This window comes from Thunnus thynnus, chromosome 1 (assembly GCF_963924715.1).
Source record: "Thunnus thynnus chromosome 1, fThuThy2.1, whole genome shotgun sequence".
NCBI classification, from domain to species: domain Eukaryota; kingdom Metazoa; phylum Chordata; class Actinopteri; order Scombriformes; family Scombridae; genus Thunnus; species Thunnus thynnus.
The window spans coordinates 37,620,397-37,835,560 of NC_089517.1; the positions used below are offsets into that span (position 1 = coordinate 37,620,397).

The following is a 215,164-nucleotide window of genomic DNA, read 5'->3' on the forward strand; positions in this document are numbered from 1 at the left end:
AATATGCCAAAGGCTGGGTGAGCATTCCTCTCTTAACCCAGTATTGGAGTTAAATGATGTTTTGGTCTGTCATTAGGCCCTGCAGTGGTTATCAGGCTTGTGCCGTCATAAATCTCCTGAGCTCTCTGACAGGTGACACCATCCTCTAACCCTGTCTGAGCTTATTGTGTTTAAATCCTACTCTCACCTAAGCAAAGAACAAATACTCAGCAGCTTGACCCGGCCTTATACGTTGTTTCTGCTTAAACTAACCTGCATTGTTGCTCTGGCCCCACTGGCTTAATAGGCAGGTCTGATGTTTTCCTCATTGACGTCTGTTTCTAGCAGTTGGAGAAACAGATGTCAGAGCTTAGTAGGTGGGATAAAGAATGGGGACGCTATCTCCCTACACATGTATCTGTAAAAATAGCAACAGATGGAAGGTGTCACTTGCCCTGTAAAGAAATTTTTTAGAAATTAAATGAGGAATACAACCAACAATTATATTCATTATGGATTAATCTGCTGATTAATTTCCTAATTAATCAATTTACCATTTAGTGTATAAAATGTCAGACAATAGCACAAGATGTCTATGACAATGTCCTAACGTCCAATGTGATGTTTTCTGCTGTCTTGTTTTGTCCGACCGACAGTCAAATCCACAGATATTCAATTTACAATGATGTGAAATGGAAGAGCAGCAAATCCTCACAGTTGTGTGGCTGGAAACAGTTTTTTTAAACTTATTTTAGACAAAATTTTAATGGTGGATATGAGACAAAAAGGCTCGTTAATGTGGACATTTTTTGCAGTGCAGATCACACAGAGCTTGCCCCAACACCCACAGCTCAGGGAGGGCCAGTGGACAAGGTAATTAGTATTGTAATGTAGAATTTATAAAAACATGAATCCCTAATCATAAAGACTATTGCAGTCTTAAAGTGCTGAGATGCATGGGGCTTTAATGGATAGAATAAAACGAACATTAGCGAGCATAACGGAGTGACGTAAAGGCTGCTATTAAACGCTCTCTCGCAGAGTAAACAGAAGCAGCACTGGGAGTCGTATCATATCCCATCCAGAGCGAACAGATGGACGAGCAACTGCAGCCTGGAAAGCATAGAGGAAACCTAAAAGCAGCCTTGTGCCTCAGAGGTCTGACTAGCTGTGTCTTACAACATGTTTGTTTTATTTTGGCCTTTATTTTTTCTGAAAAAGTTGAGTGTGCTTTATGCACTTTTGTGTCAACTTTTTGCCTGATGCTTGCATTCAGACTGGCAGCTGTTGAGTGAGACCAGTCTTCTAGTGGTGGTCACAGAAGAAGATGAGCAGCTCGGAGTTCAAGGCAGCTGAAAAGCTGATTTTAAAGGAGGAGAGGGTGTTATTCTGTCATTTCACTCACACACATTTTATCATCTCATTCAAGGATTTGAATCAACAGACTCAAAGCTGCTCACTGTGATAAACATACTTATAATGTTATGATTACATTTTTCTTGTAAATTCGTGACTTTGATGAGAGCTTTAAAGCAAGACAACGTAACAGCAGCCACTGTGGACACAAGTAACTATTAAGCTTGGCAAAAAATATTCGTTGACAACCTTTTGTTTACAAAGAAAATCAGACTAAAACTAAATGAAAAGTATCATTTGACAACAAGAACTTTGACAAAATGTTTTACATTTATTGTTGATGAATAAAAACCTAAATAATAATGTGAAAGACAGATGAACTGACAAATGTACTCACCTGATGTAATTTATGGAGTAAATGCATGTACAATCCTCTGAGAATTAGACAAGAAGCAGTAACAAAACAACTAGAAACTAATTAGGAAAACATGCAGGCAGCGTGCCGATGTTTATAAAAATGTAAGCTAATGTAACATTATCAAGTGCTGTGGATGTGGATGTAATGTTAACATTGCTCTCAGTCAGCCATCTCCCCTGTTGCCATGACAGAGAATGAGTCAGTTGCAGGATTAATGTTGACAGTCAACCATCGACATCTTCCTCCAGATGTTCACTAAAGAAATATAAATATGTTATCCCATGTTTGAGCTTCTCTCAAGATAAGTCCAGACAGTGAACAGTATTGTAGTGAACAGGTGAGTAAATGATCAGCTTCTCAGTAGTGGAGAGCACAGGCAGCTGTGCTAAAGCTAATGCTATGTGTGGGTCTGTTCAAACATAGACAGTTTACTGAGGAGAATCAGTGTGTTGGATCACTGCAGAGCACAGTCACATGGACACAAACACAAACCTGTAACAGTGGTGACTGTACACAACAAAGATGGCGACAGCTGTAGCCACAAAATGCTTGAAAGACAAAAAAGTAGACTAAAACTAACAAAACTTAAATAACTACTCAAATATCTACTGTTACTTACAGCCTCTGATGTGTGTGTGTGTGTGTGTGTTGTAATAGCGGGTTAGCACAGCCAGGTGACAGGGCCTGTAATTACAGCCAGTGAGACCAGACAGCTTGTCTTCTCCCTGCAAAAAGAAAGACAGGCTAGAAGAGGAGAGACAAACACACACACACACAACCAGAATTAAAACACTCAATGTCAATGTCAATGAATGGAAAGTTTCTATAGTTGTCATTGCCTTCACATGGTTCAACATAGAGGCAGCAGAGCCCTTTAATCACAAGCTGTTCTTTTAATTAAAAATCAACAGTTTGTTGTCACTTATAACCTCTGATGTTCAGCTCAACTCACAGCAGATAATGGATAGACTATATTGTATTATACATCAGGTCAGTATGAGCTTTTTTGGTCAAATCTGACTTTTAGACAGCAAATATACAGTTCAAAAGTAACTTAACCCCATCACTGATGGGTGTGGTTACAGGTGCAACCATCAGATATGCTGGCTGTGCTCAGAGGTGAAACTTAAAAGTTTCAGCCAGGGAGGACAGAAAAACACTGCTTTCAGCCTTATGTAAGGTTACTCTGTAAAGAAGCACTGATGGATATCATGTATAAGAAAAAAGGAAAGTTATGATGACGTATTGCCACACCTGTAAAACTTCATAGTTTTTTAAAAATGCTAATGCCACTTCACACAGAAAAGCTGGGATTTATGAAAACAAACTCAGGCCTATGAACATTCTGGAGACCTTTCAGGACCTTTCATGAGAGTTAAGAGATATATTAGTGATGCGTTTGAGGATATAATCTTCCTGAAACATTAACTGTTACAGGACATTCAGCTGGCAACATTCTTCCAAACTTGTGTGGTAGTGTGTGGATTCCTATTAGATTCATGGAATGGACTAAGTTTTGCTGATTACTGAATGTGATTGAAAAGTCAGGTTTTCCTATCAGCCCTGAAGGCAATCAAAAAATGAAAGTGTGTACAGCCTTTTGAGGTCTCTTTCAGGAACACACACCAGACTTTAGACCAGTTGATTGGGGACAGCTTGTGCAACTGGGGACAAAAGACACGTCCCCAATTGGTAAATCACTAATTTTGGGGTCAGTGGTTAAGGTTAGGGTTAGGTTTAGGCAAGTAGTGCCTAATGGTAAGGGTTAGGCAAAGTCTCTAGGAAAAGAATGAAATGAAGCCTATACAAGTACCCTAAGTAAGTGACTCAATAAGTGACTTAAGTAAACCCGTGTGTGTATGAGTGTGTGTGCATGGTTGTGAGTAGGACACCACAGCTTTTTCTTTAATTTCATGGGATAAAACAACCTTTCTTTAATTTCAAATTGAGGAGGTGAGTGCAGACACCCAAGGAAGTGTACTGACCCTCCCTGTACTGACATCTTTACCAAGTGGGGGTCTGACAAGATGACACTGTGACCAAATGGAGATTGAACAGACCTCCTGAGAGGCAATTTCTGACCTATAACTAAGTTATAGCATAAATGACCTTTGGGGTCATTTGAACAACTCCATGCAAACATGGACAGAAAACTCCCTTTTTGGTCTACTTATCTTCACACAAACTCTAACTCACATTCCTGAAGGACATTCATTGAGTCTGAACGGTTTTACAATATATTGTTTACAATGTGACATGATGTATTCAGACAATAGTGACTCTGAAGTATGGATTTTGTGTTCAGAACTCAAAACTTAATTCCCCAGTGTAGGAATGTAATTTACCATCTCAAGCCAAAGTCAGCCGCACCTTAAAAGTCCCAGAACAAAGAAAATGAATATTCTTCAGAGCTTCTGCACTAAAACGTATAAAACACACCCAAAATTCCGCCTGTCTTGTCCAAACTGATAAAAGCAAACCTCAGTGGGTTCTTCCTCTGAGCTGGTCTCCAGTAACTCATGAACTAAGACACAAGTCTTCTATTAAGATGTCTCTTTTCTTTCTTTTTGGCCAAGTATGCGCATATTTTAATATTTTATTGAACTAAGTTCAGTTTGTTTTGGTTTTATGAGCTTTATGAGGTCTTTTAAGTCTCATGTTTCCATGAATAGTATTTGCTTTTGAAGTCACGTCGACCCTTAAGTTTTATTCAACCTCTAATAGAGATTTGAGTTTAGTCAGATTAAACTTTATTAAGCAATAAACTAAAATGACAAGAAGCCAGCGCAAGCCTGAATCCTCAACTCAAACTAGCACATTGCTCTGAAGAAGACAGCAATGTTTGAACCTTGTACCTGACTGCTTGCTGACAGCAGTACAGTCAAACTTGGAGTTAAGCTGACAGAAAGACTCATGGCACAGGCAGAGACAAGGCTTAACTCCTCATCACTGATGGTTCAACACCGCTGCATCCACAACGACTTGACCACAGCCCACGGCTCGTTTCGGGCTGTGCACCAACTAAACCTCGCCGGTGTCTCTACACCAACTACAGCTCAACCAGCACAAATCTGCTGCTGAGACGATACCAACTACAACGAAACTCGTCAACAGTAAGGCATAATATGGCTTAATGATCAAGGGTTGATGTTGAATAATGTTAAAATTAAAAAGACAATTTCTTCAAAGAAGTTGAGTTAGCTTTCTCTTAGCATTCCATTACGATACGTTAGCCTCGAGTCACACACTTCGAGCCACTAATTCTAAACAATTTTCTTTATTATTTTATTTTTATTATCATTTAAAGGCCTTATATTTTGTTTGTTTATTATCTTATGCTTTATCTTGTATCCTCAAGACTTTTAGCTATTAATAAATGTCTTCATTTATCCAAAGAAGTTGTTGTTATTTCTTTGGCTGCGGCAGACAGAGATCACTGTTTTGAAAAGAAGGATTATGAGACTGATTAATTGGCCAAATTGAGAATTAAATTCAAGCTTTAAATGTTTTCTCCAGACATTAAAGGTTTACAATATAGAAGGTGATGCCCATCAAATGAGGTTTTATATTAAATACATGTAGAGTTACTCTCCTACGTGTGTGCTGAGAGAATTTCACTGTGCAAACACTGCAGTCAGATACACATCAACTCTACACACATCTTCTTTGTTACATTGTGTGTGAGTGTGTGTTGGGAAGGAGGCCATGGAGACGTCTTAGTAGCTGTGTTGGGATTTGGATCTATGACAGCAGCCATATTAGATATGTGTGTGTGTGTGTGTGTGTGTGTGTGTGTGTCAGGTACATCACAGAATCCTGTCATGAAAACAGAACAAGGCTGCCAGAAAGGCAATTGTATTTGTTGTTGCTGTTTTCTCTCTCATCTGCCCATCAGCCTGTTAGCACTGACACTCTGTCCTCTCTGCTCTGACAGGACTGAAAGGGACAATTATTTTATTGCCGGCACTCTCGTCTTCATTCTTTCTCAGTGTCTGTGTAGATATCCCAGCAGACCATCTCCTCCTTCTGTCAAGAAATAACAACCTCAGAAAATGGGATTGTTATACCTCTGTGTATTGTCTTGAGTCATTATTCATCTAAAGCCGTGTTTATAAAGATGATTTATGTTCATATTTGCTGGCACTGCTGTAATGTGTATGAATGAATCATATCCAAGCTTATGAACCTTGAACTGAATGTAGAACAGTTCTGGCAATGTACCCCATGCATAAAAAAAACTTTTTGTGAAAGTTTTTGTATCATTTTTACATTTTTTCTTTCTGTGTGTGAAGACATCTTACTCATAAAGTCTTTTACCTATAAAAGATTTTCAAGTGACATAATTCAACCTCTGCCAGCCGTATTAGAGGCATTCAGCTCTTTTCAACAGCAGTTTACAGCAATGGAGGACATTTCTACACATAAACCTCATCAGTTCCACAGACCTGAAGACTGGAAACTGATCAATTAATTACTGATTCATGTTAGTTTGAATCAGATTTCCATCAGCTTTGTTGTAAACGAGCAATAATTATCACACTAGTGATGGTAAAACTATTAAAGCTAGCATATGTAGTAGCTAGTAAATGCCAAGAGCCTTAAAGGACTACTCCAGCAATTTTTGTATGGCATTTCAATAAAGCACCGGGACTAACAAGATTTTTAAAAATAGTCAAATTTGTTGCAGTGGAGGTCAAGATATCTAGACTTTTAGTTCTCAGAATGTGTCAAGTGCCAAAAGCACTGGATCCTACACTTCCCATAATACAACTCCAAGGCTTATTTTTATTATTATACCAGATTTTTTTTCAAAGGAGTTCTTAATATGACCTTTGTTTGGGTTTACCAGTCAAAGAACCACTATAATGTGAATGATTTTGTTTTTTCTGAAGGTTTTCATTTGGAAGCAAAGGTGGAAGTAGCATGATGTTATCGTGCTGTAAATTCTCTTTAAGCGTGGTTACATTACATTTCTGAAATTACACTGCATTCAACGCCAAAGACGGAAGTGATGTCACATTTATTGCTTTATTGAGCAATAAACATATTATTATAATATTGATAAGAGTGACTCTATACCGTATTCAGTATAGGAGAGTACAGAATACAAGCACTACAGTTTCTATTTTGGTGTTATAACGAGTCCTTCAAACAACAACAGAATGCATCATTCATTAAAGCTGTTACAAAAATATTCACAATACTGTAGGGTTTCTGGTCTGTCACCACTATGGTTAAGATTAGAGTAGATCTATGCACAAAAATGAATGAATGAATTTATAAAAGCAACAGAAAAAACTAGCAAGTGGACCTTGAGTTATGATTTTTTGCTAACTATTGTTTCCAAGGTCACAAATGCACTTTCACACACATGATAATGAAAAAATAGGTTAAAAAAATGGAATTGTCCTTTAATGTCTCAGCTGGGCCTGTGCTGATGGTAATGACCTGTGTGTGTTTGTGTGTTTGTGTGTGTGTGTGTGTTAGGATCATTTATTGGTGTTGTTCACATGCAGTCAAGCTTATATTGGTTTATTACAAAAGAGACAGGCACCAATTCAGTGCAATAAAAATGAATAGAAGAGTAGAGGTTGCCTGTCATTACAGCTACAGTCAATACAGGGAAACAGAGAGAAATCTAACAGGCCATTCAATTATTCCTCACAACACAATGAATCATTTTTACGTAGTTTTTTATTTTGTAGTGATACATAAGCATGTATGCTCACGCTCACACACACACACATATATATGGTGCATGCATACAAGGAGATCTTGTGGTAGTGTGGAATAATTATAGAGGGATCAATGTAATGTTCTGCCTTCCTGCTGTCAGCCATTACTGGCCTAATGAGAAAGACCCTGAGAAAATTAACATAATGAACTAGGCTCCAGGCTTTGTACACACAAACACACACACACACGCTCACACACAATCATCCACTGCTAACAGCTTGAGTGTATGGGCACGCTGTGTGTTTGCAGTTATCCCAAGGGCACCATGGTGAATACTTGCACACATTTGTATGTCTAAACTGTCCATATACAACTCTTTGCTTTATGCAAAGTAAGCCCAAAACATACATTAACACACACACACACACACACACACACACATTTAAGTGTAGAGCCAGAGTTGTGATTTCAGTCACTCTGACTCCAGTCCACACAAAGGTAAAACATTCATTATATGTCTTGGCTTCTCTCTCTCTCTCTCTCACACACACACAGTGTGATGAATATGATCTCAGAGGGAGATGTGAGTTGTTCTCCCATGCTGTGTGTGGGGAGTCAGGCTGAGGTTCAATCTCATTACTGTGTCTGCTTTTTGCAGTACACCACAGTCTGCACTGCCAAACACACCACAACAGTGTGTGTGAGTTTAACGCTCTTTCTCGCTCCAACTCCTTTGTCTCATATTTTCTAACTTTCTGGCTTTTTTACCCTCTCGTGCTGGGCTGCTGTCATTACTCAGCCTTTTGTTCTACCATGGAGGTTATACTGTATGTCCAACATAAAACATCTTCAGAAAACAGTTTCTGTATTGCTCATAAATTATTAGCTTTAAATCAAATTACTGTTTAATGTCACATACAGTGATAACATCTGAGAATTAATACCCAACTCTTTTTAGCCACTTTGAGCACTTTGTTTTGGTCTTACAGTAAATTTAATGTTTTGGTCTCAGAAGCATTGTTTCCAGCAGCAACAGGCAGCTGCAGTGAAAAAGTTCTGATAAAGTAACTGTACACTAGCTGCTCAGCACTGAACAGCAAAGTTAACAACCAGCTGGTGAACATAGTGGAGCATTTAGCAGCTAAAGACAGAGATGTTTCAGGTGTTGGTCTGGAGACTAAAACAGAGATAAAAAGCAAGTGAATATTGGATCGACATTAGATGAGAGCTGTGTAGCTGTCAGCTTGTTTTAATGTTTTTCTGCTTCTGTCAGTCTTAACAAGTCAGACTGCAGAATCTGCGACATCTTTTAAATCACTTCTATGAACTAATCTTTTTTTAAAAAGCCTTTTGCTGTTTTATTTCCAGCATGTCTTATCTGTTTTATTATTAGTGTTTTTATAGTTTTATCTCATATTATTGTTGGGTATTTTATTCCTTTTTAATTTGTATTACTTTTATTTGTCTGGTTTTTATTTACCTCTGTTATTTTAATCTGGATTCAACCATGTAAAGCACTTTAAAAGTGCTGTATAAATAAAGTTTATCATTGTTATTATTATGAAATTCACTGGGCTGCACAGATTTTACTTAACAATCTAGTAAAATAAAATATACATTTATCAAGTTGTGTTAATATTTCAGTTGATGATGAATTGGTGCCATCAGGGTTACCTCAGCTCGGGCTTGGAGACCATACATTTACAGCAGAAAGCCTGTTACAGAGTCAGGGCATGCAGTTAGAAAGATGTAGGTGTTTATCAGGAAGAGAAGGCTATCAAAAAGATGCTGTGGGTTAGACTGAAGGTACCTTGTGGACTTTCTGATCTCTAATAGTGCTATGGAGCAGTCTTTTTGTGAGTGGGTCCTTGTTTTGTTTGTCTTGTGCATGCAAGTGACACAACACAGTCCTGCAAACAGTTTTACACTATACCAATGATCTACAGGCGCCAAGAAATGCAACAATGCACCAACAAAGACAGAGAAGAAGACTGCATGCTAGTAAACATGGATTTAAAGGAATTATTTAAAAATCAGCTTTGCAAATGTTTTATGAGGAAGGAAAAGCACTCAGGTTTTGTGAGGAACACAACACAAAACAACTTTTGTTTGTTTACAAGAAACTGCACTGGGTACCCTGAGGGGAAATGTTGTATCCAGATTTTCGGTGTAAATATTAAGGAGTTAAAGTCAGTCATCAGCTTTGACCGTTCTTTTTGAAAATCTTTCTCTTGTGAGCTCCACACTTTTATGGAAGTACAACGTTTTTACAGCATATGCTGATGTGCATTACAAACATGTTTACTTTTTACTTTAGAATACCTCAATTCTAAATTTTCTGTGTTAATGAAAATATTTTAAATGGCAAAGATGAGTGTTTAAGGACAGGAAACCCCCTGTGGTTTCTATAAATACCTTTCATTTCATTTCAACAACAAATAAAGTCATTTAACACCAATTTCTCCTCCCAGTCCACTTTAGCCTTTTTTTTGGGATTGTCAGACGTATTTAATAAACACACTAGAAATACCCTGACAGTGAAAAGTTACCAACAGTATCACTGCTGGTTTCCTTAAATCACTCATTAGGAAAAATGTAGATTTTGAGAGAAACCTGAAGAACAACTTTGAAACTATAAACAATGAGGCGCCACTGGTTTCTGGAAAGTGTTCACCAAATAAAAAAACATGATTACTTTGAAACACATTATGAATACATATGGAGAAAAAATGACACAGTTACTCATTTTTTTTTTATATGTACAGTTGACATTTATAGAGCTGATACAAAACCACTGTGGTACAGATCATTTTTATAAAAACTAAACGATAACAACGACAACATAAATAGTTCAGAATCCTGATCAGTAAAAATATCTTGGTCCCCTTCCAGCGTCAGAGTTGAGGCCGAGGCAGAGAGTGACATTAGATGGTGGTGGAAGATAAATGAGTGTTTTATTGCTTTCACAACCGCGTCTATCCACTGCTAGACTGGAACTCTTTCACAGACGTCAGATTTAACACAGATGAGTTTTGCACAAATAAATGAACTCTTCAGTCCAACACTGTGTGTTTCCAAAACTCCCCCTTACTGCTGAATACACGGGTTGCCTTAAAGGAGAGTATTCAGCCTACAGGAATTTCACTGGCCAGGGCTTCATTATCCCATGATGCTGCTTTGGAGACTTACATACTTTTGATTTGTGGGATTTTTCTCCAAGAAAATTGCAATATTTTCAAATACTGAACATCAGCATAAAGGCTACATTAAAAAAAGCACACCTGCATCACCAGAACAACAACAGAACTTGGCTTGTATTTCTAGCCTTTGCTGTCTGGAAAGGTTTGGCTCTACTGGTTCGTAGACTGTAAATCTGGATGTCGACCCTTTTGTGTGTATGCAGAAAAAGGAAACTTCACTTCTAACAGTATCTGCCCATCAGTCTTGCTATGCCTATTCAGACTGAACAAAACAAACAAACATTCAAACCAGAACCAAACCTAAAATACATCAGTTTGAGGCTCTTCCTCATAAAGTACAACACTAATAAATTACAGCTTTTGAATATTCAGTTTCAGAGTTCATTAAGGCCCGGTCACACCAGAAAATGGCAGTGAAATTCATGTGCACATCCACATGAAATAAAGGCTTGGTGACGAAGTGGCTAATCGCAGGGCTGGTTGGTGAAGCACTGTAGCTAGCTAATCCCCAACGTGCTAGCTAGCCTGGAACATGGCAGCGCTACAACAGTTCTTTGAGCTTTGTACTGAAGTTCTTTGAGAAATTTATAATGTAGCACAAAGTCAAGAGATTGTGTTATGTAGCACGACAAACTAGCAAAGCTGTAGACAGAACCACATTTCCATGCACGTGCAGTGGCGGGTTACTACGTTATCGCTATTTTTACTCTTTGGAGCCGTTTCTAAACAAACTACTGTAGCCACGAAGGATCATGTCACCCAGTGCAGCAGTGTGGCTCACTGAGAGGGTTTTTAATAGTTTTTGACAACAACAGAGGTCTACAGCACAGAGGAATAAGATATATCAGACTTTGGATACACACACAATACTTGTAAGTAGGATGAGTTGATTGTAGGTTTGGTTCTGCACATGAGATTCGTTGACAATAAGAAAAATATAGAAAATCATCAGCCTTATCTTTTAAATGCTGGTGTGCCCGGGCCTTTAGTGGACATTCACGGCCTCCTTAACAGACACACTTAGGGAGAGATTTTACTTCTCCCCTCATGTGTAACATTACACTAATGCATGATGAGTCTGTTCTTTTTACATGGATGTGTTACATTCACTTACTTAGCTCATATTCTAACATTCACTCGCGTTTGTTTATTGTCAGGGAGCAGCTGCAGTCATGCTGGGAACACACTACACAATGAAATGATCAGATTGAAACATTTACATGAGAATGCCATATAGTTACAGGACTACTTACTCCATATAGGTCACATTTACCCCCAAACACTCTGCAGTTAAGTATGTGGTTTTGGTTTTTACAGTTACTCCTATTACTTCTTTTTGGCTGGACTGGCCATGAACCAGCCCTATAACCACGGTTGTCTGTAAGTGAGTGAGTGAGTGATGATGTTACACCATTGGTCGGCTGGCCGAGTGTTGATGTGTCCCCATTGGCTGTTGCTCTTTCAAAATGAATTGGCGTGAGATGATGGAAGTAGAGGACAGCAGCGCGACACAGAGTGACTATATTTCCTGCTCTGAGCTCTGGTGTTAAATGCAGAGAAGTCGGCTAAACTCCTGTTTAAACAGACGCGTATCAGCGACTGTCCATTTGGCAGCGCTGTCAGCACTCGGCAGGAGAGAGGCTCTGTGGTGCGTTTGGATTTTTTAACTGAACTAATACCAGGATGCAAGCCTTTTATTTCTCCGATGTTTTCACATCACAAACGATGAACAACAGCATTAAAACACGAGTCTTGCAGGTAAAACATGCAACTCATGTAGCTGTTATATCAGTTAAGTGTGGGGCGGCTGCTCTGCAGGTGCACTTGATTTGACTGTAACTGTGATAATCAGGCAGAGATAAACCTCCTGAGTTTGCACCCAAATGCTGATTTACAATTTCCACCACAGCCTCCATGGTCAACAACCAGGAAAAAGGCAGGAAAAAGGCGCATAGAAGCATGAGGGAGAGCGCACAGTTAAAGCACCTCAAATAACCATCAGTCTGACAAAACACTCAATAGAGTGAAAAACAAGAGACATCCACAGAGTGACACAGATGAAAGAGCAGAGGGAGTTGACAGATAATTAGAATATTTATAATTAGAATTTAGAAATTAGTCTCTTTCAAATCAGACATCCCAAGATATGAGTGGAAAATATTCTTGCAACTGCATTTATAACCAAACGTAGCTCAACCATGTCATGTGATGCTACTTCAGTACACTTTACCAGCAAATATTACTGGGACCACTACAGAAAATTGCAGATGAACATTTAATATCCAGGAATTCACATTATAGACACGACCACCGACCTGTAACACACTGAACACAGTTTCACACACTGACCGTACACGGTCCAGCCTTGTACTAGGTTCTGACCTAGTCTTGTCTCTTCACAGAAAAAAGTGTGAAAATGACAGTTTGACATTTTACAGGGTGGCGATGTGCCAGACTATGTCTTGGCCAGTAAATTCCTGGACTCTCTGCTGATAGCTGGTTGTAATTTTGTATGTTTTCATGACAAAATTTTAGCCTATATCTTAAATGATGGGTTCACATTTTATCTGTCACAATGTCTGTCTTAAAACAACAGTCAGGAACCCAAATGAACATTGAAACAGGTTTCAATGTGATGGGGGGACAAAATCCACAGTCCTCCTTCTGTGCAAAAATGTATTTAAAAGTTTATCTGAAGCTAATATGAAGCTTCAGCATCCAAACGAATCACATCAACAAGATATCTTTCAATGTTACAGTCTTTTTATTGTAAAAAAAAAAAGAAAAAGAAAAAAGAAAAAAGTCAAATAAATTGTGAACCTTTTTGCACCTGAAGGGCAGAGTTCAACAAATGTACTATTGGACAAACTGGAGCAGGTTTTCTCAGTTTAAGTGGACTGTGAATGGGGAGTGGTTGTAATTCTATCCAACTTGTAGCTATACTCAGGCTAAACACTGTGCAGTGTGCCCCCAGCATTGGTTGTGAACTTGAAAGATATCAGAAATGGTGAATCCTCAATATTTGGGAGAAAAATACTTACAAATACTGCTTAAAATGTGGCAGACCATTTTAACAACATGTCAATTGTTTAAGTGATTGATATTTCCTTGTGATATATCAATAAACACCTTGAAGCTCATAGGGACATAGCTGACAGCTGGGGAGAGCATCAGGACAGAGCGGGGTTAATACTGCTGATGTAGATGTGGGGTTGAGGCTTGTTTTAGTAGAGTAGCACAGTTCAGACGGGACAGCTGTGATGCTTGTGATGATGTGAGGTAAGAGTGAGTGAGTACACTGAAAAGATGGTAGGTGTCGGCCTCTGCTAGAGTGGTTTGGTGGAAGTTCATCAATAAGTTCATTGAAGAAAGATCCTTTCATTCAGCATTACACTGTCCAGCCATCCTGTTTGAATATCCATCACACTCCTGCTGGGTTTGATCTTGCTGCTGTGTGTCTATGCCAGTATGTCTGGGTGTGTGTGTAGAACCGTGTATGTTCTGCGTAATGATTAGGTGTGTGCTTATCATATTGCTGTTAGGTGGGAACTTTGTCACATCAATGTTTTCATGTTTTAACTGATAATGAATCCAGGATGTGTGTAGCCTAGCTTAGCACAAAGAGTGGAAGCAGGGGGGAAACTGCTAGCCTATCTCCATCAAAAGTGACAAAATACACCTGTAAAAACTGCTTCACATTTTTGACCTAAGCTAGGCTAAGTCAATTATGAACTAACAAGGTTAATGACTAATCAATTGACTGATCGCAAGAAAGAATCAACGCTACATAAACTCAAAATGTGCACATCATTATTCATGCATCACTGGGACATCTGTTCCATGGGTGCAGGTGTTTTCAGCAGCTGGACTTATGATGAACACTGGATCAAATGACCATATTCAATATGAAAGGTGTCGCTAATAGTGAAAAACACACAGAGAATTATCTCAAACTCTGCAGTTCACCTCGGCTCTACTGAGAGTTTTAACCTCTTGAGCTCATTATTTTGGTTTTTACAGTCATAACTTTACTGTTTGGGTCAATCTCAACCAGGATCTGTCTGTACTGGATGTACTGAGATAAAAGTGATACTGATCATCTGATCTGACTCTGGGTAAAATATTTCCCAAAATGTCATTCTTTCAAAACTTGATGGTTGAGCAAAACATGGCTGTTTCCTGTGGCTGTGAAAAGTTGTGTTTTTGAGGAAACAAAGTTTTCCCCCCAACAGCAACAATATTCACCTCCTTTATGTGACTGCTGATGTTTGTGTAAAATGATATCCTGTATCACTGTATGCATTTACCGTGTGTGTGTGTGTGTGTGTGTGTGTGTGTGTGTGTGTGTGTGTGTGTGTGTGTGTGTGTGTGTGTGTCATGGGATTTGGAGCTGCAGTTCCTCTTCCTCTTCGTCCATGTCGCTGGTCGGGCCCTCTGGGTTTTCAGGGCTGAACCGAGCCGATCGCATCTTCCCAAACAGACCAGGATTCTGCTGCTGCCGCCGCAGTCTGACAGGGAGACACACATACAGAATCCCACTCAGTCAAATCATACACAATTGAAAAGAAAAGTTCCTAGGAATAGAATTACCAACACTTCCTCACTGAGATCAGAAAATAGTCTGAAATGAGAGGTGAATGTCTTCACAAAGCCACTATCATTATGTCCAGAAATCCTCCACCACACAAATGAGAGGAAATTTCTATGTCTTGTGAAAAAACAGCAAAATAGTTCTCTTGGTTGCAAAACCTGTATCTGCCTGCCACAACCTAAATCAGTTTGTTTTTCTGTATATATGTCTGTTCTAATAGACTGTATTGTTATGTTAGTCTTGTGATGATCTACTTTGTTTTCTTGTGTGAAACCTATCCAATAGTATGTTGGATATATTTAGCTTTGGCAATAAAGTAATCTTTAACATTCATGGCGTCCATTCAGTCTTATAGGAATTGCTCGGTTGGTGCATCTGCCAAAAAAGTTTCTAGCATCCGGGTTTGCTTCTGCGTTGTGCGGCCCACTGAATGTGCGCAGTAGTGTTTCCTCCGCTGGCCCCGCCCACGAGTTCCCGCTCAGTCCATACACTTTACATTGTGATGACGTCATGGATTTTTAAATCACTTTTGTCGGCTCGAGGAAAGTTTTACAATTACAAAACCTCCATGGATCAAAAGTTCATAATAGAAAGAGTCATAATTGACCTTGTATGCAGTTCGAGGGGTCCTGTCAACAGTTTTACAGACGTATCTTCTACAATGGTGGTCGATGGGGAAAATGCTCTTTGGGCCACAGGGGGATTTTTCACTGCAATACCGCGAGTGGCCACTGGGAAAAATTAACTGCCAGGCTGAGCGGTGGAGCCCTATCCAGCTCTTATTATACATCTATGACATTATCATGCTGCACCATCTTCTTCTTTTGTGATTTACTGCACTTGACAGGAGAATCAGTGCCACCAACTGTTAACTTCAAAGTGCTCAACTATTAATACTCAATAAATAGTAGTGGATGGATTTTCTTTTCTTGAGTTTCTGAAATTTCAGTTAAAATTTGTGCTACATTTGGATGTAAACCTGGCTAATGTGTATAAATGTGTGTTGGAGATTCTAAAAAGAAACTGACATCTTCAATATCACTGGAGTTATTTATGCTGAAGACATATGAATCTACTGTTGAAGATGTGATCTACATGGAGTTCACTCCAGTGAGCCACTAAAATGAAAATCTCATTTCACCCTAAGCTGTATGCATTTCCAATTGATTTTAAAAAAAAACAAACAACTAATGGCTATTGATTCTTTCAAAGATGAAAGCTTGGTTTGATATAAAACAGATCTGATTTGGACACACTTGATTCTACTCAGTGTCCAATTTTTCCTTTGCTACCCTTGTTTTGCCTAAACACACTAGTTGAGGATGGTTGGATGGACTGATGCACCACAGCTTCAGCTTTCTTTAAGGTCGAGGACATTTAAATCCTTTCATGCATTTCAGTTGAACCGTTTCCACATATGAACTCCAGACAATGTCCAGAGAATCAGGTCCGGATATTTTCCGGAGTTGCCTTATCACAGACGTAGCACACAGCCATGTCTGTCCGTCTTACCTGAACTCAGACTGTTTGAACACCCTGCAGACAGACTGGTCACACATTTAAAGTGATTTCTAACCTTGTCTTGATAACATCAACATGTACATCACATCAAGCTAATCTCAAATGACGGACAGAGTAAGAATCTGCTTGATAAAGAACACCCTACTGCAACAATCAACTGGTCCGATTTTTCAATATATGCTGTGACTTTGTGCAAATGACGACACAAAAAATAAAACTTTTCTGTTCAGTTGTTCAGCTGCTCTCTTCTGTCATGTCTCCTTGTAATATGTCAGTTGCTGCCTCAGAGAAACGCTTCAATGATTTCAGTGGAATTTTGACTGAACTGATGTTCACATCCGACACCAGAGACCACATTTGAACAGAGACAGCGGTTACCTTTCCCCTCATATACAACACCTGTTATCACTCCACCAGATTTCTACATTTCAGATACGTGGTGACAACTGAGTGAACCATATCCACATAACTAGTTAGCTTCCACTTCCATTTCTGCTTCCTTCACCTCCCCTCCTTTTGATCTTCTCACCTTCTTTCCCTCTCCGTCTCCCCCTCCTTTCCTCCTCTCAGTCTCTCTTTCTCTCAGTCTGTCTCCTCTGTGAATTTGTCAGTCAGCAGGCAGCCCGGTGAGAGTCAGAGCAACTGCTAGATAAACTAGAAAAGTGTTTGGACCACAACACCGGCTCCACCACTAAAAGCTTTTCTATTGAGCCTGAAAACACTTGGCAGAGCTACAGACATGAATGACTATTAATCTAAAGAGAGAGACATGATGAAGACAGGGAGGATGGAGACACAGACATGCCTGCATCCATTTTCCCAAACTGTGTTGTGGTCATTCTCTCAGTGAGTAATGAGGAGATCGATCCTGTGAGAGCGACAGTGTGGCCATGATGCATCAGGTCATGTTTAGTTTAAAAACTAACACAGTATTATACATAAAGTATATCAAGACAGTAATCTCTGCTAGAGGTCTTTTCCTAACATTACTCACCACAGGAGAAAACTTCTGACAGATTGGGTGCAAACCAGCTGTGGCAACTCCCAGGGGACAACTGTGTCACTGCTGGGATGGATGTGGCTGAGCGGGTAGAGCAGGGTCCTTAACTAATGGCAGGTTTGGTGGTTCAGTCCCCAGCTAATCCTGTCCACATGTCAAAGTGTCTTTGGGCAACAAACAGAACCCTAAAGTGCTTCTGATGGTGTCAGTGTGTGTGTGTGAGAATCAGTGAATGAGAGGCAAATTGTAAAGCACTTTGGATAAAAATGCTGTGTGAGTGCATAGAGAGACAAACTAACACTGGAACTTCTGGGTTCTGTTCTAGAAGTAAGAAAACCTCATTTAATATTCCATTAACATGTGTAACTATGATAATGATCTAATATGGTTGTTTTTTCAATACTTATGTGTTATTATAAGTCCTATATGTTCGTGGGGTAAATGTCACGGCGTGACAGAAGAGGAGAGTCCATGAGTGAGTTGAGAGGGCGCAGCTAGCTCAGACATGTCTGAAATAACAGCAGGACAGAGAAGAACGAACGCTGTTTTGACACAGCACAGTTTAAAACTAGATAGGTGAAAAAGTGATTTAGAAGAAAGTGTCGGGGAGTTTTATGGATATGGAGGAAACCAAGTACCAGTGCTGTTGCGTTAGTAGTTTTTCATGGGAGCTTATGTTTCTTCTGTGCACACAAAATAATAGTTGTTTCACTTCATAGAGGAAGCAGAGTTTTTTTTTGAATATGAAAAGTACATGCTTAATTTTTTCAGAAAAACCAATGAAATATGAATGAACCATTGAATTACAAGAGCTAGTGGAAAAGATGCTAGCCCAGACATGACGTCATGACCTCATCAACCTATCTGAATTCAAAGTTTAGACTTCACCTTCTATAGTTGGACTGAACACTGGTATCTGGTACACTGGCAGTTATGTAGGGCTGCAGATATCTCCAAGAAGATGACATACAATCCAGGCAGCAGGGTTATACCCCAATCAGGATATTTAGAGTCAACTAGTTGGCATTTCAGACCAAAGCATCAACTCATCCCAGCCGATCAGCCGCCCCACCCTAAACTCCCATAAGGGAGGTTGTTTGAATAAGAGATCCAAGAGTTTGAAGGTTTATCAGACACCAAAACACTGCACAGCACCTTATAATACTGTTAAACAGGATTTTACAACTCTGAAAAGTGACCAAAACAGCAGGTGTTTTCTCCTCAGTGTAAAAAAAATGCATGGTAAATGTCAGGATTATATCTGATCTTTTTGGAAAACAAAATAAATAAATATTAAAAATATGAAAAAAAGAAATATGCTTTTATGAAAGGGGCAGTTACCATCCTATACCGCTTATGAAGATGTTAACAAGAAAAGCTGACATATGGCAGCATGAAAATAACCATTTAAATTCCCAATATGTGGTCAGTTTATCCAAATAATGCCTGTTTGGAAATTTGCTTTGACATTTTCGAAGATGTGAGGGAGCGGCTGGCTGGGTCCTGCCATTTCACCAAACTCTCTGTTTGTCTTTCCTGTGCCGTCCAGAAGGCGTTGTCCGTCTGCTGTCTACCATCTGCCCCAATCCATGTGAATGCAGCGCAAGTGTGGGAGATGTGCACGCTGCAGTTTATATTATCTCATGATTTATTTGCTGACCTGCTCCTGTGGACTAGCCTATGTGGACAAACAAGTAGGATGTTAAAAACAAGAATCAGTGAACTCAGAACACAAGGTCAGTTGTTACTACTGTTCCTTTAATGCAGCGGTGTGTTTGGGATGAATAAAGGCAAGTCTGCCGAGTAAGGTGGAACCATGGACCCAGTGGAGGAGGTTACCAGACAATCACCTTACCTCCTATGACACCAGCAAGAAAGCATGTGGCAGGGTGAACATCCATGTTGCACTGAGAGCTGCCTGACAACATAACAATGTATGATCCCTCATAAAGGCTGGCTGTGACTCTGAGACTAGAGCTACACTTTATAATACATATGGCAGGGACGTGCAGAGGATGTTAGAGGGGCAGGGGCCCAAATTCATAAAAGGCAATTTTTGCAAATAATTTAATACATATATGCCTGGTATGACTACATTTGCAACACTATGAAAGGGATGTACAATATGTATTTAAAACAAACCCATGACTGAGGTTAGTTCAAACACTGCTGCATGACAGTTAATTAATGATACATGCAAAGAAATGAAGTGTTTTTCAGTAAATTCTCCTCACATGTTTACCAAGCCAACTCTTATCTATCCCTCTGACTGACATCCTCACTTGCAGAAGCTCAGCTTAATACTGCTGACAAAGATACACTTCCTCTGGCTGCACGGCTGCCTCTCTCTCCTCCATATTTGTCTCTTACCACCTCTCCATAGAAGACATAATTGCTTCAGTAATAACAGGCAATAAGATGCTGATATTGTATTGCTAAGATACAATTACTCTGTGTCAACAAATTAGTTTAATATAATTCACATATCATATCATAATACTGAGGCTTGGAAGACATCATGCATTTAATCCACAATTCTAAAAAGCAACACATAAGCTTTAGATAAGGTGTATTAGATATAATACACATATATAAATATATACATATATAGAAGATTTGAACAGTTAATATTATATTCATCCCTTCCCTCCCTCCCTCCAAAAATACTGAAAAAAGTGCTTGAGCTTAACTATTTGCCTAAATATATAATGATATTTAATAAACAGTTAACATTCATGTAAATGTAGCTGCATTCACTGTCCTGATACACACATTCACCTGTTGAGCAAACACAATACATAACATATGAAGAAAGGAAATATGTGTGCTTACTGCACATATAATCTTACATTAGGTGTTACTTTCATATCTGACATTAATAAGACAAACACAGTGACAACATCACTGCTGACAACAGTTGATGTGGATCAGTTTGATGCTAGAAATTCAGATTCACTTAGCTAACATTGAATACACCTGATTGGCTGCTTGTTACAGAGGGGAGGAAAACGTGCTTAATTCCATCGTACTTTTTAAGTGTATCACATCGTCGTTATCTTGTAGCTTGCATGGGATAAAGATGCAGACCTTTTTCACAACTAAACTACAAAGAGAAACATGTTATTTGACAGTATCCATACCCGCTTTGCATGGGATCTGCGATGACAATAGTAGTCCCCCTGAACGTTAGTTCCACGCTACTTAGTTCCATCAGCTAGTCACTATTAACACAGCTAATTCTGTTGATTAATTTTGTCCATGTGCCCCTTGATTATTTTAATTTCACCAGAACAACAAAATACATGAAGGTTCATTCTTGACCTTGGGAACACAAATCTGTGATAACATTCCAGTTTATTGAAAAACCGAAAGCCCTAGAAAAGGCTAGTAAGGGAACCTTGGGTTTATATTATTTTGACACAGATACTGAGAGGATATTATAAGGGTATTATAGCAATTTCAAAATGCACTTCTTAAAGTTGGGGGACTAGATTAGGCCGTATTCAGACTAAACACCAGTCCTCCCATTCATTACAATGGGGGCAGTGCGTTTAGGCTGTGGGGGTTTTGGCCGTAGTGGTGCCGCACAGGCCTGCAGCGAGAAAGTTGATCCAGAGTCAACTTTTGGATGTACCCGACCTGATGTCAGGCTGCAGTGGCCAATCACAGCTGGAGATCAGACTGATCAGAGCTGTAAACTCTGCCATGAGGGAGGACAAAGATGTTACTAGGGGGAGGGGAGGACATTTCTCTTTGTTTGGTAACTTTAAAAGTGTAGTCAGACTTTACTGTCGGCTTCCTGACTCATTTTAAAAAAGACGAGAGAAAAAGAGAAAGAGAGAGACAGAGAGAGAGAGAGAGAGAGAGAGAGAGAGAGAGAGAGAGAGAGAGAGAGAGAGAGAGAGAGAGAGAGGCTGTGGTTGAGCCAGCTGGAGATTGAACAAAGAGAGAGAACGGTAGTAGTGAGATAGCAAGTGAAACAGATCAATAAATCATTATTTTTTGATTGTTCCACAGCAGTTATGTTCTAGAGAACAATTAAACACGCCCACACCCCTCTACTCAACCCTGCGGAGGTGTGCCGCAACACCTTATAGTGTTGGTCTGAATACAGACTTAGTTACAAGTACAGGTCGAGCTTCAAAACGCTAGATCCCACACATACACACTAGGGGTGCAACGGTATGTGTACTCGTCGTGAACTGTTCAGTACAGGATGTATGGTTGGGCATGTGACTTTCTTCGGTTCAGTACACTCCATGACCCAAACAATTACTGTCAAAATAGTTTCATAATCTATTTACTTAGCTGTAGCATGCTCATGGATGTATGCTAACTGGTTTAGCCCTTCCCTCTCTGTGACGGTCAGCTTTGACTCTGCTTTTGCAGTTGGGAACAACTATAAACACATTTGATTTCCGACAAGGTCAGACAACATGTCGTAAGAATCAGTTCTGAGTGACCATAGATCATCATAAAACAGCTGTCAGCAGGTGTCCTGACTCTGTGCAGTAAACAGAAAGGTTGTTGTCTTTTCCACTGCAGCACAACTAAACTGTTTCAATAATAGTTCTGGCCAATGAGTCATTGTTGGATATTTACATTTTTCAAAATAAAAGGACTGAAATGTTACTTTTTACCTTTCTTTTATTTTCTGCTGTACTGAAATTGTACCGAACCATGACCCCAAAACCAAGGTACATACTGAACTGTGAATTTTGTGCACCGTTACACCACTAATACACACACATATAGTTCCTAATATTGTGGTTTAGGAAAAACACTAAAACTCAGTGATCCAGTACTCGCAGTACAGGTTGTTACACACGCACACACATTCTGGGTATGCTTTCTTGTGTTAGTGGTACATATCATAAAACACGCCAACAGGATGGAGTGATGTAGAGAGAACAGGGCCATCCGTCAACATGAAGGATGAGCTTTAACACGCTCAAATTATAATACAGCTTTAGGTGGGATGAAACAAACACATACAGTGATGCTCAGACAGAAGACACACACACACACACACACACACACACACACACACACACACACACACACACACACACACACCCTGGTCAAGCAGTCTCTAAGAAAGTGAATGAATTAAAATAAAAAACAGAATGAAGGAGAGCTTAAGCTACACCCTCTGTGAGAACACACACAGATTTGTGTCAGTCTCTGAAGCCGTTACCATGCCGACACGCCTGTCACTCCTCCACACAGCGGAGCGATGAGAGAGCTCTCTGTTACTAGGGTAACCTGCAACTGGGAGCTCGGCGATTGGCTGCCGGGTGCCAGAGCAACGACGTGGAGAAAATGGAAAGAATGCAGAGGGAGAGGCAGAGAGCACGGAGCTGAGGACTGTGCAAAGCTGATAGAGTGTGAGAGCTAAAGTAAGTGACAGGCAATAACACACAAACACACACACATACACACACACACACACACATACACACACTGAGAGCAAAAGAAGCTAATCTCTAAATAGTAAGAGAAGTGAGTGCCGAGGCTCACAGTGAGCCTGGCAGCTACAAGTAGGCTGTCAGCTTCATATCCCACACACACCTGAGCACAGTGTGTTTTGAGTAGGTGCCTTCATGGCTGTCTAGGAGTGTTTGAGAGTGTGTGTGCTGTTGCTAAATAGGGCGCCCTTCTTGCTTTAGAGTACAAAAATTCTAAGTTTAGCATAAGCCTCTTTGTAACATAGTTCAATGTCCTTGTGAATTTTGATAACAAGATACTAGCGGAGCATATATTATGGTGCGTTTTTGCCTTCTGGAATCCTAGACTGACTCTGCATTTACAGTTTAGAAAGAAAGAAGTATAAATAAATCCTTTTTTATTTAAAAGGGGCAAATCTATTAGAGTGGAATGCTGAAATTAATTTGACAGCATACAGTATGTGGGAAGCATCAGTAGTGATAAAAGTACTAGGAGTAGTGACGTACAGTAGATAGTGGCCTTATTAAAGGCTAAATGTCAAATACGTTGGGTTGGGCTCATTTGACTTCTTCCCAGTTGCAGAGACAATCAACCAATAAGAGCTTTGCATGCAGGATTAGAGGTGGCTGTATACTTCTTCAGACATGCTTGTCGGACAGTAGAAATGCCCCCCCCCCCCCCCCGCAACCTTCTGATGGCAGAAAAGTGGGCACTGTGCACAGTCATTTCTACATTCACACCTACTTCACGCAGTGATTGGTCAGCTGTGTGGGTGTGAGAAACAGGGTTTTAACTTCTCTCCCTATCTCCCCTTTTTCATTTATGACACAACTGTTTCTGTCACTTTTCACATGAACAGCAGAGTGCAACACTATGACTGCCTTCCAGGAGATAATGTCTGACAATATGCTCTGTTATACCTGTATTTAAACGATATCACGTCTCCCCGATATCACATCTCCCCCTCCCCTCTCTGTGACGGTAGGCTTTTCACCCTTGAATGAAGTCCTTTGGAACAGCTATAAACACATTTGACAACAAGTTGTAAGAACCAGTTCTGAGCGACTACAAGCCGAGCTTAATGGGGACGTTATCTTCCTACATAGTTAGCCGGCTACGTAGCTGCTAACATGAAACATGACAACAGATTACGGCCACAAAAATGGCGCCAAGCATGGATAACATCAGTACAGCTGTATGAGATAGATGACAGCTCCTCAACTGTCATGTTACTTAGTTGTTGTGAAAAAAATGAACTGCTCCTCACAACCACTACTGCAGCTTCATACATCACTCACTACTGATTGGTTGGGTCATAACAAAACAAAAGAAAAGGGCCCCCCTCCCCAAACAGCTTGACATGATGGCATTTCAGTCTGGTTAGCAAGCTAGGTAGGTACGCTACCATCAATAGACACCACTCAGTATTACAAATAACTCAACTGGTTTCAGAAAGTTTGTTAACTATATAAACATATACAAATATGTGAATCAGATTTTAAACCATCACTTGCTGCACAGCTTCTCATTCAGTTTTTTCAAGCACAATGGACTATGATGGGATTGCAGATGCAGGGGTTGGGCTGGTTTATTGTAACAAGGTTGGTGAATTAATAGCAACTGTAATATTGTCTCTTGTTTGGCAGTAACGTGAACACGTTACATTACATACACACACAAGTCAGGCTGCTAAACATACAGCAGATATTGCACTGATATTACATTTCCACTTTGGGTCATTAATGCTAACTGATTGGTGCCCATTAATTTTTGCTGCAGTTCCTCCCTTGTTAATTTTCAGACAATAACCCTTAACAACTGATGGTGAGATTGTGAATGAGCAGCGATCAGTGCACTTACCAGGAGCAATATAGTTTCCATTAGAAGTGAGACTGATGACTGCGTTGGTTTTGCATTTGAAACCCACTCAACCAATATGTCAGTTGGTGTAATACAGGAAATGACATCAGTGGAAATGTACAAATTCTTTGTCAAAACACTTTCCAAAGATACACACATTGTATCTGTTGCCACTGAGAAGCTTGTTGGCATATTCATCTGAAATCTGTTCTGCTATGTGCTGGCCCCTGTGTGTGTGTGTGTGTGTGTGTTTCTGTAGAGTTATATTGCCATTATCAGCTGCCAAGTACGAATTCAAGAGACTGTGTGTGTGTGTGTGTGTGTGTGTGTGTGTGTGTGTGTGTGTGTGTGTGTGTGTGTGTGACTGTTTTACCTGGACTGTAAGTGTTCCAATTGGACCTGCAGGTTCTCAGTCTGCTCGACCTGCTCATCCAAAGACCTCTGCAGCTTCCTCGTCTGGTTATGGGACTCATCCAGCTGGAACACACACACACACACACACACACACACACACACACACACAGACTTATTTTTAAAAAAATGCAAACTCATGGATCTCAATCGACAAGCATTCCATTTCCAAGCATTGACACGCAAGGATGCTCCACTGAATTTGCTCCCCGATCAAAACAACCCCACTACTGCACCTTTACTATTTCTTATGTCTGCATGCTGTTTCCTGTCCATTGACATGACACTACCTGCAGCCAGTACAGTAAGAGTTAGGTTTATGCGTGTAGAAATGTTAAAAGGGAAATTCTGGTATTTTTCAACCTGGGCCTTGATCTTGCATGGTGGAACTGCCACAATTATGAGAATAAGGCCCGGGTTGAAAAATACCACAAAATAAAATGAAAATGAATAAAAATGACAATATGGTATCTGGCCTTAAAACTTCACTCAGCACAGACATTGTCTTAAACACCTTCATATTTATGTTGTGAGGTTTTAGTTGTGTTGTTAGATTTGAGTGACAGGAATCCAAAGAGATCCATCCCTTTGATCCACACACAAGTGTCTCAACTATTGGATGGTTTGCCATGTAATATTGTACAGACATTTGTTTTCCCCAGAGGATATATTCTCATGGCTTTGGTGATCATTTGACTTTTCCTCTGTTGCCATCAGCAGGTCTAACTTTTCACTTAATCACTGAAATATCTCAACATTTTCTTGATGCGTTGGCACCAAATTTTGTACACTGACATTGATGGTCCCCAGAGGATGACTTCTAATGACTTTGGTGATGCTTTGACTTGTCCTCTAGCATCACCATGGCGGGGAACATTTTGACCATTGGATGGATTGCCATGAAATGTAGAGCAGTGTTCCTCAGGGGATGAATTGTAAAATTCTGTCATGTAGCACCATCAGCTGGTCATAATGTCTGCTGCAATGCTACTGCAAAACTAATCACATTCCCATCAGCCTCAGCTGTACTTTGTGTTCAGTGCTAATTAGCAAATGTCAGCATGCTATCATCCTAAACTAAAACGGTTAACATCAACATGCTAGCATTGTAATTGTGAGCGTGTTAGCATGCTGATGTGAGTATTTAGCTGGTTGGTTGGAATGAGTGTGTATTGGTGGAACCATGTTCCTACCTCATCCTCAGCCTGTCCTAACTCTTTCTTGAGCTCTTCTACCCGCAGTCGTAGCTTTTTGACTTCGGCCTCGTGGCTGTCCACCCTCCGGTTGGCATGGGCAAGCTCGGCCGTCTTCTCCTGGAACTGCTTCTTCAGCTTAGAGTGAACATGGCGAAGGTCGGCCAGCTCCTGAGGACACAGCAGACAGACAGAAGTGAAGCTTACAGCCAACAAACTTTTCAAGAGGCTGACTCTGGTCAACCAGCTCTTCTGCCTCATTTACTACTGAAAAATATTAGCTGATTGATCGCTTTGTCAATTTGTTGTCATTTATGAAGTAAAAATACAAAATATTTGCTGATTCCAAGTTCTTCACTGTGAGGATTTGCCCATGAACAATGAATCAAAATAGAAAACATGTTTAGTTAAAGGCAGTATTGATGAATGATACTGAATCATTAATTCATTAGTCTCCAATATATGAAACTTGCTCAGATCCAGTCCCCAAATTACATTCACTACTATTCATTATGTCAGTCAGGTTCCCAAATGATTCACCAATACTGATGTATATATATACTAATATTCAAGAGATCAAAAAATCCATTCAATACATCGGCCAATATTCTTCTTTTTTTTTTTTAAACACAAAAACAAGACATAAACAAACACTTTTAACAAGGATCCCTTAAAAAGTAACTTTTTATCCGGTTTAAGCTTGAACATGCTTACTTCACATAATCAACCCTCAGAACCACTGGATAAACAAGATAATGGTGACATAGTGTCTACATCGCCTCAAACCCATCTTTTGCATTTCTGAACTGAACATTGATTTAAAAACTACTCAGAAATGTTGACGGCAGGAATGGTTCTCTGTCCTGCTTCCTGACAACATGTAACAACAGGAAGTAAGCAGGGCACGCCCTCTCTGAAAGACCAATAAGAACATCTGTGATGAAAGTGTAATGGCTTCTGAATGGATGTGTGGAAATACTATACATTTGGTTGTCCTCAAAACTGTTTCAAATAGGTTTTTTATCTGTTTATTCGGCTGTAATTCTGGGTAATTGTGGTTGCGGTAAGGTTTGAACCGACAGGAAGCTCTACTCCACAAGTTTGCATTGGGATTAGCTAAGGAGAGCCTGCACTTGGAGCTAATGGCATCATCAATAATGCACCATTGTCACTCACTGCACTTTCATGTACTTTCATGGCGTTGATTGAGTCTCCTGCTCTGCTGTCTCATACTTAATGGTTCCCCAGACAGGGCAGCTTCCAAGAAGCTTTCCTGAACTTCTACGCCAATACGATGGAGAGAAATGAGATATCTACAGGAACAATAAAAGTCAAGCCCAGATCAAGGAAGGGGAAATGACCTTTGCTTACTTATTTATTTATATCTGCATTTTCAATCCATGTTACATCTTTATTATCTATTTAAAATGTATTCCTTCAGCTATCATGACAGGATTTAGTTTAATGTCTTATGTGTATTTGGTTAGAAGAAGAAATTGATGCTTTATCTGTTGATGAAGACGTGACATGCAGACTCCCCCCTCCCCCTCATCGAATATTTACATGATAATGAAGGAAAATGTCTGAATGCACACACAAATACTAGTCTAACCCCAGAGCCAGTTCAAACAAAGAGCAGCAGGATAATGCAGAAGGGAATAATTAAAAGGAGGGGTGCTGGGCTCTTGAGAAGGAGACAGGGATGACGGGATGAGGAGACAGATGAGGAGCAGTGGGGGGGTTGAGTGTAATTGGAGGGGTGGTATTTTACAGGACGATAAAGGTGAAGCATAAGAACAAAGAGAACTGACAGAACGCAGCCTCCACACCAGAGACAGAGACTGGAAATCCATGTCTCTCTCTCTGGAAATTCATGAGACACGGACACGGAAGAAATTCATGAGATCACCTACATGTCTGACAGGACATTTTATGCTTTGGTGAACTGCTTAGTTTGTGGAGTGAGAGGAATGATGGAAAAGGGAGAAAGATGATATATGCATTAAAGGATAGAGCTGGCACTATTTTACTTTTTTCTGATTGTCAAAACCACCAATGTGTTAGTCTGTCGCTCAATACTTTCTTATTTCTCTACTCTGTCTGTGGCTCCCAGCTCAAAGCTGACTGGTTCCTACAGAAAGTGTAAATCTTTAAAAAACAGCTCACAGACATATGATTTCATTCTTAACAAAGGCTCAGTAATTTCCTAACACAGCTGGGCACTGTCGTTTTCAGCAAACATTAATCAAACAGGAGGAAGTAGTGCCTTTGTTGGGGACTATTTTCAGCGGCACATTGATACACATTTTGTTGGCTGGTTTGTATTTAGAACATCACCTGCCTTATCCTTTAAAGGAATAATACAACATTATAGAATTTCAACCAAGACAATACTCTCTTCACTGTGATTGAAATGACTGAACTAATGACCAGTTTGATCAGTTACAAAAATAAATAAATCACAAACAATTTCGATAATAGATTGATTATTCATTTAGGTCATTAGGTAAAAATGTCAAATATTCACTGGTTTCAGCATTGAAGACTGTTACCACTGATATTTAAATGAAATAATTGAATGGAATTGCTATTTTCTTTTTGAATAACATCTGGTTATACCATCACTGCCTGGTATGAAATCACAGATTCTTATCGTTCGTGGTTCTGTGATGGTGGAATGAGCTACACAGCTCCACACGGTCTACTGACTCCCATGGTGCATTCAAGAAATGCCTGAAACTCAGCTCTTCCTCTTACACCTCAACACTTTACCCTTTTAGCACTTTGCTGATAGTTGTTTCTTGTGCACATGTCTACTTCCAAACCCTTTCTTTCTCACTGCACTGGTCAGCTACTTGAGAATTTGCACCACGGCTCTTTTGAGTCACCGTCCTCTAACGCTAACAATTGCCTCGCTTACAAGTCGCTCTGGAAAAAAAAGCATCTACCAGATGACAAAATGTAATGTGTGAAATTCTGAAATCCAATGAAAAATGAAAATTTTAATAATGGCAGGATTCCTCCAGGCATCTTTTGACAAATCTGACATATTCAACCTTTATAAAACTGACCATTTATAAACATGAAAAAGGCCTCGTCCATTTCATTTTCATCAGAATTTAGAAAAAAAAAAGAAAAAAAATTATAAAAGTGTATTTCAAACATTTTAATTAAAATGTTAGTTTCAGAGCAGGTTCTCCTTTTTTGATTAGTAGGTTTAATGTTTGCTTTTTGTTTCATTTTCTTCCTGTGTCTTTCTGTGCAGCTCCGTCAGCCCAGTTTCCCCTCAGGATCATTAAAGTTTCATCCACTTGGTCGACAGGACACCCCAAAATATCCACCTCCTAAGAAATGTGACACCTAAAAAAAGAAGCTGCTGATGTGAAAACAAATCCCGCCGTGACTTATCACCTTATTATCACAGTGATCATCAGTTAGCCAAATTAAAGCACCGTTTCTAACAATCATAGTGACATAGAAGATATCATGCACTTATCTGAGGTATGAAAACACGCTCACCGCCTTCTTTTCTGCAGAATGAAAACAGTGGAGTACAAGAAAAAATAGATAAGAAGGTGGTGGATGGACACAAATGCAAAACAATGCCAGGATGAAGGAGCGATCACACACACACACACACGCATGCATGCAGAGTCCTGGCTGCTGTCCCTGGCCAGTTATCTGTCAGGAAAAGGACTGATAAATGAAGCTGGTTTCTACTGTACGCCTCAAAGCGGACATGCAGGCCACAAACCTCCATATTCCCTGCAGTTTTATCATTTCAAGACTATGTAATGAATGTCTGAGAGGCCAGAGGAAGAGACGGAGGAGAGGAGGGAGGAGGAGAAGATGAATGAGAGGAGGGTGAGAGGCTGGGAGTCCCTGACTCTATTAAACATGAGGGATTACTGAATGATCTATGAGCATGAACGTGTGCATGTGTGCCTCTGTACATGTATGCGTGTGGATGTGTGCTCATTCAGGTTTTTTATGCATGCGTTGATACTCCATTATGTGTTTATGTATTTGTGCCTAATCTGTGTCCTTATGCTCACACACAAAAGCACAATTATGTGTATGTGAGTGGTTCTGTGTATGTGTGTGTGTGTGTGTGTGTGTGTGTGTGTGTGTGTGTGTCTATGTTACGCCACACTGCCTGTTAAATGTTTCTCCTTGACTGGAGAGACCCTGAAGTCTGCCGCTACATCTGTTCCACTAAAATAAAGACACGCACACACACACAAATAAACCACCGGCGTATGCCCACAAATATGTTTACACATTCATCACCTTGACAAAAAGGTCTTTTAATGTGAGAAAAAAAAAAAACAGAGTCAGATGTGGAAATAACTGATGTACATATCTGCAGCTCATTTAGACTGGAGGAAACACACTTGCTTATTCCTGTATGCGCGCGCGCACACACACACACACACACACACACACACACACAGCAGAATTGGGTTTATAATCAGGGCTGCCCAAGTGGGGGAGGGGCTTATGGGCACTGCTCCAACCGGATTGGTCAGAATAGATCAACTCAATAAAAGACTGAACGAGAACGAAAATGAAAAGAGACACAGAAAAGAGAGAGCAGAGGAAGAAAATGGTTAGAGGTTAGATGAATAAAAGCAGCAAGAATTAATATTAATTTGGAGATGAACAGGAACACAAATGCTAAAACATACTCCATATATCCATTTATATGCACATTTACAGTATATGTCAACAAATTCATTCTGAATAAGGCATTAATAGTGTGTCTTTTCATGTGTAGCATAGTAAACACTTCCATTTTATTCAGTAATGTGTAGATTACAGAGCATATTCTGCATATCTATGCTTTATGCTGTATTGAATCAGTGTTTTTTTGTTTTGAGTTGTGTGTATTGTCTATATTTAGACAAGCATGTTATTCAGGGAAGTCCTTTCACACATCTGCATGTGTTTCTAGTACTACTGCATATGTTATATGTAGTATAAAGTAAGTAGTACAAAGCCTTTTGTGTCTCCAGAGGGAGCTGTGTGAAATCTGATAAATTGCCTCAAGTGATGTCATCTGAGTCAACATTGGTTGGGGCTGGGGACTACAAGTTCCTCTGTAGCCTGCTCCTCATCTCTGCTGGAGGCTAGCAGCTCCATGTTAAATCCTGCACTGTTTACATCCCTCTTTGCTTGCTAGTAGTCTTCTTCTTCACTCCCTTTGTGGGCACATTATATGTTTCTTGGCGTGTTACCATCACTGTAAATCAGTGGATTAGCATGAAACCAACAGCATGATGTGTATACTCATGCAGGACACAAACTAAACAAGGACCTACTCATAAAAATGTTGCTCCATAGTGCTACAAGTGGTCAAAAACACCACAATTAATTGCTGTTTGCTCCCAGGTTACAAACTGTTTTCATTCTTACTTCTCATGCTTGCATACATGATATCAACGCCAGTCGAAAATATGAAACATGTTTAGATTTTTTTTGAACTTTTTTGAGGGTATTTTATGCCCTTATTATTGAGACAGTGGAGAAATGACACGCAACAAAGGTCCATTGCCAGAAATGAAGCTAACATTGTAGTTATGTAGCATGTGTTTTAACCAGTAGGCTACCGGGATGTGCGTCTGTTTGTCATCTCTCTTATCTGAGGATATGAAGATGACGGGCAGCAACTGGATCACATGACACCAGCTGACACAGACTGACACAGAGGCCATCAAGGTTATTCTTATCAGACTTCAAGTTAGTTAATGTGCTCCTGCATCATCTTATTTCAGAGAGAAGACAGGTACGACCTCAGACATCAAGAGGGGTGAGAGTGCATGAGACCTTTTTCACTCATTTATCCATTACAGCTCACTTTCAAGTGATGTCACAGACATCTGTCATCTCATTAGTAGTGAACTGAAGGGTCACTGACACACAAAGCTGAAACCGACTCAACCTTTAGTGCAGCGGCGAGGTGTAAAATCCCAGCAGCATGCATCACATAAAGACACACTACTGGGAGGTTCACAGCATCTTCTTCCTGTCTGTTGATAGGAAACAAGGGCTTACACAAAGTCATTCTCCCACTGATTCAAATGGTCCCAGTAAATGAACAACTGGCCACACACTCTCACTGCACTGATTCTATTTTTTGCCCTGACAGACACCTATTTCCAAATTAGCTGACATCACAAGCAGTGTTATACACAGCAATGTTGAAATGCCAGATGTACATTAGGTAAATAAGAAGAATGAAACAGAATGTCAGACTGAATATGAACTGAACTATATGGTACAATTTGTTATGTTGGTTTTTCTCAGTAAGTTCTGCTTTCTTCTGCCTCTATCAGCACCTCTCCCTGTTTCTTCTTGTTTCTTTCTTCATCTTTTTCCTCTCTTCATCTTCCTTCCTCTCTCTCCTCTCCTTGCCCCTCTCCTCTTTCATCTTCACCACACTCATCCTCTCTCATCTGCTCAAACATAATGTCTGCAATAATTATTCTCGCTTCCTTTGATTAATTTTGTTCGAATTCTTGCCCTGTGTGTGTGTGTGTGTGTGTGTGTGTGCGTTGCTAACTGCAGCATTAAATAAACCTGAGAGCTTCATAAATAGCCCTGTGGGATGGGTGGTAATGGGTGCCACTTACATTGACAAACACTTACAGTGCATGGCCGTGCCACCTGACCTGCCGTTAATAGGGCCATTTAAGCAGACCAGAGATCATCATGTACACACACACACACACACACACACACACACACACACACACACACACACACAGGCAGCTTGTTCTCATTGGAGCAGCTCAGAGTCACGACATCATTTCAAAATTCATCAACTGTCTGACTCAGTAGGACGTAGTAGACGCTGCTTATTTTACTTCTGCTCCCTCCCTTCACATGTTCAGCATCATTACAGTATTGCCACGTGAGTTCTGTTGTCCGATCTAGCTTCCTGCATCTTTATAACATTTCCTCCAAAATCTGATCTTTTTTTAACTGCAAAACTCTTGGAAACAATAATCCATGTTTAAATGACATACCCATCAGATTAGAACAACTCTATATTCTTGCCTGAGTCAATACAACCTGTCCAAGCTTCAACTTCAACACCGCAGCAAACCTCCTCACAAGATCCTATAGAAGATTCCATACTTCATACCCTGCATCTCTACATAGGTTGCCTGTAGATTTTGAGCACATTTTAAAATTTTAATGATCACTTTTAAGACACATCGGCTGAGTAAGTGTCTGGCTTACTAACACTATGCAAGTAATTCCCAGGCTGAGGATAAGACTCAGAGGACACCAGAGCCATTGTTGTGATGGACTTGTGTTTATTCTGTTAAGGAACTGGTGGTTTACAGACAGAAGACGGAGAGATAAGTGGGATCACAGCTCAACTTTACACCACTTACGCTCTCAGTAACTATAGATTTACCACCTAGAAGCCAACTGGTGTTTTAGCAACACCACTGGGAGCTTAGAGGGACACCTTATACAACATATAAATTCACATTTTACCCATCATTTACACAAAGGTGTAGCCACCTCAAAAGATTGCTTGTAGTAGGTTCTGGACTGCCTTCACCCTGCCAGGGAGGTGCATGTTAGGCAAACAACCCCACCTGCTGGCCAGAGAGGACTTCTGACACCTTATTGAATCTCCAGGTATTTTAGCTTTTGTATGAGTAACAGTCATATAAGTTACAGTGAAACGCGATGCAATAAATGCAGGTTAACAGTGGTTAAAGACAGTAACTGTGATTTTCTAACAAGCTAAACAGCACACTCACTAATTAATACCCCAAAGGCCTAAACTGACCTCGAATGACTCCATCAATTTAATCACACTTATCACTTGTTGTGTTGGCTATGAGGTGGAGGTGAGATGACACAGTGTGCCTGAGATTTTAGTCATTTTAAAAAAGAGATGAAAAGATCTGGATGTGTCCTCTTGTTTGAGATGCATCCTGAGACATAACGGCTTTAAGCTATTTTGTTGTTGTAAATTTGGATATGAACTTGCTAGCAGGGCTTCTTGAAAGGCTGTAGTTGAGCTTTTGTATCTTTCATGTATTAAAGTCCCAGTTTTAGGTGCATTAAAGGATATTTAGTGATTATTACAACTTGGGTCTTAATTATTTTTGAAGACATTTGTTTTTTTTCATTTCTGTTGTATAAGTTTATGAGGATCCTCAGTTGAGGGTGTAATATATTAACAGTGTTTAGAGACATTAAATCCCTCCAGTGGATTCTGGGTCTTCACTAGTGTCTCCTACCTGTTGGACATGCCAGAAAACACCTCAGGAGGAATGTTGATCACCTCAAGTGACTTTTTTCATAGCCAATGAGCAGCAAGCTCCTTCCAGATGTGTGAGTTCCTGGCCCTGCTTGTATGTGTGATATCATTCTGTTTGCCATTATCCAACATATTTAACCATAGATGAGGGTTAGACCACTCCGTAAATTGAGAGCTTCACCCTCATGCTTTGGTAGTATCCTTTAATCTATAATACCAGTTGTGGTCTTGCATCAGACTACAAAACCTTCTTCTTCTGACATACACAAACACAATCATCAGTAGGAAACGTCTGGATGACACCAACCTTCATCTGCAGGTTTGAAGCAGTAAAATTTTATGAAAACACTGAAGTTCAACGATTCAGCAATGAACCATCGTCAGTGTGAGCGCAGCATAATGTTTCCCCTGTTACCAACACCACATGGGCACAGACTGATGTATACTGTAGGAAGAACTATTAGAGAAAATTGAACGGTTAGACACAAACACACACAGATGAGTGGTTATACAAGTAATGTCTGTGTGTGTGTGTGTGTGTGTGTGTGTTTTGCTTTAGCAGTCACACATAAGACACAGGGGACCCTGGTGTCACACATCACACACACACCCACACATACACACAATAACTGTTCTATGACTCTGCCTTTGATACCTTTCATCTATCACACCTCTAAAAGATAGATCACAAATGACAAAACACACAAAATATAAACTTCTAGTCTTACTCGCCCCCCTATTACACCTCCAGGGTGTGTGTATATATGTATGTATGTGTGTGTGTGTGTGTGTGTACACACGTGAGTGTGTGTACACGTGAGTGTGTCACAGTGTGACACAGAACATCAATCTGTGCAGTAGTAGTGATGCCCAAAGCCCCGGCTGTGGTTGAAGATGATTCCACTATCAATCAACCTGTGTGTGTGTGTGTGTGTGTGTGTGTGTGTGTGTGCACATCTGTGCATGCAGTGTCTTAATCGCTTGCCCTGTTTCTCATTCTCTGTCCAGATCAATACCATGGTTTCAACACTATACACAAAACACAATCAATCTCTCTCTTTTCTCAAACACACACACACACACACACACACTTCTGACAGTGTTCTGGAAAGACAAGGTCAGGCACAAACTTCTAACATATAAAGCGGGTATGTTTTGGTGCAGTATGTACTGTAAGTGGTTGTACTACTTCAGTGTTACATGGAATTTAAAGGAGTGTTACAGTTGATTTAAATATCAGGTTACTTCCTTTATTCTGGGTTGTAATAAACTGGAATTTTCCTTTAAATGCAGCGGTTCAATTTGGCATGGCGAAAGCATGAGCATGGTTAGAAAAATTAAAAAATATCTTGTCCTGCCCACCTTGTTTCTCTCGAACAGCTCAGTCTGGATGGCCTTGAGGTCGGTGTCGAGTGCAGAGGCGGCCTGCCGGCGTTTCTTGGCCAGTTGCTCCTCCAGGTCTTCAGCCTGGGCCCTCAGCTTCTTGTTGTCCCTCTCCAGTGCCAGTTTCTCTGTCTCCAAACGCTCCCTGCGACCCCACTCTGCAGCATTCTCCACCTGCAACCTCTCCATCTGATGCCGACACACAGGCACCCAGAGAGCAGAAAGAGAGTGAGGATGAGGAAACTGAATTGATTGGTTTATTTTAGGTGGTTATAGGTATGTTATTATAGAGCTGATAGTAGAGAGATGACAGGAGAGAAAGATGTGGAATGACATGCAACAAAGGTCCCGGGCCAGACTCAAACTTAAATGACTATTTTTACATTTCTGTTTATGTATGGGTTAAACAAAAGTCTTTAGTGAGGTGTTGGTAGGTGTAGCTGTTTCCTCCTGCTTCCAGTCTTTACACAAAGCTAAACTAACCACATCCTGATTCCAGCTCTGTACTTAACACACAGACATGAGACTGATATACATCTGCATTTCCTGAACTAGACTGCTACAGCTGACTAAAACAATGCCTGCTTGCCACATTCTTACTTAGTTTGGACAGATGATTGTAGAAAGCACCGAGAGGCAGTGCCAAAATACTGTCACACCGACGATACTGAGACACTCAGTCAAAAATATTATTTGGTTTTGTAAATATTGTTGAACTCTAATATGTTACATGGACCATTAACAAGTGCAGATGGTTTCTATTCATAAAGGTGAGTGATGTCACTTCTCAAAGCCTCAAAACTACATTCTCCGTAGTGTTCATGTTGTTGTCTTCAGCTGAAGGATTATGTTGCTCTTCTATGTTCTGATCCAATTAGGTGGCCCATTTGGCTTATGAAACCCACCCTGAACCCCACTGAATCATACAATGCTCATCAATAAGAAAAAAACCATCACCCCACAGTCCTGTCTCCTCACCTCAGCTCGAAGTTCAGCTAGCTTCTTGTCCATACTGGTCCGGGCTCCCAGCTCATCTTCCAGGTCTTCAGATATGCGACCTAGTTCATCCTGGTGCATTTCCTTTAGCAGGTTCAGCTGGACAGTGTTAGGAAAAACGGGGTTATTAAAAGGGCTGGGTGTATTATCTTGCCCTTTACTGTTAATGCAGCAAAATCCATACAAATAAGTATTAAACCGTAAAAAATAACATAACATTATACAATACTCATAACATTCCCGTCAGCCTGTGCTATTTTTGGTATTTAGTGCTAATTAGCAAGTGTTAGCATGCTAACACGGGTGGTGAACATGGTAATACTGGAAACACGCCCTGCTAACTTATATCCGAAGCTAACGTTAGCTTACTGAGAATAACAAGGGCTGCACTTGAGCTAACATTAGCAACTTTAGCTAAACTGTGCTAACAGTGCAGGTATCATAATCAAGTAACATTAAACTTAGTGAAATATTGTGACAATAGTCTGACTCAGTGCGAGTCCTGGAAGAGAGCAGGAGGTGAGCCAACTGTTAATCACAGCTGTCAATCAACACCTACACAGCAGACAGCAAAGCTACTATAAGTCTTCAAAACTTATTAACTGAGCAATAATTTCCAAAATGACCACCAGCACACTCCATAGAGGGCCTGAATTTACAGATTGAGACCATAATGACTCAGTGAAAACAATGATTGACTTAGTGTTTCTAGAGAGAAGTTGAGGCTTTATGAATGGGAGTCAGATGGAGGATCTAGCGGCTGTCGGTGGTATTGCGCTTTAAGATGCTTCCAAACTTTCTTCAATTTCAAGCCATGGTTGTTGCCACTTTGGCCTAAAGAGTACCCCTACTGAAAATCAACATGCTAGCATGGTCAATGTTAGCAGGTTAGTATGCTGATGTTAACATTTAGCTCAATTCACCACTGTTCCTGAACACAGCCACATAGAGATGCTAGCATGGCTGTAAGAGCCTCAGGCATTTTCCTGTGTTGGAATGTTAACCTTGGCTACATGCCCTTGAATGTACTTCTTTACAAACCTAAATAAAAAGTGCACATACCTTTTCACAAAGCATATTCTAAATCTGAATCTCCAGCATGAAAAAAAACCAGAAGTGCTTAGTACTGAAATGTCAAAGCTGCACTGAACCAAAGTTCTGGTCTGAAGAAGAGCAAGGACATCAGACTCCAGTGTTCCATTCAGAAACATGACATCTTTTTTCAGGAAAATGAAACTAAACTAGAAAATTTCACTATTCAGGATGTAATTGCTTGACATTTACAGTGATCTATAGATTTGTACGAGAAGACATCCCCTATTCCTTCTTAAAAGCTGGCCATTTCTGGAACCAAACATCTCCTGTGATCTGTGAGTATCTGGGACAACAAGCGTGTAGATAAGGATGACCCAATCTCCTTTATCGATCCTTTTCATCCTTCCATGTCCTTATCTGATCATTGCATCTCAGCTTGTGTCTCGCCTGCCTCCTCTCCACCTTCAGCACTTCACCGTATCCTGCTTTCATCTCCATCTCTTCTACCCCGCTTATCTTCAAAACACCCATCATCACCATCCACACATCTCTCATATCTTCTGGCCTAGCCCCCTGCTTTCTTTCCCTTTGCTGGTTTTATCAAACTGATTTGGTCATTTAGTGAGCCTCTCCATGAGACCTGTGCTTGTTATGTCCTTCCCCTCTCTCCTCTCCTCTCTGCAGGCCTGAACTGCCCTCGTGTGGTGTAAGACTGAAAAAACATCAGCCATGTTTCAGTCCTGAGTGCTCATGTCTACACTGTTATCGAACATCCAAAGAATGTAAAAGTGCACTGAGATATATTGATAGCCTGTGTGTTTATCTTACCTCCACTAATGCAAAGTAAATATTGAATAATATTACAGCAACAGAGGAAGGATTATCATCATTTTATACTTTTACACCATACTTCAGAACTAGAGAACTGCTTTACTGTCTGTATAATAATATACCTCTATACAATCTTTCTATCTAAGCATAATCTTTTCTATGCTACTAGGCTGTTATGTTGTGTTATCTCATTTTTATTAAACTTGTGAACAGTCAGTAACAGTTACGATTTTTAACTGGAACATTTTTACGGTGGATATGGTGTATTGATGTTTGGTTTATGAATATACCATCTCATAAAAAATAATTTAGTTTAAAACCTTCTGTAAAGCAGAATTGAACCAAAAGTTATGTTTAACAATCTCCTTGTAGAGAAAATACTTTTTAAAAAATGTGATTTGGGTGAGACTATGATTAATTGCTTGTTATATGATATTTTTAGAGAAATAACCTTCATCTCTAATGACTTCCTCTGAGACCTGAGTTATGTTTTAATAAGGGAACCTTTCTTTGTGTGTTTGATTCCAATGGTAGAACCTGGCAGCAGAAACACAGTTCTTTGTAGGGTTGCAACCAACAATTATTTTCATTATTGATTCATTTGTAGATTGTTCTCTCAGTCAATCAATTAGTTGTTTAGTCTGTAAAATGTCAGAAAATATTTTTAAAATGCACTTTATAATTTACCAGAGTCCAAGGTGATGTCTTCAAATTCCTTCTTTTTTAACAAACAGTCCAAACAACAATATTTGTATTACTGCATGAAAACTGACTGAAATACAGCCTACCTCATAGTTTTCTATGATATTTTGTGCAATGTGTACTTGAGTTGGATAGATTTCCCTCATCAGTGTCACTACTTTCAATGTTTTTGTCTCTTTTCGTGCCTCTGTCAAGTCTGCTGTTGATCTGGGAAGGATGTACACAGTCATGTGTTCAATATGTATAATGTCACTTGCAACATGTCTTTCTGTGCTGCATGACTCTCAGAAACCAGAGACATACAGTAAAAAGTCCTCTATGTTTGATGAGCTGCTACCCCACTGCCAGCTACAATTTTAGGTTTGATTCAGATTTGTTTAAGAAGCACATTCCAAATCCCTGAAACCAATAAAATCAAACCCAACCTGATCAATGTTTAAGGTTGGAAAAGTAGAGGAAAAGTAGAATAGTATCTGGTTGGAGGTGTTAAAGAATTTCAGTCACTGCTGGTGAGTTCAGTCTTTTCTAGTTAGAGGACTTGTTCAGGAGAATATTTTATAGTTCACTTTTTTGGCTTGGCATAATCACTTTTAGTTGTGTTCAGGTGTATTTTTATATACAATCTTGTGCAGCAGAGTTATCAGTGAGATTTAAAGGGGTTCAGTGAAATTCATGCTTCCTCGAGTCATGAAATTTATGTAGTGTAATTATTGATCCCTGGCAGGGACGTGGCATGGAACTGTAAATTGCAAATAAACTCTGCACAAATAAAGGCTGGTCTGGTAAAAAACATCGAAGGGGTAGAGTTACTCAATTAGCTCACATTTAAAATTCAGCATAAAATTACAGCACTAATTCCTTCATGTTATACTACTGTGCTGCAGAAATACTGTTTCCATTCACTAGTTATTTCCTGTTATTGATTTCTGTTAAGCTACTGTCAGACATACAAGGAAATATCCACAGGAAGTGTTCAGTTTCATTAATGGTAAGTTAATAGTGATAGAAATGGTAATAATTGGTGAAAGAAAACGGTATTTCTGTTGAAAAAAAGCAGCAGAATGGTGAGTACGCCATTTTGTACTTATGGATTTAGTGCTGTGGAAATATACATTATAAAGAATTTATCAAGACAAGCAATGAGATAGGAGGAAGTGTTATGTTTGTATTGAGGTGGAACTCCACAGATTTCACACATCAAAGCGTGTTTCCAGGTGTTGAGGAGTGCAACTGCATATGTGAAAAAACTGTGGCTCCAGAGGGAGCTATGTGAAATCTGATAAATTGCCATAAGTAATGTCACTTGAGTCAGCTTCAGTTGGGGTTGAAGACTACAAGTTTGAAAATGAAACAAATCTGGGGGTGTGAAGTCTCTGCTGGAGGCTAGCAGCTCCAGGCTACATTAGCTGCTACTAGCATAACACAATCTGTACAGTTGAATGAATCAAGTTGAATTGCATTATGGGTGATATTGGTGCCAGGTTTTGACAAGGAAGAAGAATCTGTGAGATAAAAAAAGATCCCTTGTTTTGCTGCATAGTAATACATCTGCTAAATGCTAATATCAGCATGCTAACACCTTAATGACAAATGCTAACATACTGATATTTACCATGTTCAACCATAGTGTGTTAGCATACTGTTGTGTTATACTGTAAAATACATACTAACATTTGCTAATAGCACCAAACACAAGCAGAGGCTGATGGGAATGTGATTAGTTTTGCTGGTCATAAACCAAAAAATTGGACAAATTAAAATTTTGACTTGATGAAGGCACTAGATGAAACCTTAATGGATCACTAATTAATTACAGTTCATCCTGAGAGGAACACGAACGTCTGTCCCAATTTCACTGCAATCCATCCAATAGTTGTTGACACTCAAAACCACAAATGTGGACCTCATGGTGGCTCACTAAAGTCAGTAGGATACCGTGTCTGGGACCCATGAGCGTCTGTACACAATCAATTCAATCAATCATGGCAATCAATTCAATAGTTGTTGAGATATCTCAGTCTGACACACCTAACTGACACTAGTCTGACCTTTTATCTCAACTGAAAAGCAAATCCTTCACTTGCCGGCAACATTAAGGCACAGAAAGTTGACAGAGTTGCCTTATTTGATCAAACACTACCAGTTGATATTGTTGGTGGATGATAATTTGTCAGACCAACATCTAGGTGACCCTTCTGCCAGGTGAGGAAGTAGAAGTGACCACATGGAGGTCTCACCTGTTTGAGGGCCTCCTGTTTGCTCTTGCTGAGCTCCTCATATTTAAGTTTCCACTGACTGAGTTCAGCCTCCAGCCTCTCAATGCTCCTACTCAGAGCGAGCTTGTCTCTGGGGATAACAGGAAGACACAACACACATTAGTGAATTTCATACATCATACTGCTCTAGTGCTTGAGTGGCTTATTATGTGAGTCAGCAAATGTTTTCAAAATGGATATTTCACATTATGCAATCTCACAAGAAAGCCTGTGCAGTTCAGCAGGGACACACTGTATCCTGGAAATCACTAATGAAATGTTATTATCTGCGTCAGTCCTTCGTCATGATTCCAGTACACCATACTTCATACTGTAGCTTTATTATTAGAAATGAACACGTGACCAGCCATCCATGGAAACAGATTTTTGTATTTCACGGCAGAGGATGGAATATGTTAGTACTGAGTGTGACATGGCCTGGCTTCAGGTATAAACAAATCTATTCTCCTCTTTTCCAACACTCACGACACTCATGTTTTAGCACTTTGTTGGCATTTGGTCATCATTTCAGGGTACCAGTTGTAAAGACTAAAAAGTTGCCATACTTTTTGTTAACTAGACTCTAGCAATGTTTTAGACTTGGGGTGTTATATAATCTGGACAGGCTGGCTTGCCAGGAGATTCTTCCCCAGAAGGAAGGCATGCATTGTGTCTGTTTCCTTGTTCGTGTTTTACTACATTCTGTGTTTGACTATTGTTACTGTTTTTGTTTCTTATGATTGAAGCCACCAAATTTCCCTCTCGATAAAGATTGATTGATTGAATAAGAAAACATCTGATGTGTCTCAGTAATTTTGCTGGAACTGCTACACCTGTTGTCATGTCATACTTTATATCTCTGCTACAGCCCAGACGGTTTAGGATTGTGTGCCTCTCTTACTCTCTCTCTTTCAGCAGGACTTTCTGGGACTCGTCCAGACGAAGCTGCAGGGCGTTGAGTTTGCTGGAGTCTTCCTCTGCAGTGCTCATGTCATCCCACAGCTGCCTGCTGCGTTCCTGTCGGCTCAGACCGCAGAACGAGCGTGAGCCAGCCGGGTTAATACTGCCGCTACCACTGCGACTCTCCCAGGCCTCCTGAGCGTCACTGCCCTGGGCCCTTGAATGCAGAACTGACTCTAGCAGCTCCAAGTCCTGAAAGAGCAAGAGAGAGAGGGGGAGGAAAACATTAGACCACAATACCAGTTTAAAAACAACTACAATAAGTACAACAGGTCAAAGTTGAATCAGGAAGTGCGTTTGTTCAACAAATCTCAGCCATTATCTTGGTGAGTATGATGTAATTGCTACCAATAGAAATGATGGCCAAAACAAGGAAAAGAGAAATGAAACAGACATAAATTAAATGGGAAAATATGTACGACACTGATGCCAGACACATGGAACAAAAAACTAATATGGTATGTATTAATTAATTCCCCTCAGTGCAATTACATTACATAACAAAAATGTTTATGAACAAATCATAAGAAGGCATTTGATATTAAAGTAGTCCAAGTTGCTCATCAAATTTTACATATCTACAGATATGTAACACATAACACATGTAGCCACTTTTAAATAACTTGTCATTGTGTGAGCAATATGGACAAAATCCTCTTTCGTGGTATCAGTAATTTCATATCACAACCTTGACATATATAATCAAAGAGTAATGTTTCAGGAAAATCTGCTGATAAACTGAATTGGATAAAATGATCAAACAGAAATGTCTGTTTTTGGCAAATCCAGTAAAATAAATACCTGTCCAATGAAGAAACATAAATGTTGCCTTCAATGGCCTAGTAAATCCAGAGATAGGGATAGCAACTGTAGCATGGTATAAAAAGTATGGCAACATATCTGACGATACTCAAAATCGTATTGTCTTAAAGGTTTACTCTTGCTAGAGGCCTGGTGACATGAAACTACTCTCAGGGCTAGTTGGTGCACTTCTGTAGCTGGTGTAGCTAACAGCTAACACACTATCAAACTGGGAACACAATGGCGCTAGCCAGTCACAGTAGCTTTCAGAGAAACTTCCTTTTTTCTCTACACTGTGCTGTTTATTCCCCACCTGACACTTTGCTGTCAGAATTGTGCATCAATTCATTCAATAAAGAGCTGTAGAAGAAAGAAAGAAACTCAGTGAGCTAGATTACTCTCAGTTAGCAAGCTTGTTAGCTCGTTAGCAATAAGTTTTCAAGACACACACGCACACATACAGTTACCAGTTTATCGGGTACACCTAGCTACAACTAATGCAGTCTAATGCAATATAGCAGTAATATCATACCCTTATAAAGAGGTATCATGTTCAGCTTTTTTTGAAACTGCTTTCTGGTCAATTTGGACGCTGTAGTTTGTGGTGCTGTTGAGTCATCCTTTATAATGACATGTTTCTAATCTTTCAAAACTCAACATGAAGGGATTTATTGCAGGGCTATATTTGTTTTAGTTATGTGTACCTAATAAACAGGCAACTTAGTGTATTAGTCATTGGCCTGTTTGGTAATGGTATAAAAATACACCTCTTTAGTGGAGCAGTTTATACTCCTACAGATGAGGTTAAATCAAACTGGATGGTGCAACACAGCTAACAAGCTACAATAACTGGACTCTCTGGCTCTCCATCCCCTAAAAGGTCAACACCCTCAAGACACTTTGCCATTGGTCAACATCAACTCAATGCAAAAGATTTGAACAGATTTACTTCACCCCTGTGAGTGAATTCTGATTGCGGCAATTCAATTAGATTAATTGATTCTGGCGCAATTTACCCAGTTCTCTGGTGTGAGCACGCCTTTATTGTCTGTCCCAAAGTCTTATCAAAGGTTTTTCAGCAGTTTTAGACACAAATACTGTAGATACATAGAGTCAGTGAGGAAATATCATATAATCACATTGGTGTAGTGAACTGTGGTGGAATGTTGTGCTATACAGTGGTCTGTGGGAGAGGTTACTCTCATGAGTTTCCGATTCCATGTCCCTTAATCCTTTGAGAAACATTTATCCTCCAAACATTTCATAACTCCTTAACAGCATCAGCAGGCATAAAGGCTTCTTTTCAGTCTCTGTCCCAGCAAAACTAGCCTCATCTCCTGTACAGACTAGTACGAAGCTGCCAGTTTTTGATAGGGTTGACAGAAATGTGGGCCTCTTTTGCAGCAATATTTCTCTTGTGTCCTCACTGTTCTCCACCACTCCCTGTGTTCCCCCTTACCAAAGCTGCAAATCAAACTGTTTTTTATCAAGAAGATCATCTAAAATTTCTGCTAACTTGCTTTCACAGCAGAACCCCGAACCCCATGGGTGGGTTCTCATGACCAAACATTTTCAAATCTCACTTTATTTAATGGCCTTAACAGAAATTAAATTGGAAATGTTGAGCTTTTCCTGCTCCCCACAGTAAATCTGTCTGCTTTGGCACTACTACAGTAAAGATCCAAACATTACTCCACCCTGTACACACATCCACACCATCTGCTAGATGTAAAATGTGAGATCTCCATCTCCCACAGGCTTCATAACACTGTGTTTCTTTAAGATAATCACGATGCTGCTCATAAATATCTAATTCTGAGAGTTGTAAAGGTATCCAAGGACAAAAAATATAACATGATGGATGCTATGAGAGCTTTTTATTAACTGGCAGCAGCACAGAGCTCCTTTGTGCTGCAGTGACAGGATGGAGATAGAAATGCACATCAGGCATTTGATGTTTTGATGCATTTTAATATGCATTTTTGTTAATATGATGATATCTTTAAGAAAAAGAAAACATTTTATTTGGCACTACATTCCTTTTTAGAGGTGCATAACATGTTAAAACGTCTTTAGTAGCACTAATCAGATGAACTGTAGCTGGACTCATTTATATCTGCGGTGTTAGTAAAAACCACGATAAACTAAACATTGTGGTGAGGCAAAACTTTGTGCCCCTGATGGTAATCTGCAGCAGGCTCAGTATTCCCAAAGGAGTCTGCACTTACCACAAACCATTCAACACTGTAAGATCTCTGCTGGTACACCCTAAACACAAGACCCCCCCTGAGAGGAAGACTGGATCAGTGGATGACATAATATTTATATGTGCATGAAAAATGTTCCAAGAGCTGCCATCTGTTCTTAAACGCACATTTAATCTGTCTGATTCTGTACTTCCTCCTCCCTCTCCAAGGATTAACTGGCTCTGATACTAAAGGTCTTTCAGCAAAGGAGGTGATTTTCACATTCAACTGTGACACTAATTGTATTCAATTCAACACATGTTAAAATTGGATTAAAAAATGTTTATCCTAGTTCAATATTATTTTCTCACTTAAGGAATATAAACAGAGTAACTAGCCAATTAGTCTCTCATTGTTCTATTATCATTACAACATCTTAACAGCAGTGAACTATTCAAATTCTAAAATCACAGCTGACTGACTGACAGGCAACAGACAGGGATCAGCCGGAGGCAGCTGTCAAAAACAATGTCTTCCATCTCACCTTTTCAATCTCAAAAAAGTGAGCAACTAACTAACAAAAAAGCAGTCTGATCTTTAGAAAATGGTTTAAGACTGTACATAAGGATCTTTAACACAAGCTACCAAGCAGTAGATCAGCTGTAAAAACTGTTTTCATCTGTGAAATAACATTAGCTAACACTCTATACTGCTTTGTGTGATGATATGTTCCATTACGTTATCCTACTTATCTATGTGCACTACGTAGGCCTACACAAACACACAGTATTAGACATTAGCTAACTAAATGTCTGACATTACGCACCAATATAGTCTTCCAACTTTCCAGGGACAGTAACCCAGACAGGTGCACATACTTATAGGGAGATAAATGTTGAAACAACAGTACCTCAGTGTGTGTATCACCGAGGTCTAACAAAAGTGTTGAATGCACTTCCTTCCTCATAAAACACTCCACAGGGTACCTTTAATTCTCTCACTTAAATTGAGCTTTACATTACAGCTGTCAAAGACTGGAAAGAAGAACCTGAATGAGGCTGAATGAACGCTACAAACACACCAGACCAAAAGCACTCACACAATCCACTGGGAAGAGATCAAAGGTCATCAGCTCCTGACTCTGACCTCCTCACTGAAGAAGACTGGGAGATGCTGTTGACACCTCCATAATCTAGTAAATGGACCTCTACTCTACGTTTAGATTATTATGATAGACATACTTTTTAAATGTTGAAAAGTCTCCTCTGACAGAGTCTGATTGTCAGCATCAGGCTGTTAAAAAAATCCATAATTAACTTAAGAATTATTTTAGCCACATGAACTTCACCATAAAATGTCATTGCAAGTCATTAAGTATCATTGGAGTATTTTCACATCCGCTAAATGCGACATTTCTTGGGGTTATTTTCATATCTGTGGTTGCTGAAGAGACTTTTTTTTTAGCCTGATGATGCTTTCAATATCTGGAAACAAAGCTGTGATGCAGCTGCTGTCATTACAGGTGATCCCCAACAGAGGGACCCAGCGTGTAACACATGTCTGTCAGACAATCCACACGCCTGTGCCACATGTGGAAGTACTCAGTGTGTGTGTGTGTGTGTGTATGTGTGTGTGTGTGTGTGTGTGTGTGAACCAGAACAATGGAGGGAGACAGGAAATGAGGCTGTGCTGTGTGCGAGCAACAGTTTCTCCAACGTTCCAAGACCACCTCTGCTGCCGCCACTGACAGACACATAATCATGGTTTACTTGGAACGCTCGCAGCCTCAAAGTGTGTTTTTCTGCCTGTGTATTAGTGTGGATGTGTTACCACGGAAACCCAGTCTGAACTAGCTGAAGGTCACGTCTGATAGGCAATGACACTGATCTTCACTTACTGCTATTTTAACACAGACACCTTCATTATGAGGTTACGGCTGGTGTACACGTAGTATGCTTGTGTGCGTGCGTGTGTGTGTGTGTGAGTGTGTGTGTGTGTGTGTGTGTGTGTGTGTGTGTGGTGAGAGTATACAATTGCCAAGAAACACAGAGGGACCCACCACGGCTATAAACACGCACTGGTAGCTCAGTCAGATCCAGAGTGAGGAGAAAACACAGGAGGTCAAAGCTGTATGTTATCAGATGGGACAACAGAGTGCTACTGCTCAACACTGAATCATACCACAACTGTTCACTGTGCTTCTTATTACACAGAAAAGTGTTACTGATTTATAACAGATATGGAAGAAACGACTTAGGGGTCATTTTTGGACACTCAACTAAAGTTTGATGCACATATGAGGACAGAGAGACAATGGGCCTCATGCAAGAGAATGTTCTAATAGTAAGACAGAAAATCAGCGGTCCAGACCTGTTGTACTAGTCATGCAGAGACAGTCTGCCTATCTTTACAATGGTGAAAACACTTGTAGGGCTGCAACTAATGATTAGTTTCATTCTGGATTCATTTATTCTCTCAATCAATTATTATGTCTTTATTTCTTAGAGCTCAAGGTGATGTCCTCACATGTCTTGTTTTGTCCAATCAACAGACCAAAATCCAAAGGTATTCAGTTTATCATCATGTATGACGCATGTAAGCTTCAAATCCTCACATTTGCAAAGCCACAACCAGCAAATGTTTGGAGTTTATCCATTAAAAAATGGCTAAAACGATTAGCAAAGTAGTAAATAAAGCAAAATGAATATTCTGACAGGTGTACAGAACAACAAAAAACAAAAACAAGAAATGCGTTGATGAAAGGAAACATGGTAATGGATGGATATGGAAAGCCTTACCACCTGCGTTATAAACAAACTGAAAGTTTAAACACACAAGTGAAACTGTGGCTTAAACAATGACAAATATATGAATAATGAATGTATGTATCCACTGGTCACATACAAGTACACTTACTGTATACATGTATACTCACTCTCATACACACTCTTACATTTAAATGTCAATACATACACAGTCATCTAAACATACATATATACACAGACATACAGTAAACATATACATACATACATACATAACTGGTTTTATCTGAATTTAAAAGCCTCACCAGGGACTGAGGCTGCAGCAGAGCTTCAGCTAGACACTAGACTACACACGTTACATCTGTTGCCGTGCTTCTTCTTATGTAACAATGTTTATCTGTATGGTTTATCTCAGATGGTCTACTTCTGCTTCTACTACATCTACTGCTGCTAACACTCATACTGCTACTACAGCTTTTCTCTTACAGAAATGACTACATGGTATATTTCATTTCTTAGTGTAGTGTGGGGAAGTGGTAGGAAATCTTGTTTATTTGTTTGTTATGGAGATAAAAATTTAAATTGTGGACTGAAAATCAGACTGTAGACTGATTGTGCCACCTCTTGGATAACGATGTATACTAGCTTATGTGAAAGTGAGGTGGGCAAAGTTGGGGTTTTAAAAAGTGAGGGGGACATGTCCACAGTGGAAATCAGGCCCTTGCCAGCAGCAATGACCTTTCAATGTCATGATCAAAAGTAAAATGGGATCCCATCTGACTTTACCTCATCCCTCACCACAGGGACTGATCCCCACTGGCTGCTGTTGAGAGGACATCACAAGGACAAAAACTAAGTTTGGAGGATTGTGTCCTCTTGGATAGGTCATATCTGACTATAATGTATTTGCACCTTTTGGAACACAATCACACCATCATCATCATCATCGTGTCATTTTCCAGGACAGAATTCCAGTCTTTCCAGGAACTACTGCTATTATATAATTCTACTATTACTGCAACAACGCTAACAGCTAGTGATACAGTGTGCAGTAGAATACAACATGTGCTTAATACTCCAGCTGTGAAGCCTCGTCAGCTAACACTGACATGTTTACACAGACTGAGAAGAAGACCAACAGAGGTTTGTAATATTCAGCGTAGCCAGCTGTCAGTGCATAAACAAACCAATCAAAGAAATAATACCAAAGACAAAAGAAAACTCCATGTGCTAAATCCAACCGCGAGTGACCGAGGGATCTCCCTACAGCTGACGTCGCTCCTCTTAAAAGAACTCCGGGAGCTGCCTGAACAATTTATGTTCATCTCTGACCTTTTCATGTCATCACCAAACACAAGATTTATGTGTGAATGTGGCTGAGTACTTATAAACGTTCCCTTGCTGCATTTTTTTTACTTTGTGCCATTGTGGCGATAGATACTTTGTGGCCATGCATCTACACAGGTGTTTTCCATTACACTGGCTCATTAATCTGATTACACCTCCAGCCAGGTTGAAGCTAGGAGGAGCTGTGCTGGAAATACATGCACCAAAAAACTGCATGTACCAATAAGAGTAAGTTGTCTCACCCTAACAGGAAAGTCAGGGACATAAATATCAAACGCAGTTCGCCCTGAGACGAGGACTTATCAGGCAACATGAGTGACAACAGCTGTGTGTGTGTGGACTGTAGATATATAGAGCTTTAATCACTGTACTACAGGCCGTCCTATCTATATTTTGCATCTGTGTCTCCGGAATAGTGTGTATTCATAGAAGGAAAACAGTAGAATTCCTTCTCCTTCTTCACAGACCTTTGAAGACAAAAACAGTGACATAAAAAACTAAAATGTTATATGTACATAAAGATAAGTCTGTATCTTTGAAGTCAATTGTCAGTAAATTATAGGCAAGCTGCAGGTGAGATGCTGCACTCAGATGTCATAATCAGTTGGAATAACAGCGGATCGTCTCCGGCATGCCGATACACAGCCAGGACGTGTCAGAATGTGTCTGGTGGAGATTGGGGGGTTATAAACATTTTCATTTTAGTGCTACATATTTGTCTTTGTACTAATAAGACGTCCAACAAGCATCACCTCCTAAAACTATTCATTCATCCCTGGTGAAGGTTTAGAAACATGAGGTCATGTGACACTCTGTTCCACTAGCTTCTGTCCCTCAGTGCTGTCTGTCAGACGGTTTCTTTCATTGGTCTCTATGAAAAATCAAAACATGTTTCTGGGATTTACTGTCCATATTCTGTGATCAATGTATATCTACTATAGCACTTCCTACTGGTAAATTACTATTGAATAAAAAGTAGCTTGCTATTAGGTTTTACAGTCATCATCAGCTCAGTTTGTAGCTGTGATCTCTGCTGTGTAAAACCATCTACAACCCTGCCTGTCCATTCTCATGGCCTGCCTCTCAACTAGCCTCAACCCTCATGTCATATCAGATAAACCATAATTACCAGTTTCCAACCTGTAAATGCTGTTCATGTCAACATCCAAGTAATGATTACAACCAGGAAACTCTTCAGTCATCATTCAAGTGAATTAAGACTAACATATAATGGATATTGTGTTATATTGTCAATGGACAGTGTATCTGACTCTAACATGATGAATGACACAATCATAGGACTCTTCACCATCTCTACAGTCTACCCAATGATGTGAATGGTCTGTCGAGTTGCTGATGCTTAACCTGCAGTGGTCTCGGGCTTGTGAGAAATAGTGGACCATCCCTGTACAGAGTATGGTTAGGTTGTACAGCTTCACCTTCAGTCATTTGCGTTGTTACAAATCTCAATGTGATTTTGAAAGAGTCCCAGGAGTTTGTTTCACTATATTTTCAGCATTAAATGGGCTCCACAGAGCTATCCAGAGAGACAAAGGCAATGGTGCTAAAATATGGCCCATAATAGTACTTAATGCTAACATCCAGTACAAGCTGGAATTCTTTTAATGTGCGTCTTGTGTGTCAGTATGACCGAGCCAGAGCAAGGCAGCGGATCCATTCTGTGTCTGTGAAGAAGCTCCAGTAGTCTGACAGAGAAGAAGTACTGCAGTCCTCAGGTACCAATACTGGTACCAGTACCCAATGATACCTTTTTTCAATAGTTTAATCTTCTGTAATAACAAAGTAATATGTAATAATGTAATACTACTTTGTTATTACAGAGAGACTATATGTAAACATATGGATATCCATATCTTAAGGTAGGATTAGTGGGCTGTTAAACCAGAAACAACAGGGCTAAGCCTTATTTTCTATGGGCTACATACAGCGCTGCGTGGCTATGCTAGCCATGCTTACTAGCTGCTAGCTGCCTTGCAGGCTGGGAAAATAGATCCGGCAAGTCTCTTTGTATGTGCAGGTTGGTGCTCCTGTCAGTGTCAGAGCCTCCTTGTAAGATGCTTCAGTTGGTAAATGTGTGTTTTTAAAAATTATTCCAGGGCTGCGCTCACTCTCAGTCCCACAAGGTACCCAAATTTGGCACCGATTGATCTAACATGAATCGGTACTTGATAGTACCAACGTAATTCGGTCAATACCCCATGAGTACCGAGTTCAGTAATCAACCCTAGTGCCCACACTGCTTGTGTCTCTTAAATAGGACACCCCCCTCTTCAAACACACACACACACACACACACACACACACACACACACACACACACACACACACACACACTTTTGAGGAGCGATCTAACACAAGGTTTTTTTTGTCCATCTGAGGTTTGACAGTCGTGACCAAAGGCACACGCTGAACATAAACATATTTCATTTTTGAAGATTGTAACAAATATAATATAACGTGGTACAAGCACATGAGCTCTGTAACACTTTTTGCTTCATGCTATACATATCAAACTTTGATCTACTTGCTAGATTCATTTTCTATTTTTATGATCGTGTACGTGACAATAAAACTTTCACTTACTCAAAGGCACAACCTGCTGGTGGAAAAACACGCAGCACATTCACAAACATCAATACTGCATGACGTACTTCATTATGAACACTGCAGCCTAGAAATTATATTACCCCAGTACATGTGGAGTATAAACACTGCCTGCATATATGTATAAGCTTGATACATGTAGAATTAATGGCAGAGCTGTTGTGTTGGATTGCATTAGATTGCACAGGTGTACCTGATGAACATCCTCACAATAAAGCAGAGAAAGACAATCAGCCTGCATTTTAATACATCTACTGCACAACTGGTCATTTCTAACTTTCTCTGTATCTCTCCATCATACTGATTCTTCACTCAAACTAGAATTTCATCAGTTGTGGCTACTTTTGGCTTGTTTCTCTTGGTTTTAAACGATGACTTACACATGACCACATATAAATATAAACACATATACACATGTAAATATAACTTAGAGGAGTATTGTGTCCAGGTTTTATTCATACACGTGTACAAACTATGAAAAACTGCACAAAGTCAGAGTTTCTGAACTTGGGAGAGGCACACAGTAGACACAGTCTGATGCCAAAACAAACAGGTTGAATCCATTTCCCTCTTTATAAAACATTTACAAAGTAGAGTTTTTGAATAGTTTGAAACCAGTATTGTTTATATCCATGTTTCTAGCTAGCTGTCTCCTTCATTCTCAGCAGAACAATGTAAACCATTGGCTAGAATCTGTTTCAGGTTACCTGTGTGCTCATGCACGTACATGTGCACCCTCGTGCATGTACTAACAGATCACAGGCTACAAACAAAGTGGAGACCAGGTCATTAAAACAATGCTCCATAGCACCGCTAGTGTTTGAATAACCACAGAGAATCTATAACACAAGCAATGACATGAAACAGTCTAATCTAAAAGTGAACTGCAGACTCACCTTTTGTTGACCCATCGTTTCTGTGTCCAAGTCCACGTCCCTCACAGGTTCTGGTTCTGGAGACCCAGGCGGTCCCTCTGCCACCCGGTCCAGCTTACATTCAGTGTGGACCTGAGTGGAGGAGGTGGAGGAGGCCGGGGAGGAGGGAGGGATGGATGGAGAGGAGGAGGAAGAAGCACCGCGAGGCGGGTGGGCCGGGGAGGAAGAAGGAGAAGCGGTGGTGGCTGCGAGAGGAGTGGCGTGGTCGCCGTGGAGACGCAGCGCCTCCTGCCGTAGTGTCTCGTTCTCTGAGGCCAGTTCCTGACGCTCCCGCCGAACACTGGTCAGTTCCTTGGTGAGGGTGTCCAGCCGCTGCCTCAGCTGACGGACTTCGTCGCGTGCACGGTTACGCTCCGCACGAACCTGGTAAAACACAGGAGATGATCGAATCAACCCCAAACCCACCGATTCCTACTGAAGATGTACATCTTTAAAAAACAGCTGACAAACACGATGTTTAACTTGAAAAAAGGATCAATTATTTCATACAACAGCTGGTCACTGTAGATGTCATCAAACATTACTCAAACAGGAGGAAATGATGTATTTGTTGGGGACTATTTTCAGCGGTGGATTAATCCACATTTAGTGCTCTAATGTGTATTTTTAGCAGCAGGATGAGGTGTGTGTCAAAAAATACAACAACAATGGAGCTCTATGATTCAGAGGAATAAGATATATCAGACAGATCAATTCATTGTTGGTTCGGGTCTTTTGATGGGATTTGCTGAGAGTAAAGATTATGTGATATCATCAGCCTTATCCTTTTACTTTAGGAAAAATTGTGGTTTTAGTTAAATATTTAATTATTATTGGATTATTAAATAATTAGTCCACACGTCCGGCCTCATGCTTCAAGTCATTCTTTTCCTGAACCCAAAGTTCTTTGAGTTGCCTAAAAAATATCCATAAAATATTCATCAGACTTTACTCACCAGGAGCAGAGAGACATGCAAATGAGATGTTATATGAAGAGGATTTTTAAGAGACAGTTAAAGGTATCCTGTAGAGTTTTTGACCATTAGTTACGCTATGGGGCTGTGGAGCAGGGTCCCAGTTTTGTTAGTTCTCATGCATGAGTACACAGCTGACATGATACATGTTCCAGCCAATGGTTAAACACTATTCCACTGATCTACAGGAGGCTGTAACACACAAAGAAACACAGCAGTGCACCAGAACAGGCAGGGAAGACTGCTAGCAAGTAAATTACAATTTATTTATTTATTTAATTATTTTAAATCATTTGAATCTCTTGTTTTAATCTCTTTTTTTCATTTTTATCATAATCTGAAGCTGCTCTCATCTTTCTACTAGAAATTAAAATGGATTGAATGATCACATGTAATGCTAAGAAGATGAAATTGGGGGTATGTATGTTATGAAACATCATATCTTGAGGCGTTACTATAGTAACACACAGCCCACCTTGCTCCACTTCTCTCTCCAGTTGGCCGTGCAGTCTGACCACCACCTCATGGTCTTCTCCATCTGGGCCGCCCTGGCCCGAGCCTCCTCCAGCTCCCTGAGCCTCAGCTCCTCTCTGCTCTCCCAGTCGGCCCCGGCTACATCGCCCATGGCCCCCAAGGATCCCAGCCCGAGGCCTCCCAGCCCAGGCGACAGCAGCAGCGGAGGGCTGGAGCTGGGGGTTCCTCCGGTAGGGCTGGGGGTATGGGTGAGACTGTCTGGGGAGCGGATCCCCCTGTCAGACCCCAGACCGAGGCTGCACAGTAGGCCGCCTCCGGCCGACTTGCCGCCCTCAGACAGGTGGGGGCTGGGTGTGTGGTTCATGACTGAGGCGATGTGTGTGGAAGAGGACAGTGAGGAGGATGAAGGGGGTGGGGGGTCGTGAGCGGAGAGATTCAGGAGAGTATCATCCTCTTCAGTCACTGATCAGCCTGGAGACAGAAACACAGCCACTTTAGATAAGAAGAAAAGAAAAGAAACCTAACACACATGCATGTAGATCTGCTTTCTCCATGTGCCTTGTAAACTTGCTCTATCCCAGGACTAAAACAAATCAAAGCTCAACACAAAAAAGAAAGAATCTAACTTTAGAACAGAGAAACAGTCCAAGGAAATCATTGACAGACACTGTGCTGTCTGCTTTCTGAACCTAATAAATCCAAAGAGAACCTGGACAGCTGGTACACATGACTGAAACTTAAACTACTTCTTCTGCTTAATGGAAAGCAGCTCTATGCAAAACACAAACTAAACAGCTATGAGAGCACAAACACACACACAGAGAGGAACGAATCTCAAAGTAGAAGCTGAAGGCCGAGCAGACACTGTACAGACGGAGCCTGATCTTAACTCTGAATTTTAAAATACAGCCGTATTTCTGCCAGACTGGTTGTCGCTCAGTTTGGATCACAACGCCTGATTAATCACCTGAATGATCAACGATCTGGCTCTGGATCGGTTTGGATTCTGGCAGGTCAGAGATTTTGGTCAGCTGTCTGCAGCTTGAGCAGTTTTACGATCTGATTTCCCTCACGGCTGCTGTCAGAAGACCTGTTATAAACTGTAGAGATTGGAATCGTCACCGGACATATGGACGGGGGGGGTTGTGTTTAACGTTCACTGTGAGCACCGCCAACTGATCCGTGCGGTGTGAGCACAGAAGTCACAAGTTCTGGCTGTGCAGAGAGGAAGATTAAAAAGCGTAGTGTGAGTTAGCACTAATCGATTCATACTTTACGTTACTGAAAAAATGCAGAACATTGGCTGGTTCCAGGTTTTCAAATGTGAGAATTTGCTGCTTGTCTTTGCTCAATTGACGTCATCCTGTGCTCTTGGATATAGTGATTTTTCATTGTTTTCTGATGTTAAATAGAGTAAACAAATTCATTTATTAAAAACAATTTAGACACTCACACGTACCTCCCAGGACTCACACTGAACCGTTTTGATTCCAGCCTGTCCAGCAGTAAGAAAAGAAAAATCTGACGCTAACCGTACACCTGATCCTCTCTTGTTCACACTCTGTCATCTCTGCTTCTCTCAGCAGGCTGCTTTCACCACTCATCAGTCATTCCCCCAACCCCCCACCCCCCCCCCGATGCAGCTACCATCACTATCACTGCATATTTCCAGCACACACACACACACACACACACACACACACAGGTTGTCTTTGTCCTGACAGTCAGAAAGGAGCACATATTAAATGACTTGAGGATGACAAACTGGGCAGAACAGAAGTAGACATACATCGCAAGTCTGTTTAATACAATTTGTGTGGGAAAGATAAAAACTGCCAGACGTTGGATGGAGCAGAGTGAATGAAGTGGGTGGAGAAATGTTGGCAGCAGAGACTGTAAACTCTGCAAAACGAGGGGGAGCCGCCGGATTTAGAAACTATATCTCACTCATGGCACACCACACTGGGTTTTTTTTTTACTCTTATGTTTCAAAATAAAATAAAGTACGTCTTCATCGAGTGCAGAAAACTTGATGTCTTTCTCTGTTTTCTTCACTGGAGTCTGGACATCCTGGTCCTGTTCTCATATTGATGAGTGTATAGTGAATGTGTCATCTCATCCTCCTCCCTCACTCCCTCACTCCCTCCTTCTTTAAACAAAACTTTTATGCACACCAGTGTTCATTAATATTTGTCTTCGTTGCACCCCTATGGAACGCATTTGTGCTGTAACGACTCAATTTTCCCACAGGGATCTGTGGGTGAACTTTGATCGTATCTCCGCTGTCAGTGCCAGATTTGGGTTGAGAAATCCTCGAGAAAAATACACTCTCTGGCTGTGGTAAAGTTGGCCTCAAACTCACTGAGCCAAGAAAAGCTCTACTCCTTCCTGTCTCCCTCCTCCTGCTGATTCCTCCTCTCCTCCCTCCAGAGGAGGCAGAGGACGTTCCAGAGGAGCTCTGGAACTGTGGGAACAACTCGCCGGAAACCAGAAGAAAAGGAGAGGAAATGAAGCAGGTTTAGCATTAGCAGCTGGGTGCTTAGTGGAGGGTAAAACCACTGAAAGCTCTTTTTTCCTTTGCCTGTATTCCCTCCTCTCTGGTAGCCTCCGCGTAATCAAATAACATGATGGGCCTTTCAGGGTGGCATATTAAAGAGCATGCCTGGCACCCTCCATTTCTTCACAGTCATAACAGTCAAATCTGATCATAAAGTTAGTTTGAAGTGTCTCTGAAAACAATGAGAGCTATCGACAAAAATCTGAAACATTCGTTCCATTGGCACGCACTTTGGAGATGGTCCCCAACTTTTCTTCTTTTTTGAGTCAGAGTGTCTCAACAGCATGATTCTTTTATCCCTGAAACACACTGACACTTTCCTCTGTCCTCTCATACACAGATATTTCTAGCATGTTGAAAACCTGTGGACATAAAGGCAAAAACAACGTCCTAGATGAACATGTATAGTTCCATTTCTGAGTGGCTAAGACATGTAGTGACTGTAGAGCTGGAGATCATTGATCGTTGGTCGACATAAAATTAATCGTCAATTATTTTGAAAATCAATTTGAATCTTTCTCTCTGGTTCCAGTTTTTTTAGGACATTTACGGACGTGTGCTTTTAGTACGGTTGCAGACCGAAACAACTGAAACTCTGGAGCAGCTCATTTTTGGTGGGAACCAACCTCAATCTGACCCAATTACAAGGCCAGTCTGAGTAAAACAGCTCCTGTAGCCGGGTGCTTTGCATGCTATGATGCGGATGAGCAAATTTAACAGATGCTAGCCGGAGAATGAATCGAGATCCGACCTGGACTAGCACAAATAAGAACGTTGTATTTTTGCCAGGAGAGCTTCTTCAGGACCTTCTTCCTGTCTTTACATTCTTGTTCCCTCCACAGACACATCTGACCAGTGAGTGGACTAAACCTTCTCATGTAGATTTTTGTGATATATTTTGGTTTTTCTGTGTGAAAAGAAACAGAACCAAGTTTACCAACTCATGCACTGATTTCAGAGCAGAGCTGAGGAACTATAGGTTTGAAAACACTGTAAATGATTATTTCCGGGTTTCTTTAGTCGTCTATGACAGTAAACTGCATATCTTTGGGTTGTGGATTGTTGGACAGTGTTAGACATTGTAGGATGCATCTTATGCTTTGGGAAACGAAAAGAAAACCGGGCAAAAAAAGCCTAGAATTCAAAGAGTTCATCTCTGGGGACCTTGAATATCTGTACAAAATTCAATGGCATTCCATTCAATAATTGATAAAAGGTGAACTGACCAACCAGCCGACCAACTGACATCACACACAATGGAGCCGTTCTACTAGCATGGCTAAAAACTAATATTGTTAGAACCAGGCATGAACCAAAAGAAGATCAACAGTCACAGCACACTGGCAACAGATGAAGCGCTAGGTAAACAAAGAGAAACAACAGAGAGAAGCTACTCTGCATTTTTTTTATCTCTATCCCCAATGAGCTGCATTTCAAAATCCATTTCAAAAGCCAAAATCCCACACTGTGACAGATCCAGCTTCTCCAATTCCAAATCCCATCCTCCAGTTCATCTCCCAGTCACACACCAGGACAGTAACTGGCAGCCCCGCAGCAGCCTATTCAAGAACAATCTCAAATCTGGGTCGGGAGTGTGTGAAAGAAAGAAAAATGAGTGGAGGATAGGGGGGTTGTGAGGAGGGACTGACAGAGTTCACCACGGCAGTGAAAAGAGAGGAAAAATGAAAAACTGATGTTTTTGCCTTTCAACACAATCAAGTCCAAGAATGGCGATGTCACGGATGGCCAACCAGAAATTAAACACTTTTAGAAATAAAATAAAAAAGGAAACTTCCTCTCAAACCAGCTCCATCTGTGCAAGTGTGTGTTTTCTAGGAACACACACGCACACACACACACACACACACAACACCATGTTGACACATTGTTAAGAATCAAATTATGCTTTTAGTTCAAGAAAATGAGATTCGAGATGAGACGAGAAGAGTTCCAGAAACTGGAAGTTAATGAGGACTTTGGCAGCGGCAAATGTATTTACAAAGCATTTTAGACTGTTCACTTTCTGTCTTTCAGTCTCAGCATGAAAACATTTTGAACACGCTGGAACACATCCCTTCTGCTTCCTCACCTCACACTCAGCATTAACAGACAGTGATGTTAAACTTGAGCGGCTCTCTCTTCTCTGGATTCCTAGAAGCATACCAACATTTCGGCTCCTTTCATCTTTTTTACTTTCAGCTCTTACAGCACAAAAACTGCTGTCAAAGTCTGCGTATCAACTACTAAATGCACACGCTGCAACTACCTCCAGCATTTCCTCTTCCACTGCTTTCATTGTCGACACTTAAACGGACATTTCATCTGCTTTCACCTCATGTGTGTCAACCGACGTTTTAATTGCTTTCATCTCGTTCTCTGAATGGGAGTTCGGCTGCTTTCAGCACTTTCACTTCGACTGAAACTTATCAGATACTTTATTCCTCTACCTCACACTTCATCTCCTTCGGTGCATTAACAGCAATTCCCAGAAAGTTCCCAGAAATTTTAACTTGTTTACATTTCTACAGTATCTACAAAAACTCAACATGTTAGGACATTAAAACTATTTCAAGTGTTTCAACTGCAAATTCTGCAATGCTCGCTCACAGTACATGTTACTCAATAGATAGAGTCTTGAATTGTATTATGGATATTTTGATGATTTTATTAAACCTGCCTTAACAAAGAGGCCTTGATATCATGGAAATAAGCTGCCTCATGTAATATGTTTTAGTTGGAGAAACTGAATGGGTAAAAGTATGTTCATTGTTAGACTAACTAGATGCAGGTTCTGGAGTTATTGTTTGCTTTGAATATACTGTATATGGATTTTGGCTTATTTCTCATTTTTATAATTAGACAGAACTAATGAAGTCTCTAAATAGCAAGTCCAGTTTCTCTTTAAAAAGAAAAACAGTGCAGCACTGTGACCAAAGCTAGTTTAGTTGCATTTCCGAAACAAGAGAGTGGCTCAGATCCCAGACTCATCCTGTCCGTATGTCGAAGTGTCCTTGGGCAAGATACTTAACTCCAAATTGCTCCTGCTTGGTCAGTGTGTGTGTGAGTGTGTGTGTGTGTGTGTGTGTGTGTGTGTGTGAATGGGTGAGTGAGCAGCAGAAAAACATTGTAAAGTGCTTTGGATGAAAGCGCTATATAAATGCAGCCGTTTACCATTTTACATGTAATGAATCTGCAAGATCGCAAGTTATCCCACAGCGTCCATAAGCACAACATTCCCGGTTCAAATCTGTCCAAGAACCTTTTATTGCATGTCAAACCCCCCCCCCCCCCCCCCCTCCTCCCCCAACTCCCAAGAATAACCAATATGACCAAAGAATCCAAAGTTTTCTCTGCTTGATTCAAAAAGTTCAAACTGCTGTAAAATAATGAAAAAGTAAGGGCTGGCTCACGGTCCTCTTTGGACCACAATTTGCATTAAAACTCTGTCAAAAAAACCCTTCTTTGAGTCATAACTCAGTCAAATCTGAACACATGGACATGATACACTTAAGATTAGACTTTAGATTGCCAAAGATATCATCATCTGTGATATGCATAATGAATAAACGTCCATACATATGCTTAGAACACAAAAAAAACACTCCCTATAACTCCAGAACTTAACTGAGAATCATCAGTATCAAAGTAATCCAGTGATTGTCTGTACATCCATGGGTTCATTGCAACAGGAACCACTAATAGATAATTCAGCATACTTTTAATGGTGCCAACGTACCAAAATGTAAACAAATACAGGCTAAAAGTGATGGCACAAGTGAAACATCATCTCTAGATTGTGATACTAAAGGACGTTTCTCTTCGGTAGTCGAGTGAACTTAAGAATGAATGAAGGGAGGGAGCAGCGGTAGAGAGAACAAAGCTGAGGGTCATTTCCTGATTGTTCCATGTCATTACATTCTAAAGCAGAAATAAATAACCATCAAACACGCAACAGATGATTTACTGTGGAGACAGACGCTCATAGTTACTGTTTCATTTTCCTCCTCTGCATTTCTCCATCCAAGCAGTGAACACAAAGAACAGGACAAATCTGTGTTGTATTTTCTTCAAGTCTTAACACTGTGTTTCAAGTGCCGCCGTCATTTTTTAATTCATAATGGGTCTACTTTGCATGATCTACCTGCTTCCTCAGATGCAGTGGAAACCCAAACAGGGCAGCACTTCAAGGAGTTTTAGTTCCAAGTTTAGTTCCTGACATTAATTCCTCTGGTTGCAAAGTACATGGAACTTTTGGTCGGAAAGGGGCTTATGAATGACTCATCCTGGTCATAATTAATGGCAGATCATGGTTATGAAGTGGTGATGGTTGCAAAGCTACAGGAGGACTGGGGGAGAGCCATGACTTTTTAAAGATGATCCAATCGGTGGTGGAGCTAACAGAAGCCAGTTTGACACTGCAGTGAGGTCAGTCCACTCCATCTGGCTGTCCAGTCATGCAGCATCAGCGAGTGGGCGTTCAGAAAAGACTCAACTACAGCTGTGTTCAGACCGACATCAGCACCATGTGGACAAACACCACCCACCCACTCATTCATTTTAATGAGACCACTGCACTGCTATAGTGGGGGTCACCACACGGAAGGGTCCAAGAGAAAAACACAGTTCAACCTGGCTGGATGTGTTTTTACCTTCATCCAGCTATTACAGGGTTAGGATTCAATCACATTTTATACAATCTGAAAGCAGTGTCCAATTCACTTATCAGATCAAAACCCTTTCTACTTCCTTATCTGATCTAATCGGGTTTAGCTTTCAACATTTGCAATTAACTCAAGTTATAAACCTCAATGATCTGCTGTTTTTAGCAGCAGCCTAATTATTGTTCAGAACCTTTAGCTAAATCCTGAAAATGCACAGCAGTATATATTCATATTAAATGCTGACTAAATCTGACACATTTCTATAGACACCTTTATCTACTTCAGTAGAGGAAAGTAACTAAGTACATTTACTCAAGTACTGTGCTGAAGTACAATACTCAAATACTTTACTTGAGTATTTCCATGTGATGCTACTTTATACTTCAACTCCACTACATTTCAGAGGGAAATATTGTACTTTCTACTTCACTACATTTACTTGACAGCTTTAGTTACTTTTCAGATGAAGATTTGACACAAGATTTGACTAAACTAGCTAACGCCTGGGACACACTGGATGCGTGAGCAGCGCGTGTGCGTGTGTGTCGCTGAACTGCTGCTTCTCGCATGCTTGAAGCGTCCACAAAGGCAGCGTGTCTGCTGCTTCTGCTACTGGCAGCCCTATCTGTCTCGTTTTCCCTGTCTATTTCTGCTGAGAACTGCACGCGTCACGTGCAGAAAATAAGCAAGATTTCGAATCTCTAGATGATGCAACGTAGCAGCCACGCGTGACGCGTTAACAAATTTTTTTCACCAAACTTGGTACATACCATATTTAGATGATCCCAAATAAAAAAACTTATGAGTTTATTTTACCATTTGTCTGTAATTGGTTACCAAACTTTTGAAGCCTGATGCACTTAACAGGCCATACCTCTTCAATGCTTTATTCGATTGCAACCAAATTGAGAATATTGTACATACAGCCACACTGTACAAATGTGTAACATTTGATACACTCCTACCCACAGGAGGCGCTACTGTAATATTATAACAGGATGTTTCTACAATTCTGTTGTCTTCAATAAAATGTAACTTGGTACACAAGTTCTCCATGAGAGTGCACGACATATTGAAGCATGGCACCAATTGCCCCACCTTGTGGCCATTAATGAAACACCATCATACTACTTATTAACTGCCACATCTCTTAAATGTAATATTCCATGGTAACCAAATTCAGCAGAATTGTACAGATGGGGATGCTGAACAAGTCTGTTACTTTTGATATAATTTCCCCTGTAGGTGGCGCTAAAAGATTTTAAAAATTGCTGCAGATTTCTGCATTTTCAGCAATGGTTTGCGATTTATTTCAGCTGTCAGCATTCACATGCATTTTTTGCAGGAAAAACATTTTCTAGTTATTTACTGTTCCTTCAGAGCTGAGAAACATAGCAATTAACAATCAGCTAAAGAGTGACTATGCAGGTTTCAATCTACACATAGAATAATGTGTAACACTTCCAATAATGTACATGTAGTATGTAGAAATATGTGTGTAGTATGTGCATAAGTCACTGGAGAGCACACACACACACACACACACACACACACACACACACACACACACACACACACACACACACACACACAAACAAAGCCAGCCTCTCAGTATTCACTGCATTTTTCATTTCCAAGTCAGAGAGGCAAGACACCTGGAAGCCTTAAATATAAAACAAGCAGCAGGCTTTAGATGCTACATCCACACTAATCACATCCACAGAGACTAGTACAACACCCCCCCACCCACCCAACCTACCCAACCCCACCCCCACATCTGGCTGTGTTACAAGGAGGAGGATAAAGTGCCCTGCCAGATACAGTCCTCAGTGATTCTCCATTATCCATATTTTAAGACCATATATTGACTCAATATAGCTCGGATACATAAACTGAGAAGTCCTCAAGTCTGGGAATTCTATAAACAGAGACCTGATAACATGTTGTTCTGTGAGGTTTAACCATCTGTACTGCTGCACTGCAAAAGAAAACACCCTCCACCCTAAAAAAAGTTAACACAACACGGAGGATCTCAAAAGGGAGATCCGTTATGTTTTACATATGGGTTCAACATGATTCCTGTCCTCAGGGTGTACTTTGGTCAAAAACATCTCATCTCTTGTATGTACATATGTCTCAGACAAAGCCACTGGTCTGTGATGCGTTATCGGTTTAATATGCTCATTCTTCATGTTTTCCAGAAACACAAACAGGAACTTTGAGATTTAGTTCCTGAGTTTATTCTATGTTTTCAAGGGCTCAGAAACAATCGGACCTCTCTTCCCATATGCTTAGCAAATGGGAAGAGAAAACAGAAAGACAGCTGGTTTGTTAAATAGGAAACAAAGGGTTTCACACCTTGATAAATTTATCATGTCCACTCTGCAAACTGAATCTAATCTCCAGTTTGAAGAAAAAGAATATATCTCTGATCCAATGTTTAAAGGAGGTAGAAGTGGAACGTGTCCAGTTAAACAGAATTAATCTTGTGGCTTAAAAAATGTTTTTTAATCAACAACGGATGAAGTGTCAGTGTATACTGTGAAAGGTGTTGCTTGTTGGTAGTGATGAGCCCACAGAAAATGATCCTCCTGAGTCTGCAGCTGCTCTCAGTTCTACTCAGATTTTAGCATCTTTCAGCTCATTGTTTCAGTTTTACAGCCCACAGCTTCACTGTTTTGGTCAAACAGCTCTCATTAGCATTGTTTCTAGCAGCAGCAGGCAGCTGTACAACCTGCCCAGCACCAAACAGCAGACACACAAAGTTAGAAACTAGCTGGTGAACATACTGAAGCATCTAGCAGCTGAAGAGAAAGTTTTCTCACTGAGTTCATCTGCCTCATTTCCAGCAGCAGCAGCAGGAGGCAGGAAACATAACTCCAAATGCTAATGTTGCTCCACGTCTACTGAACATGTAAATCATTGACTCTATTTAAATATGGACAACACGTCTCCACCTCCTACTGCTATGCAAAAGTGAAGCCAAAATATCTCCTTTCTGGGAGCTGCCAGCTTGCTTGTGTGATGTCATTGGGAGCCGGAGTCTGCGCAGTACATGGATGTATAATCAGAGCTGGATAGCACGCCGCCACTCAACCTTCAAGCCAATTTTACCCAGTGGTCACTGGTGGTGTTGCATTGAAAAATCCCCCTTAAGCCCAAAAAGCATTTTCCCCATAGACCACCATAGCAGTGCACCGCCACTGCAAAATTATGAGCACCACTGCTAAAATTTCAGACGATCATTAATATCAATGGGCTACCAATAATTTTCACTCACACACTGTACGAGCACAGTAACACCCTACCTTATTGTGGATTTTTTTATTCATCCTCCCTCTCTTCTTTCTTCAAAGGACATCTACGTGAAAGGTACAAGAGTAGTGTAGCTCCGTTAAGGAATAGGGCAGTGAGTGTGCGAGTGTGTGGTTGAAGGAGTGACAGAAAAGTGATGGTGGATGTGAGCGGAGCAGATGAAAAGTTGAGCAGTAAGTTGTCAGTCTGGCAGTAAATGTACAGTACAGACTACAGTGTGTCAGGTAATAAATGCTGTAGCGTCTCAAGACAAAGAAAATACTCGTCTATCAAAAGGCCCGAAGCCCCAAAGTTAGCAACGACACGTTACCCTAACCTGACCAGGCTCACTTAAGGTGGACTGACTTTTAAGGTGGACCAGCTATTCTCATTTTAGTGTCAATCTCAGCTGCTCTTTAACAGAAAACGGACAAATGTCTGGCTGATGAGTGTCTGGCTTCACTTTTGGGGAGCTGTCATGACGTCCATACTTATTTACAGTCAATGATGTGAATAGGCAACTGTTTGCTAGCACGTTAGCTATAACAACTCTGCCAAAAATGTATTTTATGACAAATGCAAAAAAATGAACAGGAGAATGTCAGAGATGTCAGTCCAGAGGAGAGCTCTAACCAAACAAACTAACAGAAATCAGAGGGTGGACCATGGGGGGGGGGGGGTAATGGTGAGGTTCTCACACAGTCAGCTCTTCAGCTAGGGAGCAACAGATGAAGAGAGGAGAGGACCAGGAGAGAGTGTTTGCATATTTGTGTGTGTGTGTAGCTGACAGGATTGAGCACTGATAGATTTATATACATCCACCATGTAGGAATGTGTAAAACATAATGTCATTCATTGTTAACCTGTGCTAACTTGCATTGGAACTCCCTCTTTCCACGAACCAACAATTCTGTGTGTGTGTGTGTGCGCTGACATATTATCTTGTGTGTATACTCTATGGTAGAGGTGGTATGACGCCATTGACAGGTGACTAAATGAAACGGACCATTACCTTGATTAAAATTATATATTTCTCTGAGTTTGAAAATTGGTGGAAACATCTTGGATAACGTAAGCACACCACTCAACATAATATATAACATAGGTCTAGTTGTAGTTGAATGCAAAATAGTTACATATTATAACTTTAAAATGAAATCTCTCTTTTTTTCACCATATTTTAGTTCAGGCATGAGATCTAAACCCAGCAGCAGAGGAAAACAAACACACTAGTGATCACTTCAAAGTATGCAAAACTGTTATTTTCACAAAACTCTCCACCTGAAGCAGCAGAGGCTGAGATATCCCCACTTATAATCCTTAGTATAGGTCAAGCTTCAAAAGTGCTGGAGCCTACATTTCCCATGATGCAACCAAGAGCATCTCCCTTTTAGACCCTTCCTGAATGATAAACACACACATCTTTCAAACTCCACACCTCCAGTTTGTTTCACAGACTTATATATGTGTAAGTCTCAAAGCCTCAGTTGAGATATCCCTGATGACATCATCAAGGTTATTTTTATGACCAAGCTGCTCCAGAGCTGCAGAGGACATTATACAACTGTTTTCATAGGCTGAGTGCTACTATAAAGTACACTGACCTTTATGTATAAAACCAGTGCAGCTTATATTCTGCAGCAGTTTGATCACAGCATGAGTTCACTTTCACAGGCAGTGAGTCAACAGCAACATTTAAAGTCCCCTTCATTCAAAAAGATGTTCTTGTTCTTCTTGTTCCTACAGTTGGATGTTTGTGCAGAGTTTGTTTTCACATTCATCTGCTTAAAGTCAAGTAGAAGGTTTCTCTGTGATCACTGGAAATTCAAGTTTAAGGGGGCGGGCCTATGAGCATGATTTGTGACATCACAACTAGTTTGGATCCAATCATGGTCCAGTATTCAACTTACACAAGTGTGATGTCGAAATCCCTTGTCTGCTACTCCACTGTAAAGTCTCGAAACTCGAGACTTTACAGTGGAGTAGCAGACAAGGGAGAGGGAGTAGATGCCATTTCAAGGATTTTAAAGTGGTTCTTTTTGGAACATATTGACATATTGTTCTAAGTATTTTTATATGTCTTAATACATGTCTGGAGGGGATCTTTAAGCTTTTAAGACCAATACTTGTTTTTTCACTAATGAGTCAAAAGTCAAAATTTCACACAGCTGAGGTGACATCTTCCAAAAAACCAAAAATACTCCGTTTACAATATCAAAACAGAGAAATGGAACAAATCCTCATATTTGAAAGATTGAAACCAGAGAAGATTCACTGTTTTGCTTGATTTATCTTTTTTTCCCCCCGATATTTTTATGTCTACGCCCTCATGACCCCGTTCAAAAGACTGAGAGGGAACAAAATCATGCAATTGTGCAAACTGTTCTGTTGATGTGAAAACATCAGACGGCAGGAGGGACAGACGGAGAGACGAGGGGGAAGGAATCCATCACAAGAACAGCGTTAAGCAGATACAGCAAGTCATCTTTTAGCTGTAGACATGTGACCTGCACGCTACCAATTTCTACCCGTTTTACCAGTAAGACATTGAATGATTCTCCAGCAGCAGACACCATATTTCAGACCTCCTTGGCAACCAGATGACCTCCCTTCCTTTAGGTTTATATTTCCACAGTTAGTTATTCCAACCAAACACAATGGATGTTTCAGGTGTTCACGTTGCTTTTAAATTGCAACTATACTCGTATTAAACAGATTATCAAAAGGTTTAAACCATGTCCATTCTTACTGGTTGTCTTCTGTTTAAGATGAGTATGAAGTTATGTTGAGGAGAACTACACTTTCTCCGTCTCTCTCCTCCTTCACCATCTCCAGACAGCACAGTGACGGATGTCTCTGGCTGGGTAATCAAGTCACCATTTATTTTGGATCAGCTGATTGTTAAGCTGGTGGATGGGGCCACAGTACATCTAGCTGGGCTGCAGCCAATCACAGCATTTTCATCTCTGTGACAGGACTGACACGACAGCCAATACCTTGATGTTTTTTCAGAGAACAGAATGTTATATTTGAGTAAGATTTGATTTAAGAGCTGCAGTTAAGGTTCAGATTAAACTGAGTTCCAGTTAATTTGACCAGACTAGGTGTTAAACTCCCACAATGCAAAGATACCAAGGATTACCCAGATCGCCTCTGTGACTCTCGTTGAAAATAAATCCTAACACACAATGTTTCTGTATCCTTTCCTGCTACTCCCCAGCTGTCATTTTTCTTTCACTGTCCTTCTGTCGCTCAGTTTGCCTCTTTCTCCCTCTTCTTTACCCAACCTCCATCTGAACCCCACCCTCTGTCATCACAGGGCCCATAAAATGCACAGCCAGGCTACAGGGCAATAAACTCTTTGACAGAACATCTGTCCTCACTGGCCATATGCTATACAGCCCAAAACGTTGACTTATTTTCAACTTAAACTCTCATATATTCAGCATTAAAAAGAAATCATCAGACCACACTTTGACCCTGTGTTGAGAAAGTCTGATCCTGTGAACCGTCTCAAGACACACTATTTATTTCACTTGTCCGTGCAAACGTCTGCTTATCTTGTAGAAAATGAACAGCGGTAAGGGTGTGAGCAGAGGAGGTCACGGCCAAAACGCACAAAACACACACACACCACAGGCGACAGAGGGCTTGTGTGTTCACAGCACTAATTTATGTGAATGTGGCCATAAAGAGATAGAGAACGCCGCTACAAAGGATTTCCCCCAGCGCTCGCCAAAATGCCTGTGTGTGTGTGTGTGTGTGTGTGTGTGTGTGTGTGTGTGTGTGTGTGTGTGTGTGTGTGTAAATCCGAAGTGTGTGTTGCAGTGAGTCAGCGTGTGTTCTCTTTGCTCTAAATGAGAAGCAGCTCTGGAGAACTCTCTGGCTCAGTGGGTTTGGCTGAGCCTGGTAGGTTCAAGTACACTTAGAGAAAATCAGAGTCACACTCGCAGGCTTCTAACGTTGGGCGCCGCGTCAAGCGCTGCGATCTGCGCTCACGACGAGAAGCTAACAAAGAAGACTCCTGCTGTGACTGTCTCTCTACAAGGTAAACATGATTCATCACCTCGGTTCAGTTCGTGCAGATGAAGTGTTTTTATGTCACAGCTGCTACATCTGTTCAGCGGGGAGCCTGTCTGAAACATGAGTCAAGTCCTTCCTCCTCATCTGATTGGCTCTGAAGGCTGGTGAGTTGCATCAGTGCACATGATACAAGGAGAAGGGAATGTATCTCCTGGTATGACTGTGCGGGCCTGCAGGTCTAAAGGGACAGTGATGTCACTTTCACTCCAAGTGTAGCCTGAGGGCTGAAATATCTCAGCAACAACAGGATGGATTATCATGAATGTAATATCGAGGCATTCATGGTCTGCAGAGGACGTTTCCTACTGGCTTTGGTGACTTTTCCACTCGCATTATGATGAAAATGATCATTAGTTGCAGCTCAACAAGGTATTATTTGTTATAAGACTGAAAGATCAAACCAAATGCCATAACATTCTGACATTACAAACGCTGCCCACTCATTCATTTCAATGAGGTCACTGCGTTGGCACAGAAAGGTCCTGACACAGAGTGCTCTAGCAAAAAATATAGTAGGTCCATTAATGAAACTGAATCAATCAACCCTCACATTCTTGGTGGATTACTTTATAACTTCATCAGCATATTTTCTTTTGTTTTAATCACAGTTGTTGCAAACGAAGATAAAATCATTGGCGCTGTGATACAGTAACTTTCTAGAGTTGCAAAATCCTGCCTCAGTATTATGAATCATAGTGTATGTTTTGGCATCTGACAAGGCTTTATTCTCACAAATCTGTTAGTGAAACTTCTAAGATTGTTTTTCATCATCTCACCAGTACCTGAAACTAAAAGCCTGAAGCAAAGTAGCCACTCATGAGTTTTTAATGCAGGGCTGTGTTTAGTTTGAATTCCTGGTTCGACGTAACAAACACAAAGACATAATGATATTAACCCTTAGAGCCCAACAGACACAATTTGCATCCAATTTACATCCCTTCTTCTTGGATGAGTTGCTCACAAAGTATCCATCACAATGAGATGGATGGATGGGCGCATATCAAATGAAACAGCACGACTTGAACTTTCCAACGATGCTAGTTGCATGTCTGTCTCAAAGTGTTGGAAAGAAAAAGAATTTTGAATTTACATCAAATGTAATCATAGTTGTAATCTGCATACAGCTCTGCGTTCATCTGCACATCCATTACTCTTGCTTGAATTACTCATGAATTCCTCGTTGCGTATATATATTGAACATATATCAGAAAGAAAAGAAAGAGTGGAGCTGGAGCTTTGTAATAATGCTAGTCACATATACTACATAGTGAAGTAATCACCTTATGAAGACAGATCAAAGTAATATCTTTATTAATTTCTTCACCCATCTTCACACTCCTGCTTCTCGGCTGAATGGGTCACAAAGTCTCCATCACTTCACAACATGCCGCATATCAAAATAAACAGCACAACTTTCCCCTCATGCTAGTTGTTTGTGTGAAAGTGTTTTCCAGTTTTGACATTACAGTAAATTTCTGCAATGTCTCCAGTATAGAGCTGACATTACATCCTACTTTGTATGGAAAATAAACACAAAAGTTGTGGTCAAAAGACTTGTGCAGGTCACCTGTGCACAAATGCGCATATGCACAAACACATCTCCATTAGGCACTAAGCACATATTTTCTTCAAATTGCTAAATCATAGAGTATCTCACCATCCAGATTCCAGACAATCTCCCCTACACAATAATGAAAAGATATCTCTACTGCCAGCATTTTATGGTGAGATACATGTAAAAACATCAATTTCATAAGATGCAATTGTTTTTTTCCCCTTGATATAAAGGCTAACATAAAAAATCTGCAAGTATTATCATATGAAGAATGGATACATGGAAGATCTGGATAGCCTAGACTGTTCTGAAAAAAACAAGATACAGCATGTATGTCTACCCTTATAATGAAGATAAGAGCTTAAAGGTAAAGGCAGTGAAATTACCCTGAAAACAGCCTGAGGCTCATAGGCTTGATATGAATTGCTAGCTGCATTTTGTAGCTGTCATTTAGTGAATGTAGCAATACTGACTTTTTTTTACAGTAATGCCAAGTTGCAAGTACAGACCTACCTATATTAGTGTATAGCAGATATAGCTGTATCAGCTTATATCAGCTGATGAGTAACAACATATTGCAATAGAGAAATGTCAAACATATGTTTTGTTTGAATGTAATTTGCTAACTATGAGGTGATTATACAGTTTGTCCAATTGACAAATTTATTTTTCAATTGTAAAAAAGGTCCACTCGGTACAGATCTTGGCCACTATTCTTTTACAACCAAATTTAAGGGATCCTCCAAAAATATGTGTGTGTGTGCCTCAAATAGCATTCACACACTTATACCAGGTTAACCCATTTAGCACCAGGCAGCAATAAGAAGAAGACTGTAAAGGACAGATGCTATATAGTAACTGGGGTCTTTGTTGTTTTTCTATACATGAGAAATTCCACTTTAGGAGCCGTGATACTTCGACACAGCTACACATCTGATCTGACAGCTACATACTCCAGCTCCAAGCTACAAGCCTTTCAACAGAGGCCTCATCTGTCACGGCTAAATCTCTTTTCCCACTGATTTTGGATTAAGATGGACTTAGTCTCCTGATTACATTTGAAGCTGTCACAACTAACACCGTGCACCAGAGAGCCGAGCTAAAACAAAGACTGATTCATGAACTGTACTTGGTCTACACATGAAAACATAGAGTTTTCTGGGAGACATGAGTTTGAGGCAAAGTGACTTTATAAAGAGGCTCACACAGATGTGGGATAATATAGAAAGTCATTTGTATGTCCTTCAGTAACTAACCAGTGAGACGACACTTACATTCCCTGAATCAATTCACAAATCCTGAAAAGTAAATTCAAATGAACAGAGATGTGTCTGCCATTATCTGCGTCAAAGTGCATTTCATTCACAAAGACTAACAGATATTTCTTTTGATATACAGAACAAAGCATCCAGAAGCAGTCCCGTTATATTAAAAATGGCTGACAGCACAGTTCTGCAGCTCTAATGCAACCTAATCATTGCAGCTTTGGCTCTAATCTTCTACATCAAACCTCTTCCCTTTCCAAGTCAGAGAGTTCTTGAAACACAGCCAGTGGGAGAGATTTCCAAACATCAAAGTAGAGCTGGAGATTTTTTAATTTTTCCACTGACTGATACAACAGAGCTTTCACAGGAAGAAATCTCTACATGTCGGTTTGAAACAGACTGTTATGTGAGACGCTTTGTGTATTTAACACGATACAGACACACCTGAAGAATTATCAGTGTCTCCGTATCAGCCGATCACTGCTGCTGCCGATAATACAGAACAGTCTCATTATGGAACAACTCTATAAAGCAGTTGAGCAGTCAGTGTCCAGGATGAGCACAAGTGAAGGTTTCTCACCTGTAACACAGGGGCGGATGTAGCCCATTTAAACCACAAGAGCCAGACTGGGACCCACTGTTCTTTTAGACTTTTATGTCAACTATAATTCATTTTAGCAGAGGAAAGGTTCAGAAACCAAGTCAGACAAGTCATCTACAGAGATAAAGTATAAAGTCAACAACTGGAAAACAGAAGTAATTGTGGTGTAATGCAACAAACCATGTAATATTAAATTAGTAAACTTCTAGACAAAAGGTTTATGTTCACAACAATGCACGTACATACTTACATGACTTACATACTTGTGATGTATATCCTATGTATATTCTGAGAATACAGACTTGTGAAAAGTGAAGCTACAGCTCAGTACTGGATACTAAACATGAAGTGAAGTGAAATATTGACAAATCTAGAGGTTTATAGTTGTGAAGGAGGAGGAGGAGCTCTTTCAGGTACGCCTGGTTCCAGAGGTTAAAATTCCATTCATTTTTCCCCATAGACAACGTTACATTACTCACAGTCTGAGCACTTCTACAGCTTGGATCAGCATGAAACTCTCCAAGTTAGTCTTAATCATCAGAACAAAAGATGAACAACGTGGTTAGAAAATAATCTGCTTCATTAGTAAAGAGTCGAAGGTACAATTCAGGGTAGAATTGATCTTTGACTCCCATGGTGCATTTCAGAAATATCCAATCAGCAATCTTAAAATTTGTTCAAGTGCACCGCTAACGGCAGGCAGAAGCTAACGATCGCTGTGTTGAGAAACTGAATTTATAATCTGCAGAGTGAACCAGTTTATCACAGCCATCACACCAATGTCTTCTTCTCCATAGCGACGGTGGCCGAGGCTCATGGGTATTGTAGTGCTCTTAGCCGTCCACCAAAATCACAGACAAAATGTTATTTCTAAGAAACAAAGTTGAAACAATTGAAACTTGTGGTCATAATATAAACCTGTAGGATCGTTACATAATCCAGGAGAGTCTTGAGTTTCTATGTTCAGTAACATTCAGGAGATCGTCTGAAGAAATATTTGAAATGTGAATATAGAACGAGGAATAACCCAACTCTGTGTTCACATCAGAAAGTATCAATGCATCTCTCTTTTCTACTGTATATCTAACCGTTATATGTTTGGCACAGGTCTGTATGACTTAAGAACTAGCATGTGGACAGTATGTGACATGTACAGACCAGTGTGTGAGGTCTTTATCATTCAGGTAAATACAGCAGGTAGTGTTGGTTGTCCAAGGTTACAGTGCTGAAGAAACTGTCATTTGGCTCAGATATTTAACTGCCTAGTTCTGTTGCTTACTCAAGTGGTTTTGAAGTACTTAATATAATAAAGTAATGGCTCAGCTTCTATTTCCCTCTGAGAAGAGTATATGGCTATATTTCAAAGGCAAATATACAGACACTGATTTAGTGGCTGTTTCTATTCCAAGAACAACATTTTACAGCATGGCCTTTTCTTTGTACATGAGGTTATTAGTACTACATAGATTTTTCAAATTGTATGTTTTAATAAAATATTCATGTCCAGTCTTTGGCTTTTCCTAAAATAATGTTGTGTAGCACCTACAAGTGTTAAAAATACTGAAGATGAATCCAGATTTAAAAACACAGGCATTTATACTGATTACTGCCACCATGTAGGCTAGAATTTACCCCTATATGAAACACTTTTATTTTCCTGCAGTTCATGCTTAAACATTCTAAATTTCAAAAAAAAACCTTCACCGAGTGCCTGAAGTGCAGGAAAACTGTCAGTCAAGGTGCTGAATGTCTGCTCAAAGTGTGTTGGAGGGACACGTATGATCACATGTTCAAATGAAGAGGATTTAGCCTCCTCACAAACGTTCATTGTGTGTAAAACTTATTTTTATTTAATTGATTATTCATTAATGTTACAGTTTATAGGCTATAAACTAGTGTTAGACCATGCTGGATACAGACAATAGCTGTGTACTCTAATGTGTGTATTTATTTGGCTGCAGTAGTAAAGTCTGACCTTTCTGAAGAGTGCATACAAATCCTTTGTGTTTGCCAACACTCTTTTCTCTTTGTGCACTGTAGCACACTGAGTGATAAGGAGCACCACTGATGAGGCCATTATTTAATAAGTTTCACACAGTGACCTGTTTGCTTTTTCACGAGCCCATTCTTTAGCAGGCAGTGAGACTGAGATCAACTAAACAGGACTTTACATGTTCAGCTAAGCTCACCATCTCTCTGTGATCACATATACTGTTTTAATGCAGCCAAATGCATCATATAGTTCTCAGACATTTTTCTGTTTCTGTTGTCAGATAATGGAACAAGTATGAAATGTGATCTCAGCTCATAAACGCTGTGTTCAGCAGAAGTCATTACCGAGCTGATGTTGCGCTGAGGGATGGTCTATATTGACATTTACAATAAGCGATGACAGAGAAGCAACAAAGGTAACCGCATCTAAAACAGGCTGCAAACGTGTGTTTATGCTTGTAAAACAAAAAATGTCAAACAACCAAACTATATTAGAAATGTGTCTGCTACAGAACAGACACTCTGCTTCTCAAGGATTGAGCCTGAGCACAGCTGGAACAGAACGTAACGCAATCCTGTGGACATTAAGAGGTATAATCCCGCTTGCACTGTCAATGACTAGGCTACACCGTATCCAAGGTAACGATGCAGCTATAAAGCCCATCGACAGGGGAACAAGTCAGACCGGGTTTGTATTGTAAGTCTCCATTGATTATGATTTTCTTTTATACTGAATAGTTTAACTGAGACCAGGCTTGTATCACACTGATCCTGAAGCGCTCGTACGCAATAAACAAATCATCACAGAATCGACATCAGAGTCTCTTTGTTGGAGTCAACCAGCAAACTGTCAGCCGTTAGTCCGCCATCATCATAAAGATACAACGCAGATACTGCTGGCTGTCACCACTATCAGTGATATTAAGAGATTCAACGGAGGTGTTATAAACTGTTTACCATTACACATGTGCAGCAGTGATGTAGCATGGCACTACAGCACCGGGAAAAATACATTCTGCTGCACTTATTGATTAATTGGTATCATATCCAATGTTAGAATACAATGCTAAATCAGTGAAGTACTGTTTTCAGAAAACGCTCCATTCTCAGGACACAATTTGGTTGGTTGTCACTCTCCTGCACAGCAACTAAGGAATGGTCACCATACAAAGCAACAACACAATGGTTAGTACGCTGAGTGTCTGACAGAAAGAGTGAACCAGTTGGTTTGTTTAGCCAGCACTACCATGGATTATTACAGCTATCCATCACATGAGCTGCTATTTATCCAGTCTGTACAAACCCACTCCCACAGTGAGCTGTTGTCTGCCTGCTATCAAGACTTGTAAATAAAGTAAAAACCTTTTCAAGATTTTTACTAAAAAGTTGCTGTTTACGACCTTATTAATTGTATTTGAGTCTAAAAACATTTATCCTCATTTAAAGACTTATTAAAAGAACCGCAAACACCATGCTCGGTTTAACTTCAGTACCCACAGTGAACAGTTACCCCATCTCTCACAAAAATACCAGACAAGAGAACTTCATCTCCCATGGGGCCCCAGGTGTTATTGCAGTGAGAGGCTCCACTGTAGCAAATTATACAGTACATTCCTGAACCATGACTCTCCCTCTCTCTCTCTCACACACACACACACACACACACACACAAACCCACCCTGTGGTTCCACGCAGCATACGCCCTACATGCCAATAGAAATGCACACAAACTCAAACATGCACTGCACACATACACACAGACCACGTGACAGGCCGGCAGTTTCACACAGGGTCAACTTACTAACGCTACAAAGCTCATCGACAAACTTACAGTTAAAGGCAACAAACATGAGTGTGAAAGGATCGAGTCAAAATAGACAAGCTGTGTATCTTCTTCTAATCGTACATGAGAGGAAGAAATGGAGAAAGCGAGTGTGTGTGTGTGTGTGTCCTTGTGGTGTCAGAGTGTCCAGCTCAGCACAGGCTGGTGCAGCGGTATCACATTGCCATCATTTATTCAACAGGACTGAGAAAGATAGAGGAGTGAGGAGTGGGATGAATAGAGGTGATGTCGGGTGATGGAGGAGGAGGAGGGTGATAGATGGGAGTCTAAAAACACAGATACATTTTCACTCCACTTGCTTCACACTTTGGTGCATGAGGCCTCAGGACTGGATGCTATCAATAGCAATGTATCCACCGACATGCCCGGAACATCTAAGGCAGACCCTTGAAATGTCGAACGAGAGAAGAAATCTTCCTCATGAACATCCACAAGAGATGTGCACTAACTGATTTGTAGTGGCGCTGACGTTTTCCAGCTTATCTGAAGGACAGATCAAAGTCATGAACTTGATAAAAATTCACAAACCGAGAACCATGTAACCTCCCTGGCTTGGATGCTTTCTTTTCTCTTTTGATTTGATGTTTGGTTTGGTGTAATAGTGTTGCGTTGTATTGCAATATGATGGGTTTTCTTTTTGGCTCCCTAAACAAAAAGTCTAAAGTTATTTTGAAGTTATTTTGAAGTGTGAAACTTTATTCTTTACCTTGGAAACAGTAGTCTGAACTGTGTTCTGCTTCCTGGCAGTTCAGACTTTTTCCAGTTTATATCTGACAGTTAAAACAATGACTGAACTATTGAGCCACAGAGTTATATGAAAAGTGATGATGTGGAATATCACATATTGTGGAATGACCCGTCTTGTGATAGCGTCGTTGTTGCAATATATCATTATAGTATTGTATCACGAGTTAGTCAAAACAAGAGTGACTTAGTAAGACTTTTTTGCTTCATTCTTCATATTTAGATGATGTTCTTTCCCTGAGACACATGCAGAAAATCTAAAATGAACACCCACCAAGCACCAAATGCAGATTTTCCATTTGGTGAGTAAATCTCAGAAGGCTATCCGCCACACTGGCAAAAGGTAAATGTTTGTACCAAAATAGTCATGTAATAAAATATCTGGTATGATGACTCATGTTTGTTACACGCGTCTAAACAGTGCCGTCAAGCTCTAGGAGCGCTGGAGTCAGTCTGAGGTGAAGGAGTGTCAGCCACAGACCGCCTCAAACGCTCCTGGTTTCACAGCACTGTTTATATGTGCGTGTGTACGCTGTAGACTTTAATCTCGCAAATTTGTCGGTCATACAGAATCTAATTTGATCTTATGTCACTATCACCTTCATTATGATCATTATAACGTAAGGTTATTGAAGCGTTTTCAACATGCCTCAGCTGTTGAGGCAGCAGAGCTAAAAAAAGGTGCGTTTCTGCAGGGCACAGCAGCTTCAAAGCTTCTCCCGCCCGAAAAAAGCTGAGCAAGGTTTGCATAATGTGTACAATTAGGTAAATAGATGGAGGACACGGCTCTTTCTGTTCTTGGGTAAAGGAGCTGCTGAAGAAGCTGATGAAATTCCAGAGCAGAGACAGAAAGAGATGTGAAGGCAAAGCAGAGCATGAAAAGAGATGAAAGACAGGAGGAGGAGGAGGAGGAGGAGGAGGAGGAGGTCATACCTTCACCGTAAAACTTTACATCTTCCACGTTCCAAGCTCCATGGCAGGGCTGCAATCTCCATTTAACTGTGCTGCCCATGTTTTGTTATAGTTTGACACAATTAAAAGCTGCACTACTCAATACTTTCATATTAACAATGTGTGATGTGAAACGTGTCTCTCATAGTGATGAACATGTTTAGCGTCTTTCAGCTCCTTGTTTCGGTTTCACGGCCTGCTGCTACTTTACTGTACTGGTTCGGTCTAACAGCTCTCATTAGCATTGTTTCCAGCAGCAAGAGGCAGCTGTACCACCTGCTCAGCACCAAACAGCAGACAGACATGATTAGCGACTAGCTGGTGAACATAGTGGAGCATTTAGCAGCTAAAGAGCTAAAGAAAAAGATATTTCCCTCAGGAGTTAGTGGAGATCAAAACAGAAACAACTCCAAATGAATGCTGATGATGCTCCGTGTATCTGTCTGAGATACAATGTTGTATTCATAGCATCTTCTGCTGCCGCTAGTGGCCAAAAACATCTATTAATATTGTTTTTACTTCATTTAGCTCATATATTTCATTAAAACAATCTTAAACACTACATCCTGATTTGCAAAAGAGTAAAGTTAACTAAGGAAAGCATCAACATTTAACACTGTGTGTAGGTAGGCGACCAACAGTCAACTTTGACTTGACTGGAGTTGGAATTGTGAGGCATGGTGGAGGGGCTTTGGGAGCTTTGAAGCTCTGATCTAATACTGTCTGGATAACCTTAGATGACTGGGAGATTGTCTGGCTCTAATCTTTTTCCCACAAGGAAGCAGAGTTCACAGTCTGTGTGACACAAAGCTCAGTGGGCAGCCAGGCGCAGAGGGATAGAGACGGTTAACAGGCTCTAATAGGGGATCAAACCGCTTGTTATATGCAAGCGAATCAGCCAATACAAGCAAGCTTACACTGCAACACACAGACACATGTGAGCTTATGCCATGGCTTAAAGAACTTCAAAAACAGGAAACTCAGCACGGGATATCAGGAGTTATCAGACATGAAGGTTGTAAAAACTTTTGACAGTTGCACTAAATTGTCTATGAACGTTTTCTTCCTGACAGAGTGGAAGTTTTAGCTACAGACAGTATAAACGCACCATCCGTCTATGTCGAACTCAGACGTGTGCTCTCATTGGATGATCAAAGCTGGAAAGCCCACATACTAGTTAGTAAAAACACAGCAGTTTGTTAAGGAGTAACATGGAAGAACTACAAGAAAATGTCTAGCAGCAAACCCGACGATGAGGAGCTCTGAGAAGAAGATGATCTTGTGGTGTGCTTCACGTAGCAAAATCTGTCCAATCAGAACTACACGTAGGCGGGACATCTGTCAGTCACATCTGAGTTTACAGTGAGCTGAGTGACAAGAAAATAGCCTCTTACTTGTGCCTCCTCCAGGTTGAGGGTGTAAACATAAAGCCTGCTGTCATGCTGAGTGTGCAGATGAGTGTGTAAGGGCCCTCAGAAGGGCCATTAATTACACACTGCTTTAAGGTTAATTAATCGTTCAGGCAGGTGAGGCAGAAAGGTCAGGCCTGAGCCGTACATCACAGGAAACACCTCCTCTTTCTTCCACCTGCTTAACATTCACATCACACTCACACAGTGTTGTCGAAATCTGATTCAAGCTGGATTCTAATCACACCTCCATTGATATGCATGCATGCCCACTGAGATCTGATTGGTTCCTCCTCAAAATGCAGCTGGTCACGTTTTGTAACATTTACACGCTTTAAAACTGCCAATAAGCATGTCATCTTGTTTGTTCTGACAGCTATCGAATGCATTGTCATGAAATTTGGTACAGATATCCGTGGTGGCCACTAGAGCTGTAGTCTCCTGGTTGGTCGATATGCTCTTGTCCGACCAAATTCTCATTGGTCAAATGATCGCTGTGTTACTTTCATAAGGAGAAAAGTCTTCCAGGATTAATCCATTATTTCCTGCAGCGAGAGTGACAGATCATAGACTGTATAAAAATATGGACGTAGTTACCGTGACGTCACCCGTTGGTTTCTGAAGAGCGGTTTTGAAGCTCAAAGTGAGCCGCTCCTGCCGTCGCCATCTTGGCAGTGCGTGACGCTGCCTAACTCCCAGCCAATTAAAAATGGGCAAGGAGGCGGGCCAAATGGCTGAAACTAGCCATAAGCAACTTTACGGCTTAATAAAATTGAAATGAGTGTAAATAATAAAAAACATTCACCCCCCATACAGTTGTCATGAAAGGGGAAATTAGCTATACAGATCCAAACCGTTTTTTGTACCAGGCTGTAAACATGTTTATTTCTGCTGAAAAGTTGAGCATTTTAACATGGGGGTCTATGGGGAATGACTCGCTTTTGGAGCCTCAAGTGGCCATTCAAGGAACTGCAGTTTTTGGCACTTCCGCATTGGCTTCATTTTACAACCCCCGTAGGTTGCCGCTTGGGACCGACTAACAAATCAGTTGAAGATTATATGCAATTTCAGTCCAAGGTTTTCTTTGGTTGACTACAGCCCTAGTGGCCACAGGATTGATGTTGACTTTGGTGATCCACTGACTTTCCCTGTAGCACCACCAGAGGGTCATAGTTTTCACATATCCTGTCAAGTCCCTCAACAACTACTAGATGGATTTGCACAAAATTTGATTTGGGCATTCATGGTTCCCAAATGGTGTACGCCACTGACTTTCGGTGATCCTACAAGCTTTCCTCTAGTGCAAACATGAGGTTCATATTTGTGGTTTTAAGTGAAATGTCTCAAGAACTATTGGATAGATTGTCATGAAATTGCACACATTCATGTTCCCGTCAGGATGAATTTTTATTGCTTTGGAGATCTTTTCATCTAGCGCTATTATCAGGCCAAAATGTTAAATAACTGCATGTTAAATACCTGCAAAACTAATGACTTTCCCACCTGCTACGTTTAATGCTGATTACTTAACGCAAAATCTTGTTAATCTGTTTTTGGTAGAGGTTCCCCTAAAACCACGACTGACGCTGTTATATGTGTCTTCTATTTCACTTCTGTTTATTCATACCAGGATTCATTGCCTGGCAGTGTTGGACGATCCAAAGTCAGGTTGCACTTTAATCCAGTCAGCCAGACCACATCCTTACCATGATCCAGATTTCAGAGGGATGGAAATAGTACCATGCCCTGATGCAATCCAGACTTGTCAAATGTGTAATGACAATGTAAACACAGTAACAAGACATTTAAGGCCAAGTGTAGTCTGTCTTTACAAAGAAAAGTCTTCTTGACGGCAGTGAATTCAGTGTTCATTCCTTTCTGTTGCAGAACAGTTTATGTTTGGAGTCGCTGTAAAGACACTGACAGGATGAACACTCCACTTCAAGGTGCATTGGTTAAAGCCAGAGTGATTGAGATAAGGATAGACACAGTTGAAAGACGTTATGGAGGCAGAGATGGATTAGGGAACCTGATATGACATTTGTTTGTGTGATTTCTGAGGCAGATCACCATGGGAGCATGTGGGCTTGGTGTTGTGTGAGTACCGGCAGAGGCAATTGAGCGTTAAAGCCTCGTAAATCTGTCTGCGACCACACCGGAGGGGGTCGCACACACACCCACACACACCGCTGCTACAAGGGGGATTTGCATGGTGCAGCTACAGTGCACATGGGATAGTTTGCTTCATGTAGTTGACGAAATCTCACCACAAGGTCTGTTCATAGCCCATCTAGAGCTTTTGATGATAATCACATGCGTTTCCTTAACAGATGGAGTTTGTCACGGTTGTTATGGGATTTCTATTTTTCCTGAATTTTCTCATTTTCTTATTATTTTGCTGTGTTTGGGATGTTTCTGGACGTTAACCTTTGGGCAGTGAGTGTGTAGCCCCCAGACAATAACAGCACGCAGGGTGTGAGGTCAGGACTCGTAGCGTGGCGGCTAGGTTACATTGCTGTCTCTGTCTCCCTCCTCTGCTCCCTATCTGTGTCTGTTTGACCGAGGGCAGGGCTGAGCTCCCCACACACACACACACACACACACACACACACACACACACACACACACACACACACACACACACACACACACACACACACACACACACACACACACAGCAGAGACCACAAGTGGACAGGATGAAGTGTGCGCTTCAGCTGCTTTCACACCAAATCCGCCAATGTGGCACCTTCCTGCAGGGTTGTGTGGAAGTGTGAGCGTGTTACTCTCTCTCTCTGTCTCTCTCTTTAACTTTGAATGTTGTGTGTTTACATATGGCAACTGACAAATCCTGCAGTGTGCCTTTAAAGTGCTCAGAAAACGTATATTTAAACACCTCTAACTCCACATGATACATGCAAAACATGAGTTCAGTAGGCTGGTTTCATTACATACATGCCTGCTGTACACTGGCATTCATATAGACACATTAAAGATGTATAGAGATTGTAAAAGGGAGCAGACCAGTTTTACAGGCTCATTTCCACCAGCAGGATAGGCCCTGATGGCGCCAAATATTATTATCTGGTTGAAGTAAATGGTGAAGCCTGGCTACTGAGAGGATTGGATTCCAATTAATAGTCCAGAGGTATATCTACAACTTTAGTATGCCTCTGTATGTACGTTGTGTGTTCCTGTCTACAGCAAGATCAAACTGTTCACGATGGTGGACTGCAGGCAGAGTCTTTGGTCCGCTAGAGAATATCATATCTGTGATAGCGAGCAAATAGAGCTGACCAAGAAAAACAATCCTTTGAAGTATTACTTTTTGCATGTATACAGTGTAAGCTAATGTGCCAGAATCTGATTTTGAGCAGCTACTTCTTTCTGCCAAACTTTTCATCCACTTTTTAAAACCGCAAGAACAACAGACCATGATGGGCTTGGAGATGCAAGAAGTCCACGGCTGCCTTACTGCCAATGACCTCAATTCAACTCTGATACAACTTAACCAGAGCCCACACAAACATGTATACAGGACTGGGCGACATCACTTGAAATTAATATCTCAATTCATCAATTAATTAATAAAACAATACCTTTTTAAAAGACACCTCTGTGCAAGATAGTAACCTCCATGTTGGACTCTCTGGCTCTCCGTTCCTATTGGTCAGTGGAGTGAATTCACATTTCAAAATTCATCACAGTGATTCCATTGAAATTAAATGATTTTGCTGCAAACTGTTGCTATTTAAAATGCTGGTGTGGTCGGGCCTTTATAATGCCTGCAGCACATTCCAACAGTATTCACACTGAGCCTTGTTTTCTGGAGTATGGAGTTTACTGAGGTCAAAGTGCACCCACACAACCAACATGGCTTCTTCATCTGCACCCGTCCCCCTCAGCTGACATTTCTCACACTTCACACTTCAGTCATGTTCTCTTACACTTTCCAGTCTCACTGGGACTGCAATCTGGGCACTCCTGGTTAATTACATCAACAAAAACTGCCAGATCAAACGATGCTGACACAACTTTGACACAACAGTGATTTGTTGTTTGTACAGTGAGAATGATGTGCAGGTGGTTTTAAGGGGAATGGATTTACTTATGTGACTTAAGTTAGGCTGGTTGTAGAGTCATGTTGGTTTCTGTCAATTTTAGATGAATTACCCGACCCCACATGCATCATGATGTTACTGATGTATAGTTTCTGTGATGATGGAATGAAACTCTGTGTTGAAGCTACAACAATTAGTGAATTAACTGATTTATCAATCGACAGAAAATTAATCAATTTGATAATCGATTCATTGTTTAAGTTCAAGCCAAAATACAAAGCTTTCCCTTGTTTTAGCTTCTCAAATGTGAGGATTTGCACCTTTCTGTGTCATATAAGATAGTAAATCTGAATACTTAAGGTTTTGGACTGTTGGTCAGTCAAAACAAGACATTTGTAGATTTCACCTCGGGCTTTAGAAAATTGTACGGGCACTTCTTACTATTTTCTGACATTGTATCAGTCAAACAATTAATCAAGAAAATTATTGTTTGTTGCCGCCCTAGTTTTGATATACACTAAATGCTTGTAATGTTTTGATATTTTTGGCGATACATTGTAAATCTGCTTCTGAAAAGCATGATTGCCTTTCACAAGAGCTCTCAGGATGGTTGTGACCCCAAGTGTCACTGAGAGGAACCAGAGAAGTCCCCTGACTCCACCCAGTACCGCCATCTGCTGCTGCTATTCGCTACATCTGGAAGACAGATCACCCAGAGGCCACCAGAAGCAGCCAACCACGTCATCCAGTGGTTCCACCCAGACAGGAAGGCTGTGTGTGTGTGTGTGTGTGTTACAGGATAAGTTATGGCTTCCTTCTAGTTGAGACAGCCTGGAAAGAGAATGTGTGTAGGTGTGTGTTCAAGAATTCAGAGGTCAACACTCGCTTTGGCGATGGCAGCCAATTCAAAAAGTCACACACACACACAAAAGCAAACAATCAAAAATGCATCCCAAAATACACTTGTCAAGAAAAAACACAAACATTGGGCAAATACACATCAATACAGCCATTTACATGAACAATAAAAACACATCGATAATACATAAAATACTGTATGTACACACTAATATGCAATATCTACACACACACACACCTTTACACAGGTTACACATTTGAAAAGCCCATAGTTACAGTGACAGCAGCAGACCAAAGGCATTCCTCTGCCTGTTTGCTAATTCAAACTCTGCTGCCAGCCATAATTACCAAGTCCTAAACAAACACAGCTAAACATAGACACACAAATTCTCCCACTCACATGGAAACACACTCACACAGCAGCACTTTTTACTGCTTCTGTTTGGAGTTTGATACCATATTACTGACCGGCAAACCTCTGTTTCATGGTATGCATTTACACTGGGTGACTAACATTAGCTACACTGCAGAGAGTGTGTTAGAGCGAATCAGTATTTTGCCTCACAGCTAGAAGGTTCTGGGTTAAAATCCCATCCCCGCTCCTATCTGTGTGGGCTCTGAAGGCTGAGAACTAGGGCTTCCCCACCTAATAGTCAACAAAACATTGGTCAATGAGAAGAGTGTTAGTCCACCAAGTTTTCATTGGTCAGTTAGTCGCAGGGAAAAAAAATCCTCCTCAAACTCCATTTGGGAGCTGCGCCTTGTCGTTAAAAAGACTAGGTAAAACCTAGTATGGCTGGCGCATGTATTAAACACTAGACGACTTTTAATTTGAAACAACAGACACAGGAAGGGACACGTGGCGACGCCCGGCCAAGGCGAGTGATGGTTCCTGCGGTTCAGCCAAACAGTTAGCTAAGCCGAACTAGTTAGTTAGTTATTAGACAAGGTCGGGCAGGAAATCAATCAGGTGTGGGATCATTTGAGCGTGTAACATTAAAGGACGACCCTGAGAAGGTGAAAGGCAAACTCTACATGCAAAAATTCGCCTATCATTTGTCAACCTCAAACATGACTTATTATCTGAAACAGGTAGCCTCTCGTTAGCCACCTAGCCTCCTTGCTGGTTGTTCCGACACATTCAGAATCATTACTGCTTTTGCTGTTAGCATTGTCGTTAAGAGGTTGCTGGCTTCGTGCATGTGGTTGTAAAATGCATATATTGAAAGGCTTAATATTATGGTTTTGTATTTCTCTGTAATGTAGCACAGTGTAAATTGCTACTTATAACATTCTTTATCAGCCGTGGAACTCAAACCATTTTCTAATGCCCCAAAATATATATGTAGTGTATATTTAAATAATTAAAATAGGTGCAGACCTACTGAGAACACAGCTGAATGTGTTGGTGTAACGATACAAAACTATAAAGCTAAATGACATCATGCAGAGAGAAAAACAGTACTGTATCTTTTTCCAGGGAACCATCTCTGCCCTACCCTGTCATTGTTCTGCTACATAGTGTTGTTGTTACCTCCACCGCTCATGTTTTCAGCCTCATCTGTCTGTTTGGTGCTTAATCAGACATGTCAAAACCTTCCTCCAGATTTCATTGGAAACAGATTTGAATTACTTGATGGTGAAAGTTCATTCTTGACTTTAGACATTGATGTTGAAGGGGTTAAAGGAGTTTTTGCTTACCTAAACCAAGGGTCCAAGGATAGAAGGTGCAGACTAGCAAAATAATGGAGTAGGTCGTGTGTTAGGTGAGTTCTAGAGAAAATTTGAATTAACTCCTTTTTTTTGCACCCCAAACCTATTATTAGATACAGGAAAATTACCTTAAGTACCATTAGAACTTTCCAACTGGTTGCTGTTTTCATTTTTTCATGTAAATGGCAAGTAACCTAAGTAAATACAAGTACACAGGAAGGCCACTGCTAGCAAGACAGGTGCTGTCACACCTGTCAACATGTCCAATATGATAGACATGAAAGCTGAGCTACTGTCCTCACTCAAAATGGAAATAGCTGGTCTTTTCCAAACAGAGCTGAAGAGTGCGCTAGCTGTGAAATTTCGTGTGATTAAATCAGAATTACAAGCAGTTAAAATGGAAAGCGCAAGTAACCTCACAGTACTATGTTCTAACTTGGAAACAATTAAAACACTGACCACTTGCTCACTTTTTTCATAATTCAAAATTATTTGTTTGCTAGATTAGTGATTCCTCTCCTGTGAGTGGCTTACTAGTCACTGTGTTTTATTGTTGATTGGGGATGGGAAACCATTACACCAAACTTTTTTGTGATGTTTTTCTCCTTTTCTGTTTCGTCTGTTTATGTATTAGTGGAGGGGTTCTTCTTTGTATACTTATTGATCAAGTCCATCATATACTATTATAGCTCTAAATATATGCCCTCTATAACAGAATACGGGTAAACCACACTTGAGTGTGAATGTGAATAAATCAGGTGGTTGTCAGCTCACTTTTGAGTTGGAACGTTAAATCCTTTAACCATCCAGTGAAGCTTAAAGAAACCCCATTAAACACCTTTGATCATTTTAGACTAAGAGGAGGATGGGTGGGTCAGTTTTATCATTCAAACTTCCACTCCAAGTCTAGAGGAGCTGGGACCAAACAAGAATGCCTTTTATCTCCCCTCCTATATGCTTTGTTAATCGTACCACTAGCAATTACGCTACATGATGACATTTCAATTAAAAAGATATACAGAGAGAAAGAATTCTGAACATAAAGTATCCCTCTACGCGGATGATATGCTCTTGTGCTTATCTGAACCATGAAGCAGCCTGCCACAAACACGTACCTTACTAGATAAATTTGGAAAAACATAAGGTTATAAAATGAACACACAAAAAAGTGAATTTATATGTATTAACCCTGCAGCTAAACAGATCATGTTTAGTTCACTGCCCTTTAAAATAAGTAAAAATAAATTTAAATATTTGGGAATCTGGATCAGGCATAATTTTTAACACCTTTCTCCCCATTTATAGATTCTCTGAAACAAGATTCGAACATTGGGAATTTTTATTATTATCATTAGGAGGTAGAATTAACACCATTAAAATGAATGTGCTACCTAGATTTTTAGATCTGTTCCAGTGTATACCTATCTTTTTGACAAAACCCTTCTTTCTGCTCATGGATAAATTGATATCCTCATTCATCAGGAATAACAAAAATCCACAAATACATAAGAGCATTTTAAAGCAACACCATGAGCATGGAGGATTATCCTTACCCAACTTTAAATATTATTATTGGGCAGCTAAAATACGTGCTATATTATATTGGCTTAACTCATCACATGATAGCAGCCTGAAATAGCTACAGTTAGAGAACTTGTCATGTGGACCTGCCTCTTTACATGCTTTACTTTGCTCCAAGTTCCCATCGCCTGAACCTATATCCAGACACTCTATGAACCCAGTGGTTAAGCACTCCTTGAAGGTTTGACACAGTTCAGACGCACTTTCACTTCATAATTTAATAGTTTAAACCCTCTATTATAGATGGATGCCTCAATACCTGGACCAAGAATGGATTAGTCACATTAATAGACTTATATGTTGATGATAATTTTCCATTATTATTGCTGAGATTAAAATTTAAAATCTCTAACTCTCACTTCTTCAAATACTTGCAACTTTGCAGCTTTGTATACTTGGCTCACTTTCCATCATTACCATCCAGGTCTCTCCTTGAATCTGTTTTGGAGCTCAGTTCCCACCCTAAAGAGATCATTGGCAAAATCTACTTTACTCAACTCTTATCATTTAGAACCCCTGACACATTTAAAAAGCCAATGGCAAGAAGAACTAGATACAGAATTTTCTGAGGACATATGGCAATCTACATAAGATAAAATACACTCATCTTCAATTTGTTTAAAACAAAGTAATGCAATTCAACATTGTACATTGATTGCATTGATCTAAAGTGAGATTGGCCAAATTTACACCGAATATCGATCCTAACTGTGATTGCTGTGGAACACCAGCCACTTTATGACATATGTTTTGGTTCTGCCTAAAATTAACAGATTTTTGGCAATCTATATTCAAATTATTTTCTGACATGCTAAAAATATCTATAGAGCTTCTTGCCATAATAGCAATATTTGGCATGGTACCACAGGATCTCCATCTCAAGGGAGGATTTTACTATTTTTCTCATTCTTTACTTATATGTCAAATTCTAAAACACAGCTGTACATGTTTGAAATCCAATTCAAATATGAGAGTGGACAACGCAAATAACACATGGAAAAACCTTAGCAACAACGGCAACAGAAAAGACAGCCGTTTATGGGCATGCACAATGAGCCAACGGTACAAGGTAAAAAGAACTATTCAGAGCAGGCTGATGCCCTGGCTTTTGACTTGCAGGGAGCATTTCTACAGTTATGCTGTAGCTAATGGGGATCTTGATAAACAAACAAAAATATACATTAACCTCAAGTTTTAGCACTTTGAACATGTTTAACAGATATCTGACATCATAAAGTATATAAATATCAGAAAACCACAAAAAGCATAATGTCCCCTTTAGACACATCTAATGATCTTCGTCAGTGGATGGAGTTTGCTCAGTCACGGAGCAAACCCCATCCCATGATGAGATGCAGCTGAAAGCTCAGCAAAAAGCTAGTAAGAGGACCATGATGGAAGATATTGTAATTACTGATTCACTGGACACATGGGTGGGAGGGTGTGTTTGAACACAACAAGCACGACTGACAGAGTGCACAGGTGGGAAGCTGGCTAGGGATCACATCCATATTACTACACAATAGACTCCTACTGGTTGGTCCAGGCACCTGCACCGGGTGGTAGGTACCGGGACCAAGGTGATCTGGGGGTTCGGAGTCTGGCTCATGTAATGGGCACGATATTATGCGCCATTGTTCAATGTATTTCTTCAGTCTTTTTTGGCTAGTGTGATGCTGTCAGTGTGAATGAGTGGATAGACAGGACAGACTGCAAGATCAAAGGTGACATCACACAGTCGTCAGTAAATCAGTTATAGACCCCATGCTGACAAAGACTTGACTTCCAAGACCTCTGAGAGGCCCGACGGTCACTGAGCTGGAGAGAAAAACAGAGAGGAGAGGAAGTGAGGAGAAACTGACTGAGAAATTAGAAACAGAGAGGGCAGAGCAAGTGAACTGAGAAAGTTAAAAAAAAAAAAAAAGAAAGAAGAGAAAGAGAGCTTGGGGAGAAAGGAGATGCTGAGAGAAAAGTAAACAGTGGGAGGGGATTGGAATGTGTTTAAGCAGCCGGAGTGATTGAAGGTACACTGTCAGTCTGGCACACATACCAACTGCTTCTGACTGCACCAGAACAAATATGACAGCATTCTTACCACATGGTCCACAAAAGTCAAACTCTGGTCTAAAGGTAAGGGAAAGACACACACACACACACACACACACACACACACACACACACACACACTATTATACACTAATATAGAGATGTGTTGGAGCAGACAAAGACAGAGAAAGTAGAAGAGAGACTCTGGTTTGGCCGGAGTTTCAGTGGGTGGAGCAACAAACGAGAGGATGTTGATATTCCACACAGGAAGACAGACAAACAAAAGACAGGCCACTTACTGTGAATAACACATCAAATCATATTTCACATGGGGACATGGGGACACAGCAGTCTTTACCCCCCTGAACTGTATACTTTACTTTGTGGAAAAGCCTCTGGTTCTCTGATGTGGGTTATCAGCTCCATGAGGCAAGATGAGCCACAGCTAGAGCTGTTTTGAAACCAGTGCTCATATAATGTTTTACATTCAGCACCAATACCATAGCAATCATTTCAGATAACAATATTCTACTGAGGATAAAGAAAATATTGTGGAAAAGTGGCAAAACTTGAATCTGATCAATGATTTTGGAATATTTTGTCTCTCATTCCTCTTTCGTATTAGAAAAGTAGAAAACATTCACATGCTGTTAGCAGGTTTCCTCTGCTTTTGCGTGATTAAAAGGACAAACATCACTAGCAGAAGTTCTAGCAGCTGTAGCTAGTTTACGTTAATGCCATACGTTACTTGCCAAAAGGCAAACACTCAGCCTTCACTCATCTCAATGGGGCAACACAGAAACTCATCTGGCAAGTTGAACCTGGACCAACTTCGGCAAATGAGACGTTGCTTTACAAGAAAAAAAAATCTTATCATATCAGCATAACGCTTCTGAATCTGGACGTCCTGTATGAAGCAAGTAACTGGTGAAAAATAAAGTGTGCAAAGACAGTTATACAGCTGTTATTGTAATGAATCGGTGCAGAGTTTCATGCAGCGGTTTATAGTGCCTTGCCTACTGCCAGAAGAAATTATTATATCTTTATATCTCCATATAAATACAACACTAGGCTTATTAAGCTTCAGGGGAAACAAGCAGTGGTGCTACATCAAACAGAATGGATTTAATGAGTAAGGTGACTATTTAACCAGCCATCTAGTCACAACACTGATAGCAAGATGAGATGCATCAGGATCCATCAGATACAGCTTAGCAGGTGGCTGATTTAAGGATTATAACATGGTAATTATACTTTTTTGGTGGACAAACCACATCAGACACACATTGTTCCAAGCGACAAAGAGTATTTTGTCTTAAGAGATGTCTGGAAGGGATCTTTAACTTTTGTTTTAATTTTAGAAGCTGGATCCAAATGCATTTGGACGCCAACCCTAACAATAGGTCTTACCTGTGTACAGGTGCTTCTTCTGGAACACATGATATTTGTGACACAAGAAGAAAAAAACATCCTTGACAATGAACCATAGTTTCTCAAACCACAGTCACAATATTTTCAATTGTATTTATTGAATTTATTGGGGCATTAGCTCCCAAAAAATATGAATTAGTGGAGCATAAGTTGCATACAAACAGTTAAACCTGAAGACCTCATAAACACTATACATAAAAACACACACACACACACACACACACACACACACACACACACACACACACACAGATCAGACATGGAGTCTGAACAAGAAGCACATGGGTTATTTCTTTTGTCTTTAAAAAAAAAAAAACACTTTGTTTCCATGACAACCACACACAGAAGTCACCCTTGTGTGTATGCCATCCACATGTCAGCATGTGTGTGTGCGTGTGTGTGTACAGTGTTTATTAGAGAGACGGATGGATGTCGTTTCAACATTCTGGGCCAATAAAGCAGACTGAATTGAATTAAACGGAGGAGCGGAGTGTGTGAGAGAGGTGACGATGAAGGCAGAGATGAGGAAGAGAGCAGAGAGCACACTGACGGTGCGGTCACGCCAGCGAAGCCGGCGGCGAAACAGATGCTTCTGTCTGCTGTGTGCCACCCTCCCCGTGATCCTCAACACCTTCCTTTCAAACGCAGACCTGCCAACACTCCTGTTTTTCCTGGATTTCTCCCGTATTTCAAGGCAATCTCGCAGCTTTTTTTAAAACAACAAAACGGGAATACTCCCAGGAAACTCCCGTGATTTGCACGGCCCTCAAAATAGGGCTGTGTGATATAGACAAAATCAAATATCTCGATATTTTTGACTACTGGTGCTTTCACAAAATATTTACACAATGGGATTTTTGATAAATAATCATCAGTAATGTGGATATGATGACTAATATATATCTAATATGACAATATCAATTTAATATCGATTTATTGCCCAGCCCTGCTCTCTGTGCAGGCAGGCAGGCCAGCTAACTTAGCACCCCTGCTGATAAAACCTGCCGTATTTGAAAACCTACATGTTGGCAGGTATACAAATGTGCTGATTGAAACAACCTGATCCGGAAGTCTGCATCTGTTTGGTTGTTTTGGATGCTGAGCTTATTTTTCATTCCTTCGATGTGGTTTGGAGATGATTCACTGACTCTTTATAAAGTGGTCAGAAGCAGATTTTACCACAACAGAAGGAGTTCGGACCATCAAAACTTCTGTGCGTAAACAATCCCAGGAAGTAGGTTACCTCCAAATATGTACCTGCGCTCTACAGTCCTGTCTGCCAGCACTTCAGATGACAACAGAAAAAAAAAAAAAGGAGAACAGTCCTAATCTGTGCTGGTTCACCAGGCTAGAGGCCACGCACACATTTTCACCATATAAATCAGAAACAAATGCCTTTCTCCTGCTGCTGGAATGCACTACACAAACATCAAGAATCCTTTCACATGGGATTCTTTAGGAGCAACTCTTCTGAAGTGGGCAGTTAATTGTTGTATTTATTTGGTGGTCTGAAAAGATAAAGAGTGTGGTCTCTTATTTTATTTTTTTTTAAGTCAGCCTTTCCTGATGATTAAACTTACTAAAACATTTGGAAAAAAGTGAAAAATAACAACAAAAACATTCAGTTAACAAACAGATAATACAAAGGAAAGCAGCGAATCGAACAGACACAGTTGAGAGTTCCAAACCCTCCATGTAAAGCTGCTGAGCATCGATTGAAACGTTTGATCATTCCATGCCTGACTTTCAGTACTGATAGAGAAATGTAGGTTGTTTGTTTACTGGTAGCCTTATTAGTGATCACAAACTTAAATGTATCTGACACACTGAAATAACAGCTGTGTGTGTTAGGCTTGGCGTTGAATAAGAGTAGCTGTACAAAAAATGAAATAACAGCCCTTTTACACGTTGTTTTTCACAAGCAGCTTGCTCCAAATACTGCACCAGAACATAACCAGTAAGTTCATATGCTTTATAATATTTATATCATCAGCTATCAATCAGCTATATCATTTCTGCAAAGAAGAGTCACCACTTTGTTGGTCTCGTTAAACACAATCCAATTGCAGGTTTAAGGCGTTTTCATACCTGTAGTTCCTTTGCTCTGGTCTGAATCAGTGGATGACTTAGTAAACTTCACACACAGAAATGCATCATTAAAAGCCAGGTGAGAAGATTCTCTCTGCTTATTGGTCAGATGTGTCTGGGAGCAAGAACTTCAACACAAGGAGAAGGTCCTGAAGAAGCTCCTCTGGAAAAATACAACATTCTCCGTTGCACTAAGGTAGCTGCTAGTAACTGATTCGCTCATCAGCATCCCAGCATGCAAAGCACACCTGGCGACAGGAGCTGTTTAGCTCAAACTCACAGAGTATGCCTAGTAGTCCTGTCGGATCGAGGTCGGATCACATTCCTACCGCAAACCAACCTCTCCAGTTTGTTTAAAGGGTGTTGGTATGGTTGTTTTGGTCTGCACACGAGTACCATTACTGTGTTCAGATCTGCTCAAACAAATCGCACCAACAGGAGAAACGAACTAGAGACCAATTCAACTGGACTTTATCTGAAAAAGCCCTTACACTGGTGGATGTTTCCTCCCCACACAAATGGTCAAGTACAATTGACAACATTGAATTTTTATTTTAGCCATTACAGAGTTTAAGTGAACTAACTACAGCTGATCTAATCTGCCACTGGTGACCATTCTAACCAGTAAGAGCAACACTCAGCACAGATGACATATGAGAAGCTGCTCTTCTTTTTTTTGCTAATGAAAACCAGTAAGGAGAGATTAGAGGTTGTTACTGTTTACAATCCCGGTGTTTCACCAACCAGGATCCAGATCCAAAATCAAACCGGCTATCAGAACCCAAGCGAAAATTGAACTTTTCGATATTTCACTTAGAGGAATTTAAACATTTGACTAAAAAAAATTTGCAAAAGTTGGATTGAACTAATCAAAAAATAAGTAAATATTATGAATCGGACCAGACATTCAACTTTCAGTACTACACAGTTTGCAATACTCTACTACACACACATTTCAGTCTGTAAAAAAAATAAATTTAAAAGTACTGAAGTTTGATACCAAGACACATCTCCTTGTTCATTTAGTACAACATAAGAAAAACATACACACATAAATGTGTATGAAAACATAGTATAAAACACAGACAAACATGTCCTACAAAGCAAGCAAGGAGATATGTCATTTCCAGCTGCTACCTTTGTTCTGATAAGGAAATAAAGCCTGAACTTTGAAACCTGGTTAAAAATCTTTAAAACATAAAGAGGGAATATTTTTGAAGATTTTGAAAAAACCTTCAAAGCAGCCGTGAATGTTACATGACCTTCTGTGTTTTTCAAAGATCTCCTGGGATTAATGTTTCCAAAAGAAGCAGCAAAGCTTATCTCTGTGACTTGAATGTACATGAGAGGCATAAACTGGGGCAAACCCAGCCCTACCTCCATGACACACTTCACATCAAGCTGATCCCAGACCACCTCATCTCAGCATATTCACAATCATTCCAGCTGGGTCAAGTCCTTCTTGATTTAGGCTGTATAGACCTGGAAATGTCTGCGACTCAGTTTGCTAGTAGCAGCAAACCTCAGGTAACATCTCAAATAGCACTGTTTCAACCTCTGGCTCTTTCATTGTATCGCTCCTGCAGCTGGAGCTAGATGCATCATTTATGGATGACATTACAGTTGTTAGGTAGGAGAGTTCATGCAAAATGATGCAACTGGTAGGCTACACTGAAACTGGGTAAACCTCCAGAAAAGATAAGCAATAATGTATCCATCATATTTCTGGAGGAGCCGATGGTGCCTTAAAGGTACACCGGGGGTTTCACCACTCTGGGAAACCCTGATACAGTCTACTTTCTGGAGCCCATTAGTCGTTTTCCTGGAATTCAAGGAAGTTATAAACCTACAAAGCCGAGTTAAACATTTCAAAATGTCAATAAGCAAAGAAACGAGTCCCACTGTGTAAACTTCATACTGCCTTCAACAGCCAAAAGTGCTTTTTTCCTAAAAGCAACAACGTATCTGATATAGAAGGAGAAATCACGGTGAAGCAACAAAGTACTCTCCCTTCACAATGCACACAGGGCTATGTCTATTTGTTGGGGATAAATATCTAAAAGGCAAATGTACAGGGAGAGAAAAGGCGAAGAACAATTAGATTTTTGTGTCATTTGACACCAGTGAAACCAGTGGGCTCAGTCAAACTATCCGCCAGTATAACAACAAACGCAGAGGTGAACGTACCGAAAAGGAAACACAGGTGAAGACTGCCGGTCTTCCCTCCTGGAATATGTGTTTTAATCCCGGTGAAGCAGCCGAGCTTTCCCCTTTCTTCCCTGCCAGACCTCTGTGTGGACCTCCTTTTCTTACTGCTGTTTTTTCTCCTCTGGTCTGGATGGAAAACGTCGTCCCCACTGAGGAGGGAAAACGGGCGGGTGTCGAGCGTTTGGGCGACCCACTCGACCAATCGGCTATCGATGTGAGAGCAATCTACTGCAGTTAGCCAATCGAGCTTCGCTTCCAACACACAGGCGGGCGCTCATTGGTTGGCAGAGCAAAGACCTCCCAGTTGAAATTACTACAGCACCGTGAGGAGAGCTGGGCTGTGATCCGTCTCATGTCCCTGAACACAGCGGAGACAGCAAAGTACACTTCATATTCAGACGTATGTTTGTTGTTGTTTTGTGCTTAATTACATTTTACAAATTACAGTTACATTTATCTATCATAAATAATTTGAGTACCACTTTCTAAAGCACCCGTAAATTAATGGGCTTATAAATGGTAAAAAATAAGATTTATACCTATATAATGATCACCTCCGGACATGTTCTAAAGGATAAGTTCACAATTTTTCAAGTGTGACTCAAATCAACAGTCAGGTGTCCATATGACCATATGAACAGTGAAAGAGGTTTTCCATGCTGTAATCATTCCTCCTGTTCATACTGGATATTAAAAGATCCCCTTCAAATGTTCTTTCAATGTAAGTGATGGAGGCCAAAATCCATAGCGTGTCAACACAATCATTTTGTGCAAAAATGCATTAAAAGTTGATGTGAAGCTTATATGAGTCTTCAGCAGTCTGAGTTAGTCATATCAAGTGGATATCTGACACATTTACAATCTTTTTAGCATCAAATTCCCTCTTTGTGTTTCCTGGGACAGTGTTTCCCTGTTGAGCTGCAGTGGAAGTATAGATAAAGATAAAGTAGATGAAGATAAGGAGTAAAGATAAGGAAAAAAAGGAAATATTTAAAATAGTAAAAGCAATAGTAATAGATAAGAGTATAAACAACAAAAGTACAAAACATATGAGTGTATGTATGTATGTATGTTAAGTGTGGTGTGCATGTCCTTCCTATAATATATGAATAAATATTTATGTGTATATTATATGTTTATGTACAAATATATGTGCTTATGTATGTGTGTGACATCAGGCAGGCTGCAGGCCCATTAGTGTCTATTGTTCATAAGTCTGGTTGCTTGCTGGAGAAAGCTGTCCCAGACCCTGCTGGTCTGGGCCTTCAGGCTGCGATGCTGCTTGCCAAATGACAGCAGCTGAACCAGTCTGTGGTTAGGGTGGCGGGGGTCTTAAATGATCCTATGGGCCTCCCTGACACAACGCCTGTTGTAAATATCCTGGATGGAGGGAAGCTGATGTCCTGTGCTGACTGCACAACCCACTGCAGTGCTTTGAGGTGGAGTGCGGTACAGTTACCATACCAGGTGATGATACATCCAGCGAGGATGCTTTCAGTGGTTTCTCTGTAAAAAGCCTGTAGAATCTTGGACCCCATGCTGAACTTCTTCAGCCACCTGAGGTAAAGAGGTGTTGCTGTGCCTTTCACCACACAGCCGACATGCTCATCCCAGGCAAGGTCCTCACTTTGATGTCGAGGAACTTGAAGCTGCTGGCCCTCTCCACAGCAGACCCATTGATGTCGATGGGGTCCAGCTGCCCTCTCTCCTTCCTATAGTCCGCAATCAGCTCTTTGGTCTTGTTGACATTGAGAAAGAGGTTGTTCTCCTGGCACCACTGTATCAGGTTGCTGACCTCTCCCCTGTAGGCCATTTCGTTGTCGTTGGTGATCAGGCCAATCACTGTTGTGTTATCAGCGAACTTAATCACCAGGTTGGAGCTGTGTGTAGCCACACAGTCATGGGTTTGAAGGTATTAGAAGAGAGGACTGAGGACACATCTCTGGGGAGCCCTTGTATAGCAACAAAAAGAGGGACTTTGGCACTAAAAAGACTGTAACGTTGAAAGATATCTACTTGATTTGACTCATTTGGACGCTGAAGCTTCATATTAGCTTCAGATAAACTTTTTAATACATTTTTGCACAGAGGGAGGACTGTGGATTTTGATCTTATAATGGTCAGTGTGAACAGGAGCAATGATTACAACAAGAAAAACCTTTTGCAATTTTCATTTGGGCACCTGACTGTTGTTTTAAGACATACTTGAAAAAATTGCAAACCCTTCCTTAAAGACATGACAGAGAAAAAGCAGACGAATGTGAAAACAAACTCTGCACTTACATCATTCTGCATAGTGAAGAGAACAACATCCAATGGAACAATAACCAAAACACATTTTTGACTGAAGGGGGACTTTAATGATTAATAAAACTAATACTTTATAGATCCATTAATAATAGCACTTTTTGAGTTGTCTGCTTAAAAATCTCTGTGGTTGGTGTTCATCCTCCTCCAGCATGACTGTTGCTTTGTCTGTTTAGCTCTTTAGTTAATCAGAAACATCCTCCAGTGGACTGTTTGACCTCTGATCTTCTGGAAAAGACATGCAGACCATTTGGAGCAAATACATTTCTCAGCAACATGTATAACTGCAGACATAAATTAGTTTAATAATGACTTATCAACATTATAAGAATGTGTTCTGCTGGAGGAGGATATACATCAGCCATAGAGACTTCAAGTTCTCATGAATGGCTTACAACTGATCTATAAAACATTAGTACATGATTTATTGAGCATTAATAAAGTCCTAGTTACAACCTATAAATCCTTCCTATAAATCTTATAAAACCTAAAGTGGCACCAGTATTTGAATTGAAATCAATCTAAAAATTGAACAAAAATGCACAATCAAACACAACACTGGCGCCCTCTAATGGCAAGCCAAGGACCCTGGTCTAGATTAAAAACAGTAATGAATTTGTCCATAGATATGCATTTACTCACATTCAGTTCTGTGCTGTTCTCCCAAAAAATAGGTTAATGGCATCACCTGATTAAGCCAGAAGGGGTCCCCAGCACAAGAGGGATGCCAAATGACTTCCTCTTCCCTGTTGTTGGTGCAGTTTTTCTACGCTGAAATACAATGTGGTCATTTCAGTTATGTTGACACAGAAATCAAATAATTAGTTAAAGCTAAGTCTGACAAAAGGACACTCAAGACAGGTGCTCCAGATCAGTTAGTAAGGCAGGACACACTCAAAGGCCCATATCATGTCAGTTGATATAGTGCTGTAGTAGTTCAATTAAATCATTACAAACCAATTGACAAATTGTAAGCGTGGAGTCTTCTCGGTCCCTGGAGACCTGCGGCCCCAGGGCAGGTCCCTGCTTTGTAGGGATTTTAATCCAGCCTTCGTTGCATGCTTCAAAAAAATTCCCAGTACACCACATACAGTGCACTGTTCCAATGGATCTTGGGTTCTTTGAAACACCATGATAGAGTTAAAGTGTGTGTTGAGCCATTGAAAACCATTGGTATGTTTGAATCAACATGTACAGGAGTCCAGGATCATTGCGTTTTACTTTATTTCTTAATTCCACTTAATACAGCAGTGCCTGTTGCTTTGGGCTAATAATGGTGATGGTATTGGTTTGTTCCATTAAGTTGTACCAGAGAAGTTTGGGTGGAGGTTCAGTCATTGTTACTGAAACCAGATAACTCTGAGCTCACTCACTGCTGGATAGGAGGTAGTTTGGATTTTATTCTTGAAAAGTAAAACATCATTTTACCCAACCATGCTTTTTGATGTTGTATGAGAAAAAAGTTAGAAAATGACAATTTTACCAAAATCCTGACCACCACTTGGCCGTTGCCTTGATGTTTTCTTTCCATCAAAATCATTAACTGTGTGTTGTCACCAACATCAGGAGCTCAAGAAGTTTATATATAGACATGCAGCAGCATCACATTCTGCACACATAAATCCATAACTTAATGAATATGTTCTAAAAGTGTCCAGCCAGTGTCCTGTTTATTGACATTTATATCATATTTTTGTCAGTACTTCCCAGTTATATATAACAATAATTCCTAGTAATATAATTAATCAATTAACATGAGTCTTTGCTAAAATCGACACTTGACCATGAGTGGATGAGCTTCCTAGCTACTGTAGCTAGCTGTAGTGACAGTGTTTGCTGCAGGTCTGATACTGCTGACAGAAACTCCACTACTGTAACAAAAAAGGCTGAAACAGCTTCCTGCAGCACAATCCACTGTCCCACCAGTCTCACTTGTAGTTCATAGATGTATAATGTCTCCTGACAGCCTGCAAACGCATAGAAAAAATACCAACTAATATGTCTACAGCAGAAAACATGAATAGTTCATCTTTGTAAGCCTTTGTGAATGAAATGTAAGACTTTTTATTGCCTTCAAAAGCATTTTAGGGAAGAAACATTGAACATAAACTGGAACAAGTTATGGAACTTCTTAACTGGCTTGCCTGGGAATTCAAACCAGGAACTTCTGACATCAGTTTCCAGTGGTGGAGACACAAAGGGACAACTGACCTGTGTACATCAATCTAAGGCAGAGAATTGAAGAGTTTAAATAAACTGAAAGAGGAACATGATCTTGAAAATAAAGATTTATTTAGATATTAGCAAGTCAGGGATTATTATGTGAAGGAAATAAAGAACTAGCTGTTCGATGAAGGCCCCACAGTGATTGATGTACTGGTCAGAGCATATAAAGCATCGAAACTATCAGTGTTTACAGACCCACAAAGATAATGGTTCTCTATATGTCAAAGTAAAATGGAACTCAGAACTCAATGTAGTGATATCAGAGTAGGTAACACAACACACATCCACAAACTCCAGGAAATGGAGGGAATTCATTTGGAAGAATTTGATTTGCTTTTCTACCATGCCTCACATTAAATATAAACAGCTCAGGACCAAACAGCAGTGTTGGAGATTGTGTGGGCACATGAATGCTTAGCTTTCCAATTTCTGGGAGAACATCTCTGTAACCCTTAGAAACATTTTAGGTCACAAAATTCCTAAGGGTAGTGAGATATTATGTCTTGGATTCATAACAGAAGAAGCTGTGTTTAGAAGTGATCTGTATTTCTGTAAAATTCTACTAGTTGCCTGCAAACAAAATTATATTTTTACTATTTTCTACATTGTAAAGCAATACTGAAGACATCAAAGCTATGAAATAACAGATATGGAATCATGTAGTAAACAAAAAAGTATTAAACCAAAATATCTTATTTTAGATTCCTCAAAGTTGTCACTTTTTGCTTTGATGACAGCTTTGCACACTCATGGCATTCCCTGGATGGTTTTCCAACAGTCTTGAAGGAGTTCACAACAACTGATGGTCTCATGGAAAGAAATTCCAATTAACTTTGGACGAGGCACATCTGTTAATTGAAAACCATTCCAGGTGATGACTTCATGAAGCTGGTTAAGATATTGCCAATAGTGTGCAAAGCTGTCATCAAGGTAAACACTGGCTACATTGACGAATCTAAAATATGAAACATATTTTGGTTTGTTTAACATTTTTTTGTTTATTACATGACTCCAATTGTGTCATTTCATAGTTTTGATGGGTTAAGGTTGGGCTATTTTCTACAATGTAGAAAACTGGTACTGTATATGTGATGGAAAAACTGACATTCTTCCTGAGGAATACATGGGAGACCCTTCCTGGAAAATGAATGAGAAATGGATTACCTTCATTACAAATGAGGACGTTGCCGTATCTGGACTCAGATAAACCTAAGGACAATATGTACAAACCTAGCTGACCAAGAAATTCATTCATTCATTTTTTCTTACAATATCTGCTTGTAGCAACTAAAAAATGTTAAAATTTAAAAAAAAAAAAAATTGGTTCTGTTTAGGCAAAGCACTTGGTGACAGTAAAGGGAAAGATTGTGGTCTTGGTTTAATATTAAAAATGTTTTGTCTTGTTTGTGTTTTGTTCTACCTTCCAGGCTTGAAGTTCAATTTATTTCAGTACAGTAAATTAACTTATTTCTATCCAGACTAGTGGTATTGTTGCATGATATTACAGTACTATTTAATGTACACATTACCTGATCTGTTTCTGTACATAAGCATGGTCTGTATATGCTCCTTACACAGACTCACCACCAGCCAGCACCGCTGTCCTTTGCCTCTGCAATGAATTAAATTCCCCCCACAGATAGCTAAAGTGAATCTTATCTGATTTCTTTTGGCTCTGACTCAAATGGGATGTGTCAGCTTTTTGTAGGCTGTGTTGCATATCAGCATCGAAAAGCCTAATGAGAAAATGGAGCCAGTGGCTCCGTGCCCCATTCCAGAATTGGAAAAGCCTCAGGTCTACTGGTGGACTGAGTAAATCCTTTGGAAAAAAATCTAAATTTAATAGCAACTACTCAACTGTTTTGTGCCAAACCTAGTATAGCAGGCCCTCACTATATTCATGTACATGTTTGGCATTCAAAACGTATTCTTTACTGTTACTCAAAGACACAAAAAAAGTCTTTGAGGGATGTGTTGCATTAGCCTTTATCATTTGGTTGAAAGTTTTGGACCATCTGCCATTTGTTACACTCAGCAAGTCCTAATACAGTAATCTACCTTTTAAACTCTCTGAAACTGTCATTCCCCTACATTGGATCAATAAAGTCAATGTTACCTAATTGATTGTTGGACCCTTGTGATTATTTGGTTTTGCCACCTAAAATCAATTCTAAATTTTTTGCGTGCAAAACGTTAATTTTTATTTGGTGCATACCAATTATAGAGGCAAATGTAACAAGCAGGCAATTTGTTGTCACCTTAGTATGCCACTTTGCCCTACAGTTTACTCAGTTTTTGGAGGCAGCCTTGATATAGTCAACAAAAAAGGTTGTCGCTTTCATACTAAGAACAAAACGACTTAATTGGACAAAGATACTCTACGCAAGTAGCCTTTGTACTTGTTGGGACTGGGTGTGTGGCTGCTGTTTTCCTCCCTCCCTGACGTCCCGTAGAAAGAGGAGCTCAAAGTGTTTTTCGCTTTTGGTTTTGACTTTGGCTGCATCAAGCTACTCACAATACTACCGGAAATACAAAGGTGCTACCTTCAAATCAAAATCATAAAATGGCTTCACCTGGAAACACGTAGAAAGTGTAAAAGAAGTTACTCCACGTGGTGTGTATAGTGCTATACGTTTGTGCGATGATGAATAATGTACTAATATACTTAATTTCAAGTTAATTAAGTGGGATATTTACATAATATATCACAGAAGCAAGCAAGATTGAAGGTATATTGACAATGATGGTGGCTGTTATTATATTTTAAAAATGATGATGCTGACTGTTTACTATAATAATAATAATAATGATAATAATAATAATATTACTATTATTACTATTATTATCATTACTATTTTAAAAATCGCATAAAATCAATGCCTAAGAGTAAATCTATGATTTTAAAACAGTGGACGAACAATATAATCTCTTTTGTTGCCTGCTTAACAGAAACGTACGGAAGAGGATTAGGGCCACATATTTGAGTTCTGAGAATTCTGATGTACTTAGTGTTGTAACATCGTTTCAGAAGACTCGCTGAATAATGCAATAAAATGTTTTACTCGTACAATCTTTGAACACGTTTGACAAGGGTTATATTTTGAAAGGATTTAACCGGACGTTGTACTTGTTATCTGACAGTTCCAGCTCACTTGATACCTGAGTCCTGCTTCTACAGTGAAAACAGGTAAACGCTCCAGCTATTTCAGTAACATTTGCTAAACTGGTATTGTTGTGTGTTGATTTGACAGAACTATAAGGCAGTATCTGACCTGCCACTACCAGCCTGAGCGTGTAACTGTTACATTTGCTATCACACATGTTGTATTTGCCGAAGTAAACTTCTCGTGCTAGCCACCAACTAGTTAGCTGTTAGCACAGGATTAGCACTTAGCAAACTAATGTAAGCTAACGTTACAAATATGATTTACATTTCCACGCTTGATGTGTGCTAATTAACCAGCTACGTCCTTTTCTACAAAAGGTAACACCTGGCACGTCTGAACGAAACCACTCACACTGCAAATGTTAAGGATAGTTTAGTCACAGAGATAAATAATCAAATGCTTGGTGTGCGTTTAGCTAACATGACCGCCGCCAGATCGTCACACCAGACTCCCTTTATAATCTTTAACATTAACAGTTACCTTGCTGTTCTGCAAAAATACAGAGCTGAAACTACAGTAATTATATACTTTTAAAATCTAGAATGGGGAACCTTTCAATTCGGCTTAAGAATAATACTCTAATCGTTGCGTATACATGTATTTTTTCAACTTTCTGAAGTTGGATAATGTTACTTCTTACTGCCAGAGATGATCAGGAAACCTTGGCGTTAAGTGGCTAATATTAAAACAATGCACAATGCGCCGTTTTTGCTGAGGGCATACATAACAAAGCTGTTTCGTTCCCTTGAATAAATCCTCCTAAGGTTTTGTGTTTATTAAATGAACAACACTAACCCGAGTAGCTAACGTCGTAGCAACTAGGTTAGCGGTTAGCTCCATGTTTTGTGTTCCTGCTAGCTGTTTTAACTGAGCGCTGCCACTGCCAGGAGCAACACTGGCAGACCAGACGTGTTAGACAGGTTGATGCACGTCAATGTCGGTAACTTCCAAGTTCACATCGCTCCTTTTCGTTAGCTTACATCATAAGTTACTTCCGCAAGTTACCAGTGTTTTGTATCAGTCCACTGTCGTGACGTTTTATAGCTTTACACGAAACGTTAAGCGATCTTCAACCTGTTGGAAAGCGTAATGTGATTTGCTGGAGAGACGCAGCTGAAGCTAGTTAGCAGTAAACCAGAGAGTGTTTGTAGATCTGAGGCGACTGACACTGTAAGCTGTTAGGACTCGTCTGGATACACTCGAGGTGTGTTTATTTTGAGTGGTTTGGAAAACCTTGGTATGCGACTATTTTCATATCAGAGGGTGTTTCGTTTGATTTCTGCTCTTCTGAAACAGACCCGCGATGTGTATGTCCTGGGCTGCACGTTCAGCTGCTGCTGTACACACGTGGTGGACTTCTGTTCAGTGAGGGAAAATAACTAAGTACATTTACTCAAGTACTGTAGTTACAATTTTGAGTCACTTATTCTTTACTTGAGTATCTCAATGTTGTGCTACTTTATTCTACGAGGTTACTAAACTACAATTCAGAGGGAATTATTGTGCTTTTTACTATATTAATCCGTTTTCTATAGTTACTGGTTACATTTCAGATTAACATTGTTAACAGGGTTAGAGATTAAATCAGTGGGCCCCATCTTTTTTGGCCTATGACCCCTTACAAAAAAGCAGTGTCTACTGGACAACTTGTCACATTCCCACTAAACAGTGATTTCCTCTCAAAACTTCTCAGATGGTTTCATTTAAATAAATATTTTAGGCTCAAAGAACTCAAAAGAGATAAATCCAAAAAGTGAATTCAGATTGGGAAATTAGCAGAACTTTTTCTTCTTTCCTTCCCCATTAATCATCTCACTACCTGTCAGATTAATCTGATGACCCTTTTGAAGGGGCCTGACCCCCAGGTTGGGAAAGACAGAGCAAGCTTAAAGACTGGCAGCAGCAGCTGAAGAGTACCTGGCTGCAACCTGCAGAATGGGGTTGGGTTCAACTTCAAACGTTTAATCCCACCCACCGTGGTTTGATTGGTTTATCTGTCGAATTTGGGCGGGGTTAAATTGTGATTGGATGCCAGCTGTGAGCGTTGAGTGTGACACCACTAGTTGGTCTATGGAGAACAACGCGGGTATGGAGAACAAAACGTAAGTGTCACTTTATATTTTTGTTATAGTCAAATTACTCATTTAGACTTTGGCTCATGTAGAGCTGATTATAGGCTATTATCTACATTTTTAACTGACTTACTTCACACATTAGCTAGCTGGGGTGCTAGCTATTACTAAGCTACTAGTACTACTAATAGTTGTCATAGCTCAGTGGTGAAGTAGCTAACTGACAAGTTAACTAGCTAATCTTCATTTCAATCAGATTTGCTTAATTATATTGATCAACAGAGCAGACTAAAGTAATTGTTCATATTAATAGTGGAGGAAATATGACCTTTTTGGCTAACCTTGTGTTTGTATGCTAGCTAGCTATGAACGCCACTCCAGCGCAAAATCCCTCTGAGGTAAACACAGAAACCTTGTAGCTGGTGTTTGACAACTTAGCTTAGAGACAAGAGCCTGTATCCTCAGAGAAACCTGCTGTTACTTAATGAAGTAGATAACACCAGTATGGAGACCAAAACATAGCCTAAATGTCATATTACATTTTTTTTATAATTTCATTGAAGTGGCGTCAAATTACACGTTTTACATGTTTACACTCCAAACAGTATTTGCTTTTTGCAAGAATATGTCTGCATTGTAACATGTCTGCTGATTCCCTCACTCTTGTGTTTTAAGAGCCTGCGGTCATTAAGGACATGCACACTGCCATGCAGTATATTGAGAACAACAAGTCGACATTCCTGAGTGGTGTGAAACAGCCGAAATTGCTCACTCTGAAGGAGGAAGACCGGCAAAGAATATTGACGACAACCAGGATGGAGGATCCGGAGGCCATGGAATTCCTCCTTTCCTTCAATCTACAGTAGAATATGGAGTATTTCATGAGGCTCTGCACTGATCAGCAAGGCCCTCAGCTCAGTGCTCAGAGTTTCTCAACTGACCACATGCACACAGAAGCTTGGAAGCAGGGTACAGCAGACCTCTCCACTGACATATACACTTGTAAATGTAAATAGTTCCTTCTACAAGCCAACACGGTACCATCTCTGACCATTGATAACATTACTGTCTCTCCTTCGTCACTATCCTGCAACCCCTGAGTCAACAAGATGGTCAAGATCAGCAAAATTTACTTAACTTAAATAAAAGTACTCATTCTACAGAACAATTGTCCCTGTCAGTGTTTTACTATCATATCTAATGTTTGTAATATTACTGCTGCATTAATGTGTATGTTGCATTTTACTGCTGTAGATGTTGAAGGAAGGGTTTTTTTTTAAGTTTAGAAGTAGAATTTTCTCAACTCATAAAGGAACACTTAATTTTTCAGTCTATAACAAACATTCTGAATTTAGAGATACATAGTTTTCACTGGACAGGAAGGGTATGAAAAATTGTAATCTGAGAAGTAACTTGTAACTATAGCTGTAAGATAAATTTAGTGGGGTAAAAAAGTACAATGTTTCCCTCTGAATGTAGAGGAGTAGAAATATAAAGTTGCATAGACTGGAAATACTCCAGTAAAGTACAAGAACCTCAAATTTGTACCTAAGCACAGTACTCTAGTAATTGTACTTTAGTTACATTTCACCAGTGTAGATGGTCTTGTAAAAAGGGTCTACGTTGCAGCCCCACTCCCCTTTGGATGAAAACAGGCAGGTAAAATGACTGGAACCCTATGGAAGACAAGTAGCCACAGCATGCTTGTTTAATGAGATGTATATTATGGATGTTTAACTTGTCAACTCATGGTTGAAAGTGATCATTATGTTTAAAATACAAAACAGAGTTTACATAGGAGCAGTTCCCCTCATGACATTGTTAGCTAAGTAATGTATACTGGTAGGTCCTTTTCATTTTATGAACTGACTATGTTGTTTAACCCTGCCTAAAGCCAAGTCCAAACCAATGAAATTGATGTTTAACTCCACCCAAATTCAACAGTTAAACCAATCAAATCACGGTGGGTGGGATTAAACGTTTGACGTTGAAGCTGCATCGTTCTGCATGCTGCGGCTAGGTATACTTGCGGCAGTTAGCAGTGGCACCTCAGGTGGCAGCCTCAGCTGCCACTGACTTGCCGTGGCAGCTGCCATTGCTGCTGAGGAGATGCCAAGGACACACCACGGCAACTGCCGCTGTTTGTGGCATCTGCTAGTGAAATTCCGATGTTTATGAATGTTAACAGTCGTGAATGTTGTATTAGACTTGCTAGAAGTACCATGACGTGATTTTTGCATTAATTTGCAAGGTTTCCTTGATGAATCTTTCAGCATTTCTGAAGGTGTTATTTCAGAAATGCTGAAAGACTTTACATATAAACATATATGTCTATATTGGGGGAATATTTCAAGTCTGATTGTCGATGTGGTTACATGTGCATTGTGATTGTGAAGTGGTGAGGTTTCACATACAAAAGACAGACACAAGTGGAGCAGGCCGAGATTGGTTTAACAATAGTGACCCCCTTCTCCTATGTCTACTGCATTGTGAGAAACATACTGTAAGAGATGGCCAAATTTCAGCCACCAGACTGTTTGATCATCTCTCTGTTTTGTGCTTAGTGATTTCACAGCTTTAACAATACAGTATATAGACACATTCTAATTTAAATGCTTAGAGAAAAACCAGCAGGTGAAAGAATATGTTATTTTACTTTCCATGTATTGGCAATAGAAACTAAGAATGTGAAGAATGAAGCCAGAACTTGCTCAGAAATTCTTGCTGTTGCTGGCGTTTCATGTGTATGTGCTCTGGTAAATAAGTCGCCAGCAGCTCATTGTTGAATTGCTGTTGTCAGTGTGAGCAGCTAGTCTCTGGATCTGAGGTCTCTAGAAGAGACATATTTTGGCAGCATATCAACTATAAAGCCTGGGGGAAAGTTCATGACTTAAAAACCAATATTAAGATCTTAAAATATATACTCAGACTAACTGGAAACCAAAGCAAACACTTCATATACAACTGGTGTGTGCTCTGGTCCTTGATTCTGTACCACTTGTAACTAGTAACTGCTAAATATTAACCACTTAACTGGTTCGCCAGTTAGAGAAGCACAAAACTGTAAGTCACAATTTTGATAATTGCTTCAATTTCAGTACAGTTTACTTTATTTGAATGGGATAATCCACAAAGGCAATTCAAAGTGACAGGTCAGTGGCAGTTGAGGCTGCCACTGGAAGTGCCACTGCTAGCTGCCACTTAGAGTATTTGAGCCAGCCCTTGCTGGGTTGGGAACCACTGAACTAAACTAGGGTTATTGCTATTGTGATATGAGACCAGATATCATCTTAGATTTTGGATATGGTAATATCATGATATGGTAGAGCTGGGCAATATGGCCAAAAAATATGATCATGATCATTTTTTCCATATTGACCAATATCGACATTTATCACGAGTTTGAAGAGTATCCTGATAATGACTGAAGCCTGAACAAAGCAGAGGGTTCACTAGTTCAACTTTTGAATAGAACATTTAACTTTGCAAACATACTTAATCTAAAAAGAACAATACAAGTTAGCTCGCCTTGTAACCTATTAAAATAATGTTTAATGTTAAATTAATGTCACACATACATTTCCTTTGAATTTCTAGCTTGTGATCAGGACTAATGGAGACAGCAGGAGTTTGTGAGATTGATGTGGCGACCAGAAGAATAGTTGGAGGCAGTGATTCACCACCTGAACTGGACAGCCCTTCTCAGGTAAACATCATCTACATGTTTTGTGTTTCTGTGTATTGTTTTTTTGAATGTTTCGAAACTTGTAAATGTCTGTGTTTGGGTACCAACACCACTATACTTTTATACAAAAACCTTTTTCATTTAAAAAAAAAAAAAAAGAAGCCAAAAAGGTTTTAAATGTTGTCTTATAACATGCAACCATAAGACTTTTGCCTGATTACCAATCTAACCAGAAATTTCAGTCCAGTTTTTACTGATACTGTTGTTAAGATACCCTGCCCTCAGGTAGCACAGAGGTGAGAAAGCTCATCAGCTTGAATCAGAGCAGTTGGGAAACTGAGGCTGGAAAAAAGGGAAATAAGGGTTGCAGCTGTGTGTTCAAACCCTCGTTTGGTGGGGAGGTTTGAGTGTTCTTCCCCAAGAAAAATGTATGGCATTTGCCAAAAAGTATGGCTTTTCACATCATTTTGGACCATTATAGTTACAATATTTATAAATAAAACAGGTTGTAGGATTTTGACCTTGTACTCAGACATAAGCAAGAAGAAAAGTGAAACAAATATGCTCACTGATGAAGTAAACACTATGTCCTGAAGTAAACACTGTGCGCCGTAGAAATATTAATCACAAAGTAACATTAGTAAAACAAGGCTTAGTCAGGGTGTAGCCACTAGCCAGCTGTAGAGACGGGTATGTTTAGGATTTTATCAATACTGCTACTCTTATCGATAGTCTTTATTGGTCTGGTTCTTAATCTATACTCAGAACAGGGTTAGAATTGATGAAACAATATTCCTGACATCAAATTCATTCATTTGGCTTAGACACTATGAAATAATGCTCAGGATCTGCATGTACGTCTTATAAATGGTAGAGAAAACTGTGTGTGTGTTGTCAGGAGGAGGTTGCAGAGTTTGGCTTGGGGTTGTGCTGCGCTGAGGAGGAGAGGGGGGAGACTCCGGGCAGAGAGGACAGTCCCAGTGACCTGGGGGAGGCAGAGCTCGACCCCGGAGGAGACCACAAGACCGCAGAGGACAAGGCCTTCGGTAAGAACTCAGCACTCTATCTTATCAGCCCCGTTCAGACAGGCTGCTCGTTAAATGTGATGACAATTTCACACCGTGGTCTCAAAACAACAGCAGTCTCAGTAGCTTGGACGTGTAACATTTCAGTGAAAACGTCCAACAAAGCACAAGTCTGAATTCTGTGAGATAAACGTGAAGGCTGCAGCAGCACAGGATGAACGGTGCTCTGTGGACTTTGCGATCTCTAGTAGCACTGTGGAGCAGTTTTTATGAGTGGGGTCATTTTGTTCATATCATGCACATGCATGTGTACTCAGGTGATGCAATACACAGTCCTGCCAATGGTTTCACACTATTGCACTAATCTGTGGCTGGAATGAGCCAAGAAACGCAGCAATGCACCAACAAAGACAGACAAGAAGACTGCACGCTAGGAGGGAAATGCATTCAACACAGCTGTTAGATCTCAAAGATGCACTAAACCTGCGTTTGTTTGTTTACAAGAAAACTCCACAGTGCTCCTTTAAATACACAGAGAGAAGTAATAGTTGGACATTTTGAGAAATACACTTATTCACCCTCTGGTGAAGAGTTCGATGAGAAGATTGATATCAGCCTCATATACAGTGTGCTGGGTAATTATAAGGCTACAGGCCGCAGACAGTTAGCTTAGCTTAGCATGAAGACTGTAAACTGCTTATGTGCTGACTTTCTTGGCTGTTTTTTCTTTCAACTGTTAACACTAGTGACTCATTTTGCTTTTGGTTTATCTTACAGGGAAGGAGGTTGTTCTGTTGATGCAGGCCCTGAACTCTCTAGCCACTCCCGAGGAGAAACTGGCTGCTTTGTGCAAGAAATACGCAGATCTGGTAAGCTGAATATCTGAATATCTGCATTTGAATAGCCAGACGTGGAAAAACAGGACTAACTAACCAGTGGTTGAACCTCTCTGCTATACATAGCCCTGGTTCCTGACTTCTGAGTCTCTGCGCATATCTCACATTTGTTCAGCAATTGAAAAAGGTCTGGCGTTGTGCTCACTGATAGTTGTTTCCTGGGTTGGATAAATAGCCGAGCCAATCGGAGCTTTGTAGGTGGGATTAAGAACCGGGACATCATTGTCCCGTACCGCAGCCTGGAAAATAGATCAACACAGCTGCACAGGTTGTTGTAAGTTGACTTCAGCATATTTTTTTGAATAACATGAACACAATGTCAGACTGAATGATGAGGTGAAAACAACATGGTGATTCAGTGTGTTAATCAGACTGGGATAAACTGTTTTCTCTCAACTTCATGTGTGACTTGCAGTGATTTGGACTCCCCACTAGTCAGCAGAACTTCAGTCTAAAATATAACAATCTAGAGCTGCAACGAATGTTTATTGATTAATCTGTCCATTATTTTATTGTTATATTGTTATATTTTTTGCCATACAACAGTCCACAACTCAGAGATATTCAGTTTACTGTCATAGAGGACTAAAAAACACAAAATCTTCACATTTGAGAAGCTGGAATCAGAGAATTTTCTTCTCAAAATAGCTGGCGATCAACAACAAATCGACTTATTGTTGCAGCTCTATTACAGTCCAACAGATGAATCATTCTGTCTCAATGAAATCGGTTTCACTTTTACATGAAATGAAACTATGGTTTGTTCCAGCGTGGGTTTGCTTGGATTTTACTTAAAAGGTTAATCGCTGAGATCTGAAAATGCAGTGAAATTGCTAAAAATGGGTTTGAGGGTGCAAAAAACATGAGCAGTCACATGATCAGACAGATTGTAAACAGACTAACAGTTAACTCAGACTATCTAACCATTGATCACTATGGTGATAAGTACTGTAGGACAAGGTTGAAGCAGGAAGTTGGTCTGTAGACTATGATAGGTGTTGACAACAGACAGTTTCATGTGATCATTTCAATAGTTGGTTAACCAAACTTCATCATCTGACTCCTCGTGTTTCTTCAGCTGTGGGACTTTTTTATAGCAATGTTGCTGTGTTTAACTTGCAGAGTAAAGTCTTATCACTGATCACTAGTGCTACAAAAATAAAACCCAAGTTGTAATAAGTTGTAGTTTTTTTTTTTTTGCTTATCAGTGTCAAAAGCCTAATAACATCCACTATGACTGAATGCTGTACAAACACACCAAAAAGTTCAGCACTTGGTGCTTTTTATAGGCGCTGTACATGAACCATAGTTATCTGTGCTTCTCCAGAGGTCAGTGGGTGAAAAATAAAGAATAAAATGAATGAAAACATGATGTAATCTTTTTTTTACTGTGTGTTCAGTTGGAGGAGAGCCGCTGCATGCAGAAACGGCTGAAGGCCCTGCAGAAGAAGCAATCTCAGATTGTAAAGGAGAAGATCCACCTGCAAGGGGAGCACAGCAAGGCCATCCTGGCTCGCAGCAAGCTGGAGAGCCTCTGTAGGGAGCTGCAGAGACACAACAAGACTCTGAAGGTACACACTCACAAACAAACACTATTACCATAATACCACATGTAAGGCGGCCTCCTCCTTTTTCACCACCTGTGTTTGGAAAAATAATTTTGCAAGCATAATTTCACACCATGCCTGTTGGAAAAGATACTATTAATCCAAGGAGAAGAGAGTCCTCATCCTAGAAGCCTTCTCTCTCATACTAATGAATCACTTCCATTAAAGCAGAGTGTAAATCTCAGGTTTGTGTGGTTTCATACTCATGCTCTGTCAGGCTCTTGGGAGCAGTCAAAATATTTGATTTTATTTATTATAATGATTTTCTCTGGCGGTCCGTCTGATTGAGCTGCTCATCATGTGTGACAGCAGTAATTCTCAGCTGTTTGACAGATGATTCAGTTCATACCGTGTTTCTGCTGGAAAGACGTCGTTTTCACTCGTCATGAATTTATTTCCTCCTGCCACAGAAAATCACATTACATGAGCCTAACTGACTCTAACACACTCACTATAAATGGACTGGAAGACACTTGCTAGCCTAGCAACATCAAGGCTACAAACAACCTACAATGCAACACTCTCTGTAGGAGCAGCTGTTTAGTCCTGGAATAAAAGACGACTTCCACTTGTTAAAATGTAATTTCCAGAGAAAAATATTGTTTTATTTCTGGCCAGTACGCTATTAACAAAAACAAATATTTACAGAACAGAATGAGTGCAGTTTAAAGCTTCCTCAGGGTCGGGATTATAAACACATGTTCATTCAGGAACTTTTGATTTAGATTTGGAGCTTCTGATTATCAAGGAGCATTTTGAAGTCGTCCATGTGTCTTCTCTTGTGCAGTCCAGAGCACCGTGTGTCTCTCCTCGTGTGATGTCAGTTGTTGCCAGCGTGAATAGCACAGATTTCCCTCTCCTGATAGGAGGAGAACGCTCAGCGGTCCAGGGAGTACGAGGAGCAGCGGAAGGAGGCCATGCTGCACTTCCAGATGACCTTGAGCGATATCGAGGTGCAGATGGAACAGCACAGCTCCCACAACACCAAGCTGAGGCAGGAGAACATGGAGCTGGCTGAGAAGCTCAAAAAGCTGATCGAGCAGTATGAGCTCCGAGAGGAGGTAAGACTTCCTCACTTCAGCACGGAAAGATGAGATAACGTAGCTTATCGGTTATGATCACAGCAGCTCATCTTGTCTGATGTGATGTGTGTCTCCCCTGCAGCACATAGACACAGTGTTCAAGCACAAGGAGCTGCAGCAGCAGCTGATGGACGCCAAGCTGCAGAGAATCACAGAGATGATGAAAGAAGTGGAGGAGAAACAGCAGAGAGAGAGAGACTTTGTGAGTACATGTTGCGTGCCTGTTCCTTTTCCCCCACCATCACCAAATACCAGCAGTAAACCAGTAGAAATAAAAGCTTAGACAGTTCCTCTGTAATCTTTACCTGTAAACTGACTGTGTTGTGATGCTTCAGCTGCTGAAGGACGCCACGGAGTCCAGACGCAAGTGTGAGCTGATGAAGGAGCAAGAAACACAGCTCAAGCAACAGGTGAGTACACACACGCACACACACACACACACACACGTTTCCCTGGTGGATCAGGAACATTTTTTGGACAATTTCTGACAGTAGTAGTGAGTGAAAGTGTCACTTTCTAATGGAGGAACTGATTGTGCTTGAATCAGCAAAATGTGCTTTATTTTGATCAAGTCTATTTTAAAAGGTCAGTTCAACCAGATCACAAAAAGCACATTTTCTCATTTACCATGCAGATGTTTTTCATTTCATTTGTCCAGATTTGGAGATATCTGTCTCTGAAACCATGGAGTTGAGGGGATTTTAGTTTGTGTGCTCACAGCCTTTTGGAATAACATGTAAAGATTGAACAGCAACATGACAAACAACAATGTCCCCATTTTATTCAAACATTTGCTTTTTACTTTTTTACCAAATTGTCCCTCCAGCTCTTTGTTGTTTTGAAACAAAATTCACAGTTGACTTAGGGAAATACCCACCAAGCACTTTATTAGGAACACCTGTGCAATCTAATGCAATCCAACACAACAGCTCTGCCATAAATTCAGCTTTTACAAAGTGTATACACTTAGGATTGCATTAGATTGTTCTCAAATCTTCTCTAATCTCATTTTAGGACTGCAGACTGACACTGTAGTTCTTTACTGGGAATATAGAAGCCTCGTGTTTTTACTTACTGTCCCAGCTGAGAGGTTTCAAACTGGTTTTGTCTCATGTCTCTCAGCTCTCCCTGTACATGGACAAGTTTGAGGAGTTTCAGAGCACTCTGGCTAAAAGCAATGAGGTCTTCACCACTTTCAGACAAGAAATGGAGAAGGTGAGGACAAGAACCAGCTCATCCTCCTGTCAGTGACTGACCTGCTCACTTTCCCTGGTAGCTTTTAACTCTTATTATTTACATTTAGATGACCAAGAAGATCAAGAAGCTGGAGAAGGAGACGACACAGTGGAGGACCAAATGGGAGAGTAACAACCAGGCCCTGTTGCAGATGGCTGAGGAGGTGACTTTTATAATCCTCAACTCTCTCTTGAAACAATAGTTAAACATTTAGGGTAATTGGCTGATTTGCTTTGTTCCCAAAGGTGAACAAGAAGACTGATGCAGTCTCATGTTTGTGTGTGAAGTACAGAGTGGTTAGCTTAGCTTAGCATAAATACAAGAAGCAGGAGGAAACAGCTAGCCTGTCTCTGTCCATAGTTAAAAATACACCTACCAACACCTCTAAAGCTGACATTTTTAATATGTGCACAAACAGAAAGGTGGGGTTAGCCATCTTAGTTTACTTGTTAGCATTTGCTAATTAGCACTAAACAGCTGAGGCTGATGGTTAACTTTATCTTAACAGCAGCCGCAGATCTTGGTTTTCACCTCCAGTGGTTTAACTTGTGGTTACAGGTGCAACAGAGCAAACTTGTAAACACACCTTTGCAACATAAATGTCACCCAGAGAGGGCAGCAAAACACAGAGTGTCAGCCTGCTATTGGGTTAAACACTAGCATGTTAGCATGATTAATGTAGCATTTAACTATTATTGAGCCTGATTTAGAATAGAATGGAATAATAACATTCAATTTGATTACATTTTGATGCTGTTAATGTTGCTGATTTTAGTTAGATGTTTATATGTGACAGTATCTGTCAGTGTTGAAGTGGGAATCTCATACAGGATTTCCTTCATGCTAGCAAACCCCTTAAACAGTTTGAAACTTATTAGCTTTTTCTGGAGCTTTCTCCACAATCTTAATCAGCGGATGGAGTTTCCTCAGTGAGCGTGGAGATAATGCTCTTCCTGCTGATAAAGACTGAGATGGATCGAAAGCTCTAGAAAAAGCTAGCAAACGAACGTCTGCTTCCAAAGAAAAGAATAAGCTTCACATTTGTGTCGTGTTGTAGAAAACTCTGCGCGACGGTCACTTCAAGGCTCTGCAGGGGAAGCTGGAGCTGCTGGAGAGGCTGTGCAGAGCCCTGCAGAAGGAGAGGAACGACCTCAACAACCGGCTCAGCCTCCTCCAGGAGCAAGGAGGAGACAAGGAGACCACAGCGCCTCCCGAAGACCAGCCACAGGAGCTGTCGGCCGGGGAGGAAGACGAGGAGGATGAGGAGGAGGAGGTGGTGGAGGAGGAGGAGGCGGAGGAGGAAGATGAAGAGGAGGACGGCTCAGCACAGGGCAACGGGCTGGAGTCAGAGGGCATCCACCAAGCTCCCAGACCACCTGAACTGGACCCCACACCGGCTGCTACTGACAAAACCACTACTGCTACGACCACGCCCAGCCAGCCTGCAGAAACACCAACCACACAGCAGGACTGAAGCAGCCGACAGTCTGTGTGTGTGTGTGTAGGTGAGAAGGGTGTGATAGTCGGGCTCCACACACCTCCAGCCTAGTTCCATAACTAGCCAGAAAAACCATCTTCAGTGGAGATAGGGATTTTGTTTCTTTTTTAATTCTAGACTTCTGTCTCCAGGTTTCTACACTGTAACTGAACCAATATCTTTTTGTGCGATAGTTAAAGAATAAAATGATTGTATCAAGGATTCCACTCTAAAACTTGCCCACGTTTACATTGGTTGTAATAATTGGCTTTGTGGCGAGCACTTCGTACTCCCTGTTTTCTACCATAACTGTATTTTCATAGGAAATTTCCATGCAGTCAAATTGAAGCTGTTCAGAGTCAAATTGGCCTTTTTATTTCTCTTGACAGTCTCCCTGCGGTGTCACGTCTCCCCAAGTTTGATTCAATTTAAAAGTGGGTATATCACGTGCATATTGTTGGAGGTCACTCTTTATCAATGTAGCCTTGCAGTCAGAATGTGATCTGAGGGAACTGGACATAGTGTTGAACAAGTTTGGCTTATTTGTCATCTGTATCGGCCACAGGGTGTTAGATTAAAAAAAATCATATCACTTTGTGAATAAGTTTAAAGTTTTCCCCCGATTAGACCAGTGAAATCTGCACGTCCTTTCAAAATCGGTGGCTCTGGTTTGAAGCTTGGTAAAGTAGTAACTAACTAACCTACAACATGCTAACTAGCTGGGAACACACGAAAGACAACTAGACAACTATAATGGCCCACAAATTGCAAATTGCCAGTTAGCAAGATAGCTAGTAGAACTGTCAAGTTTTTATTCTAAAAAATGAACTTAAATTTAATCTGTAATCATCTGCAAGCAGCAGGTACCATCAATAAAATGTTGTATTGGAAATTTTATTAGATAGCAACAGTAGAGTGAGACATGAGAAATGACACAAAGGTCCACTGATGGAATCAAACTGCAGACTTTGTGGTTACGTGTTTGTTAGCAGTTGTTAATGGAGTTAAGGACACGTTTCATGGTTTCTGTTTTAATCAACTCAGACAAATCACGCTTTCAGTTTCATTTGGACTTTTCTTTTTTTTGAAGCTGTGACAGCCCTACTAGCTAGCTCTGTTGCTAACTGGACAAAAAAGTTAACAGATAATTCGAGAGAAACTTTTATACTATTGACTCATGACTGCCTGCTAACCACGTCTCCTCTGTAGAGCAGTTTATAGTGTGGTAGAGGAGGCTTATATAAAATTGGATAGTGCACTTCGCTAATATGAGGTTACAGCTAATCAAAGGTCAAGATGGTTTGTAACTGGTCAACAGTGCAAATTTGCACATCAAAATTTAACTAAAAAATTTTTTGTAAATACTCATCTGACCACCTCCCATGTTTGACAAAAAGCAGCTGGAAAAGCAGCCACACAGCTGATCTTCCCACCTGAACACTACCACCAGATTTCTTCTCAGTCTGCCTGTTAAACAGTTACCTAAAAGGGCTAAACGTTGAACTTTGAGTGGCTATGACTACTCATCTACGGCACGCTTCATACTGAGCTTCATGCTGGATTGACCCACTGACAGCTGGAGACTTCCACAAGTCACAAACATTTACTCCTTTTGTTTTATTGGGTGGGAGAGAGGGCTGACTGTACACCAGGCTGAGTCCAGGATGGTTGATGAGGAGGATTGATTGGTGTAGTCATTAAAATTAGAATCCTTAATATTTTCATTATATCAAACCCCATTCATATTTACATTCTCACATTTCCTCTAAATGACATTCTCATAGATAGTGGTGGAATCCATATTTCCTGTGCAATACTCAGATTAGACTACGCCGTGTTAGGGCCACTGTGGGAGATTTAAACAAAAATCCAGAATAAAGTTGAAACATCAGGGAAAGTCGGAATTTTAAAAAAGTCAAAATTAAGTTGTAATTTTATGAGAAAAATAATTATGAGAATAAAGTTATAGTGTTATGAGAAAGAAGTTTTCTGCGTATTATCATATTTTGGGTAAAATAAATCACGTAAGACATTCGGTACATACTGGACGAGATGCAGAAGACAGAAACATTTCACACAATGTGTGAGTGAACGTTCCATCATGAGTTCAGTCGTACTTAACCGGACGACGTTGCCGGCTGTCTTTTTTTTTAGTTTAGCTTTATTATAAGAACGTGAATCCTCTGAGCCTGTGATTAGATCCACCAGTTGCTGCTCTTCTGTTCTAGTTCACACTCAGTGTGTGTTTGCTGCCCCCAGTGGTCAATCCACATCATTACACACACAACTAGGACTTGTATTATTAGAACTACCAGTGGCCACAGGTATTGCCCAATTCATCAGGACTGAAATTTGTAGGATTGTAATTAAACTTTGGTTTAATAGTTCCACCTCCAGGGAAACTGTTAAACCTAGTTCTATCACTAATATATAACTTTCAAAATAAAATGAAGGATTTTGTTATTCATTTTAGAGACGACAGCTCAGTAAATGTCCTTCTGCACAGTATATCCCCTCATTCAGATCTTTTTTTTTTTTTTTTTTTTTTTTTTTTTGAAGCATATGATTTGATTTCCATATGGTCAGCTCAACAGGGTGTACAGATGAAAGCCAAGTCAGGAGTTCTGAAACATGTTTGTTCACTGACAAACTCTTTAATGTAAATTATGTTTGAAAACATTTAGTACAGCAGAATAACGGGCCCTGTCATCTTTAAAACTTTCTACTGGAAGAAAATTGAATGTGATTTTTCCTTTTGTAATGAGTTTGAATAAAAAGGTGTTGATTTCCATCAGTAATGGATTTTAAAAGGAGCAATTACAGGACGTGTAGTTGGTGAATATGAGGAAGTTCTTCAGTATGTGTGTGTGTGGAGTCCTGATACAGTCAGAACTCTTAACGTCACCAGGATCAAAACAAGTCATGGAAATCATTTCTGCTTTCTGTTTTGGAGCTGAAAGAATAGAATCATCTCAAATCAGTGTTAATTCACACTTGGATCCAATCAGCATATTACATTCTCATTCAACAGTTTCATTTTGTTGCACACCTTTTGTCAGGTTCTGTCACCCAGGCAACAGCTTGTATTGCAGATCGTGAATATACAGGTTATTCTCACTGATATGCTAATGCTAACACCGCTTCATCATTTGGAATCCCAGTCCTTAATTAGTGGGTAGAATTACAAGACTGATCCACTATCAGCGTCTCTGCTTGTAAACTCATAGTGGTGAAAGTGTTCAGCTTGTTTCTCCCATATTCCAGCTCACCAGCCTGTAATGGAGTCATTTCTGTCTGTTGCACAAGAGGCTGTCCTTTTTGAACTCAGCATAATGTAAAGTGAGTAAGAATCATAAGAGGTGGTACTTCTTTAACAAATATGTACACAGACAACCTGGGTCTGTGATTGGGTGTAATATCCAGAAGATGGATTAAGGGAACGGGTGTGTTTAAGATGCAAGATGTTGCATTTCAAGTCCAGTTGATTTTATCTGACCTCTCCTGGCCTTTTTGTAAATTTCTCCTCAGATATTAAAAAAAATCTAAATTGATGTGAACACGTACAGGGTCAGGCGGTGTGTGCGTACTTTTCTTTTGGGTTAGAGGACAGTTGTAGTCACAGGGGAAGACTTGTGAAAGGTTTCAGCATCTATTTCCTCTTTGTTTGGCGTTGCCCCAGATTGACTCTCAGGTAATGTCAGAATCTACCTCTGCAGGTGAGACTAACTGTGAAAGAGGCCTGAGTCACCATAGCTTCAGAGAGCTTTATTTTTACTAAAAAAAAGATGAGCCCACACCCCCTTCTTTGATTGTACAATGTTCTTAAAGTCCTGTCTTGCTTTTCAATAAACATTTTGTAGAATTTGCAATGTGTTTTTTTTCATTGCTCTGATTATTGTGTCTGTCATATAGAAAGTGTCATCTGTGTGTGCAGCGTTTCTCAAAATGCAGAATGAATACGTCTGTCTGAGGAAATTATTTCATATTGACAAATGAGAAGCTATTTTTGAGAAGTTAAAAAAGTTTTATTGCAATTTGTGGCGCAGGAAACAAAACATGGCAGTTTCACATTATGTAAGAACAGAAAGAGGAGAGCAAAAAAAAGACAGACATGTTTCCCTCTAGTGCACTAAATTAGTCCCACACCTTTCACTCAAGCCAAATACTGACAAGTCTGATGTACCTCAAGGAGGCTCCAGGTTATAACTGAGGCAAACAGCAGGGAATGTTTCTTCACAGGACAGCCAGCGTGTGTCTGCTAAATATGGTTTTATGTAACAAAAATAAAAGGTAAGTTATGAAAGAAAGCCTCCCTGAACATGACCAGGGTGGTTAACCTAGAACCAATCACACCATTTAGACACATGTAGATCAGTTTCCTGAAAGCATTTCGATGCTCGGATCAAATTTGTCCATCGTCTGGATTTTCCTTACATACATACTGTCTAGTGGTTTCTGGCTACTTGTCAAAATGGAAAATAACACTTGTGTTTTCCTTGCATGAGCCCTTTGAAATGAACTGATAGGTCTAACAATAAGTTACTGTAACTCTGTGCACATACAGTCTTCAAACCCCCTTCACCACTATATCCCATCCCCCAAACACTGGAGACACTACCACCTGAGCAGGTAGAAAACTCCAAATCCCATCCATTGCAGACCAATGGCAGAACTATTCCAAGTGCTTAAGCGCTTTGGGGTACCTGGGCCATGTTGAGGTGTAAGCAAGATGAAACTGAATCCAACCGTCTGTTAGCAAGGGTGGAATCCAAGCTTTCTCTAACTCTGCACATTACTCGTTTATGTGGAGAGCAGATTTTTTCATTTTGCACCGGAGTTAAGCCAGAGAGGGAAACGACAGGCTGGGCTGGGTCTGGAGCTCAGGGGATGGAGGAGGGGCTGTGCCTGGAGAGAGTCATGCAGAGCTGGGTTATGATCCCTGGGCCTCCAGCTCTGACGCGGGAGTGTCTGGCTCCTCATCATTGTAGATATTCTCTGCCTGAAGGATGACAGGACACACACAAGCATTTATGTACACACACATCTCTGGTGTCTCAAACTATATGAAAGTGGCTGAAAAAGAAAAAGGCAGCTTTGTAACACTGAAAGATGAAAATGGTTCACGTTTGCCTCGGTATTAGAAACCAGGCTCACCAAAAAAAGAGCAATGTACACAAGAATTAGTAAATGGCTTTATTCTAACAGTGCTAAGCTAACAGTCCGTTAGCTCAGTTAGCAAAAGTGTGTTTGTTTAGCGATGGACAGCAGCTGTACTCACCATCTGCCAGACTTGCATGATGTTGTCCTCCGACACTGAGCAGATGACCCAGGGTTCGTTGGGGTTCCAGGAGAAGTCAGAGATCTTGGCTGTGTGGCCACCATGGATGAACTGATGGGAGAGGAAGAGAAGACGTTAGAGACAGACATCCAGAAGTGGTTGTGAGGTGGTTTAACCTTCTTCCTCAGTGGGCAGTTACAATGTCACTGACCAACCAGTAGATGTGAATTATTATGGACTTCTGTGATGAAGTTAGATGCACTGATATAGTAGTAGTACTGAAAGGCTCTCCTATCACATTACCTGCACTGCTGTTTGTGTTTATGTGAAGGACAGTTTCATGCCCACTGATATGAATATGAAAGATGTGAGTTTGAGTAACATGGCTCAGTGATCTTGACTTCTGGATATCACTTACCAGCAGTTCTGGTGGGCCGTCCTCAGCATCTTCTGCTGACTGCTCCTCCCCGATTTTACTAAGCAACGAAAACAAAGAATTGAGTGTAAAATCAAGTATTTAACATTTTGTTTAACATTCATCAACTTGTTTTATTCAAAGCAATCAAGACTACACTTTCACCCACATGTGTAGTCTACTAACAGGCAATCTTACTCTTTATCTTAACTAATCACACAGGGTTATCAAGCTTCCATGCTTCTACGGTGGGAAACTGACTGATAGTGCTGGTTTATGTCAGCAGGTAACTCACAATACATTTCAATACAGAAATACCAAATATGTTTGAGGTCACTTAGCAACAGTGTCTACATTACAGTTTGCCCACCAGAGCGCACTGACCAGTTTCATTTAACCCTGGAAAATGCTCCACAACAATAATAAAAATTATTATTAATTGCCTGCTACATTATTGTGATTTTTCCAAACCCGTCAATCTAAACTCAGTCACCTGACCAACATCCATACTGACGGCACAAATTCATGCAGGTCATTTAAGTTAGTTGAAGTTATTATGATGCTTTAGTGTTATATTTTACTGGCCTTAAAGGCTACTTCATATATAAAAAGGACTAATTAGTTTAGTTATTGAACTACCACTAGTAAGTACAACACTTTCCCTTTATCAAACCTGTTGTTTCTATCCAGAGGCATTCATTATAGATAAGAACGTGAGACATTATGAGATCATGTCTACAAAATATGGCACAACAACAAAAGTACTTTTCACCCTCAAAAAGCAAAACTAAATGTCATAAAACCTTCAGACATTCAGATCATGCAAATCAGTTGTGTCACACAATATATACTGCAAAATAACAAAGATGCCATTTTTGTTTTGCTCATAGATGAACAGTTCTTGTCTCACACTTTGTAGATATGTTTACAATACTTGTCTAAATGTAAATAATTGACCGTGACCTTAACAGACATGACAGCTGGGAGATGTTGCTGTTGAGTCCAGATGGCTTCAGTTTACAGTGGCCATAATTAATAGACATCATCATATCTGGCATGCTTTCATTTTATGAGTAGTTTTTGTGCTCATCCTGCGGCAGACAGTGTTTACTGTACACTAATCACTTGAACATGTTTTCCTAAAACTCCTGAGCAGCAATTAAAGAATCCCCAATCAAAGCTGAATATAAAGACATGGATTGTGAGGTATGGCTGACAGTTGTTACCTGAGATCCCAGACGTTGAGACGTCGGTCGGTACCGCTGGAGGCCAGGATTGTCTCATTGTGAGGAGACCATTGTACCTAATGAGTTGGACAGTTGGACACTGGCAGGTCAACAAAGTGCTCATATAGCAGTAGAAAATCACATCAGGCTTGGTTGCACCTCATAAAACAGTTTCAGAATGATGCAGAACATCTGCCAATCACCTACTGCCTGCTGAAGATGTTACTCACTCCAACTACAGGTAGATCTGTTAACAGTGGTTACACTGTGGATCACTATTGCATTTTAGCTTTTTATGACTTATTAGGCATCACGTTGGCTTCGTTAACAGCAGACTGATATTCATCTTTCATTTGAATCTGTGTTTGACTAACATGAATTACAACACATTTTCATACATGTCGTGTTTTCTTGGCACTTGGAGGCAATTTGAGTACTTACCTGGAAAATTTCATCTTTGTGGGATTCAAAGGAGTGGAGCTTCAGTTTGAGGTTCCTTAGATCCCACAACGCAACGGTCTGAGAGAAACAAAGCAACACAAAGCATTCAATATTTATTACAGATTTCACCCAAAGCTACTTTTTTATTATCAGTCTGAAATTGGCAATATCTACTATCCTTTAAAAAAAAAACGACTGTTTTGTGAGGTCGGGGTCTCGGGTTTGTGTATTTTTGTCTCTTCTCTACCTTATCAGCAGAACCAGTGGCAAGAATGAACTCGCTGTAGGGGTTGAAGCTCAGACAGTTGACTTCAGCAGTGTGAGCATCTACTGAGTGGCTGGCTTTGGATGTGTTGTTGGACCGAGTGTCCCATCTGGTGGGGGATGAAACATGAGGGTCAGATCTGTAATCAAAACCAGACAAACAGACTGCCTATTTGTATCAGTCACTTACATCATAAGTTTTTGGTCGTCAGCCACAGAGCCAAACAGAGATTCATGGAGCAAATGCCAGGAAACATCTTCCACCACAGCTGTGTGGCCGGTGAAGATGGTCTTGGCATCCACGATCTTTCCTTCTTTTGGGCCGGCCCCGATGTCCCATAGACAGATGGTCTGTGGAGAGAAATGAGAGTGGGGAGCACAGGGTGTTGGTATTAATTTTTTTATAGGATGGGAGCATGCTGCATCACTGAGTATAGCCATAATCTATCATCACCATTTATTTCCAAGTATGTCGTTGCTGGACTGTATTCCAGTCTTTCCCTAACTTTTTTTTCCTGCTGTATCTTCACAGTCTTACCAGATGAGCTCATGTACCCCTTTATCAACACCACCCATCAGTATCCACTGCATCATACAAGTGGATAGCACTTTGACTTTCACTATGAATGAAAAGTACGTTACAAATTAAATGTATTATTATTATATTCTAATATTTCCCTCTGATGTTCAGGCCTGTCTCTTTTTACAGGATGTTTGAGCAAGTTTGCATTTGTGCTATTTACCACAAGAACATAAATAAATAAATAAATAAATAGGAATAAAGTAAAGCTTTTGTTGAAATTGCTTTCTGAACATTTTGGAGGCTATAGTTTATGGTGCTGTCAAATTGTATTCCTTTACCCGAGATGTATGTAATCTTTCATCCAACTCATTTATATCAATGAGTTAGAAAGACACCTCTCAGTATATAACCCAACACAGTTCAACAGGACGCACACTACAGCCTCCATAATAACCTTTGAATTGAATGAACAGGTTCAACAAAACCTGGACATAACATAGATGAAGGTAAGATTACAGTCTGAACTCACATTTGGAACCTTCTAACACATGTACACATTTTCAAAGTCACTATTATAAATTGCTCTGCTCTGGATAAGCAGTGAGTAAGGTTTCAGTTTTAGTCACTTACATGGTCATCGGAGGCACTGAGTAGGTTGCCGCTGAGATTGGGATTCCAGGAAAGGCCATAACCTTCTTTCTGGTGGCCTTTCAGCCTCAAGTCAGGGCTACACTCCCCACTGGGATCTGAAAAACAAAACACAAAAATACACACCACATTCAGCTTCGTGATGTGTGATTCATCAGAGTGTGAGCATTCAGATGCATGTATTAATAAGTATATAAGTACAGCAGTGATCCCACCTGGCTTAGACGGGTGTTTAGTGTAGTCAAAGACCAGCACGTCAGAGGTGGGGGTCTTGGTGGCGATGATGCAGGGACTCTGGGGCATGTAACGGGCTCGGTTCACCTCTCCCTCATGGTTGATCTTGATCTCGATTTCTATTTTCCCACTTACTGAACCGAATCCACCGAACTCTGATGACAGAATACAATCAGACTTCAGTACATCCGAGGTAGGATACGGACACCTGACACTTGAAAACTGCAGGTTAAACCTTTCTCTTCCTTTATATTTAGCAGGTCATGTTGGCAGATAATGAGTTGCTGTTTGAGGGTTCTATTTTTCTATGTTGATTTGTCAACTGTAAAATGTATCGTAAAAGAAAATAAATCTAAAGGATATGTATCAAGATTGCTATATGTTGATTTAAAAAGAATTCCTATCTGTCAATATATCATTGTTGTTTTTTTTAAACTCCTATCAGTATCTACATCAAACATCCAGTATTGATCAGGCTACAGTAAAAACTCAATAAAATATTTTAAACCAATCCCACCCCCCCCCACCCCACCTCCCAAAAATCAACCTGTAGAGTAAAAAGATTTCACTAATACTACAAACATCTAAAACCACCTGATGTGTTGAATCCAGATATTTCTATTTACAGCATTTTAACACCTTAAAAGTCTCCATCACCACATCTGTCAAGCAGGACTTGTCAAAAATAAATAAATAAAAAGAGAACTTGCATGATTAGAAACAAATCAATATGTAGTAAACTATTACTTTACCCATCTACTCTGATATGTAAACTTGGTTGGCTCTGTATGTGTTGATATTAAGACTTGGACTGTACCTTTAAATTGTTCGGTGGCCATATTAACGTACTAATACTACCTCTGGCACCACACTAAAGAAGCAGTGAGCCTTCAGCACACCTACACACAGTTGGGCGTCCATCAACATACCTGCTGGAAGACAAAGTAAGACAGTTTCAGCACTCAGATAGAATGGAACATGACTCATTCATTCATTCTCTCACAATACAAAACGTCTCAGCTAATCAATGTCTAAACCACTTTCTGCATCTGTTTTGTAAAACTAAAACAAAATGAAAGGTTTTAAAGCCCTACATCTTCATATTAAAGCACATCACTTTGCAATATGCCAAAAAAAATCCAGCCTTTATTTAGGTTTGAGCTTGTATAAAATCACTTTATTTTCACATACAGCTGGTTTAAGGACATAATTTTTGTACACTGCTCTGATTGGACAGTTATTTTCTCCAGTTGACAATATTCATTACACAACAAACTGTAGTTCATTTCCTGAGTAATGCATTTCCACACATTAGTTTTTTTTCTTTCTTCATTGAAGTCCTTTTAGCTTGTTTAAGTTATATCATATTAAATGGAGAAGCTGTTGACCCCAATAATAAGATTTTCCTATATTTGTCATAAGTGAGTTGGAGTAGAAACAGCTGGGAATTAAACCGAGCTTGACTGGTTGTTTACAGGTTGTTGCTCCTGTGTATCAAGAGGAAAACTTTTCTAGGTTGCAGATGGGTCACTTTTGGTGACTTTCTCTATGAGTGACATCTTAATGGTGAGGTCAAAGGCACTCTGTGGACTATTAGACCACTGTTGGTGTAATGTTTTGATCTTGCTTTCTACCATAATGCACAAGCACACACATACGTGACAGTAGTGAGGAATGTTAGGTCTTTCAGATGTACATTATGTATTTAGCTTACAAAAAAACTCCAAGTGGGAAACTTTGTGGTGTTGATATTGTGCTTTTTGGTTTAAGTAAAACTTACCTCCTTTCTCGCTGTCGTAGTGCGAGGCATCAAACTGGGCATCATCATTTGGTACCTGGACACTGGCTATGACGAGGTGGTTCTGCTCATCTGATGTATGGGTTCCCAAAACCAGCCTGTGGACGGCGTAGTCCTTTCCCTCGGGCCTGCAGAGTTCCACAAAATGAACATGAATTTAATTTTCTACTAGTCACACTTAGCATCTATGGTTTTGCCTTTCACTCTAACATTAGAGCAGGGCATTTCTTGTGATTAAAATCACTGCCACTGCACTTCTCCCTCTCTCTTGCTCATTTAGCATCATAAGTGAGTTATGTTACAGTTTACAGCTCCACTGCGGTCTCAAAGTCCACAGGAAACCATTCACAGGCAGTGTCTGTTATTCAGCAGGCACAATTCTAATATAGTTTAGTATTGTTTCACCAACATTTTATCAGTTATACAAGCATACGTGTATGCAGCTCATTTAGATGTGGTAACAGATGCTTCATGGCTGTAATTAACTCCAGACAAGCCTTTATCTTTAGCTAGATATCCTGAACAGTGTCAATTAAATAGTTACCATTAAGCTGGTAAAAGTTAATAAACACAGCAAGAATGAGGCACAAATATAACTCCACAGTTATGCTGTTTGCCAACTCAAAAGACAACCAAGACAAAGAGATGTTGCAGGAAAACTCCAGCAGTGCATAAACACAGAAGATAGGAACAAACAAAAAAAAAAGAGTGGAATTTGTGAGCGAGACCCTCTGGTCACACAGGTGGTGGGCATGGACATTGGCACAAAGCTAGAAAGGCAGCAAATCATCTCCAGCCTCCACAACAGAGCCAGAATGCTACACAGCTAGATCTGTTAGACATTGGCTGTAATGAGTAGCCTCACAGACACCTGTTAACATTGTTGCTGAGATTTAAGCCATGAGCTGTAAGATGTGATAGATCAGAAATACCTGGTGACATCTGGAAGCCACTGGACAGTAAGGCTGGGCCACTCCAGTGCATGAGTCATCACCAGGTCGTACAGGAAAGGTGTGTTTTTCTTCCAAATCTTGTACTCTTCATTGATGACCCTTTCTTCCACTGCATCGTCATACACTATAGCAGAACAATGTGGCATAGGTTACAGGTATATACTGGAATTAATAGCACCCATTGCACCCCCCTCCCCAACCAGTACATTTTGATCTTGAGTTACTCAGGGAAAGTTGAATAAGCATATACAGCAGGTACATACAGTACAAGCCTGGTACTGCTGGCCAATGTGCAGCTCCACTGGAGCAATTAGGTTTTCATTTAAAGTGTCCTGCTCAGATAACTTATTCCTTAACAGAACTGCTTTATTAGGATGTGACTACTATAACTCACTTTCCATTTCCACATTTTCTCAACCAGCCCCCCCCCACAAGCTTCAGCGTGTGGAGCTGTTTAAGTCACGATCAAATCTGTCTAGCCTATACATTACACTATCAGCACATCATTACTCTGTGATGGCGGATGGACATATCTTTAGGAATCGTAGCCGTGTGTCTGTGTTACGTTCTTCCCTTGATTCAAAACTGGTTGCTGTTACCTGCCATCCCCATGGCGTATTTTTGTGAAAGGGGTGATGGCAGAGTAACAACAAGCAAACTATTTCTTAAGTTGAAACTTAAACAAGTGCTGTTTGGTGAACTGGATGTCTACCGCACTTAAAGAGTAGAGGTTTGGCATGACGTTCTCTTCAACACTTTAAACCGGCTTGTTAAAACCTATAAACCTGCTCATAAGACTTTACAAAGCTAGCGTATTATGCTAACATATTATGCTAGCGCCCCTGACAGGGTTAAACGGCCGCGGCGCGTACACAAAGCGGCACACGAGGCCACCGCTTTAAACACTGTGTGGTTTTAGTTGACCTACCCTCTTTATCGGCCATGTTCCAAACTCTGCGCTATGTCACGATGCTCGAAAGCAAAGTAACTGGGTAGACGCTGTTATAGTTCGTGCTGCTTTGGTTGTATCACCGCTAAACTAGCTCCTTCCTTTTCAGCGCGGAATTCGTCGGTACCTACTACGCATGCGTCAGTGCGCGCGTGCCAACGGGGGCCAACACTGCGCGTGAACTGCGCAGACAAATTGGCTCATTTCCAATATTGAGCATTTCCGCCTTTCACCCTAATACATCCATATTTTCACTTTAATATACATCCATATTTCACTCTGCATGGTGACAGACTGACATTGCCTTCTATACAGTCACACTGCTAGAGGGGCTAAAAATACAAATACAGTATACTACAGTACAAAATGCAACTACAGTGTATCATATGTCATAATATTGTGTCCATAAAGAGTACTGTTATGTAGTGACATGTCAGTCCGCAGTCTTAAAGCGCAGATGAGCCTAAGTACACCTGAGACTGACAAAGCACAGCTAATGTTTGAGGTGACAAAAGCTTTTCCTCTGGTGTCATCTTCAGGACAAACTTAATAGTTTTTCCCATAAGCAGTAAGGATTTATCAACAGTAAAGTGTCTCCATTTTTCTCCCATCTAACAATTTTGTTCTGTGATGTGTAATAAGCATTACAGCTTCACTATGCATTCCAATGAGTTTATTTTGTAAAAGTCTTGTCCATAAACAGCAAAAACAGTTTACAGTAAATTACAAACCTTGAAAATGCAAAACATGTTACAAATACAAGCATAACAAAGATTCAAAAGAAATTAAAAATGCATGAGTTTACATACATACAGTGTCTTAATCAGCTGTCATCAAAAAATAAATAGGTATATATTTCATGACAACAATAGTAGAAGCAAAGTAAAGGCAACTGGCACACAGTTAAAAGACAGTGTGATCTTTTATAAATCTACGTAAACTTTCACTGGGACAATAATAGGTTTGGCAATTTCAAAATGCATTATCACACTATGTTGTTCACAATGTTTCAGTTGAAAACCATCTTCACAGCTCTCAGTTTCCCTTACAGGTTAACGTGGTTCGGTTTAATCTCAGGTTTAAACATCGAGACGAGGCAACAGAAAAAGTGGATTGTGTATTTTTTTTTCTCCAAGTCCACCCCATACCAACAAATATCTGATTTTAAACAAAGGATCAATGGCCACTATCAAAAAAGAATGATCTGGAGTACAACAGTAGAGCATGCCACTATAAAAAGCTTTGAAATATACAGTGATCTATTTCACAGATACACAGAAGAACAGATGTATCACTTTTCCATAAAAAGATGAGCTGTTACCTAGAGCAGTCCAAGTAGAATAGTGGTCCTATATTCTACAACAAAAGTAAAATATACAGATATAGTTAATATTGAGTTACAATGTGTAACCCAGTTGTGCACAACACTTCATACATGTATCTATGTATTTCCATTCATAATTTTCTGGTTACATAAAAGAGTAACATAGCATGATGGATAATGTTTGACAGTTACTGAATATTCCCGAAGTTCCTCCCATAATTATCCTTGTAAAAAAGCAATTTCAAGCTACAACTAGAATGATCAGTACACTGTAATACCCAACATATATCATAGACAGTAGGAGAGTATATATATGGAGATCTTATCAAATGTTTGTACACAGTGACAGGAGATGAGTGATAAAATACAGATAGGTATGCACGGGCCAGTATAAATACTGACTGATGGCTATCTACACTATGTGTGGTTATGAAGTACTGGGAAGAACAATAGCAACCCCTACACCCTGATTCTTCTGGCCTAAATGTGAAGTGACATAGAGTGACACTATGGTATACCTGTATATCTTGTCACAAACAAATAAGAGATGCACCAATACTGTATTTTTATTGTGACACAGATTTCACAAACTACTTCGGCACATGTAATGGGGTCACTTTTCAAACAATAATTAAGGAGGCAGTAAGTAATAATTTTTACTGTTATAGCATTGCATAAACATCTGTAGGGATTGACAGGGTTATGAATAAATAAACCTGTGAGCTTTGTGATTACTATTTTACAATGCATTTAGGTTAAACTGCCTGAAAAAGGTCTGTGCTTAAGACTAGCAGTTTCACATTTCACTCTGAAAGATACAGCCGACCCTTTCACAGCCTGTCTGTGAATTTTGATGCTTTTATTAGCCCTAATAAAATAAGTTTAAGTCTAATTACTTGTCTTGCAAATTTACCTGCTATGGGTTTATTACAAATTCGTCATGTTATTATGTAAACCTAAAGCCTTAAGTCTCTAGTACTCATGCTGTTTTCCCTTAGATTTTCATTTAGTTTTCAGTTATTTATGTCTTTATCCTTTGTTAATGTGGTATTTTTTTAAATATCAGGTTGTTAAGATAGCTGAGGTAGCATTAGCCTTAAGCTAATGTAGCTGTGTTTATGAAATCTGAGAAATTACTCCTCTTAAGTGGTTACATTTTTTACACTGGTAAGCCTAACCTAGCTTTCGATTCTTGTTATTATAGATTTACATTCATTCTTTAAACATCCAAAAATATTTGTGATTGTTGACTTTTAAAGACATTGTGTTAAACACATTATTTTCGAAACCACATTCAAAAATCCATTTGAGTCATAGTAGTCCTGTGGCCAGCTTGTTATGCTTGAGCTAGCCTCTGGGCTGGAGTACAATATAATTCATGTGTGTCTCTCTGCCAGCTAAATATGCCAGTCGCCAACCTACTGGCACATTCAGCTGCTCACCAACAAAAAACACATTTCTGCTATTGAACAGCCTCGTTCCCAAGCCAAAACATGACAGAATTATGCAAGTATGCTGAAGAAGTAGTATTACTTCTTCACTGGACTTTAGCTCTAGCTAGCTAGCCTTTCTCTGTTCTCACAGTGTGTCACTTTCAGGGAACCATAGAAAACTCCTGATTGTTGCAAGTGCTCAAGTTGTTTCATTCTGACCTAAATGATGAAATTCAGTGTTCTTATCACAGTTTACATGATGCTGTGCCAACAACTCCCACATTGAGATCAGTTTACTCATCACAAGTGATACTACTCCTGTATAATCTTCTGTTGCTCTGGAGGGAGTGTCCCAAAATTTGGAGGAAATGACCCAGATGATGTCATCGGGGTTATCTTGGCTTGGGTTTGGATACTCCAAATTTTAATAGAAAGCTTGAATTACACACTGGGGGCATGATATTTCAAAAACCTGGGCCTTTACCAGTCAGGGAGAGTTGGATGAAGAATGCAATCAAGTTGCATCATGGGAAATGTAGGACCCAGCATTTTTTGAGCCAGAAAAAGCCTAAAAGTCAGGATACCCCCACTTCCAGTGCATCGATTTTGATCATTCTTCTTTTAATCTCTTGTAAGTCTCTTTAAGTCCCCCCTACCTTACGGAAGTGCAATACCAGATTGCTGTAGTACCATTAAGATTATTTTGTCAAAGCTCTAAATTATTTTTTTGGTTGTGTGTCATATTTCCATGCTCCAGAATCCAGAATAATCAAAATAACATGTTCTGACATGAGCAATAGAAACAGACAAACTTTTGCTGCTATGCTTTCTAATGAAGCAAGATATTGAAAAGAAGAAAGAGAACCACCTGCACCACTGAGAGCAAGAGCAGAAACAGTGCAATGATGTTTTTGGAACTTTGGAACTTGACAGATTTTCATCTGTTGAACAGGTTAAGAGAGGTTTATACCCTCCGAATTCAAACATTTTTATTCTGACTGGGCCATTAGTCCAAGTTAGTGGAAAAAAGACTCCCTATAATCACAGCTAATGTTGTCACATGTCCTAACGTTTGCCAATAGAGCAAGTCTTCAAGTACTTAATGCCCCTTTAAATATCCTATATTTCATGTTTATTTAACAACACAAACTTATAAGCATTCAGACTTACTGGAAAAAAACTCATTCACAATCTTAATCTGTCTATTTTAGAGAGTTCAAGATAACAAGGGAAGAAAATGAAGTCCTTTGATTTCTGACATGGCCCTTGGCATTAAGTTTAAGTGCTGAAAAAATTGTGTAACATAATGCCCAGTCTTACTCTGGTATCCACATGATAACTGATACCAGTATCAGTAAGGGTGCATCTTTAATACAAACACATACTGGAAGTCCAAAAGAGAAGTGGAGGTGATGATGGCAGCCAGTAGACAGTGTTGATGAGAAATCATGTTGTAGATTCTACTTTCAAACATCACAGCTACAAATAATGATTTCCCTTTCATGCTTTCTTCACTTAATGTTCTTCTATGAGCAACTGGTTCTGTGGGACACAAGAGGAAATAATAAAGAAACACCATTAGTAGTATTGGTCAATCAAAAATAAATACACTGTAAATAACTGTAACTGGGTATTAGCAGAGAGCACAGCATTAACAGTAGTAACTACAGACGGTTGACAAATTAAAGGAAAAACTGGTACAGGTCTGAATGCTATCCTGATAGGAATCTCTTCCAGGTTGACAATGCCTCAATTCACAGGGCACAAGGGGTCACTGAATGGTTTGATGAGTATGAAAATGATGTGAATCATATGCTATGACCTTCACAGTCACCAAATCTCAACCCAGTTGAACACCTGTGGGAGATTTTGGACTGATGTGTTAGACAGTGCTCTCCACCACCATCATCAAAACACCAAATGAAGGAATATCTTTTTGAAGAATGATGTTCATCCCTCCAGAAGACTTCAGAGACTTGTAGAATCAATGCCAAGGTGCACTGAAACTGTTCTGGCAGCACATGGTGACCCAACACTTTACTAAGACACTTTATGTTGGTTTTTCCTATAATTTGTCACCTGTCTGTACATTTAGGATTAGAACAATAGTAAACTATAACAAAACGAGACAACATTTTCCGGTTTAAATATGGCTAAAATAACACAAATAACACATTTATTTATGAAAATGTGCATCTCATGATGTTAAACCTACAGTAACTGATTTTGTGGCCACTTGGGGGCAGCACAAATAGATTGTAAACACAATACTGACATATAAAGTTGTTATGGGGAACTTGTTAGCAGAGTTGCAATATACAGATACAAAAACTCTGCACACCCCAGTTAAATTGGCAGGTTTTTGTGATGTAAAGAGAGATAAATCATGTCAGAAATTTTCTACCTTTTATGTGAAATTGCAGCCTATAAAATTCAAGTGAAAAACAAACTAAAACTTTAGTGGGAAAAAAGAAAATATTATAAGTAATTATCTTTTCATAATTGGGGATGTGGATGTGTTCAGAATCCACTGATCACATTCAAACTCATGTTTGAATAGTCATTAATATACACTTGCCATCAATTACAGTGACTCTGATTAACCTCAAATCAAGTTCAGCTGTTCTTGTAGGATTTTCTGGACATCTTCTTGGTTGCATCCCACTGCAAAAGCCACTATCCAGAAAGGGCTTACAAAGCATGAAGGCTGCCAAGAGGCCTATGGCAACATTAAAGGAGCTGCAGAAATAGTACTGCTTAACCTCTACAGTAGGGATGCAGTGATTAACTGATTTCACTATTAACTGTGCTTTAAAATGTCACAGTGTTGTAACTGTAAAGGCTCAACTACACAGAGTGTTTCTGTTCTCCATCTCAAAAATGGGATGTTAAGGTTTGTTATTTTTCTATGAACAACGGTTGTACTGTGAGGAATATTAAACAAAACAATTGTGTTAAACAGACTGCAGATGGAACCTGGTGCAGCAACAAGTTCAGGTACACAAAGTCACACATGCTGTTAAGAGAGCGACTCCCCTTATTTACGTTTGAGGGGAGCTACGTTAGCTAAAGGAGACGTGATCTGGCAGTGGCTGAAACATTGTATTCACCAAAGAAACAAAAAAAAAACACCTTAAAGCATCAGTTTGGGAGTAATTTGGCCAGGGGGTTGTTCAAGAACACAGATCTCCAATTTGTAAAACTAGCCGAAGAAAAGTCGCTGCTAAAGGATCCAACACCTCAAACTGAATGCAACATCCTCAGAGATCATCATCCAGATATACAACTGAGGGTAATTCACTATAATAACTAAGTTAAAAAAAACAAGTTACTCAATGAAACATATATATATATATATAAAAGTGTCACTTACAATCAATGAAGTAGAGGTGAGTTAAGAGTTGAGCTTTAAGTCCAGTGTAAACCAACAACAACAAAGCAGGAAAAGGAGCATTGTACTGTTTATAAATGAACGTTCAGTGTGACCATTTACATCCTGTTGCTTCCTCTCATCTGTGTTGAGTAAACGCTGGTATGGCAGGTAAATATGCCAGGTGAACTAATTAATTAGAATTCAGTGATTAATGTCACCTGCAGAAGAGATGTTCTCAATTTCTTTCTTTCATTTTTACTAAAACTGCAAAAACAAACAAACAAACAAACAAACAAAAATGATTAAAACAGATTATTAAAAATTAGGCATGGATCACAGTTGATGGTAACACTTTTTTAGCTTAGCAGTTTTTTACCTACATCAGTAATATTTTCCCCTAGGTGATCAATAAAATTAAGCTTAATCTTATATTAATAATGAGCAACTGTTAAAAACAAAAGCCAACAAAGAAATGATTTGGAAAAAAACTATAACACCTCTAAATCATAAAATGTCACAGAACTCACTAATGGTAAAAAAGCATTTTTTCTGCCACACAGCATAATTTTTCATTAATTTCTGCCATTTTGCAACACAGTAATCCAGTAGAGACCCAATTTATTGATATGATATTTCACTATCAATCCAGCTTATGTGCTATGATGCCACATGGCTCATGCCAGCTTTCACATAGCTGGTGCAAACCAGTGCAGTTTGTCGGATCAGCTGATGTCCCACACAGCCAGCATCTGCAGCAGCAGCCGGCTGCTCCGACAACGTCGGTGCAACTTTCCAAATAGGCATTATTTGGATGAATTGACCACATACTGGGAATCTAGAAGGTTACCTTCTGAAAAAATATTAAAACTTAATAAACTGACATATTAACAGCCCTACAGTGAAAATTTCAACAGTTTTCAGCCTGGCTCCACCATTACTGCCAGTAATCTTCTTCTTCTTCCTCTCATGTTGGACTGAGGGCAGACTGGACACTACAGTGACTCACTATCACCCCTGAGGTACAAAGTGGTATTACGAGACAGAACGGGCTGAAGCTAGCTGGTTAGCATGCTAACTTCAGTACATATCTCTGCAACACAATACATATATATATCTTTGACAAACATCAAAACTGTTATTTCTTCACATTCTGTTGAAAATTTTAGTTAATTTTGGAATGTTTTAAACTAAAATTCTGGCCAAATCCACATTGAACCTTTAAGAATATATCAAGGCTTAAAGAACTTCTGTCTCAGCAGGATTTAGAAAAACTTGTCCATGCATTTATCTCCAGTAGACTCGACTACTGTAATGGTGTCTTTACAGGTCTCCCTAAGAAATCAGACAGCTGCAGTTGATTCAGAACGCTGCTGCTCGAGTCCTCAATAAGACCAAGAAAGTGTTTCATATCACTCCAGTTCTCGGATCTTCACACTGGCTTCATGTCTGTCAAAGAATTGATTTTAAAATACTGCTGTTAATTTATAAAACATTGAATGGTTTAGGGCCAAAATACATTTCTGATCTGCTGCTACGTTATGAACCATCCAGATCTTTTAGATCATGTTGGACAGGTCTGCTTTGTGTTCCCAGAGTCAAAACTAAACATGAAGATGCAGTGTTAAGTGTTTATGTTCCACATATCTGGAACAAACTCCCAGAAAACTGCAGGTCTGCTGCAACTCTCAGTTCTTTTAAATCACTGCTGAAGACTTTTCTGTTTGCTGCTACCTTTTATTAAATCAAGTAATTATTCATTTCTTACACTGCACTGTAACTTTTATTCTTGTATTTTATCTGTTTTATTCTATTTTAGCTTGTTTTTATTTTCTATTCTCTTAACTCTTTTATTACTGTTTTTAATTGTATTTAAATGTCCTTTTATGGTGTTTCTCTTGCACTTTATCTCAGTCCTTTTAACGTTTTATGTAAAGCACCTTGAACTGCCTTGTTGCTGAAGTGTGCTATATCAATAAACTTGCCTTGCCTTACTGCCTCACTCCTTACTCATCATCCCCCAGGACCCCAATACATTGGTATTTTTAAAAAATCACTAATTTAAACAGAAAGAGAAAACAATGATATGAAGTCATTAGGAATAAATTGATTGACAAAGTCATGAAAAATAGGAATGATAGAATAAAGCACCTGTGAGATATGACTAAAAGTATACCTCTGGGGTCTGCAGGTACCCCGGTCGGTAGGATTAAGGTTAAACAAGCCTAGTGTCATTTCTGTTTAATCGGCACCATGACTGGATAACACTGATCAGCTTAACAATGGCATTGGATCAACAAAATCAGACTCCCTTCAAACTTTATGGTATGGTATACAACAGATCAAAACAGATAGTTCACTCATCTTGATTCAAAGGTGGATCCTATCCAAACAAAACTGAGAAGCATTCAAATGTCCTTGGATACTCTTGGAGAACATGTCTCTTCACTAGAGCAATGGACTGGGGCAAACAAGGACAATCTACAAGATCTCCTGACTTGGACCAAAGAACTAACTTAAGATAATGCCCAGGATCTGGAGAAACAAACCAGATCTTCCAGTCTTCGCTTTGTTAAGATTCCTGAATCCTCTGAGGGCCGCGATATTCTTGGCCTCATATCCCTGTTAATCCCACAGCTCCTTGGGTGAGAAAACTTCCCCAATCCTCTGGCTATTGAGAGGGCTCACCACACTCCCACGTTCCTTCACAACAACAGAACTGGTCCAAGGCCTATCCAGATTAAACTTCTCAGTTTTCAGGACAAGGTGAGAATCCTCTGTCTTGCCAGAGAGAAAGAGGAGCTGGGGTTTAAAGGTACTTGAATCTACATATATCCTGATTTCAGTGCTGAACTCAGGATGAGGCGCTGTTGTTTTGATACAGTTAAATGAAGACTCTGTGAAGTTAATCTAAAATACTCTCTCTGGTATCCGTGCAAACCGAGTGTCATTTTCAATGGCAAACCCCAAAATTGAACCTGTCACAAAGCCGCTGAATCTGCCTTCATGTCTCCCATGAACTCTCCATCATAAGAACAGTTAATGTGGTTAGTTGAAGCATACAAGCTGGGACATTAGAGTATCTTCAGCTTTTTGTATCCAGTCGCTTAAACTCAAGAGTGACTCAGTGAATGAGAGAGAGAGACTACTATTTTCTCCTTCAATGTAAAACATTCAGTGAAGGGAAAATTTACTTTAACAAGCTCAACTCTGTAATTTCAGATTTCAAAGAGCTTAATGAACTCTCACAATGAAAAAAACATCCTAGGAGAAGGAGGCAGGGCATATCTTGCTGCCCAATATGTATAAATATGCCACAACCTTAGGGACACGCATGCATTCTCTCTCACACACACACACACACACATAAATGCATAGGATATACTGTATAAATAATTAATATAAATATTAACATTGTTCTTGAAACTTTCATGCCAATAAAGCACATTGAATTGAAACGAGTGAGAGAGAGCAGTGGAGTGAGGAGAGGAAACGGTAGAAAGCTTTCTCTGAAACAGAAAGCCTGTGAATGAGATAAATGACTAACCAATCAGTGGTCTGCAGTGTTTTCATGTCATCTTTTAGTATCAGCTCAGCTCGAGAAAAGTTTTTTCACATGGTGTGCTCTAAAAAATTAAAAGTAGACAGTGAAACAGAGCTTTTAATCAAGAATAGACAGACTATAATCTCATATACCCACTTGCTGACTTGTTTAACATGTTCTTATCTACCTGTGATTTACAAGCTATCTGGAAATATTCACGCATTACTCCACCTTAAAAAGATGGTGACATTCTTGATCCAAATAATTATAGACCTATCTGCTCTATTGCTAAAGTATTTGAAAAACTAATCTGTACCCCAGGGTTTGATGCTGGGTCCTCATCTTTTCTCTCTTTTCATTAATGATTTTCCTTTACTCTGTTGTAATTCTTCTGTTCAACTACATGCAGATTATACTGCCATTTATACTTCTAAACCTCATTTACTGCAAATCCAAACTGCCTTCAATTGGATTTTCAATACCTTACAAAACTGTCTCCTCTGCTCAATAAAACAAACTCTTAAACTTTGGTACAAGACAGAGCCTTGAAACAAAATCTAATAATCTAATAACGTGTAATGATGGTACTTATCTCCATCAAGTTGATCAAAGTAAATATTAGAGTTTATGGCTTGACTCTGAATTTACATTCAAACCTCACATTGACAGTGTTTTATTTTGATCTAGAAACTGTTTTACACTTAGTGTCCAAAAGAAACTTACCTCACAACTTATATTGCCATTTCTTGACTATGCCAATGTTGTTTAACAAAATGCATCCAAAACTAACCTTCTACCCCTCAATACAGCGTACAATAATCTCTGTAGATGTGGTCTTGGATGTCCCTTTAGTACTCATCACTGTATAATGTATAACTCACTTAAACGGCCTCCAGTCAATATAAGAAGACACATTCACTGGCTGCAACTTATCTTTGAATATGTACATTTCAAATATCCTCATTACCTACAACAGTTTTTGGTACCATACTCCACAATATATCAATTGAGGATTTCTACACAATACTTCTCCATTCCTACAGTCAGAGAAGCAATTGGAAAGAGAGCATTTATGTTTGTCTTCTTATTTTGAGATAAACTGTACAGTTTCAGATGATGCTATACCTATATATAATATAAAATACACTGCATATTCTATATTCTCTGTTATATGTTTGCTGGGCAAGCATTTGTTCACAGCCTCTGACTGACTAACAGACAGACAGACAGACAGACAGAACAAACAGATGGCTTAACCAAAAGAAGATCAACGTTTTGGAATGGCCCAGCTATAGCCCAGACCTGGATCCAATTGAAAACCTGTGGGGTGACCTGAAGAGGGCTGTGCACAGATCTAGAACTTTTTTACAAGGAAGAGTGGGAAAAGATTGCCAAGTCTAGATATGCCAAGCTGACTCTTACTCAAAAAGAGCTTCAACAAAGGCTTAGTTTAGTTTTATCAGTTATCTTGGTTTCACTTCTTTTACATCACAAAAACTTGATATTCTAACTGGGGCGTGTAGACTTTTTATATCCACTGCACACACATCCAGGAGATAAAGGGCAACATTAGCATTCATTTTGAGACATGTTTGGCCTCCACCAACTGAGAAAAATATCTGCCTCTTTAGCTGCTAAATGCTCCACTATGATCACCAGCTAGCTGCTAACTTTGTCTGTCTGCTGTTTGCTGCTGGACAGGTAGCGTACAGTGGATTTATCAGAGCTTTTTCATTGAAAATAGGACACCAGGAGAGCAGTGAGACTGAAACAAAACAGTAGAGCTGTGAGCTGTAAAAATGAACAATGAACAATGATCTGACAGATGCTGAAGGGAGCTGCATAGTCAGATAATAATTCTGTGGATTCATCATTACAGATGACCTCTTTTACATACAAGTAGTCATGTGATTCATTGTTAATGATGTTGATTTCTAACATTACACTGTGGACATGAAAGTGCTATGTAATTAAACTCAGCCATATTACTTGCTAGCTTATGATGATAAATCACAAACTCGCAATACATGATTTTGCATTGTAATAAGATTAAATGTATATTTTAATGAAAATTCAAAACACAAAATTGTATATATGAATATGAAGAGTGGCAAAAGTGGTTAAAAGTAATATACAAGTTTATAAGTGAGATACCACTACTTTAATGGCAGCTTGTTTACTTCTGCCTACAACTTGGAATAGTCGACATTTTGACATTAGCGACAGAGAGACAGAGACAGAGAGAGTGCTCTACTAGCCCTGTATGTTTTTTTTCCAAGTTCAGCCAATATGGTCTCATTGCTACCCCTTGTACTGCTAGAATATAGTAAAGACCATGGAACTTCTCACACTGCAAGGCACAAACCAAAATTTCTGGAATGCCAGACATCCCACCAATACCCTGAAAGCCAGATCATTGATCGTTCTGGCAATTAATCAGGCATTGTGACCCTTTCAGACTGAATGTCAAACAACATAGCATCTGGAAGAAATTCTAAAATTAGTCGGGGAGCAACCAATTTGGGGTGTAAAGACTCAATACGTACAGTGACTGTCCAATGTAGAGAAGTTCCACAAGAAAGAAAACCTTAGTCATAATGCCATTAACATGTGTAACTACACTTAACTAATACCTAAACATCCAGCCAACAGTATGCTGTGTTGCTCACTTGTTATAAAAATGTTGTTATTTATTAATCATTTATGCATTTTAGTGGTCTTTAACAAACACCACTTCCCATAAGTCCTAGACGTTTGTGGGCTAAATGTCACAGCTTGAAAGAGGAGGAGAGTCCATGAGCTAGTGGCAGCTAGCTTAGACCAGCAGGACACTTTCATGGGGACTATAGTTTTTTCTGTGCTCACAAAATAATCATCAAACTTTGTTAAAATCACAAATGTTTCAATTTCTTATAGTATCTGCTGTAGAGGATGCTGAGTTGTCTTAGAATAAGGAAAGTAAAACCCTTGAACACAATTATTTTTTTTCAGAAAACCAGATTAAATAAGGCTGAATGAGAAGCTAGTGGAACAGAGGCTAGCCCGGATGTGACGTCATTACTTAGGTCCTCTATAAGCTTTTCAATGGAAAACATCCAGGACTGTAACACTGTGGATGAGGCAGACTTTAACAAAGCTAGTGCTCTACTGAGTAATATCTAGTTATTATGTTATGCTTCACAACATTTAAGAAAGCCATAGAATAATTGATAATTTCTGGTCAAGGAAATTGGAGAGATAGTTAAAAACAGTGAGATTTGGAACACTGACTTTTTAACTGTGACCTGTTCTGTACACATATGTCAAGATATGATCAATGATACGTATGTAGACTTTCATGAATCCCACCTTACTGTCGGTGGTATTTTGGATGATGTCATTGTCGGGGTCTCCTCCCTCAGAACCGCTCTTCTGGTCGTCATCTTTCCCATCTTTCTCCAGATCCTCTTCTCCAGATGAGATCCTGGATAGCTTGGAGGATTTCTGCCACAGACACACAGATCAGGATGCAGGAACACTTCAATTTTCATTTCAAAAAGACAAAAAATTGTCAGTAGCACATCATGCTTTGAAGGGGGCTGATAAACACACACAATTTTAGATGACCCTACTGCTACCCTACTAATAAAACAAAAATAATTGGTATAATTAAAGCAGGAAAGCAAGTTTATTAAAAAAAAAAAGTTTTTAGTGGAGATCAAAGGAAGTCATTGAGGTAGAAAGATGAATTTCAACTATTCTGATTGTTCGGGGACCCTGACAGCAAATACACAGTCTCCTTTAATTTTAAGTGTAAATCAAGGCACTGCCAGCAGAGTTTTGTTGCTAGATCTAATGTTAAGTGCGAGTACATATGGACACAAAAGCTCACAAATGTATGCTGGAGCCAGACCATGAAGTGCTTTAAAAGTCATGGTTGAAAAATCAACTGGAAGCCAATGCAAATAGGCTAAAGTAGAGGTTATGTGATCTCTTTTGTTTGTTCCAGTTAAAAGTCTGACTGCAGCATTCTGTACAACCTAAAGGCGTGAGCGGGCTTCGCTACTCAGGCAGGTAAAGAGAGCATTATGATAATCGATTCTGGAGAAAATAAAAGCATGACTATCTTTCTCCAAGTCAGAAAAAGATAAAAAATAATCAGACTTTTGAAACAATATGAAATTGATAAAAACAGGGATGAACTACCTTATTAACATGATAAAAGTTCAATTAGAATCAAAGATAACTCCCAAATTTCTGGCACAAGGCTTAATGGAGGGGACCAGGTTATAAAATGTATCATCAAATTCTGTTTAATGACCTGAATAGTATTATTAGACATCCAACATTTGACATCCATTAGACAGTTCTTTAAGGATGTCAGATTGCTGGTGGATCCTGATTTTATGGACACATACAGTTGTGTGTCATTGCAACTTCTGTGATGAAAATCTTATGATTATACATTATTTGGCCAAGTGGAAGCATGTAGATACAAAATACGAGGAGATCTAGGACAGAGCCTTCCTCAACTATCAATCCATTTGAAATGAGTAGTGCTAACGATAGTAGCAGTGGAAAAACCCATTCCATAAACTTTTTAAAAATGACGTGTCAGTCATCAACTGGTTATAAATGTCTAAATGCCTAAAATTCAATAATTCCACCATTGGTCAGTGTGTGCCTGTGTGTGTGTGTGTGCCTGTGTGTGTGTGTGTGTGTGTGTGTGTGTGTGTGTGTGTGAAAGGGGAGTGAGACAAGGTTGATGAATAGCCATCCCATAAACACAAAGATCACTTTTAATATTTATTCAGCTGAGGAGATTCCATTTCCCTCTAGTACCTCTTGTACACACACACACACACACACACACACACACACACACACACCAGTGTTTCAATGATGTGACAGGACACACACACACCTCAGCAATGCCACATTCCTTCAGATGCACCACATGTGCTGTGCGTAATGGAGCCTTGTTGCTAGGCAACAGCGGTTGCTAAGTGAGGAGGGGGATGTGTGACTTTTTCAACCTGCTTCCATTTACAGCAGCAATGGCTTATGCACTAATACAGTAACACACTAATGCAGGGCTCGACTCTGCAGCACTTCATCCCTTCAAACCTGGGAGCTTTTTTTCCAAAATAAAGGTCAAACAGAAGAGAACAGCGTAATGAATATAGTAAGATAGTCAGGAACAGAATTTATTAAAGAAACTAACATGATTGAATGAATGATATATATGGAGAAATGCCACAGAGTGAAACTATTATAAGAAATCAGTCTGGTAGCCAATATTGTGTCCATAAACAGCACTGTCCCACTGAAGTATCTGCTCATAGGCTTTATATGTATATATATATATGAAGCCGTGTATATGTCCCTCTTAAAATGAGCACCAGATACATGTTAGAAGAAATAGTTGCCATTATTTTACATATTTCTTACGGACATTTTGACTTGTCACAGGTGTGAATAATAAATGATAGCTGAATTCCATTTAGCTGCTTCAGTTTTTTATTTTTTAAAGATTTTTTTTTTGACATTGTTTGCCTTGGAAAGTGGATAGTGAAGTGGCAGACGGGAAACAAGGGGAGAGAGATGGGTATGACATGTAACCTGGCTCAAATCATGGATGCTGCAGTTATGTGGCATGTGCAGTAACCATACAGTTACGCTCCAGCTACCTCAGTTTCAGGCTTGTGCATGCTGGCTCACTGTCACACTGTCATGGTTTACTGGGACACATGAATAGAAAGGAGCCATAGTTAATGTTATTAGTAACGACTGTGCTTTCCCTACTGTGACAAGTCAAAATCTCTGCTGTGAAAATGCCTATTGTCAACAAACATATAAAGACAATGTGTGTCTCTCAATACTACCTGACTTTCCTTCCCTGTCTGTGGCTCTCAGCCCAAAGCCCACCGGTTCCCACTGAGGACATTAAACTTCACAAATATAGTGAGCCGGAGTGAAACTGGAACTTCTGGGTTCTGTTCTAGAAGTAATTAAACCTCATTTAATATTCCATTAACATTTGTAACTATGCCAATTACTAAAAATCCAGCCTTGGAACAGAACTTTTCTCAACAGTATGACATGTGGCTCGATTCATGTTTAGATAAGTAATAGATTTTTGAAAAATTTGATACCATATGTTTTCAATACTTATGTGTTATATAAGTCCTACATACATGCTAAACGTCACAGCTTGACAGAAGAGGAGAGTCCATGAGTGAGTTGAGAGAGCGCAGCTAGCTCAGACAACAATAAATAACAGCAGGACAGAGAAGAAGGAACGCTGTTTTTACACAGCGCAGTTTACAACTAGATAGGTGAAAAAGTGATTTAGAAGAAAGTGTTGGGGAGTTTTATGGATATGGAGGAAACCAAGTACCAGTGCTGTTGCATTTGTAGTTTGTCATGGGAGCTGTAGTTTTTGTAAAATCACAAAGGTTTCAATTTCTTATACCAAGTGCTGTAAAGTGAGTTACAGAAACTAGTGGAAAAGAGGCCAGCTCGGACATGACACCATGACTTTGTCTCTCTATATAGTTTCATTTTTTTAAAAAGCACAGTCATTTTCTAAAACAGCTGGTCACTGTAGCTGTAGAGACAAAGTGCTTACACGTATCCTGCTGTAGCCTTCAATTATTCACACCAGTCCTTGGATGATGAAACACCTTTATTGTAAGGTCCAGTAAGACGGTAAGAAACTGTGTGCCTCCACAGCTACGCCATGCATGAACTAATTAACCCAAATTGTGAGCCTAAAGGTGTTGCACCAAGGCACTCACTCTCTTAACAGGACAGTAATTTGTTGTCATGGTGTATGAAATTATTCTTAACTAACGAAATTCAATTACAGATTTCTGATTAAACTCATTACTTACATTAAAACATCAAGCCTGTTCATATTATAAAAAACATATATTTTAACAAAAGCTAATTAGGCCTATACACAAGGATGAGTAAGAACAACAAAAACTAATTCATTCCTAAGTTTGGCTCATACAGTAGTTTTTAGCAAACGTTACTCAATAAGAGGCTATTTTCAGCAGCGGGTTAATCCACATGTGATTATTGATTAATCTGAAGAATATTTTCTTTTTCTGACTCACACTCTTAAACCCAAACATATTAATTTTATGATCATATAAGAGTGGAACAATAACTGCTGATATTCATGTTTAAGAAGTTGAAATCTGTAGATCTGTGGTATTTTTGAAGAAATAGAAAAACAAAATTACCCAATTATCAAAATTGTGGCTGATTCATTTTCTGTCAGTCGCCTAGTCGATTATTTGACTCATCAATTCTTGTTACATCATCTCCTATTATACCTGAATCGTCCTCCTTTCTGTGTTACTGCATTCAGCTGCTGAAGTTAAGTACCTTGGAGGTAGCTGTCTTTTTCCGTTTGGATCCTGTCTTGTCTCCCTTCAGCTTTTCCTTGTCCTCTTCCTCCTCAACGGAGTCGCCCTCCTCTCCCTCGCTGCTGCCGTCAGCAGCGTTCCCCCCTTCTTCTGTTTCCGATGAACTCTGTTGCTGGATGGCCTGTGTACGGAACAAACTTCATAATTTCTGAAAAAAGGACTGGTTTATAAATGTGAGAGTTCAGAAAAATACTTACTCAAACTCTGTCTGCTTTGAACAGCTCTTTCATTTGTGTCTTATAGTTTTGGCGAGGCAACAATGTGGCTTTGTTGAGCATCGAGCTTGTCTGGCATCACAGCCCGCCTCCCCCTCCATGTTTTCTCCCTCTGTCTTCTCTGAACTACAGACATAATAGAGTACTGACTGACCTGATAGCCTGTGAACTTGACTCCAGGGTTGTTCTCAATCTCCCACAGGCCCTCGTTGAAGCCTTTCCTCTTGTTGGACTTGCCAAATTTGTCTTTATACTCCTTGTAGGGCAGAAGATCCTTAGGGCCTAAGAATGCACTGAAGAAGGAGGAAGAGACATTTACTGCTAGTATCACTGCAACAGGCTGGAAAAACTTTAACGATGCTGTATTTGACATCAACATTTTTTTAGACAGATTATTTTATGGTAAAACATGTTTTTCATTAAAAGCTAAAGGCATCCCAGAGTTTCCCCATGTCTGACTTAAAGAGCTGAGAACTCTGAATTTTTGAGTACTACTGTGGGTTTCAGTAGTTTTAGAGTCACATGATGATCCACATTATGTTGTAGAGGCTTTTTGCCCAACAAAATTACATTCAGCAGTAAACACTAAATAAGTTTACGCATAACCATTTTCAATTATAAAGCAACAAACAAAAGTTATGTTTACATTGAGCATTACTCACCAAAACACATTGTGTGTATCTTTGAGGTCTAACAAAAGTGTTGAATGCATTTCCTTCCTCATAAAGCATTTGCAAAGCAGATTTTAAAAGCATTTTAAATCCATGTTTACTAGCTTGTGCATGCGTGAGATAAATAAAACCAACAGCAGAGGATTTAAGCTGCTGGGCAACATTTAACTTTAATGACCTACAATGGTAAAAAAAACAAACAAACAAACAAATAAAAAACCTGACACTATTCATTTAAAAAATGTTTTTACACAAGTTTAAATATCTAACCTCAAACATTGAGCATCGAAAAGTACTAAAATGTGACCATACTTAGTACTCGTGATAACAACTGAGCAAACTCCGTCTGAGGATGAAGACTGTGAAAGCTCCAGAAAAATGTCAGTAACTGAACCAAATTCAAAATGATTTTGTCAAACTACTATTTTCAAGGTCAGGAATGAACTTTAACACTCAAGGTTGAAACATCTTAATGCATTGCCACTGAACATTTTTCCTAAACATTTCTACCCAGCGCTACTTCTACTGGAAAGACTTCATGTGGCAGAAACTACTCAGGCTTTCCTCTAAAACAACATATGTAGAAGTGGAACACTGCACATCCCGGAAGAAAGGCGCCTACGTTTCATGAGTCCCGAAGAAGAAGATGGGGTACTTGTTGGCAGGTGGCTTGACAGCTCCCTCTGGAAGCTCATCAATCTGAAAGGACAGGGAGAGAGACACTGTTAGAGAATATTTATTATATTCCTCCTAATGCTGAAAGCTTTCTTTTTTTTTTAAAATTACCAGTGTTAACTATCACATCACCTTAACTGATATTGGCTTCTATGGGGCTACTACACGCTCATGTCCTGTCATACATGCACAATAAAGCATGGTGAAATTGAACTGAACTGAGTCAGTCATACCTACTGTATGATGGTGGAGAGAGGTGCTCCTGGTAACTTGTTGTAAGAGGTTACAAATGGAGCCTGACAGCCCACTGCACTGAGGAAATCCACAGCAACTCATGACATGATAACCCATGTGCGCCACTGAATTTGAGGCCATACTCTGCCTGCTATCAGACAGCTACTGTATAACACATAACATCAGTCATTGCAAATGAGATGGTGTATTAATAATAGTGTTGAAACAGAGACGCTACGGGTTACCTGAGGTCAACTACTGGCTCATTTAATCCACGTGTGACAGCTAAATGCAAACAATAAATAAAAACACACGTTGAACTAATTAATGGGAAATGTTAACATGAAAATTGCGTTACAACTCAAGTAAGAGCTGAATGAAATAAGAACCATATTGAACAAATTGAGCTCAATAAATGTTACGTGTTTTCATAATTTTAAAATGTCTACATTGTGACTCAGTCTAGAGTGCAATTAAGGCTTTTAATAGATGCCTGAGTAACAGAAATACGCAGACCAAATGTGGCCGTGGACCCCAGCCGAGCTCAGGGAGCCGTAGCTTTTTCCCCAGTAAAGCAGCGGCTGTATTGTGTAAATCAACCCCGCCTCCCTGCGCTCCCAGCCCGGCCGCATCAGACTCACCCTCGCCGGCCAGTGCGGGTATCCCTTCATTTTAGCGAAAACCAAATCTCCTGCCTTGTACTCCCGCGGCCGTGGTCGAGCCATATCGCTGGATATAAACTGAGGTTTGGGATGAATTTATAATCCTTTGCAGGGCCCTCAACACAGGGCTAAATTATCCACCATCAATGTTTTTATATCAAGACTGCAGTTTACACGGAAATAAATAATTAAAAAACGCGGAAAACGGGGCCTGGAAGAGGGCTATCCTCTTACGCACAAATTCAGGTGTAAACGCAATCAAGAATGGCCTAAGTTGGAGTAGTGTACCTGTAAAGCCTGTCAGAATAGGAAAAATCTAACTTCCGCTCTTCGAAATAAAAGTATTAATGACGCACATGTTTTCAATACACGCGTTTTATTATCTTAAGTATGTCTTCAACTTATTCTTTAATTAAAAAATAAACAGAAGAAGAGCTTTCCCCATTCCACTCATACATCCTGCAAAAAGTAAAAATGCAATGTATGATGTTAGCAAACCCAACATATTAAAGCACGGTAAATTTTCACAATAATAACTAACTAACTAACTAACTAATAATCATCATCATCATCATCATCATCATCATCATCATCATCATAATCATAATAATAATACTAGTGATTAATGCCCATTATCAAACAACTCATCGTTTGCAAAGTACACACACTGATTACTTTATTATTTCATTGAGAAACACCTGCAGGTTCTCTGGATTATTGGTCATCCTATTTTAATGACAGTTAGCAGCCACTTGGTGGAAGCATCTCCCCAGCAAGCCACCTGATCCTTTCCTGAGCCTCATCCTGTAGTGGGAGAAAGCAACAGTGTGACTGCATGGCAGACAAGTTGTAGTTGTTACCAATCCTACTTGTTTCTACTAATATTATTATTGGATACAAGGTGAAGGAAAAAAATGACAATTAGAGGAAACCCACCACAAAAGATGAGGGGGAAAAGAGAAAACAAAATATTTTATGGTTTATTTCTAAATACATTAAAAGATATTTTACAGTTTTTCTTGATTGCTAAGAGACATTTCTTGAAACTATGCCCCGTTTCCCAAAACTCTAAACATAAATGCATAACTGTACAATCATCTTCACAAACTTCAAACTTCCTTGTCAAAACTAAACTCTGAACTCAAAACCATGTAATCTTACACCTCAACCAAACTTTGCCTTCAGACATCACACAAAAGCCATCAAACACACATACACACTACAAAATAGCCATTACACACTGGCGAGATCAATTCAAAACACCACTGTAAAAACCTGTTACTGCAATGAATAATGGAACTTATGGTTTCCCCCCAGAGCAACTTCTTTACATGATGAACACAATATAAAGACACAACACATGGATACATTCTCAAAATTTGTAATTCCTCATCGTACTGTAGTACAATAAACTGGAATTGAGTCAAAAAGTGCACTGTAAAATATGCAACAGATAAAGATAATAAAATACAGTATAATAATTTCCATGTATTTACCAATATAAAGCAATGACAAAAAAACAGTTTCTACATAATGAAAGAAATCACATCTATTCTGCCTCAAGTCTTTGTGGATCCATTGTTCAAAAACAAGTGAACTGGACCATGGCCCTGTTGTCTATCTGTCCTGAGGTTCTGATTGGTGTGTGAACAATTTTGCCTCTTAGTGTTTCCAAATGGGAAATGTGTGTTAATTGGGTTCAAGCTGTGATGCCTTCAGTTAATGACAATGAATGCCATGCTCTTTAAATGTGCACATAAGTGAAAACAGGAGAATAGTGTTTATAGTTTTGGGAAATGGGTCTTTCTTTTGGTAGATGGCGTCATGGTTTAGGTTTAGTTAATAGGCCCAGTTATAGTGTGTAAGCAATCAAGAAAAACTGTAATTAAAAACAGGAAAGGGTGTTTTTAATGTGGTGGCTGTGGCTCAGGAGGTAGAGGGGGTTGTTTACTAATCAAAATGTCGGTGGTTCGATCCCTGACTCCTACTGTCCTCATGTCGAAGTGTCCTTGGGCAAGATACTGAGTCCCAATTTGCTCTTAATGGTTGCGCTAGCACCGTGCATGGTAGCTTGCCGCCATCGGTGTGTGTGTGTGTGTGTGTGTGAGTGAGTGAGTATGGGGCCAGAACAGTGACAGTTAAATTTTGGCACTGAAAACAAAACCTGAATTGAAAAAGGAAACATTGGCATTGAAACACTTGGATTGGAAAAGTTGTACTGGGGGTACCAGAAGCTCAAAACAAGAGTCAATAGCAACAGCAAAATAAGCTGTTTGGCGTTGGCAGAGAAGATTTGGCAAATCTTTCATGGGTGCAACCCACATACTCAGCTCTGCTGCTCATCCCACAAATGCATGTTCCTTACAATTGTTGCACCATTTAAAAGGGAAATAAACAGGCTTTCCAATGGTATAAGATTTACTGCCAAGAACCATTGTTACAACAAAGAAATAATCTACCAAACACAAATTGCCTTACTTTTTGTGCTAAGTTTATGAGGTGAATAGTGTTGGTCCAAGCACAGAACCTTGTGGAACTTGTCTAACTTTTGCTTGCATGTAGGATTCATCATTAATGTATACAAACTGAAATTGATCTGATAAATAGGACTTAAACCAGCTTAATGCAGTTTCTTTAATGCCAAATAAATGTTCCAGTCTCTGTAATAGGATGTGATGGTCAATGGTGTCTAATGCAGCACTAAGATCTAACAAGACAAGTACAGAGAGAAATCCTTTGTCTGATGCAATTTGTAACTTTCACCAGTGCTGTCTCTGTGCTATGATTCACTCTAAATCTTGACTGAAAATCCTCAAATAAACTATTGTTATGTAGAAAGTCACACAACTGATTGGCAACTGCTTTCTCAAGGATCTTAGAGAGAAAGGGAAGATTAGATATAGGTCTATAGTTGTCTAAAATGCCTGAATCAATAGTAGGCTTCTTAAGAAGAGGTTTAATTACAGCTTCTTTAAAGGACTGTGGTACATAGCCTGTTACTAAAGACAGATTGATCATATCTAGTAAAGAAGTGCTAACTAAGGGTAAGACTTCCTTAAACAGCCTAGTTGGGATGGGGTCTAAGAGACAGGTTGATGGTTTAGATGAAGAAATTGTTGAAGTTAGTTCAGGAGGGTCGACTGGAGAAAAACTGTTAATATATATCAGGTTTTACACCTGTTTCTAAGGTTCCTGAAATTGGGGATAAATCTGTTCCTGTTGAAGGCAGGGGCTGAAGAGTTTTGTCTCTAATAGTTAGAATTTTATCATTAAAGAAGCTCATGAAGTTGTTACTACTGAGAGCTGTAGGAATACAATCAATGGAGTTATGACTCTTTGTCAGCATGGCCAAAGTGCTGAAAAGGAAGCTCAGGCTGTTCTTATTCTGCTCTATTATTAATGAGTAATAGGCAGGTCTGGCATCACAGAGGGTCTTCCTATATGTTTTAAAACTATCTTGCCAGACTAAGTGTTTGGTGGAATGCCATGTCCTTTGAAAATTTTGCAATGTTTGCTTTCATTTGTGGGGTTGGGTGTTATACCATGGAGCTAACCTCTTATGTTTTATTATCTTCCTTTTTAAAGGGGCAATGGAGTCAAGTGTTTTTCGCAATGAGCCTGCAGCACTATCAACAAGATGATCAATTTGGGAGGGACTAAAATTAGCATAAGAGTCCTCTGTAGTATTGAGACATGGCAGTGAATTCAATACTGATGGAATTGCTTCCTCAAATTTAGATACAGCACTATCAGATAGACATCTAGTGAAGACATTTTTGTCTAATGGCGTGTAGTCTAGTGATAGGAATTCAAAAGTTATTAAGTAATGGTCTGATAAAAGAGGATTTTGTGGAAAAACGATTAAATGTTCAATTTCAATGCTCTATGTCAGAACAAGGTTGAGGGTGTGGTTAAGACAGTGAGTGGGTTTATTTACACTCAGAGAGAAGCCAGTTTAGTCTAATAATGATATAAACGTAGTGCTAAGACTATCGTTATCCATGTCTACATGAATATTAAAGTCACCAACTATAATTACTTTTTCTGTACTAAGGACTAAGTTTGATAAAAACTCTGAGAATTCAGAAGAAAATTCACGTAAGGGCCAGGAGGACAGTAAACTATAACAAATAGAATTGACTGTAAAGTTTTCTAGGTTGGGTGTGAAAGACTAAGAACAAGGCTTTTGAATGAGTTATAATTAAGTTAGGGTCTAGAGCTGATTATTAGGTTTGACTTAAAAATGGCTGCAACTCCACCTCCTTGACTGGTAACTCGAGGAATGTGAGTATTAATATGACTGGGAGGAGTGGATTCATTTAGGCTGACATACTCTTCATGACACAGCCAAGTAAGACAAAACAAATCAATATGATAATCTGATATTAGACTGTCTATTAATACAGTTTTAGATGACAGAGATCCAATGTTTAAGAGTCCACATTTAATTCTCCTATTTTGCTTTACTATTGCAGTGGTGGTGTTAATGTTTATTATATTTTTATGAATAACCCTCCTTCGGTTTACTTGGTTTTGGGTGGATAACTGCTCTGATGAAAGCATAGAGAAGCGTGTAGGACTGCAGCTCTGCCTCCTGGTCTCAACTCTGAGTTGTCATGGTTTTGGTCTACGACTAAATTCAGCCATATTTCCAGATATGAGAGCAGCTCCATCCAAAGAGGGATGTATGCTGTCTCTTATAATCAGACCAGGTCTTCCCCAGAAAGTCTGCCAATTATCTATGAAGCCCACGTCGTTTGCTGGACACCACCTCGACAGCCAGCGGTTGAATGATGACATGCAGCTATACATGTCATCACTGGTCAGATTAGGCAGGGGCCCAGAAAAACAACATATTGTCACATTTGTCACATTGTCTTTGCATATGTACATGTCGACATTAATTTGTGTGACGTCCGATTGCCATAATCGAGAATCATAACTGAAAACATGAATAAAGACTGTACCATTTATGCTTATCCTTAGCCAGAAGTTTTAAGTTTGTTTCTATGTTGCCTGCTCTGGCCTCAGTAATACATTTGACTATGGCTGCCGATGTCGCTAACTTCACGTTTCTCACTATGGAGCTGCCAATAATCAGGATTGTTTTCACCATGGGTGTGTCACTGAGTGGGGAGAACCTGTTAGGAACTGTGGGCTTCATATTAGGACTATGCTTCCTTTGGACAGTCACCCAGCCACCCTGGCTTCCTGGCTGCTTGGGAACTACTGGTGGAGTAGGAGCTATGGTAGGTCAACCCGCACCAGCTACTGGGGGCTGGCTACCTACAATAGCTAACAATTGGTTTTCCATGGTGCAGAGCTGCGTTTCCAATTAACTGAGCCATGCCTCCAACACCGCAAATAAACTACATTTATTACATGTACCATTATCACTAAAGGAGGCAGAGGAATAGCTAAACATATGACACATTGAGTAAAAGAGAGCAGGAGAGTGAGAGGCAGAGAGAGAAGTCATTGCTAACTGCTAAGCTAAGTTAGCTGCTAAGCTAATTGCTGAGCTAAAGTAACTAACAACTGTTAATTGTGGATTAGCAAGAAAAGTCATTAAAAGAAGGAGAGAGCTAAGTGTGCTTGTGCAGAACAAGCACAAGTCTGAATTTACACAGTCGGCAACTGGAAATGAGGCAATATTCCTACCGCAGAACATCATTGTACAGATATATAAAATGAAACAAGCTGAATATCTCCTCACGGTCCGCTAGCTGTTCTGTGTGTGCGCTGAAAAAAATTCCAGTGTTCATATACAGCCCTGGCTCTGTAAATGGGAAACAAAGTGGCTACATCGGCAAATCAGCAGGGGGCAATCCACACTGAATCCGAGAGTCTCACAGAGACCCCCCGCGTTTTTTTACGCTCAGAGTCTGTTGCATTTAGTGAATCGTAATCTGAGCAGGCAGCTGTTTAAATCACACAAATATCCCACTGTATATGTGTTTTCAACTTATTAACTGTTTCAATGAATCAATAAATACAAACTCTGTTGATTTCTTCTTGTTCAGCTGACATGCAAACTATTTTAATTCAGTAAATGTCTGCTGTCAGTCAGCCTGGTGAAGCAGTTTGTCCAGTCGCTGTCCTCTCAGGACTGTCTACAGCTGACAGACGGCTGCTTCTGTGGACAGAGATGCTGAATGCAGGTCGAGTGAGAAGCGGGGAGGCCACAGAGAGAGTGTGGATGGACTGTTGTGCTTATGTGACATGATTTTTTTTCCCACTCATGATAAAATGTGAGAAGAAAAGAAGTGACTCTACAGCTGACGCATCACTCTGGATTCCTTTTTTTTTTTTCTTTTGGTTGTTGTCTTGGCAGTCCGTGAATTTGGGGGATGGATTCTCTGAAGGAGCACGAAGGGAGGAGTCTATTTGTTTGGGTGTTTAGTTCAAACATCAACAATCTTTCTCCAAAATGACTGACTCTAACTTTACCTCTGTTTTTGGTCTCCACCAACTCCTGAGAAAAATATCTGTCTCTTTAGCTGCCAAACACTATGAACACTATGTTCACCAGCTAGTTGCTAACTTTGTCTGTCTGCCATTTAGTGCTGGCAGTTAGTGCAGAATGGGTTTTAAGAGCCTTTTCACGAAAAATGAGAGTCGTGAAACTATGATAAAACATTTAAAATGTGGCCTGGAAAACCAAAACAATGAGCTAAAAAATGTTATAAAGCTTAGTAGAGCTGAGGGGAACTTCCTACTCGAGAAGTCATTGCTCATATATGAAATACTGATTATAGCTGCTTTAAAGAACAGGTTCACATTTTTTTTGTCTGTCTTATAACAATACCTGCATGCTCATGTAAGTGTTTTTGATCGTTGTTATTGTTCCTCCTCTCCATGGGCCTGAAGAAATCTCTTTCACAGATGATTCCAATGTAAGAGATGAGGGGCAAAGTTCAGCTGAAGCTAGTATGAGGCCTCAGCCATTTGAGTTAAACAAATCAAGTGGATAGCTTCCAAAATTACAGTCTTTTTAATACAAAATTCCCTCTTTGTGTTGAATGTGTGAATTTCATATTAAAAGGAAAGTAACTTGGAAAGATACCTACATGATTTGTCTAAGTCAGACTGCTAAAGCCTCATATTAACTTCAGCTGCACTCTAAAATGTATTTTTGCACAGAATGAGGACTGTGGGTTTTGTCCTTCATCACTTAACTTGAAATCACTAGGAAGGCATCTCTTCATGGGCAATTTTTTTTTTAAAGACATCTTCACTTTTTGTTGACAGTATGTTAGAGAGGAGTAGATTGAACTCTTTCATTTCAGATGTTTGACTGCCTTATGCTCATAAACTGTTTCCAACAGTGGATAAAATACAAAAAAAAGCAAGTATAACAGTCAAATATAACATCACATACCTCCATAATTACCATCCAGTTGAATCAGCACCTCTCTGACACTGTCAAAAAATAAATAATATGAAGAGGTGTTTCCATTATTTCATTGTGTAACTCTTCACTTTAATATTAACACTAATACAATAAGCACCTTTGATATCGATCAGCCAATCACAGTTTGATTACAGTATGATGTTTTTTTTTAAACAAAATGAAATAGTTGTTTCTTTTGGAAGATGCAGATGAATTTTAAATTCAAAGTTTACCAAAAGTGATAGTGAATGCTTTTATTTTAACTTTTGTCAGCTTCTTATTTTCAATGTTTTGTCATTGTCTTTCAGCAGCAGTTGATGGTCCTTCTCCTGGATCTGAAATATCATTTGAAAGTTCCTTGTCCTCTGTGGCCTTTTCACTTGGAGGTTCTTCTTGTCCAGAGTCAGAGACTGAGGTGGAGGCCTCATCACTCTCCTCCATTCTCCCTCTCCTCAACATCCAGGTGCTCTGTAATATGTTGCTGATTGTAATGCGCCACTCAACAATAGGGTGCAGAATGCTTTGGATAAGGTCTTGTGCCTCAGATGAAACAGATGGACTATTTGGGAAGCTGATTCTATGCTTCTTTTGAATTTCCACCATCTTCCCAATGTTGGTGGCATTAAAGGGCTCTGATGCATAGAGCATCATATACAGCACAACACCCATACTCCAAACATCAGACACTTTGGGGTTGTATGGAGAACGACTCAAAACCTCAGGTGCTGCATAGGATGGGGTGCCACAGTAAGTTTCACTCAGCTTTATCTGGCCATCCGTGTAAGTGAGCCTCTTGCTGAACCCAAAGTCACACACTTTGAGGTTGAGAAACGTGTCCAGCAGCAGGTTTTCACATTTCAGGTCTCTGTGTGCCACATCCCTGCTGTGAAGATACTGGATCGCCTCACACAGCTGTGTGAAAAACCTGCAGCTTGAGTGTTCAGGTAAGGCCCCTTTGTTTTTGATATACTTCAAGAGGTCACCTTCTACACAAAGCTCCATCACCATATAGACCTACAAATGCAAAAGGGCACGTTCAAGTATATGCAGCAGGATACGCAGTTAATGTAAAACAAGATTAAGAGTCTGCAGCCATGCTAGCTGATCCCTGAGGAAGTACTTGGACACAGAGGTACTTTGAGCTAAATGCAAATGTCAGCATGCTAAAATGCTGATACTAATGATGTATAATCTTTATCATGTTTTATCGTCTTAGTTTAGCCGTTTAGGAAGCTGACATTTGATAATCTAAACACAAAGTACAGCTGAGGCTGATGGGAATGTCACTGGTATTGTGAGTATTTAGTCATAAACCAAAGTATTGGACAAATTGAGATTTTGACCTGATAATGATGATAGATGAAACAGGACTGTCAAAGTCATTACAATTCAACATTCCTGAGGAGACAATCCTGAGGAGAGCATGAATGTGTGTACCAAGTTTCATGGCAATCCATCCAATAGTGATACATTTCACTCAAATACACAAATGTGAACCTTATGGTGGCGCCAAGTCAAAATCATCAGGCTGCAGAACTCTTTTGTCTCTCAGTCTGTCAAACTGTTAAATGAGAGTTTTAGTTTAAGTAGGCCTCAGTGTACCTGTGTAGGCTAAGCACTGAATGTGAAAGTGAGCCATGAAATTGATTTCATTGCTGCTACTCATTTGAAACGTCTGATGTGGTGTATGTTCGTGGTATTGGTTTTGTTGTTTGGTTAAAAGTTGTGTTTTGTCATGTTTGTGTATGTCTTGGGATGCAACCAAGCAGCAACTACAACAGCTTGAGGCTGAAGCCAATGCAGAGGTACCTTAAAGTGCCAAGTGCCATAGCACAGACAGCCACTAGATGCCCCAACTGCCTTCCATTCACAAAGCCTCAACTTCTCTCTAGAAATAATAAGTCAATCATTTTTTTCCATGAGTTATTATGGTGTCAGTCACTAAATTTGGTCCATTTAACAAGTGTGCTGGTGGACTTTTTTAATGTTACTTGATAATGATACCTGCCCTGTTAGCAAAATTTAGCTAAAGTAGCTAACGTTAGTGTGCAGCACTCTGTGTTTCCAAGGTAGCATGAAAGGCAACACCCTGCACTCCTTATTTGAAGGTCCTGGCTCCAAATGAAAAAAGATGGCACTGACAATAAGCTGCAACTCTGGGCTTCAAACCAGCTCCAATGCAAACCAATGGGAGATGTCACACCTCGCTATGTCCATCTTTAAATACAGGCCATGGAAGTAACACAAACTTCAGAAAAATAATCTGACAATAAAGTGAAATCAAAATCAAAGTAGGGATCATTCTCTAGGCATCATGGATATTTGTACAAACATTTCATGGCAGTCCATCCAATATTGCAATAAGGCTTTTAACTAAAATGCAGAAACATCCTGTTATCACTTTTTTTATAACCATCTTGTGCATTTCAAATGAAACTGGCTCTTACATGTATTAATATTTTTCATGTATCTCTGTATAGACATACAGTAGTTACAGTAACCATGGTTAATCATACAGTACCAGTCAGTGGTACTTACTGTCCTGTTCTTTTTCATTTCTAAAATCTGGTAAGTCTTGACAATGTTGGGATGGTTCAAAGACCTGATGATCTCCATCTCTCGAGACAGGAAGACCTCCCAGTTATCAGAATTGAACTTTTTTGTGTCTACAATCTTTATGGCAACCTTCCGCTGCCGTTGGGTTGAGTATGCACACACAACTTTGCCATACATGCCTGCTCCCAGGTTGCTCTTAAACGTGTAACCATTCTTCTCCAAGAACAACTTATCAATCATTGTATATATAATGATGACACAGTCAGCTGAGTAAAGGCCTTTACTCTTCAAAAGGTTAGGTTAGGTTAGTTTAGTAGTGAGTCAGACCAGTATATGTACAGTTTACATCACATTATGACATCATTTTCTAGAAACATGCCAACAGAACTGCATTTAAATGATTCATTTCTCCTGCAGAGCAACAACACAACAATAAATTTACCATCAAGTCAACCATAGTATTAAAAAGGTGGACATGTGTCTGAGTAGTACGAGAAAACAAAACAGACAAACATAAAATAAAAATATTAAAAATACAAATGATAAATAATACAGCCTAAACAATACAATGAAAGAAAAAAGAGATGAACATAAATCAGTCTTCAATTTAAATTAAAGGTTAGTACATTCCTGGTCTATTGATTTTTACATATTTCAGAAGTTCTTTTGCTATTTTTAAATTCATACACTTCAGGGATTTACGATCCAATCCAAATTCATTATAAAAAGCATTAAAAGTGGGTGAGCTTTTCATAAATTTGGCTGTGTATATAATATTTTACAATTATGAGAATTGTGTTACTCAGCAGATTTTCTTGTTTCCCTTTCTTAACCAGTCCATACATTACATCCACATGTGATCAGCAGATTCTTCTTTTTTTTTTTTAACCATACTTCCATTTGTTTCCAAAATAGTTGGGAGTGACAGCAAGCAGAGAAAATATGCTTTGTGGTTTCAATATCTATACTGCAAAATGAACAGCCATTACTTTCAAAACTGAATCTTAATCTAAGGAATTTGCTAGAAGGATTTATCATTCACTAATTTAAAATTAATTTCTTTAGCTTTGGGTAATATTTAATAATGTAAGAATTCTGTTTTTAATCTTAGTAATTTGGCAGGATCCATGTCCTTAAACCAAGTACTCTAATGAATTGGATTGGATGTAAGTCAAGCCCTCTCAAGCCTTCTCATACAATCAATAAAATCACGTACTGGGATCTAAAATGAAAATACTGTTATAAACTCCTCACTCAAGACAGTCAAATGGCAAACCTTTTTCAACACATGGCATTAAATCAGAAGTCACTCAATGTTAATAAAAAAAATACTGTTTACTGTTCCACATACAGTATTTTCTCATTTACATCTGGTCACAGATTTTCATCAGACATGTACTGCAACATTCTCCCTGCACAGACACCAAAATAGTTTCTGTCACAAATTGGTATGACTTCAGTGATGTCATCACAGGTCCATGACCTCAGTGAGTGTTCTTGACATGAGATTTGAGTTTGAGTAAGAAAGACTATAATAATAATAATAGTAATAATAATAATGGTTTTATTTGAGAACACTGCAGCATTACAGTCTGATGACACCTTACATTGTCCAATATGACACCACAATGAGGCAAATAGTTTCAATATGTTTTTTATAAGCTGGTACAACAGAAACATTTTTCTTCAGTAGGAACAAGGACAAGAACAACAAACTGTGTTTTCAATGTGATAGTTGCGTAAGAATGTACAGAGAACACTGAAATAAACCAGCAACCATTAAAAGTTAAGTTAATGCATTTCTAGTTTTAGAACTCAACTGACAGAAGTGCATCAAATCAATCTTTATTTGTTTATTTATATGAGTATGTCTATTAGACCAGAGTTTTCCTAAAATTATGGATATGTTTGAGATGTGAAAGCATGTGTTTCATGGAGTCTTCCAGCAGATGTCAGCAAGAAAGAACCATTGACTTCATATGTGAAGTAAGGTGGTTTTATCTGCCCTGTTTGAGCAATGTGTAATATGTATGAGGAAGCACTAAACAGTGAGACATGTCTGTGCTTAATCAGATCTTTAAGACAGACTGTTTGCACTGTTACTCACAAGCAGTCATGATCAGATTTGTGTGTCCAGACATCACCAACCTATCTGCATGGGTTGCTGTAGAAGCCTGAGAAATGGAGATCCATCATCCCCCTAAAGTGCAAGCAGACAATTTATTTCAGTGTCTGTCCACAGACTGTTGTTCTCTGTGTTGTCCTCCATACCGCTCTGCTAGTAGCAGCATGGATTCTGCTCAGCTGCTCTGATGCACTTCCATTACTCTGGATTTGACATTGTTGTTGTGTGTTGCATTGCGAGTGATGCAAAAGACAATTTGAAATCCGATTTGAGCAGCCAGAGACTGCTCCAGACTGAGATGCATCTGTAGAAATCCAATTGGAATCGCATTTCAGACCACCTCCTAATGTGTCTTGGATACGATTTGCAAAAATCACATTTCATGTGGTTTTTTGCTGTCCAGACATTCTAAAATCAAACTGGATATAATCATAGTTACTCAGGAAGAAAAACTAACCATAAGTGTCTTTATAGCAGCCATTCTTGCATTGCACACCATGCTGTGTGTGCTGTGGCAGCCCTGAGCCCAAGTGGAGATTGTACTGCAGGTGGCAGCAAAGGCAAGGACAAATACAAGACTTGCTGACATGGCTCTCATCTGTCTGCTCCAGATGCAGTGTCATGTAGCGCTGTTATAACATCAGGAAACCATTAGCTGAAAACGATTACCTGCCCTCTACTGTATCTATCTCTCCAGCTATCAGTCTCTGAATACAGCTACTTATTCCTTTATTCATACCTCTCAGCTGCTAATACCTTGACAACAGGTGGCCAGATGAAAAGAACGTGCTGTCAGGCTTTTTAGATAATAGCATTAGCTGGGGTCAGTGGCATTTATTGTGTCCTTGAAGTTCTTTTAAAGCAACTATAAAGAGTTTTTAATTGGTTATGAAATGATCTCAATTTAATACTGTTGCCTCTATATGACCTACATAAGCAAACAAGACCATCAGTGAGAAGACTGGCTATTTCTACATAGCACAAAAAGTAAGGAAATTAGTGTTTTGTAGATTATTTCTTTGTTGTAACAATGCTTCTTGGCAATGAATCTTATACCGTTGGAAAGCCTGTTTATTTCCCTTTTAAATCGTGCCACATTTGTAAGGAACATGCATTTGTCGGTTTGTGGGGTTTATCAGAGACTACCTCCAGAATTTGAGAGTGGAGAGGGTGGAATGGCCCTATTGAACACTTGTGGGATCAGCTTGGACGTGCTGTTCGTGCCAGAGTGACCAACACAACCACGTTGGCTGACTTGCGACAAATGCTGGTTGAAGAATGGGATGCCATCCCACAGCAGTGTGTGACCAGGCTGGTGACCAGCATGAGGAGGAGGTGCCAGGCTGTTGTGGCTGTGTATGGTTCTTCCACACACTACTGAGGCTCCTGTTTGTTGAACGAATAAATTGTAAAATTGCCAATATATCTTGTTTCTTCAAACTTCAATCATCCAATCCACCAAACACCAAACAAGAGTCAATGGCAGAATAAACTGTTTGGCATTGGCAGAGAAGATTTGGCAAATTTTTCATGGGCGCAACCCACATACTCAGCTCTGCTGCTCATCCCACAAATGCATGTTCCTTACAAATGTGGCACCATTTAAAAGGGAAATAAACAGACTTTCCAACGATATAAGATTTATTGCCAAGAAGCATTGTTACAACAAAGAAATAATCTACCAAACACAAATTTCCTTAGTTTTTGTGCTATGTTTAGTTATTCTGAATGCCTGCTACTGGGTCAGATTTCCTATGACCTATGTTTACATTACATATAGTATTGTAGTGTGAGGGAGTATAAAAACCTTACTAGGATGAGGGGAGGACATTTCTCTTTATTTGATAACGTTAAAAGTAAAGTTAATCCTGTTGTCAGCTTCCTGACGCATTTTAAAAAAGATGAGAGAAAAAGAGAGAGAGTGCAAGCATGCGCATGAGAGAGAGAGAGCAGCGGTGGTCGTGAACAAAGCAGTGAATCAAAGAAATAAAACGTTATTTTCTTATTGTTTCACAGCAGTTACTTTCACAAATAAACACACCCACACCTCTACACAACCCTATTGGAAGGTGCAGCATTGCTGGATCTGGTGTGAATGCAGCCTTACATGTAGCCTAGCTGTATGAACGGAACTAAAACAAAGTTAACTTTGTGTCACCATCGTCATATTACAATTATTAATCTTACATAGCCACAAATAGAAGCATTATCTCATCGCTATGCATCCTGCAAACAACTGTTTTTAAAGAAGAAAAACAGTATTAAAAATAAGTTGCGTCTTTCTTTCACTCGCTTCAAAAACAAATGCCAGATCAAGATCTTTATGACACAAGGTGGTGGAGCTCATCGTAAATGCAGTCGTCATTCCAGGAAAACACTACCGATTTTGTCCACAGGGGCCGCCAAAACCAACACAAAATGAAAGTTCCTTGTAGTAAATTTAAATTCAGAGATGTTCTAAAACTTTGTGTTTTTCTCTCACACTGTGACTGCTGTTCATTGATGCACAAAACCCAGATAAATCTGGCTTCTATGGCTGCCAGTAGTGCACTGTCAACTCCCATGATCCTAAATAGCCGTAGTCATAACAATGCCTGCGACCAGCCACAGCACTTCACAGCCATAAAGCCCCCCTGGCACGCTCAATTTATCATACATTTCGCACTTTCACACTGTTCACAGTAAGACCTTCATGTGGCATTAGTGTTAGTTTGTGAAGAGGCCCTCTGACACCAAGCCTGATGTACCTTCCACGGCTTGCATTCATGCCCAACCTGAAGGGAGAGGACCCCGGCACACAAATGTGGGCAATTTGGTTTGCGGCTGACACCCAGCGCTCTGAATAAATGATCTAAATGCTCGCCAGAGATTGTTTTGCCACTGCCGCCCCTCAGCGATGACACAAGGGGGGGCAACACACCCCCTGTGGCCCTGTGATGGCCAGCCAGGATGAATATGAGGAAATGAGGCAGACATCCAGTAAATAATAGTTGCCATTGTGCCCCTCAGCAAGCGGCAGGGCCAGGGGTGGGCTGGAGGGAGAGGGGGGGGCTCCGCATGATATGCCAGGGCCTGACATGGCACCCAGACCCAGAGCTGTCACCCCTGCGGAAACATCACCCTCGCCTCCACAATTTGTGCACTTAACACTTCAGTTGGCACATGACAGGTGCTTATTTCCCCGCACTGGCTTTTCCCCCTCCCAGTGATGCCTCCGAGCCCAGGGCACACACGGCATCTGGTATGGGTGTCTGTCCGCGATGCTGCTCGCCGTATAAGTGTGTGACTACACCAGTGATACTTTTCACATCCGCTCACACTGCATTTGCAGCCCACTGAGCATGGCTTCAGTGTGTGTTTCAATGTGTGTGTGAATGTGCCTGTATGTTCATGTGTATAAGGGACAGTCTTGTGTCCACAGAGGCATCATGAGACCTACATCTCATCATGCTGGGTCCTAGATCAACTTGATCTCTGTTTCTCCTAATCCTTGTTTTGCAAAAATCACACAAGACACGTCTTGAACAAATAAAAGAAATGGATTAGGACAAATGTATGGCATGCACAAATGTATGCATTATGTGTTGTGTGACGATGTGTGACACCTAAGTTTTCCTGTTTTGTTGGTAGTACCTGCTTAAGACAAAACAAAACAAATCAATTGGTGCAACAATCAGCAGGTAGTTAGCACTCATCTATTGTTGGTCTTTTGCAGTCACATAATTGTATCAGTTTACATTAATCGTGTGATCACATGTGATCAGAGATATTGTTTTATGTCATTTGTGTGCATCATCTTAACCACCAGGCCACCAGATGCCCTGTTTTATGTCATATTAATGGCTTCTCCACAGATAATGTGTCATACTGCAGGTGTAAATGGTGTGCTCAAGACAAATGGGGGATGAGCCTCCTGCAAACTGCCATCAGGGGCGCAAAATTTTGCATCAAGGCAGGGTATTTAAAAAGACCACAGCAATGCCACCTACCAGCCTGTACACTGCAGGCTGCTGCTATCCACCTATAACACAGATAATATATAGAGTGGCTTGTAGCTGAAAGGATAGGTTCAAAATTTTTCTGCTCTGTCGTAAAACAATAGTCAGGTGCATAAATGAACATTGAAATATGTTTGTCTTGCTGTAATCATTCCTCCTGTTCATACTGACTATCAGAAGATTCCTTCATAATGTACTTACAATGGGAGTGATGGGGGACAAAATCCACAGTCCTCCTTCTGTGCTAATATGAAGCTTCAATGTCCAGATGAGTCAAATCAAGTAGATATCTTTCAACATTACAGTCTTTTTAGTGCCAAAGTCCCTCTTTTTGTACTATACTTCCACCGCAGCTCAACAGGGAAACACTGTCTGAGGAAATACAAAGAGGGAAGGTGATGGTAAAAAGACTGTAAATGTGTCAGATATCCACTTGATATGACTAACTCAGACTGTTGAAGCCTCATATAAGCTTCACATCAACTTTTAAATGAACCCCTTCATTTGAAGGGGATCTTTTGATAGCCAGTATGAACAGGAGGAATGATTACAGAGAGGAAAACCTCTTTCACTGTTCATATGGACACCTGACTGTTGTTTTAAGACGCACTTGAAAAATTGTGAACTTATCCTTTAAGGTATGTGTATGTATGTGGGTTCATATTTGTGTAACAAACACTAATGCTCCTAAATGTTCATACTGAACCTTCCACCCAGGCTGCTGCTGTTAGTCTCTTCTGACTAGTTAACTGAAGCATAATAATCATGGGAATAATCATAGAGCTAAGAATGGAAACAGCACGGTATGTATTCACCTCCCCAGCAGCTATCAAATTAAACCCACATGTTGAAAATGTGGTGGATTTCAAAGCTAATACACACTGTTAAACAAAAATACACCTCCCTGCTATTGATCCGAGTTCACAGGTTTCCTATTAGGCCTGCATCACAGATTCATTTCAATTGATTAGTCACGTCTATAACAAAAGCTACATCAACACAGTGTCCTGTCAGTGTTGTGACAGGCCAGCTTTAAAAAGCTTGGGTTTTGATAAAGTTAAGGTGGGTGGCTTATCGTTTATATGAAATTGGTTTATTGTAACTGTAAATAGTGGAGTTGGAGTTGCTTCAGTATCTGAGAATACATCTTCCTTGAAGCGACTGTAAGCTGTTTGGCCTTGAAAGTTCCCACTCTCCCCTGTGTTATAAATAATTGAATGTCCTGTTGAGACTGTCTCTTACCTTGGCGCCCTAAATGACTTTCCTGGATATTATAATCATACTCATCATGCTTAAGTCCTTTACTTCTAGTAGTCAAAGTCACGGTTTCATCCTTCACTCTCAAATCCCATGGCTGCGGTTGACAATTCAAAAACAGAAGTGGGACTACTCCTCGTTTTGTCCTTGTCAATCACAAGGAGTCCTGACTCTTTTCCTGCAGGCCACAGGCAAGACTGCGAGGAGCGATTGTCAGGTGGCATTACTGTCCCAGTAACGCTGCTAAAAGCCAGCTTTTTTACATTACAAAAAAAAAAAAATGTTGATGCATTATTTAACACAGAGATCAGGCGCAATTTCTAGGAGGATCTTGAGTTCTAAAACGGACGGTTGCAGCCAAGACTCCTGGGTGATGGTGAGGCGGCTGTGAGACACTGTGACAGGACTGCTTCAGTTTCTCTCTCTCTTTCCCTCACACACTCGTACTTACCAAACACTTTCTATTCTTAAGATAAGCTCCCATTCATTCCAAGACCCCTAACTGTGACCCTCATTACCACATGCCTAATGTCAACCCTTAACCTGTCTTCCTCTCTGTCCATTCATCACTTACTGATTTGATGATACTTTGAATTACACATATTATTATTCTATATATGCTGTATTCTATAATAGCATTTCATATTGGCCCAAATGGAGACTGCATCAGTCATGGGGGTACAATGTGATTATTGCTGTCATAAGGATGCATTATTCTATATTTTTCTTATTGTCAAGAAATCCTAAGAAAACAATAAAACCAACAATCCTTAAGATCTTTTCTCAGTACTTTCTGACTTCCTTATTCTGTAAATTGCACTTGAGGAGACCCGTGGGCTCCTACTTAAGACATAAATCTTTCAAATCACCTCACAAATATATAGTTTTACTTTTTTAAAAGTCCCAATAATTTTTCTTAAACAGCTTGGCACTACTCAAAAAGGAGGAAATAGTGGGACTTTTTTCAGCTGTGGATTAACACACATTTAAGAGTAGAGTTTGCTATTTCAAGCTCTCAGTTTTACTTTGAAACCATCATCAGTAGCAGGAAGAGATGCTATGAAATACTTTTGGTGCTCTAGTGTGAATATCCAGCAGCAAGACAGTGTATGTGGGATAAACTAGAGTGTGTGTGTTCATGGTAATGATGGAACATGTCACCCAGTGCAGCAGTGTGGCTCATTGGTGTGTTTTTAATAGTTTTTGGACAACAATGGAGCTCTACGGTGCAGAGGAGCAAGATATATCAAGCTTTGATACACACACAACACTTGATAGCAGATCAATTCATGTTGATCTAAGCTATGTATATATGGAGGGACAACCATGGTGGGTTGGAGCAGCATGGTAAACCAAGTTTTAGATTTCTAAACCAATCAAATGCTTAGCCAAAGCTATGTAAAACATTGTGATTCAAATAAAACACTGCAACAGGTCTACTGACTGCCTGTGGTTACTATTGATGTTATGGTTGAATAATTTTAATTGACAGGAGTGAAAAGCCACTCTTATAAATATATTTGGAGATGTGTGCCACATTATGTGTTTTATAGATAAACATATCCTTCACAGGGAAAGACAAGCAGACCACACTTCAGTCCTGGCAGACATCACTGGACTGGTGGTGAAAGGCAGTAATGGGCTACTGGCGGCCGTACTGTATGTGACCTCTTACAGCTGCAACAATGCAGCTGCATCTGATGGACTGGCAGCTTTTGAACTAAACTGATATTACCTTAACAAATCTCCCTCTTTGCGCTCGCTCCTTCATTTGTGTAATCATCCTTGACGTTCAAAGTGCACAGCTCGGGCCGGGCTGTGGAATGAAAGCCTGTGGGTGTACATCTGTCAGCAGTGGATTTTATTGCCACCCACCACCACAGTTTCAAGTTGTCGCAGACATGGATTTTCAACACAAAGTGGCAGAATCACATCTGGCCCTACAAGACCGCTGATCAAAGAGACAACTTAGAAAAGGAATGGTCAAAATCAGTGCGTATATAAAGTCAGATATCCTGACTTTTAGTCTGGTGTGGGTAAAGCTCCAAAAACACTGGATCCTACATTTCCCATAATGCAACTCTATAACAGCCTGCTACTGTCAAACTCTGCATTTACATCATTCAGAGTGAAGCTCAAGCATCCATCTGAAGTAACAAGAAGAAAACACATTTTTGTGTGGAGGGGAACTTTATGTGAGGTTAGTGCACTAACCTTCAACCTATCATTTCAATTTTTTTAGACCACCATTAATATGGAACGCATAATAAGCAGTTTCATCATAATACATTATTTGCAAGATTGATATAAATGTATACTAATGCAGGAGAAAATGTCCTCACAGTAAGAATCTAAAAGTGGTTCGCAGAAGGACAGAAGAGAAACATTAAACACACACACTGAGTAAAAGTGTGCCCCAGCATTAATAAACCATAGCAGACACAGGTTTGGTGGTGCAGCCTTCTAGCTCCTCTGTGGTGAACAACACAGGGTGTTGTGAGAGGCCTGGTCCTGACAGGTAGGCAGGAGAGGCCAGCTGTGAGTGATAGCCAGGTGGTCTCAGTCCCAAACCCTCCCACCACATCAGCCCACCACTGCCCTGATTGGCATTAATTGGCAGGCATTTGGGGTGGGGGTGGGGGTGGGAAGGCAAGAAAGAGAGACAGACAGATGAGCTGGAGATGAAGGGGGCTCTTCTCCACGGTTCAGAAGGACCCTGGCGGCCCTCCTCAGCTGTAATGAGCACTTACCCATCTATTGTGGGACAACTTTATGTAAAGTATTGTTATTTACTCTGATGTTACCATTTTAGGACATTTCAGGCTCAGCTCTACATAGTCATGGTGAGAAGGAATGTGTGCTATCAAGGAAACATTCTGCATGATGCAAGTGGTTTAAAGACAAACTCCACACTATATTTTGTAAGGAAGAGAAACATAGCTGCACAGGCCTCTATGGATTGAAAGATAGAAGTCTCCTCAACACCCGACATCACAGCTGGGTGTGGCTTATTATACTTGTGACCACACCCAGCTGTGATGTAGTTTTGTATTACAGCTGCACAGGTTGTAGAGACAGCATGTTGCCACCACTAGTTGGCAGGGCAAGTCAGATTATTAGACTGTTGCTGTCTCAGTCACTCTCTCATTCACTACTCCCTCTATAATAGACACTCAGTAGTGAGCAGCAAATTGAGATTTCAGAGACTTACTAACCATCTTTATTGTGTGTCATCACTGACAGCTCTAGAGACACACAATGGTCATTTTTGCATTACAGAGCACGGCACATTGCATTGTGGGATTGTTAGCAAAAAGTACATGTGCATGCCAAGGACATGACTGTTTTCGTTGCATTGTGGAATTTTTGAGGGCACTATATAGTGGATAAATTTACACACTCAGAATTTGGACACTTAAATGGCAAAGGGTAAATATAGTGCACTATATACTGCAGTAAATAGGGAGTAGTTACTCTCAAGACAGAAGATCACTGTTGCTAGGCAACTGACAACAAAAATGTGAATTTTTTTTCCTTTTTTTTGTATTTTAAAAATGGTGGATGAGTTTAACATTATATTAATGAACAAGAGGAAGACAAGAACCGATATAGGCAAAGTTTAGCATCCCCCAATTTTTTGTTTTTTCTAATGTATATCAACAGGTCTGGCCAAAGTGTTGCCTGGAGCTCCGCATTTTTAATCACAACACAGATACATGTGTAGCTGTGATAAGCAACCTGACAGAGTTTGTTGGGGTTACAATTTATAAAAGTATTTTATCTTAAAAATCCCAATTTATTGGTGGTTGCATTAACATTTAACAGTGTATGTCGCAATACGAAGATTAAATAAACAACTATTTTGTTCCCAAAACTTTAGCATGTTTTTTTAAAAATGTATAACAGTTTAATCTGATTTAAACTTTTTAAATAATTTCTGAAATAAACAACATGCAAAATACCACATACAAAAATTACATTTTAAGTTCTACTTGAATTTTATATATATTTTCACTAGGCCCTGTTCCCTGTGTTCATTATTTTTGGTCAAATGTTTTCAATAATTTGTCAGTAAGGTTTTTTGAATAATTGAATACAGGTTTACAGGTTTATGATGTGTGAAGGGTCAGCCCAATGTATGTTTTCAATTGTTCTGTCTGTGTTGTTGGGGGTAGATCAGCTGCTCAGTCAGGAATAGTGGAAACAGGTTTGCATCATTAGGTCCATTAGCAGGGCACTGGGCATTGTTAGGTGGGAGGATAGGTAAAACTCTTCTGTAGTAAATGACATTTGGTTGAACTTGATGCACTCATGAACTGTTTGTGTGCTTGTAGTTGATTGTGATTGTCGGCAGTAACAGACAAATCTATTGTTTATAATTGTGAGGTGTTCAGTGTGTTTTTAAAGCCTAGTATCTGTGTAGCTCACTCACATACTTACCTGAGCAGGTGGTATGTTCCAGTTAGGTGAGGCTGAGAAGGTAAAATGTCATTCAGTGGTCAGTAGGGAAGAGAGTAGGTGGCAGCTTACTGTGAGGCTGCAGATTTCATTTGTTTGGTCTTTGCTTCAGCTCTAGTTCTTTGAGTTGAATTAAATTTCCTGGGGTTCATTTTTGCCTCTGTTTCATTAATATTTTTCTCAATAAACATCATGGGCGTTGCCTGGCCTGGGCATTCGGGGCTGTAGCCCTGAAGATTTTTTCTTTAAACCTGAATAATTCTCCACTTTCAGCGGTTTGTCACTAAAGAAGACGGCAGCATTGTAATTTTGTATCTTCAGTGAACAGAACAGAGGCAAGACCAATCAGAGAGGAATTACAGGAAAATACATAGAAATACTTGTGTCTTATTGGCTGACAAGTCTCTGTCAATTATTTAATTGATGGGGTTACTATGCCAAACACTAGCTCAGTGTGAGGAAAAAATGGATATATGAATATTTTTTTACCGGTAAAGGGGTTGAAGCTGAAGCAGTGTCACAAACATCCTCTCATGCTGAGCCAGGAAAACAAGATGTGTAAATGTCTGTCAGTTCCAGGCTACGTGAATGTGATATGAGCAGAGCATAAGTTATATACAGCTAACATTCTTTGCATTGCACTGTAGCCAGCTAAACCATTAGCAATGATAGCTTAGTTGTGCCTCCCCTTGGATAGCAACTCCATACAAGCCCAGTCTCATGTTAGATAACCAAAGAGTTTTATATTTTATTGGTCTGGTAGTCCTACAAACAGTGATAACACCCGAGGCAAGTTTTATGACCAGTCCCATTTTTTTCTGATCATGTCATACATTGACAGCTAAGTTACCACAGCTTCCATAAAACAAACCTTAAGGCTACTAACGTCAGCTAGCTGATAATGTTTTAAAATGTTGACTTACTCATGAGAGATGTCAGATTAAACTAGGAGATAAAGACTGAATCTAAATGATTTCGATGTGTCACACACATCACTGTAGGTCAGGTAGCAGTGATAATGTTCATGTGGTTCATATCAAGTAGATCCATCAGCAATGATTTTGCAACCAAATTATGAAAGTCTACTCAGTCACTTTGAGTAGTTAGCTGTTTTCAACTCTTTTGTGAAATTGCCAATGTATTGTGGGTTTTGAGGATTTTCCATCATGTAGACCTAGTAATAATGGTAGTAGGTATCTGATATGATGCTCATTTTAGTTTGAGATATTCGAGTGGCTGGAATATTTCATGTGCAGACTACATGTAAAATCAAATCCAAACCTTTCCTCCCTTGACCAAGCAATCTGTAGCCCTCACATGCAAGAAAAAAATGCATGGAAACATATTTTAGAAGTATTTTTTAAAAAGTTTTTTGATGGAGAAGAATCTGGGCTCAGCCCCTGATGGTTAACAGTCCAGCCAACGCTCCTGATAAACATCACCCTTTTTTGCACATACTCCGGCCTGCCGAGTAGCTTCTTTAACACAAAGGTTTTTAGCGCCTAACACCATATTCTGCCCTTTATATGGGGTGGCAGCACTACATGGCATTATGGAGTTATTTCACTGCACATGGTTATTGTATGGATCATTGTGATTCCAAGTAAAATTGTGAGTAATTATGCATGAAAAACTGGATTACTGGATCATCAATGTGACCAGTAAAAGGAATTCAACTTAAAAAAGACATAATCTGCTCATGGCAGCATATTTGAACTACTGTATTCATATTTGAAACTATTTACAACCCAGCCAATAATATGTGTCCTCTAAGGAAAACTCCACAGGATTCCCAAACTGTGTGTATCATGACGGGGAAAGCCCTGTGTTTAAAGGGGATGAAGTTAGTGAATATGATTGGCCATGATTGTTACAGCCTCCAACACACCCACCCATAATGTATTATGTATTCTTTCTGATCCCACCCTATAACCAAACATGCCACAGGTGCGCCTTGCCACAAAGATTAGAAAAGTGTGCTGGGCCAATCTGCGCCGCGCCACTGGGTTCACAAAAATGGGGCCCATGAAGTTCCCTGTAATCTAAATGACATTTGAAGTGTCTGCAAGTTGCTCTTCATACTGTAGCAAGCTGTTGTTCATACTGTACCATACATACACAGTCACTGAGACCATACTCTGCCTGGTTTGGACACATTCAAAAATCTAAACAACTACAGCATACATAGAAAATTTACCACTGCTGGTCCCACCGATAGCTCAGTGTGATTTTCACTGCAGCTAGTAACTCAGTAAGCAACGGGTAAGTCGCAGCTTTCATCAGTTCATGGAGTTTCCTTCTGGTTGGAGAGTTTCTTTTTTTTTTCTTTCTTTCTGAATCTAATTCAACATGGACATTTTGGTGCTCTCTATGTTTTAGTAAATGGCTGCATTTATGTAACAGTTTAAATTTTATTTTTTTACACTCTCACACCGATGGCAGCAAGCTACTATGGAACGTACTGGCCTGACCGTCAGGAAGAATATGGGCTTCAGTGTCTTGTCCAAGGACACTTAGACATGTGGACAGGAGGAGGGATCAAACTGCTAACCAGACTGATGCAAAACACCTCATATATCCTGCAAAATGAAGCACTGCCTTAAAAACTACATAAACACTTGTCAAAATCAAAATTTGCATCAAATGGCACACACTTCATTCATATCGCCAGATTTTTGTCTGACCACTTGTGCTCAATCAAAAGCACTATCATCTCTGGTGGGCTTTGTCATAATAATAGTTCTGTATGTAGAGAATTCTGCAGAGAGAGATTGTTCAAGTCTACAGAAATATGTGCAGAAATGCAAATATACTGTTTAAACAAAACCTTTTTATTTTTCTCCATAACAAATCAGTGCAACATATGCACAGCACATACAGTATACGTTACAGTGGTGTGAACAAAAAATATGCTCTCCATCGAATACAGTAAACAAAAAAAAAAAATACAGAAAAAAAAGTTTACCAAAAAAAACCCCAAAACAAAACAAAAAACAAACAAGCAAAAAAACAGGATAGAAAAATACTTGGGCTGCATCTCTCCACCTGTCTGGATCTTGCAACAGCACCTCATCAACATCACAGGCAATATCTTCCCTGGCAAGACATCAAGGGAAGAAATGGCTTGAGTGTCGTATCCAGCCCTGGACAGCACCCACATCAATATCATCACATGCCTCTTCTATTACATGCAGAAGAGGTGTGCATGCATAGGGCTGATGGTCATACACCTTCCACCGCCATGCTAAAAAGAACCCTTCAATTGGATTGAGAAATGGAGAGTAGGGTGGAAGGTATTGAACTAGAAATTGTGGGTGGTCAACAAACCAGTTTTAGACCAGGGCTGCATGACGGAAGCTGACATTGTCCCATATTACAACATATCTGTGCTGCTCTACATCATCCATACAGTCCACCGCTATCAAAATATTGTTGACATGGCAGTGAAGGACACCATTATGTGTGATGGACACATTGTGATGTTGTCCTCATGTCCGTTGGGATCTAAAATGGCTCTGTTACCAGTGATGTTCCTTCCCCTTCTCCTAGTCTTTGTGAGGTTGAAGCCAGCCTCATTGATAAAAAATAAACTCATGTGTGATCACATTAGCATCCAGTTCCAGTACTCTCTGAAAATAAAAATAAAAAATAAGTCAATATGGTAATATGGTGTAGTGCAGTATACTGGGAAAAAATGCTACACCATGTGTAGTGTACTGTAGTCAATCTTGTACTTACATCCACATATTCATGTCTCAGATCTTTGATTCTTTAAGAATTTCTCTAAAAATGCACCCAGCAAAGCTGCTTCATGTGCATTTGGTTTCGATGGAGGCTGACTCACCAGATGTTGTTGAAAATCGTGTTTCCTTTATGATGTTGCCTTGAATCTCTCTGAGTCTAATTTCATTATTTGCCAAAACCAAGTTGATTATTGCAGCTTCATGTGCCTCATCGAACATTCGTACACTTCCACCATTATGTCTTTGTCTCTCAGTCCTTTAGAAAAACAAAAAATATAGTAACTGGTCAATGTAATCTAGAGAAGTTTTTTTCCACAGTAAATTATGCAGGAGTCTTGTACAGTTATAGAGTGTATGACATGGCAGCCATTCATGAAGTAATTAGGTGTCACACAACTGATGTATACAGTATGATTTGTGGAGTCCTGAATTTGATTACGTGCTCAAGTCTAAATGTCTGGATGACAGAGGCAACAGTAAATGGGCTCCAGTTGGGCTGGACTCTCTCATTGTCAACCCATGGTAGCCTAGATTTCATCAGAAAGTTGTCTTCCTTGTCCTCTTCTTTGTCCTCATCCTCCCCATCCAATTCTACCCTTACCTCTCACTCTTCCTCCCTCCCTCTCTCTACCTCTGCTATGTTGGCTTCCATTGTGGTTGTGAAAAGGTACTCAGCTGTTGTCTTTTTATAGTGCTTACATTCTGATTGATGAGTCAACAATTCAGCAATGGTGTTTGGCCAGGTGGCAGGTGTATTGGCCAGTTCTTTACTATTACTACTATTATTATTATTGAAATTATCCTAATCAAAGTGTTTCTAATGTATGCCATATCTAATAGGCAAATTTTTGGTTTAACAAAAACCCAAGTACCACCCCATAGTTGCACCTTTCTAGTTAATGGACCAAATATGGTGTCACCCATGTCCCTTCTTGGACACTCCACTTGCCTCTGTTAATCTTGGACAACAATTGGTCTGAAGCCACATGACCATATATCCAACCCATCTTTGTAGATGCTCCATTGGCTGATATGGGTCTGGATGTATATGATTGGTTGTCTTTTATATTTTTTTAAAAACTTTTTTGTACCTGCTTTGGACTTACTTTATTTAAATGGTGTTTGTAATGTGTTTTATGATGACCCTGATGAAGGCCACAAGCCGAAACGCGTCGGTCAACTAATAAAGTTGTTCTTCATACTACAAGTGTTGCTGGAGTTCTCATCTCTTGCATTGGCCAGTTGGTCCATGTGTGTGGCATTTTGAATGCAGTGTTTTTAAATGGAAAACAAGTGAATTTATGTCAGATTCCTGTGTATTCCTTATGTAGAAAACCGTGCACAGTGTGATGCAAAAAGTGCCATGTTGAATTGCAAATTGGGTGCAAAGCAGAAAATGTGTTTAGAGTTTTGGAGACCTGAGCTGAGGTTTTGCTCTCTGAGTGTCAGTTTCTATAATTATGGTTTACATGTCATTTTAGTGTGTTAGTGATTGAAAAAAACTGTACTTCATGCTTTCTTTCTTTGTCTCCACAAATGTTTTTGCTGTTTATATAATATATTCTATTTAGATATGTTCTGTTATGATTTTTAGTGCAAAACACAACCTTTGGAAATGCATGGATGTACTGACTGATTTTATAATGTGGAGAGAAATAACTGTTTTCATCAGTGTGCAGCACTGGTCTTGTGTGTTGTGTTTGGTCAATAGATTCATACACTTTAACAATATCTCTGAAAAAATCAAACCCAGACTATATTATTAGAAAAGCAGAAATGTTAAAAGTGTTTTAGATTGTGCACAGCAGTGTGTAACAAACAGAATCAGATCATATGAACCATGTGTGTGTACCATACGGTGACAAAATTGGGTAGTTTTGAATGAAGTGTTTCATTTTGCAAAAGATCTGAAGTGTTCTGCTACTTGTGTCTGTGGTCGTGTGAATTTTGTGTCGTATTTTGACAAAATGAGCCCTGTTTTCAAAATCGTGCTTAAGCAATCGTAAAAAACTGTAAATTCTCCATGGCTTTTAAGGCAGCTCCTCACAGGCCTGGTCTCAAGATAAACATAACCCTCATGACTCCCTGTAATTGTTTGTTGAACAGTTCAGACAAATCGGCTGAATGAACGGAGGCTCTCAATAGTGTCTCCTTGTCACTCCAGTGACAGTTACTTTGCAGGGACTGAAAAACATGTTTTTCTCTCTCTTTCTGAAGAAAACCCTTTTATCCTTATGTTTTTACCCATTTCTTTTTTTGCCTGAACCTGGGTGACTCAATCTTTTCTTCCCTCTGGGCTAAATTGATGGCAGTGCAGGAGTTAATTGTTCAGGCATGTGTTTGGCTTCCTGATGGAGAGTGGATGTGGATCAGGGTGGGGTCAGGGTTCACAATGACATGTTTTTTTCTGGGTGCTGGAAATGGAGAAGAGGCCATGGGAGAGTGCTGAACATAGGGGTGAATAGAAGTTCCACCAAGGCACTTAAACCTGTCTCTATACAGCAGCCAACAAAAGAGAAACATCGTCTTGCGCATCAGAGACGATAGCATATCCAATGAGAGATGCTGCTTTATAGAAACTTTGTATGAGATGACACTTTTTAAAATGTTGAACAGACAAAGAGCCTCCATTTGTCTGTATGAAAGAACTGTGACATACTGTAAAATAACCACAGAACAGTTGGCTTTCAACGGTGAACTCTCAGAAAACTTCAGAAACTTTCATTTATAATATCAGACAAATACTGCTCAAAGAATTCGATCACTGATATTTCTTTTTTGTTAGGTTGGTTTTACTCTGAAAGGTCTATTTATGGACGAGTCAAAAGCAAAGACAGCTTGAAAGGAAGTGCAAAAAAACCACAAAGTGTGTTATAAATGAAATGCCAAAAAATTTAAATGTTATCCCGTCTAATAGTCAGGGAAAAAAAAATGCATTTTCATATTTCATTGTTAACCGGAAGCCTATTGGAAATGATTCATACTTTAAAATATGTCAATCCTTTGTACATTTATTAATTTATTTAAACGCAGACATGATTTCAAAATATTGCAGCTTAAAGGCTGGAGTTATTCTATATTTTTCTTATTGACAATAAATCCCATGAAAAGACCAAAACCAACAATGAATAGATCTACTAAGTATTGTGTGTGTTTCAAAGCCTGATATATCTTATTCCTCTGTGTCATAGAGCTCTATTGTTGTCCAAAAACTATTAAATGAGCCACACTGTTACACTGCTTGAGAATGTTCCTTCATTACCATGAACACACACACCGCAGTTTATTTTGACTCAATCCCACACACCTCATCCAGCTGCCAGAAATTCTCACTGGTGTAACGTGGCTGAGAGAGTTCAATGCATTTTAACATTTTAACTAAACATTTAAAACAGAAGCAAATGTAGAAGACATCACCATTTTACCAACACATGTCACATTTAAGAAAAAAAATACTGCAAATAAATAAAAAAACAAGCAAATTAAGAAACACCTTCAACAAGTTGACAATGGATGAGCAGAAGGCAGAGAAATGGGCTGCAAATACAGAAACGCAAGTAGATACAGAAATGTTGCTAGTTATACGTAACATAACATCTAACTGAGTCATGTCAGAAGTTTTCCACTACACTACAAACTAATGGCCGCGCCCTGATGTGTAATTTCCGTCGTGATGATAATCCATACACAATAATTCTAATTGGAGTGTGCAGTGTCTTCACATGGGAAAAGTATAGACTATTAGTCAAAACAGCAGACTAAAAGACCCTGATTTTTGAGTGTGCTGTAGATATTAGGGATGTGCAGAAAGCCCAGTATTTGTATTTGTATTTGTATTTGTTGAGGCAGCAAAATTATTTGTATTCATATTTGTATTCGAATAAAAGTGGAGAGAGGCTTAAAGTCCTGTTTTTGTTTTTATTACACTTTTAATTTTAGAAAATTAAAGTGATACAATAAATGTTCATAAATAAACTACCTTATGAAGGAGGTCCCCACACTGGGTCTTGAACTGGAGTCTCCCAGATCATAGACGACTGCGCTGACTGCTGAGCTAAAAATTTACTCATCGTCTCATTGCAGACAGACCTCTAACTAACAAATATTTTTTAAAATATTTGTATGAAACAAATATTTGTAAAAAACCCATTATTTGTGCTTTGCCGAATAATGTATTTGTATTTGGGCACACCCCTAGTAGATATACACTATTCTCCAAGAATACAGTGCACAAAGGAAAAGGAGTTGCTGCTCACAGCTGGAAAAATTAAAACTCCAGGAATACTTTTGCAAACAAAAAATTACTTAAATCTTTGGTATATCCTTTCACTGTCTTTTTGTTAAGTTTAATTGGCTGGAGCATCTTACAGTTTGATGGATCAAATATTGTTTGTATTATATTGTTTTCTGTGGTATAAAAAGTCAGAGAGTATGTTGATTTCTTGTTTACTAAGTGCAACACAGCTTCTGCGTTTATTAAATTATTATTATTTATTAAATTAGCTAATGGTTATTTTAGCTTTAACATTTTGAACATTCCCCCTCGACAAATTACTTTAAGTAACTTCTTTTGGGTTGTGACTCAGTTCCATTTTGTTCTGTATGAGTTGCAGTGTTTCAATATGTGCTAGTTTTTTTTGTGCGAGTGCATTTCTTTATGGTGTGTATATGCTAGGGGTGTGCCCGAAAACAAATACATTATTCGGCAAAGCACAAATTGTGGGTTTTATACAAATATTTGTTTCATACAAATATTTAAAAAAATATTTGTTGGGGGTGTTCCCCAGAGATAAAGCTGAGCTACTGACACATGCAAAGTGCCTCCAAAGGATTCTCCATAACCTGTTGTTCCCCTTCTCCTTTCAACGAAGTTAGGTTGTAAAAAATAGGCAATGACTTAAAAGTGCAAAGCAATAATCACCTTTGAAGTTCCTCCCTACATGTTACACGGTGTGATGTCTCTGTGTTATGGGTGTATAAATAGGTAGAGGTCTGTCTGCAATGAGGCGATGAGTAAACTTTTAGCTCAGTAATCAGCGCAGTTGTCTATGATCTGGGAGACTCCAGTTCAAGACCTGATGTGGGGACCTCCTTTGTAAGGTAGTTTATTCATGAACACTTATTGTAACACTTTAATTTTCTAAAATTAAAAGTGTAATAAAAACAAAAACAGGACTTTTAAGCTTATTTCCACTTTTATTCGAATACAAATACAGATACAAATAATTTTGCTGCCTCAACAAATACAAATACAAATACTGGGCTTTCTGCACATCCCTAATATCTACAGCACACTCAAAAATCAGGGTCTTTTAGTCTGCTGTTTTGACTAATAGTCTATACTTTTCCCATGTGAAGACACTGCATACTCCAAATAGAATTATTGTGTATGGATTATCATCACAACGGAAATTACACATCCGGGCGCGGCCATCAGTTTGTAGTGTAGTGGAAAACTTCTGACATGACTCAGTTAGATGTTATGTTGCGTATAACTTGCAACATTTCCGTATCTACTTGCATTTCTGTATTTGCAGCCCATTTCTCTGCCTTCTGCTCATCTATTGTCAACTTGTTGAAGGTGCTCTGCACATCCCTAGTATGTGCTAAGTGCAAATGTTAAATTGCTGAATGAGTTCAAGTTGTTTGTGTTTTATTTGCAGTGTTTCATTTTAGTAAATGTGTCATATGTGTATTGTCTATTTGTTTGTGTCGTTTGTGCATCGATCTGTTGCTGAAAATAGTTGTAGTTTAAACCCCTGTTGGAGTAAAGTTTACTAAAAACTACAGAGCCCAGCTGAGAGACAGACTGTAGTTTTTTGGTCTTTTCAAGAGATTTATTGACAATAACGGAAATACAGAATAACGCCAGACTTCTCCTTTAATTGGTTTTGTATAAAAAAAATGCAACAACATTGAGGAAAAAATGCTGGAAACAAATGTGGTAATATGAGCTGAACAAGTTGTTTCACACTATACAGTTTGTGTTTCTGCATTTATAATTCAGAGGGGTAAAGATGTAGTTTAAAATTGCTTCTTAGAGACCTTACTGGATGTAGAAAATATTGAACTACCATTCATTTGACTGTATGCCAACAACTCCTTGCACGTGTAAGCCTTTATTATTGTGTGTGAGTGTGTGCTGGCGTCCGGCCTGGGCCCAGAATGGACACTTTGGGTGAGCGGGCAGGATGAAAGGAGCCCCCCAGCTGGTGAGGCTGTACAGCTATGTAGTGGTTACTGTGGGGGGAACACTCAGCCCTCCTCATCAGCTAGCTGCAGGACGGCCCACATCAACGAGCACAAGTCCAGCATCTCGTGGCATTACTTCAGCCAGCTTAAGCCATCTTAAGACACCAAATTGCACTGTAGCCGGACAATGATCCGGGGTTATTTGTCTCAGCGGCTGTTGTTTGGTTCCTTTAACTTAGTTCACCGTCAGTGTGGGGTGAGTGGAGTCAGGAAATCGCGGGGGTATTTAACAAGGCTTGTGTAATTGATTGTGGCAGATCCTGCCAGCAAACAGCAGGTCCACAGCCCCTTTCACTGAGCCCAGCAGAGGGCCTGCATTGATGTGGATAAGGGAATTATCTCTACTCTGGTGACTCGGACTGGAGGACACTGGAAATTCAATTAAACCAATCTATGTTCTCAATATCCAGAACCTGTGTCCTGACTGTAAGGCTGGATTTTGACGTCTACAGCGGTCTGACTGGGTCAAAGGTGGCTAAAAGGTGCTGCACCAAGAATGGAGGAAGAACTTTAGTTTTGTTAAGAGTTAATGTGTTATTGTGAGTCAGATGTAAAGCTGCACTTCATTAGAACATGTTATCACATGTTCTGCACTTCAGTAGTAGTGACCTACAGGCCAGCGCTGTGACTCACTGTGTGGGTGGATAGTGTGGTTACTTGATATACAATTTACACAGTTAAAGCATCTATTGTCTCATGTGGGAGATTTGTAAAGCATTAACAGTTCGGTGCAGCGCTGAGACCAAGTTAACCACGAGACAATCAGGTGGAGCTGGCCGCTTTGTGCAGCGATGGAGAACAGTGCAGATGGTCATAACTGTTAGAGACTGCCGTGGTTTCACATTCAGAGGGTAGTCAGCCGAGAAAGAAGAACACATGATCAAACTGACAATAAGAATATCAACACAATATGATGAAAAAAATTACAATTTATGTTAGAAATAATAAAGATTTATTTGAATACTGTGATGAAGAATGAGATGGGTTTTTATAGGGTGCTTCAACAGGGCGCCACTACAAAGGAAAATTCCGGTTTATTTCAACCTGATGTGTGATGTATGTCCCATAAATGTGGCCATTGTGGCTCTATGCGAAATGCTAATCTTTCTCACTCCAGCTCCGTTATAGAGATTCCAGCGATTCACAAAAAGACGTTTATTAAACAAAACAACGATAACAGGGGCAAGCTGCTGAGAATCCTGCACCAAAAAAAAAAAACATGATTTTTACATGAATCACTTCAAAAGTTTGTTTCTTAGTCTGATTGAAAGTAAACACAGAAACTAGCCGCCTAGCTAACTGAATAGAGAACTGCATCCGGGGCAGTTTGCATGTTGGTTTGTTTTACATCTGAGGCTGAGGATAGCTCAGACTAAAATGACAAGATACACACTGTGTAGTTTAATGGACTATACCAATGGATGACAGAGACTGACATACTGTAAGTCGTCACACACGTTATGTGATGAAATCACATTTTTCTAACTGTGTGGAGCTGAACGTTTGGTCCAGCTGGCCCCGCTCTTTTCCTCCAGTTGATTGTGTGGAGGTGAAACAGTCTCCAGGATGACGATGCTGATACACCCTGTAATCCATTTGAAGCCTGGCAGCAACAGGTCCCACTCTGCAGGAAAAGTTTTCCTCTTCACTGGTCAGGAGAGGAGAGCAGTGACCACAGGAACACCAGCAGTTTGTCTGAGCTAACCGTCACTGTACATTGTCTTTCCTGACGGTCCTGTTGCCTTTCTGCCTCCATTCTTTATGTTTCCTCCTCTATATGTTTTATCTCCTCTCTGGGTACTCTGGCTCAAATAAATACGGACGCCAGTCAAAGTGAAATGACTCATGATCATCCTCATAATAGTCCCGGGATAATCCCTCACTGCACTTAGTTTCTTTAGTTTTCTTACAGTCTAATCGCAGTGAAAGTCAGCCTCATACATGTAAACAAACCAGCATGTGTGGATGAATATGTGGGTGGTTCGGTTAGCCGGCAAGCTGTCTGGATGTAGTTCCTATGCAGTCAGTCATAATGGCTGCTACAGGCAGCTAGTTTCTGTGTTTACTTTCATTCAGACTCAGACACAAACTTTTGAAGCGATTCATGTAAAAATAATGTTTATTTGGCAAGATATTGGAGTCTCCGCAGTTTGGCCCGATGTTCGGTGTTTTGTGCGACAAATTAACAAAACAAACTTTTGTAAATCGCCAGAATCTCTATAACAGAGCTGAAAATTAGCGTGACACATAGAGCCACAATGACCACATTTATGGGACATACATCAGGTTCAAATAAACCAAAATAAAAGTAGTGAGAGAAAAACTGCAACTTTAAGGTCATTTTTTTTTTTACTTAGAAAGACAGGATGAATTAGCTTCAGCTCAGAGGACATATTTGCTCTGTGTGTCACCTCTCAAAGTTCTCTTACTTCCTTTCACATTTTCACAAGTTGAAAATATATCCTTTTTTAATTCTATATCTGAATACAATGTTTGACTCTACTGAACTATCCAAACAAGATAGCTTTAGTGTGATTGCTGTGCAACAATAACGCAGCATATTGTTGCTACCTTGACAAAAAAAGAGAAAAAAAAATCTCATTTCAGCAAACTCCTTGTAATAGAAATTTTTCATATACTGACACATTTTTTCTTATTGCTACATGACAAATTATTCCATTTCAATCAGAAACTTCTTGTTATAAGAACATATCAGTTTTTCTTGATACATCACAAAATTGTTTTGTTATCATACAAAACCAACATATCTCTTTAAAACAAGAAACATTTTTCATTATAACACACCATGACACAAATAACTTTGGATGTAGTGATAACAAGGAAATTAACGTTAGTCATTATAGCATGTAATAACATGAAAAATGATCCCATTAAAATGATTATAATTACTTTTTTGGCATGATGGCAGGAGTGTGCTGCCATATTTTTTTCTTGCTCACCTGCTCAAAAAACATTTATGCTACAAATACCATTTATACTGTGTATCCATATGTGTGTAATTGTATGTAGTTTCATGTGTTTTCACAAAATTGGCATATTAAATGAGATAGCCCTGAAAAACTACATTTTTTAACATTTACTAAATTACTAAATTTGCATCTTCCTCCAAAGTTTAATGCTAACAAACCTATTATGTCAAATCATGCATACCACTTTGCATTAACTTTTTAAACTGATACATGTCTGAATAATTAAAGGCCCTGAAAACACATCAGTTTCTCACCATGAGGGAGAGGGTCCACATGAACACAAAAGCATTCATGTCACTGTTGCCGCTGTCATGGGCCAGGCTTGGTTACCTCTTTGACCAATCAGAATTAAGCAACATTTGAATCAAAATCTAATGACAGTTGTTGGGTTGTTTGCTTGAGTCAGCACAAATTTTCAGTCTTCAAACCACACCCACACAGTAGCTGCAATTTTAACTGTTAACTTCCTAATAAATAATACCTAACAAGTTTTTTCTCTCAAAAATTTAACTCTGTTGCTTTTGTTCAATGTTATTTTGAAACAATCATAAGTTTAAATGAACAATTCCATAGACATCAATTGTATTCATATCTCAGCCACTGTATGCAGTACAAACTCCATTCATATTTCAAAATGCTCAGTGTTCTACACTACATGAGCTCATTATGATTATATATACAGTTTATGAGCTATTTTGATATATATATATTGCATTAAAGTCTATGGAGGCCCATTCAGTCATATTGTATTTATAACTCAGAATCTGTGAACAGTAAAAACTACATTCATATTTCAAAATGCTCAGTATTATAAACTGATATATATATATGTACAGTTTCTGAGTTATTAGTGCAAAGTCTATGGGGGCCTGTACATACAGCAAAATGCCATTCATATATTGAAAGTTAATGACTTATATAATACAGTCAACTCTATGGAGGCCCATTCAGACTTACTGAATTTATGCAGTAACTCAGAACCTGTTCACAGTCCATTCAAATTTATGTATGAAGTTTAATATATGAAGTGTTTAAATGCCACCATTCACTACCATTGCTGTAAAATTAGAGTTTTCATATGATTATAAAGTCATCCAAAAAACATATCACATGCATTTTCTTCAGGAAATGCTTGTCTAGTTTAAATTGTCTGCTTTGCAAACATATTGTATAAACACACACACACATACACACATAGTAGAAATGCAATATTGTACAGAGGAAGTATCACATGTCCGGGTGATGAATGTCACCCCAGAGGTGTCTGGCAGAGGTGTATTTGATAATATCTAATTGACGTATAGAGTGCATGTCTCCACAACTGCAGGGCGATAACCCAATAATGTTTGACTGGCAGCCCCCTCTGCTCCTGTGTGTTGTGTTACACTCTGTCAAGTACTAACTGCATATTAATTCTTATGTTTCATCTTTCAGATCGAATCATTTCACAGAACCTGTCCTGCCTACATACCCGCTGCCAGTAAATGGATAATAGGCGGATAATGGTAAAGTAAAAGAATATATTGGTTATTAAATGAATGAAGACTGGGCTTTTACATTTGTCTGAGGCAGCTGCTTTGGAGGCAGAAATAATCTCTCTGGTTGAGTAAAACCTTAATGGGTGGAACCAAAGAGCAACACCCTGTCTCCCAATGTTTACTATGTACCAACCTGTACATTTACAAAGGATTAGGACATTCATATGTTTTCTCATTAGGTTGTTTCTGTACTCTAGCACGCTGGGTGTAGAATGAAACACTGATAATGAGGTTAAAGAGATCTGTTCTGAGCCATGCCACTGTAGCATCACTTTGGTCCAGACTGAAAAACATTAATTTCAGTGTTGGGACACTCTGGTCTCCTGCATGACAGTCAGACATGCTGCACAACCATCCAACCTCCACATGCTTACAGTCCACCTCGCTAAACAAAGGGCACACAGATTCACAGATTGTTGGTACTAAATACTGATAAATCGTAATGCCATTCCTAGCATAATGGACTGAATAATCTCTGACTTTGTTGTTTTCCTCTAGCGCCACCATGAGGTTGCCATCTGAGGTTTTTAGTGAAATGTCTTGACAATAACTGGATGGTTAGCTATGAAATTTAGTATGACATTTATCCCATTCAGTGTTGTGTCATTCTGATACAGGCGTCCTCTTTCCTCGCTCTATTCAGTATGTTTCACGTTACTCAACTATAATTTTTGTTTTTCCAATTTGAAATTTTGTCCAACCAATTAGATCATTTTTGCCCAAAGCAACATTTTGCCCCAAGACATATTTGTAGAAATAAAATACTAATCAGGTTTAAGAAATATACTAGATCCATCTGATGTAGATAGGAAATAAAGTAGAAATGGAAATGTTGATATATAGTGTGCACATGGGGGAGAAAGAGCTTTGGTTTTTGTGGAGAGTGGTTTCTACACAATGGTGAGTGGAGAGAGCTAGGACTGAAAAAATACATGTTTGGTTTAAGAGATCAGGAGTGATCATAATGCAGCTAGGAGATCACACCAGGGCACAATTCACCACAAACAGTCCAGTATAAGACCCAATAAAATACTGAACTCCTTTCTAACATACTGCACCGGCTGAGAAAACACACACACACACGCACACACACACACACGCATAGCACTAACCACCATCCCCCCTCACGTTTGTGGGTAATGGATTTTTATCAGGGCAACAGTATCAGGGCTGATTTTGACGAGTCCCTAGGCTGCTCTACAATTCCTTTTGAAATCCCTTTCTTTAGTAGTCTTGTTCAAGTAGCCTGAGGCCATGGCCCTCCGAGATCACAATGTTATTAATATAAACATGTCAAACCGCATGCTGAAATTCAAAACAGAGGTGCCAAAATGTCAAGGTGTCAAACTCCTGAAATATAAATTATGCTTTAATATTCCTAAGCACTACACAAAATATGCTTCAGCGCATAAAAAGCATGATGTGCACAAGTGTTTAATATTTCAGTGTAATGTCACCATTTGCAGCAGCAGAGGGGATTCGCTGACGGCCGCGGCCCTGGCTGTGATGTGAAATGTTCGAAAACCCAACAGGATTAATGAGTGGACTTGGTATGCCACCCTGCCCATCCCCCCACCCCGCTTAACATGTAATCCCCCAATAGAAAACTCAAGGACATCTGGTGAGAGAACAAAACTGTACCTAATTATCATCTAATATCCCCCATTTCTTTATTTTCTGGTGTATACGCTCGCTGCTGTTTGGAGATTAGATTATGTGATTTAATATGACAGGCGACTGAATCTATTTAGGAAATGAAGCCCTCTCTTGAAAAAGCAAATGCATTCCGCTACAGTTATGAATAGTTTATTTTACTGGTCTGGCCCTTTTTTCCCAAGTTATACTATGAGATATGGCTGGTCAATAAACCATAAATTTACCAAACCTGACAATATGAATATCATGTACTATCTAAATTACAAACTGCTGATCAGTGTTGGGGGTAACGTGTTATGAAAGTTATGAGATTACTTTTTTTGTTGTAACGAGTAATGTAACACGTTACAGTATACATTATCATATACATTATCAATGTTTGTAACAATGTTTTAAAAATGGAAATAGAGCTGTTTTCCATTTAATTTTGTCCTCAAAGTAGAATTTTGTGTTGTTTCCTTATTATGGATTTTCATATAGTGAGTCAAACACGAAAAATCCAGTTTCCATTACTACAAAATACAAAATTGGGGCGATGATGGTGAATTATCTTTGTAATCAAAAGTTTATGCCTAATATCCTCGCCATGAATTTTGCCCTTCGATGCCTTCAATGCTATGTATGAGCATTTACTTTCCACTGTCAAGATGACCAACGGCTTGATTCTGTCGTGTTCTGGCTGCGACACCGGAGCTGATCATGGCCACTCTAGTCAATGCTTGTGATTCCACCAGAAGTGGCCAAGAAGCGTCTCTCCTCTCTGTTCTGCTAAAAATATGTCTCTAGTCTATTTTTGACGGAAACTGCATCAAGCTTCACAGAGCAGATGAGCTGGCAGGAAGTCAAACACAGGAACAGCATAGAGCATCCAGTCAGTTTAGTATAACACACTGTGCAGACTCCTGAGTGTATATCACATCACTGCCACTACCATTTGACTACATAGCCTACCTACCCATGGTAGAAGCACAAAAATCAAGGAAAAATTACCAAATCAACGGGAAGTCAACGTCGGACAGGCAAAGTAACCTTTTGTCTATTTGATGTTACACAGATCTTGTGTGATCTTGCACATCCAGCTGCCGGGTACAGGCAGCTGGATGTTCACCTTCTGAAACGCTCCCGCTGGGGTATGATGCTGTGCAGAGGACGGAACAAAACCATGTCGCAGCCAGAACATGATACAACCGTGCCCGGTGGCGTAAAGGTGACTACAGACTGCAATAGAAACGCCGATGACTGACAGTGCTCAGTGGCTTTGGCGTTTCAGTGCACACTCTGGATGCACCTGACAGGCGAGAACCAAGCATTTTTCTCTGCTCCGTTTTCCTGTAGACTAGCTATTGTATTGTCAACATGGCTGTACATCGCTTGGCCTATTCATAATTTTGTCCAATAGTTATGAAAAAACTAGGATACATCCAATTACAACCAATTTACCTATTCTATGGTCAGGGATTGATATTTTTAATGGTTGGACCTTTCTGTTTTAGCAGATATGTCTGATGAGATTTAATTAACTGATCATAGGGCGATCAGGCTATTGTAGGCAACTATTGGCTGTGGATAGATCTGTAGCCATGTGATGACATTTATTATATTCAGTCAACATTTCCAAAACCATAGTCTATGTTCTGTTAATATGTAGGTTAGCCTACAAGGTTTTTACTTTATTGCGACTGGGAAATTTTCCTGAACTGTCAATGTTGTAGCTGTTGTTAATAATGTTGAAGGGTTAGGGTTAATGTTAACCTAGATAGGGGGTTCCTTATCAAGGAAAATCAAACTTGCAAATGAAAAAACTGAATTTTGAGCCTTTTTCTAAAAATTCTATTTCGTGTCTGAAAATGCTTTGGTATTCTTTTTTTTTCTAATTGAGCGGCAAAACCAGTTTTTTTTTTTTTTTAAAAAAAAAGCAAAAAAGTAATGTTACCAACACTACTACTGATCCCCGTCATTCAGTGCGTGCTTGTGTCAGAGGTCTCCAACTTCAAACTAAGTGTTGTCTAATACTCATATTCCATATCGTGTGTAGGAAAATGAAATCATGCAATTACATTACAACTACATTATGGAGTATTATAAACTATTTCATTTTTGCTTGTCTGGCATTTTGACAGTACTTGGCCTCATATTGTTTTGTTAGGTTATACTTAGAAACAAAATTCTTTTCAACTTTTTGGATTTGTCTTTACATGTGCATTGAAATATTGGCCTGATTTGTGGTACAACATTAGACTATTTACCTAATATTTCCTCAGTAGTAGTTGATTCTGTTGTTCTTTATTAGTAGAGTTATGATCATTTGTATAGTTTGTTTTTCTTCCTCCAGTTTGTATATGAGACTTGTTAGTTATTGTCTGACGTGCCTCCACCTCTCCCATATTCAAACTTGTTAAAAAAAAACAACTAATTTTGAATTACCCATTACCAAAAATCTTAATTTGATTTTTCAATTTCCTTTTCATTTGTATGAAGGCTGTCTTCACATTACTGTAGAAAACAAGTTTTGTGCATGCAGCTCTTCCATTATTGTGTATGTGGTGTGTTATGACAGTACCGTGCTGATGTATGCGGTATGGAGACACATGGTGACGAAACATTGAGATGTGTTTGTTTCTTTTACTGGAGCTGCATTGACCTTTGTGAGAGCACCCAATGGTTGAATAACACTGCTTGTGTTGTGCTTAAAAATGGAAGACATATTTAAAAGTGCAATAAATGACAATGAGCCTCACTGGATGTCAGCAAACAACTATTTGCTATGTAAAGATATAGTGGAGTAGTGGCAACCTGAGCAGTGAATGAAGTCACACTCCCTCTGTGTGTGTTGTTATCCGAGCTTCTATGTTCATTGTTTTGGTAGCCGGTCCGGCCTATTAGTGCATGTGAGTCCCTCCATGTCCTCCATGTCCGTTTCCAAGATGGCAGATGCATCACTAACTTTCTCAAATTACAGCTAAACAGTATGCTAAAATATGATCATGAAAACATTTGAGGTGAGAAACAGACAATGCACTAACAGAATCTTGATCCATATTTGATCAGCACTGCCTAGTTTGACAGTTTGATCTGAGTTTCATGAGCTGTCAGTGCTCTTTATTTATTTATTTAGTAATAAATAATGTTTTCAGTTTGGTTGGTAGACCAAACTGAAAACTACATTTGTTGTGTGAAATATCAGCCTTCAGCTTTAACTGCCAAGTTTGTTGCAAAACAGTGTGTGAGTGTAGTGATTCTACTACTATTAAAAGTGTTAACATTGCGGCCTGTAGGTTTTCAATCATTTTGCCTCATAGTCAGAACAGATAATTATTGGTTATAAAACTTGCATATAGTTAGCATTTACTATTTTCAATTGATGAGTTGCACGGTCTCCTCCGCTCTCAACAAGAATACTATGGCAAGCAGAAGTGGCAGCAGAAGATGCTAGCTCTCTGCTGTCACACCTGGGTTCTCATAGGGAGACACTTGAATACTTGCCAGACGATATTTTTCTTGCCCTGTTGGACCTTTAAACAATTTTGCTACATTCTGAGGTCTCAGCAATGACTTTAATGAGTACAGTGTTCTCATTACCAGTTGAAGTTGGAATAAAACCTTTAATACGAGCTGCTCTGGAGGGATAGCTCTGGGAGCACAGACATATTAAAAAATATATTGTTTAATTTAACGTTACTGAGGTAAATGAGACAACTAATCCTATTACAAATTTTTTTGGCCCTCCTATGCAACATTGCCACTCTTTAATTGCCTTTTCTGTCAATGCAAGCAAGTTCATATAATGAGAAGTGTCCAAACCCTAAACTGTTGTCCTATTCAACATGAACAGGGCTGCTAATGAGCTTTGCTGTCTTAATTACGCTCTCCTTTTCTCCTGACATCTGTCCATCATATGCACATGAACACCTAATTGCTTTAATGACCTCTGAGGATGATAAGAGAGCCTTGTTACCAGGTCAATATTTACACTACATCTCTGTTTTCTAAGGCTGGTAGCTGTGAGGTGGCATCTGCTGCACCAGTTAACAACCAGTTAAACGCCTCCACTGCACACATCCTACCTGGGAAAGGATCCTGTCACTTTCAATGACCATTAATGTCTGACGTGAAGGCATCTCACATCTGTGACAGGAAAGGGTGGGAACCATCCGGAAAGGCAAAGTTACCTGATATGTTTTGTCACCTCTTCCGGTTGCCTGAGCAGGCATTTGTGTTGGTGCGTTAGCTCCGGGGCCTTGGAGTGTCGGACTGCATCTGCTGTGGCTGCTCTCCGCCTGCCAGCTCCTCTTCATGACATCTGAAACTAGCCAGACCAGCGCTGGTTTACACATGAAATGCTCAGGCCACTCAGCCCTGTGAGAGCAAACTGTCAGTCAGCCAGCGTAGGACCTTGAAGCACTGACCTGCTTGCTGAACTGAGCTGCTCTGCACACCTCTCCTGCACTGGGAGTGGGAGTAAGAGTATATGATATACAGTCTTTTATCCCTTCTCTCAATCTTTGGGAATGCTGTTTTATTTCTCCTCCCTGAGTGTCTTGGGGAAGTAAAAAAGAAGGAGGCAAAGCTGCAAGAGTTCATACTGCAGTTGTTTGACTTCATTTTTAGACCCAATTTGCCTTGTTTGTATAATTGTAATGAGTCAGTCGGTTGATCCATATTTAAAAAACAAAACAAAAAACCTCTCACTTAGGTCTGTCCATGCAGATAGGTTTGGTTTTATTTGTCAAAGTTTTGAGATATCCGCCTCTCAGATTTCTGCCTCCAACCCAATACAATAGAGGTGAATGGAATTTCTTTTGTGGTGCTCACAGCATGACAAACTTCTACACAACATCTCTTTCTTGAAACAGTGTCAGTGTTAATCCACAGAAATCACTGCAAACATTTTCCATTGTAATTTCTGTCCACCAAAGAAATAATCCTTATGAAAAACTGGTCACATCAAAGCTATGGTGGTGTAGTGGTATCTGTATGGATACCCCTATAGGAAAATATGTAAATATGTTTTATTTGTGCATGTTTGTGTTATTTGGGTTAACTAATCCCTTAAAGGTGCAGTGTGTAGAAGTGTGTGTTTTCATTAGTGTATAATCCCATGAAAATAAGAACTGTTGTGTTTTTGTTATCTCATAATGAGCCCATTATATGTACATGGGGAGCAGGTCCTCTTCCATGGAGGCCGCCATGTTGCACCGCCATGTTTCTATAGTAGCCCAGAATGGACAAACCAAACACTGGTTCTAGAAAGGGCCTTTCTTTCACATTTTTTGCAATCACCGTAGGTCCTCTACATGTTTGGAAGGGGGGGCATCACTAGATGCCACTAAATCTTATACGCTGGTCCTTTAAGTGAAGGCAGGTTCCTGAAGGGTTGTTTTGTTAACATAGAAGTTAGATATGAGACTGAAATGAAATCATTAATCTTCAGATTTCTAAAAATGACAAAAAACTGATTTGGAACTTGTGCATTATACTACTTTTCTAAATGGTTTGAAACAGTGCTGTTCAACAAGTCCAGTGCTACAAGTGTGACATTTCTCATTCTTTGGTGAAGATTTGCATCGATACGTTGACTTTATGTTAACTTTAGGAGACTTAAAGGAATACCTCAACATTTGGGAAGGAGGCTTAGTTACTTTCTTTCCAAGAGTTGGATTCAAAAATTGACATCAATCTCATATCTGTGTGTTACGTACAGAGCTGGAGTCAGGACATGGTTCATCTAGTTTAGCATAAAGTCTGGAGGTAGAGGGACAGCTAGCCTGCCTCTGTACCAAGTTCAGAAATACAGCCACTCAATCACTAATTAACACATTATATTCCAAACACACTCAGAAAAGTAAAGTCAACAATTTGTTGTTTTAGGGGGAGTTACAAGCTTAAAATTATTTATATATTTATAGCAAAAGCTGGGTGCGGTGAGTCTGAAGTAACTTGTACTAAAACGTGAGTTCTGCACGACTCAACAAATTGACAACAAATTGTCATTTTTACATTTCTGTTTGTGTACAGCCATGTACCCCTACTTCTAGTTTTTATGCAAAGCTAGGCTAACTAGCTTCTGACACCAGCTCCGTACACAGACATAAGCAGGGTCAGACCGGGAATAAAATTCAGCCCCTGGCAGTTTTCATCCGGACTCGCCCCATATTTCTCCAACATACACACTTATGAGTTGCATAAAGCAATATGAGGCTATTTATAACATAGCTAAGCAATAGATATCAAGTTGGCGCCCGATCAACAGGTGTACTTACAGGGTTTCATAAAATAATGATAATAATAATAAATAAATAGCCAAGAAATAGCCTAGAGGAAAAGTTGGCACCCCAAGAGGTGCACTTGACAATTGTCAATTGATATGGACAATCCAATTCTCAGTGCACTTAATCCGTAACTTTACAAATAAAACAAATATGATATAATCGTCATGAATGTAGTCTATGACAAAATACAATGTTGTCATCATGAAACAAAATTGCCAAAACTTAATTTGCACACTGAACAAAAGCTTTCTTATGATGATCTGGAAATGTGAGAGCTATTTAAAGCCAATCATCTGACATTGTGTTCGCAGCTTATCTGATGCAATTCACACAGCAGGCTCAACGTTCACTGCCACTGTCAGGCTGTGACAAGCAGCAGGCCTGCATCCTACTGGAGTGGACCCAGAGTGACTAATCAGTGGACATCATTTGAAAAAGCAGCATAGTACAGTCGCCTTAAGCAGCGAATCGAATAAAATAGCATATCCTACCCTCAATGTCCAAAGCCATATGAATGTATTTTTCTGTGTGAACGCTTCAAGATGTAGTGCTCCTTAATCTATTCTTGATCAATTTTAAAGCTGAAAAGCTGTGCTTGCATGCCACTTGTGTAATGGAGAGGGTCAGGTCTGGAGCTTTGCTGTTAACACTGTCACTACATGAGCTAATGTTAGCATGTTAGTTGTCATGCACCCTTCACTTGTCCTGGGCAGCGGCCTCCTCTTCTTGCTCCTCTGGAATCAGCCTGCTCATCTGTCCAGACTCTTTCCTCCTCCTCTTCATTTGACGGTGGACTGTTAATGTTATCACTGCAGCTAGGTATGCTAACACTAATAGAATTTTGAGTGGCAGTGGCATTGATATTTTGAATAAATGTGTAACTTAATACATTTTGCAGCATCAGCCACAAGATTTTGTTTCTTCTTCTCTCAGGCCTTTTTCTGCCCACCTTTTTGCTTTTTGGGACCTTTATCCATGTGTAGAGGCTAGTGTTATTTTTGATTCCAACTCCACTCTTTCTGTCTGGATTTGATTATTTCCTGCTTGACCTCTGACATTACATGGATGGACACATCCACTTGTGTGTCCACTGTGTAACCTCCAATCAGATGGGCTGTTCCAACATGAAGTGGGCTGTGGCTGACAGGTTGAATTTTTTCCCCACCTTGCTGGTGACCCTACTAATCTTGCCAGATTGCCAGTCCAAGCCTGGACATGAGTCTTCTCCTCTCATCTGACATCTCAACAAGAATTTGAGAATCATATTCAAAATTAGGTAATTTTAAAAATATTTATATAAAAATGAAATTCAGTTTTAAATGTCAGTTTACACAGATATCTCTGTGCAATTTCCTCTCAGTAATGTGAATTTTTTTGTTTCAAAATCTTTTACTGATGTCATTCTCAGCCAGATGCAGCAGATCACCTCAAACCACTGAAGCTCACATTCCTCCTGAGTCCTGACATACTTATCTCCAACACATACCACTCTGTCAGGGGTCAGCTGCTGGCAGAGAGACAGAGAGAAAGACAGGGGGGGTGGAGCGGGCGGAGTGGGGGGGGGGGGGGGTTGGGGGGTGTTTGAGGGGAGTAGGTGCGTTGCGTCCCGTCATACCCCTGTGCCCCTCGCTCTACCTGGAGGGGACGGAGGAGAGCTTGGAGAAAGAGTGAAGAGACCTCCAACAGAAGGAGGGGTGAGTACAGTTTCTGAGATGAACCCCTAATTATACGTGTGTGTTGGGAGGGGGGATGGAGGGGTGGGGTGGGGGGGTGGGTGGGTACTCAGATCTGGCCTGCAAGGGGAATGGCAAGGTCTATAATCCAGTTAGAGGTAAAAGGGGGGACGGCGGTCGGGTGGGTGTTTAGCCCCCAGCCCAACAGCAGGCCGGCTCACAGGTCATTGAACCCCCTCCTCCCTCCTCAGCCACAACCCCTCCACCCCAGCCTACCTCCACCCACCACTCCCCCTCAGCCGCCCCACCTCCACCTCCTCCTCAGCCTCCCGTCGGGGAAGATTACCAAGGAGAGAATATCTGAGGTCACCAGATAAACAACAGCCTGAGAGAGATACAACGTTCATCTTTTTTTCCTCTCTTTCATTATTTTTACATCTTCTATGGTAAAGGACTGATGAGAAGTGTTTGATCCTGCGGAGTTAAGTCCATTGCATGGACACTTGGAGCTTGGCTAAGCTTTTTGGAGACATATCTACAGGGGGCCACGCTGTTGATAGTGAGGATGTGGCGGAATCTAGAAATGTGGGGGTGGAGGGGGGGGGATGCAAACAGATGCATACTCTACCAAGGCTCACTCCTCCCATCTTGTTTAAGGCTTACAAAATTGTTGTGAAATTGTGGGGAGATTTTCAAAATTATCCCCAAATGCACAGATGTACTTCAAAAGTGACATCAAAATACTTAGACTTAACACATATATCTTTCAAAGTTGGTAATATTTGATATAAGTGCCTTTAGCATTCATGTAAACAACACAGATGTGACCAAAGCAGCGTGATGCTGGTCTTTGATCCCAGCGTCTCTGCTTTGATCTGGCTCACAGAGTAAAACATGTATTTTCCGAGGGGGAATACAGACAGGCACCGCAGTGAAATGGCCCTGGCAGCATTAGCCAAACATCGGCTTAGGCTGCGGGTGCAAACCGCCAACACACAGCCCGACAAATTAACTAAACATACTTACCAGTCTCACATGTTTAGGGCAGCATGCCCCATGAGCCTTGAAAAATTGTGAGCCGCTGCTCTTCTAATAATGCATTTACAGAAAGCCCCCCTGCACCACATTTGGAGATTAATGTAGGAAGGTTGACACGGGTTATGCTGATAGCCTATTTGTACAAGTAGAGACCGGAAAGAGCTTACAGAAAATGAGAGCCACTGAGCTAATACATCTGACCTCCAGGACACCTCCACCGACAAGCGCTGGATTTTCACCACCAGCGCGGTCGCAAATAATTTGCGCTAATTGGCTTTGAAGGCAATTACTGCGGAGAGAAGACACAGAGGAGGAATGCTGGGGAGAAAGTGGTGCAGGATGAAATGCATATTGATGGTTAGCATCAAAAGCAGGCCTCTTTGAAGTGCTGCGGTGGTGTCAGCGTGTGATAGGAGAGCTGATAGAAAAAACTGGACAGGAGACAGGTTCTTCTTAAGCACATGGCTGGCTGCTAGGAGAGGTCAACTACCCCACAGCAGTGTGTGTGTGTGTGAGAGTATGCACGATTGCGTTAGTATCGAAGAGAGATTCTATGTACTTAAAGGTCTAAATAAGAGTAGGTCAAAGGATCAGTATAATTTCTGAACACTTCCGTTAAGAAAGTCTACCTCTGGTCCTCCAGTTTACAGTTTTTCCTGTTTTAAACAAACAACAGACAATGAATACATGTGGCCTTGTATAAGTAGATGACAGGAGTGATCTGAAACATCTGAGCTGTAAGAAAGAAAGAAGTTTGAAAGAAGTTCTTACATAGGAAAACTTTAAATCCGCCAAAACAGGATTGTGATTCCTCAATAACAGGATTAATGGGAAATGTGGTCATTTTGTGAAAATCTTGTACTAACAATACCACACTGGCCTGAAATAAGATGTGCTTAAGACCAGCTAAACCAAGCCCAGAGGAGTGACATGATATGTATATGAAGTTTAATTGAGAAATGACAAAATTACATCATTTTCCTCCCCAGATTTCAAAAGTTAAGATATTTAGAAATGTATCTAATATATGAAATAATCAATATTACTTTATAACAGGATGCAGTTATTTATGTCTGACTTTGTGGCCCTACCACATTTAAACTAAAGCAAGACTATGTAACTTTTGAAAGAAGAAATAACACATTCTTCCTCTTATAAATGAAAAGGTGAATTCATAAACTTGGTCTGGTATGACCAGTAACTTATAGTGGTTAAATCTGCAGTGCAGAACTTTTACATATAGATGAATGTCTGTTACATTCAAGCCCTTACCAAACAAGCTCACACAATGCTGATTAAACCCATCACTGCCAAATAAATCTCTCTGTATTTCACAGTATTCAGAGTTTTTAAATCTCATGTCAGGGGCAACATTCCTGCATTGGCCATTTTGCTGTTAATCGTGCGGCTCTTCTAGACTTTCCAAATGTTATCGGACCGAATGTATCAAATTCTGATAATGAAACGAGTAATTTCAGGGGGTTTTATCCAATTTATCCACTGTTTTACAGCCACAACAGTAGGTTATGGCCCGTGGTGTACTGGCATGAGAGTGTGCTGCATGCCTGTGTCAGGCTGGCCAATTCAGACCAAATCAGGCGTTTTGGCGCAGTGCTGCAGGGTTGAATGGAGGTGTTTGGGTGTGTTTGTGCTCTACAATGTAACCACTGTGAAACAATCAGAAAATAACGTTATATTGATCTGATTCACTGGCTTTCTCGCTACTACCGCTCCCTCTCTTCATTCACTCTCCAGCTCACTCGACCATAGCTGCTCTCTCTCTTGTTCGCTGGTGCTCTCTCTCTGTCTATAGTCTTTTTAAAATGAGTCGGGAAGCTGACAGAAAACATTATTAAACATTATTAAAGAGGAACTCCACAGATTTTACACATTTAAGCGTGTTTTCAGGTGAAAAAGTAGTATAAAGCCTTTTGTGTCTCCAGAGGGAGCTGTGTGAAATCTGATAAATTGACATAAGTGATGTCACTTGAATCAGTGTTAGTTGGGACTCAATACTACAATGAAAAGTTAAAAAAATCTGTGGGTGTGGAGTTAGAAAGAAGTGAGGTTAGCAGGCCTCTGTAGCTCGCTGCTCATCTCTGCAGGAGGCTAGCAGCTCCAGGCTACATTAGCTTCTACTAGCATAACACACCCAAATTGACTGAACTGTCTGCAGTGCATTGTAGATAATGCAATCAGCCTGTTTTCATAAGGAAGAATAATCTATGGAATAAAAAAGACAATATCTCTGGCTCCGACATCAGGTGTAAGTATAAGAAATGTTGAGTCTGACAACATTACAGGTGTGCCATGCTAAAGCAGTGGAGTAAGAAGGTTAATTTATGTTAGCATCTTCAGTTCATGATAATTCCTTGAAAGGGGACACAGTTAATTAAAGTTAGGACACAAATGTTAACTCAAAACTGTTCTCAAGTTTCACCAATGTTGCGGTAGCTTACATAAAACAACACTTTACCATGAACAGTATTTATCATTGCAATTGTGAGGGCCATGCTTTGCCCTTTACAAGTGTTGTGTTTATTTTATGTATGTATGAACTGATGTAATAGCGGCCATCGGCCCTCGGTGTCTGTCACTCTGACTCAGTGGCTAAGCTCTGCTGTAGCCAGTAATTTCTCTCCCCTCTTTCGCCCCTGGAGGGCAACAATAGGCTCATAAACCCAATGAGAGCAGGGCTGTGCAGTGAGAGAGAATGTGTGCTTGAAAAAGGAGAGATAAAGTGTGTATGTGCATGTGTTTCCATATGTGTGTCTGTGTGTGTGTCTGAGAGAGCCTGGTTTAGTCCTCTGGAGCTGTGTATGTGCCTTACCTCTGGGCAGAATATGGGTCTCAGCTTGACAGCCGACACTATAATTCCCCATCGTGACCCCTGATAGGCAGGGTCAGTACAATATCACCATCAAACTGGCCGCCATGGGCCAGCCTGGGGAGAGGTGGGGTTTGTTCCCTGCTTCCCCTCGCAGACACAATGTGAATCCAATTACCCGCTTTGTCTCTGGCCAGAGTGCAATCCAAGATGCATGGTGGGGAAACCCTGGGTGAGGAAGAATAACATCGCTGTCATTCCAATTTCACAACCCAACCTAAACTGTTTTCTATCTTCAGTGTGAATAGGTGGAGAGGAGATTTTGATCAGGTTAGTCTTAACATTTTGGAGCAGTTTGTAATATACTTATTACTATGTCATATCCTTCTTGATTTCACAATGATACATTTTGTCAAGGACACGCCTTACTGGAAATGATGCTCTCCCCCCATTCTCCTCTGTAGTGAACTGCATGTCACCGCCCCAATATGAAGAGCCACCCTAAAGACTTTGGATTGGTTCTGCAATGCAGGTTTTTTTTTTTTTTTTTTAACTCTCTAATTGTTTCCACCCAGTTTTAATGAAACATGGGAGATTGTGTTTAGAGACTGACCTGTGAGTCTAGTTTGAAGTAATTTAGAAACAGTGTTGCCATGACATTGTTTGTCCACAAGAGAACACTAACAAGTTGATTTTTCAACTGTAAAATTTCCCGAATATTGGGCAATATATTGTCAGATTTTTTTAGATTCTCAAATATCAATATCGGTATCAGCCTCAAAATTCCAGTATCAGTTGGACTCTATTCAAAACTTGTCCATTGTTAACCTAAGTTCATATCTGTAATACTGCCATTACCTCATCATGTAGTGATGTAAGGACGCAAACAACCAAAGCTCTGGAGGACAGCAGGATATGTGTGGTAGTCATGATGTGCACACAAACCCGTTATTAAAAGCAAGTATATCACAAGCCTTAAGGTTATGTTGAAGTCTGGTACTTATGCGGTTTGTACATAATCTAAATCTACATGTTGGGGTACATGAAGTCCACAAGAAGTGATCAGCTGTGACAGCTTAGGCTGCTTTGTGTACAACTATTGTTTGTTGATAATGCAGATAATATGAACCAGGTTGAAGAAAGTCAAATCTTCTCTTTTTCTGTTTTATAATTCGAATATAAATAATATAAACATAACAGTTTGGAAGATATTATGAAACATGGCCTTTAAATAGTAAGTCTGGTGATATTCTATATTTTTCGTATTGTTCTTATTATCAACAAATTCCATGTATGAAACAAACCAACGATGAATTGATCTACTAACAAGTATTGTGTGTGTATCCAAAGCCTGATATATCTTATTCCTCTGTGCCGTACCATTATTGTCCAAAAACTATTGAAAACACATCAATGAGCTTACTGTTGAACTCACACACTGTCATTTATTTTGACTCAATCACTGCTGCCATGTACTTACTAAAGCACCAAATGTGGATTAATCAGCATCTGAAAATAGTCCCCATTCAATGCACCATTTCCTCCTTTTTTTTTAGTAATATTTGGTTAAAACTACAGTGCCCAGCTGTTTTAGGAAAATAATTTACCTTTGTTAACTATGACACTGTGTGTGTGTGAGAGCTGTTTCTAAAGCTCTTCAGTATGAATGGCTGTATGAATGAATGCCACAGATAGGGTAGGGAAGGTGGAAAGCATTGAGAGTCAGACTAACACATCGTTGCTTTTGGCCTTTTTATTGTATTTCTTGAAAATAAGAGAAATACAGAATTACAATATAATCTTTTTCTACCTAGTGCTGCAGAAGGGCAAACAGGCTGAATCATACAATATACAATTACCCTGAAAACCTCAAATATGATTCTGCCTCTACACTCTTCTAAATACATAATACAGTTTATATTTCAGTTACTTTAAAAATCTGTTACTGAGAATAATACGGGCGAAATGTTAAATGTAAGCTATTGAGTGTACAAACTGTCCGCCACTCATCATTGCAAAAAAAAAAAAAAAAAAAAAAGTGACTTCAGGTCCATTTATTGACTTATTTTTGTCTCACAACCAAACATGCTCTTGGAGGCGCATCTTTGACAAGTGCTCTGAACACACTGTGCCTTACAGCAAAGTAAATATCACAGGCTCATGTTTCTGCAGCCGCCTCTCTCCGACCCAACTTATTGATTTCCCCCCTTTTGAAAAATACATTTGAAAAAAGCCCTAAGCTATCTGACACCGCTGAGGGCCCTGACACACATTGCCTAGTCTCGGGGCCCCGTGGGTATTTCATGGGACCCCAAGCAGCTCTGGCAAGAGGAGAGGTCAGGGGTCATTCTGTCAGGCCATGTCCTGCAGGTCCCCCTCCCCTGATACTGACGTCCAAATAAATCTCTAACCCCCCTTTCCCGACAATGCAACATGAAAGAGGGCACAGTCGTTACCGCCGGTTACCACAGCAGACAAGCACCACCTCTCTGTTTATATTTTACTCCTCCATCTCCTCTTCCTTCCTCCAGCTCTCGTCATTATCAGCCCATCTCTCCTCCGCCCAATTCACTCCTCTGATTCTCCGCTGTCTTTCCTTCCTGCGCCTGGAGAAATTGGCCTTGGACAGCCAGTCTGCTCTGACAGAAGAAATAAGAGTACAATGGTGCTCTGTGGCTTCCTGGGTCCCTCTATCTAATCGCAACACTTACAACAGCTCAAGGCTTTCCACTCACTCTCTGAATTTGTCAAAGTTGCGAAGTTGAGATTTTATCCACATCCCAGCATGTACCCATGTCTTTAATACTCGACCCAACTGAACCTGACTAGCAATGCCAACTTTAAAGCTTAATTTGGAAGCTGTTTATCTGCTATCTTTCATCCATTACTGACCTCTAGTTTGCCAGGCTAATGAAATGACTTGGCTACACTCTTGACATGTTTTCCTCTTTCCCATGGGTTTTTGTGTATTTACTTGTATTACATGACACACAAACACACCGTCAGTTTAAGAAAGAACAAGATCTTACGCTGAATATTATGTTTTAAAAAAACCAAACCAGAATCCAAATCAAGCCCAATGCTCTTTGCCAAAAAATGCCCCGATCTGCTGGGTTTGGGTCGGGTAGCAGAATTGTATCTCAATTCATGTTTTTGCAATTGTCCATGGGAACTTTACCCCTGTATTATGTGTGCGCTGCTAGTTTGTGGATGGGTTGACAATATAAGCCTACTTGACTAGCTGTAGAACAAAAACAACCAACTAGTTTATCCACTTTGTATGGATAAAGTTATCTGTCTGTTTAAGTATAATTATTTTTAATATTTTATACACAAAACCTCTACTCTCAGCAATACACTGAATCACACCCACACACTTTCACACTGGCACACTGAAACTTGTGAAATCTTTTGTAAGGGATTTCATTCGAGGGAAGCCACTCCAGGATCCAGTTACACTTTTAGACCTCATCAATCCGTGATGCGTGGTGCATTCCACGACTTGTTCTGTGATGAAGTGTTTTCATTTCCTTTTTTATGTACTTGCTTTTCTTCAACCTGCTTTGTCTACTTGCAGTGGGTGATTTCTTACTTTTTTTCCCAGAAAGCTTTTTGATAACTGCCATTTAACTGGACACTCTTTGTAGTGTTTCATGTGAGTTAATGTTAAATAGCTTGATGGGCAGTGGTCATACTGTGCATACATTTCAAACCTCCAGTGGTTTTAAAATTTCCTCACTCTTTAAATAACCACAAATAGATTCATCTATGTGCTTCTGTTCATTTGAGCATTATTAACGGTGGATGAACTAATAATGACAGATTATCAGTCAAATGCAAAATATTAAGCTATATCAATTCTGGGAAACCAATATTCTAATGATTGTAGTGAGTCAAGAGTTTAGAGTTGTGCTTGTAGTTGTGTTGTCTTTGGTCAATTGAGGCTGCTGTTTGTGAAGAAGTTGCATATGTCAGTATATGCGTATGTATGTGCAGCATAAAGTTACTGTATATGTCTATCACCATACATCTAACTGTCTGTTAGATTACACATCTGTTAGACATTACATCATTTACAGTATAACCAGTCTACAGTAATAAAAAAATCCTACAAGAAAATTAATTTCAAGGTATACTGCAATTAATTGTTTTGTGGCTGTAACACCCCCCCTCTGGCAGTGAGAGTAATTACCAAAACACTGTCGAAACATGCTTACGTCATAGGCTCCACCATAGCCACCGATATAAAAAGTGGATAAATTGTTTTGATCATCACACAACCCCTGTGAAATAACTCGTTTCACTATCAGAAATTGATCCATTTGGTCCTATAACATTTGGAAAGTCTAGAAGAGCCACATGATTAAATTATTTTATCCTCATTCAAGTTAGCAGAGAGCTAACTGGAAGTTAGCTGGCTCGGCCATTGGAAGTCTCAAGTGTGCATGCTCTGCCCATAGAGCATGTGCAGTATGCATTCATCCAGCCTGTGCTTTTTTAAAAAAAAAAAATCAATATTGTGTGTTTAGAGATCTTTTATCTAGCAGCAACAAATTAGAAACTGCTATTTTTTAGCAGTTAGGGCTCAGATAATTTAAATGGTCAGAATCAATTAATGGTCTGCCTTCAGATATTTTTTTTCTAATTTAAAATCTAGTACATGAAGAATGAACTGGGGCTAAGCTAACGTTAGCTAATTAGTACACAGCTCTGCCATAAATTCTAATTGTACAAAGCTTATACATTTTCAGTTTTTGTTGACATTGTCAGAAAGGTGATAATTCTACTTTATGTTTATTATTGAGGTCGCAGTGGGTGGTGGTGGTGTACTAGAGTGCATTATATTGAGAAGTGTTCCTGATATTATGTCCACCCCACTAACATACATAAAGTGGGCAACAAATTAGTAACACTCCAGGACAACACCACCACACCACTATGACTGCAATAATAAACATAAAGTAGAATTATCACCTTTCTGACAACGTCAACAAAAACTGAAAATGTGTAAGATTCTCAAAAGTAAAATTAATGGCAGAGCTGTTGTATTGGAATGCATTAGATTGTACAGGTGTACCTAATGAAGTGCTTGATGAGTGTATAACAAAATAAGACAAAGCTAAAATAAATTATTAAATACAGTAGTATTCAGATATCTCAGGGTTTCAAGATTTCATATTTTGCTCTTACAAGACAAACACGAGCAGGGGAACATCATATAATAGTGTGAGAGTTAAATTAGCGACAACAGGCTTTTCAAATTTAACATTGTATACAAGTATACGACTGATCACATAAAACTCAAAAATATGCATCGCCTGTTGTTATTAACGCACCAATAAATTATATTGTTGAAATAATTTACATACTTACCAACAAAATCGATGGATTGCTATATTGAAAGCAATAAAAACTTTCAACAGTCACTGTGAACACATGGTCCAGTTGACCTTATTGTTTTTTCCCCACCCACGAAGACCCGCCCTACTCTGCCTCTGATTGGCTAGTGCTCGTTGCCTTTGTTGATTACGTTATTTAGGTTTAGGCATGAGGAGTGAGATGGTGAGAAGGGTCCAGCTGTCTGCAGACCCTACAAACCATGCATCATACAAACCATGCCCATTTTCATAATTTATTAGTGGCAAATTAAAGCAGCTGCAGAGTCCAAACCACGCCTCCTCCAAAACATGCCCACTTGTACACAATGCTAAGGTGGCTGGGGAAGACAATAGACCATAGCAGATCAAAAATAAATTGAAAATGTTATTAAAGGTAGCAATTTTGTGTCAAATTATGTGTCAAAAGACATCTGACATCTGAAATTTCAGTCAGGTTTTAGAGCTTTACATAGCACAGAAACTGCCCTCCTCCAGGTAACATATGACCTCCTTTTAGCAACAACAGAAGGGAGAGTGCAATTTTAATTCTTTAAGACCTAAGTACAGCTTTTGACACAGTGGACCACACTATTTTAGTTGACTGGCTTAAGACCTTTGTGGGAATCAAGGACACTACACTTGATTGGTTTTATTCTTACCTTATAGAGAGAACCCTCTGTCACCACACGTCTTCCACAGCCCATATTACCTGTGGTGTACCGCAAGGTTCAATTTTGGGTCTGATTTATTCTCCATCTACATGCTTCCACTTGGCCAAATCATCCAATGACATGATTCTTTTCATTGCTACGCAGACGACACACAGATATACCTTCCCCTGAGACCCGGCAACCCAAGAAACCTAGCTGCTGCTGTAGATTGTCTCAGCGATGTCAACTGTTGGATGGCACAAAACTTCCTTCAACTCAACAACTCAAAAACAGAAATCATACTGTTTAGTCCCCCAACTCCAAAAAGCCCCTACCTGCCAACATGAAGCCCACTGCCAGAAATCTAGGAGTACTATTTGATTCAGATTTAAGTTTCGAACTACACATCAACAAAGTTGTCCAGTCCTGCTTCCTGCAAATAAGAACCATCTCCAGAATTAAGCCAATTCTCTCCTACTCTGACTTGGAAAAAATCATTTATGCTCTCTTTTTCTCCAGACTAGACTACTGTAAGACTCCTGTACGGCATAAAACAAAAGTCCCTCTCTCACCACCAACTAGTTCAGAACACAGCAGCTAGGCTTCTTACTGGTTTTAACAGACGACATCACATCACCCCAATCTTGGCTTCTCTCCATTGGCTCCTTGTTTGTTTTAGAATTGATTTTAAGATTTTACTGATCATTTTTAAAGCACGTCTGGGTCTTGCTCCAAGCTACAAACAGAAATGCTGACCCCATACAAGCCAGCCTGCAGCCTTAGATCCTCAGGTGGGGCCCCTCTGGCTGTTCCAAAGTTTAGGCTTAAATCTAAAGGTGACCATGCTTTTGCCATCAGGGCCCCTCGGCTTCAGAAGGACCTGCCTGAGGAGATAAGGCTTGCAGAATCAGTAACTTCTGTAAATCACTTCTTAAAACTCATTTCTAAAGACTTGCTTTTATGTGATGTTGTCTTTTTATCGTCTTTTAATCTTTTTATCAGCTCTTTATTGTTTTTCATTGTTTTCAACTGTAATCTTAATGTTGGACTTGTTATTGCTTTCTGTGTCATGTGTCTTTGCTTATGTATTGTACTGCCTTTGCTCTATCTGTCAAAGCACTTTGTAAACTCTTGTTTTAAAGGTGCTAAATATATGTTATTATTATTATTATTATTATTATTATTATTATTATTATTATTATTATTATTATTATTATTTTAGCAACTATTAAGCAAATAAATGAGGATAACCTAGTCTATGTGTTTGAGTCACAGTAATGTATGACTTTCAGCGCAAATAACTGGAGTTATTTTGAACTGGAGTCTAACCAATGAATGAATGCAAACAAAAGGAAAAACAAAATAATTTGAAAAAATTTGAAAAAAAAGTATCAATGTAGGTATTTTTGCAACTATTAAGCAGAAATAATGAGGATAAACTATGAATTGCATTAGTCTAACTGCTAAAAATACATTTATATATAATTGTTGATATTTCGAAATATAGTTTTTATACACTTTATAATGTGAATAATTAAATAACTTTTGCGAACTTCACATCATGGGATCATTAAAGTTTCAAACACGTGCATTTACTATCATTTGAAAACATGATTTTTAGTCTCATTTCTGAATCTCACATTAGCCTATGTAGTTTGGTATGTTATTGATAGGGGCTGAGCACCCCTCCGCAATTATTACGATTGTTAATTGTCTACTTTTTTACACCACATTAGGGGGCCCACTAAAGTGATAAACCATTCACATTTATTATTTTATGATATTTCTGATGAGTCAACAACACTAGGGGTCCATTACAAAACCTTTACATGAATCTTCATGCACTCTGTGAATGTAAACTATAAGATGTTCATTAACCATATTTTGTCAAAGTTTGGCCTCCTCTCCTGAGCTCCGTGTGCCATCTTTTCTTTTCCTACGTCAAATGTACGTCAATTTATCTTGGCTGCTTGGCCAAGATAAACGTCATCATGTTTTGGCTGCAGTCTCATCTATGACAATACCAGCTTGTGATGCATGTTTGGAAGTTCAGCTTCCTTCAACTTCCTTCATATTTATGCTGCGCTGCAGCTGGATATACTTGGAGATGGTTAGGGTAAGAATATCAGGGTCAGAGCCAATCTGAGGAAGAGTAGGGGTGGGTCTTCGCAGAATGTGGGTGGGAAAAAAATAAAACGTCCAGTTACAGTCACAAGAGAAAATGTACTGCACATATGCAGAGAAGTACAGAAAGCATGTAGGGACACTCTTTACTCAGTCCAATACCTGCAGTACGTTTTAAATAACTTGAAGCCTTCTTGTTTTGATTGTCAAAACTGCAGTTATTTAGTATTTAGTTTCACCATAAAACAACTATGTAATGCAAACAACATCCAAGTTTCATTCCCTAGAGCGTGTAACATCATACCTGGATGATTGCAAAATGGCAGCTGGAGTGAGAGGAGGTTTGTTGTGTGAAGTCTATGTATTGACTGGGCTGTCCACAGGTGGTAGATTGATATATTTGACTGACTTTTCAAAGGGAGATGAGTGACCTGACTATCTGTCCGAAGTCATTAAGTTGTTTTGTAAATGATGGTGTCAGGATTTGCATCTATTGATATTTATGGTTGGAGGAGCATGACAGGACAGTGCAGGGATTGCCCCAATATATCAGTATATGAAGCCAAACCATACCTGACACTGATAGCATGGAATGTATCAAATTGAAATTTAATTTTATGTTTGTGTGTGTGAGTGATTTATGACAAAGTTAAAATCGAAATTTTGAAATCCAATTTTGATTTTGTTTGTAAATGTATGATCACTGCTAAAATGAATATTAAAAAGAAAACTCTGAGGAAAAATAATTTTCAGTGTATCCTCCAGAGTGACACTGCCATAATGATGAATTGAATAAAATTGAATTGCATGAAAGAAGTGGAAATGTTTCTTAGTTTTTGTTTTTTTAAATTATTTTTTATAGTCAATTTCATAATGATTGACACAGATTTAACAAATGAGGCCTGGGAGAATACTGTTATTATGATTTTTTTTTTCATTTTATTTGAAATAAGCTAAAATAATGACATACTTCAAACTCTAATTCAAAAGTCCAGTTTGCAATTCAGTCAGTTAAGGTTGCACCTTGTCTGCCAGTCTACTGTCATGGTACGCTTTGGTTTCATTGTTATGAAAAGAAACAACCGTGCCTTATCTTACATATATTAAAGCCTCACAGCAAGTTTCCATCATATGTTTTCTTCATACTATAATAATGAGGGCTCTCCTGAGATGATGCATATTTCCCAGTGCATGCTGGGAAGTTTGTTACAGAAATATGCTGATCATGTTTCTTTAGACACTTAATTTAATGAGTTGAGTGAACTCTCAGCAGTACATTCATTCAACTCATTGTTTCAAGTCAAAAGACTATTTGTGTGAACCCAGCAGCTCAGCACAGATTGCAGTCAAGTGCACCCTTTGGATACAGGGTGGGATCAGAGAGAATACATCATCATACATTAGGTGGACATGCTGGCGGCTGTGGTGGCCAATCATATTCGCTGATTTCATCCCCTTTAAACACATTTCTCCATGATGATGCACTGACAGTTTACAGGAAACATATTATTGGATGTGTTGTTAAGAGTTTCAGATATGAATACAGCAGCTCAAATTTCTACCAAGAGCAGATGATGACTCTTTTTGAGTTTAATTCACTTTTTTGGACGTGTTGATCCAGTAATCACCATGTTCATGTGATTGTAATTGTTTGCAATGTTACTTGGCATCACAGTGATCCATCCAATAACCATCTGCAGCTAAAATGAACGTAGAATTTAAAATGTAGTCTAATGTCTTTTTTATTTTAGAAATTATTTTAGTTTAAATCACATTTGACTGTTATACATGCAAAAATAACTGCTGAAAATGAAAGATTTGGAAATGAAATGAATGTTTATTTAATATTTGCATTGTGATATACATGTGATCCTGGTAATGATCCACCAATAAATTGGGATTTTTAAGATATTCAGTTAAATTCAATTCAAGTAAAGAACTTTACATCATTATGCAAGCACAACAAAATTGCAGTTGTGTCAACCTCAAATGGTGTATTTGTATTAAAGACTTTCACATATTTACTTCATGCATTTTTACAAAGAATAAATAAAACAGAAATATAAAAAATATCAGAGATAAAGAGTGCGGAATATAAGCAATATAAGTACAAATCACTTACATATAAAAAAAATATAACCCAAACAATCCCTGTCACATGTTGCTCATCATGTGTACCCTACGTGTGTGATTAAAAATGTGGAGCTCCAGGCAACTGACACTTTGGCCAGACCTGTCGATTTTCATTAGAAGCTTTGCAGAATAATTCGTCACAACCGATAAATTTCACATTATGTGTTCACATAAGCATGGAGGTTTCTGTGGTTATTTTGTAACAGTCTGGTGCTCGTTGCACAGAATTCAGCCAGCAGATCTGGCATTTGTAACTGTGCCTTAACAGCATATAACATCATTTCAATAGAGACTGCAGATGACGCCGTCAGATGGCTGTCAATAGGAATCTAGCTGTTGTGGATGACAGATGCTGGTAAGAATCACTTGTCAATGAAATAACCTCAGTGCACTGCAGGAAATTAGCAGTTTGTCAGTGTGCCAGCACAAAAATAGGGCCCTTTAAGTCAGGTGAACTCATGTTTATAAGTTCTGAAATGGACTGAAAATGAAAACTTAAAATTTTAAGCAAGATTGAGAAAGGATTAGTTGATTCCACTAAATCCCTGAATGATGTTTTACAGTGTAACAGCCCCTGGCTTGTGCATTACAGGCTGTATATAGTTGTACACAGAGTTGCATTAAATCTGTTTCACAGTCATACAACATTTGAGCTGTGAGTTGGTAAAGTATTATCATATTTCATGCAACTGACTGTGCAGCAGCAGTTCCAGTGGGTCCAGATAGGCCAAAAGTGTAAGGCCAAAAAGCACATGACGGTTCGAAGAGAGGTCAAATGGCTGAGTCTAGTTGTGGAAAAAAACAAATGTAGACTTCTTTCAATCAAAAGGGAGGCAGAGAAAACATGGTGGTTTCCGCCCACAACTCCATACACTGGAAACCAGTACCTCACACCGCTCAGCCATATGTGTTGCTCTTAGCTGCTGCACAAACACAGGCTGCAGAGTCTGTCCCTGTCTGAGCCCATAAGTCACATTTTAGTCCTGACCTAAGGGTGCCAAGAGTGATGGCTTCAGGAAAGGGGGACTTCCTCTGAGAGTAAAGGGGAGCAGAGGGGTGGTGCTGAGGTATTAGTGGGGCAGGAAGCATAGTGTGTGGCAGTGTTGTGAGGATGGACTGTTCAACACTTGTCTCTCTTAGTGACCATGTACATGTGCTGCTCAAAGCGGACCTAAGGGAGAAGTGAGACAAACCCAAGGGAGGACGGAGACTCGCAGGAGAGAAGTCTAATTTATGCCTCAGTATGCCAAAAAGTTGCCGCAAAGGACTCATCACATTCCCCTTATGGTTGTCACATGTGCATTGGTCAGAGTTCGGAGAGGACACAGCTGAGAAGAGGCTGAGGGAGAAAACAAAACAAAGGGGCAGGTTTCATGTTGCTGTCAGCTGCACCACTGAGTCACCAAAAAATGTTTCACCAGAACTATATTCTATAAAGGTAAAAGTCTGTGATGAAGAGAGAGTCAATAAGCAGCTGAATCAAGTGCTTCTCAGGTTAAAAGACAGTAAACTTTACAGGGGAGGGAGCCTTTAACAGTGCCAAATGTTTGCACTTTTAGTTTTGCAATCCTCTCCCTAAAACTTTCTGATAGTAACTCTGAGAAAAAGATTCTGAACCTCAAACAATTATAGAAATATTTGAACCAATTTATGTAAATCACGTTATCTTTCACCAACTCATCATGTCTAATATGTTATATTGACTGTTGACTTTATGTTAACTTTTGGAAACTTTTAGGAATAGTTCAACATTTGAGAAATACTCACTTTCTCTCCACAAGTTAGATGGAAAGATTGATATCAATCTTTTGTTTGTGTATGTAAGCATGGCTAGCTTAGCTTAGCATACAGACTGGAAGCAGGAGGGAACTGCTAGCCTGGTTCTGTCCCAAGGTCAAAAACACACCTACCAACACCCCTAAAGCTGACTAATTAACATGCTGTATCTCGTTTGTGTGGTTTTGTTATTTCAGGGGTTGCATGCTAGTCATAGAGAGGTTGCTAGGATTGGTAGCATCATACTTGTACAGACAACAAAATCAAAGCCTGGGCTCACTGACTGTATCTGTCAACCCACGATATAACTGGAGACAGATTACAGAAATACCAGGCGGAAGGATGAACTGTTGTTTCGTCAAGAAATAGTTCCAGCATGTGTTTTCAGTAGGGTGATTATTTTAAACTTCTGACAGAGTCAGGCTAGCTGCTTAAAGTCCTAATGCTAATCTAGGCTAACCACATCCTAACTCCAGTTCTATACTTAAGGAATAGTTCAACATTGTGGGAAATATATAGAAGATAGCCTATAAGATCAATAACATTCTTATGTCTGTCCACTAATTACCGTACAGAGCTAGAGCCAGGAGAAGGTTAAAAGTAATAATATAAAAACACCTGCCAACAAGCTCACTGAAACAATCACTGTGTTTCAGACTGTTCTCCTCACCCAACATTTTAAAATAGTAACTCTGAATATGAAATTATGAACTTCAAATAATGAAAAATAATGTGAAGATAACATTCTTCTACCATGTCCTCATCATAATGTAAAGTTTAGGCAACCTTAACAACTGAAAACAACAGCCTGTTCTGATAGGATATTCATGTATTTCACCTGGAGTGCACAAAGCTTGTTGTTTGCATCATCAGGAATTAAGCTCATTTTACAACATTTCATGACACTGCTCGTCTATCTTTCTCCAGACAAGACGGCCCAACATAAAACCAAAGATATTGCTGCAGATAAATAATGAAGACAGATTCTGGACAATTATTCCGCTAACACCCTCTGAATGTCAAGTGACTCTCAAGTCCTGAACCAAAAGGTCTTCATCAAAGGCTAAAGCCTGATGCTTTTGACAGGCTCTCCGCCCAAGTCTAAACATCTTCCTCGTGCCTGCTCTGTTCTGGTCCTTTACCCAGACAGCCCCCACCAAAACGCCACTCGTCTTTTTTTTTATGTCTTTCTCTCTCTCATCCTCTGTTTGGATGGATCAGAAAAGGAACCAGCATTCAGCAGGTTGCCTTTTCTGATCCATCCCAGGGGAGAGTGGGGGTTGCATGTGTTTTGGAGGGGGTGTGTGGGGGGGGCAGGTGATATGAAACTAGGAGGACGGTGGAAGGGGTGATCTGCAGGTAAGACTGAGGAGAAATGGCAGCAAGAGATGATGGGGGAGGTGAGGGATAAAAGGAGGGGGGGTTAAGGAGCGCTGTGCATGTGCTCGGTGTCATCTGACTTTCAGGCTGGCTTGCTGATCTCCTCTGATGTACAGTACATGACATGGGCCTGGAAGCCCAGCCCCTAATCAAGGCAACAGCGGCTGCAGTGCCCCCCCTTCCCTTCCCCTTCCCCCCCTTCCCTTGACACAGCCAGGGCCCACGGGAAGGAGGCAACAAACCAGCAGCTGTGTTCGCCTCCTCTCCCTCCTCTCCTCCAGTCAGGTGGAATGAGGGGATTGGAGAGGACTGGAAGTGGAACAGAAGGGTATCTGAGTAAAGCCGGAGATATTTGCATGCCTCCCAACGCTTCAGAGCCTCCAATTAGCATCGGAGGCCCCCGCTGCCGGCTGCGGGACCTGACCACGGCTGGGCCAGTGGTGGCATTCCTGGGCTTGAGGAGGATTAACACACCCCTCCTCTGGGTGGGGATGTGCCAGCGCTCTGACCCGACCATGACCCTGTACCCAGTATCCATAAGGTCACACTTTACTCCGTAACATCCATGTGACAGGCTGTGAGTCCTCATATTTTAATACTTTAAAGTTTCACAATTTTTCGAGTCTGTCTTAAGGTAATAGTCAGGTACCCATATGAACACTGATACACGGTGTAATCATTCCTCCTGTTCATACTGACCATTAAAAGATTCCTTCCTAATGTGCTTCAATATAAGTGATAAGGGACAAAATCCACAGCTCTCTTGCAAAAGCCAATATATGAGGCTTCAGCCATCCAAGTTTATCAAGTGGAGACCTTCCAAAGTTAAAGGCTTTTTAGTAGAAACACAAAGAGGGTATTTTACATTAAAAAGACTTTAATTTTGGAAGATTTCCTCTAGATTTGACTAACTCACCAGATATACTTTTGATGAGATTTTTGCACAAAATGAGGACTATGATTTTGTCCCCACTTGCACTCTAGGAACGTTAAGATTGGATCTTTTAAATGGCCAGTATGAACAGGAGGAATGATTACAACAAGCAAATCTGTTTCAATGTACATTTGGACACCTGACTGTTGTTTGAAGGCAAACTCGAAAAATTGCGAAACTGCCTTTTAACCTTCGCATCAATTCAGTCATTAAGGAGAAAAAGTCAAAAGTAAAAACATGTAACTCAGTTTGACCTCCTTTTAAATTCATATAATAAAAATACATAGCTCTTTTTAGGTTATTTTTTCTGCCTATACAATTTATATGACCAAAGGATCATTTGAAAACAATTATTATAATTCCTAAGATTTTCATTATATCAAACCTCAATTTTTAAGCTATTTATGGCTGGCATTTGTTCAGCAGTTGTGCTTCATTCTATTTGCATTCTGTAGGTGGGTGACTTCAGGGCACCAGATTTATTTCAATTTGTTTACTGTGCACTTTCAGTTTATTTTTTATAATGTTCCACCTGCACATAAAAAACAACACAACATTTATGGAAGAACTAGGCAATTTACACTGAAATAACCATACTAATTAAATATTTAAGTAATAGCTCACAGTAACTGGTTGTTATAGCAAAGCAATTGATGAAAATTGACTATTTTAAAGCTCAAAGAAATACTTATACATCTTCCCTCAAAACAGTCTGATTCCCACAACTCTACTGTTTTGTTTGAGTCTCACTGCTCTCATTAACCTCGTCTCAGCAGCAGGCAGCTGTTCTCAGTGAAAAAGCTCAAACAGCAAAGATAGCAGCTAGCTGGTGATAGCGGAGCAGTTAGCATATTTTTGTTGGAGACCAAAACAGAGCTAAAAGCCAAGTAATATTGTCCTTAGATTTTTCAGCTGGAGACAAACACGACTCCAAATGAGTGTTAATGTTGCCTGCTGGATGTGTAAATAAGCAACTGCTTGCTAACAGTCAGTCACAATAACAACTTTATACAGTGATTATATGTCAGTGTCGGGTTTTACAGCTTGTTGCTTGACAAAAGATCTCACTTTCTCCCTCCTACTCTGCCTTTATGTGCTACCGAACTAACTGCATTACAGCCTTAAATAGTGTTACAAACTCATTCGGTACTGTGTGACAAAGTGCATGTGGTGACTTACTGATACATGTTTTCTCCTCGGGGCTTAGCGTGGTTGTATGCTCTCTCTGCTGAGACTGTTCAGCACTACAAACCTGTATACTCTCCCGACCTGACCTGACTCGTCTGCTGCTGACACCTGCTCTCCTACATACTCACTGCCCTCCACACTTCCCATACATTTTATGCTGCCCTCTTGGCCAGGTCTCTCTTTAAAAAAAGAGATTTTAATCTCAAAAAGAATTTTACCTGGTTAAATAAAGGATAGAAAAAGACATGCTGAACTGCTGCCTGTATGCCAAAGAATACCAAAGAGACTGCTTGGGGGCTTCAGGGCTGTAAAGATTAATTCATGTACTGGAGTCAGACAGTAGACTCAGTGCTTGTTAACCTCTTAGCCCGTGGATACTGTTCCTGCTGAGACTCGCTGCTGCAGATTTTAGTGCCTGTTAGTGTTTGTAATTGTTTTGCGTATTGATTTAAATACTTCTGTTGTCTTCAAGTCATTTCTTAATTCTGCTTCTCATAGTCATGACACAGCATATATATAAGTTTGTAGATTTTTGTTTATATACTGTAAAAAATAATGCACATCGCATCAACACACAGTAAGTAAATTAAAACGTCTTGATTTCATAAGTGATCAGCTTTGTGTAGCCTGCAGCTTAATATTTTGGG

General features: G+C 39.7%; 5 protein-coding genes and 1 long non-coding RNA gene across 14 annotated transcripts; 1 reads left to right on the forward strand and 5 right to left on the reverse strand.

Annotated features, from left to right (window-relative positions):
* Positions 1-13,402: 13,402 nt before the first annotated feature.
* On the reverse strand, positions 13,403-96,284 carry ccdc102a (coiled-coil domain containing 102A). Its single transcript, XM_067597298.1, has 10 exons — positions 96,106-96,284; positions 55,187-55,656; positions 53,720-54,121; positions 43,044-43,294; positions 42,125-42,233; positions 37,302-37,418; positions 36,303-36,512; positions 26,654-26,824; positions 25,423-25,526; positions 13,403-15,137 (listed from the first exon to the last, which is right to left on the reverse strand). Exons 2-10 carry the CDS (start codon positions 55,547-55,549, stop codon positions 15,005-15,007), a joined length of 1,860 nt encoding a protein of 619 aa, XP_067453399.1. The 5' UTR covers positions 55,550-55,656; positions 96,106-96,284; the 3' UTR covers positions 13,403-15,004.
* A 2,239-nt stretch (positions 96,285-98,523) lies between these two features.
* Positions 98,524-103,374, reverse strand: LOC137189639 (uncharacterized). The gene is made up of 4 exons (XR_010929692.1): positions 102,189-103,374; positions 101,765-101,796; positions 99,076-100,658; positions 98,524-98,661 (listed from the first exon to the last, which is right to left on the reverse strand). It is a non-coding gene; the product is annotated as an uncharacterized lncRNA (long non-coding RNA).
* Positions 103,375-103,738: 364 nt separating this feature from the next.
* Positions 103,739-120,775, forward strand: txlng (taxilin gamma). 3 transcript variants are annotated; one of them, XM_067597337.1, is made up of 11 exons: positions 103,739-103,846; positions 109,496-109,604; positions 110,482-110,629; positions 111,386-111,477; positions 112,905-113,075; positions 113,978-114,172; positions 114,276-114,395; positions 114,529-114,603; positions 115,316-115,408; positions 115,497-115,592; positions 116,487-120,775. In XM_067597337.1, exons 2-11 carry the CDS (start codon positions 109,512-109,514, stop codon positions 116,901-116,903), a joined length of 1,500 nt encoding a protein of 499 aa, XP_067453438.1. In that variant the 5' UTR covers positions 103,739-103,846; positions 109,496-109,511; the 3' UTR covers positions 116,904-120,775. The 3 variants fall into 3 exon arrangements, with proteins under 3 accessions (XP_067453438.1, XP_067453455.1, XP_067453446.1); XM_067597354.1 differs by lacking the exon at positions 103,739-103,846 and adding an exon at positions 103,882-104,143; XM_067597345.1 differs by lacking the exon at positions 103,739-103,846 and adding an exon at positions 104,231-105,030.
* Positions 120,776-120,909: 134 nt separating this feature from the next.
* On the reverse strand, positions 120,910-129,775 carry rbb4l (retinoblastoma binding protein 4, like). 2 transcript variants are annotated; one of them, XM_067597378.1, is made up of 12 exons: positions 129,615-129,775; positions 128,666-128,810; positions 127,716-127,861; positions 125,917-126,090; positions 125,684-125,799; positions 124,721-124,881; positions 124,514-124,640; positions 124,267-124,344; positions 123,826-123,902; positions 122,603-122,660; positions 122,185-122,295; positions 120,910-121,905 (listed from the first exon to the last, which is right to left on the reverse strand). In XM_067597378.1, the coding sequence occupies exons 1-12, from the start codon at positions 129,628-129,630 to the stop codon at positions 121,837-121,839; spliced, it is 1,278 nt and encodes a 425-aa protein (XP_067453479.1). In that variant the 5' UTR covers positions 129,631-129,775; the 3' UTR covers positions 120,910-121,836. The 2 variants fall into 2 exon arrangements, with proteins under 2 accessions (XP_067453479.1, XP_067453469.1); XM_067597368.1 differs by having other exon boundaries at positions 125,917-126,093.
* A 2,563-nt stretch (positions 129,776-132,338) lies between these two features.
* hdgfl3 (HDGF like 3) lies at positions 132,339-149,985 on the reverse strand. Of its 6 annotated transcripts, none has more exons than XM_067597399.1 (7): positions 149,161-149,446; positions 148,523-148,681; positions 148,233-148,309; positions 147,094-147,232; positions 146,684-146,845; positions 142,655-142,789; positions 132,339-133,934 (listed from the first exon to the last, which is right to left on the reverse strand). In XM_067597399.1, the coding sequence occupies exons 1-7, from the start codon at positions 149,242-149,244 to the stop codon at positions 133,908-133,910; spliced, it is 783 nt and encodes a 260-aa protein (XP_067453500.1). In that variant the 5' UTR covers positions 149,245-149,446; the 3' UTR covers positions 132,339-133,907. The 6 variants fall into 6 exon arrangements, with proteins under 6 accessions (XP_067453500.1, XP_067453524.1, XP_067453492.1 ...); XM_067597391.1 differs by lacking the exon at positions 132,339-133,934 and adding an exon at positions 139,142-139,388 and having other exon boundaries at positions 149,161-149,457; XM_067597408.1 differs by lacking the exon at positions 132,339-133,934 and adding an exon at positions 139,165-139,388 and having other exon boundaries at positions 148,523-148,684; positions 149,161-149,450.
* Positions 149,986-156,813: 6,828 nt separating this feature from the next.
* Positions 156,814-159,462, reverse strand: tssk6 (testis-specific serine kinase 6). The gene is made up of 2 exons (XM_067599650.1): positions 159,113-159,462; positions 156,814-157,588 (listed from the first exon to the last, which is right to left on the reverse strand). Exons 1-2 carry the CDS (start codon positions 159,368-159,370, stop codon positions 156,869-156,871), a joined length of 978 nt encoding a protein of 325 aa, XP_067455751.1. The 5' UTR covers positions 159,371-159,462; the 3' UTR covers positions 156,814-156,868.
* Between the last annotated feature and the right edge of the window lie 55,702 nt (positions 159,463-215,164).

Coding starts and splice junctions, on each gene's coding strand:
- rbb4l (XM_067597368.1), bottom strand. Junction 124,882..125,683: donor TCAGTGCCTCCGATGACCAT/GTAAGTGACTAA, acceptor TTCTCTCCACAG/ACCATCTGTCTATGGGACAT. Junction 122,661..123,825: donor CTCAACGTCTGGGATCTCAG/GTAACAACTGTC, acceptor TTCGTTGCTTAG/TAAAATCGGGGAGGAGCAGT.
- txlng (XM_067597337.1), top strand. CDS start 109,512: ATGGAGACAGCAGGAGTTTGTGAGATTGATGTGGCGACCAGAAGAATA. Junction 110,630..111,385: donor CGCAGAGGACAAGGCCTTCG/GTAAGAACTCAG, acceptor TTTATCTTACAG/GGAAGGAGGTTGTTCTGTTG. Junction 114,173..114,275: donor AGTATGAGCTCCGAGAGGAG/GTAAGACTTCCT, acceptor TCTCCCCTGCAG/CACATAGACACAGTGTTCAA.
- hdgfl3 (XM_067597391.1), bottom strand. CDS start 149,244: ATGGCTCGACCACGGCCGCGGGAGTACAAGGCAGGAGATTTGGTTTTC. Junction 147,233..148,232: donor TTCTTCGGGACTCATGAAAC/GTAGGCGCCTTT, acceptor CTCCTTCTTCAG/TGCATTCTTAGGCCCTAAGG. Junction 142,790..146,683: donor AAAAGACAGCTACCTCCAAG/GTACTTAACTTC, acceptor TGTCTGTGGCAG/AAATCCTCCAAGCTATCCAG.
- tssk6 (XM_067599650.1), bottom strand. CDS start 159,370: ATGATTGATAAGTTGTTCTTGGAGAAGAATGGTTACACGTTTAAGAGC. Junction 157,589..159,112: donor AAATGAAAAAGAACAGGACA/GTAAGTACCACT, acceptor TTGCATTTGTAG/GTCTATATGGTGATGGAGCT.
- ccdc102a (XM_067597298.1), bottom strand. CDS start 55,549: ATGAACCACACACCCAGCCCCCACCTGTCTGAGGGCGGCAAGTCGGCC. Junction 43,295..53,719: donor AAACGATGGGTCAACAAAAG/GTGAGTCTGCAG, acceptor TTGCTCTTTCAG/GACTTGGAGCTGCTAGAGTC. Junction 15,138..25,422: donor TTGGAACACTTACAGTCCAG/GTAAAACAGTCA, acceptor TCTCCCTGTCAG/ACTGCGGCGGCAGCAGCAGA.